Source organism: Lepisosteus oculatus, unplaced genomic scaffold, assembly GCF_040954835.1.
Source record: "Lepisosteus oculatus isolate fLepOcu1 unplaced genomic scaffold, fLepOcu1.hap2 HAP2_SCAFFOLD_40, whole genome shotgun sequence".
Lineage (NCBI taxonomy): Eukaryota > Metazoa > Chordata > Actinopteri > Semionotiformes > Lepisosteidae > Lepisosteus > Lepisosteus oculatus.
This window is the reverse complement of record NW_027167934.1, coordinates 2,642,501-2,867,500: the sequence shown is the minus strand read 5'-3', so window position 1 is coordinate 2,867,500 and position 225,000 is coordinate 2,642,501. Positions and strand designations below refer to the sequence as shown.

Sequence of the window (225,000 nt, the reverse complement as noted above, 5' to 3'; positions counted from 1 at the left end):
AGGTTCAAAAAGGGACCATTGTTAATTGGAGAAATCAATGATTTCGAATGAATTCTGTATGCGTTAAAAGACAGCTATACACAGAAAACATGCAGGACACTGCTCATGAATGATGTTTCCCGAGCCGAAACACAGTGCGTTTTTTCAAGCCATTTGACAAAGCCCACCCACTGAAAACTGCAGCAGATCGTGTAAAGACGTTCAACTTTGTAACTACTGCAGGCACGGGAAGCAGAATAAATTCCTCTTTTCAAACTGTCAAAGGTTTGCTTTCCGAACGCTGCAGGACATCGCACAATCTCTTTTGAACAGGGACAAACGATTTCTTATGGGGCGCAGTAAGTACTGTTACTGTCACTGCTCGATACCGACGTTGGCCCACTATACCATGTTCAGCCACCGCTAGAAAATGTACAGCTCTAGCACCAGAGCAAACAACAGGAGGGCCAACGGCAAACGTGTAAGACATGGAGAGCGATGAGAATGGGACTCGAACCCATGTCTGCAGAGCACAATGGATTACCAGTCCATCGCCTTAACCACTCAGCCACCTTGTCAATGAAACTGGGCTGTCCGGACATGGGATGGCGCGCTCCAGATGATCTTTTTCTTTTTTTTCCCTCGTACTCGAGGGTCATTTTCCTGTTCCACATGCAATTTCAACATTTTCCTTAGGAGATGTCAAGCCAGCAAGCCACTGCTGTGGTTCAGTGGCCAGTGTGGAGTTCAGTGGCCCTGTTGTACACAGAAAGCAAATTGAGCTCCTTGGACATCAAAAGTTCCAGATAAAAGCCATTTGTCACCCTTTCTCTTGGTGTTGATATTGCTATTGTATGTAAAGGTGGCAACTTGCTCAGCGAGCAGGCGGAGCACACACCGAATGCAGATGTGTCTGAGTGGTGTGTCCAAGTGGCTGCAAAAGGATAATGCTCCTGGGGCGCCGGGGCTTAGTTGGTTAAAGCGCCTGCCTGGTAAATAAGAGATCCTGGGTTCAAATCCCAGCGGTGCCTTCTTTGTTCTGTTTTCTCAAACAGAACTGGTCCTTACAGACAACCGCCTACGGCTAGACTTGCAAGTATTCATTTCCTGTCTTTAACGCGACTTGTTTTTCTTAAAATGGATGCAACTTGCAAAACATGAAATACAAACCTTGCTAATCAGCGCTGGCGGCTGGCAAAAAAAAAAAGAAGTCAGCAATGTTTTTTTTCTTTAACCTTAACCCTGCTAACGGAGACGAGTTAAACAACCGAGTCTATGCAGCTTAAACGGTCCGCATGTCGGGTTCTTAGCTGAAAGGGTGGTAAATCACGCTCACCCCAGTCCTTAATCTTTTAAAGAGGATACAAAATTGAACCTAGTCGCCACATCACATACATCCTGTTCAATGATAAAAAAGTGACATCTATCCTCGATCCAGAGTAAATCCCACGTTGAGGGCATACTTTTTTCCACTTTACCATGAGTCGGGCTCAGCTGCACAGAGGCGAGAGCAGAGCAATGAGGTCACGGGGACAGGGGAGTCACACGCTGGCGGTTTAAACACGCGGAAGATCACTGAGGGATCCACAGTATGTGGACCCTCCGTGCGCCATCAGTCCGCACTCCGGACTCTGAATCCTGCCATCCAAGTTAAGATCTCGGCGGAACCTGAGGCGCAGTTCCTTCTTAAAACATAATCTGGTGAGCATTTCTAGAATCGTACTTGTATAGATGCAGCCTTTAATGTGTTGCTAGGTTAAAATTGATGACTTCTTGAACTTCAGTAGGCAACTGCCCTCTTGATTTCGGATTTAATTTCTTTATTACAGGGGCGCTTTTATGAAGACAGAGTCATGTTCAGGTACTTTTCTTGATGGAGGAAGCATATTTCGGACTCTGTGATCTGCTCACCTGGAAAGGTCTGCTGTACTACTACAAGAGAGAAGTAGAGTCTGGAAGAAGGGACAATTTTATGATGCTTTGGAAGATAATGTTTTTTTTTTCTTTGAAATCGAAATGAATCAGAATATCAGTGCAAAAGACAGACTCTTCGTTTGGTTTGAGATATGGTTTTAAAACAGACAAAATGTAGAAAACAGGTCTTTCTCACTTTTGGTAAAGAATGGACCGGGGGTAATATTTTACTAGTTGCAGTGCTGATCTCACTGGGTTACAGTCCTGCAGTGTCACACCGGGGCCAGTGGCGCAATGGATAACGCGTCTGACTACGGATCAGGAGATTGCAGGTTCGACTCCTGCCTGGCTCGGGTCGTTTTTAAACGCATCTGGCTACTCCCTAAGTAGTCTGTGCTACTTACTGCATTGTAATCGTACCCGGTAAGAGATTTCCTTCATGTAAATGAACTGCACCTGACAGCTTTAGAAAAACACCTGGGCTCAGTACGGTGCTGAGAGCTCAGCGTTGCTGTTCTAATTAGCACGCACTGCATCGGCTATGAGCCCGAACCTTTCAATTATTCCGATCAGTAAGTCAACACGTAGTCCACGTGAACGGTAGAAATATTCTCTTGTCTGTCTCTTGTTTGTATAGAACTGAATGTCCCTGACAATGTTCTGTTAGTTTTAATTGAAGAACGGCATTTGTGTTCAAATATACCAGACAAGTTTATGTAACTGCTCATGCGACACTCAGTTGTAATTAGTCAAGAAATAAAGTCGAACAACAGCTGCGGGTTTGATTCTGAACGTATCAGATTGCAGCACCTTTTACTTCCATTGACAAATGATAGAGATTCGAAGAGAGATCCTTCAGACCAGCAAGCAAACCCACGGCTATTTCGGTTTTCTATCTAGGCAACGTTGGTGTCTGCAATAGCATACATGAAAGCGTGATGCAATTTCTGTGGCTACATTTGTTGCACGTCATGCACAGTAAGAGTGTTTCTAACACCAAATAAAAAGTCAACAATTAGCGATCACGCCTTCTCCTCAGTTAACCCACTGAAACCCTTGCTGTTAACAGTTCTTTACTGCGTGCTTTACCAGCACCTACATATCGTGTCGGTTCTTTCAGCTTTATTCATTAGGTTTTCAAAGGTATAAGTAGAGCACCAGAGGTGCGAACGCAAAATGTGTGGTTATCTGAAGAATTGATTTCAATGGCAGCGGGTCCAAGCGATTTCGCGTTGTTATAGTACCAGGAAAGGAGAAGCGGCACTTCGCCTCTGCCGTGCAGGCACAAGGCGACGTGCGGCAGACGCCGGAGTCGGCAGGTTTCGAACCTGCGCGGGGAAGCCCCAACGCATTTCGAGCCCATCGCCTTAACCACTCGAGCACGACAAATGCGAACTCGCCGCCGCCGTATTCCTCCTATAATCAAACACGGACTGCGAGGTGGCTGCGGAAACCTTTTTAAAGTTGCTCTCCGTTAAAAAAAAATACCTTTCACAAGATTCGTGCCGGCAGACAGACACGCCTCAGAGGGTTTAAGGCTGGCTTCACGTTCAAATGATAAAGTCCCCCAGTCCGGATGTCAAAACGCAACTTTGGCAGACAGAAAAAAACATCAACAAACCAAAAATGTGGACAAGGATTTTACAAGCTGCACCACACTGCACTTTCAAAAGCATTTACATTCGTGTTAGACGCAGGAATTGCCTTTGATTTGCGCGCTTACGAACGCCATGGAAAACGAAACAAAACTAAAGCCCTCAGCTCCTGCACTTGATTATAGTCCCGTTACGTGTCGAAGCAGGAATTTACGTCATCCTACCACTGTAACACGGGGAATAGAGGGAAATGAGCACAAGCTACGAATTGTCTCAATCACTCCCTACAGTAGTAAGACGCCTGGAAGCGTGCACCCCCATCATTAATCTTTGCGCATCTGTGCAAGGCAAACTCTGGAGCAGTCTCTGAAACGGCTCAAAGGAAACACGTGATTGATTCCATGTGCATCTGGGGTTCATTTCTTATTTACATTTAATTCAAGGGAAAGGCTTGGGTCAGTTTCAGACGGCCTCCAACAGCGAGATTCAAGCGCCCCACCTTCAGCCCAATCTGCGCCGCCAGAACGCCAACGGCTCCTCTGGTCTCTGGGGTGCGGTTGTGACCCCGTAACCTAAAGTGTTGGTGGCAGACAAATGGAGACTAACAGGTGATGTCCTAGGACATGACTACATTGTGACACTCGGTGGGGATGGTGACCATTGCTTGGAAAAGAGTGCGAGGCCCCTTTAGAAAAACATTTTGTTAACAGGCATTCTGCCTTAGTCCAAACACCTATAGCTTGCAAAGCACATGCTATTAGACAGGCACCTCTGCAAGACCTTAAGAGTCTCTTAAACTAGTGATAGTAAGGTGTTCCCAATGGGCGATGTTTGGCTTTCAAATCATCTCTCTGTGGAAGCGCCGAGATGCAGCTGTTTAAGGCTTAGAAGCAGCTGACTGTTTCACTACCTAGCGGATTACTGTCAGTCAGGGAGCTCAGAGGTGAAAAGCCTGTCTGAGAAACAATTCGCCGTCAATCAGTTCAATATGTTCCGTACCAGCTCGGCGCACCTGAGATCATCTTGGTAGCCGTGTAGCTCAGATGAGTGAGAGCGTGTGTGTGTGCACCACCGTGATTGGATGCCGGTCCTTCTCAGGTCACAGTAAACCTTCTGCTGCCTAACTTTCCTAATTTTGGGGATCCCTTTGAAAAAGCAAAGGAAAAAAAAAAACTGGCTCTTCATCAGCGTGATCGACCCAACCCAGTGTGTCCCAGTGGCCTAATGGATAAGGCACTGGCCTTCTAAGCCAGGGATTGTGGGTTCGAGTCCCATCTGGGGTGCTCCTGTCCCATTTTGAGCGTACAAATGTCCTTGTGATTTGCAAAGCTGCAACCCCACCTTACTCAGTGAGCGTCTCTGCTTTTTTCTCACATACAGTTGGGAGAAAAACTTTTGTAAACAGCCCTTCGGAATGATGTGGATTTCTGCATGAATGGCTCCTAACATGTGATCTTATCTTTATCTAAGTCATAATAATCAATAAAGAGAGTCTGATTTAACAAACAACACACGCCCAACATTTGACATTGCTGTTTTAACAAAACAGCCTCCGCCATGCTTCCCAGGTGGGATGAGGTTTTGGAGTTGGTATGCAGTGTTTTGTTATCTCCAAACATAACGCTGTGCACATTTACCAACAAGTTCAACTTTTGTCACGTCTGTCCACAGAACATTGTTCCAGGAGTTGCTGTGGAACATCCATGTGGTCTTTAGCAAACTTGAGAGGGGCAGTGGTGGTTTTTTTTGGGGGGAGAGCAGTGGTTTCCTCCATGGTGACCTCGCATGATCACCACTCCTGTTCAGATTTTTCTTATGGTGGACTCATGAACACAGACGTAAGACAAAGTCAACCACCTGTTCGCTAGATCCCATCCCCACTCAGCTAGTCAAAGATTCCCTCGAAGGACTGGCAGGACCTATAATTAGTATGATGAATGCATCGCTTGCGTCAGGCGTTGTACCTGATCAATTTAAGGTAGCGGTTGTTAGACCGCTCCTTAAGAAGTCAAATTTGGATCCACAAGTTCTTAACAACTACAGGCCTGTCTCAAAGGTCCCATTTCAATCTAAAAGTCTTGGGAGAATAGTTGTTGCCCAACGTCAATCGTATCTGGATTCAAATAATATACTTGAGAAATTTCAGTCTGGTTTCTGAAACTGCATTAACAAGAGTCGTAAATGATATTCTCTTAGCTACTGATGCGGGGAATGCAACAGTGCTTGTGCTTTTAGATCTTAGAGCTGCCTTTGACACGGTTGACCTCTCTGTTTTGTTACACAGGCTTGAGTTTGAGGTTGGCTTATCTGGAACCGTCCTTCAGTGGTTTACTTCACATTTTACTCATCGTTTTCATTATGTTCAAATATCTAATAATTGTACTGCTTCATCAATGTCACCAGTTCAATTTGGGGTACCAGAAGATCAGTGCTGGGACCAATATTGCTCTCTCTCTCTACATGCTGCTGATAGGTAGGATAATATGAAAAAATAATATGAACTTTCATTCATATGCTGATGACACTCAAATAAACATTTTGTTTACACCAAACGACAACTCTTCTATTATCAGTTTAGTTAAATGCATTAAGGAAGGAAATACTTGGATGTGTGAAAACTTTTTGTTACTCAACTCTGAGAAAACTGAGGATCTGTTGATCGGAGGCAACAATACTGATAGGACTACTATAACTTCAGCACTTAACTCAGAGGATTTAAACATTTGCCTCAAAGAGACAGCACGTTACCTAGGCGGCATATTAGACACAAGGCTCTTAACAACTTGCATTGTTAAGTGCCTTGGGACAACCTTGTTGTGAAAGGCGCTATATAGAAATACATTGATTTGAATTGAATTGACAATGTAAAATGTTGTGTGTGTTGTTTGTTAAACAAGACTGTCTTTATTTATCAAAAAATAAAAGGAATTTGCTAGGAATGCAAACGTTAGGTTGCGCTTCTTCATGCTGCATCGTCGGCATGAGTGGAGCTTTTTAAACGTCTGTACTTACTGTGCCCCATAAGAAATCGTTTGTCCCCGTTCAAAAGAGATTGTGCGATGTCCTGCAGTGTTCGCAAAGTAAACCTTTGACAGTTTGAAAAGAGGAATTTATTCTGCTTCCTGTGCGTGCAGTAGTTACAAAGTTGAACGTCTTTACACGATTTGCTGCAGTTTTCAGTGGGCGGGCTTTGTCAGATGGCTTGGAAAAACGCACTGTGTTTCGGCTCGGGAAACATCATGAGAAGTGTCCTGCATGTTTTCTGTGTATAGCTGTCTTTTAACGCATACAGAATTCATTCGAAATCATTGATTTCTCCAATTAACAAGGGTCCCTTAAAAGATGAGTCAAAGTAACGTCTAATCGGATTAGTTTCCTTAGAGCTGGTTCAGAGTTTGCTCAAGAGTTTACCTTTCACAGATGCGCAAAGAAGAATGTTGGGGGTGCATGCTTCAAGGTGCCTTACAGCTGTAGGGAGTGATTCGAGATTCGAGACGATTCGTGCCGTGTGCTCGTTCCCATATACCGTACGCCCCGGGGTGCAGTGCTAGGATGACGTAAAATACCGCTCGGGCACGTAACGGCGTTATATGCAAGTGCGGGACGTGAGGGTTTTCGTTTGTTCATTTTGTTTTGTTTTGCTCTGCTTTGCTTTGTTTCTTGGTCAAGAGGCGTAAGGTAAGTCGTAATCCAGGGAGAACACTGGTGGCAAACAGTCCGAGGTGAGAGGCGAGGTCCAAAGTCGAAAAGGCAGAAGGGGAGTCCAATATCCAGAATAAACGAGGTAATGGAAAAAACGCCAGGTAGAGCTCTCAAGGAGTAGACTCAATACCAGCGGGAAGCAGATAAAGATGGTAAAAATAGCACTGCGTACCGCACGGTGGAGTGTGTGCAGGTGGGTAAACTCGTGCGGCGGCGTTTGTTAATAATCACCCGCTGCTGGTGCTGTTTAGATTGCTTAAGAGTTGGTCTTAACTGCCTGGCGGTCATGACAAGCTCCTCTTTAAGCTGTGGTTTAGTTTTGCATTCATGTGTTTCTAGAGCAGTTATTTATGGGGGTGGGTGGGTCTTTCACAGAGGCTCAGGACAAATCCCCTGCATGAAAGTCTACTGTGTGCGTTCAAACAGTCACAGGTTAAGAGCCAGGCAGGAGGACAATGGACAGAAGAAGCAACGAACTAAAAATAAAAGAACGAATATGAAAAAGCCACCATCTTTTTCTTTTTGACATTTTCCGACTTTCATGCAAGCCAGGACAAAGTTGCTCGTAGCTACTTGTGGATTCAAATACTCTATCGAGTGCTTTGATGAGTTTTTGCAATTTGATTGTCGTCCTGTCAGCCTGTTTCTGTTTTTTTTTTCAATCTAGTGATGGAAAGTAAGAGGGAAATGATGGAGCAATCAATAACCGCTCCGGAAAAATGGCAGAAAGAAATGGCCCGTCACTAAGGACATTTGTGAAGCAGAGGAGTGACATCACCACAAAGGCGACTTATTCTGCTGATCGTTTTAGTGAATAATGATTGAGGCGTGTTAAGAGAAAGGTAGCTGCGTCAGCATGCTTAGGCTGCAAAGGATAAAGCAAAGGTTTACTCCATGCTGAAAAGAGAAGAAAAGAAGCACAACGTTTCGGCTGTGGAGCCTTCTGCGCCATCTTCTTTAGCAATGGTGATGATGTTTACATTGGAAAAACTGAGACACGCATACTGGAGGGGCTTGAACCACCAACTTTTCAGCACCACAGAGTCTGACAGTCTTTTGTGCGCCCTACATTTGCAGGTTTATGGTCAAAGAAAACAATCACTTGCACTTCTTGCAGCCGGCAATCTTTTTCCACTGACAACCAAGAAATGGATTTCATCTTTCACAAGCTGTATGGATTTCTTCAAAAACAAGTTATTCCAGAAAGGAAATGAATTCTTGCATTAAACTGAACCAAGCTGTACATGTTTGTCTGAAATGAGATATGCGGCACAACAAGACACGGAGAGAGGCACCGCTGGTATTCAGACCCAGGATCGCCTGCTTACTAGGCAGGCACTTTAAGCCACTAGGGAACAGCGCCAGCAGAGCACCGTGCTTTTACAGACACTTGGACACATCTGCGTTCGGTGTGCACTTAATCTGCTCTCTGAGCCCGTTGCCTCCGTCCCATTTAATAGCAGAACTGACGCCAAGAGAAATGATGAGAAATGGCATTTATCGGGCACTTCTCATGTCCAAGGAGCTCAATGCCCTTGACACCTCCCCAAGGCGACAGAGCTGTGCATTCTTTGGCGACAACATTTTTTCTTTTGTTTTATTTCTATACTTATTGATAGAATAAAAACGATATGTCATGTACTGTAAGGGAAATGTCTCTTTTCATGGGGAAAGCTAGCACCAGCAAATGTTGTGTTTAGAAGAAGTGATTTAACATGACACGTGACCTAATTTACTTCTACAGGAGAGAAGTACTGTAGAGTCTGCAAGATGTTCAGCTGGGTAGCTACGTCAGCATGCCTCGGCTGCAAAGGAACAAGTAATAGGTTTATTGCATGCTGAAAAGAGAAGAACGGAAACACAGCGTTTCGGCCGTGAGGTCTTCTCACACCTGAAGAAGCCTCACACCTGTAAAAGGCTCCATGGTTTTCTTTCTTCTCTTTTCAACATGGAATACACCTATTGTCTGCAAGATGTGACAATTTCACGGTGTTTTGGAAGAAAACCTTTTTTCTTTGAATTCAAAATCAATCAGAATTTCAGCACGACACACCAACACTTTTTCTGTTTTAAGGAGATGATATTTTAAACCTGATAAAAATAGTAGGAAACACAAGTTTCTTGCTGTGAAAATTTAGATGGGGAAGTGTACTACTGGTAGCAGTGTAGAGCTCTCTGTGGTGGAATGCAAACACATGTTCTATGGGCCAGTGGCGTAATGGATTACGCGTCTGACTTCGGATCAGAAGATTGTAGGTTCGAGTCCTGCCTGGTTCGTGAGGCTTTTAAACCTCTCAGGTTCCTCGGTAACAGGTTGCCGTCATGTATATGAACTATAGAAAAGCATCTGCCACAACCCGTAAATTAGCACGCAAGTGCGGGCTAGTTAACACAGAACTGTATGGAGATCATCTCCAGCTCCGAGCTCAATTGCAATGAAAAAACATGCAGAACAGAACTGGAGAGCAGCTGAATTTGTGCTCAGTAGGGTGGGGAGGACTCAGCATTGCTATTGTTCTAATTGGCATGAACTGCAGGGGATCTGAATCAGAACACGTCACTTAGTTCGATCATTGCGTCAATATGTAGGCCACGTTAATATAGAATTATTACTTTGTCTGTCTCGTCTTTGTATATAGGTGAATGTCCCTGACAATTTCATGTTAGTTTTTAAGAACGACATTGGTGCTAATATATACATATATAGCATATAAGGAACACGTAAAAGTTTAGTCCATGTTGAAAAGATAAGAAAACCGCCACAACGTTTCATCTCGGAATAAATCTTTACTTGTTGTTTTGCAGCCTACCCATTCTGACCTAACTCCTCCCTTGAAATTCCCTAACAGATAAGGGTACGTAACGGCTCATGCGATGCTCAGTTGCAATTTGTCCCAAAACAAACAAGAACAGCAGCTGAGGGTTTGAGTTTGAACATGCACTGTATTAAAGCAGCTTTTATTCCCATTGATAAATGCTAGATATTCCTACAGAGATTCTCCAGGTAGTAAGCGATTCCTGTTTCTGTTTCTATTTCTGTTTCATATATATATATACAGTATATATACAGTATTGTACTATTATTATATAATTGTTACACTGTGGCTGTGTTGTGTGTGTTAAGCTGCTGTTGCACTGCAATTTCCCTCACGGGATCAATAAAGTATCTATCTATAAGAAGACATTACCAACAACGACCACAAGATGGAGATATTGTCTAGACATTACCAACAACGACCACAAGATGGAGATATTGTCCAAAGAGGCAAGAAGGGCAAAGCCGCGATAAGGTAAAATCATTTTTTGTAAGAGATTGCTGTCAGAATGCACATCTGTATCCCAAACAGAATCTCTAGTAAAATATGATCATTTGTGAAACAGGCAATTGAGTGTCTGCTACAATATGATTGCTACAGATGCAGCCATTCAAAATGCGCGGGCGTACGCTGTACGCAGTCTACCACAAGTTACCGGTAAATACCGCGAGTTACCGGTAAATACCGCTAGCAAAATAATAGTATCCGGAATTTCCGCAAGGTGGAGCTAATAAAGCTCAACTTCTCATGTTTGAGCTGTAGCCATCAAAGTCTTTAATGAAGATATTACTAATAGTATTAATAATAAATGAACTTGGACAAGCTGTAAACTCAAAGTATTGCCCTGGTCCACATTATTTTTTTCATTGCCCGTCTTTGTAAAAGTAACACCACAGCATTTCGCAATCACGCATTTTTTTCCAATCATGCAAAGTACAGTAATTTTTGAGAATCGATTCACCATGCCTTTCACATGCTCATAAAAGAGGTTGATTTAGGAACATAAACATATTACCGTATGCAAACTTTACTGTATACAGTTTGTATATGTATATGTATATGTATATTTAATGTCTTAACTGTGCCCGTTTAAGTATTGAATATTTATATGGAATTTTACCACTGAAGGGAAATCTTAGTGCCTGAGCATAAAAAGAATAGGAGCATACTGGAACACGTGTGAAGGCCATAAACGATATTAATTTTGGAACATAAACATACAGTATATGGCTGGTCTCGGTACTTTAAAGAAAACATACACGAAACATGGTTTCATTATGACCAGAATCGGTCTTGAGATATTTTTAACTTGATTTACAGTATTTGAGAGGTATGTCTTGACACCGATACTACGTAAATACTCCTCACGTATATGTTTCTAGGTTTATATTATGCATTTCATACGGTCAAATTGCTTTTGAGCAACTGATAAGAAGCGCGAAACGGTATGCCCAGGGCGTTTTAGTTTTCGTTTTGTTTTAATGCAGTGCAGTGGATTGATTAGAGATATCAAGTACATACAAGTCATTTTTTAAATGTTGTAGTTCGTCTTGTAAAAATGTTACGAGTACATCATCTGTCAACAATTACACAGGTTCTGTTTCCATATTGCGGTTTTTGGTTACGTAATATTATTTTCTAATTTCACGTTGTGAATATATGATTTGGGCAAACAGAGCCGCAAAGAAGTACATTATGGGTTGTTGTTGTTTTTTTGCAGTTTTATCTAAAATAAGCGATGCTTAAACCTTTGTCTGATTCTTGTGAAACTATCCACACGACAGTTACCTAGGAGTTGACTTCAGTGATGTCACTGATGGGATGTTTCTAAAAATCCATCCTCTGTAAAACATCTTCTCTAGTTGTTCTGCATATGTATTCGCTAATGAAGCTGTGTTTTTCTGAGCCTGGTTCTCTACATTTCTGTATGAACCAGCTTAGAGGGCTAAAGACAGCTTGTGTTTAAATTGAGTGTAAGGTAATTTATGCTTCTAAAGTCATGGTCAGCATTTATTATTGTACTGTGCTGTAAACTTCTTCTGTGCCTAATTACATTATTTTATAGTCGATAATGTTTCTGTAGTGCTTTTTCAGCCCTCAGCATGTGTCTGCGCTGGTGGTGCTGTGGGTTAGGTTCCTGACTCCTATGTCACATGGTCTGTGGTTGAATCTCATGGAACTATGACTTTAATTTTTAACAAACATTTCTTTGAAAAAATGAAACATTTCCCTTGGTCAGAGATTAAATAAAACCTCACTCGCATCAAAACAAATTTATATTTCTAAATATCACAACATGATCGAATTTACGTCTTTTTAATAACAATGAATAGTCACCTATGCGTTACAAAATAAACATTTATATTGATTTGAATTGCGTTTTGATTTAAATCGTAAACGCGTGTTTAAATATATGTGTTTAAAGGCGATATACTGTATAAAAGCGCTGATTCTTATGGAATGTGTTCGGCCGGGGATTCAAAAAAAATATTTTTTTTAATCGCGTATCTAAGGAAAATTGCAGTATAACTTTGTTCATGCACAAACAGTGGCATGTTACATTATAATTTGGGTGTCTCCTCTTGCCAGAAAGCTCTAAATTGCATTTTGAGTGCGGTTTTTGACTTTTTCTAAATTGCAACCCATAAATAAAGCTGATACAGTTTAGACTTACTGTATTCTAAACTGTATTACAACATCACATTGGACAATGCAACGTAAATTGCAAAAATGCACTTGGAATCTATCCTAGCCCTACTATGAAAATTATTTAAACTGCGACACTTATCATTCATCTTTAAATAAACTTTATTTTATATAGCGTTTTAAGCGAATAGGTAATTAGATTGCTCATAAACCTAATCGCTTTTTCTACATAAACACAGCGTGATTGCTCTCTGAAAATGGTTTTTTCTTTATATTTAGGCTCAGATTTCAACTATAGATCGTATTATTATGAACTTTCTTGGAAAAATGTCTTTTATGTAAACCATGTTTGCTATTAATTCATTTAGGGCTAAAATACGTTCATTGTCTTCCAATCGAGTCGAGTTGACATTGGAAGCTTGCCACGCCCGGACTGTTACACCAACACATTAGCATGTTGAAGCGATTTCATTGAGGAGGCCATCTACTAGTTAACACTGTACTTCCTACTTTGAAAATACCTGTGAAATTGGTTTAATTCGTCACAGCCAGCACTCCGGCAGAGAGGGGGGTTGTACTCGTTAATGTCTGATGACATACAAGTGGAAAGATTACAGATTTTAACCGTCTTTTTTCTGAACCAGGGAAAATCTGATCATGTTTCTCTATAACAATAATAAAAAACTTTATTTTCAATTATTTTACATATCCCGCTTGCACATCGCATGACTTTAATAAATCTATTCTTTATTAATACTAAATAAATAATACTAAAAATACTTCAGCAAATAGGTCACTTGATTTTTGGAATAATTCCAAATAGCACAATGATCCACTGGCATCCCTGAAGTCTGTTTAGTGCATAATCTTCCAAATACAATCACTAAGCAATTATAAGAATTATACCATCCTACTTCTTTGTGATATCCTGTAAAAACTAAACCTATTTTTATAAGGCTTTTACTCAAAAGATTTCCAAACACACAAAGCATTTGTGAAGTACTATAGTATTTCTAAAGGTTACTGGTACAACATCAATCATTAAAGCTTAACAATAAAGTTTAGATTGCTGACTATGGACTAACTACATTAACTAACTGCAATGCAACACTATACATTTTACAAGAATATCTGGTTGAATTCTTGCATTTGTAGCCAATTTAATGCGAGAGAAATAAGCCAATTTAATTATTTCACAAAAAATAATGTGATATAAAATGGATGTTTTTAACTTTATTGTAGTGTTTTAGAAACTAATATGTCTTCAAAAATGGTTGTTTTTCACTCCTAGGAATGAAAGCTGTTGTTATATAATGTTTATTTTCAAATTTTGAAAAATCAAAGGATTCTAGCTTTCTCCCTTTCAGGCATCGGACACAGAGAACCTCATGGTTTTCCTAAAAATCATTTTTTATGTTCCCTGGTGTTCCAAACTTAGTTTTAATCAATTTTAATTTGTTATTATGTTAAAAACAGGGTAATAAATTTCTAATTGGACTATAAATAATGTCATATTGTCTGCTATAAAACTGATGTTTTCAACTCTATTGTAGAGATTCTAGAATCAACTAATAGAGAATTGAAATAAAAAAGGGCATAAGAAAACATTACCAACAACGACCACAAGATGGAGATATTGTCTAGACATTACCAACAACGACCACAAGATGGAGATATTGTCCAAAGAGGCAAGAAGGGCAAAGCTGCGATAAGGTAAAATCATTTTTTGAAAGAGATTGCTGTCAGAATGCACAACTGAATCCCAAACAGAATCTCTAGTCAAATATGATCATTTGTGAAACAGGCAAATGAGTTTCTCAGGTGCCCATTGCTCATTTTCAGACACATTTATGCAATACTTTCACCATGCGTTGAGCAATAGGGATTAAAGATACCAGAGGTAAGGTTTAAAAGTGATTCTGAGGTGCAACACATCAGCGATACAGCTAGGCATCTGAAATGCGGGGTTTGAGAGCCCTTCAGGGAACACCGTACCCTAAAGGTACCAGAAGTCCACTAGTATAAGCATTAAGTCACTGTCACCCCTGTTACAATGTGATTGCTACATATCTTCATTTCTTTGGTTTTTAAGGAGTAAGAGTGCAGGGGGTCTAAATCTGCGATCCAGTGTGTTGAAGTATTTCACAACACTACCTGTAGCCCGTATGGAAATAAATACTAATTCTGATTATTGCCCTGGGCATGTACCAATAAATCACTGAGCATATATCACTGTGTTGAAGCTAGAGACCTGTATGTAATATTATGGTGCTAAAATGTCATTTTCACATATATTAATGTAATAAATGATTGCTTATGCTTAATAAACAAATCTAATTAAAATAAAAACTTAAGTTTTGTATTTGTCTTGTACCATAGAACATGATTTTCTTTGTATTTCAAGCCCACAAAGTGTCCAAATGATGCACGACATGATATAAGGAAGATTATCACATGAAAAATCGGTATTATCTTTCTCATGAAAATGCATTCCTTTCATTACCTTTTAATTTTTAAAATGAACTCAAGTTGTGTATAATGTAATAATTTAAGTAGAATAGATTCTAATAATATAATGATCCAGTGTGTTGCACTACTTCACTGCTTCACTGTTCTATGCCGTCTGGAAATAAATCCTCAGACTGCTTACTGCCCTGGGCTTGTACCAATAAATTACAGGAGCACATCTATATATCACTGCGTTGAAGCAGGAGACACACAATCACTGCAAACACATCCTAAATACAGTGTTCCAGCACCTTTGACCTCATCCAGAACGTATCATTTCTTGAAAGGGATTGCTGTCTGAATGCACATCTGAATCCCAAACAGAATCTCTAGTAAAATACGATCATTTGTGAAACAGGCAAATGACTGTCTCAGGGGCCCATTCCTCATTCTCAAGACACATGTATGCAGTACGTACACCATGCATTGAGCAAAAGGGATCAAAGACACCACAGGTAAGGTTAGAATTCATTCTGACTATATTCTAAAATATTGGACTCATATTCTTATGATGGCAGACATGATGCTGCGTTTAAAACCGGGGTTAATGGACATTATATGACTGTCAATTCTGTTTTGTTTTGGAGACACTTGGCTGCCTATATGGTACAGTGCAGCGTGAAGGAAACATTTTCCAAAACTGTGTCAGCTCAAAAGTTGTAAGAGAACCTCTCCAGCTGCTTTAACTCTCTTCATTTTTGTCATTTAATTGTCTGTCGGCACTATGTGGCAGCGTTGCATGACAACCCATCTCACCACGGAAAGGAACCTAACAGCTTTGGTAAGAGAGGAGAAAAGGACCTGGCCAGTAAGGGGCTCGAACCCACGACTTTGACGTTATCAGCACCATGCTCTAACCAACTGAGCTAACCGGCCTCACGACAGTGGTCCTCTCTGTGCAGCGCCTTTTACTTCCATTGACAAATGATAGCAATTCGAAGAGAGATCCTTCAGACCAGCAAGCAAACCCACGGCTATTTCGGTTTTCTATCTAGGCAACGTTGGTGTCTGCAATAGCATACATGAAAGCGTGATGCAATTTCTGTGGCTACATTTGTTGCACGTCATGCACAGTAAGAGTGTTTCTAACACCAAATAAAAAGTCAACAATTAGCGATCACGCCTTCTCCTCAGTTAACCCACTGAAACCCTTGCTGTTAACAGTTCTTTACTGCGTGCTTTAAGAACACCTACATAATGTGTCAGTTCTTTCAGCTTTATTCATTAGGTTTTCAAAGGCATAAGTAGAGCACCAGAGGCGCGAACGTAAGATGTGTGGTTATCTGAAGAACTCATTTCCATGGCAGCAGGGCCAAGTGATTCAGCGTATTTATAGTACCAGGAATGGAGAAGCGGCACTTCGCCTTTGCCGGGGAGGCACAAGGATACGTGTGGCAGACGCCATAGTCGGCAGGATTCAAACCTGTGCAGGGAGTTCGCAACGGATTTCAAGTCCATCGCCTTAAACACACGGCCACGACTACAGCAAGCTCACCCCCGCCGCATTCCTCCTATAATCTAACACAGAGTGCGAGGTGGCTGCGGAAACTTTTTCAAAGTCGCTCTCCGTTAAAAAAAAATAAATACCTTTGACAAAATACGTGCCGGCAGACAGACATGCCTCAGAGGGTTTAAGGCTGGCTTCACGTTCAAATGATAAAGTCTCCCCGTCCGGATGTCAAAATGGAACTTTGGCAGACAGAAAAAACATCAAAAAAACCACAAATGTGGACAAGGATTTTACAAGCTGCACCACACTGCACTTTCCAAAGCATTTACATTCCTGTTAGACGCAGGAATTGCCTTTGATTTGCGCGCTTACGAACGCCATGGAAAACGAAACAAAACTAAAGCCCTCAGCTCCTGCACTTGATTATAATGCTGTTACGTGTCGAAGCAGGAATTTATGTCATCCTACCACTGCAATACGGGGAATAGAGGGAAATGAGCACACGCTACGTATGTCTCAATCACTCCCTAGAGTCGTAAGGCGCATTGAAGGGTGCACACCCATCATTAATCGTTGCGCCTCTGTGAAAGGAAAGCTCTTGAGCAGTCTTTGAAACAGCTCGGATGAAACACTTGATTGCTTCCATGTGCATCTGGAGCCCATTTCTTATTTTCACTTCACGCCGCCCAAAGCATTTCTAAAACAGGAGATTCGTGTTTGGGAATGCGCCCTGCCCTACGAATAAAACAGGTCTACGGGTCTGAAACCTGCTCCACGGAAAACAGTTCTGTTGCGCTTTTGATCAAAGGGAGATTCGCTGTTCTTACTTTTTGATGACATAACACCCAAAGGGGCTTCTTTGGAGCTGGATTCCAACCAGCATCCGAAAGTTTCTTGGCGGTATCCTTTACAGTCCTCTGTTCGGTTGACAAGGGACAGAAGGGGGCAGCTTTCCTCACACACACAGTGCAATGTACTGTAGTGTTCCCGTTCATTGAATTCGCAGTTCTGCATCAGACCTCTAACTCGTTTCCTTAGCTTGGATTTAAGCCATGAAGCAGGCTTCTAGTCTATAAACGTCTAGAGAAATCACAAACTATTTGAGAGGCCATCATCCCAGGGGAACTGACAAAGTCTATCCCTAAACACCTAGCGCAATCTCTCGAGAGACTGTCAAAAATCGCTTTCTCCGTTTGCGTTGCAAGTAAGTGAAAACGCGGTCTCAAACCAGAGCCACTTGGCAGCAGCGGCACGTAAATACTGTTACTGTCACTGCTCGATACTGACGTTAGCCTACTACACCATGTTCAGCCACCACTAGGAAATGTACGGCTCTAGTACTGGAGCAAACAACAGGAGGGCCAAAGGCACACGGGCACACATGGAGAGTGACGAGAATGGGACTCAAACCCATGCGTGCAGAGTACAATGGATTAGCAGTCCATCGCCTTAACCACTCGGCCACCTCGTCTAGGAAACTGGGCTGTCCAGACATGGGTTGCAGCGCTCCAGATGATCTTTTTCTTTTTTTTCCCTCGTACTCGAGGGTCATTTTCCTGTTCCACATGCGATTTCAACATTTTCCTTGGGAGATGTCAAGCCAGCAAGCCACTGGTTCAGTGGCCATTGTGGAGTTCAGTGGCCCTGTTGTACACAGAATGCACATTGAGCTCCTTGGACATGAAAAGTTCCAGATAAAAGCCATTTGTCATCCTTTCTCTTGGTGTCGATGTTGCTATTGTATGTAAAGGTGGCAACTTGCTCAGCGAACAGGCGGAGCACACACCGAATGCAGATGTGTCTGAGTGGTGTGTCCAAGTGGCTGCAAAACGACAGCACTCCCAGGGCGCCGTGGCTTAGTTGGTTAAAGCGCCTGTCTAGTAAACAGGAGATCCTGGGTCCGAATCCCAGCGGTGCCTTTTTTGTTCTGTGTTCTCGAACAGAACTGGTCATTATGGACAACCGCCTACAGCTAGACCTAATTAAATGCAAGTATTCATTTCCTGTCTTTAACGCGACTTGTTTTTCTTAAAATGGATGCAACTTGCAAAACATGAAATACAAACCTTGCTAATCAGTGCTAGCGGCTGGCAAAAAAAAAAAGAAGTCAGCAATGTTTTTTTTCTTTAACCTTAACCCTGCTAATGGAGAAGAGTTAAACAACCGAGTCTATGCAGCTTAAACGGTGCGCACGTCGGGTTCTTAGCTGAAAGGGTGGTAAATCACGCTCACCCCAGTTCTTAATCTTTTAAAGAGGATACAAAATTGAACCTAGTCGCCACATCACATACATCCTGTTCAATGATAAAAAGGTAACATCTATCCTTGCTCCAGAGTAAATCTCACGTTGAAGGCATCTTTTTTTTCACTTTACCGTGAATCGGGCTCGGCTGCACAGAGGAGAGAGCAGAGCAATGAGGTCACTGGGACAGGGGAGTCACATGCTGGCGGTTTGAATACGCGGAAGATCACTGAGGGATCCACAGTATATGGACCCTCCGTGCGCCATCAGTCCGCACTCCGGACTCTGAATCCTGCCATCCGAGTTAAGATCTCGGCGGAACCTGAGGCGCAGTTCCTTCTTAAAACGTAATCTGGTGAGCATTTCTAGAATCGTACTTGTATAGATGCAGCCTTTAATGTGTTGCTAGGTTAAAATTGATGACTTCTTGTATTTCAGTAGGTAACTGCCCTCTTGATTTCAGATTCAATTTCTTTATTACAGGGGCGCTTTTATGAAGACAGAGTCATGTTCAGGTACTTTGCTTGATGGAGGAAGCTCATTTCGGACTCTGTGATCTGCTCACCTGGAAAGGTCTGCTGTACTACTAAAAGAGAGAAGTAGAGTCTGGAAGAAGGGACATTTTTATGATGCTTTGGAAGGTAGGTTTTTTTTTCTTTGAAATCGAAATGAATCAGAATATCAGTGCAAAAGACAAACTCTTGGTTTGGTTTAAAGAAATATGGTTTTAAAACAGACAAAATGTAGAAAACAGGTGTTTCTCACTTTTGGAAAAGAATGGACCGGGGGTAATAGTTTACTAGTTGCAGTGCTGAGCTCACCGGGTTGCAGTCCTGCAATGTCACACGACGGCCAGTGGCGCAATAGATAACGCGTTTGACTACGAATCAGGAGATTGTAAGTTTGACTCCTGCCTGGCTCGGGTCGTTTTTAAACGCATCGGGCTACTCCCCTAAGTAGTCTGTGCTACTTACTGCATTGTAATCGTACTCAGTAAGAGATTTCCTTCATGTAAATGAACTGCACCTGACAGCTTTAGGAAATCACCTGGGCTCAGTACGGTGCTGAGAGCTCAGCGTTGCTGTTGTTCTAATTAGCACGCACTGCATCGGCTATGAACCCGAACTTTTCAATTATTCCGATCATTAAGTCAACACGTAGTCCACATGAAAGGTAGAAATATTCTCTTGTCTGTCTCTTGTTTGTATAGAACTGAATGTCCCTGACAATGTACTGTTAGTTTTAATTGAAGAACGGCATTTGTGTTCAAATATACCAGACAAGTTTATGTAACTGCTCTTGCGACACTAAGTTGTAATTAGTCAAGAAATAAAGTCGAACAACAGCTGCGGGTTTAATTCTGAACGTATGAGATTGCAGCGCCTTTTACTTCCATTGACAAATGATAGAGATTTGAAGAGAGATCCTGCAGACCAGCAAGCAAACCCACGGCTATTTCGGTTTTCTATCTAGGCAACGTTGGTGTCTGCAATAGCATACATGAAAGCGTGATGCAATTTCTGTGGCTACATTTGTTCCACGTCATGCACAGTAAGAATGTTTCTAACACCAAATACAATGTCAACAATTAGCGATCACGCCTTCTCCTCAGTTAACCCACTGAAACCCTTGCTGTTAACAGTTCTTTAATGCGTGCTTTACGAGCACCTATATATTGTGTCGGTTCTTTCAGTTTTATTCATTAGGTTTTCAAAGGCATAAGTACAACACCAGAGGTGCGAACGCAAGATGTGTGGTTATCTGAAGAACTCATTTCCATGGCAGCGGGGCCAAGCGATTTAGCGTTTTTATAGTACCAGGAAAGGAGAAGCGGCACTTCGCCTTTGCCGCGCAGGCATAAGGAGACGTGCGGCAGACGCCATAGTCGGCAGGATTCAAACCTGCGCGGGGAGTCCCCAACGGATTTCGAGTCCATCGCCTTAACCACTCGGCCACGACTACAGCGAGTTCGCCATCGCCGCATTCCTCCTTTAATCTAACACGGAGTGCAACGTGGCTGCGGAAACCTTTTCAAAGTCGCTCTCCGTTAAAAAAATATAAATACCTTTGACAAAATACGTGCCGGCAGACAGACACGCCTCAGAGGGTTTAAGGCTGGCTTCACGTTCAAATGATAAAGTCTCCCCGTCCGGATGTCAAAATGCAGTTTTGGCAGACAAAAAAAACAACAACAAACCACAAATGTGGATAAGGATTTTACAAGCTGCACCACACTGCACTTTCAAAAGCATTTACATTCCTGTTAGACACAGGAATTGCCTTTGATTTGCGTGCTTACAAACGCCATGGAAAACGAAACAAAACTAAAGCCCTCAGCTCTTGCACTTGATTATAATGCCATTACGTGTCGAAGCAGGAATTTACGTCATCCTACCACTGCAACACGGGAAATAGAGGGAAATTAGCACACGCTACGAATCGTCTCAATCACTCCCTAGAGTCGTAAGGCGCATTGAAGGGTGCACCCCCATCATTAATCGTTGTGCCTCTGTGAAAGGAAAGCTCTTGAGCAGTCTTTGAAACAGCTCGGATGAAACACTTGATTGCTTCCATGTGCATCTGGAGTCCATTTCTTATTTTCACTTCACGCCGCCCAAAGCATTTCTAAAACAGGAGATTCGCATTTGGGAATGCGCCCTGCCCTACAAATAAAACAGGTCTACGGGTCTGAAACCTGCTCCACGGAAAACAGCTCTGTTGCGCATTTGATCAAAGGGAGAGTCGCTGTTCTTACTTTTTGATGACATAACACCCAAAGTGGCTTCTTTGGAGCTGTATTCCAACCAGCATCCTAAAGTTTCTTGGCGGTATCCTTTACAGTCCTCTGTTCGGTCGACAAGGACAGAAGGGGGCAGCTTTCCTCACACATACAGTGCAATGTACTGTACTGTTCCCGTTCATTGAATTCGCAGTTCTGCATCAGACCTCTAACTCGTTACATTAGCTTGGATTTAAGCCACGAAGCAGGCTTCTACTGTATAAACGTCTAGAGGAATCACAAACTATTTGAGAGGCCATCATCCCAGGGGGAACTGACAAAGTCTATCCCTAAACACCTAGTGCAGTCTCTCGAGAGACTGTCAAAAATCGCTTTCTCCGTTTGCGTTGCAAGTAAGTGAAAACGCGGTATCAACCCAGAGCCACTTGGCAGCACGGGCATGTAAATACTGTTACTGTCACTGCTCGATACCGACGTTAGGCTACTATACCATGTTCAGCCACCGCTAGAAAATGTACGGCTCTAGTACCGGAGCAAAGAACAGGAGGGCCAACACCGAACGGGCACAAGTGTCAGACAAGGAGAGCGACAAGGATGGGACTCGACCCCATGTGTGCAGAGCACAATGGATTAGCAGTCCATCGCCTTAACCACTCGGCCACCTCGTCAACAAAACTGGGCTGTCCTGACATGGGTTGGCGCACTCCAGTTGATCTTTTTCTTTTTTTTCCCTCATACTCGAGGGTCATTTTCCTGTTCCACATGCGATTTCAACATTTTCCTTGGGAGATGTCAAGCCAGCAAGCCACTACTGTGGTTCAGTGGCCAGTGTGGAGTTCAGTGGCCCTGTTGTACACAGAAAGCACATTGAGCTCCTTGGACATGAAAAGTTCCAGATAAAAGCCATTTGTCATCCTTTCTCTTGGTGTCGATGTTGCTATTGTATGTAAAGGTGGCAACTTGCTCAGCGAGCAGGCGGAGCACACACCGAATGCAGATGTGTCTGAGTGGTGTGTCCAAGTGGCTGCAAAAAGACAGCACTCCCAGGGCGCCGTGGCTTAGTTGGTTAAAGCGCCTGTTTAGTAAACAAGAGATCCTGGGTCTGAATCCCAGTGGTGCCTTTTTTTGTTCTGTGTTCTCTAACAGAACTGGTCATTATGGACAACCGCATACGTCTAGACTTAATTAAATGCAAGTATTCATTTCCTGTCTTGAACGACTTGTTTTTCTTAAAATGGATGCAACTTGCAAAATATGAAATACAAACCTCGCTAATCAGCGCTCGCGGCTGGCAAAAAAAAAAGAAGTCAGCAATGTTTTTTTCTTTAACCTTAAGCCTGCTAATGGAGAAGAACCTAGTCGCCATATCACATACATCCGTTTCAACGATAAGAAGGTAACAACTATCCTCACTCCAGTGTAAATCTCACGTTGAGGGCATATTTTTTTCCACTTTACCATGAGTCGGGCACAGCTGCACAGAGGCGAGAGCAGAGCAATGAGGTCACGGGGACAGGGGAGTCACACGCTGGCGGTTTGAACACGCGGAAGATCACTGAGGGATCCACAGTATGTGGACCCTCCGTGCGCCATCATTCCACACTCCAGACTCTGAATCCTGCCATCCGAGTTAAGATCTCGGCGGAACCTGAGGCGCAGTTCTTTCTTAAAACGTAATCTGGTGAGCATTTCTAGAATCGTACTTGTATAGATGCAGCCTTTAATGTGTTGCTAGGTTAAAATTTATGACTTCTTGAACTTCAGTAGGCAACTGCCCTCTTGATTTCGGATTTAATTTCTTTATTACAGGGGCGCTTTTATGATGACAGAGTCATGTTCAGGTACTTTGCTTGATGGAGGAAGCTCATTTCGGACTCTGTGATCTGCTCACCTGGAAAGGTCTGCTGTACTTCTACAAGAGAGAAGTAGAGTCTGGAGGAAGGGACAATTTTATGATGCTTTGGAAGGTAATGTTTTTTTTTTCTTTGAAATCGAAATGAATCAGAATATCAGTGCAAAAGACAAACTCTTGGTTTGGTTTAAAGAGATATGATTTTAAAACAGACAAAATGTAGAAAACAGGTGTTTCTCACTTTTGGAAAAGAATGGACCGGGGGTAATATTTTACTAGTTGCAGTGCTAAGCTCACTGGGTTACAGTCCTGCAATGTCACACCAGGGTCAGTGGTGCAATGGATAATGTGTCTGACTATGGATTAGGAGTTTGGAGGTTCGACTCCTGCCTGGCGCTGGTTGTTTTTAAACACATCAGCCTACTCCCTAAGTAGCCTGTGCTACTTACTGCATTGTAAGAGCGATTGTGAGCGGTTTTGTTTTCTCTCTTTGACCAGCCCAGCTGCGCCCCACCCGAAGGCAGGGAAGCACAAAAATTGTATGGAACTCATTCATGCTCCTCTCCATGGAAATCTTTAGTAAAAGGCAAAAGATTTGTACGAGATGAAGAGAAACCAGAGTGCGTGGCTGGACAGCTGCAGGAGCCCAGGCCGCCTTCAAGCCCTCTGCCCTGCCGGTCGTGGTTGGCAATGCACCTGGCCTTACAAACGAGCCAGTGGGGCCCGTTCAGCTCCGGGCTCATCGCCTGCGGCTCTCGGCTTACCTGGCAGGGGAGATACCTTGATCAGCCTGTAGTTGGTGTAGTTGGATTGTTTTCTTGTTTTCTGGAAGCAGTGTTTGTTTTGCAGTTTGAGATGGCAACCTTTGGATCCCGCAAGAATGCTGTACGTTTTGAGCTTTTGGATGACCTCTTCATGGATCGTATGCAGTTAGGCAGAAAAGTGTTACAGAAGGAACTTGGCTTTGAACCTCGGCACTTGGATTTCATCTTCGCTCTCCCAGGTCAGAAAGCATTTGAGGTTGTTTTTGCTACCTATTCTCTGTTTGAACAATGTGTGGATGTGTTTGAGGCAAAAAGAGGGAAAGTTCCTGCCCTTGAGAAGATCAACTTGCAGCCTCTGACACAGAGAGAGAGGAAAACGGTGCATGTTGTTATGTTCTCGGAAATGGCAAAGACGGAGGACATTCACACCTGGCTTAAGCAGTACTGCACAGTCCACCATGGAACTGAGGTTAGAGATGTTGACGGTATAAAAACAGGAGCAAGGAAATTCGAGGTTCGCTTGCTACCGGACAATGTAAATGGAGGCTTAAGGCACCTGCCCTCTACAATCCGGCTGGGCGCCTGCAATGGCTATGTTTTTTATGTGGGACAACCAAAGGTGCGTCGGCGCTGTGGTGCTGTGGGACACCTGGCATCGTCCTGCACTGTGAAATGCTGCAAGACCTGTGGCAAACAGGGACATTTAGCCTCTGACTGTTCAATGCTGCCAAAGTGCAATTTATGTGGCTCGGAAGGACACGTTTTTAAGAACTGCCCTCACGCCTACGCCAATAAACTCAAAATGAGAAAGGATGAGGCAGTGCTTGTTTCAGCCAAACCGGCCCGAAAAGCCAAAGCAAACAACAAGTCAAACAAAGAACCCTTGTTGAACAAAGAGTCTCAGCCTCCAGCCAGGATCAGTCCTGCTGTGGCTCCGGGGCCGGTGGAAGAGAAATCCACTACGCTCCCACAACCGCAGACTGCACCAGACAAGCACGAGGGTTTGAAAACCCCAGAGAACAGCGAGGACCCCTCCCCCACTCCTGCTCCTCAGAACGAGGGCCATTGTGGGGCCCCCACCGGTGGAGCGGGTCCAGCGACGATACCCAGGATTCAGCGGAGCTGCTTTTCTCAGACTCTGCAAGTGCTACAGATGCCCTCCTCTCCTCCATCCAGTCCGTCACGGAGGATCTGCAACAGCTGGTGGGTGAGGGGGAAGAGGAGACTGGTGCATCGGCTGCACCCCTTTCCCCTCAGTGCTACCAGGAGCTGGACTTGAGGAAAAGGAAAAATGACTCTGTTTTCTCCCCGAGCGAGGAGGAAGGAGAGCATGGCGATAGGGACAGCTGGAACCCCTCCACCCCTCCTTCTACCCCCTTCCTTGAAATGGACTCCGTGAACGCTTTTACTGCTGCCACCCTGATGAAGGCTCATTCAGAGGATGGCTGGCAGGAAATTGGTAAGAAGAAAAAGAAAAAGAGAAGGTAACAGGTGAGACCGAAGAGAAATGTGTTTTGTAAAGACTGGTTCCACTTTCTTATGTAATATGGCTCTAAACATAATTTCTCTTAACACCAGAGGTATCAATGACAGAGTTAAATGCCAGTGTGTCTTTGATTACCTCCAGCAGAGAGAGGGAGATGTGTTGATGTTGCAGGAGTGTGCTTTAGCCTATCAAGAGAGGTATAAAAGCTTTGAAGATAGGTGGGATAAAGGGCCTTCTGTTTGGTCAGGGGACAATAACAACAGAGCCTCTGGCGTGGCCATTCTTTTCAAAGGATGGGCTTTCAAATTGAAAAGTATTCAGAGGGTCATAGATGGCAGGTTGCTGTGTGTGGATGTGGAATGGGGGACCGTTAACCTGCGGCTAATCAATGTGTATTGTCCTACTGACGTGGGAGGAAGGGTGGAGCTACTCAAGGCACTCTCTCCCCTATTGTTAAGTAGCACAGACGTGATAGTGGGAGGGGATTTTAATTGTATCTTAGAGCACACAGACAGGCAGTCTAGCTCTCCGATAAAATTGGATTCCAGCTCACTGGCCCTGCAAAACTTAGTTCAAGACTTTAAACTCTCAGACACATATAGATGTATATATCCCACAACAGCAGGATATAAATGGTCAGGGAGGAATAGCAGCTCCAGAATTGACTATTGCTTTGTCTCAGAGAGAGTGAAAGTTGTTGGGGTCACTCTTCAGCCTGTCTTCTTCTCAGATCATCAGGCTTTAGGGTGTAGAGTGGAACTCAAGGGCGGGACTGTCTTTGGCCCAGGCCTATGGAAACTCAACACTAAGCTGCTAGAGAACGAGGGGGTAGTATCCCGCTACAAGGAGAAACTATCACAGTGGCTGTCCTTGCAGTGTCTGTACGGGTCAGTAGGAGAGTGGTGGGAGGAGGTGAAGATGAGGACAAAGGCCTTTTTCATGGCTGAGGGAAGGAAGGCTGCTGCCAGACGGAGAGGAGTGCTAGCCAGGAAACAGAGGCAGCTGCAGCGTCTCTACACGATGCTGCACAGTGGCTTCGCTGTGCTCGAGGATATCACCCTTTTAAAAAAGGACATCCGGAGCATAGCCGAAGAAAGTAGTCGAGGAGTGCTGTTAAGAAGCAGAGTGCAGTTCTTGGAAGAAAATGAGAAGTGTACTCGCTTCTTTTTCAGGAAAGTGGTAGGCTCCAAGTCTGTCATGGAAAGTGTAGTTGATGAGGAGGGACGAGAGAGAACAGAGCCGAGTGCTATCCTCTCCTGCACCAAGGCCTTCTACTCAAGACTGTACAGCTCTACAGAGGTAAAGGATGAAGAAATTCATTTTTTTACCTCAAAGCTAGAAAACGTTTTGAGTGAAGAAGATAGGGAAGTACTTGAGAGGGATTTGACAATAGAAGAGCTGAGACAGGCTATGGAGAGCTTACAGAAGAGGAAAACTCCGGGTGCTGACGGGCTCCCTAAAGAATTTTATTGCACCTTTTGGGATCTGCTTCAGGATCCGCTACTGCTCCTATTCGAGCGAAGCTATAAGACAGAATTGCTGCCTGACTCCTTAAGAGAAGGCACTATCTCTCTCTTGTTTAAGAAAGGAGCAAAGAATGACATAAAGAACTGGAGACCCCTCAGCCTGTTAGGCGTGGACACTAAGATCCTGTCCAAAGCCCTTTTCCTGCGCCTACAAAATGTAGTGGCCTCACTGGTAGGGAAAGAACAGACTTGTGGGATAGCAGGACGCCTGATGAGCGACAACCTGGCCTTGTTGAGGGATGTCTGTCTGTACTCAGAGGATCGCTCCCTCCCTCTGTGCATTTTAGGTGTAGACCTAGAAAAGGCCTTTGACCGCCTAAACCGGCAGTACTTAACATTGGTACTTGAGCACATGAATTTTTGCCCCATCATGAGAAAGTGGATTAACCTGCTGTACACAGGTAGCAACAGCAGAGTAATGGTTAATGGCAATAGATCACACCCCTTTGAAGTCTGTTCAGAGGTGAGGCAGGCCTGCCCATTATCCCCCTTGTTATTCGTTTTGGCTATGGAGCCCTTAGCCTGTGCCTTGCGCCAGGATCAGGCCATTAATGGGATACCAGTGCCTGGAAGTGGGGGAGGAGAGGTAAAGACATCTCTATACATGGATGACCCTGCTCCTCTCTGACAATGCCTCAATTAGCAGAGCTCTGCAGTGCTGTGATCGTTTCTCTTTGGCTTCCTCCGCAAAAATTAACACATCTAAGAGTGAGATTTTTTATCAGAACTGGAGGGAGCCAAAAGAAGGACATGATCTCAGGCTGCAAGAGAAGAGAATTAATTTACAGGTGCCATTCCCCGGCATTGTGGCCATTGTCGGTGCTCACACGCGATAAGATAAGGCGGAGGAGAGTGGGGCATGCCCAGCGGCAGACATTCAAGGAGGGGGCAGTGCGAGGTGAGGTGAGGTGAGGTGAGGTGCGACACCCCGGAGCCCCGACGCAGCTAATGCGGAGCACTTGTTGGACTGGCATCGAAAGGACGTGTGCGCACGGACGTGGTGATTCCACACATCCTGAATAAATCATGATATTGTTAGTTGCTGTAGCTAGACGTTCAAATGAGTTTCATGGCCAGATGGACTGTTTCCTCCAGCGGTATAGTATTGCAGTGAGACAGCACGATGCCTGCAAGACTGTCACGCTAAACGCCACAGATTGTGTTTGTGTTGGACAGTTGGACCCTACAGTTGGACCCTCGTCGACAACCTGAATAGCTTATTCAGAAGCAGTGCTGGACCGGGAACGAACCAGCTTCTTCCCAGGCACAAGAGTGACTTGTGAGGACTCGCGGTCACACTCTGTGCATAGAGACTTTCTACCAGCCAGCCGGACTGCTGGTAGATCCCCTCGGAGCAACGACTGCCCTGCGCGCCGCAGTCAGATTCCTCCGCCCGTCCTACTCCGAGCTGCACCTTGACTGGTTGGCCGGTAGCCAGAGGACGCCGGGACAACGCCCATTGGACAACCGCTGGAACAGAGGCTGCAACAGAGCCTGTCAGCTGGTTTGGTGTTCGTGCCGGGAAATTCCAAATCCATACACAGTGGATAAGTAAACCCCATGTTCTACATTGCGTCTCGAGAATTTAATTGTACCTCAACACAAGTTGTTATCAATTTAATTCATGAGTAATGTATTTACTTCCGAGTTTGGAGTAACAGTGGGTAATAACACTGATTAGCGATTTGGTAACCGAACGATATATATTGACATATATTCTCTGTTGTGTATCTCTTTGTGTTTGCATCTCTTCGGGATTATATACCTTGTATATTGATAACCCTCACAGTAAGGTCTGCCACTCGTATCCAGGCAGACTAGTATATGTTTGGTGCACAATTTATATTAATAAATGTATCTAGTGTATTGAACCCCTGTGTGTGCGTTGTTAGTTGTTCTGACGATTGATTTTCTAAAAGCCCCAACGAACAACCTTGTGATTACTGCTACAATTAATAATTGTCTCAGTAAACCCATCAAACCATTACATTTAATGGCGTCCCTGGGTGGGTGAGTTTAGAATGAAATGAGAATCAGTCGCACAGAATAACTGAAGTTCAGCACAGCACCGCGGCTTCTATACGCGAATACCGGGTGTGCTGATAACTGCGTAAAGAAATCCCCCTGTTTTCTAGCGTTTAGTGTAACGTGTGCTGATTGGAAATCCATCTGCTCGGGTGTCTAGATTCCATACTGTATTTTGGAAAAAGAAAAAAAAAAGTAATACTCTTAAAGTTTTTCTGACGTAATGACAATGGCTGCTAAAATGTCTGAAGTGGAGTCGCTTATAAGTACTATTTCTAGCGACGACAATCCTGGTTACTGGAGTGGTATCGAAAAGTTGAACTTTGATGATATTGAGAAGCTGCAAGTAGATTTAGTAGCTAAGGTAGCGAACCAGCTTAACACAGGAGTGTCTGTGAACGCAGTTCTGGTCCTATCGAGTTTCACCTTAAATCTAGCTAAACAGCTGGAACTGTCTTTGTCCGAGCTGACAAAGTTTCAAAAGCTTCAGGGAACGCTAGAAAGATATAAGGTGGAGCGAGTCGAGTTGTTGGATATAATCAGAGAAAAGAGAGTGAAAAATGAGGAAAGTGAAGACTGACTCAGGGAAGTTTTAGGTAAATTAGATGACTTGTCTGCTAGAGAAACTGCGGCTGAGGTAGCTAGGAGAGACCTGGAAGGGAGCTCGAAAGAAAAAGAAAAAGAAATTGAGAGTTTAAATGAGCTCAGCCAGGAAAGGCAAAAGGAGTCAGATGCTGCCGTACTGGAAGCAAAATAGACTAGATCCCACTTGCATGCCAGCCCACCTAGCAGCCCGGAGCGCTCACCCAGCGCGCCGGGAGGAGGTTTCTCCCGGCCAGGGTCTGTGGTCGGATCGGCATGGGGGAGATCGCCGAGTCCTGCGCGAAACGCAAGGGCGAGTCAGTTCAGGCATAGACCCCCTGCTCCTGATCACGGCCGTCTCCCTGCCCGCGGAGAAACCGTAAAAATTAACCTCCACTCCCTGAGGCAGTTAGCCAAAGATGTAGAAAGGTTTGACCCGTCAGTGTCAGGGAATAATGTGGAGACCTACATCGATGAGCTGAGATATACTTTGCAGTTTATGCCCGAAGCGTCCGAACAGGAAAAGGCTATGTAAGTAAGGAAAACTACCAGCCGAGCGATCCACGAGTGGATGTCTAGACAAGGACCGGAAGTCTGTAATAGCTTTGAGGAGCTGTGTCAGGCAATGATCGGAGAATTTTCGGCTTTTATCGATCCCATAGCTGCCGTGGCTGCTGTGCACCATATTAAGCACGAAAAAGCTGAAGCCCCTCGCGACTATTATCAGAGGCTTAGGCGCACTTATTTTGCAGGGCGGAATGAAGAGGGTTGCGAAGAGAACGTGAATTTCAAAGGTTTATTCATTGCTAATCTGCATCCCTCAGTCAGGAAAATGATTGTGATGCACACACAGCGATGAAAATGGCTGACATTAGAAGGTTGGCTCAAAAAGCCTGGGGAGCTGAAGTCTCTGCTTCCTCAGAGCGAAAACCTGCTAAAACGGCCGTGTTCGCCACTAAAGCCAGCAGGGTTGACGACTCGCCTCAGCTCGAGGCAGCTGAGGTTCCTGAGCTCGCTAAGCCCCGGCACAAAATAGGCAGGCAGGACCGCACTAAGCGTCAGAGCCGCCGTGAGCGCTACGGGGAAGGCAAGGGCTCAGGCAGAGTCTATCATAAGACTGGACGAAGGGAGTCGACTGCAGCCCGCCTGGCCAGGCTTGAACAAGCCCTGCCTGAGAGATCAGGACAGGGTAAACCTTCTGCACCGAATGCCAGAAGTGTGAATGAGCTTAGGGGGACCACGCCCCTTCTCACTGGAGGAGGCGGGGATCCGTCCCAAGCCCCTCCCTCAGTCTATCTGATTGGGTGGGAGGGTTCCTGCCTGGAAGAAGGCTGTGACTCTGAGTTGGGCGCTGACCCCGCCCCTGAAGTCAAAGAAAAGGCAGGCTTCCAACAATTCTTAGGGAATCTCAGCCAGAAAGGCAAAGCAAGGCGTATTTATATCAAGGTTTTTCTTGAAAACGTCTTAGATAGAGAAGCACTGATTGACACTGGGGCTGAAATTAGTTTGATGTCAGCCGATCTACTCAGCGAGCTCAAACGAGTAGCGAAAGGAAAAGGCATCAGACTTAAGGTAGAACCGTGTAAGATAGATATTTCCAGCTATACCCAGGATCATGCCAGGATCACACACCGAGTGTGGGTGGCACTTAGGTTCGGGCCAATGAACATGGTGCATCCTGTTTACATCTCTAGGTTAAAAAGAGAGCCACTACTCATTGGCCAAGACCTGCTTGACAGGCTGGAGCCTCTGGTGGACTGCCAGCGTGGAAAATTGTGGGCTCAGGTCAAAAACCCTAAGCCTGTTGCACAGCAAAAAGGGGGATTCAGTGGTTATGCTGTGATCACACAGTGCCCACTGAACACTATAGCTGAGTTGGAGGTTCCTCCTGGTTCCTCTGGACGAGAATAAATGTCTCTTCTTGCTTTCCAAAACTACAGGGAAGTCCTGCCCAGGCCAGCACTCCCACGGTCTCCCAACTACAGGAGCAGTGCTCCGAGCAGCTGCTTGACCCGCCAGGTAAAGCACACCCCCTTTTCATCCCTGAAGAAGAGTGGATCTCCCTGTCCGGTAATGAATGGGAGTCCTTTCTGTGCACCCTGGTACCTCAGGGGGTCCAGGACTACCACCCCATGGTGGTGGGAGGGGGTCCAGGTGGCAGAAGTGCAGGTTGATGATGTAATTCTTAGCCTCAGCTCTGAGAAGTCCATAATCAGTGAAGGTCTGTTCGAGGACCTGTCGCGAAGCTGTCAGGTGACCCTGGTGACGCAGTCACAGGTTCTGTGGTGGGCACCCCCACCTCATAGGTCCATTTGGAGCAAAGGAAGCTGTGTAGCTTCCATCTCCATCGGAAAAAGGAAGTTTGCTCACTACTTCCAGGTAGCACCTCAGCTGACCCATTCGGTCTGCATTGGTGCAGACCTATTGGTTCGACTGGGCGCCCAGCTGGACACAGTAAACAGTGTGCTGTGGAAACAGGTGGACCCAGATGCCCACTCTCTAAGCGGTGACCCCGAGAACATTCGGTCAGGTCAGACGATTCCTCAGGCCTGCCAGGTAGTAAACGAATCGGACCTGATCGTTCCTGCGTCAACAGCAGGGTTTCCGGTACGCCTTGTCCTAAAGAAGGGACAGAGAATGGACGCTGAGATGGTTTTCTTCCAACCATCAGCTCAGTTTATCAGACTGAACCTAGCAGTCTGTTGTACCCCCACACTGGAACGGAATGGCCGAGCCACCTGCCTGTTGGTGCAGAACATAGCAAAACAAGATGTCAAAATCCCTGCTCGCACTGACATGGGACTGGAATTGACAATAGTTTCTATGATTTCGAACTGGCCATCCCAGTACTGGGGCAGCTCCCTGGTCCCTTGGCTTCATAAAAGCGCCACTGTAATAAAGAAATTAAATCCAAAATCAAGAGGGCAGTTGCCTACTGAAATACAAGAAGTCATCAATTTTAACCTAGCAACACATTAAAGGCTGCATCTATACAAGTACGATTCTAGAAATGCTCACCAGATTACGTTTTAAGAAGGAACTGCGCCTCAGGTTCTGCCGAGATCTTAACTCGGATGGCAGGTTTCAGAGTCCGGAGTGCGGACTGATTGCGCACGGAGGGTCCATATACTGTGGATCCCTCAGTGATCTTCCGCGTATTCAAACCGCCAGCGTGTGACTCCCCTGTCCCCGTGACCTCATTGCTCTGCTCTCTCCTCTGTGCAGCCGAGCCCGATTCACGGTAAAGTGAAAAAAAATATGCCCTCAACGTGAGATTTACTCTGGAGCGAGGATAGATGTTACCTTTTTATCATTGAACAGGATGTATGTGATGTGGCGACTAGGTTCAATTTTGTATCCTCTTTAAAAGATTAAGGACTGGGGTGAGCGTGATTTACCACCCTTTCAGCTAAGAACCCGACGTGCGCACCGTTTAAGCTGCATAGACTCGGTCGTTTAACTCTTCTCCATTAGCAGGGTTAAGGTTAAAGAAAAAAAACATTGCTGACTTCTTTTTTTTTGCCAGCTGCTAGCGCTGATTAGCAAGGTTTGTATTTCATGTTTTGCAAGTTGCATCCATTTTAAGAAAAACAAGTCGTGTTAAAGACAGGAAATGAATACTTGCATTTAATTAAGTCTAGCCGTAGGCGGTTATCCACTGGGATTCAGACCCAGGGCCTCCTGTTTACTAGACAGGCGCTTTAACCAACTAAGCCACAGCGCCCCGGGAGTGCTGTCCTTTTGCAGCCACTTGGACACACCACTCAGACACATCTGCATTCGGTGTGTGCTCCGCCTGCTCGCTGAGCAAGTTGCCACCTTTACATACAATAGCAACATCGACACCAAGAGAAAGGATGACAAATGGCTTTTATCTGGAACTTTTCATGTCCAAGGAGCTCAATGTGCTTTCTGTGTACAACAGGGCCACTGAACTCCACGCTGGCCACTGAACCACAGCAGTGGCTTGCTGGCTTGACATCTCCCAAGGAAAATGTTGAAATCGCATGTGGAACAGGAAAATGACCCTCGAGTACGAGGGAAAAAAAAGAAAAAGATCATCTGGAGCGCGCCAACCCAGTTGGGACAGCCCAGTTTTGTTAACGAGGTGGCCGAGTGGTTAAGGCGATGGATTGCTAATCCATTGTGCTTTGCACGCATGGGTTCAAATCCCATCCTCGTTGGTTTCCATTCTGTTTTTGATCCCTATTGCTCAATGCACAGTGAAAGCATTGCATACATGTGTCTGACAATGAGAAATGGGCCCCTGAGACAGTCATTTGCCTGTTTCACAAATGATCGTATTTTACTAGAGATTCTGTTTGGGATTCAGATGTGCATTCGGACAGCAATCCCTTTCAAGAAATGATACGTTCTGGATGAGGTCAAAGGTGCTGGAACACTGTATTTAGGATGTGTTTGCAGTTATTCTGTGTTTCTAGCTTCAACCCAGTGATATATATATATATGCTCACTGCTTTTTTGGTACATGCCCAGGGCAATAATCATTATGAGGATTTATTTCCATATGTGCTAGAGGTAGTGTTGTGAAATTCTTCAACACACTGGATCGCAGGTTTAAACCTGCACTCTTACTCCTTAAATACCAACAAATGCAGATATGTAGCAATCATATTGTAGCTGACACTCATTTGCCTGTTTCACAAATGATCATATTTTACTAGAGATTCTGTTTGGGATACGGATGTGCATTCTGACAACAATCTCTTTCAAAAAATGATTTTACCTTATCGCAGCTTTGCCCCTCTTGCCTCTTTGGAAAATATCTCCATCTTGTGGTCGTTGTTGGTAATGTCTAGACAATATCTCCATCTTGTGGTCGTTGTTGGTAATGTCTAGACAATATCTCCATCATGTGGTCGTTGTTGGTAATGTCTTCTTATGCCCTTTTTTTATTTCAATTCTTTATTAGTTGATTCTAGAATCTCTACAATAGAGCTGAAAATATCAGTTTTGTAGCAGACAATATGACATTAGTTATAGTCCAATTAAGACTTTATTACCCTGTTTGTAACATAACAAATTAAAATTGATTAAAACTAAGTTTGGAACACCAGGGAACATAAAAAATGATTTTTAGGAAAACCATGAGGTTCTCTGTGTCCGATGCCTGCAAGGGGAGAAAGCTAGAATCCTTTGCTTTTTCAAAATTTGAAAATAAACATCATATAACAACAGCTTTCATTCCTAGGAGTGAAAAATAACCATTTTTGAAGACATATTAGTTTCTAAAACACTACAATAAAGTTAAAAACATCCGTTTTATATTACTTTTAGTATTTTTAGTGAAATTAGTCATTTATTGCACTATTTTTAATATAATCTCTAATTAAAAGTGAATAGAATTAAGTTTGGAGCAACAAGGAACACAAAAAAAAAGATTTTAAGGAAAAAAATATTGTCTTCTGTGCCAGGTGCCTGCAAGGGGAGAAAGCTAGAATCCTACGCAGGCTCCTGGAGCTCTGTCCTGGCTAAAGGAGGGTGAATCCATCCCCTTCAAAGCTCCATGAAAAAATGATATTTTTAAATTTGAAAAAAAAACATTATAGAACAACATCTCTTGGTCAACAGAGTGCAAAAATCCAACTTTGAAGAAAATCCATTGACTGATCCCCGAATCCTGAAGTTTCTTTGCATGATATCGGGCTTGCAACCACTTTCTAGAAAATTATGAAAAATGCCAAAAATGAAAAAAAAGTTATCAATTCTAGAGCCTAAGAGGAAAACAAGACAAATGTATATCTCCAAATAATTTTATGTGCTTCAGAAGAGCCCAGGAAAGTTTTTTGCATACATGAAACCACGCCCGTTTGCACGTAAGCAGACATGGTTGCACACACGCGTGCATGCGAAGTCATCCTGTTGAGCATTTGAAAAGCCGCACCACGCCGCACTTGAAATAGCTCTTACCTTAGTGGTAGACGCAGGAATCGCCTTTTTATTTACGCTCTTACCAACGCGATGGAAAGCAAAACAAAGCAAAGCAGAGCAAAACAAAACGAACAAATGAAAACCCTCACGTCCGCACTTGCATATAACGCCGTTACGTGCCCAAGCGGTATTGTACGTCATCCTAGCACTGCACCCCGGGGCGTACGGTATATGGGAACGAGCACACGCCATGAATCGTCTCGAATCAGTCTCTACAGCTGTAAGGTGCCTTGAAGCGTGCACCCCCAACATTCTTCTTTGCGCATCTGTGAAAGGTACACTCTTGAGCAAACTCTGAACCAGCTCTAAGGAAACTAATCCGATTAAACGTTACTTTGACTCATCCTTTAAGGGACCCTTGTTAATTGGAGAAATCAATGATTTCTAATGAATTCTGTATGCGTTAAAAGTCAGCTATACACAGTATAGCTGCTCATGATGTTTCCCGAGCCGAAACACAGTGCGTTTTTCCAAGCCATCTGACAAAGCCCGCCCACTGAAAACTGCAGCAGATCGTGTAAAGACGTTCAACTTTGTAACTACTGCACGCACAGGAAGCAGAATAAATTCCTCTTTTCAAACTGTCAAAGGTTTGCTTTGCGAACCCTGCAGGACATCGCACAATCTCTTTTGAACGGGGACAAACGATTTCTTATGGGGCGCAGTAAGTACAGACGTTTAAAAAGCTCCACTCATGCCGACGATGCAGCATGAAGGAGCGCAACCTAACGTTTGACAGACAAAAGCCGGGCGCCGCTACGAGCAATATGAAATCAAACTGACAGCACAGGGCGTTTCCCGCTGACTCAAAAGTGATCTCGACAGACGCTGTTCTCTGCATAAAGCCGAAAGAGCTAAAGAGCGTTTCTGTTGAGACGTAACAAGTTCGTTTCTTTCTACCATGATGTCACCACGACAAAATCTGTCTTTAAACACCTTGCTCTCGCTTTCGCTTTCGCCGATTGTATTGCAAGCCCGCGGAAGCTGGTGTAGTGTGCTCTCACGAGGCACCAGTTCTGTAGAGTTTGGGCATTTACGGGGACAATTATTAATTGTAGCCAAAAATTATTTTTGTGTAAGTCACAAAAATAATTATTTTAATGGCTTTAGAATCCAACTATGCGATATAACTCAAACAACGCACACACACAGGTACTAATACACGAGGATACATTTATTAATACATAGAATATGCATGTAAACCTAACAGATCTTATCGAGAGGGTTATCAGAATACAAAAGGTATATATTCATTCAGTTACAAAGAGTTACATATATCAAGAGGACATACGTTCAGTATATCATTCATCTAGACCGTTTCATAATTGAACTTGATTACAACTTCTACATTAGATACTCAAAACAAGTACATAACTCTTAGGAATTAAACTGATATCAACTGGTTGGGATAACAATGGAATTCTCGAGCTGTAATGCAGTGAAGTTGAATACTCATCCAATCTCTCGGGATTCAGATCTCCTGTGGGCACAAAGGAACAGTTGCAGGCTGTTGCTATCCAATCCGCACTCTCTGGCTAGGTGCCAGGCTGTGCTGTGCTGCTTGCGACGGTGCGCTGCTGATGCTCACTGACCGGCTAGTTAGTGTTGGCTTTAACTAGCAAAGTTTGTGCACAGGAGAAAAGATGACTGTGGGTCCCAGCAGGTCAGGAAGAGGACCGATTCGTTCCTGATGAAGCGCTTGTTCTGAATAGTGATTCAGCTGTCCACAGTTCTGACCTGTTCATGAGGTTTGCTGCTGATGCTAACCTCGGGTGGATCCTCTGGTTACTCGTGGCAACCTCCGCTCTCGACTTTTAGAACAGAGGAAAGTACTGGCACTCAGACGCACTGGCCGTTCCGTGGTTGTCCGGGCTGAGTCTCAGGATGGTCAAGAGGCGCGCTGTGAGAATGTCCTGCCCTTGGGAGCCTTCTGCTCCTGGGCCGTCCTGCCATGGATTTGTCTTGCACCCCTGGAATTCTCCTTAGAATTCTCCTACTGGAATAGTCCTACTAGTTCTCCTTCTCCAGGCTCTCTGTTGCCTGTTTTTACCTGGAGGAACTTCAGCTTGTCATTGGCTGAAAGTTTAATGGGCATCAGAGTCCCACATGGGTTACATGGCCCTACCAATCCCTGACTGGTTGATCAAGGTGAGATATGAGTCACTTACTCCTGACACCTAGGAATGCAATCCAGATGTCCATCTGGCACTCCCTAGACAGATAGGCGCCAATGGATGACCATTGATCATGATAGCCAGGCTCAGCTAAGTGCATCCCCATTTGGGAGCTGTCCCTTATCAAAAGAAAACATCTTTAAATCAGCCTGCATGAATAGTTTCTCTGTGGTGCAGCCACAGAGATGAAGAGAGAGATGGGGCCTCATTTGGGAAAGCACAGCAACACTTAATTCTGTCTTATTAACAAGCATTGCCTCTACATATCCCCCCTTTTTGAAGGTCACGAGGTCCTGAGGCGTTGTTGCCTTCAAAACAAAACAGAGTTAAGTGATGTCCCTTGTCATTAGAACATTAACCTTAAATGTCCACATTACTCCTCGAGAATTCATACCGGAACCAGCATTGGGAACAAACAGGATGAATAACATCTGGAGTATGTATAAACAAGGTAGGAGACATCATCTCAGTCTAGGCATTACAAATCAGGAAGTTCACTGTCAGTATCTGATACCTCTGTAGGCAGATATTTGGGGAAGAGGTAACTTCCTTTCTTTTGAAATGCTACCTTTGACTCATTCGTGCTACCCGGAGTACATCTTGATGTAAGAGTACAGCATTCAGAGTACATTGTCAGTCATGATCCAGCTTCCCAGCACCAGTGTTACAATAACACCGGTTCCTGTTCCCAGCCCCCCTGATGAACCATGACACCTGTGTTGGGCACCTGCCAGGGTGGTTTGGAGGTTTGTTCCATTAAAGCAAACTAACTACCTGTACATCTTCAGGGCTTACTGTTTCTTGGATTTCTATCCAATTCAATAGTGTGGCACCTGAAGGCATCCACGACCTCAAGTTTGGTCTTATGTTGTCTGGTTGCAGACCGTACAGTGTTAAGTTACCATGCTGTACTATGGCCTCCTTGGGAACTTGCAGGAAACTGTTGGTTAGGTAGCTGCATTGTGGTAGCTGTATCATGCCTGTCACAAGTTATAGTGACAGTTAAATGTGGTGTGCTGACCAGCCATTTACTTCCCATCTGCTCTTCATGGGGTTCATTAACCTCCCTCTGCTCGTTAGTAGCTTTACACCCTTCATTGGTGGATCAGTTAGACACAGCCAATGGATAGCTTTGGTAGCCATACCCATCTCAAGATTTGGAACCGAATTCAATCTTGGATTGCCTTCTGGGTGAGCTATGAGCAATGGGTTTAATGTCACATACTCCTCTACTGAGAAGAGTGAAATCAAGTGGGTTAGGATTTGTGCTATGGCTAGACTGGCTACAGTGGCACTAAGCTCCCTTAACAGGTCTTGTGTCAACATTCTGGCCTGTTGCACACAAGCATAAACCCACTGTATAACACCAACAATCATGTCCACTAGGTGGGGGATAAGATTCAACCCTGTTGCATAGGAAGTTGCCTGTAGGGTTTTCCCTAAGCTTTCCAACTTTTGCTGCTGTTGATACAGTCTGTCACTACCCTCTGGCACCTCTGACACCTGCCTTCTTGGGGCAGTCAGGGTGAGAGTGCCAGTAGCACACAAACCTACCAGAAATAGCAAACACACAACAGTGGCGGCAGCAATCAGTCCTCCCAAAAGTCTTTTCGGGTGGCTGATCCCAGTCATCTCCTTCTGAGTGACTGTCCCCTTTCTAAGCTGGCGCAGCATGTACATGGTCTCTTTCTCAGTATGCCATGTGGCATCTTGGGCACCAACATCCTGGAAATCTGAGGAGATCTGACGCAGCTGCTGATGCTGCTCCTCCATTTCCAGGACATCTGCTTTTTCGATTTGTTCATGCCTGTGCTCTAGGAACCCTGCAGGGGGTGGTGCAGCGGTGGAGCATGCCTGACCCTTGGCTTAGTGGTTATCTGGAGCACCTGAGGGATCTGGGATTGTTACTCCATTCTCACTGTTCAGGTCCACCCTGCACACTTCCTGATTGAGGAATCCCTCTATCGGCATGTTTACAATCGTTCGCTGGACGTGGGTGTAGGACACCTGCTCGCTCCCCCCTTCCCTCTCTAGGGGTTCAGGGAGCTGCCCCAGCACTGGGATAGCTAGTTCACTGTCTTCGAACTCACCATCACCCACCAGGCCCATGTCAGTGCAGGCGGGGATTCTGACACCCCCCTTTTCCATGTTCTGCACTAACAGTCGGGTGGCTTGCCCATCCAGCTCCAGTCTGGCTGAACCACTGTTGGTCAGACTCAGACTGACAAACTGAGCTGGTGGCTGTAAGAAAACCGGCTTGGCTTTCATTCCCTGTCCCTTCTGGGGGACTGGGTGTATTGGCAACCCTGCCGTTGAGGCAGGAACAATCAGGTCAATCTCACTCAATACCTGGTAGTTGTGAGAAATAATGTTACCTGACTGCAGGTTCCCTGGGTCACAGCAGAGGGAATCTCTGTGAATCTCTCTCAAATTCCTCAAATTATCATATTCCCGCCCCTTATGCAAAACCAAATCCTCCTCCCATCCCAGTTTATCCTCGTTATTATAAACAAAATCCACCTAAATTTTCAACATAAAGCATTACACAAAATCAATACCTCAAATTTTCAACATAAAGCATTACACAAAATCAATACCTCAACACGCCATACTCAACAACGATAATTCACCAACAGCCAGAACATGTAACTCCACATTCTCAAATAGACCTCATTTCTATAGCCCCACCCCTTATGCAAAACCAACATCCCTCCCCTGTTCTCTCTATCCGCTGGCGTTTGTAATCGTTTTTATTTTCAAATAAATTTTAGCAAAGTCATGTATTTTAAAAATATTAAGATTTCTATATTTATGTCTTTATTTTGTGGTTTCATTAGTAACAAAGGCTAAACTTTCTTGGAAAAATGTATTTTATGTAAACCATGTTTGCTATTAATTCATTTATGGCTAGAATATGTTCATAGTCTTCCAATGAAAGGAGGGTTCCTTTCGCCATAGTCAGGTTGACATTAGAAGCTGGCCACGCCCGGACTGTTACACCAAAGCATTAGCATGTTAAAGCGATTTCATTGAGGAGTCTAGCTTTCTTAACTAGTAAGTACTGTACTTCCTTGGTTTTTGAGGGGGGGAGGTGTCTTTTGCTGGAAATCTCGCCCCCTTCTACTTTGAAAATACTTGTGAAACCGGTTTAATTCGCCACAGCCAGAACTCCCGCAGAGAGGGGGGTTGTATGCAGCGTATCGGTATACAGTAGATGGGAAAGCCAGAGCCGACCGCTACGCCGCCCATGTGTTATGCTCTTCGTTTATGTCTAAACCGGAACACATCATTATATCTCATTTTGTAGTTCTTAAAAAAAAAATCGTTTGCCCAGTCAAACAGTATTGTTGTTATTGTTTTTAACCTGTAAAGTGCTTTGAGGAGCCACCTTTAAAGGCGCCATATACAATAAAGTTCATTATTATTACTATTGTTAATTTGCTGGACAGAGAGGTGAACATTATTACACAGAAGACAAAGATAGCGATTTACGTTGCATTGTGCATTGTGCTGCTGTAATACAGTTTTAAATAATTAAAAGTCTAAACAGTATCAGCTTTATTTATGGGTTTTAAATAACGGCGATTTAAACGCGATTTAAATCAATATAAATGTTTATATTGTAACGCATAGGTGACTATTCATTGTTATTAAAATGACTTAAATTCGATCATGTTGTGATTAGAAATATACATTTGTTTGGTGCGAGTGAAGTTTTATTTAATCTCTGAGCCATATTGATTCTTATGGAAGCCAATTTCCGCCAGGGAGTAAAAAAAAAAAACACACTATGGTATTCTCTCCGATGCAGTGCAGTTAAAAACATATCTCTGATGCTGTTCCTAAATGAATATCGTTTATGACCATCAGACGCTTTATGCTCCTTTTCTTTTTAACAGTAGATTGAACAGGGAGAGGCATTTCATGATGTACTTTTAACTGATGAAACAACAGTGTCTCTGGAACAGTTTTCAACCACGTTGTTTTATAAAAAGGGGAGATATGTGAACAAGCAAAACCCAAAACAAACATGTACACCATACGTACGCGTACGCGTTACTGAAGCTAAAAGCTTAGCCTTTTCACTAATGTAACCACTAAATAAAGACATATAGAAATCCCTACATTACAGACTGTATATGGCTAGTATTGGTAGTTTAAAGAAAAAATACAGACCAGTATTCCACTTTCTCCCTAAACATTCTGACCATGTTACTCTTTACTGTTACTGACCATATTAAGTTTAAGTGCCTGTGGGCACTTTTCCTGTCCGTGGGAGGTGGACCGTCTTTCATTAGAAGGTTAGTCTGTTCTACTCTGAGAATGTAGCGGGGGTGGAAAGTGCCCGCGGTCATTTAATTAGTATTAAAATTCGCACTGATTCCCTTGCGAAGATACGGACATAGGAATATTTGTGTGTGGTCAAAAAAATGGCATAAAAACAACAAAGTGAAGGCTGTGAAAACATTCACAATGTACTTTATACACAAAGCAAGTGTTCTCATAACTTTAGGAGGTTTCGTGAAAATGCTACAGGCGTGCCAAAATCGTTTTTTTTAAATTCAAGGTGACTTTACCGCTGTTTTCATTTTCAGATTGTGAATCAAAAAAGGCATTTAATTAAACGCACGATTGCGATTTTAATCAATTACTGTATTGATTGAAAGATACATTCTGTACAGATACAGTACAGTCACATTCTCCTGTCGTCCAGTGGTGTAAAACGAATTAGCAGGTGCTTGAGATAACATCCCACTGAGTGGAATGTTCTCATTTGTTCTCAAGTGTAAAAAGAGGTGATAATTCTTAATAATTCCGTGTCGCATTAACTAACCTCTTCAGTTTATTCCGCCAGACAGTACATTATTATAATTATATCATTATTAAGTTGTTTAGATACGCAATTCCATATTATATTCCCTGTTAATCAAATTCTAAAAGTATGCATTTGTTAGATAACAAGCGAATTCACAGAAAAGGTTAAATACTATCACTTTTCACAAAGTATATAATCCTAATATGGTCAGAAGGAGCACGTAAAAATGTTTCCCAAATAACAACATGTAAGACTTTGATGCTTAAAATGTTTAGGGAGAAATGGAATACTGGTGTGTATTTTTTCTTTAAACTACCAAAACCAGCAATATACAGTACAGTTTACATACATTAATATGTTTATATTCCTAAATTAAAATCGTTTATGAGCATGTGAAAGGCATGGTGAATCGGAGATTCTCAAGAATTACATTGTATGATTAGAAATGAATGCGTGATCGGATCAACTAAATGCTGTGGTGTTACTTTTTGTCAATGAAAAAATAAACTATTTTCGTTTACAAAGACGGTTACAAAGAATGTGGACCAGGGTAATACTTTGAGCTTACAGCTTGTCCAAGGTCATTCATTATTAATACTCTTAGTAATATCTTCAGTAAAGACTTTGATGCATAAAATATTCCTGCATAATTAAAATATTTATGATAAAGGTGGTAGGTTGTGTACTTTTGTCCAACAGAACAATCTTGCTTTTATAAAATATACCGCCTTTTTAATGTTTAATGATTAACATGCTGTAATACACTGTTTAAATTTAAAGTCTAAAGAGTATACACCTTAAATTCTTAATTGAATAAAGATTGTCCCTCAGCAGTGATCAGGATTCAAAACCGACGTTTTCTGCTGACAGCTCAAATGCTGTACAGGAGAGGTTAACCTTTATTAGCTCCACCTGGCGATTTTACAAGGTGATTCCGGATACTATTAACATAATCTAATTTGCGTCCGGTATGATGCGGTATACTGCGACACGCCCACCGTGTTATACCGCAGCGTACCCCGCTTGTTTTGAATGGCTGCATATGTATATAGACTCTATATATACATTTGGTGCATGCCACAATTTTGGATGGTGGTGGAGGAATAGGGATTTTCTCAACACAGCAGGGACTCCAGTTAAGAATGCTGGGTTTATCTCTGAACTGTTAGAAGCTTTGCAGCTACTGACTGAAGTAGCTGTGGTAATGTGTAAATCACATAATAAAGAAATGTTTCCAGTAACTCGAGGGAACAACTTTGCAGATGCAACTGTCAGGTGAGCAATACTTGTAGAACAGTAGTCTGAGACCTCTGTGAAGCAGAGAAATGGACATGGTTAGAAAAGATTGTGGGGCTGCATGATGATGGGGTGTGGAGCTGACAGCACACCAGACGCCCTGCATGCCCTCACAGCCTAATGCCCTTTATAGCCCGACAAATGCACTCTGTTGGACACCCAGGTGGGAGTCAAATGGTGTGCCGGTTACCCAAAACTGGGTGAGAACCGGGTTTGAAGCCGTAACCACTTATGTGGTATCTGGATGTAATGTTTATCAAAGGAACTCAACTACAGTTCAGGTGCGGGTGCAACAGCTCAAAAGGCCTGCTACTGAGGAACCTTTCAAACCTGGGAAATTGAAAATTGTAAAGGGAAACCTGGGCTCTTATAATCTGTTTTCCTGGTGGGTTGCTGCCACTGCCTCTGTGTCTACCAAACACTTGATAACAGAGATAAGCCCTCGGTGGGCACTGCCCTGCCCCTTGTATTATGATCAAGGAACACACTTCACAGGGAAGGTGTGTCAGGCTGTGGCTGCATTGTTCGGAGTGAGATGGACTGAGATCACCCTCAGTCTGCTGGAACAGTGGAATGAAGGAACAGATCTCTGAAAGATCGACTAGACATCAGACTGAAGGAACGCCATGGGATGCGGGCTGGATCAAACAGAACTGTGTAACAGCCTGTTTGATATCATCACGGGCCAATCAATGAAACTTCCTGGAGGGATGAATTTAGCTGGAGGAATGGATTGTTGAATTTGCTAATTCTCTATTGTAGTATTGTAGGTTGCTAGGACTTAGCAAAGCACATCTATGATGAAGAAAAATATATATCATAATTATAATCCAGATGATTGGGGCATTGGTACATGGCTACAGTCTGTGCTAGGAACATGGAGAGGGTCTCTGGTTCAATACATATTTGTGGGTCTGGTATTATTCGTTATGATCATATCGTTAATATCCTGTTTGAAAAACATGTGGACTAAAGCTGCTGCTTCTGTGCTAATTGTACACCCTGAAGGGATCATGAAGGTCAAAAAATGATTTCATGGGAAAGGTTCTCTTATCTAGTGGCAGAACCTGATGGGTAGAACAATATAGCTTTAAGGGGGGTTACCCTTGGGAGTGATTCCCCTAGATGCAAATGATTATTGTGGTTTGTTTGCTCATAATAAGATGTTTTGCAGGAACGGAACAAAGAGAAATTTTACAACTTCAGCTAGAATTGTTCTGCAAAACGTCACAGCTGAGGCAGGGGAACAATGTGTAGATTTTTCTAAGAGTTATTACCCAGTTGTTGACCAATCTGTTGACCAATGTTGACCAAAAAAGCCTAAGATTATACTGGGCTCCAGCCCACAGGGATTTACCTGTGCTGTAAGAACTAATGAGTGAATAAGGAGACTGGATTCTGGTGAAAGACTTCAGGAAAAAGAAATGGTGTTCACTCAGGTGGAGGGGGCTGTACCAGGTGCTGCTGACCACTGCCACTGCTGTGAAGGTCACAGAAATGGTGCCCTGGATTCATGCTTCCCACTGTAAAAAGGTCACAAACGAACTGAGCAAAGCGCAGGAGTGATGTCTCCACAAGGACAGATGGGGATAACCTGCGTGGGACTGATGTGCACAGCCTTTTTCCTTTTTATGTAGAAGCCTGTCACCACCCCAAAAGAGGAAGAATCTAAACACGAAGCCTCTTTGTATACAAACTGGCTGAATGAAACTGATAATGAGGGGGATATGAGTAATTTGTGGTATAAATTTATAAATCATACTGTAAAGTTAAAGAAATTTAATGCATCTTGTTATATATGTGCTTTAATGCCTCATTCTACAGCCTCACCCATGCGACTTTTTATGAAATGTACTCTTTTATTAATATCACGTTAGAAGGCTTAGACGCTATCAAACAAGAATTAAGGGGAGTTAGATTAATGGTACTTCAGAACAGGTTCGTGCTGGACCTTCAAAATGCAGCATCTGGAGGAGTCTATGCTTTAGTAGGAGACTCCTGTTGTACATATATTCCAGCTAATGACGATGATTACGGAAATATTACGCTCGCTATTCAGCATTTGAAAGAACTAAAAGACAAGGTGAATAAAGAGAGAGGCATAAAAGATACACTGGCTTTTCTCTCCTGGTTAGAATCACTGTTTGGGCCAGGGGGAATGTTTTTCTTTTAAGTTACTAACACCGATTATAGGGGCTGTGATACTTGTCTTCCTGTTTTTATGTTGCTGTATGACATGTATTATTCCAATGCTTCGAAATATGGAAATATGGTACCTAGGGGGATAAACTGTTCATCCTTCCAGTCTGGAGAATTGGCAGCTGTCTGACGTCAGTAAGTGATCCTTAAAAAATTAATAGTTCCATGACAGTGTGCATCACCAGAAAATCAATTTCAATGCATTAAAACTCTTGTTATCCTTCTGATCATTGAAGTGTCATTGCCCCAGCACTGTATACTCTTACTTTTGACGCCTGTCTGAAGTTGGATCCATTTCTAAGAATGGTGACTCACATATCCTCATGCTCAACTTTGGCTCAACCACACAAACTATGAAGTTAATCATCTGCTTTTGCTCCAAGATTTGTGTTACTAGGCTCTCTCCTGGGGATCCTCGTGTTCAAACATTGCCCTTATTGTGGATGATCCATGACAGAATTCAGGGAATTCAGAATTCTGATACCTCAGCTCAGATTCTGACTGGGCAGACTGTCATTGCCTGGTGTGAATGTGTGCATATCTGTTTTTGTGCATGTTCTGTGGCCTGTTGTACAGTACATCACAAATGAAAGGGAAATGGAAAACTAAAATAAGACTCAAGTGTTTTATCTTTCATTAACAGTGTTTCATTAGTATCTATGCTAGATCCTGTCATCCACTGCTTACCACGACAGGCTCTAGCACGGGATAGCAGCTAATACATTTAACAATCTCACTGCACAATGTTGTATATTCAAGGGCTGATCTTCTGTACTTTTTCTTTCACTTTTCATTTCCTGGAAACTCAGTCCTGCCAGGAATAATCTGAGAACATAATCAATCTGAGTGAAATTCTAAGCAGAGGAAGATTGTTTTACAGAGTCAACAAGGTCTAATTCAAGGTCATCAGCACTAACAAGATTCTCTCTGGAGACAGGCGATAAGAAAATTGAAAGTGTGTATTGTTACACAACAGCAGAGACTATGAGTTATGCTATCATGAGAGTGGTGATGGATTTTTTTCATTGCTTAGTTTTGCAGGTTCTGTACATTTGAACATTCAAAGTGACTAAAGTAAAGGAGTTTTCCCTTTTTACCACATAATTCCCAAAGATCAACACTAATAGAAAGCCTAATTCCAGCCAAGATTCAATTACTGTCTCTCAGGCATCCCAGCAGTGGATTTCATGACTTCAGACAGCCATCTTTATCAGTGGAGAACTCAATGCTCTGAGGTTTACTGGCAGAGTCTCACACTGGGTAATATGTTGGTAAATAATGTCCTATGGAATTCTACTATTGATAAATTCTACTATGGAACTGCGATGTGTCCTGAAAAAATCTTCTATGATAGTGGTACAGTCCATCACACCCCACCTACAGCCTTTAAAAGAGAAAAAAAAAACTGACAACAACAAAGTAAGTCTGGTGTAATCAACTAGGTCTTGCAAACATACTTAACCTCTTCCAGCTACCAACATTACAAATGCTGTTTACACATTAGATGGTTATTTTTTGGCTTCTGATATTATGGTGGAAAAAGAGCCCTGGAATCTTTGTAGAAGGACAAAAGACGGAAAGAACAGGCAGTGTAACCATGGCGAAGAGAAGGGAAATATTGGAGAGAGCTTTTTTCATACACTTTTTATCATTGTTTTTCCAGCCCAACAATGATCAACAAATATGGGCAGGCGTCCTGTGCCAAATCCAATCTACCTTTCTTCCAAGCATACAGGAATGTCAGTGAATTAAATATTGACATATGAAAATACCCAAAAATATGCAATCACACATATGCAGTTTGAGCAAACATAAGACAATACCCAAGTACCACAAACTACCAGGCATCATAAGCAGTTCAGGTGGGGAGCTGTGTCAGCATGCGTAGGCTGCAAAGGAACAAGTAATAGGTCTATTCCATGCTTAAAAGAGAAGAAAGAAAACACAACATTTCAGCCGTGGAGCCCTCACACCTGAAGAAGGCTCCACGGCCGAAACGTTGTGTTTTCTTTCTTCTCTTTTCATCTAGTGTCATTAGCCAGTTCCTGTCAAAATAAAATAGAAAAGGATAACATTCTAGAGAGAGTTTGAAATACCAAGGTACAATTTAAACCATATTTCTTCCACTACAACCACAATATTTTGGAGAGATCGCTGAGCCTAACTGTTCTGGCATGTCCGTTAGCCTCCGTCCTGCTTCAGCAATGAATGCAACGGGGCACATTCTGAGGGAGATGCGGTCAATCAGGTTGCAGGAAAACCATGCTATGCTTTTTTTTGAGATCCTGAAAAGGACAGAGGGGCCATGTATATGTGTGCAGCTGGATATGTTATTGCAGGTGGCGTAGCAAATTCTGCTGAAGCCCCACTGCCTGGTGTGGACGGTAGCTGTGCATGTTGCAGCAGAATTGTGCATGTGAGATCAAGGGGGCATGTCATGTGTTTGAGCACTTCACTCCCTTCCGGAAGCACGTGATTCCCTGAGTCCAAAAAATTTGTAAGTTCTTTGGATGACCTGTGGACCGATCTTTCACGATGAAGAATTCCTTAAGAAGAATAGATCTCGGCCCACCATCCCAATGCCTCCATCTGAAAACAGCAACCTCCCACTGCCCTTAGTCTGCAAGGCAGTCCTTTCAAGTGCGATGATGACGCCGGGACCTTCGTTGCCTATTGTACGAGCTGAACTTTTGTGCTCATCAATTCAAGGCTCTTTCCATCAACTCATCTTGTCTTTTGACGCTTCATGTTTTGTACTCCTTTGACTATCGGCATATCGGGTGACTGCAAACACTGAAGTTCTTGCTTACGGAGTGTGGAACAGTGTTTTCAAGTGATCGCTGTTCTGTCATGTTGACGCCGAGTGAATCTTTCTTTGGCAACATGGGCAGGCTGACAGCAGCGCGAGCTAAAGTAATGGCAAATTTCTTGACTTATTTCTGAATGTGAATGTTCTTTAGAAAAGGGATGCGGCGTTGCTTCTCCCCCGTGTAAAGGTCACGCATTCCAGACGTGGTTATGAGCGAACAGTTGCCGCAAGTGTTTGAAAAGAGCAAGAGAGGAAGCAGCCCTGCCCCGTGTGAGGATCAAACTCAGGACCTTCAGACAATGAGACTGACGCGCTACCAACTACGCCAACGAGGCCAGCTGCAGTACACAGCTGGAAAGTTTGCCTCATATGGATTTCAGTCGCCCGTTCCCTAATCTTTAGACGCCCTCTGCTGGATGTTGCATTTGCCTTTTGATCTCACCGATACTTTTTTGGTCTGTTTCTGTTGCGAGTCCGTTTTTCAGATCTCACCTAGCACAAGTCTCTCTGGCTGAAGTGGCCTCTCTGCTTCAGCATCGTGCCCTCACTCAGCCATTAAAAACGTCACTCGGACTTCTGACATGCTGACATGAAATGTCAAGAGAGAGTGGCGGAGACGCTTAAGGCAGAGAGAAGATGAAGAGGGGGCGTGGCTGCAAAATGATTGACAGCTGCATGACGCTCTCCATGCAAGGCGTGACCACAGGCTAAAGGACACCTTTCGGCACATCAAGCTCTAAGCACACACCTGGAGGACGTGGGAAATGATCCCGTTATCTCTCGCATGCAAAGCGAGCGCTGTACCATGCAAGCTAACCCCCCTCGCTGGGGTTATGCCTCGGTGTCACCTAGTGCCGCTTGTTCCCCTCTTACCGGGTGCAGTTCACTGCCCTTCGTCTGCAAGGCAGTCGTGTAATTGCAGCTTTCTTGACTTATTGATGAAGGTCTGACTGGACGAGCGAATGACGCCTCTCCCCCGTCCTCAAGCTCGCTGACAGAATAAAATGGAAAGTGCTGCCGTGGCTCATTGGTTTAGGGGTATGAGTCTTGCTTAGGGTGTGGGAGGTCCTGGGTTCAACTCCTGGATGAGCCCTTGTGTGTTCTTTTTGTCCTCGTCCACAAGACTGGGAACTGCATGGGCGAATGTGAAGAAGATCCTTCTCGAACGTGCAAAACGTGCGAGAAGAGGGGGCGCTTGTTTCCAGCCAAAACTTCTCGCGTGTGAGACGAGCTGACCATCGCTGCAGGAGGTGGGAGGGTCACTCTGGTAGACAGAGCTGACCTTCGGCAATAGGATTTATACTCTCCAAGATGATATTTGCACTTTCTGGAGAGGCGATTTTCTCCACTTCAGTAGCCAGATTTCGTCGATTGCGTGGAGAGGGCTGTAGAATGTGGCAGCGCCTTTCCTGCTCCGTCCATGACAGGCGTGCTGGTCTCTGGAGAGAGAGCACGGTCCATCAGCGCACTCCAATAAAGGCACTGGAAGCAGCTGAATCGCAATGGCGAAGCTCAACGCTGGGCCGCTGGGCATATCTTACCACCGTTTCCGTAGTGTAGTGGTTATCACGTTTGCCTCACACGCGAAAGGTCCCCGGTTCGAAACCGGGCGGAAACAGACTGATTTTGTCGCCACGCACAAAAGGGGATTGGGGATTCGCCTAGCGCTGTGATCGAACAGACCCACTCACCCCTTAGTGTGGCGGGATCTGCACAGTGCATGTCGCAGCGCATCCTGCTTTCACTTCAATGCGCGTCCTGATGTACCCCGGTCTCCCGCGTGACAGGTGGGGACAGGTGACAGGTCCTATACTAACGAGGAAGACATCGCTCTCTCCGACCCCCGGCATTGTGTCCCGACCCACCGTGCTGGAAGCCGACGGGTGCTGTGATTCCTTTAAGGAGCAGAAATGACAACCGAGGAGCCGAGAGATCATTTCAGCATTTCGCGTCTGAACGGAAAACACAAACGACCAACTCGGAATGACTTGCCTTTGACGCTTTTCAAAGCGTTCTTTGTGCACGACGACTGCGCCGCCTAGCAGATACAAATGGGTTGTACAACTTTGAACTAGCAAATGGAAGAGGGCTAAGCCCCCTCTCTTTTAGCCCAGGTTCAATCTGTCTCCCAGAATCACCAGGGCGCACACACACACACCCGTGCCGTTGAAGTGCTCTGCTTCATTTCTAAGGGCAACTCAACATTCACTCCTACCCCGAGTGCAGAAAAGACAGTGTCTGCAGCAACAGCAGCTCAGGTCTCTGCACAGGAGCTAAGCTGCCCCCATCTCCTCTGCTCTGCGGCTCCTGCGGAGTGGAATCCTGCCTGGAGCTGTGTTTGCAGGCGGCGGCTCCCCGCGCCCTGTCTGTGCGTCGTGAAATTAATTAATAACGTTAATAAATTTATAAAGTTAATTTATAAATTTATAAAGTTAATAAAGTTATAAATTAGAAATTAATAACGATATAATTATATTCATGTACCGCAACACAAGAATAGTACACGCTGTACATTGTCTGTCGATAATGTTTCTGTAGTGCTTTTTCAGCACTCAGCTGGTGGTGCTGTGGGTTAGGTTCCTGACTTCCATATCACACGGTCTATGATTGAATCCCATTGAACTATGACTTTATTTTTTAACAAACATTTCTTTGAAAAAATGAAACGTTTCCCTTGGTCAGAGATTAAATAAAACCTCACTTTTTTTGAGCAGAAGGTTTACTGTGACCTGAGAAGGGCCGGCATCCAATCACGGTGGTACACACACACGCTCTCACCTATATGAGCTACACGGCTACCAAGATGATCTCAGGTGCGCCGAGCTGGTACGGAACATATTGAACTGATCGACGGCGAATTGTCTCTCAGACAGGCTTTTCACCTCTGAGCTCCCTGACTGACAGTGATCAGCTAGGTAGTGAAACAGTCAGCTGCTTCTAAGCCTTAAACAGCTGCATCTCGGCGCTTCCACGGAGAGATGATTTGAAAGCCGAACATCACCCGTTGGGAACACCTTACTATCACTAGTTTAAGAGACTCTTAAGGTCTTGCAGAGGTGCCTGTCTAATAGCATGCACTTTGCAAGCTATAGGTGTTTAGGCTGAGGCAGAATGCCTGTTAACAAAATGTTTTTCTAAAGGTGTGTCCAAGTGGCTGCAAAAGGACAACACTCCTGGGGCGCCGTGGCTTAGTTGGTTAAAGCGCCTGTCTAGTAAACAGGAGATCCTGGGTCCGAATCCCAGCGGTGCCTTCTTTGTTCTGTCTTCTCGAACAGTACTGGTCATTATGGACAACCGCCTACGGCTAGACTTAATTAAATGCAAGTATTCATTTCCTGTCTTTAACGCGACTTGTTTTTCTTAAAATGGATGCAACTTGCAAAACATGAAATACAAACCTTGCTAATCAGCGCTAGCGGCTGGCAAAAAAAAAAGAAGTCAGCAATGTTTTTTTTCTTTAACCTTAACCCTGCTAATGGAGAAGAGTTAATCGACCGAGTCTATGCAGCTTAAACGGTGCGCATGTCGGGTCCTTAGCTGAAAGGGTGGTAAATCACGCTCACCCCAGTCCTTAATCTTTTAAAGAGGATACAAAATTGAACCTAGTCGCCACATCACATACATCCTATTCAACGATAAAAAGGTAACATCTATCCTCGTCCAGAGTAAATCTCACGTTGAGGGCATATTTTTTTCCACTTTACCATGAGTCGGGCTCGGCTGCACAGAGGAGAGAGCAGAGCAATGAGGTCACGGGGACAGGGGAGTCACATGCTGGCGGTTTGAATACGCGGAAGATCACTGAGGGATCCACAGTATGTGGACCCTCCGTGCGCCATCAGTCCGCACTCCGGACTCTGAATCCTGCCATCCGAGTTAAGATCTCGGCGGAACCTGAGGCGCAGTTCCTTCTTAAAACGTAATCTGGTGAGCATTTCTAGAATCGTACTTGTATAGATGCAGCCTTTAATGTGTTGCTAGGTTAAAATTGATGACTTCTTGAACTTCAGTAGGCAACTGCCCTCTTGATTTCGGATTTAATTTCTTTATTACAGGGGCGCTTTTATGAAGACAGAGTCATGTTCAGGTACTTTGCTTGATGGAGGAAGCTCATTTCGGACTCTGTGATCTGCTCACCTGGAAAGGTCTACTGTACTACTACAAGAGAGAAGTAGAGTCTGGAAGAAGGGACAATTTTATGATGCTTTGGAAGGTAATGCTTTTTTTTCTTTGAAATCGAAATGAATCAGAATATCAGTGCAAAAGACAAACTCTTGGTTTGGTTTAAAGAGATATGGTTTTAAAACAGACAAAATGTAGAAAACAGGTGTTTCTCACTTTTGGAAAAGAATGGACCGGGGGTAATATTTTACTAGTTGCAGGGCTGAGATCACTGGGTTACAGTCCTGTAGTGTCACACCAGGGACAGTGGCGCAATGCATAATGCATCTGACTACGGATTAGGAGATTGTAGGTTCGACTCCTACCTGGCTCGGGTCGTTTTAAAACACATCGGGCTATTCCCCAAGTAGCCTGTGCTACTTACTGCATTGTAATCGTACCCAGTAAGAGATTTCCTTCATATAAATGAACTGCACCTGACAGCTTTAGAATAACACCTGGGCTCAGTACGGTGCTGAGAGCTCAGCGTTGCTGTTCTAATTAGCACGCACGATTGTTGCTAGTTGAAAACTTTTCCCAATACCCCGCTTCCGCTGGTTTGCAATACAATCGGCGAAAGCAATTTTTGACAGTCTCGTCAGAGACTGAGCAAGGTGTTTAAAGACAGATTTTGTCATGGTGACATCATGGTAGAAAGAAACGAGCTTGTTACGTCTCAACAGAAACGCTCTTTATCTCTTTCAGCGTTATGCAGAGAACAGCGTCTGTCGAGATCACTTTTGAGTCAGCGCGAAACGCCGTGTGCTGTCAGTTTGATTTCATATTGCTCGTAGCGGCGCCCGGCTTTTGTCTGTCAAACGTTAGGTTGCGCTTCTTCATGCTGCATCGTCGGCATGAGTGGAGCTTTTTAAACGTCTGTACTTACTGCGCCCCATAAGAAATCGTTTGTCCCCGTTCAAAAGAGATTGTGCGATGTCCTGCAGCGTTTGCAAAGCAAACCTTTGACAGTTTGAAAAGAGGAATTTATTGTGCTTCCTGTGCGTGCAGTAGTTACAAAGTTGAAGGTCTTTACACGATCTGCTGCAGTTTTCAGTGGGCGAGCTTTGTCAGATGGCTTGGAAAAACGCACTGTGTTTCGGCTCGGGAAACATCATGGGCAGTGTCCTGCATGTTTTCTGTGTATAGCTGTCTTTTAACACATACAGAATTCATTAGAAATCATTGATTTCTCCAATTAACAAGGGTCCCTTTTGAACCTGCGAGAAGCATTCCTTCAATGTAACAGATTTACTCCGGGGAAAGGCAGCATGACATTGAGAGTAGCTCAAGCTTTCAGCACCCGTATCGGACTGCGTGTATGCAGACACCGCTCAGAATCCCCTGTAAGATTCTCCTTCAATTCCGTTTTGCAGTGCTTTAGCTCTTTCAAAAGGCTTCGCTTTGCTAGTCATAATCCAAGGCTCATGACAGCATTTGAAACCAATTGCCACTGCGTTGGCCAGGAATCGAACCCAGGTCAACTGCTTGGAAGGCAGCTATGCTCAACACTATACCACCAATGCACGCCCACAGGTGCCCTGCAGGACACCACCAGAGAATGCTCACGATTTCGGAAGCTGTCTCCGGGACGTGCTGATTCCACACATCCTGAATAAATCATGATATTGTTAGTTGCTGTAGCTAGACGTTCAAATGAGTTTCATGGCCAGATGGACTGTTTCCTCCAGCGATTTCGATTTTTAAGAACTTTTATTTCCTTTTCACAATAAAATACAGGGCATCACAAATGCTTTACATTAATATACATACTTAAAACAGTATATATGATCACATCTTATTACATTTTGACACGGTACGAGTTACATAGCAACAATTTCTTTTTTCTGAAGCAAATCACATTCTTTACTTAAACATGATAGTGTTTTTCACAGTTTCTTGAGATATTGACCTATGCCCTCTATTTCCCACAGATTTTCTGCTTCCTCCCTCCCTTCTCTCCACAGATCTCTGAGGTAATAGTTCTCTCGGGTGATGAACAGGGCCAGGCTACCTGCAGCCTTGACTGGGATCTTGATGCCTTTGAACAGCCCCATGTTCCTCACTCTCCACAGGGCGTCTTTCCCACTGTTCACCACGGCCCAGATCCTGTCAAACTTCCTCCTGACGTGTTTGACAGGATCTGGGCCGTGTCAAAGAGATGCCGTATATGACGAAAGCAGCGGTCAGGGTAAATTGGGGCGAGAGAGCCTGCAACCAATCTTCAAACTGTGCCCAGAAGGCCTTAGCAAAAAAGCAAGACCACAGGAGATGGGTCACAGTCTCCTCCTCGCTGCAGCCCACCCTAACGCAGCGAGGGCTGGGTGTGAGGACCATACGGTACAAGGAAGTTCGTACCGGTAAGCACTGGTGGACGACACTCCAGGCTAAATCTCTGTGAATGTTGCACAGAAACTTAGAGGATGTGTGTTTCCACACCTTCCTTGTTTGGGCTGATGTTAAAATGCCCACAGGGGTCTGCCTATTGTTCTGGGGTGCAAAGAAATCTTCCAGTTTTTGGACGCTGACATCTCGGAGGGGAATATGGCCAATTGTGTGAGATCTTAGAAAACTTTTAACTGTCCCATAAATTGCAGGGCATGTGTCAGAGAGTGGGACATCCAGCTTGGGTCTGACACCCCACACTCTGAACACCTCCCTACCTACCCAGAGCCTGGAAAAATAAGTCCAGGTACGCGCTGCAGGTGCTGTTGCAAAGCCTCTCAGCACAGAGGCCAGGAAAATGCACAGCAGCTTCGTAGCAATATCTGGGACAGACTTCCCCCCTGAGGGTAGCGGCCTGTACATTATTTCCCTTCTGAGTCTTTCCTGCTTCCCACCCCATAGAAATTGAAACATCAATCTCCTCAGCACCGCCGCAACACGGTGTGGGATTGGGAAGGTAGAAGCCAGAAAATTCAAGACAGGCAAGAGCTTGGCTTTGATGACCAGCACCTTCCCTGTCATGGTGAGGTCTCGGTTCTTCCATTGCATCAGTTTTTTGTTTAAGATTGGCAATTTGTTCTGCCAATTTACTGTTCCCATCTCTTCTCCAAAATACACCCCCAGGACCTTAATTCTCTTCTCTTGCAGCCTGAGATCATGTCCTTCTTTTGGCTCCCTCCAGTTCTGATAAAAAATCTCGCTCTTTGATTTGTTAATTTTTGCAGAGGAAGCCAAAGAGAACCGATCACAGCACTGCAGAGCTCTACTAATTGAGGCATTGTCAGAGAGGAGCAGGGTGACGTCATCCATGTATAGAGATGTCTTTACCTCTCCTCCCCCACTTCCAGGTACTGGTATCCCATTAATGGCCTGATCCTGGCGCAAGGCACAGGCTAAGGGCTCCATAGCCAAAACGAATAACAAGGGGGATAATGGCCAGCCCTGCCTCACAACAGACTTCAAAGGGGCGTGATCTATTGCCATTAACCATTACTCTGCTGTTGCTACCTGTGTACAGCAGGTTAATCCACTTTCTCATGATGGGGCCAAACTTCATGTGCTCAAGTACCGAAGTTAAGTACTGCCGGTTTAGGCGGTCAAAGGCCTTTTCTAGGTCTACACCTGAAATGCACAGAGGGAGGGAGCGATCCTCTGAGTACAGACAGACATCCCTCAACAAGGCCAGGTTGTCGCTCATCAGGCATCCTGCTATCCCACAAGTCTGTTCTTTCCCTACCAGTGAGGCCACTACATTTTGTAGGCGCAGGAAAAGGGCTTTGGACAGGATCTTAGTGTCCACGCCTAACAGGCTGAGGGGTCTCCAGTTCTTTATGTCATTCTTTGCTCCTTTCTTAAACAAGAGAGAGATAGTGCCTTCTCTTAAGGAGTCAGGCAGCAATTCTGTCTTATAGCTTTCCTCGAATAGGAGCAGCAGCGGATCCTGAAGCAGATCCCAAAAGGTGCAATAAAATTCTTTAGGGAGCCCGTCAGCACCCGGAGTTTTCCCCTTCTGTAAGCTCTCCATAGCCTGTCTCAGCTCTTCTACTGTCAAATCCCTCTCAAGTACTTCCCTATCTTCTTCACTCAAAACGTTTTCTAGCTTTGAGGTAAAAAAATGAATTTCTTCATCCTTTACCTCTGTAGAGCTGTACAGTCTTGAGTAGAAGGCCTCGGTGCAGGAGAGGATTGCACTCGGCTCTGTTCTCTCTCGTCCCTCCTCATCAACTACACTTTCCATGACAGACTTGGAGCCTTCCACTTTCCTGAAAAAGAGGCGAGAACACTTCTCATTTTCTTCCAAGAACTGCACTCGACTACTTTCTTCGGCTATGCTCCGGATGTCCTTTTTTAAAAGGGTGATATCCTCGAGCACATCGAAGCCACTGTGCATCATCGTGTAGAGACGCTGCAGCTGCCTCTGTTTCCTGGCTAGCACTCCTCTCCGTCTGGCAGCAGCCTTCCTTCCCTCAGCCATGAAAAAGGCCTTTGTCCTCACCTTCACCTCCTCCCACCACTCTCCTACTGACCCGTACAGACACTGCAAGGACAGCCACTGTGATAGTTTCTCCTTGTAGCAGGATACTACCCCCTCGTTCTCTAGCAGCTTTGTGTTGAGTTTCCAGATGCCTGGGCCAAAGCCCTGGAGTTCCACTCTACGACCTAAAGCCTGATGATCTGAGAAGAAGACAGGCTGAAGAGTGACCCCAACAACTTTCACTCTCTCTGAGACAAAGCAATAGTCAATTCTGGAGCTGCTATTCCTCCCTGACCATGTATATCCTGCTGTTGTGGGATATATACATCTATATGTGTCTGAGAGTTTAAAGTCTTGAACTAAGTTTTGCAGGGCCAGTGACCTGGAATCCAATTTTATCAGAGAGCTAGACTGCCTGTCTGTGTGCTCTAAGATACAATTAAAATCCCCTCCCACTATCACGTCTGTGCTACATAACAATAGGTGAGAGAGTGCCTTGAGTAGCTCCACCCTTCCTCCCACGTCAGTAGGGCAATACACATTGAATATCCGCAGGTTAATGGTCCCCCATTCCACATCCACACACAGCAACCTGCCATCTATGACCCTCTGAATACTTTTCAATTTGAATGCCCATCCTTTGAAAAGAATGGCCACGCCAGAGGCTCTGTTGTTATTGTCCCCTGACCAAACAGAAAGCCCTTTATCCCACCTTTCTTCAAAGCTTTTATACCTCTCTTGATAGGCTAAAGCACACTCCTGCAACATCAACACATCTCCCTCTCTCTGCTGGAGGTAATCAAAGACAGACTGGCATTTAACTCTGTCATTGATACCTCTGGTGTTAAGAGATATTATGTTTAGAGCCATATTACATAAGAAAGTGGAACCAGTCTTTACAAAACACATTTCTCTTCTGTCTCACCTGGTCCCTTCTTCTTTTTCTTTTTCTTCTTACCAATTTCCTGCCAGCCATCCTCTGAATGAGCCTTCATCAGGGTGGCAGCAGTAAAAGCATTCACGGAGTCCATTTCAAGGAAGGGGGTAGAGGGAGGGGTGGAGGGGTTCCAGCTGTTCCCATCGCCATGCTCTCCTTCCTCCTCGCTCGGGGAGAAAACAGAGTCATTTTTCCTTTTCCTCAAGTCCAGCTCCTGGGAGCACTGAGGGGAAAGGGGTGCAGCCGATGCACCAGTCTCCTCTTCCCCCTCACCAACCATTTGCTGCAGATCCTCTGTGATGGACTGGATGGAGGAGAGGAGGGCATCTGTAGCACTTGCAGAGTCTGAGAAAAGCAGCTCCGCTGAATCCTGGGTATCCTCGCTGGACCCGCTCCACCGGGGGGCCCCACACTGGCCCTCGTTCTGAGGAGCAGGAGTGGGGGAGGGGTCCTCGCTGTTCTCGGGGGTTTTCAAACCCTCGTGCTTGTCTGGTGCAGTCTGTTGTGGGGGCGTAGTGGATTTCTCTTCCACCGGCCCCGGAACCACAGCAGGGCAGATCCTGGCTGGAGGCTGAGACTTTATCAAACAAGGGTTCTTTGTTTGACTTGTTGTTTGCTTTGGCTTTTCGGGCCGGTTTGGCTGAAACAAGCACTGCCTCATCCTTTCTCATTTTGAGTTTATTGGCGTAGGCATGAGGGCAGTTTATAAAAACGTGTCCTTCCAAGCCAAGTAAATTGCACTTTGGCAGCATTGAACAGTCAGAGGCTAAATGTCCCTGTTTGCCACAGGTCTTGCAGCATTTCACAGTGCAGGGCGATGCCAGGTGTCCCACAGCGCCGACACACCTTTGGTTGTCCCACATAAAAAACATAGCCATTGCAGGCGCCCAGCCAGATTGTAGAGGGCAGGTGCCTTAAGCCTCCATTTACATTGTCCGGTAGCAAGCGAACCTCGAATTTCCTTGCTCCTGCTTTTATACCGTCAACATATCTAACCTCAGTTCCATGGTGGACGGTGCAGTACTGGTTAAGCCAGGTGTGAATGTCCTCCGTCTTTTTTGAAGGTACAGGCATTGAGCATTGGTGGTTCAGTGTTAGAATTCTCGCCTGCCACGCGGGAGGCTTGGTTTTGATTCCCAGCCAATGCAGTGGCTTTTGCAACTCGCAACTGAAAACCCACTGAAGCTAAGCGGGTGTGAGCTAGGTCAGTACCCGGATGAGGGTGAGCTACAGGGAAAAACAAAGCTTCCAGCTGGAAGCGGTGTTAATGGTGCCGGCGGGGGGGCGCTCACCCTGAGGTCTGTGCGGGTCCCAATGCCCCAGTATAGTGACGGAGATGCTGTGTTGTAAGAGGGCGCTGTCTTTTGGATGAGATGTAAAACCGAGGTCACAGCGCTCTGTGGTCATTAAAAATGACCACCAAAACCTTTGACAAAAGCTCTTGGTAATTGATGGTCTTCAAAAATGCTTCTCCTTTAGGTACATTTTAAATCAGCTGAAAAATGCTGTGAAATGGGGGGCATTTCAGGCCAGTGTAGGATTTTGGTTACAAGAACCATGAAAGTGCACAAGAAAGCCCGTACACTGAATTACACGGCTTTCTATTCAAAAGAGGACAAAAGAAATTCCCTGAGTTCGATTTTTTGCAGCACTGAGAGGGGCACTGTTGCGAGGCCAGTTAGCTCAGTTGGTTAGAGCGTGGTGCTAATAACGCCAAGGTTGTTGGGTCCGGCCGTCTGATTGGCGTTCTTTTCTTTGGGGGGCGGGAAGTGTCCGGCCGCAGGGGATCTTGGGACCTTGCCTGCATAGCGGCTTCCCAGAGTGCGTCGTTTCCGGCACAGTGTGGCCGGGTGTTTTCCGAGTTATCGCACGGATTGGTCACGCTCGCAAGCCGTGAGCCGCAGGCGATGAGCCCGGAGCTGAACGGGCCCCACTGGCTAGTTTGTAAGGCCAGGTGCATTGCCAACCACGACCGGCAGCGCAGAGGCTTTGAAGGCGGCCTGGGCTCCTGTAGCTGTGCAGCCACGCACTCTGGTTTCTTTTCATGTTGTACAAATCTTTCGCCTTTTACTAAAGATTTCCGTGGAGAGGAGCATGAAGGAGTTCCATGCAATTTTTGTGCTTCCCTGCCTTCGGGTGGGGCGCAGCCTGGCTGGTCAAAGAGAGAAAACAAAAACGCTCGCAATCGGTCTTGTTATGGCGATTGTGGCAGTCTGCTCCGCGAGTCCACGGTCTCCGGCCGTCTGATTGGCGCTCTTTTCTTTGGGGGGCGGGAAGTGTCCGGCCGCAGGGGATCTTGGGACCTCGCTTTGCATAGCGGCTTCCCAGAGTGCGTCATTTCCGGCACAGTGTGGCTGGGTGTTTTCCGAGTTATCGCACGGATTGGGCACGCTCGCAAGCCGTGAGCCGCAGGCGATGAGCCCGGAGCTGAACGGGCCCCACTGGCTCGTTTGTAAGGCCAGGTGTATTGCCAACCACGACCGGCAGGGCAGAGGCCTTGAAGGCGGCCTGGGCTCCTGCAGCTGTGCAGCCACGCACTCTGGTTTCTCTTCATCTCGTACAAATCTTTCGCCTTTTACTAAAGATTTCCGTGGAGAGGAGCATGAATGAGTTCCATGCAATTTTTGTGCTTCCCTGCCTTCGGGTGGGGCGCAGCCTGGCTGGTCAAAGAGAGAAAACAAAAACGCTCGCAATCGGTCTTGTTATGGCGATTGTGGCAGTCTGCTCCGCGAGTCCTCGGTCTCCGGCCGTCTGATTGGCGCTCTTTTCTTTGGGGGTTGGGAAGTGTCCGGCTGCAGGGGATCTTGGGACCTCGCTTTGCATAGCGGCTTCCCAGAGTGCGTCGTTTCCGGCACAGTGTGGCCGGGTGTTTTCCGAGTTATCGCACGGATTGTTCACGCTCGCAAGCCGTGAGCCGCAGGCGATGAGCCCGGAGCTGAACGGGCCCCACTGGCTAGTTTGTAAGGCCAGGTGCATTGCCAACCACGACCGGCAGCGCAGAGGCGTTGAAGGCGGCCTGGGCTCCTGCAGCTGTGCAGCCACGCACTCTGGTTTCTCTTCATCTCGTACAAATCTTTCGCCTTTTACTAAAGATTTCCGTGGAGAGGAGCATGAATGAGTTCCATGCAATTTTTGTGCTTCCCTGCCTTCGGGTGGGGCGCAGCCTGGCTGGTCAAAGAGAGAAAACAAAAACGCTCGCAATCGGTCTTGTTATGGCGATTGTGGCAGTCTGCTCCGCGAGTCCTCGGTCTCCGGCCGTCTGATTGGCGCTCTTTTCTTTGGGGGTTGGGAAGTGTCCGGCTGCAGGGGATCTTCGGACCTCGCTTTGCATAGCGGCTTCCCAGAGTGCGTCGTTTCCGGCACAGTGTGGCCGGGTGTTTTCCGAGTTATCGCACGGATTGTTCACGCTCGCAAGCCGTGAGCCGCAGGCGATGAGCCCGGAGCTGAACGGGCCCCACTGGCTAGTTTGTAAGGCCAGGTGCATTGCCAACCACGACCGGCAGTGCAGAGGCGTTGAAGGCGGCCTGGGCTCCTGCAGCTGTGCAGCCACGCACTCTGGTTTCTCTTCATCTCGTACAAATCTTTCGCCTTTTACTAAAGATTTCCGTGGAGAAGAGCATGAATGAGTTCCATGCATTTTTTGTGCTTCCCTGCCTTCGGGTGGGGCGCAGCCTGGCTGGTCAAAGAGAGAAAACAAAAACGCTCGCAATCGGTCTTGTTATGGCGATTGTGGCAGTCTGCTCCGCGAGTCCACGGTCTCCGGCGTCTGATTGGCGCTCTTTTCTTTGGGGGGCGGGAAGTGTCCGGCCGCAGGGGATCTTGGGACCTCGCTTTGCATAGCGGCTTCCCAGAGTGCGTCGTTTCCGGCACAGTGTGGCCGGGTGTTTTCCGAGTTATCGCACGGATTGGGCACGCTCGCAAGCCGTGAGCCGCAGGCGATGAGCCCGGAGCTGAACGGGCCCCACTGGCTCGTTTGTAAGGCCAGGTGTATTGCCAACCACGACCGGCAGGACAGAGGCATTGAAGGCGGCCTGGGCTCCTGTAGCTGTGCAGCCACGCACTCTGGTTTCTTTTCATGTTGTACAAATCTTTCGCCTTTTACTAAAGATTTCCGTGGAGAGGAGCATGAAGGAGTTCCATGCAATTTTTGTGCTTCCCTGCCTTCGGGTGGGGCGCAGCCTGGCTGGTCAAAGAGAGAAAACAAAAACGCCCGCAATCGGTCTTGTTATGGCGATTGTGGCAGTCTGCTCCGCGAGTCCACGGTCTCCGGCCGTCTGATTGGCGCTCTTTTCTTTGGGGGGCGGGAAGTGTCCGGCCGCAGGGGATCTTGGGACCTCGCTTTGCATAGCGGCTTCCCAGAGTGCGTCGTTTCCGGCACAGTGTGGCCGGGTGTTTTCCGAGTTATCGCACGGATTGGTCACGCTCGCAAGCCGTGAGCCGCAGGCGATGAGCCCGGAGCTGAACGGGCCCCACTGGCTAGTTTGTAAGGCCAGGTGCATTGCCAACCACGACCGGCAGCGCAGAGGCTTTGAAGGCGGCCTGGGCTCCTGCAGCTGTGCAGCCACACACTCTGGTTTCTCTTCATCTCGTACAAATCTTTCGCCTTTTACTAAAGATTTCCGTGGAGAGGAGCATGAATGAGTTCCATGCAATTTTTGTGCTTCCCTGCCTTCGGGTGGGGCGCAGCCTGGCTGGTCAAAGAGAGAAAACAAAAACGCTCGCAATCGGTCTTGTTATGGCGATTGTGGCAGTCTGCTCCGCGAGTCCTCGGTCTCCGGCCGTCTGATTGGCGCTCTTTTCTTTGGGGGTTGGGAAGTGTCCGGCTGCAGGGGATCTTGGGACCTCGCTTTGCATAGCGGCTTCCCAGAGTGCGTCGTTTCCGGCACAGTGTGGCCGGGTGTTTTCCGAGTTATCGCACGGATTCGGCACGCTCGCAAGCCGTGAGCCGCAGGCGATGAGCCCGGAGCTGAACGGGCCCCACTGGCTCGTTTGTAAGGCCAGGTGAATTGCCAACCACGACCGGCAGCGCAGAGGCTTTGAAGGCGGCCTGGGCTCCTGCAGCTGTGCAGCCACGCACTCTGGTTTCTCTTCATCTCGTACAAATCTTTCGCCTTTTACTAAAGATTTCCGTGGAGAGGGGCATGAATGCGTTCCATGCAATTTTTGTGCTTCCCTGCCTTCGGGTGGGGCGCAGCCTGGCTGGTCAAAGAGAGAAAACAAAAACGCCCGCAATCGGTCTTGTTATGGCGATTGTGGCAGTCTGCTCCGCGAGTCCACGGTCTCCGGCCGTCTGATTGGCGCTCTTTTCTTTGGGGGGCGGGAAGTGTCCGGCCGCAGGGGATCTTGGGACCTCCCTTTGCATAGCGGCTTCCCAGAGTGCGTCATTTCCGGCACAGTGTGGCCGGGTGTTTTCCGAGTTATCGCACGGATTCGGCACGCTCGCAAGCCGTGAGCCGCAGGCGATGAGCCCGGAGCTGAACGGGCCCCACTGGCTCGTTTGTAAGGCCAGGTGTATTGCCAACCACGACCGGCAGGGCAGAGGCTTTGAAGGTGGCCTGGACTCCTGCAGCTGTGCAGCCACGCACTCTGGTTTCTCTTCATCTCGTACAAATCTTTCGCCTTTACTAAAGATTTCCGTGGAGAGGAGCATGAATGCGTTCCATGCAATTTTTGTGCTTCCCTGCCTTCGGGTGGGGCGCAGCCTGGCTGGTCAAAGAGAGAAAACAAAAACGCTCGCAATCGGTCTTGTTATGGCGATTGTGGCAGTCTGCTCCGCGAGTCCACGGTCTCCGGCCGTCTGATTGGCGCTCTTTTCTTTGGGGGGTGGGAAGTGTCCGGCCGCAGGGGATCTTGGGACCTCCCTTTGCATAGCGGCTTCCCAGAGTGCGTCATTTCCGGCACAGTGTGGCCGGGTGTTTTCCGAGTTATCGCACGGATTCGGCACGCTCGCAAGCCGTGAGCCGCAGGCGATGAGCCCGGAGCTGAACGGGCCCCACTGGCTCGTTTGTAAGGCCAGGTGTATTGCCAACCACGACCGGCAGGGCAGAGGCTTTGAAGGTGGCCTGGACTCCTGCAGCTGTGCAGCCACGCACTCTGGTTTCTCTTCCTCTCGTACAAATCTTTCGCCTTTTACTAAAGATTTCCGTGGAGAGGAGCATGAATGCGTTCCATGCAATTTTTGTGCTTCCCTGCCTTCGGGTGGGGCGCAGCCTGGCTGGTCAAAGAGAGAAAACAAAAACGCTCGCAATCGGTCTTGTTATGGCGATTGTGGCAGTCTGCTCCGCGAGTCCACGGTCTCTGGCCGTCTGATTGGCGCTCTTTTCTTTGGGGGGCGGGAAGTGTCCGGCCGCAGGGGATCTTGGGACCTCGCTTTGCATAGCGGCTTCCCAGAGTGCGTCGTTTCCGGCACAGTGTGGCCGGGTGTTTTCCGAGTTATCGCACGGATTGGTCACGCTCGCAAGCCGTGAGCCGCAGGCGATGAGCCCGGAGCTGAACGGGCCCCACTGGCTAGTTTGTAAGGCCAGGTGCATTGCCAACCACGACCGGCAGCGCAGAGGCTTTGAAGGCGGCCTGGGCTCCTGCAGCTTTGCAGCCACGCACTCTGGTTTCTCTTCATCTCGTACAAATCTTTCGCCTTTTACTAAAGATTTCCGTGGAGAGGAGCATGAATGAGTTCCATGCAATTTTTGTGCTTCCCTGCCTTTTGGTGGGGCGCAGCCTGGCTGGTCAAAGAGAGAAAACAAAAACGCTCGCAATCGGTCTTGTTATGGCGATTGTGGCAGTCTGCTCCGCGAGTCCACGGTCTCCGGCCGTCTGATTGGCGCTCTTTTCTTTGGGGGTTGGGAAGTGTCCGGCCGCAGGGGATCTTGGGACCTCGCTTTGCATAGCGGCTTCCCAGAGTGCGTCGTTTCCGGCACAGTGTGGCCGGGTGTTTTCCGAGTTATCGCACGGATTGGTCACGCTCGCAAGCCGTGAGCCGCAGGCGATGAGCCCGGAGCTGAACGGGCCCCACTGGCTAGTTTGTAAGGCCAGGTGCATTGCCAACCACGACCGGCAGCGCAGAGGCTTTGAAGGCGGCCTGGGCTCCTGCAGCTGTGCAGCCACGCACTCTGGTTTCTCTTCATCTCGTACAAATCTTTCGCCTTTTATTAAAGATTTCCGTGGAGAGGAGCATGAATGAGTTCCATGCAATTTTTGTGCTTCCCTGCCTTTTGGTGGGGCGCAGCCTGGCTGGTCAAAGAGAGAAAACAAAAACGCTCGCAATCGGTCTTGTTATGGCGATTGTGGCAGTCTGCTCCGCGAGTCCTCGGTCTCCGGCCGTCTGATTGGCGCTCTTTTCTTTGGGGGTTGGGAAGTGTCCGGCCGCAGGGGATCTTGGGACCTCGCTTTGCATAGCGGCTTCCCAGAGTGCGTCGTTTCCGGCACAGTGTGGCCGGGTGTTTTCCGAGTTATCGCACGGATTGGTCACGCTCGCAAGCCGTGAGCCGCAGGCGATGAGCCCGGAGCTGAACGGGCCCCACTGGCTAGTTTGTAAGGCCAGGTGCATTGCCAACCACGACCGGCAGCGCAGAGGCTTTGAAGGCGGCCTGGGCTCCTGCAGCTGTGCAGCCACGCACTCTGGTTTCTCTTCATCTCGTACAAATCTTTCGCCTTTTACTAAAGATTTCCGTGGAGAGGAGCATGAATGCGTTCCATGCAATTTTTGTGCTTCCCTGCCTTCGGGTGGAGCGCAGGCTGGCTGGTCAAAGAGAGAAAACAGAAACGCCCGCAATCGGTCTTGTTATGGCGATTGTGGCAGTCTGCTCCGCGAGTCCACGGTCTCCGGCCGTCTGATTGGCGCTCTTTTCTTTGGAGGGCGGGAAGTGTCCGGCCGCAGGGGATCTTGGGACCTCGCTTTGCATAGCGGCTTCCCAGAGTGCGTCGTTTCCGGCACAGTGTGACCGGGTGTTTTCCGAGTTATCGCACGGATTCGGCACGCTCGCAAGCCGTGAGCCGCAGGCGATGAGCCCGGAGCTGAACGGGCCCCACTGGCTCGTTTGTAAGGCCAGGTGTATTGCCAACCACGACCGGCAGGGCAGAGGCTTTGAAGGTGGCCTGGGCTCCTGCAGCTGTGCAGCCACGCACTCTGGTTTCTCTTCATCTCGTACTAATCTTTCGCCTTTTACTAAAGATTTCCGTGGAGAGAAGCATGAACGAGTTCCATGCAATTTTTGTGCTTCCCTGCCTTCGGGTGGGGCGCAGCCTGGCTGGTCAAAGAGAGAAAACAAAAACGCTCGCAATCGGTCTTGTTATGGCGATTGTGGCAGTCTGCTCCAAGAGTCCACGGTCTCCGGCCGTCTGATTGGCGCTCTTTTCTTTGGGGGGCGGGAAGTGTCCGGCCGCAGGGGATCTTGGGACCTCGCTTTGCATAGCGGCTTCCCAGAGTGCGTCATTTCCGGCACAGTGTGGCTGGGTGTTTTCCGAGTTATCGCACGGATTGGACACGCTAGCAAGCCGTGAGCCGCAGGCGATGAGCCCGGAGCTGAACGGGCCCCACTGGCTCGTTTGTAAGGCCAGGTGTATTGCCAACCACGACCGGCAGGGCAGAGGCCTTGAAGGCGGCCTGGGCTCCTGCAGCTGTGCAGCCACGCACTCTGGTTTCTCTTCATCTCGTACAAATCTTTCGCCTTTTACTAAAGATTTCCGTGGAGAGGAGCATGAATGAGTTCCATGCAATTTTTGTGCTTCCCTGCCTTCGGGTGGGGCGCAGCCTGGCTGGTCAAAGAGAGAAAACAAAAACGCTCGCAATCGGTCTTGTTATGGCGATTGTGGCAGTCTGCTCCGCGAGTCCTCGGTCTCCGGCCGTCTGATTGGCGCTCTTTTCTTTGGGGGTTGGGAAGTGTCCGGCTGCAGGGGATCTTGGGACCTCGCTTTGCATAGCGGCTTCCCAGAGTGCGTCGTTTCCGGCACAGTGTGGCCGGGTGTTTTCCGAGTTATCGCACGGATTGGTCACGCTCGCAAGCCGTGAGCCGCAGGCGATGAGCCCGGAGCTGAACGGGCCCCACTGGCTAGTTTGTAAGGCCAGGTGCATTGCCAACCACGACCGGCAGCGCAGAGGCTTTGAAGGCGGCCTGGGCTCCTGCAGCTTTGCAGCCACGCACTCTGGTTTCTCTTCATCTCGTACAAATCTTTCGCCTTTTACTAAAGATTTCCGTGGAGAGGAGCATGAATGAGTTCCATGCAATTTTTGTGCTTCCCTGCCTTCGGGTGGGGTGCAGCCTGGCTGGTCAAAGAGAGAAAACAAAAACGCTCGCAATCGGTCTTGTTATGGCGATTGTGGCAGTCTGCTCCGCGAGTCCACGGTCTCCGGCGTCTGATTGGCGCTCTTTTCTTTGGGGGGCGGGAAGTGTCCGGCCGCAGGGGATCTTGGGACCTCGCTTTGCATAGCGGCTTCCCAGAGTGCGTCGTTTCCGGCACAGTGTGGCCGGGTGTTTTCCGAGTTATCGCACGGATTGGGCACGCTCGCAAGCCGTGAGCCGCAGGCGATGAGCCCGGAGCTGAACGGGCCCCACTGGCTCGTTTGTAAGGCCAGGTGTATTGCCAACCACGACCGGCAGGGCAGAGGCCTTGAAGGCGGCCTGGGCTCCTGCACAGCACCCACCCACTGTGTCCCACAGCACCACAGCGCCGACACACCTTTGGGTGTCCCACATAAAAAACATAGCCATTGCAGGCGCCCAGCTGGATTGTAGAGGGCAGGTGCCTTAAGCCTCCATTTACATTGTCCGGTAGCAAGCGAACCTCGAATTTCCTTGCTCCTGTTTTTATACCGTCAACATCTCTAACCTCAGTTCCATGGTGGACGGTGCAGTACTGCTTAAGCCAGGTGTGAATGTCCTCCGTCTTTGCCATTTCCGAGAACATAACAACATGCACCGTTTTCCTCTCTCTCTGTGTCAGAGGCTGCAAGTTGATCTTCTCAAGGGCAGGAACTTTCCCTCTTTTTGCCTCAAACACATCCACACATTGTTCAAACAGAGAATAGGTAGCAAAAACAACCTCAAATTCTTTCTGACCTGGGAGAGCGAAGATGAAATCCAAGTGCCGAGGTTCAAAGCCAAGTTCCTTCTGTAACACTTTTCTGCTGAACTGCATACGATCCATGAAGAGGTCATCCAAAAGCTCAAAACGTACAGCATTCTTGCGGGATCCAAAGGTTGCCATCTCAAACTGCAAAACAAACACTGCTTCCACAAAACAAGAAAACAATCCAACTACAGGCTGATCAAGGTATCTCCCCTGCCAGGTAAGCTGAGAGCCACTGGCTCGTTTGTAAGGCCAGGTGCATTGACAACCACGACTGGCAGGGCAGAGGACTTGAAGGCGGCCTGGGCTCCTGCAGCTGTCCAGCCACGCACTCTGGTTTCTCTTCATCTCGTACAAATCTTTTGCCTTTTACTAAAGATTTCCATGGAGAGGAGCATGAATGAGTTCCATACAATTTTTGTGCTTCCCTGCCTTCGGGTGGGGCGCAGCTGGGCTGGTCAAAGAGAGAAAACAAAACCGCTCACAATCGCTCTTACAATGCAGTAAGTAGCACAGGCTACTTAGGGAGTAGGCTCTTCTTCTTCTTCTTCTTCTTTTTCACAGCCTTAGTCCCAGACTGTCCTGGGGTCAGCTGCTTTGGTTGCTCTTCTCCATTTGTCTCTGTCGAGCACATCTTCCTCACTCACTTCACATACCTCCATATCTTTTCTCACACAATCTATCCATCTCTTTCTAGGCCTGCCTCTTCCATTGTTACCTTCCACCTCAAATTCCATTACCCTCTTTGTTACTTCCTCAAAGTCCCTCCTCATGATATGTCCATACCACCGTAACCTCGCCTCTCGAATCTTCTCAACCACATCCACCACCCTACATTGTCTACGGATTTCTTCATTTCTGATCTTATCCTTCATTGAAATCTGCAGAATCCATCTCAACATCCTCATTTCAGTTCTTCTCATCAAGTTCTCTTCCCTCTTTCCAACTGCCAAGCATTCAGCTCCATATAGTAGTACAGGTCTAATCACAGTCTTGTACATTTTGCACTTTAACTTTCTGGGAATTTTCCTGTCACAGATTATTCCAGTTATCTCTCTCCACTTGTTCCATCCAGCTTTCACTCTTTGTTTTACTGCCTCCAGTGTTTCTCCTCCCTTTACCAGTTTTGATCCAAGGTATTTAAAGTCATCAACTTGTTTCAGTTTTCCTCCATTTGTCTCCTCAACATTGGTCATAGTATCTCCTCTTCTCTCCATTACCATTATTTCAGATTTTTGTGCATTCATTTTCAGTCCACCCTTTTCCAGACTCCTCTGCCATTTGAACACTTTCTCCCGTAGTTCTACTTCTGAGTCTGCCATCAGTGCCACATCATCAGCAAAGATGAGTTCCCAAGGCACTTCTGTTCTTACCTCCTCTGTCAGTGTGTCAATAATGTTTATGAAAAGGAAAGAACTTAGTGCTGATCCTTGGTGTACTCCAACTGTGATTTCAAACTCTTTTGTCTCTCCCTGTTGTGTTATCATCTTCGTAGTTGCATCTCTATAGGTTGCTTGAACTAACTTCACCATGCTTTCTGGTACTCCTTTCTTCCTCAAGCACCAATACACCACCTCTCTGGGCACACGGTCATATGCCTTCTCCAAGTCCAGAAAGGCCACATACAGCTTTTTCCCTTTCTCTAGTGTCTTCTCCTGTAACTGTCTCATCACAAAAATGGCATCTGTTGTGCTTTTCCCCACTGAGAATCCAAATTGTGAGTTGTGGATCCTGATTATCTTCCTGAGTCTCTTGTCCAGAATTTTTTCCAGGATTTTCAATCCATGTTCCAGAAGTTTTATTCCTCTATAGTTTTAACACTCCATTGGGTCTCCTTTCTCCTTGTAGATGGTAACCATACTGCTTTTTGTCCATTCTTCTGGAATTCTCTCTTCCTTTGCAATATTGTTTAGCAATCTCGTCAGCCACTGAATCCCCTCTTCATCGAGGTTCTTAAAGTGTTCTGCTGCTATTCCTGATGGTCCAGTTGCTTTGCCCACTTTCATCTCTTTGATAGCTTCTGTCACTTCCTTTACTGAAATTTCTTGGATTGGTCCACACACTACGTCTGCCTCCACTAGGTTCTCCCTCTCATTTTCTACATTTAACAGATTTTTGAAGTACTCCAGCCATCTTTGCTTGATCTGTTCTTCTTTAATCAAGACTCTGCCTTCTCCATCCTTGAGTCCCGCCACCCGGATAATATCTTTTTTCTGTCTCGCTCTATGTTTAGCAATCTTGTAGATTTGGTCCTCTCCTTCCTTTGTTTCAAGTTTCTCATTCCATTCTTTCCAGGCTCTTTCCTTTGCTCTTGCTACACTTCTTTTTGCTACCTTCTTTAGTCTCTTATATTCTTGTAATTCTCCAGTGCCATCTTTCAGTGCCTTGTATGCTTTTTTCTTTTCCTTCAGTGTTTCCTGAACTTCCATATCCCACCACCACTCTTCATTTTCCCTCGGTCTGCCTCCTCTTGTCTTTCCACAAACCCTGGTAGCAGCCTCTTCTAGGATGTGGCTCATCTCAGTCCACTCTTCTTCAACTGAAGGCTCCTCTGTTTCCTCTGTGTTGTTTTTCATTTCTTTCACCAGCCTGTTGAAATCTACTTTGTTTTCTCTCAGTTTCCACACTTTTGTTCGTGCTGGGTGTTTCCTCTGCCTTATTCTTCGCTCCTTCAATATTGTGATGTCCATCACCAGTAGCCTGTGTTGTCTGGTAACAGCCTCATAGGGCAGGACTTTAGCATCTTGGACTTTCGCTCTATCAATTCTTCTCACTAATATGTAATCTATTTGGGTATCATGGCCTCCACTCCTGTATGTCACCTTTTGCTCATAATTCTTCGTGAACCCTGTGTTCACTGCAAACAATTCAAGAGCTTGGAGTGTCTCTAGTAGCCTTCCTCCTTCTTCATTTCTCTCTCCTAGCCCTCTCTGACCATGTTCATCTGGATAATCTGGGCATTTCTCTCCTAAATGTGCATTGAAGTCTCCTCCAATTACCACCATTTCATTTCCTGGGATTCTGCTAATCACTTCTTCGAGATCTTCCAAAAAGCTCTCCTTTTCCTCCTGTGGTCTTCCTACCTGTGGTGCATATACAGAGATGATATTCCATAACCCACTCTCAAAAGCCACCTGTACATTGATAATCCTGTCTGAGTGTCTAACCACCCTCACTATCTTGTCTGCTAGGTCTTTGCACACTATCACACCCACTCCATTCATTTTGGTACTCTTTCCAGCATATAGAATCATGTATCCCTCTCCTAGGTGTCTTGAGCTGTTTCCTTTCCACTTGGTTACTTGCACACACAAGATCTCCACTTTTCTCCTTGCCATAGTTTCAACCAATTCTCTCCCTCTCCCTGTCATGGTGCCAACATTCCAACTCCCCACTCTCATTGACTTAACATTCCTTCCAGGCCCCTTCACCTTGTTTCTTTTCTGTAGCCCCCACTCTACAGTTTTCCCCACAGTAGCATAATTTCCATTAGTACCCTGTTGGGACACAGCACTAATGGCGGACGTTGTTAACCCGGGCCCCGGCCGATCCGGTATGTGGTTTGTGTTCTTTGCAACCATGGTTTTGGCAAGATGGTTTTACGTCAGATGCCCTTCCCGACACAACCCTTTTAGTCGCCTCTTACGACAGGCACTTAGGGAGTAGGCTGATGTGTTTAAAAACAACCAGCGCCAGGCAGGAGTCGAACCTCCAAACTCCTAATCCATAGTCAGACACATTATCCATTGCACCACTGGCCCTGGTGTGACACTACAGGACTGTAACCCAGTGAGCTTAGCACTGCAACTAGTAAAATATTACCCCTGGTCCATTCTTTTCCAAAAGTGAGAAACACCTGTTTTCTACATTTTGTCTGTTTTAAAACCATATCTCTTTAAACCAAACCAAAAGTTTGTCTTTTGCACTGATATTCTGATTCATTTCGATTTCAAAGAAAAAAAAACATTACCTTCCAAAGCATCATAAAATTGTCCCTTCCTCCAGACTCTACTTCTCTCTTGTAGTAGTACAGCAGACCTTTCCAGGTGAGCAGATCACAGAGTCCGAAATGAGCTTCCTCCATCAAGCAAAGTACCTGAACATGACTCTGTCATCATAAAAGCGCCCCTGTAATAAAGAAATTAAATCCGAAATCAAGAGGGCAGTTGCCTACTGAAGTTCAAGAAGTCATAAATTTTAACCTAGCAACACATTAAAGGCTGCATCTATACAAGTACGATTCTAGAAATGCTCACCAGATTACGTTTTAAGAAAGAACTGCGCCTCAGGTTCCGCCGAGATCTTAACTCGGATGGCAGGATTCAGAGTCTGGAGTGTGGAATGATGGCGCACGGAGGGTCCACATACTGTGGATCTCTCAGTGATCTTCCGCGTGTTCAAACCGCCAGCGTGTGACTCCCCTGTCCCCGTGACCTCATTGCTCTGCTCTCGCCTCTGTGCAGCTGAGCCCGACTCATGGTAAAGTGGAAAAAAATATGCCCTAAACGTGAGATTTACTCTGGAGTGAGGATAGTTGTTACCTTCTTATCGTTGAAACGGATGTATGTGATATGGCGACTAGGTTCTTCTCCATTAGCAGGCTTAAGGTTAAAGAAAAAAACATTGCTGACTTCTTTTTTTTTTGCCAGCCTCGAGCGCTGATTAGCGAGGTTTGTATTTCATGTTTTGCAAGTTGCATCCATTTTAAGAAAAACAAGTCGCGTTAAAGACAGGAAATGAATACTTGCATTTAATTAAGTCTAGCCGTAGGCGGTTGTCTGTAAGGACCAGTTCAGTTCGAGAAGACAGAACGAAGAAGGCACCACTGGGATTCGGACCCAGCATCTCCTGTTTAAGGAGACAAGCACTTTAACCAACTAAGCCACGGCACCCTGGGAGTGTTGTCCTTTTGCAGCCACTTGGACACACCACTCAGACACATCTGCATTCGGTGTGTGCTCCGCCTGCTCGCTGAGCAAGTTGCCACCTTTACATACAATAGCAACATCGACACCAAGAGAAAGGATGACAAATGGCTTTTATCTGGAACTTTTCATGTCCAAGGAGCTCAATGTGCTTTCTGTGTACAACAGGGCCACTGAACTCCACACTGGCCACTGAACCACAGCAGTGGCTTGCTGGCTTGACATCTCCCAAGGAAAATGTTGAAATCGCATGTGGAACAGGAAAAGGACCCTCGAGTACGAGGGAAAAAAAAGAAAAAGATCATCTTTAGCGCGCCAACCCATGTCTGGACAGCCCAGTTTCGTCGACGAGGTGGCCGAGTGGTTAAGGCGATGGACTGCTAATCCGTTGTGCTCTGCACGCATGGGTTCGAATCCCATTCTCGTCGCTCTCTATGTCTGACACGTGTGCCCGTTCGACGTTGGCCCTCCTTTTGTTTGCTCCAGTACTAGAGCCGTGCATTTTCTAGCGGTGGCTGAACATGGTATAGTAGGCTAACGTCGGTATCGAGCAGTGGCAGTAACAGTATTTACGTGCCGCTGCTGCCAAGTGGCTCTGGTTTGAGACTGCGTTTTCACTTACTTGCAGCACAAACGGAGAAAGCGATTTTTGACAGTCTCTCGAGAGACTGCGCTAGGTGTTTAGGGATAGATCAAAGGGATAGACTTTGTCAGTTCCCCCTGGGATGATGGCCTCTCAAATAGTTTGTGATTCCTCTAGACGTTTATACAGTAGAAGCCTGCTTCGTGGCTTAAATCCAAGCTAAGGAAACGAGTTAGAGGTCTGATGCAGAACTGCGAATTCAATGAAGGGGAACACTACAGTACATTGCACTGTATGTGTGAGGAAAGCTGCCCCCTTCTGTTCCTTGTCGACCGAACAGAGGACTGTAAAGGATACCGCCAAGAAACTTTAGGATGCTGGTTGGAATCCAGCTCCAAAGAGGCCCCTTTGGGTGTTATGTCATCAAAAAGTAAGAACAGAGAATCTCCCTTTGATCAAAAGCGCAACAGAACTGTTTTCCGTGGAGCAGGTTTCAGACCCGTAGACCTGTTTTATTTGTAGGGCAGGGCGCATTCCCAAACGCGAATCTCCTGTTTTAGAAATGGTTTGGGGCGGCGTGAAGTGAAAATAAGAAGTGGGCTCCAGATGCACATGGAAGCAATCAAGTGTTTCATCCGAGCTGTTTCAAAGACTGCTCAACAGCTTTCCTTTCACAGAGGCCCAACGATTAATGATGGGGGTGCACCCTTCAATGTGCCTTACGACTCTAGGGAGTGATTGAGACGATTCGTAGCGTGTTTTCATTTCCCTCTATTCCCCGTGTTGCAGTGGTAGGATGACGTAAATTCCTGCTTCAACACGTAACGGCATTATAATCACGTGCAGGAGCTGAGGGCTTTTGTTTTGTTTCGTTTTCCACGGCGTTCGTAAACGCGCAAAACAAAGACAATTCCTCCGTCTAACACGAATGTAAATGCTTTTGAAAGTGCAGTGTGGTGCAGCTTGTAAAATCCTTGTCCACATTTTTGGTTTGTTGATGTTTTTTCTGTCTGCCAAAGTTGCATTTTGACATCCGGACGGGGAGACTTTATCATTTGAACGTGAAGCCAGCCTTAAACCCTCTGAGGCGTGTCTGTCTGCCGGCATGTATCTTGTGAAAGGTTTTTTTTTTTTAACGGAGAGCGACTTAAAAAAAGTTTCTGCAGCCACCTCGCACTCCGTGTTAGATTATAGGAGGAATGCGGCGGCGGCGAGCTCGCTGTAGTTGTGGCCGAGTAGTTAAGGCGATAGACTTGAAATCCATTGGGGACTCCCCGCTCAGGTTCGAATCCTGCCGACTATGGCGTCTGCCGCACGTTGCCTTGTGCCTGTGCGGCAAAGGCGAAGTGCAGTTTCTCCTTTCCTGGTACTATAAAAATGCTACATCGCTTGGTCCTGCTTCCATGGAAAGCAGTTCTTCAGGTAATTCTACTCTCTTACCAAAGCTGTTAGGTTCCTTTCCGTGGTGAGAGGGGTTGTCATGCAACGCTGCCACATAGTGCCGACAGACAAGTGTGTTGCGGGAGAAGAGAAAAGTGTTTGAAGATTTAAGAGTGTCTTAGGTGGAGCCAAAATCAAGTGTCACAAATGCAAGTGGGAGGATTTCCAATGTTTAATATGGTAAAAATAAGCGGAAGTTATCTGCCGGTCCGGCACAGTCTGCCATGCTTTTGTCATATACTGTAAAGTGGTGTCGAACTGGGTGTCGAACTGGAGCCTCACCATTTGCATATGTGAGGCTCCAGTTATACATCGAGTGTCACATTAAATGACAAAAATGAAGAGAGTTAAAGCAGCTGGAGAGGTTTTCTTACAACTTTTGAGCTGACACAGTTTTGGAAAATGTTTCCTTCACGCTGCACTGTACAACATAGGCAGCCAAGAGTCCCCAAAACAAAACAGAATTGACAGATAGGAGAAAATTCCCATTCGTCCTGAAGTTCCCAAAATCCAGCACTGAGCGTAAACAAAGTGTCTAAGTAGCGTGGGAATGCTAACCCTAACCCTAGCTGGAGTTTGAGCAATCCAGCACTGAGCGTAAAAAGATGAGTCAAAGTAACGTCTAATCGGATTAGTTTCCTTAGAGCTGGTTCAGAGTTTGCTCAAGAGTTTACCTTTCACAGATGCGCAAAGAAGAATGTTGGGGGTGCAAGCTTCAAGGCGCCTTACAGCTGTAGGGTGTGATTCGAGACGATTCGTGGCGTGTGCTGGTTCCCATATACCGTATGCACCGGGGTGCAGTACTAGGATGACGTACAATACCGCTTGGGCACGTAACGGCGTTATATGCAGGGTTTTCGTTTGTTCGTTTTGTTTTGCTCTGCTTTGCTTTGTTTTGCTTTCCATCGCGTTGGTAAGAGCGTAAATAAAAAGGCGATTCCTGCGTCTACCACTAATGTAAGAGCTATTTCAAGTGCGACGTGGTGCGGCTTTTCAAATGCTTGTGGGCATTTCTCTGTTGTTGATTCTTTTTTTGTGTGTAACAAAGTGGTATTTTCATGTCCGGACGGGGAGACTTTATCATTCCGACATGAAGCCACCCTTAAGTCCTCTGAGGCGTGTCTGTCTGCAAGGCTTGTATTTTGGAAATGTTTTTTTGAAACGGAGAACGACTTTGAAATAGGCTTTCGCCGGCGCCTCGCGATCCAGGTAAGATTGTAGCAAGAATGCAGCGGCGGTGGGGCTTGCTGTAGTCGTGGCCGAGTAGTTAAGGCGATGGACTAGAAATCCATTGGGGTCTCCCCGCGCAGGTTCGAATCCTGCCGACTACGTTGTCTGCCTCCAGTCGGTGTGTTTCGGCGCAAGCAAAGAAGCGCGCCTCTTTGCTGTTCCTGGTGGTTTTAAAACGCCCAATCGCTTGTACCCACTGCCTTGGAAATAAGTTCTTCAGCGTCCGCGAATGGCATTTTGCAGCTGGAAGCAGATGTCGACGCGTTTTCCACAGAGCACCAAAAAAGCGTCTTTTTTGAAGGTCCAGGCACTGAGCATTGGTGGTTCAGTGGTAGAATTCTCGCCTGCCATGTGGGAGGCTTGGGTTCGATTCCCGGCCAATGCAGTGGCTTTTGCAGGGAGCGGCTCCATCACTTGCATTCCCTTGCAACTCGCAACTGAAAACCCACTGAAGCTAAGCAGGTGTGAGCCAGGTCAGTACCCGGATGAGGGTGAGCTACAGGGAAAAACAAAGCTTCCAGCTGCAAGCGGTGTTAATGGTGCCGGCGGGGGGGCGCTCACCCTGAGGTCTGTGCCGGTCCCAATGCCCCAGTATAGTGACGGAGATGCTGTGTTGTAAAAGGGCGCTGTCTTTTGGTTGAGATGTAAAACCGAGGTCACAGCGCTCTGTGGTCATTCAAAATGACCACCAAAACCTTTGACAAAAGCTCTTGGTAATTGATGGTCTTCAATAATGCTTCTCCTTTAGGTACATTTTAAATCAGCTGAAAAATGCTGTGAAATGGGGGGGCACTTCAGGCCAGTGTAGGATTTGGGTTACAAGAACCATGAAACTGCACGAGAAAGCCCGTACACTGAATTACACGGCTTTCTATTCAAAGGAGGAAAAAAGAAATTCCCTGAGTTCGATTTTTTGCAGCACAGAGAGGAGCACTGTCGTGAGGCCAGTTAGCTCAGTTGGTTAGAGCGTGATGCTAATAACACCAAGGTCACGGGTTTGAGCCCCGTACGGGCCAGGTCCTTTTCTCCTCTCTTACCAAAGCTGTTAGGTTCCTTTCCGTGGTGAGAGGGGTTGTCATGCAACGCTGCCACATAGTGCCGACAGACAAGAGTGTTGCGGGAGAAGAGAAAAGTGTTTGAAGATTTAAGAGTGTCTTACTGTAGGTGGAGCCAAAATCAAGTGTCACAAATGCAGGTGGTTGGATTTCCAATGTTTAATATGGTAAAAATAAGCGGAAGTTATCTGCCGGTCTGGCACAGTCTGCCATCCTTTTGTCAGATACTGTAAAGTGGTGTCGAACTGGGTGTCGAACTGGAGTCTCACCATTTGCATATGTGTGTGCGTTGTTAGTTGATCTGACAATTGATTTTCTAAAAGCCCCAACGAACAACCTCGTGTTTATTGCTACAATTAATAATTGTCTCAGTAAACCCATCAAACCTCTACATTTAATGGCGTCCCTGGGCGGGCGAGTTTAGAATAAAATGAGAATCAATCGCACAGAATAACTGATGTTATACAGTTATACATCGAGTGTCACATTAAATGACAAAAATGAAGAGAGTTAAAGTAGCTGGAGAGGTTTTCTTACAACTTTTGAGCTGACACAGTTTTGGAAAATGTTTCCTTCACGCTGCACTGTACAACATAGGCAGCCAAGAGTCTCCAAAACAAAACAGAATTGACAGATAGGAGAAAATACCCACTCGTCCTGAAGTTCCCATAATCCAGCACTGAGCGTAAACAAAGTGTCTAAGTAGCGTGGGAATGCTAACCCTAACCCTAGCTGGAGTTTGAGCAATCCAGCACTGAGCGTAAAAAGATGAGTCAAAGTAACGTCTAAATTGGGTTAGTTTCCTTAGAGCTGGTTCAGAGTTTGCTCAAGAGTTTACCTTTCACAGATGGGCAAAGAAGAAAGTTGGGGGTGCACGCTTCAAGGCACCTTACAGCTGTAGGGAGTGATTCGAGACGATTCGTGGCGTGTGCTCGTTCCCATATACCGTACGCCCCGGGGTGCAGTGCTAGGATGACGTACAATACCGCTTGGGCACGTAACGGCGTTATATGCAAGTGCGGGATGTGAGGGTTTTCGTTTTTCCGTTTTGTTTTGCTCTGCTTTGCTTTGTTTCGTGGTCAAGAGGCGTAAGGTAAGTCGTAATCCAGGGAGAACACTGGTGGCAAACAGTCCGAGGTGAGAGGCGAGGTCCAAAGTCAAAAAGGCAGAAGGGGAGTCCAATATCCAGAATAAACGAGGTAATGGAAAAAACGCCAGGTAGAGCTCTCAAGGCATAGACTCAATACCGAGCAGCGGGAAGCAGGTAAAGATGGTAAAAATAGCACTGTGTACCGCACGGTGGAGTGTGTGCAGGTGGGTTAACTCGTGCGGCAGGGTTTGTTAATAATCACCCACTGCTGGTGCTGATTAGATCGCTTAAGAGTTGGTCTTAACTGCCTGGCGGTCATGACAAGCTCCTCTTTAAGCTGTGGTTTAGTTTTGCATTCATGTGTTTCTAGAGCAGTTATTTATGGGGGTGGGTGGGTCTTTCACAGAGGCTCAGGACAAATCCCCCGCATGAAAGTCTACTGTGTGCGTTCAAACAGTCACAGGTCAAGAGCCAGGCAGGAGGACAATGGACAGAAGAGCCAACGAGCTAAAAATAAAAGAACGAATATGAAAAAGCCACCATCTTTTTCTTTTTGACATTTTCCGACATTCATGCAAGCCAAGACAAAGTTGCTCGTAGCTACTTGTGGATTCCAATACTCTATCGAGTGCTTTGATGAGTTTTTGCAATTTGATTGTCGTCCTGTCAGCCTGTTTCTGTTTTTTTTTTCAATCTAGTGATGGAAAGTAAGAGGGAAATGATGGAGCAATCAATAACCGCTCCGGAAAAAAAATGGCAGAAAGAAATGGCCCGTCACTAAGGACATTTGTGAAGCAGAGGAGTGACATCACCACAAAGGCGACTTATTCTGCTGATCGTTTTGGTGAATAATGATTGAGGCGCGTTAAGAGAAAGGTAGCTGCATCAGCATGCTTAGGCTGCAAAGGATAAAGCAAAGGTTTACTCCATGCTGAAAAGAGAAAAAAAGAAGCACAACGTTTTGGCTGTGGAGCCTTCTGCGCCATCTTCTTTAGCGATGGTGATGATGTTTACATTGGAAAAACTGAGACACCCATACCAGAGGGGCTTGAACCACCAACCTTTCAGTTAACAGCCAAATGCACTAACCGATTGCTCCACAGAGACTGACGGCCGCTTGTGCTCCCTACATTTGCAGGTTTATGGTCAAAGAAAACAATCGTTTGCGCTTCTTGTAGCCAGCAATATTTTTTCACTGACAACCAAGAAATTGATTTCATCTTTCACAAAATGTATGGATTTCTTCAGAAACAAGTTATTCCAGAAAGGAAATGCATTCTTGCATTAAACTGAACAAAGCTGTACATGTTTGTCTGAAATGATACATTTGGCACAACAAGACACGGAGAGAGGCACAGCTGGTATTCAGACCCAGGATCGCCTGCTTACTAGGCAGGCACTTTAAGCCACTAGGGAGCACCGCACTTTTACAGACACTTGGACACATCTGCGCTCGGTGTGCACTTAACATAATCTCTGAGCCCGTTGTCTCTTTCCCATTTAATAGCAGAACTGACGCCAAGAGAAATGATGAGAAATGGCATTTATTTGACACTTCTCATGGAGCTCAATGCCCTTGACACCTCCCCAAGGCGACAGAGCTGCATTCTTTGGCGACAACATTTTTTCTTTTGTTTTATTTCTATACTTATTGATAGAAAAAAAAAACGATATGTCATGTACTGTAAGGGAAATGTCTCTTTTCATGGGGAAAGCTAGCACCAGCAAATGTTGTGTTTAGAAGAAGTGATTTAACATGACACGTGACCTAATTTACCGGAGCAAAAGCTCACCCAGCAAGCCCTGCTTTACTTCTACAGGAGAGAAGTACTGTAGAGTCTGCAAGATGTTCAGCTGGGTAGCTACGTCACCATGCCTCGGCTGCAAAGGAACAAGTAATAGGTTTATTGCATGCTGAAAAGAGAAGAAAGGAAACACAACGTTTCGGCCATGAGGTCTTCTCACACCTGAAGAAGCCTCACACCTGTAAAAGGTTCCATGGTTTTCTTTCTTCTCTTTTCAACATGGAATACACCTATTGTCTGCAAGATGTTAGAATTTCACGGTGTTTTGGAAGAAAACCTTTTTTCTTTGAATTCAAAATCAATCGGAATTTCAGCACGACACATCAACACTTTTTCTGTTTTAAGGAGATGATATTTTAAACCTGATAAAAATAGTAGGAAACACAAGTTTCTTGCTGTGAAAATTTAGATGGGGAAGTGTACTACTGGTAGCAGTGTAGAGCTCTCTGTGGTGGAGTGTAAGCGCATGTTCTATGGGCCAGTGGCGTAATGGATAACGCGTCTGACTTCGCATCAGAAGATTGTAGGTTCGAGTCCTTCCTGGCTCGTGAGGCTTTTAAACCTCTCAGGTTCCTTGGTAACAGGTTGCCGTCATGTATATGAACTATAGAAAAGCATTTGCCACAACCCGTAAATTAGCACGCAAGTGCGGGCTAGTTAACACAGAACTGTATGGAGATCATCTCCAGCTCCGAGCTCAATTGCAATGAAAAAACATGCAGAACAGAACTGGAGAGCAGCTGAATTTGTGCTCAGTAGGGTGGGGAGGACTCAGCATTGCTATTGTTCTAATTGGCATGAACTGCAGGGGATCTGAATCAGAACATGTCAGTTAGTTCGATCATTGCGTCAATATGTAGGCCACGTTAATATAGAATTATTACTTTGTCTGTCTCGTCTTTGTATATAGCTGAATGTCCCTGACAATTTCATGTTAGTTTTTAAGAACGACATTGGTTCTAATATATACATATATAGCATATAAGGAACACGTAAAAGTTTAGTCCATGCTGAAAAGATAAGAAAACCGCCACAACGTTTCATCTTGGAATAAATCTTTACTTGTTGTTTTGCAGCCTACCCATTCTGATCTAACTCCTCCCTTGAAATTCCCTAACAGATAAGGGTACGTACCGGCTCATGCGATGCTCAGTTGCAATTTGTCCCAAAACAAACAAGAACAGCAGCTGAGGTTTTGAGTTTGAACATGCACTGTATTAAAGCAGCTTTTATTTCCATTGATAAATGCTAGATATTCCTACAGAGATTCTCCAGGTGAGTAAGCGATTCCTGTTTCTGTTTGTATTTCTGTTTCATATATATATACAGTATATATATATATGTTACATGTGTCTCTGCAATAGTATAAATGTGTTATACACTATCAGGGGCTGCTTTTTTGTGCACCTCATCTACAACAAGGGTTTTTTTTTCATTTATGTTTGTGGACCTTCACCATTTGAGGAAGTGAGTTAGATAAGAAAGTTACAGGTATGGTGAGCAATGACTGACAAAGGCACGTACTGCGTATTCCTTACAGAAGAGTAAGCAATTTGTTCTAAAAAACACTGGCTAAAGTCCAACATCGTTAGCAATCTTATTACTTAAATAGAATTAACATCAATAAACTGTAAGGTGCTGGTACATGCGAGTAGATTTGATCTTCTATTAAACAAAAATGCAATTACAGCTCTAAAAAGGTCAACCTAGACTTCTGTAACAGATCTGTTCAGGTCATCGCTGTTCCTCTGACCTTGTGAGTCTTTGGAATTTTAAAAGTGTATTTTGCTTGCCTTTCATGTGGTCTGTGTACAAGTCACTGTGGCGTATGCGGTCCTACACAGCCTTGCTATAGACGTGACGAGCCTCCGCTATGTTGCAATGGAGAACAGGTTCAGTATGGAGCTGCCGAGAAAATTCAGCTGGAAAGCTCGTTGCAGAAAAGCATCGTTATCTGCGTCCAGCTGCAAAGCGTCACTCGTGGGTGCTGAACAATCGATTTCCAAGGCAGTGGGTCTAGGCGATTTAGAGTGTTAAAGGTCCCAGCGAAAACAAAACAGCGCTGGTCCTTTTTCATGCACGCACGAGAGCAAATGCAAAGGACACCGTAGTCGGCAGGATTTGAACCTGCGCAGGGAGACCCAAACAGATTTCAAGTTTGTTGCCTTAACCACTCGGCCACGATTACAGTAAATACGCCAGCTGTTGGCTTCTTGCTACAATCGAACAGGGAGTGCGAGGCGGCGGCAACTTTTTTCAAGTTCGCTCTCCGTTTAAGAAACCTTTTACGCCATACGTGTAAGCAGACACACACCTCAGAGTACTTAAGGGTGGCTTCAAGTTGGAATGATAAAGTCTCCCCGTTCGGACATGAAAATAGAACTTTCTTAGACAGAAAAAAATCAACAACGGAGACATGTGGACGACGATTTCAGTCACTGCACTTTGAATAGCATTTTTACTCGAGTTACAGGAGATGCACGAATGGCCCTTGACCTACGCTCTTACGAATGCCTTGGAACATTGAAAGAGAACAGCCCTCAAGTCCTGCGGTTTATTATAATGCTGTTGCGTGTCGAGGCAGTATTTGACTCCGTCCTACCGTTGAGACACGGGGCGTACTGTAAATGAACTGCACCTGACAGCTTTAGAAAAACACCTGGGCTCAGTACGGTGCTGAGAGCTCAGCGTTGCTGTTCTAATTAGCACGCACTGCATCGGCTATGACCCGAACTTTTCAATTATCCCGAAGGACGGCCCCTGTTTGTGCAGCAGAGTGTTGCCATCAGGAGGCTGGGGCGTAAGAGAGCCACACAGCCCGCAGGGTGAGCGCTCCCTACTGGTCCCAGTCACACCTCTTGCAGGAGCAGCAGCAACCGGAGCTTTTCCGGGGTGGAATCTCCCATCCGGGTGCCGGCCAGGCTCACACCTGCTGGGCTGCCCCGGGGGTGAGCCCAGTCGAGAGTCGCAGGGCCAGATCTAGTCACCGGGGAGAAACGATACAAGTGAAGGATTGCTCGGCTCTCGGCACTTGAAAAGACCGACAAATGTCTCGATCCCGCCGGAGCTGAATGTACCCGCATGTGTGGTGTCGTCTTCTTCCCCCGCCCCGCTGTGTTTGCTGTATTGTCTCTGAAGGCGGCCCCCCCGAGACGAGACGGGCTGTTCCTGTGCCCCAATTAACACTTTACAGGTGCCATTCCCCGGCATTGTGGCCATTGTCGGTGCTCACACGCGATAAGATAAGGCGGAGGAGAGCGGGGCATGCCCAGCGGCAGACATTCAAGGAGGGGGCAGTGCGAGGTGAGGTGAGGTGCGACACGCCGGAGCCCCGACGCAGCTAATGCGGAGCACTTGTTGGACTGGCATCGAAAGGACGTGTGCGCACGGAGCGAGCCTTCCCTGCGGCGGAGCGCGGGAACTTTCTCCCCCCCTCCCGCTGCAGGAGTTGTGTGCACTGCAGCGGTGCCGAGAGAAAAGCACAGAAGGCAGCAGGCTCTGGAGAGCAGGTAAGAGACGGAGCCTTGTGGGCAGGCGAGCAGGCCCGTTTTTTGGAAATTGCTGAAAAGGTTTGTTCGGTGTGTGGCAGGCGCACGTCGCGAGCTTGCGTGGCGATCTGCCGGTCTGGAGTTATGCAAATGAGGCCGAATTGCATCCCGGGACATGCTGCGAATGCGCAACGGCGACTGCAGATGTGTAGGATACGGCGCGCTCGTTTTCTCGTTTTGCCCACACTTTTGAGTGTTAGTGTGGCGTGTGAGTGTGTGAAAGAGTGGGCCCAGCAGGAGGCGGTGGCGTGCGGGGCGAGGAGGTGGCCTAGACTGCGCGATTTGTGCTGTGGGTGCGGGCCGCTTGCAGGGGCCTGTTTAACTCATACTTACCTGGCAGGGGAGATACCTTGATCAGCCTGTAGGTGGAGTAGTTGGATTGTTTTTCTTTTGTTGGAAGCAGTGTTCGATTTGCGGTTTTTGAAATGGCAACCTTTGGATCCCGTAAGAATGCTGTACGTTTTGAGCTCTTGGATGACCTCTTCATGGATCGTATGCAGTTCAGCAGAAAAGTGTTACAGAAGGAACTTGGCTTTGAACCTCGGCACTTGGATTTCATCTTCGCTCTCCCAGGTCAGAAAGCATTTGAGGTTGTATTTGCTACTTATCCTCTGTTTGAACAATGCGTGGATGTGTTTGAGGCAAAAAGAGGCAAAGTTCCTGCACTTGAGAAGATCAACTTGCAGCCTCTGACACAGAGAGAGAGGAAAACGGTGCATGTTGTTATGTTCTCGGAACTGGCAAAGACGGAGGACATTCACACCTGGCTTAACCAGTACTGCACCGTCCACCATGGAACTGAGGTTAGAGATGTTGATGGTATAAAAACAGGAGCAAGGAAATTCGAGGTTCGCTTGCTACCGGACAGCGTAAATGGAGGCTTAAGGCACCTGCCCTCTACAATCCGGCTGGGCGCCTGCAATGGCTATGTGTTTTATGTGGGACAACCAAAGGTGTGTCGGCGCTGTGGTGCTGTGGGACACCTGGCATCGTCCTGCACTGTGAAATGCTGCAAGACCTGTGGCAAACAGGGACATTTAGCCTCTGACTGTTCAATGCTGCCAAAGTGCAATTTATGTGGCTCGGAAGGACACGTTTTTAAGAACTGCCCTCACGCCTACGCCAATAAACTCAAAATGAGAAAGGATGAGGCAGTGCTTGTTTCAGCCAAACCGGCCCGAAAATCCAAAGCAAACAACAAGTCAAACAAAGAACCCTTGTTGGACAAAGACTCTCAGCCTCCAGCCAGGATCAGTCCTGCTGTGGCTCCGGGGCTGGTGGAAGAGAAATCCACTACGCCCCCACAACCGCAGACTGCACCAGACAAGCACGAGGGTTTGAAAACCCCCGAGAACAGCGAGGACCCCTCCCCCACTCCTGCTCCTCAGAACGAGGGCCAGTGTGGGGCTCCCCGGTGGAGCGGGTCCAGCGAGGATACCCAGGATTCAGCGGAGCTGCTTTTCTCAGACTCTGCAAGTGCTACAGATGCCCTCCTCTCCTCCATCCAGTCCATCACGGAGGATCTGCAGCAGCTGGTGGGTGAGGGGGAAGAGGAGACTGGTGCATCGGCTGCACCCCTTTCCCCTCAGTGCTCCCAGGAGCTGGACTTGAGGAAAAGAAAAAATGACTCTGTTTTCTCCCCGAGCGAGGAGGAAGGAGAGCATGGCGATGGGGACAGCTGGAACCTCTCCACCCCTCCCTCTACCCCCTTCCTTGAAATGGACTCTGTGAACGCTTTTACTGCTGCCACCCTGATGAAGGCTCATTCAGAGGATGGCTGGCAGGAAATTGGTAAGAAGAAAAAGAAAAAGAAAAAGGTAACAGGTGAGACCGAAGAGAAATGTGTTTTGTAAAGACTGGTTCCACTTTCTTATGTAATATGGCTCTTAACATAATTTCTCTTAACACAAGAGGTATCAATGACAGAGTTAAATGCCAGTCTGTCTTTGATTACCTCCAGCAGAGAGAGGGAGATGTGTTGATGTTGCAGGAGTGTGCTTTAGCCTATCAAGAGAGGTATAAAAGTTTTGAAGATAGGTGGGATAAAGGGCCTTCTGTTTGGTCAGGGGACAATAACAACAGAGCCTCTGGCGTGGCCATTCTTTTCAAAGGATGGGCATTCAAATTGAAAAGTATTCAGAGGGTCATAGATGGCAGGTTGCTGTGTGTGGATGTGGAATGGGGGACCGTTAACCTGCGGCTAATCAATGTGTATTGCCCTACTGACGTAGGAGGAAGGGTGGAGCTACTCAAGGCACTCTCCCCCCTATTGTTATGCAGCACAGACGTGATAGTGGGAGGGGATTTTAATTGTATCTTAGAGCACACAGACAGGCAGTCTAGCTCGCCGATAAAATTGGATTCCAGCTCACTGGCCCTGCAAAACTTAGTTCAAGACTTTAAACTCTCAGACACATATAGATGTATATATCCCACAACAGCAGGATATACATGGTCAGGGAGGAATAGCAGCTCCAGAATTGACTATTGCTTTGTCTCAGAGAGAGTGAAAGTTGTTGGGGTCACTCTTCAGCCTGTCTTCTTCTCAGATCATCAGGCTTTAGGGTGTAGAGTGGAACTCCAGGGCGGGACTGTCTTTGGCCCAGGCCTCTGGAAACTCAACACAAAGCTGCTAGAGAACGAGGGGGTAGTTTCCCGCTACAAGGAGAAACTATCACAGTGGCTGTTCTTGCAGTGTCTGTACGGGTCAGTAGGAGAGTGGTGGGAGGAGGTGAAGGTGAGGACAAAGGCCTTTTTCATGGCTGAGGGAAGGAAGGCTGCTGCCAGACGGAGAGGGGTGCTAGCCAGGAAACAGAGGCAGCTGCAGCGTCTCTACACGATGCTGCACAGTGGCTTCGATGTGCTCGAGGATATCGCCCTTTTAAAAAAGGACATCCGGAGCATAGCCGAAGAAAGTAGTCGAGGAGTGCTGTTAAGAAGCAGAGTGCAGTTCTTGGAAGAAAATGAGAAGTGTACTCGCTTCTTTTTCAGGAAAGTGGTAGGCTCCAAGACTGTCATGGAAAGTGTAGTTGATGAGGAGGGACGAGAGAGAACAGAGCCGAGTGCTATCCTCTCCTGCACCGAGGCCTTCTACTCAAGACTGTACAGCTCTACAGAGGTAAAGGATGAAGATATTCATTTTTTTACCTCAAAGCTAGAAAACATTTTGAGTGAAGAAGATAGGGAAGTACTTGAGAGGGATTTGACAGTAGAAGAGCTGAGACAGGCTATGGAGAGCTTACAGAAGGGGAAAACTCCGGGTGCTGACGGGCTCCCTAAAGAATTTTATTGCACCTTTTGGGATCTGCTTCAGGATCCGCTACTGCTCCTATTCGAGGAAAGCTACAAGACAGAATTGCTGCCTGACTCCTTAAGAGAAGGCACTATCTCTCTCTTGTTTAAGAAAGGAGCAAAAAATGACATAAAGAACTGGAGACCCCTCAGCCTGTTAGGCGTGGACACTAAGATCCTGTCCAAAGCCCTTTTCCTGCGCCTACAAAATGTAGTGGCCTCACTGGTAGGGAAAGAACAGACTTGTGGGATAGCAGGACGCCTGATGAGCGACAACCTGGCCTTGTTGAGGGATGTCTGTCTGTACTCTGAGGATCGCTCCCTCCCTCTGTGCATTTTAGGTGTAGACCTAGAAAAGGCCTTTGACCGCCTAAACCGGCAGTACTTAACATCGGTACTTGAGCACATGAAGTTTGGCCCCATCATGAGAAAGTGGATTAACCTGCTGTACACAGGTAGCAACAGCAGAGTCATGGTTAATGGCAATAGATCACGCACCTTTGAAGTCTGTTCAGGGGTGAGGCAGGGCTGCCCATTATCCCCCTTGTTATTCGTTTTGGCTATGGAGCCCTTAGCCTGTGCCTTGCGCCAGGATCAGGCCATTAATGGGATACCAGTGCCTGGAAGTGGGGGAGGAGAGGTAAAGACATCTCTATACATGGATGACGTCACCCTGCTCCTCTCTGACAATGCCTCAATTAGCAGAGCTCTGCAGTGCTGTGATCGGTTCTCTTTGGCTTCCTCCGCAAAAATTAACACATCTAAGAGTGAGATTTTTTATCAGAACTGGAGGGAGCCAAAAGAAGGACATGATCTCAGGCTGCAAGAGAAGAGAATTAAGGTCCTGGGGGTGTATTTTGGAGAAGAGATGGGAACAGTAAATTGGCTGAACAAATTGCCAATCTTAAACAAAAAACTGATGCAATGGAAGGACCGAGACCTCACCATGACAGGGAAGGTGCTGGTCATCAAAGCCGAGCTCTTGCCTGTCTTGAATTTTCTGGCTTCTACCTTCCCAATCCCACACCGTGTTGCGGCGGTGCTGAGGAGATTGATGTTTCAATTTCTATGGGGTGGGAAGCAGGAAAGACTCAGAAGGGAAATAATGTACAGGCCGCTACCCTCAGGGGGGAAGTCTGTCCCAGATATTGCTACGAAGCTGCTGTGCATTTTCCTGGCCTCTGTGCTGAGAGGCTTTGCAACAGCACCTGCAGCGCGTACCTGGACTTATTTCTCCAGGCTCTGGGTAGGTAGGGAGGTGTTCAGAGTGTGGGGTGTCAGACCCAAGCTGGACGTCCCACTCTCTGACACATGCCCTGCAATTTATGGGACAGTTAAAAGTTTTCTAAGATCTCACCCAATTGGCCATATTCCCCTCCGAGATGTCAGCGTCCAAAAACTGGAAGATTTCGTAGCACCCCAGAACAATAGGCAGACCCCTGTGGGCATTTTAACATCAGCCCAAACAAGGAAGGTGTGGAAACACACATCCTCTAAATTTCTGTGCAACATTCACAGAGATTTAGCCTGGAGTGTCGTCCACCAGTGCTTACCGGTACGAACTTTCTTGTACCGTAGGGGCCTCACCCCCAGCCCTCGCTGCGTTAGGGTGGGCTGCGGCGAGGAGGAGACTGTGACCCATCTCCTGTGGTCCTGCTTTTTTGCTAAGGCCTTCTGGGCCCAGTTTGAAGATTGGTTGCAGGCTCTCTCGCCCCAATTTACCCTGACCGCTGCTTTCGTTAGATACGGCATCTCTCCTGTCAAGCTTCCTCCTGACGTGTTTGACAGGATCTGGGCCGTGGTGAACAGTGGGAAAGACGCCCTGTGGAGAGTGAGGAACATGGGGCTGTTCAAAGGCATCGAGGTCCCAGTCAAGGCAGCAGGTAGCCTGGCCCTGTTCATCACCCGAGAGAACTATTACCTCAGAGATCTGTGGAGAGAAGGGAGGGAGGAAGCAGAAAATCTGTGGGAAATAGAGAGCATAGGTCAACATCTCAAGAAACTGTGAAAAACATTATCATGTTTAAATAAAGAATGTGATTTGCACCAGAAAAAAAGAAAATTGTTGCCATGTAACTGTTACCGTGTCAAAATGTAATGAGATGTGATCATATATACTGTTTTAAGTATGTATATTAATGTAAAGCTTTCTGATTTGTGATTTCCTGTATTTTTTTGTGAAAAGAAAATAAAGTTCTTAAAAATCGAAAAAATCGGTTCACCCAGGGCGAGGCTTGGCCATTGCACTCCGGCTGTGCTGACCCCTGCGAATTCCCCAAATGTGGGAATCTCGACTGCATAATTTCTGGTAGTGGGGGACTGCGTTCGCGCTCTCCCCTGATGTGCTTGGTCCAAAATCAGATACGGGAGGGTTAGGACACCACGAGCTGCGTGGCTGCGGAAGGATCCCGGTTCGACAGGAGTGGACGCCGCTGCTGGTTCTCGCTGGCTTTTAGTTAGGGGTCCGGAGAAGCATCTCAAGCTAGTTCCACTACTCTTTCTGGACGTTCATTCCCTTTTCAAAGTCAGTCGTTTTGCTGTAGTCTGCGTTCTTTAGGCTGATTATCGAGGTTAGCCTTTATTTGGTCATGGGGGGCCTCGGTACTGTATGCTGAGTCTAAAGACAGTTTCACCCGTTTTCTGATTGCTCGGTTCTGTACCAGTGCAGACATGTCAAACAGTGAATGGCTGTACCTCTATTGTATCCGTGCTCAATGAATGAAATCGGTAACAAATGAATATATGTCTAGTTATACGAAAAACGAGTGGTTTATCGACTCATCTTCATTTGCAGATTTAGAGGATAGCAGGGGGCACATAGCATACCTCATAGCAGGGGGCACATAGCCGCAATGTATTATCAATGTTAAATTTCAACCATAATATCGACAACATTAATAAACGCATACATTGAGAAAATATTCAACCCAGCATATTTTCCGGTTATATACCACAATGCATTGCTAGTATTCGTTGGTCACGTTTTTCAAACGTAGAAGTATATCCGCAAATATCTCAGCAATCCTCTTTTGACGAGCAAGTATGAACAATAATAATACTATCTGAATACATACAGATCTTTCTTAATATTATTTTGATTAAAATAGTACGTGAATAAGCAAAAAATGGCACATAAAAATAGTGTGAATGGGGAAGATGACACAAAATCGTTTTGCCGTTTCTCTTTTCTTATTCTATGTTGTACTTTCAAACTTTGGGTACTCTTTAATTAGGACAGACTTTATTGCTCAACTGCTATGATGCAAGCCAAATTTTATACATTTATTTCAGCTTTGAGCTCAGTAAACCATTCATTTTTTAGATTATACTAAAGAAGATATTAATCATCATTTATTTGGGAAGTAATATTATATAATTTTCTCCTAGCTGCGGTGCTGAAGTCCCACCCTACATCAACAGAAAAAGAAATAAAGGAGCACGCCATGTGTTACTTGAAGAATGCATATGCAAGGCAGGGGGCCAGGAGATCTGGACACTGAAAATAATAGGTTTTTGGTTCTAACTGTTAGGACAATTAGACAGGGTTTGCAAATAGTGGACAAAAATCGTCTTAACTTCCATTGTAATATTTTTTTTTCTTGGAAATATAGAAGTTGTACATTTTAAAATGTATATTTGAATCAAAATGTGGTTTTGAGTTAGTGTGTTAATGTAATTAGTTTGTGTTTGTCGTTACTATACTGTATATTGCCATGTTACCAGAATTTGAAGCTGAAGTTTAAGACTAGTTGTGTTTTTTATGATTATTGCCCATATGTTGATTGTTGATTGATTGTATACAATGTATAATTTGAAATACATATGTTTCAGGTGTGAATGTGTATTTTCAGAATAAATTTCTAAACCTAATCATTGGCTTGATTTACTAGTTTCTACACCTGTAAAACCTATCTTTGATGTATAATAGACCTCTACCCATATACGTATAATAGTCCTCTAAAGTTATCTGTAACACCTACCATATATGTATAATAGTCCTCTGAATTTATCCGTATAATAGAACTCCAACCATTTACGTATAATGAACATCTAATCATAGACGTATAATTGACGTATAACAGTAGACGTATATTAGAATTTCATTCTAGATGAATTGCAGACCACATTTAGATGTCTAAGGTATGCGTTTAATAGACGTATATTATACGGCTTTTGCCCACTGGGAAGCTCGTTTCTTTCTACCATTATGTCACTATGACAAAATCTGTCTTTAAACACCTTGCTCAGTCTCTGACGAGACTGTCAAAAATTGATTTCGCCGATTGTATTGCAAACCGGCGGAAGCGGGGTATTGGGAGAAGTTTTCAACTAGCAAAAATCGCGCCTCGGCTAAACCTCACAGGCTATGATACTGCCAATGCGCAAAGCTGACGGTTGCCAGGCAACCGCGGGGATCCTATGGAAATCGTTATCGATCGTCTCATGGCATGTCGTTGCTATAATGCTTCATATTTGTCGTCTTCTTCTTCTTCTAGCTTGAGGTTTTGAAGAATTTCATGACAGACAAGGGCTCCGTCAGGAACAAAGGGCGTTGTGAGAAAACCGTTGCTTATTTTCAGCAGCAGAAATACAACCCTTTAAATACAAGATGACAGAACAATGACGAAGGGCATGCCAGGAGGAACTCATGCACTGCAGAGGAAAGGGGGCGGGCACGTACAGTTCACATTCAAGCCACAAGTACTCTTCTCGGATGTTGCATAAACAAATCCTAACGTCCTGAAAGCATTGCAGCATGTTTGTGTCCCACTTCCCATGGCTGCAGGACTGACACGAACGGACAAACACTATCTGTGGCGTTTAGCGTGACATAGTCTTGCAGGCATCGTGCTGTCTTACTGCAATACTATACCGCTGGAGGAAACAGCACGGGTTCGATGAGCCTTGGAATGTGACTAGGAAAGAGATGCCTTTTGAACGAGGTAAAGCACTGCACAACGGAATTGAGGGATAATCTTACAGGGGATTCTGAGCGGTGTCTAAATAAATAAATTCTTCAGCTTCCGGGGATGGCATTTTGCAGCTGGAAGCAGATGTCGATGCTTTTTGAACAGAGCACCAAAAAAGCGTCTTTTTTGAAGGTACTGGCATTGGGCATTGGTGGTTCAGTGGTAGAATTCTCGCCCGCTATGCGGGAGGCTGGGGTTCGATTCCCGGCCAATGCAGTGGCTATTGCAGCGAGCGGCTCCATCACTTGCATCCCCTTGCAACTTGCAACTGAAAACCCACTGAAGCTAAGCAGGTGTTAGCCAGGTCAGTACCTGGATGAGGGTGAGCTACAGGGAAAAACAAAGCTTCCAGCTGGAAGCGGTGTTAATGGTGCCAGTGGGGGGGTGCTCACCCTGAGGTCTGTGCGGGTCCCAATGTCCCAATATAGTGACGGAGAAGCTGTGTTGTAAAAGGGTGCTGTCTTTTGGATGAGATGTAAAACCGAGGTCACAGCGCACTGTGGTCATTAAAAATGACCACCAAAACCTTTGACAAAAGCTCTTGGTAATTGATGGTCTTCAATAATGCTTCTCCTTTAGGTACATTTTAAATCAGCTGAAAAATGCTGTGAAATGGGGGGGCACTTCAGGCCAGTGTAGGATTTGGGTTACAAGAACCATGAAACTGCACGAGAAAGCCCGTACACTGAATTACACGGCTTTCTATTCAAAGGAGGACAAAAGAAATTCCCTGAGTTCGATTTTTTGCAGCACAGAGAGGGCCACTGTTGTGAGGCCGGTTAGCTCAGTTGGTTAGATCGTGGTGCTAATAACGCCACGGTCGTGGGTTTGAGCCTCGTACGGGCCAGGTCCTTTCCTCCTCTTTTACCAAAGCTGTTAGGTTCCTTTCCGTGGTGAGATGAGTTGTCGTGCAACGCTGCCACATAGTGCCGACAGACAAGAGTTATCTGCCGGTCCGGCACAGTCTGCCATGCTTTTGTCATTTACTGTAAAGTGGTGTTGAACTGGGTATCGAACTGGAGCCTCACCATTTGCATATGTGAGGCTCCAGTTATACATCGAGTGTCACATTAAATGACAAAAATGAAGAGAGTTAAAGCAGCTGGAGAGGTTTTCTTACAACTTTTGAGCCGACACAGTTTTGGAAAATGTTTCCTTCACGCTGCACTGTACAACATAGGCAGCCAAGACTCTCCAAAAAAAAACAGAATGGACAGATAGGAGAAAATTCCCACTCGTCCTGAAGTTCCCAAAATCCAGCACTGAGCGTAAACAAAGTGTCTAAGTAGCGTGGGAATGCTAACCCTAACCCTAGCTGGAGTTTGAGTAATCCAGCACTGAGCGTAAAAAGATGAGTCAAAGTAACGTCTAATCGGATTAGTTTCCTTAGAGCTGGTTCAGAGTTTGCTCAAGAGTTTACCTTTCACAGATGCGCAAAGAAGAATGTTGGGGGTGCACGTAACGGCGTTATATGCAAGTGCTGGACGTGAGGGTTTTCGTTTGTTCGTTTTGTTTTGCTCTGCTTTGCTTTGTTTTGCTTTCCATCGCGTTGGTAAGAGCGTAAATAAAAAGGCGATTCCTGCGTCTACCACTAATGTAAGAGCTATTTCAAGTGCGGCGTGGTGCGGCTTCTCAAATGCTCAACAGGATGACTTCGCATGCACGCGTGCTTTCTTGCAGTCGTGTGTGCAACCATGTCTGCTTACGTGCAAACGGGCGTGGTTTCATGTATGCAAAAAACTTTCCTGGGCTCTTCTGAAGCACATAACATTTTTTGGAGATATACATTTGTCTTGTTTTCCTCTTAGGCTCTAGAATTGATAACTTTTTTTTCATTTTTGGCATTTTTATCATTTTCCAGAAAGTGGTTGCAAGCCCTATATCATGCGAAGAAACTTCAGAATTCGGGGATCAGTCAATGGATTTTCTTCAAAGTTGGATTTTTGCACTCTGTGGACCAAGAGATGTTGTTCTATAATGTTTTTTTTCAAATTTAAAAATATCATTTTTTCATGGAGCTTTGAAGGGGATGGATTCACCCTCCTTTAGCCAGGACAGAGCTCCAGGAGCCTGGGTAGGATTCTAGCTTTCTCCCCTTGCAGGCACCTGGCACAGAAGACATCATTTTTTTCCTTAAAATCTTTTTTTTTTGTGTTCCTTGTTGTTCCAAACTTAATTTTAATCACTTTTAATTAGAGATTTTATTAAAAATAGTGCAAAAAATGACAAATTTCACACAAAATAATGTAACATAAAACGGATGTTTTTAACTTTATTGTAGTGTTTTAGAAACTAATATGTCTTCAAAAATGGTTGTTTTTCACTCCTAGGAATGAAAGCTGTTGTTAAATGATGTTTATTTTCAAATTTTGAAAAAATCAAAGGATTCTAGCTTTCTCCCCTTGCAGGCATCGGACACAGAGAACCTCATGGTTTTCCTAAAATCATTTGTTATGTTCCCTGGTGTTCCAAACTTAGTTTTAATCAATTTTAATGTGTTATTATGTTAAAAACAGGGTAATAAGTTTCTAATTGGACTATAAATAATGTCATATTGTCTGCTATAAAACTGATGTTTTCAACTCCATTGTAGAGATTCTAGAATCAACTAATAGAGAATTGAAATAAAAAAAGGGCATAAGAAGACATTACCAACAACGACCACAGGATGGAGATATTGTCTACACATTACCAACAACGACCACAAGATGGAGATATTGTCTAAACATTACCAACAACGACCACAAGATGGAGATATTTTCCAAAGAGGCAAGAGGGGCAAAGCTGCGATAAGGTAAAATCATTTTTTGAAAGAGATTGCTGTCAGAATGCACACCCGTATCCCAAACATAATCTCTAGTAAAATATGATCATTTGTGAAACAGGCAAATGAGTGTCTGCGACAATATGATTGCTACATATCTGCATTTGTTGGTTTTTAAGGAGTAAGAGTGCAGGGGGTTTAAACCTGCGATCCAGTGTGTTGAAGTATTTCACAACACTAACCCTAGCACATTTGGAAATAAATCCTCATAATGATTATTGCCCTGGGCATGTACCAACAAATCAGTGAGCATATATATATATATATCACTGTGTTGAAGCTAGAGACACAGAATAAGAGCAAACACATCCTAAATACAGTGTTCCTGCACCTTTGACCTCATCCAGAATGTATCGTTTTTTGAAAGGGATTGCTGTCAGAATGCACAACTGAATCCCAAACAGAATCTCTAGTCAAATATGATCATTTGTGAAACAGGCAAATGAGTCTCTCAGGTGCCCATTGCTCATTTTCAGACACATTTATGCAATACTTTCACCATGCGTTGAGCAATAGGGATTAAAGATACCAGAGGTAAGGTTTAAAAGTGATTCTGAGGTGCAACACATCAGCGATACAGCTAGGCATCTGAAATGCGGGGTTTGAGAGCCCTTCAGGGAACACCGTACCCTAAAGGTACCAGAAGTCCACTAGTATAAGCATTAAGTCACTGTCACCCCTGTTACAATGTGATTGCTACATATCTTCATTTCCTTGGTTTTTAAGGAGTAAGAGTGCAGGGGGTCTAAATCTGCGATCCAGTGTGTTGAAGTATTTCACAACACTACCTGTAGCCCGTCTGGAAATCAATCCTCATTCTGATTGTTGCCCTGGGCATGTACCAATAAATCACTGAGCATATATATATAGCACTGTGTTGAAGCTAGAGACCTGTATGTAATAATATGATGCTAAAATGTTATTTTCAGATATATTAATGTAATAAATGATTGCTTATGCTTTATAAACAAATCTAATTAAAATAAAAGCTTAAGTTTTGTATTTATCTTGTATCATAGAACATGATTTTCTTTGTATTTCAAGCCCACAAAGTGTCCAAATGACGCACTACATGATATAAGGAAGATTATCACATGCATATCGGTATTATCTTTCTTATGAAAATGCATTCCTTTCATTACCTTTTACTTTTTAAAATGAACTCAAATTGTGTATAATGTAATAATTTAAGTAGAATAGATTCTAATAATATAATGATCCAGTGTGTTGCACTACTTCACTGCTTCACTGCTCTATGCCGTCTGGAAATAAATCCTCAGACTGCTTACTGCCCTGGGCATGTACCAATAAATTACAGGAGCACATCTATATATCACTGCGTTGAAGCAGGGGACACACAATCACTGCAAACACATCCTAAATACAGTGTTCCAGCACCACTGACCTCATCCAGAACGTATCATTTCTTGAAAGGGATTGCTGTCCGAATGCACATCTGAATCCCAAACAGAATCTCTAGTAAAATACGATCATTTGTGAAACAGGTAAATGACTGTCTCAGGGGCCCATTCCTCATTCTCAAGACACATGTATGCAGTACGTACACCATGCATTGAGCAATAGGGATTAAAGACACCACAGGTAAGGTTAGAAGTCATTCTGACTATATTCTAAAATATTGGACTCATATTCTTATGATGGCTGACATGATGCTGCGTTTAAAACCGGGGTTAATGGACATTATATGACTGTCAATTCTGTTTTGTTTTGGAGACTCTTGGCTGCCTATGTGGTACAGTGCAGCGTGAAGGAAACATTTTCCAAAACTGTGTCAGCTCAAAAGTTGTAAGAGAACCTCTCCAGCTGCTTTAACTCTCTTCATTTTTGTCATTTAATTGTCTGTCGGCACTATGTGGCAGTGTTGCATGACAACCCATCTCACCACGGAAAGGAACCTAACAGCTTTGGTAAGAGAGGAGAAATGGACCTGGCCCGTACAGGGCTCGAACCCACAACCTTGGCGTCACTAGCACCACGCTTTAACCCACTGAGCTAACCAGCCTCACAACAGTGGTCCTCTCTGTGCTGCAAAAAATCGAACTCAGGGAATTTCTTTTGTCCTCCTTTGAATAGAAAGCTGTGTAATTCAGTGTACGGGCTTTCTCATGCAGTTTCATGGTTCTTGTAACCCAAATCCTACACTGGCCTGAAGTGCCCCCCCATTTCACAGCATTCTTCAGCTGATTTAAAATGTACCTAAAGGAGGAGCATTATTGAAGACCATCAATTACCAAGAGCTTTTGTCAAAGGTTTTGGTGGTCATTTTTAATGACCACAGAGCGCTGTGACCTCGGTTTTACATCTCATCCAAAGGACAGCACCCTTTTATAACACAGCTTCTCCGTCACTATGCTGGGGCATTGGGACCTGCACAGACCTCAGGGTGAGCGCCCCCCCGCCGGCACTGTTACGTCCCAGTGTGTGTTCTGTGTGTTTTTCTGTTATGTCCACACTGCTGACCCTTGATTGTTCTCCCTTCCCCATTGGCCAACCATCACACCACTGTTTCAATATGATGTCATCATCAATCAGCCTTCAGCCAATCAGAACATATTTTATTCACTATATAACATGGAGGCTTTCAGAAAGAAAAGGCCTTTTGTTTGACTTTGGTCCTGTTTGGTTTTGGTTTTCGCTTCGCTTCGCTTCGCTTCTTGTTATTGCTTCGGCTTCGTTTGTTGGTTTGTATTGCTTTGTGTTTGTGTATTTTCGTATAGCTTCGGCTTTGTTGTTTTGTTGGTTTTACGTTAGTTTCTTTGTACTTTCGTTTGTTTGTGTGTTCATCCATGATTTGTCTTTACCTTGCCCAGGTGTTACATGTTCAACTTATGTGTTCTTTTGTACCCTGTCCTGTTGATTACTCTTGTTTTTCCTTATTTGTATTCCTGGTTCACTTGTATTTTTGTGTGAACTTTTGTATATAAGGTTAGTTTAGGTTGTTGGGTACACTTACACACTTAGTTAATTTTGTATTAGTACACTAGTTTAGTACGGGTGAGTGCCATTTGTCTTGTATGGTTTTGGGTAGTCAGTGCAGGTTAACTAGGGTGTTGAAGACGCAGAAGACCGTGTGTTTCTGGTTTTTCTTTTGTAGTCAGATTAGCTTTCCCTCACTGTCCTAGCCAGCTCCATTTTGTTTGTTATTTTCTTTTCTTTGGCAAAACTCTAGTTCCTTACCCTTATCACGCTTCCTAGTCCCTCACCAAAACCCATCTGCTTCCAAAAGAATTATCCTAAATGTTACACCCCTTTTCCCCTAGACACTTGGGGTCGTAACATTATTGGGGGCTCGTCCGGGATATCAAATTCCCGTCCTAAGGATTTTTTTTTGTGTTGCAGAATTTTGGTGTTGGTACAGGATTTTGATTTGTGGATTGTGTTTTGGCAAGGTACTGTAGTTATGGCTACTTTTGATTTGCGAAAGTTTGTGGAGGAACCTTCCTTTGAGCAGCTGGATAAGTGTAGGAAGGACGAATTGCTCCAAATTGCTGATTACTTCCAGATTCAGGTTTCGACGCAAGCTCTTAAAAGGGACGTCAAGAGACCTGTGATGGATAGATTGGTAGAGTTAGAGGTCATTGCATTAACGAGCAGGTACGCCGGTTCTCCTGGGGCTGGTGCTAAACCTGCTATGGTGGTGGAAGAACAGGACGAGGTGCAGGGGGTGGCTGAAGACTTAGTGGAGGCTGAGGTCAAGGCCACCTTGCCTCCCTTTGAACCGTTCTCTCCGGTCTCCACCGGGTCAAAAAGCGATACTCGCCTGAAAGTTCATTTGGCCCGCTTGCACATGGAGGCGCAGGAAAAAGCCCAAGTACGCCAGGCAGAATTTGAATTGCGCCTTGCAATTCGTAAGATGGAGATCAAGGCGGAGAAAGAGGTTAAGCTCCGACAGCTTGAGCTAGAAGCACGAAAGAATGCTCCTGCTGTGCAGCCGACCCACTCCGAGGCCTCTAGCATGTCTCCTTTGCAAGATCCACTCTCTACCACCTTTGATGTAAGTAAGCACATTGCTTTAGTACCTCTGTTTAGGGAGACGGAAGTTGATTCGTACTTTGGTGCATTCGAGCGAATTGCCACATCACTTCGTTGGCCTAAGGAGGTTTGGTCACTGCTTTTGCAGTGTAGATTAGTGGGCAAAGCTCAGGAAGTTTGTTCTACACTTTCTTTAGAAGAAAGTTTGAATTACAATACTGTGAAAGCTGCTATCTTACGGGCTTATGAATTAGTTCCTGAGGCATATAGACAACGCTTCAGAAATCATCGTAAAGTGTCAGACCAGACATTTGTTGAATTTGCTAGAGAGAAGGGCACTCTCTTTGATAAATGGGTTGTAGCCAGTAAAGTGAGTGACTTTAACTCATTGCGTGAGTTAATGCTCTTAGAGGAATTTAAGAACTGTTTGCCTGAACGCATTGTTGTGTATTTGAATGAGCAAAAAGTAACTACTTTATCGCAAGCCGCTGTTTTGGCAGATGAGTTCGTGCTCACTCATAAGAATGTTTTCATGTCTGTGCGTGCGGAGAAGACTTTGTCTACTCTAAGTTCCCAGTCTCAGTCTCCCTCAGTAAAAACTAGTTCCTCACGTCTTAAAGAGGAGCGTGAATGTTTTTATTGTCACAAGAGAGGTCATATAATTGCAGATTGTTTGGCCCTAAAACATAAGCAGCAGCAACAGCAACATCCTAAGAGTGCTGGGTTTGTTAAGACTGTTTCCCGTTCTGCTATTCCTTTGTCTAGTGAAAACAGTCTCCCTGACCCTAGTTATGAACCATTTATTATGGAAGGATTCATTTCGCTAACAGGTTGTAAGAAAACCGGCTCAGGGACGCCAAATATGTAATCATAGTGGCTCTCTGAAGGCACCAGTTCTGTAGGGTTTGGGCATTTACTGAGACAATTATTAATTGTAGCAGTAAATCACAAAGTTGATTCTTTTGATGGCTTTAGAATCCAACCATGCGACATAACTCAAACAACGCACACACACAGGTACTAATACACGAGGATACATTTATTAATACATAGAATATGCATGTAAACCTAACAGATCTTATCGATAGGGTTATCAGAATACAAAAGGTATATATTCAGTCAGTTACTAAGTGTTACACATATCAAGAGGACATACGTTCAGTATATCATTCATTTATACCGTTTCGTAATTGAACTTGGTTACAACTTCTACATTAGATACTCAAAACAAGTACATAACTCTTAGGAAATAAATTGATATCAACTGGTTGGGATAACAATTGAATTCTCGAGCTGTAATGCATTGAAGTTGAATACTCATCCAATTTCTGGGGATTCAGATCTCCTGCGGGCACAAAGAAACAGTTGCAGGCTGTTGCTGTCAAATCCGCGCTCTCTGGCTCGGTGCCAGGCTGTGATGTGCGGCTTGCAACGATGCGCTGCTGATGCTCACTGTTGGCTTTAACTAGCAAAGTTTGTGCACAGGAGAAAAGATGACTGTGGGTCCCAGCAAGTCAGGAAGAGGACCTGTTCGTTCCTGATGAAGAGCTAGTTCTGAATAGTGATTCAGCTGTCCACAGTTCCGACCTGTTCACGAGGCTTGCTGCTGGTGCTAACCTCGAGTGGATCCTCTGGTTAGTCTCTGGCAACCTCCGCTCTAGACTCTTAGAACAAAGGAAAGTTCTGGCACTCGGACACACTGGCCGTTCCGTGGTTGTCCGGGCTGAGTCTCAGGATGGTCAGGAGGCGCGCTGCGAGAATGTCCTGCCCTTGGGATCCTTCTGCTCCTGGGCCGTCCTGCCCTGGAATTCTCCTTTGAATTCCCTTTAGAACAGTCCACAGAATCCTCTCCAGAATCTTACTGAATCTTACTGAAGCCGAATCTTGTTGAATCTCTCAGGCTCTCTGTGTTGCCTGTTTTTACCTGGAGGAACTTCAGCTCATTGATTGGTTGAAAGTTCCATGGGCATCAGAGTCCCATGTGGGTTACTCGGCCCTACCAGTCCCTGATTGGTTGATCAAGGTGAGATATGAGTCACTTACTCCTGACACTTAGGAATGCAGTCCAGATGTCCAACTGGCACTCCCTAGACAGATAGGCACCAATGGATGACCATTGATCATGATAGCCAGGCTTAGCTAAGTGCATCCCCCTTTGGGAGCTGTCCTAATCAAACCTTATATCAGCTTGCATGAATAGTTTCTCTGTGGCTGCACCACAGAGATGAACAGAGAAATAATTTGGGAAAGCTCAGAAACACTTAATTATTTCTTATTAATAAGCCTCGCCGCTACAAGGTAAACCAGAAGACCAGAAAACAATTCAAATATTTAGAGATAGTGGAGCAGCCCAGTCATTTATTGTTGTGGATGCACTGCCTTTGTCTGATAAATCTTTCTGTGGTTCGAGTGTATTAGTTCAAGGCATCGAAATGGGTTTTATGAAAGTGCCTTTACACTGTGTACATCTACAATGTGGTTTAGTTACTGGATTTGTTAGAGTTGGGGTATGTCCTTCGCTACCTGTTAATGGAGTAACTCTTATTCTTGGAAATGACCTGGCTGGGGGTAGAGTATAGCATATTGTTTGATTGGTTTTGTCTTCATTGTCCAAACATTAGATGTTTGTTTTTATGGGTGGGGGTGTTACGTCCCAGTGTGTGTTCTGTGTGTGTTTTTTCTGTTATGTCAAACAATGTCAACCATCACACCACAGTTTCAATATGATGTCATCATCAAACAGCCCTCAGCCAATCAGAACACATCTTATTCACTATATAACATGGAGGCTTTCAGAAAGAAGAGGCCTTTCGTTTGACTTCGGTCCCGTTTGGTTTTGGTTTTCGCTTTGCTTCGCTTTGCTTCTTGTTATTGCTTCGGCTTCGTTTGTTGGTTTGTTTTGCTTTGTGTTTGTGTATTTTGGTATAGCTTCGGCTTTGTTGTTTTGTTGGTTTACATTAGTTTCTTTGTTCTTTCATTTGTTTGTGTGTTCTTCCTTGTTTTGTCATTCCCTTGCCCCAGTGTTACATGTTCAACTTTTGTGTTCTTTTGTACCCTGCTCCTGTTTATTACTCTTGTTTTCCCTTATTTGTATTCCTGGTTCACTTGTGTTTTTGTGTGAACTTTTGTATATAAGGTTAGTTTAGGTTGTTGGGTACACTTACACACTTAGTTGACTTTGTATTAGTACACTAGTTTAGTACGGGTGAGTGCCATTTGTCTTGTATGGTTTTGGGTAGTCAGTGCAGGTTAGCTAGGGTGTTGAAGACGCCGAAGACCGTGTGTTTCGGGTTTTCTTTTGTAGTCAGATTAGCTTTCCCTCACTGTCCTAGCCAGCTCCATTTTGTTTATTTTCTTTTCTTTGGCACCACTCTAGTTCCTTACCCTTATCACTCTTACTAGTCCCTCACCAGAATCCCCCTGCTTCCAAAAGAATTATCCTAAATGATACACCCCTTTACCCCTAGACACTTGGGGTCGTAACAGACCTCTAACTCGTTTCCTTAGCTTGGATTTAAGCCACGAAGCAGGCTTCTACTGTATAAACGTCTAGAGGAATCACAAGCTATTTGAGAGGCCATCATGCCAGGGGGAACTGACAAAGTCTATGCCTAAACACCTAGCGCAGTCTCTCGAGAGACTGTCAAAAATCGCTTTCTCCTTTTGCGTTGCAAGTAAGTGAAAACGCAGTCTCAACCCAGAGCCACTTGGCAGCAGCGGCACGTAAATACTGTTACTGTTACTGCTCGATACCGACGTTAACCTACTATACCATGTTCAGCCACGGCTAGAAAATGTTCGGCTCTAGTACCGGAGCAAACGACAGGAGGGCCAATGTCGAACAGGCACACGTGTCAGACATGGAGAGCGACTAGGATGGGATTTGAACCCATGCGTGCAGAGCACAATGGATTAGCACTCCATCGCCATCGCCTCGTCGGGGAAACTGGACTGTCCGGACATGAGCTAGCGCGCTCCAGATGATCTTTTTCATTTTTTTCCCTCATACTCGAGGGTCATTTTCCTGTTCCACATGCGATTTCAACATTTTCCTTGGGAGATGTCAAGCCAGCACGCCACTGCTGTGGTTCAGTGGCCAGTGTGGAGTTCAGAGGCCCTGTTGTACACAGAAAGCACATTGAGCTCCTTGGACGTGAAAAGTTCCAGATAAAAGCCATTTGTCATCCTTTCTCTTGGTGTCGATGTTGCTATTGTATGTAAAGGTGGCAACTTGCTCAGCGAGCAGGCGGAGCACACACCGAATGCAGATGTGTCTGAGTGGTGTGTCCAAGTGGCTGCAAAAGGACAGCGCTCCCGGGGTGCCGTGGCTTAGTTGCTTAAAGCACCTGTCTCTTAAACAGGAGATCCTGAGTCCGAATCCCAGTGGTGCCTTCTTTGTTCTGTCTTCTTGAACAGAACTGGTCCTTACAGACAACCGCCTACGGCTAGACTTAATTAAATGCAAGTATTCATTTCCTGTCTTTAACGCGACTTGTTTTTCTTAAAATGGATGCAACTTGCAAAACATGAAATACAAACATTGCTAATCAGCGCTAGCGGCTGGCAAAAAAAAAGAAGTCAGCAATGTTTTTTTTCTTTAACCTTAACCCTGCTAATGGAGAAGAGTTAAACGACCGAGTCTATGCAGCTTAAACGGTGCTCATGTCGGGTTCTTAGCTGAAAGGGTTGTAAATCACGCTCACCCCAGTCCTTAATCTTTTAAAAGGATACAAAATTGAACCTAGTCGCCACATCACATACATCCTGTTCAACGATAAAAAGGTGACATCTATCCTCGATCCAGAGTAAATCCCACTTTGAGGGCATATTGTTTTCCACTTTACCATGAGTTGGGCTCAGCTGCACAGAGGCGAGAGCAGAGCAATGAGGTCACGGGGACAGGGGAGTCACACGCTGGCGGTTTAAACACGCGGAAGAAAACTGAGGGATCCACAGTATGTGGACCCTCTGTGCGCCATCAGTCCGCACTCCGGACTCTGAATCCTGCCATCCAAGTTAAGATCTCGGCGGAACCTGAGGCGCAGTTCCTTCTTAAAACGTAATCTGGTGAGCATTTCTAGAATCGTACTTGTATAGATGCAGCCTTTAATGTGTTGCTAGGTTAAAATTGATGACTTCTTGAACTTCAGTAGGAAACTTCCCTCTTGATTTCAGATTTAATTTCTTTATTACAGGGGCGCTTTTATGAAGACAGAGTCATGTTCTGGTACTTTGCTTGATGGAGGAAGCATATTTCGGACTCTGTGATCTGCTCACCTGGAAAGGTCTGCTGTACTACTACAAGAGAGAAGTAGAGTCTGGAAGAATGGACAATTTTATGATGCTTTGGAAGATAATGTTTTTTTTTTCTTTGAAATCGAAATGAATCAGAATATCAGTGCAAAAGACAAACTCTTGGTTTGGTTTAATGAGATATGGTTTTAAAACAGACAAAATGTAGAAAACAGGTGTTTCTCACTTTTGGAAAAGAATGGACCGGGGGTAATATTTTACTAGTTGCAGTGCTGATCTCACTGGGTTACAGTCCTGTAGTGTCACACCAGGGCCAGTGGCGCAATGGATAACGCGTCTGACTACGGATCAAGAGATTGCAGGTTCGACTCCTGCCTGGCTCGGGTCGTTTTTAAACGCATCGCGCTACTCCCTAAGTAGTCTATGCTACTTACTGCATTGTAATCGTACCCAGTAAGAGATTTCCTTCATGTAAATGAACTGCACCTGACAGCTTTAGAAAAACACCTGGGCTCAGTACGGTGCTGAGAGCTCAGCGTTGCTGTTCTAATTAGCACGCACTGCATCGGCTATGAGCCCGAACCTTTCAATTATTCCGATCAGTAAGTCAACACGTAGTCCACATGAACGGTAGAAATATTCTCGTCTGTCTCTTGTTTGTATAGAACTGAATGTCCCTGACAATGTACTGTTAGTTTTAATTGAAGAACGGCATTTGTGTTCAAATATACCAGACAAGTTTATGTAACTGCTCATGCGACACTCAGTTGTAATTAGTCAAGAAATAAAGTCGAACAACAGCTGCGGGTTTGATTCTGAACGTATCAGATTGCAGCGCCTTTTACTTCCATTGACAAATGATAGAGATTCGAAGAGAGATCCTTCAGACCAGCAAGCAAACCCACGGCTATTTCGGTTTTCTATCTAGGCAACGTTGGTGTGTGCAATAGCATACATGAAAGCGTGATGCAATTTCTGTGGTTACATTTGTTGCACGTCATGCACAGTAAGAGTGTTTCTAACACCAAATAAAAAGTCAACAATTAGCGATCACGCCTTCTCCTCAGTTAACCCACTGAAACCCTTGCTGTTAACAGTTCTTTACTGCGTGCTTTAAGAGCACCTACACATCGTGTCGGTTCTTACAGCTTTATTCATTAGGTTTTCAAAGGCATAAGTAGAGCACCAGAGGTGCGAACGCAAAATGTGTGGTTATCTGAAGAATTGCTTTCCATGGCAGCGGGGCCAAGCGATTTAGCGTTTTTATAGTACCAGGAAAGGAGAAGCGGCACTCCGCCTCTGCCGCGCAGGCACAAGGTGACGTGCGGCAGACGCCGGAGTCGGCAGGTTTCGAACCTGCGCGGGGAAGCCCCAACGCATTTCGAGCCCATCGCCTTAACCACTCGAGCACGACAAATGCGGGCTCCCCGCCGCCGCATTCCTCCTATAATCAAACACGGACTGCGAGGTGGCTGCGGAAACCTTTTTAAAGTTGCTCTCCGTTAAAAAAAATACCTTTCACAAGATTCGTGCCGGCAGACAGACACGCCTCAGAGGGTTTAAGGCTGGCTTCACGTTCAAATGATAAAGTCCCCCAGTCCGGATGTCAAAATGCAACTTTGGCAGACAGAAAAAACATCAACGAACCAAAAATGTGGACAAGGATTTTACAAGCTGCACCACACTGCACTTTCAAAAGCATTCGTGTTAGACGCAGGAATTGCCTTTGATTTGCGCACTTACGAACGCCATGGAAAACGAAACAAAACTAAAGCCCTCAGCTCCTGCACTTGATTATAATCCCGTTACGTGTCGAAGCAGGAATTTAAGTCATCCTACCACTGCAACACGGGGAATAGAGGGAAATGAGCACAAGCTACGAATTGTCTCTAATCAGTCCCTACAGTTGTAAGACGCCTGGAAGCGTGCACCCCCATCATTAATCTTTGCGCATCTGTGCAAGGTAAACTCTGGAGCAGTCTCTGAAACGGCTCAAAGGAAACACGTGATTGATTCCATGTGCATCTGGGGTTCATTTCTTATTTACATTTAATTCAAGGGAAAGGCTTGGGTCAGTTTCAGACGGCCTCCAACAGCGAGATTCAAGCGCCCCACCTTCAGCCCAATCTGCGCCGCCAGAACGCCAACGGCTCCTCTGGTCTCCGGGGTGCGGTTGTGGCCCCGTAACCTAAAGTGTTGGTGGCAGACAAATGGAGACTAACAGGTGATGTCCTAGGACATGACTACATTGTGACACTCGGTGGGGATGGTGACCATTGCTTGGAAAAGAGTGCGAGGCCCCTTTAGAAAAACATTTTGTTAACAGGCATTCTGCCTCAGCCTAAACACCTATAGCTTGCAAAGCGCATGCTATTAGACAGGCACCTCTGCAAGACCTTAAGAGTCTCTTAAACTAGTGATAGTAAGGTGTTCCCAATGGGCGATGTTCGGCTTTCAAATCATCTCTCCGTGGAAGCGCCGAGATGCAGCTGTTTAAGGCTTAGAAGCAGCTGACTGTTTTACTACCTAGCTGATCACTGTCAGTCAGGGAGCTTAGAGGTGAAAAGCCTGTCTGAGAGACAATTCGCCGTCGATCAGTTCAATATGTTCCGTACCAGCTCGGCGCACCTGAGATCATCTTGGTAGCCGTGTAGCTCATATGAGTGAAAGCGTGTGTGTCAGGACTCTTACTTGGCCATCCCAACATACGGAATTTCTTCTGTTTCAGCCACTCTGTTGTTGATGTACTCCTTTGTTTTTGTCATGTTGCAAGACCCAGCGTCTTTTGAGTTTTAGATCACAGGCAGACACCCTGACATTCTGCTGTAGAATTTCCTGATACATCTCGGAATTCATCGGTCCCTCGATGATTGCAAGCCGTACAGCCTCCGCCATGCTTCCCAGGTGGGATGAGGTTTTGGAGTTGGTATGCGGTGTTTTGTTATCTCCAAACATAACACTGTGCATATTTACCAACAAGTTCAACTTTTGTCACGTCTGTCCACAGAACATTGTTCCATGAGTTGTGGAACATCCATGTCGTCTTTAGCAAACTTGAGAGGGGCAGTGGTGGTTTTTTTTTGGGGGAGAGCAGTGGTTTCCTCCGTGGTGACCTCGCATGATCACCACTCCTGTTCAGATTTCTTCTTATGGTGGACTCATGAACACAGACGTAAGACAAAGTAAACCACCTGTTTGCTAGATCCCATCCCCACTCAGCTAGTCAAAGATTCCCTCGAAGGACTGGCAGGACCTATAATTAGTATGATGAATGCATCGCTTGCGTCAGGCGTCGTACATGATCAATTTAAGGTAGTGGTTCTTAGACCGCTCCTTAAGAAGTCAAATTTGGATCCACAAGTTCTTAACAACTACAGGCCTGTCTCAAAGGTCCCATTTCAATCTAAAAGTCTTGAAAGAATAGTTGTTGCCCAACATCAAATGGATTCAAATAATATACTTGAGAAATTTCAGTCTGGTTTCTGAAACTGCATTAACAAGAGTCGTAAATTATATTCTCTTAGCTACTGATGCGGGGAATGCAACAGTGCTAGGTTGCAACAGTGCTAGGAATGCAAACTTTAGGTTGCGCTTCTTCATGCTGCATCATTGGCATGAGTGGAGCTTTTTAAACGTCTGTACTTACTGCGCCCCATAAGAAATCGTTTGTCCCTGTTCAAAAGAGATTGTGCGATGTCCTGCAGCGTTCGCAAAGCAAACCTTTGACAGTTTGAATAGAGGAATTTATTCTGCTTCCTGTGCGTGCAGTAGTTACAAACTTGAACGTCTTTACACGATCTCCTGCAGTTTTCAGGGGGCAGGCTTGGTCAGATGGCTTGGAAAAACGCACTGTGTTTCGGCTCGGGAAACATCATGAGCAGTGTCCTGCATGTTTTCTGTGTATAGCTGTCTTTTAACGCATACAGAATTCATTCGAAATCATTGATTTCTCCAATTAACAAGGATCCCTTAAATGATGAGTCAAAGTAACATCTAATCGGATTAGTTTCCTTAGAGCTGGTTCAGAGTTTGCTCAAGAGTTTACCTTTCACAGATGAGCAAAGAAGAATGTTGGGGGTGCACGCTTCAAGGCACCTTACAGCTGTCGGGAGTGATTCGAGACGATTCGTGGCGTGTGCTCGTTCCCATATACCATACGCACCGGCGTGCAGTGCTAGGATGACATACAATACCGCTTGGGCACGTAACGGCGTTATATGCAAGTGCGGGACGTGAGGGTTTTCGTTTGTTCGTTTTGTTTTGCTCTGCTTTGCTTTGTTTTGCTTTCCATCGCGTTGGTAAGAGCGTAAATAAAAAGGCGATTCCTGCGTCTACCACTAATGTAAGAGCTATTTCAAGTGCGACGTGGTGCGGCTTTTCAAATGCTTGTGGGCATTTCTCTGTTGTTGATTCTTTTTTTGTGTGTAACAAAGTGGCATTTTCATGTCCGGACGGGGAGACTTTATCATTCCGACATGAAGCCACCCTTAAGTCCTCTGAGGCGTGTCTGTCTGCAAGGCTTGTATTTTGGAAATGTTTTATTGAAACGGAGAACGACTTTGAAATAGGCTTCCGCCGGCGCCTTGCGATCCAGGTAAGATTGTAGCAAGAACGCAGCGGCAGCAGGGCTTGCTGTAGTCGTGGCCGAGTGGTTAAGGCGATGGACTAGAAATCCATTGGGGTCTCCCCGCGCATGTTCGAATCCTGCCGACTACGTTGTCCGCCTCCAGTCGGTGTGTTCCGGCGCAAGCAAAGAAGCGCGCCTCTTTGCTGTTCCTGGTGGTTTTAAAACGCCCAATCGCTTGTACCCGCTGCCTTGAAATAAATTCTTCAGCATCCGCGAATGGCATTTTACAGCTGGAAGCATATGTCGACGCTTTTTGCACAGAGCACCAAAAAAGCGTCTTTTTTGAAGGCCCAGGCACTGAGCATTGGTGGTTCAGTGGTATAATTCTCGACTGCCACGCGGGAGGCTGGGGTTCGATTCCCGGCCAATGCAGTGGCTTTCGCAGCGAGCGGCTCCATCACTTGCATCCCCTTGCAACTCGCAACTGAAAACCCACTGAAGCTAAGCAGGTGTGAGCCAGGTCAGTACCCGGATGAGGGTAAGCTACAGGGAAAAACAAAGCTTCCAGCTGGAAGCGGTGTTAATGGTGCCGGCGGGGGGGCGCTCACCCTGAGGTCTGTGCGGGTCCCAATGTCCCAGCATAGTGACGGAGACGCTGTGTTGTAAAAGGGCGCTGTCTTTCGGCTGAGATGTAAAACCGAGGTCATAGTGCTCTGTGGTCATTAAAAATGACCACCAAAACCTTTGACAAAAGCTCTTGGTAATTGATGGTCTTCAATAATGCTTCTCCTTTAGGTACATTTTAAATCAGCTGAAAAATGCTGTGAAATGGGGGGACACTTCAGGCCAGTGTAGGATTTGGGTTACAAGAACCATGAAACTGCACGAGAAAGCCCGTACACTGAATTACACGGCTTTCTATTCAAAGGAGGGCAAAAGAAATTCCCTGAGTTCGATTTTTTGCAGCACAGAGAGGACCACTGTCGTGAGGCCGGTTAGCTCAGTTGGTTAGAGCGTGGTGCTAATAACGCCAAGGTCATGGGTTCGGTCCCCGTACGGGCCATGTTCTTTTCTCCTCTCTTACCAAAGCTGTTAGGTTCCTTTCCGTGGTGAGATGGGTTGTCATGCAACGCTGCCACATAGTGCCGACAGACAAGAGTGTTGCGGGAGAAGAGAAAAGTGTTTGAAGATTTAAGAGTGTCTTAGGTGGAGTCAAAATCAAGTGTCACAAATGCAACTGGGAGGATTTCCAATGTTTAATATGGTAAAAATAAGCAGAAGTTATCTGCCGGTCATGGCACAGTCTGCCATGCTTTTGTCAGATACTGTAAAGTGGTGTCGAACTGGAGCCTCACCATTTGCATATGTGAGGCTCCAGTTATACATCGAGTGTCACATTAAATGACAAAAATGAAGAGAGTTAAAGCAGCTGGAGAGGTTTTCTTACAACTTTTGAGCTGACACAGTTTTGGAAAATGTTTCCTTCACGCTGCACTGTACAACATAGGCACCCAAGAGTCTCCAAAACAAAACAGAATTGACAGATAGGAGAAAATTCCCACTCGTCCTGAAGTTCCCAAAATCCAGCACTGAGCGTAAACAAAGTGTCTAAGTAGCGTGGGAATGCTAACCCTAACCCTAGCTGGAGTTTGAGCAATCCAGCACTGAGCGTAAAAAGATGAGTCAAAGTAACGTCTAATCGGATTAGTTTCCTTAGAGCTGGTTCAGAGTTTGCTCAAGAGTTTACCCAGTGGGCATTGATTCGTCGCATATACGTATATTCACGGCGAAAATACGGCGATACGTATATATACGTCGCCTCGACGTATAATCAACGTCGAATTGCAACCGTAAAATCGACGACATTAATAAACGCATATATAACGTCGAAAACACATCTAACACAGTGCCTGAGGCTTTTTACTGTATGTATCGTGTGTGCCGCAACTAGGAGTATACGGCACTCTGCACAGTGTACGAAGTAAATTATTTTCGCAGTAATTAATTTACACTTGTATAATAAATATAGTAAATATAATAAATTAATTACTGCGAAAATAATTTTCTTTGTAAATCCTGCAATCCAGATGATTGGGGTATTGGTGCATGGCTACAGTCTGTGCTAGGAACATGGAGAGGGTCTCTGGTTCAATACATATTTGTGGGTCTGGTATTATTCGTTATGATCATATCGTTAATATCCTGTTTGAAAAACATGTGGACTAAAGCTGCTGCTTCTGTGCTAATTGTACGCCCTGAAGGGATCATGAAGGTCAAAAAATGATTTCATGGGAAAGATTCTCTTATCTAGTGGCAGAACCTGATGGGTAGAACAATATAGCTTTAAGGGGGGTTACCCTTGGGAGTGATTCCCCTAGATGCAAATGATTATTGTGGTTTGTTTGTTCATAATAAGATGTTTTGCAGGAACGGAACAAAGAGAAATTTTACAACTTCAGCTAGTATTGTTCTACAAAACGTCACAGCTGAGGCAGGGGAACAATGTGTAGATTTTTCTAAGAGTTATTACCCAGTTGTTGACCAATCTGTTGACCAATGTTGACCAAAAAAGCCTAGGATTATGCTGGGCTCCAGCCCACAGGGATTTACCTGTGCTGTAAGAACTAATGAGTGAATAAGGAGACTGGATTCTGGTGAAAGACTTCAGGAAAAAGAAATGGTGTTCACTCAGGTGGAGGGGGCTGTACCAGGTGCTGCTGACCACTGCCACTGCTGTGAAGGTCACAGAAATGGTGCCCTGGATTCATGCTTCCCACTGTAAAAAGGTCACAAACGAACTGAACAAAGCGCAGGAGTGATGTCTCCACAAGGACAGATGGGGATAACCTGCTTGGGACTGATGTGCACAGCCTTTTTCCTTTTTATGTAGAAGCCTGTCACCACCCCAAAAGAGGAAGAATCTAAACACGAAGCCTCTTTGTATACAAACTGGCTGAATGAAACTGATAATGAGGGGGATATGAGTAATTTGTGGTATAAATTTATAAATCATACTGTAAAGTTAAAGAAATTTAATGCATCTTGTTATATATGTGCTTTAATGCCTCATTCTACAGCCTCACCCATGCGACTTTTTATGAAATGTACTCTTTTATTAATATCATGTTAGAAGGCTTAGACGCTATCAAACAAGAATTAAGGGGAGTTAGATTAATGGCACTTCAGAACAGGTTCGTGCTGGACCTTCAAAATGCAGCATCTGGAGGAGTCTATGCTTTAGTAGGAGACTCCTGTTGTACATATATTCCAGCTAATGACTATGATTACGGAAATCTTACGCTCGCTATTCAGCATTTAAAAGAACTAAAAGACAAGGTGAATAAAGAGAGAGTCATAAAAGATACACCGGCTTTTCTCTCCTGGTTAGAATCACTGTTTGGGCCAGGGGGAATGTTTTTCTTTTAAGTTACTAACACCGATTATAGGGGCTGTGATACTTGTCTTCCTGTTTTTATGTTGCTGTATGACATGTATTATTCCAATGCTTCGAAATATGGAAATATGGTACCTAGGGGGATAAACTGTTCATCCTTCCAGTCTGGAGAATTGGCAGCTGTCTGACGTCAGTAAGTGATCCTTAAAAAATTAATAGTTCCATGACAGTGTGCATCACCAGAAAATCAATTTCAATGCATTAAAACTCTTGTTATCCTTCTGATCATTGAAGTGTCATTGCCCCAGCACTGTATACTCTTACTTTTGACGCCTGTCTGAAGTTGGATCCATTTCTAAGAATGGTGACTCACATATCCTCATGCTCAACTTTGGCTCAACCACACAAACTATGAAGTTAATCATCTGCTTTTGCTCCAAGATTTATGTTACTAGGCTCTCTCCTGGGGATCCTCGTGTTCAAACATTGCCCTTATTGTGGATGATCCATGACAGAATTCAGGGAATTCAGAATTCTGATACCTCAGCTCAGATTCTGACTGGGCAGACTGTCATTGCCTGGTGTGAATGTGTGCATATCTGTTTTTGTGCATGTTCTGTGGCCTGTTGTACAGTACATCACAAATGAAAGGGAAATGGAAAACTAAAATAAGACTCAAGTGTTTTATCTTTCATTAACAGTGTTTCATTAGTATCTGTGCTAGATCCTGTCATCCACTGCTTACCACGACAGGCTCTAGCACAGGATAGCAGCTAATACATTTAACAATCTCACTGCACAATGTTGTATATTCAAGGGCTGATCTTCTGTACTTTTTCTTTCACTTTTCATTTCCTAGAAACTCAGTCCTGCCAGGAATAATCTGAGAACAAAATCAATCTGAGTGAAAATCTAAGCAGAGGAAGATTGTTTTACAGAGTCAACAAGGTCTTATTCAAGGTCATCAGCACTAACAACATTCTCTCTGGAGACAGGCGATAAGAAAATTGAAAGTGTGTATTGTTACATAACAGCAGAGACTATGAGTTATGCTATCATGAGAGTGGTGATGGATTTTTTTCATTGCTTAGTTTTGCAGGTTCTGTACATTTGAACATTCAAAGTGACTAAAGTAAAGGAGTTTTCCCTTTTTACCACATAATTCCCAAAGATCAACACTAATAGAAAGCCTAATTCCAGCCAAGATTCAATTACTGTCTCTCAGGCATCCCAGCAGTGGATTTCATGACTTCAGACAGCCATCTTTATCAGTGGAGAACTCAATGCTCTGAGGTTTACTGGCAGAGTCTCACACTGGGTAATATGTTGGTAAATAATGTCCTATGGAATTCTACTATTGATAAATTCTACTATGGAACTGCGATGTGTCCTGAAAAAATCTTCTATGATAGTGGTACAGTCCATCACACCCCACCTACAGCCTTTAAAAGAGAAAAAAATATTCTGATATTATGGTGGAAAAAGAGCCCTGGAATCTTTGTAGAAGGACAAAAGACGGAAAGAACGGGCAGTGTAACCATGGCGAAGAGAAGGGAAATATTGGAGAGAGCTTTTTTCATACACTTTTTATCATTGTTTTTCCAGCCCAACAATGATCAACAAATATGGGCAGGCGTCCTGTGCCAAATCCAATCTACCTTTCTTCCAAGCATACAGGAATGTCAGTGAATTAAATATTGACATATGAAAATACCCAAAAATATGCAATCACACATATGCAGTTTGAGCAAACATAAGACAATACCCAAGTACCACAAACTACCAGGCATCATTAGCAGTTCAGGTGGGGAGCTGTGTCAGCATGCGTAGGCTGCAAAGGAACAAGTAATAGGTCTATTCCATGCTTAAAAGAGAAGAAAGAAAACACAACATTTCAGCCGTGGAGCCCTCACACCTGAAGAAGGCTCCACGGCCGAAACGTTGTGTTTTCTTTCTTCTCTTTTCATCTAGTGTCATTAGCCAGTTCCTGTCAAAATAAAATAGAAATGGATAACATTCTAGAGAGAGTTTGAAATACCAAGGTACAATTTAAACCATATTTCTTCCACTACAACCACAATATTTTGGAGAGATCGCTGAGCCTAACTGTTCTGGCATGCCCGTTAGCCTCCGTCCTGCTTCAGCAATGAATGCAACGGGGCACATTCTGAGGGAGATGCGGTCAATCAGGTTACAGGAAAACCACGCTATGCTTTTTTTTGAGATCCTGAAAAGGACAGAGGGGCCATGTATATGTGTGCAGCTGGATATGTAATTGCAGGTGGCGTAGCAAATTCTGCTGAAGCCCCACTGCCTGGTGTGGACGGTAGCTGTGCATGTTGCAGCAGAATTGTGCATGTGAGATCAAGGGGGCATGTCATGTGTTTGAGCACTTCACTCCCTTCCGGAAGCACGTGATTCCCTGAGTCCAAAAATATTTGTAAGTTCTTTGGATGACCTGTGGACCGATCTTTCACGATGAAGAATTCCTTAAGAAGAATAGATCTCGGCCCACCATCCCAATGCCTCCATCTCAAAACAGCAACCTCCCACTGCCCTTAGTCTGCAAGGCAGTCCTTTCAAGTGCGATGATGACGCCGGGACCTTCGTTGCCTATTGTACGAGCTGAACTTTTGTGCTCATCAATTCAACGCTCTTTCCATCAACTCATCTTGTCTTTTGACGCTTCGTGTTTTGTGCTCCTTTGACTATCGGCATATCGGGTGACTGCAAACACTGAAGTTCTTGCTTACGGAGTGTGGAATAGTGTTTTCAAGTGATCGCTGTTCTGTCATGTTGACGCCGAGTGAATCTTTCTTTGGCAACATGGGCAGGCTGACAGCAGCGCGAGCGAAAGTAATGGCAAATTTCTTGACTTATTTCTGAATGTGAATGTTCTTTAGAAAAGGGATGCGGCGTTGCTTCTCCCCCGTGTAAAGGTCACGCATTCCAGACGTGGTTATGAGCGAACAGTTGCCGCAAGTGTTTGAAAAGAGCAAGAGAGGAAGCAGCCCTGCCCCGTGTGAGGATCAAACTCAGGACCTTCAGATGATGAGACTGACGTGCTACCAACTACGCCAACGAGGCCAGCTGCAGTACACAGCCGGAAAGTTTGCCTCATGGATTTCAGTCGCCCGTTCCCTAATCTTTAGACGCCCTCTGCTGGATGTTGCATTTGCCTTTTGATCTCACCGATACTTTTTTGGTCTGTTTCTGTTGCAAGTCTGTTTTTCAGATCTCACCTAGCACAAGTCTCTCTGACTGAAGTGGCCTCTCTGCTTCAGCATCGTGCCCTCACTCAGCCTTTAAAAACGTCACTCGGACTTCTGACATGCTGACATGAAATGTCAAGAGAGAGTGGCGGAGACGCTTAAGGCAGAGAGAAGATGAAGAGGGGGCGTGGCTGCGAAATGATTGACAGATGCATGACGCTCTCCGTGACCACAGGCTAAAGGACACCTTTCGGCACATCAAGCTCTAAGCACACACCTGGAGGACGTGGGAAATGATCCCGCTACCTCTCGCATGCAAAGCGAGCGCTGTACCATGCAAGCTAACCCCCCTCGCTGGGGCTCATGCCTCGGTGTCGCCTAGTGCCGCTTGTTCCCCTCTTACCGGGTGCAGTTCACTGCCCTTCGTCTGCAAGGCAGTCGTGTAATTGCGGCTTTCTTGACTTATTGATGAAGGTCTGACTGGACGAGCGAATGACGCCTCTCCCCCGTCCTCAAGCTCGCTGACAGAATAAAATGGAAAGTGCTGCCGTGGCTCATTGGTTTAGGGGTATGATTCTCGCTTAGGGTGTGGGAGGTCCTGGGTTCAAATCGCGGATGAGCCCTTGTGTGTTCTTTCTGTCCTCGTCCACAAGACTGGGAACTGATATCCACATCACCTTGCAGCATCTGCTTATGGCAAACGATGGAATGTGACTAATGACTGAACGAGCCTGGTGAATACTCATCACGTGGCACAATGAGAGCGTGCAGTCAGCTGTCCAAGGCAGCAACCTCATTGCTCGTTCAAAAGAACACGTACTGAAAACTCATCACCACTATGTCGTAAATGAGCACCGCGATCGGTTGTTGTCATGCGTCCTTACCTGGGAAATGCAGAAGCAAAAACTGCCCTCTCTCAGCCACCGAAACGTGTGCGGCTCGCCTTGCACTCTCTGCGCCTCGCATATTTATGGAGCTGTCTGCTCTTCTTTCTGTTGAAGTACGCAAGTTATGGGGCGTACTGCAGACTATGATGTGCTCAATGACAGCTTTCAAGATTTGAAAACTATGAGCTTGATGGCTCAAGTCGAACGAATGTGGTTGTTACGCAATTGATGATCAAACGCACGTATTCTAACGATTCGTGAGAGTATGTTCTAAAGGTCCCTGGCTCGATCCCGGGTTTCGGCATTTTGTTTCATCGCGCTCTTTGTTCCTCTCTCCAGCGCCCTCTGCCTAAAGTGACGCGTCCCTTTCTCAGCCCGAAACGCAAGCGAGACACCAGCAGCAGTCCCTACAGGTTTCCGTAGTGTAGCGGCTATCACGTTCGCCTAACACGCGAAAGGTCCCTGGTTCGAGACTGGGTGCAAACAGCCTCTTCTTGCACGCTCCTGCACTTCACAGAGGTCTTGAACCACCAGTCATTTGTTCCCAATGTATTTCCGGTGCCTTCATGCACTCTTGTACCAAACGCACGTTTTTTCTGTACCTGGAGCCGATCATTTGCAATTGGGCTGTCCCGACAGACCAAGACGAGCTCTGTCGGCTCAAAAGCAGCGCAACACCTGCGAGAACAACAGAAAGATTAGTACCCAGCGGGGGCCTCTTAGTGAGCCCAAGATCTAATCAAGAATCGACTCCAGAAACAGGGCTTGGCGCATTGTTCCATACTCCGACCACTCTTGGTGTAAACAGGTCCCTCCTGGTCTCTGCATGAAATGCACTTTCCTGCGTTTGCTTTGGTGTAACTGGCTTCCCATGCATGGGCGAATGTGAAGAAGATCCTTAGTAAGTCATTGAAGAAACCCGAGAAGAGGTCGGAGTGGCCTCTGTCGTTCATCAACGATCCAGTCAGGCAGTACTCCTCTGTAAAGCGCCGTTTGTTCACATCGATTGGCTTTTTTTTGCCTTCATTCATGCAAGTAGTAAAAGCAGACGCCCCTATTCTGCCGTGACCCGGATTTGAACCAGGGTTGTTGCGGCCACAACGCAAAGTACTGACCACTATACAATCACGGCGAGTTACCGATACACACGTGGCAGGGCGGAAAAGGCTGTGCTCTCTTCGTGTGACATAATTCGGAAAAGTCCTGACGTTGCATTTCAACTGAGTCCCAGTATACATCGACCCTTCGACACTCTGAGTGACAACTCTCTTGCGTGTTTTCTCATATTTATGTAGTTTGCTTGCATGATGCCCGGAACAGCAGGGTTGTGCACTCCCATATGGTCTAGCGGTTAGGATTCCTGGTTTTCACCCAGGCGGCCCGGGTTCGACTCCCGTTATGGAAACGTGTCAATTTTGCCTCCTGCTTTCCAAAAGATCAGCAGTGTGTACGAAGGAGCCACATTAAAACTACTCAACGTGCAAAACGTGCGAGAAGAGGGGGCGCTTGTTTCCAGCCGAAACTTCTCGCGTGTGAGACGAGCTGACCATCGCTGCAGGAGGTGGGAGGGTCACTCTGGTAGACAGGGCTGACCTTCGGCAATAGGATTTATACTCTCCAAGATGATATTTGCACTTTCTGGAGAGGCGATTTTCTCCACTTCAGTAGCCCGATTTCGTCGATTGCGTGGAGAGGGCTGTAGAATGTGGCGCCGTCTTTCCTGCTCCGTCCATGACAGGCGTGCTGGTCTCTGGAGAGAGAGCACGGTCCATCAGCGCACCCCAATAAAGGCACTGGAAGCAGCTGAATCGCATTGGCGAAGCTCAGCGCTGGGCCGCTGGGCACATCTGACCACTGTTTCCGTAGTGTAGTGGTTATCACGTTCGCCTCACACGCGAAAGGTCCCCGGATCGAAACCGGGCGGAAACAGACCAGACTTCTTCTGTCGCCACGCACAAAATGGGATTGGGGATTGGGGATTCGCCTAGTGATCGAACAGACCCACTCACCTCTTAGTGTGGCGGGATCTGCACAGTGCATGTCGCAGCGCATCCTGCTTTCACTTCAATGCGCGTCCTGATGTACCCCGGTCTCCCGCGTGACAGGTGGGGACAGGTGACAGGTCCTATACTAACGAGGAAGACATCACTCTCTCCGACCCCCGGCATCGTGTCCCGACCCACCGTGCTGGAAGCCGACTCGTGCTGTGATTCCTTTACGGAGCAGAAATGACAACCGAGGAGCCGAGAGATCATTTCAGCATTTCGCGTCTGAACGGAAAACACAAACGACCAACTCGGAATGATTTGCCTTTGACGCTTATCAAAGCGTTCTTTGTGCATCGAACAGACCCACTCACCTCTTAGTGTGGCGGGATCTGCACAGTGCATGTCGCAGCGCTCCCTGCTTTCACTTCAATGTGCTTCCTGATGTCGAGTCGTGTGCCGTGCGGAGGCTCTGAAAGCGAGAGCAATGAAAAGGTGCACGACGCTGTGTTAGAAAACAGAGAAGTGAAAGGCAGTCCTTTCTCTAAGGAGGTAAAAGAAAAGCTACTCCCCGTCGGGGAATCGAACCCCGGTCTCCCGCGTGACAGGCGGGGATACTTGCCACTATACTAACGAGGAAGACATCACACGCTCCGACCCCCGGCATCGTGTCCCGACCCAGCATGCTGGAATCCGACGCGTGCTGTGATTCCTTTACGGAGCAGAAATGACAACCGAGGAGCCGAGAGATCATTTCAGCATTTCGCGTCTGAACGGAAAACACAAACGACCAACTCGGAATGACTTGCTTTGGACGCTTTTCAAAGCGTTCTTTGTGCACGACAACTGCGCCGCCTAGCAGATACAAATGGGTTGTACAACTTTGAAGTAGCAAATGGAAGAGGGCTAAGCCTCCTCTCTTTTAGCCCAGGTTCGATCTGTCTCCCAGAATCACCAGGGCGCACGCACACACACACACCCGTGCCGTTGAAGTACTCTGCTTCATTTCTAAGGGCAACTCAACATTCACTCCTACCCCGAGTGCAGAAAAGACAGCGTCTGCAGCAACAGCAGCTCAGGTCTCTGCACAGGAGCTAAGCTGCCCCCATCTCCTCTGCTCTGCGGCTCCTACTGAGTGGAGTCCTGCCTGGAGCCGTGTTTGCAGGCAGCGGCTCCCCGCACCCTGTCTGTGCGTCGTGTCCAAGAGCTCCTGGGAGGAAGAGAGAGCCCTCCGACTCGGGGGCTTTTCCACGGTCTGTGTGAGGAGGGGCGGGTGTGTCCAGCAGCTTATCGAGCGGAAGCCTGGGGCGGCGGAGAGCTGTGATCGTGCAGACCTTGAGGTGTCACCTCTTTGTCTGCTTTCCCGCCCTCCCTCCGCCCAAGCTCTGCTCCAAAGTAGCCCGGCAACCCCTCACACCTGCACGTGTCACAACCTAAGGTGTGGTCATGAGACACCCATGGGGTGTTGTTCTGTTCTTGCTAATTGTTTCCTGCCCGTCGCAGGCAGGAGTCCATGCGAGGAAGATGCGCTGGACAGAGCTCAGAGGACGCACCTGGGTGGCTTTCCTTCTGAGTGACGTTCCTGCAACACTCTCCCGCTACTCTTGGTGCGCTCATGCCGCAACACAGGAAGGCTGGAGCAGGTGGCTGTGGGCTCTGTGCACCGCCGAAATAGCTCAGCTGGGAGAGCGTTAGACTGAAGATCTAAAGATCCCGGGTTTCGGTGTTTTGTTTCATCGCGCCCTTTGTTCCTCTCTCCAGCGCCCCCTGCCTAAAGTGACGCGTCCCTTTCTCAGCCCGAAACGCAAGCAGCAGCAGTCCCTGCAGGTTTCCGTGGTGTAGCGGCTATCACGTTTGCCTAACACGCGAAAGATCCCCGGATCGAAACTGGGCGGAAACAGACCAGACTTCTTCTGTCGCCACGCACAAAAGGGGATTGGGGATTCGCCTAGTGCTGTGATCGAACAGACCCACTCACCTCTTAGTGTGGCGGGATCTGCACAGTGCATGTCGCAGCGCATCCTGCTTTCACTTCAATGCGCGTCCTGATGTACCCCGGTCTCCCGCGTGACAGGTGGGGACAGGTGACAGGTCCTGTACTAACGAGGAAGACATCGCTCTCCGACCCCCGGCATTGTGTCCCGACCCACCGTGCTGGAAGCCGACTCGTGCTGTGATTACTTTACGGAGCAGAAATGACAACCGAGGAGCCGAGAGATCATTTCAGCATTTCGCGTCTGAACGGAAAACACAAACGACCAACTCGGAATGACTTGCCTTTGACGCTTATATACCTCTTAGTGTGGCGGGATCTGCACAGTGCATGTCGCAGCGCTCCCTGCTTTCACTTCAATGTGCTTCCTGATGTCGAGTCGTGTGCCGTGCGGAGGCTCTGAAAGCGAGAGCAATGAAAAGGTGCACGACACTGTGAAATAAACATTAATAAACGCATATATAACGTCGAAAACACATCTAACACTAGGAGTATACAGCACTCTGCACAGTGTACGAAGTAAATTATTTTCGCAGTAATTAATTATATTTACTATATTTATTATACACGTGTAAATTAATTACTGCGAAAATAATTTACTTCGTACACTGTGCAGAGTGCCGTATACTCCTAGTGTTAGATGTGTTTTCGACGTTATATATGCATTTATTAATGTCGTCGATTTTACGGTTGCAATTCGACGTTGATTATACGTCGAGGCGACGTATATATACGTATAGCCGTATTTTCGGCGTGAATATACGTATATTCGACGAATCAATGCCCACAGCTTGGCATACAAGGGTTTTGCGGAGGGGTCTTGCCACCTGCCTGAAAAAAAAAACAGTAAAATGTTTGAGTGCCTATAGAGTTTCTATTTTTATTTTCTTGAGAAAAGTTGATACCATTTCCTGGAAACCCCGTCCCCCATCAGTGCGCGGTGCCCGGGGAAAAATCTGTAGGGGGGCGTCTGATATTCTGAGCGGGGGTGATATTTCGGTTGAAACGGAGCTGTACGGTGCAGCTACCCAAATGAAATCTCGCAGCTATGCCATTAATTAGTGCTTTATGATAGAAGATATCGACTAGCAATCTGGTATTTGCGATGAAGTTCAGTTTCACATTTTTCGTCACTCTCACTGGAGAGTATTGCCTGGAGCGAAAAGTACCATAAGCGTTCATTTTTGCAGCTACATGGACGTTCTGAATCGTTAAGAAAAAATGTTGTAAAACCAACAGAAAGCACAGACTGCTATAACTAGTCCTAGTTATATAACGATTTTAAGTATAATGATAAACTACTGCAAGGAATCGGTCCACCTGAGCAAACAGGATCGTAATGTTGACACTCAATAACGACACTGATATGTGCAGCTCCTGGACGGATAGCCCTCCTGCCCATCAAACAGACTGAGTGACTGTTCGTGTCATTTAGTGTTGTCTGACCATTGACAAAGTACAACTATTTTTTAGGGCGCAAATTAAGTTAGGTAAATCTTTTTGCCCAAAACTGAAGGGGCAACATTCCCCCCTCCCCCCGTGATGCCAGGCCTGTCCCCATCCTATTCCATAATGTCATTATATATAATACCATACAACAGTGACCGATCCTTACTAACTACATGCGTTAAAATTGCACATCAGCTCATAGCAGGGGGCACATAGCCGCGATGTATTATCAATGTTATATTTCAACCATAATATCGACAACATTAATAAACGCATACGTTGAGAAAATATCGAACCCAGCATATTTTCCGCATATATACCACAATGCATTGCTAGTATTCGTTGGTCACAATTTTGGACACGTTTTTCAAACGTAGAAGTATATCCGCAAATATCTCAGCAATCCTCTTTTGACGAGTAAGTATGAACAATAATAATACTATCTGAATACATACAGATCTTTCTTAATATTATTTTGATTAAAATAGTACGTGAATAAGCAAAAAATGGCACATAAAATAGTGTGAATGGGGAAGATGACACAAAATTGTTTTGCCGTTTCTCTATTCTTATTCTATGTTGTACTTTCAAACTTTGGGTACTCTTTAATTAGGACAGACTTTATTGCTCAACTGCTATGATGCAAGCCAAATTTTATACATTTATTTCAGTTTTGAGCTTAGTAAACCGTTCACTTTTTAGATTATACTAAAGAAGATAATCATCATTTATTTGGGAAGTAATATTATACAATTTTCTCCTAGCTGCGGTGCTGAAGTCCCACCCTACATCAACAGAAAAAGAAATAAAGGAGCATGCAATGTGTTACTTGAAGAATGCATATGAAAGACAGGGGGCCAGGAGATCTGGACACTGAAAATAATAGGTTTTTGGTTCTAACTGTTAGGACAATTAGACAGGGTTTGCAAATAGTGGACAAAAATCGTCTTAACTTCCATTGTAATATTTTTTTTTCTTGGAAATATAGAAGTTGTACATTTTAAAATGTATATTTGAATCAAAATGTGGTTTTGAGTTAGTGTGTTAATGTAATTAGTTTTGTGTTTGTCATTACTATACTGTATATTGCCATGTTACCAGAATTTGTAGCTGAAGTTTAAGACTAGTTGTGTTTTTTATGATTATTGCCCATATGTTGATTGTTGATTGATTGTATACAATGTATAATTTGAAATACATATGTTTCAGGTGTGAATGTGTATTTTCAGAATACATTTCTAAACCTAATCATTGGCTTGGTTTACTTGTTTCTACGCCTATAAAATCTATCTTTGATGTATAATAGACCTCTACCCATATACGTATAATAGACCTTTAATGTTATCCGTATAACAGACCTCTACCCATATACGTATAATAGACCTCTAAAGTTATACGTATAATAGACCTCTAAAGGTATACGTATAATAGACCTCTAACCATATACGTATAATAGTCCTCTAAAGTTATCCGTATAATAGACCTCTAAAGTTATCCGGAACTCCAACCATATATGTATAATAGTCCTCTAAATTTATCCGTATAATAGAACTCCAACCATTTATGTATAATGAACGTCTAAACATAGACGTATAATTGACGTATAACTTTAGACGTATATTAGAATTTCATTCTAGACGAATTGTAGACCACATTTAGACGTCTAAGGTATGCGTTTAATAGACGTATATTATACGTCTTTTGCCCACTGGGACTACTGAATGGCGTAGACCTGAAAATAAAACTCACGCGCAACAGAGATGCTTTCTGCTTAATGAACAACATCAGAGAACACAAACTGAGCGTACTCTCTGCATCTTTGTTTGTGAACGCCGAAGCACTCCTGACGGTCGCACCACTAAATACCTAAATACCCCATAGACCGCGTACAGATGAAAGTCTTCAGCCTGCCTGCAGGGAGCCATGTGTGTAACCAAGAAAACCTCTTTCTCGGACAGTTACCCAAAGTGGTAATTTTGGGGTTTGTGGACAAAGCGGCATTCAGCGGCAGTTTTACACAAAACCCCTTCAAATTTAAACACTACAACATTAACTTTCTGGCTCTCTACACGGACGGTGAACAAATCCCGACTAAACCGCTTCAACCGCTTCAACCAGACTTCCAGAATGGACATTGCGTCGGTGAATATTTTAATCTGGTGGAAACATCCGGGAAGCCTCTGAAAGTCTTTTTTTGTGTGTAACAAAGTTGCATTTTCATGTCCGGACGGGGAGACTTTATCATTCCGACATGAAGCCACCCTTAAGTCCTCTGAGGCGTGTCTGTCTGCAAGGCTTGTATTTTGGAAATGTTTTTTTGAAACGGAGAACGACTTTGAAATAGGCTTCCGCCGGCGCCTCGCGATCCAGGTAAGATTGTAGCAAGAACGCAGCGGCGGCGGGGTTTGCTGTAGTCGTGGCTGAGTGCTTAAGGCGATGGACTAGAAATCTATTGGGGTCTCCCCGCGCAGGTTCGAATCCTGCCGACTACGTTGTCCACCTCCTGTCGTTGTGTTCTGGCGCAAGCAAAGAAGCGCACCTCTTTGCTGTTCCTGGTGGTTTTAAAACGCCAAATCGCTTGTACCCGCTGCCTTGGAAATAAATTCTTCAGCGTCTGCAAATGGCATTTTGCAGCTGGAAGCAGATGTCGACGCGTTTTGCACAGAGCACCAAAAAAGCGTCTTTTTTGAAGGTCCAGGCACTGAGCATTGGTGATTTAGTGGTAGAATTCTCGCCTGCCACGCGGGAGGCTCGGGTTCGATTCCCGGCCAATGCAGTAGCTTTCGCAGTGAGCGGCTCCATCACTTGCATCCCCTTGCAACTTGCAACTGAAAACCCACTGAAGCTAAGCAGGTGTGAGCCAGGTCAGTACCCGGATGAGGGTGAGCTACAGGGAAAAACAAAGCTTCCAGCTGGAAGCGGTGTTAATGGTGCCGGCGGGGGGGCATTCACCCTGAGGTCTGTGCGGGTCCCAATTCCCCAGCATAGTGACAGAGAAATAAACATATTTTGGCAACTTTGGTCACCCCCATTTAACTTCTGGGGCAGGAAAAGCACACTTTTCAAAACTTGTTTTTCAGCTCGAAATAAACGTATTTTTTCAAACCTTGGAATCCCAATGTAGCTGCCTGGCTCATTAGAGCCCACTGAGTCAGCCCTTAACCCCACTGTGCAGAAGCTGTCAAAACGGGTTTTTCAGCAGAAATAAACACGTTTGGGCAACTTTGGTCACCCCCATTTAACTTCTGGGGCAGGAAAAGCACACTTTTCAAAACGTGTTTTTCAGCTTGCTGTGACCTCTGTTTTACATCTCATCCAAAAGACAGCGCCCTTTTACAACACAGCGTCTCTGTCACTATCATAAGTGACTGCCATCATAAGAATATGAGTCCAATATTTTAGAATATAGTCAGAATGACTTCTAACCTTACCTGTGGTGTCTTTAATCCCTATTGCTCAATGCATGGTGTACGTACTGCATAGATGTGTCTTGAGAATGAGGAATGGGCCCCTGAGACCGTCATTTACCTGTTTCACAAATGATCGTATTTTACTAGAGATTCTGTTTGGGATTCAGATGTGCATTCGGACAGCAATCCCTTTCAAGAAATGATACGTACTGGATGAGGTCAAAGGTGCTGGAACACTGTATTTAGGATGTGTTTGCAGTGATTGTGTGTCTCCTGCTTCATCGCAGTGATATATAGATGTGCTCCTGTAATTTATTGGTACATGCCCAGGGCAGTAAGCAGTCTGAGGATTTATTTCCAGACGGCATAGAGCAGTGAAGCAGTGAAGTAGTGCAACACACTGGATCATTATATTATTAGAATCTATTCTACTTAAATTATTACATTATACACAATTTGAGTTCATTTTAAAAAGTAAAAGGTAATGAAAGGAATGCATTTTCATAAGAAAGATAATACCGATATGCATGTGATAATCTTCCTTATATCATGTAGTGCGTCAGTTGGACACTTTGTGGGCTTGAAATACAAAGCAAATCATGTTCTATGGTACAAGTTAAATACAAAACGTAAGCTTTTATTTTAATTAGATTTGTTTATAAAGCATAAGCAATCATTTATTACATTAATATATGTGAAAATGACATTTTAGCATCATAATATTACATAAAGGTCTCTAGCTTCAACACAGTGATATATATATATATATGCTCAGTGATTTATTGGTACATGCCCAGGTCAATAATCAGAATGAGGATTTATTTCCAGACGGGCTACAGGTAGTGTTGTGAAATACTTCAACACACTGGATCGCAGATTTAGACCCACTGCACTCTTACTCCTTAAAAACCAAAGAAATGAAGATATGTAGCAATCACATTGTAACAGGGGTGACAGTGGCTTAATGCTTATACTAGTGGACTTTTGGTACCTTTAGGGTACGGTGTTCCCTGAAGGGCTCTCAAACCCCGCATTTCAGATGCCTAGCTGTATCACTGATGTGTTGCACCTCAGAATCACTTTTAACCTTACCTCTGGTATCTTTAATCCCTATTGCTCAACGCATGGTGAAAGTATTGCATAATTGTGTCTGAAAATGAGCAATGGGCACCTGAGAGACTCATTTGCCTGTTTCACAAATGATCATATTTGACTAGAGATTCTGTTTGGGATTCAGTTGTGCATTCTGACAGCAATCCCTTTCAAAAAACGATACATTCTGGATGAGGTCAAAGGTGCAGGAACACTGTATGTGTTTGCACTTATTCTGTGTCTCTAGCTTCAACACAGTGATATATATATATATATGCTCAGTGATTTTTTGGTACATGCCCAGGGCAATAATCATTATGAGGATTTATTTCCAGATGTGCTAGGGGTAGTGTTGTGAAATACTTCAACACACTGGATCGCAGGTTTAGACCCCCTGCACTCTTACTCCTTAAAAACCTGAAGCGTCTGGCGTCTCGCCGACGTCGAACACCCCCCTCAGGCTGTACTCGTACTCGGCTAACTGCTGTGGAACCCTGCGTGAGAAGCCGTTGGCCACGGTGACGGCTGGCGACCCACAGACGCCCCACTATCGGCCGGCTCCAGCCCCGGCTGGTCCTCTAGAGCCTCCCCACACGGCTCCTCCTCCCGGGCCTGGTAGGGGGCCAGCCGGTCTTGGTGCAGGACCACCACTCTCCCCCATGTTCGCAACCGGACACGGTAGCAGACCTCGCCCACCACCCAGAGTACCTCAGCGGGCCCCTCCCACGACGGCGCCAGCTTAGGGCTGAGGCATTTGCGGCGGCGCGGGTTGTACACCCAAACCGAGTCCCCGGGCTGGAAGGCAGGCCCCCTGCAGCGCAGGTCGTAGTGCCGCTTCTGCCGGACCCCCGCCTGTGTCAGGTGGGTCCGTGCAAAGCTGTGCACCTGCTGCATCCGCTGCCGCAGGTCCCATTCGTAGTCCGGTCCAGCCAGCGGTGCCGACCCGTCTCCGGGCGACGGGCCGAAGACCAGGTCCACCGGGGTTCACATTTCCCGGCCCAGCATGAGTGAGGCTGGGGTGCACCCGGTGGATTCCTGGACCACGGTCCTATACGCCCAGAGTGCAAGGGGGAGGTGGCGGTCCCAGTCCCGTTGGTGCCGGGACACCAGGGTGGCCAGCTGGGTGGTGAGCGTACGATTAAACCGCGCCACCAACCCGTTGCTCTGGGGATGCAGAGGTGTGGTCCGCGTCTTAGTGATCCCCAGGCGCTGGCACACTCTGGCAAAGACCTGGGACTCGAAGTTACGCCCCTAGTCACTATGTAACTCCTCCGGCACCCCCAGCCTGGCAAACATCCCCTCCAGCAGTGCATCGGCCACCGTGGGGGCACTCTGGTCCGGGAGGGCGTAGGCCTCCGGCCACTTCATAAAATAATCCATGGCCACCAAGACGTAGAGGTTCCCGGCCTCGGTGCGCAGAAACGGGCCCAAAACGTCCACCCCCACCCGCTCCATAGGAGCCCCCACCTGGTGTTGTTGGAGGGGGGCCCGAGAGCGCTCGGGGGGACCCTTCTGCGCCACGCACACTGCATAAGTTCGGCAGTACCACTCCACGTCCCGGTGGCAAAGACCCCAATAAAAATGGCCTCGGAGGCGCTACAGGGTTTTTTTACCGCCAAAGTGCCCCACGCCCGGCTGGCCATGCACTGCTCGGAGCACCGCCCCGCGGAGCGACCAAGGCACCATCAGCTGCCACCGTACCTCGCCACTGGAGGGTACCCGCCACCCCCGGCGCAGCACCCCGTCCTTTACCTCCAAGGCCTCCCACAGGGCGCAGGGGGCCTTGACGGACTTTGGGTGTGGGGCGAGCTTCTCTCGCGTAGACCGCACTCCGGCTACCACTCCCAGCATGCCCAGCGGTACTACGAGCGCCTAGGGGCGCTTCCTCCTCACCACCAGGCGAGGGCGTTACAATACATAGAATATGCATGTAAAACGAACAGATCTTATCGAGAGGGTTATCAGAATACAAAAGGTATATATTCAGTCAGTTACAAAGTGTTACACATATCAAGAGGACATACATTCAGTATATCATTCATTTAGACCATTTCATAAATGAACCTGGTAATAACTTCTACATTAGATACTGAAAACAAGTACATAACTCTTAGGAATTGAATTGATATCAACTGGTTGGGATAACAATTGAATTCGCGAGCAGTAATGCAGTGAAGTTGAATACTCATCCAATCTCTGGGGATTCAGATCTCCTGCGGGCACAAAGAAACAGTTGCAGGCTTGTTGCTGTCCAATCCGTGCTCTCTGTCTAGGTGCCAGGCTGTGCTGTGCGGGTTGCGACGGTGCGCTGCTGATGCTCACTGACCGGCTAGTTAGTGTTGGCTTTAACTAGCAAAGTTTGTGCACAGGAGAAAAGATGACTGTGGGTCCCAGCAAGTCAAGAAGAAGACCGGTTCGTTCCTGATGAAGAGCTAGTTCTGAATAGTGATTCAACTGTCCACAGTTCCGACCTGTTCACGAGGCCTGCTGCTGGTGCTAACCTCGGGTGGATCCTCTGGTTACTCTCTGGCAACCTCCGCTTTAGACTCTTAGAACAAAGGAAAGTTCTGGCACTCGGACACACTGGCCGTTCCGTGGTTGTCCGGGCTGAGTCTCAGGATGGTCAGGAGGCGCGCTGTGAGAATGTCCTGCCCTTGGGAGCCTTCTGCTCCTGGGCTGTCCTGCCCTGGAATTCTCCTTTGAATTCCCTTTAGAAAACTCCACAGAAATCTCTACTGAATTCCCACTGAATCTCTCAGGCTCTCTGTGTTGCCTGTTTTTACCTGGAGGAACTTCAGCTCGTTGATTGGCTGAAAGTTCCATGGGCATCAGAGTCCCACGTGGGTTACTCGGCCCTACCAGTCCCTGATTGGTTGATCAAGGTGAGATATTAGTCACTTACTCCTGACACTTAGGAATGCAGTCCAGATGTCCATCTGGCACTCCCTAGACAGATAAGCGCCAATGGATGACCATTGATCATGATAGCCAGGCTTAGCTAAGTGCATCCCCCTTTGGGAGCTGTCCCTTATCAAGGGAAACCTTAAATCAGCCTGCATGAATAGTTTCTCTGTGGCTGCACCACAGAGATGAACAGAGAGATGAGGCCTAATTTGGGAAAGCTCAGAAACACTTAATTCTTTCTTATTAATAAGCCTCGCCGCTACACCGCCCAAAGCACTTCTAAAACAGGAGATTCGCGTTTGGGAAAACAGGTCTACGGGTCTGAAACCTGCTCCACGGAAAACAGCTCTGTTGCGCTTTTGATCAAAGGGAGATTCGCTGTTCTTACTTTTTGATGACATAACACCCAAAGGGGCTTCTTTGGAGCTGGATTCCAACCAGCATCCTTAAGTTTCTTGGCGGTATCCTTTACAGTCCTCTGTTCGGTCGACAAGGGACTGAAGGGGGCAGCTTTCCTCACACATACAGTGCAATGTACTGTAGTGTTCCCCTTAATTGAATTCGCAGTTCTGCATCAAACCTCTAACTCGTTTCCTTAGCTTGGATTTAAGCCACGAAGCAGGCTTCTACTGTATAAACGTCTAGAGGAATCACAAACTATTTGAGAGGCCACCATCCCAGGGGGAACTGACAAGTCTATCCCTAAACACCTAGCGCAGTCTCTCGAGAGACTGTCAAAAATCGCTTTCTCCGTTTGCGTTGCAAGTAAGTGAAAACGCGGTCTCAACCCAGAGCCACTTGGCAGCAGCGGCACGTAAATACCGTTACTGTTACTGCTCGATACCGACGTTAGCCTACTATACCATGTTCAGCCACCGCTAGAAAATGCACGGCTCTAGAACCGGAGCAAATGACAGGAGGGCCAACGCCGAACGGGCACACGTGTCAGACATGGAGCGCGACGAGGATGGGATTCGAACCCATGCGTGCAGAGCACAACGGATTAGCAGTCCATCGCCTTAACCACTCGGCCACCTCGTCGAGGGATCTGGGCTGTCCGGACATGGGTTGGCGCGCTCCAGATGATCTTTTTCTTTTTTTTCCCTCGTACTCGAGGGTCATTTTCCTGTTCCACGTGCGATTTCAACATTTTCCTTGGGAGATGCCAAGCCAGCAATTAATTCTCCAGGACCTTAATTCTCTTCTCTTGCAGCATGAGATCATGTCCTTCTTTTGGCTCCCTCCAGTTCTGATAAAAAATCTCATTCTTAGATTTGTTAATTTTTGCAGAGGAAGCCAAAGAGAAACGCTCACAACACTGCAGAGCTCTGCTAATTGAGGTACTGTCAGAGAGGAGCAGGGTGACGTCATCCATGTATAGAGATGTCTTTACCTCTCCTCCCCCACTTCCAGGCACTGGTATCCCATTAATGGCCTGATCCTGGCGCAAGGCACAGGCTAAGGGCTCCGTAGCCAAAACGAATAACAAAGGGGATAATGGGCAGCCCTGCCTCACTACTGAACAGACTTCAAAGGGGTGTGATCTATTGCCATTAACCATTACTCTGCTGTTGCTACCTGTGTACAGCAGGTTAATCCACTTTCTCATGATGGGGCCAAAATTCATGTGCTCAAGTACCGATGTTAAGTACTGCCGGTTTAGGCGGTCAAAGGCCTTTTCTAGGTCTACACCTAAAACGCACAGAGGGAGGGAGCGATCCTCTGAGTACAGACAGACATCCCTCAACAAGGCCAGGTTGTCGCTCATCAGGCGTCCTACTATCCCACAAGTCTGTTCTTTCCCTACCAGTGAGGCCACTACATTTTGTAGGCGCAGGAAAAGGGCTTTGGACAGGATCTTAGTGTCCACGCCTAACAGGCTGAGGGGTCTCCAGTTCTTTATGTCATTCTTTGCTCCTTTCTTAAACAAGAGAGAGATAGTGCCTTCTCTTAAGGAGTCAGGCAGCAATTCTGTCTTATAGCTTTCCTCGAATAGGAGCAGTAGCGGATCCTGAAGCAGATCCCAAAAGGTGCAATAAAATTCTTTAGGGAGCCCGTCAGCACCCGGAGTTTTCCCCTTCTGTAAGCTCTCCATAGCCTGTCTCAGCTCTTCTACTGTCAAATCCCTCTTAAGTACTTCCCTATCTTCTTCACTCAAAACGTTTTCTAGCTTTGAGGTAAAAAAATGAATTTCTTCATCCTTTACCTCTGTAGAGCTGTACAGTCTTGAGTAGAAGGCCTCGGTGCAGGAGAGGATAGCACTCAGCTCTGTTCTCTCTCGTCCCTCCTCATCAACTACACTTTCCATGACAGACTTGGAGCCTACCACTTTCCTGAAAAAGAAGCGAGTACACTTCTTATTTTCTTCCAAGAACTGCACTCTGCTTCTTAACAGCACTCCTCGACTACTTTCTTGGCTATGCTCCGGATGTCCTTTTTTAAAAGGGTGATATCCTCGAGCACATCGAAGCCACTGTGCAGCATCGTGTAGAGACGCTGCAGCTGCCTCTGTTTCCTGGCTAGCACTCCTCTCCGTCTGGCAGCAGCCTTCCTTCCCTCAGCCATGAAAAAGGCCTTTGTCCTCATCTTCACCTCCTCCCACCACTCTCCTACTGACCCGTACAGACACTGCAAGGACAGCCACTGTGATAGTTTCTCCTTGTAGCGGGATACTACCCCCTCGTTCTCTAGCAGCTTTGTGTTGAGTTTCCAGAGGCCTGGGCCAAAGACAGTCCCGCCCTGGAGTTCCACTCTACACCCTAAAGCCTGATGATCTGAGAAGAAGACAGGCTGAAGAGTGACCCCAACAACTTTCACTCTCTCTGAGACAAAGCAATAGTCAATTCTGGAGCTGCTATTCCTCCCTGACCATGTATATCCTGCTGTTGTGGGATATATACATCTATATGTGTCTGAGAGTTTAAAGTCTTGAACTAAGTTTTGCAGGGCCAGTGAGCTGGAATCCAATTTTATCGGAGAGCTAGACTGCCTGTCTGTGTGCTCTAAGATACAATTAAAATCCCCTCCCACTATCACATCTGTGCTACTTAACAATAGGGGAGAGAGTGCCTTGAGTAGCTCCACCCTTACTCCCACGTCAGTAGGACAATACACATTGATTAGCCGCAGGTTAACGGTCCCCCATTCCACATCCACACACAGCAACCTGCCATCTATGACCCTCTGAATACTTTTCAATTTGAAAGCCCATCCTTTGAAAAGAATGGCCACGCCAGAGGCTCTGTTGTTATTGTCCCCTGACCAAACAGAAGGCCCTTTATCCCACCTATCTTCAAAGCTTTTATACCTCTCTTGATAGGCTAAAGCACACTCCTGCAACATCAACACATCTCCCTCTCTCTGCTGGAGGTAATCAAAGACACACTGGCATTTAACTCTGTCATTGATACCTCTGGTGTTAAGAGAAATTATGTTTAGAGCCATATTACATAAGAAAGTGGAACCAGTCTTTACAAAACACATTTCTCTTCGGTCTCAACTGTTACCTTCTTCTTTTTCTTTTTCTTCTTACCAATTTCCTGCCAGCCATCCTCTGAATGAGCCTTCATCAGGGTGGCAGCAGTAAAAGCGTTCACGGAGTCCATTTCAAGGAAGGGGGTAGAAGGAGGGGTGGAGGGGTTCCAGCTGTCCCCATCGCCATGCTCTCCTTCCTCCTCGCTCGGGGAGAAAACAGAGTCATTTTTCCTTTTCCTCAAGTCCAGCTCCTGGGAGCACCGAGGGGAAAGGGGTGCAGCCGATGCACCAGTCTCCTCTTCCCCCTCACCCACCAGCTGTTGCAGATCCTCCGTGATGGACTGGATGGAGGAGAGGAGGGCATCTGTAGCACTTGCAGAGTCTGAGAAAAGCAGCTCCGCTGAATCCTGGGTATCCTCGCTGGACCCGCTCCACCGGGGGGCCCCACACTGGCCCTCGTTCTGAGGAGCAGGAGTGGGGGAGGGGTCCTCGCTGTTCTCTGGGGTTTTCAAACCCTCGTGCTTGTCTGGTGCAGTCTGCGGTTGTGGGGGCGTAGTGGATTTCTCTTCCACCGGCCCCGGAGCCACAGCAGGACTGATCCTGGCTGGAGGCTGAGACTCTTTGTCCAACAAGGGTTCTTTGTTTGACTTGTTGTTTGCTTTGGCTTTTTCAGGCCGGTTTGGCTGAAACAAGCACTGCCTCATCCTTTCTCATTTTGAGTTTATAGGCGTAGGCGTGAGGGCAGTTCTTAAAAACGTGTCCTTCTGAGCCACATAAATTGCACTTTGGCAGCATTGAACAGTCAGAGGCTTAATGTCCCTGTTTGCCACAGGTCTTGCAGCATTTCACAGTGCAGGACGATGCCAGGTGTCCCACAGCACCACAGCGCCGACACACCTTTGGTTGTCCCACATAAAAAACATAGCCATTGCAGGCGCCCAGCCGGATTGTAGAGGGCAGGTGCCTTAAGCCTCCATTTACATTGTCCGGTAGCAAGCGAACCTCGAATTTCCTTGTTCCTGTTTTTATACCGTCAACATCTCTAACCTCAGTTCCATGGTGGACGGTGCAGTACTGCTTAAGCCAGGTGTGAATGTCCTCCGTCTTTGCCATTTCCGAGAACATAACAACCTCTCTCTCTGTGTCAGAGGCTGCAAGTTGATCTTCTCAAGGGCAGGAACTTTCCCTCTTTTTGCCTCAAACACATCCACACATTGTTCAAACAGAGAATAGGTAGCAAAAACAACCTCAAATGCTTTCTGACCTGGGAGAGCGAAGATGAAATACAAGTGCCGAGGTTCAAAGCCAAGTTCCTTCTGTAACACTTTTCTGCTGAACTGCATACGATCCATGAAGAGGTCATCCAAAAGCTCAAAACGTACAGCATTCTTGCGGGATCCAAAGGTTGCCATCTCAAACTGCAAAACAAACACTGCTTCCACAAAACAAGAAAACAATCCAACTACTCCAACTACAGGCTGATCAAGGTATCTCCCCTGCCAGGTAAGCCGAGAGCCGCAGGCGATGAGCCCGGAGCTGAACGGGCCCCACTGGCTCGTTTGTAAGGCCAGGTGCATTGCCAACCACGACCGGCAGGGGAGAGGACTTGAAGGCGGCCTGGGCTCCTGCAGCTGTCCAGCCACGCACTCTGGTTTCTCTTCATCTCGTACAAATCTTTTGCCTTTTACTAAAGATTTCCATGGAGAGGAGCATGAATGAGTTCCATACAATTTTTGTGCTTCCCTGCCTTTGGGTGGGGCGCAGCTGGGCTGGTCAAAGAGAGAAAACAAAACCGCTCACAATCGCTCTTATTACGGCGACTGTGGCCTTCTGCTCTGCGAGTCCTCGGTCTCCGCCTGTCTGATTGGCGCTCTTTTCTTTGGGGGGCGGGAAGTGTCCGGCCGCAAATATGAAGCGTTACAGCAACGACATGCCATGAGACGATTGATAACGATTTCCATAGGATCCCCGCGGTTGCCTGGCTACCGTCAGCTTTGCGCAGTGGCAGTATCGTAGCCTGTGAGGTTTAGCCGAGGCGCGATTATTGCTAGTTGAAAACTTTTCCCAATACCCCGCTTCCGCCGGTTTCCAATACAATCGGCGAAAGCAATTTTTGAGCAAGGTGTTTAAAGACAGATTTTGTCATGGTAACATCATGGTAGAAAGAAACAAGCTTGTTACGTCTCAACAGAAACGCTCTTTAGCTCTTTCAGCGTTATGCAGAGAACAGCGTCTGTCGAGATCACTTTTGAGTCAGCGCGAAACGCCGTGTGCTGTCAGTTTGATTTCATATTGCTCGTAGCGGCGCCCGGCTTTTGTCTGTCAAACGTTAGGTTGCGCTTCTTCATGCTGCATCGTCGGCATGAGTGGAGCTCTTTAAACGTCTGTACTTACTGCGCCCCATAAGAAATTGTTTGTCCCCGTTCAAAAGAGATTGTGCGATGTCCTGCTGCGTTCACAAAGCAAACCTTTGACAGTTTGAAAAGAGGAATTTATTCTGCTTCCTGTGCGTGCAGTAGTTACAAAGTTGAACGTCTTTACACGATCTGCTGCAGTTTTCAGTGGGCGGGCTTTGTCAGATGGCTTTGAAAAACGCACTGTGTTTCGGCTCGGGAAACATCATGAGCAGTGTCCTGCATGTTTTCTGTGTATAGCTGTCTTTTAACGCATACAGAATTCATTCGAAATCATTGATTTCTCCAATTAACAAGGGTCCCTTTTTGAACCTGCGAGAAGCATTCTTTCAATGTAAAAGATTTACTCCGAGGAAAGGCAGCATGACATTGAGAGTAGCTCAAGCTTTCAGCACCCGTATCGGACTGCGTGTATGCAGACACCGCTCAGAATCCCCTGTAAGATTCTCCCTCAATTCCGTTGTGCAGTGCTTTACCTCTTTCAAAAGGCTTCACTTTCCTAGTCACATTCCAAGACTCATCGAACCCGGGCTGTTTCCTCCAGCGGTATAGTATTGCAGTGAGACAGCACGATGCCTGCAAGACTATGTCACGCTAAACGCCACAGATTGTGTTTGTCCCTTCGTGTCAGTCGTCCTGCAGCCACGGGAAGTGGGACACAAACATGCTGCAATGCTTTCAGGACGTTTGGATTTGTTTGTGCAACATCCGAGAAGAGTACTTGTGGCTTGAATGTGAACTGTACGTGCCCGCCCCCTTTCCTCTGTAGTGCATGAGTTCCTCCCGGCATGCCCTTCGTCATTGTTCTGTCATCTTGTATTTAAAGGGTTGTATTTCTGCTGCTGAAAATAAGCAACGGTTTTCTCACAACGCCCTTTGTTCCCGACGGAGCCCTTGTCTGTCATGAAATTCTTTAAAACCTCAAGCTAGAAGAAGAAGACGACAAATATGAAGCGTTACAGCAAAACATGCCATGAGACGATTGATAACGATTTCCATAGGATCCCCGCGGTTGCCTGGCAACCGTCAGCTTTGCGCATTGGCAGTATCGTAGCCTGTGAGGTTTAGCCGAGGCGCGATTATTGCTAGTTGAAAACTTTTCCCAATACCCCGCTTCCGCTGGTTTGCAATACAATCGGCGAAAGCAATTTTTGACAGTCTCGTCAGAGCGTGACATAGTCTTGCAGGCATCGTGCTGTCTAACTGCAATACTATACCGCTAGAGGAAACAGCCCGGGTTCAATGAGCCTTGGAATGTTACTAGGAAAGTGAAGCCTTTTGAAAGAGGTAATGTCGACGCTTTTTTAACAGAGCACCAAAAAAGCGTCTTTTTTCAAGGCCCGGGTACTGAGCATTGTTGGTTCAGTGGTAGAATTCTCGCTTCCCACACGGGAGGCTCTGGTTCGATTCCCAGCCAAAGCAGTGGCTTTTGCAGCGAGCGGCTCCATCACTTGCATCCCCTTGCAACTCGCACCTCCTGTCGTTGTATTCTGGCGCAAGCAAAGAAGCGCACCTCTTTGCTGTTCCTGGTTGTTTTAAAACGCCAAATCGCTTGTACCCGCTGCCTTGGAAATAAATTCTTCAGCGTCTGCAAATGGCATTTTGCAGCTGGAAGCAGATGTCGACGCGTTTTGCACAGAGCACCAAAAAAGCGTCTTTTTTGAAGGTCCAGGCACTGAGCATTGGTGATTTAGTGGTAGAATTCTCGCCTGGCACGTGGGAGGCTTGGGTTCGATTCCCGGCCAATGCAGTAGCTTTTGCAGCGAGCGGCTCCATCACTTGCATCCCCTTGCAACTCGCAACTGAAAACCCACTGAAGCAAAGCAGGTGTTAGCCAGGTCAGTACCCGGATGAGGGTGAGCTACAGGGAAAGACAAAGTTTCCAGCTGGAAGCGGTGTTAATGGTGCCGGTGGGGGGGCGCTCACCCTGAGGTCTGTGCGCGTCCCAATGCCCCAGCATAGTGACGGAGACGCTGTGTTGTAAAAGGGCGCTGTCTCTTTGGTGAGATGTAAAACCGAGGTCACAGCGCTCTGTGGTCATTAAAAATTACCACCAAAACTTTTGACAAAAGCTCTTGGTAATTGATGGTCTTCAATAATGCTTCTCCTTTAGGTACAATTTAAATCAGCTGAAAAATGCTGTGAAATGGGGGGTCACTTCACGCTAGTGTAGGATTTGGGTTACAAGAACCATGAAACTGCACGAGAAAGCCCGTACACTGAATTAGCAACATCGACACCAAGAGAAAGGATGACAAATGGCTTTTATCTGGAACTTTTCATGTCCAAGGAGCTCAAAGTGCTTTCTGTGTACAACAGGGCCACTGAACTCCACACTGGCCACTGAACCACAGCAGTGGCTTGCTGGCTTGACATCTCCCAAGGAAAATGTTGAAATCGCATGTGGAACAGGAAAATGACCCTCGAGTATGAGGGAAAAAAAAAGAAAAAGATCAACTGGAGTGCGCCAACCCATGTCAGGACAGCCCAGTTTTGTTGATGAGGTGGCCGAGTGGTTAAGGCGATGGACTGTTAATCCATTGTGCTCTGCACACATGGGGTCAAATCCCATCCTTGTTGCTCTCCATGTCTGACACGTGTGCCCGTTCAGTGTTGGCCCTCCCGTTCTTTGCTCCGGTACTAGAGCCGTACATTTTCTAGCGGTGGCTGAACATGGTATAGTAGGCTAACGTCGGTATCGAGCAGTGACAGTAACAGTATTTACATGCCGCTGCTGCCAAGTGGCTCTGGGTTGAGACCGCATTTTCACTTACTTGCAACGCAAACGGAGAAAGCGATTTTTGACAGTCTCTCGAGAGACTGCGCTAGGTGTTTAGGGATAGACTTTGTCAGGTCCCCCTGGGATGGTGGCCTCTCAAATAGTTTGTGATTCCTCTAGAAGTTTATACAGTAGAAGCCTGCTTCGTGGCTTAAATCCAAGCTAATGTAACGAGTTAGAGGTCTGATGCAGAACTGCGAATTCAATGAACGGGAACAGTACAGTACATTGCACTGTATGTGTGAGGAAAGCTGCCCCCTTCTGTCCCTTGTCGACCGAACAGAGGACTGTAAAGGATACCGCCAAGAAACTTAAGGATGCTGGTTGGAATCCAGCTCCAAAGAAGCCCCTTTGGGTGTTATGTCATCAAAAAGTATGAACAGTGAATCTCCCTTTGATCAAAAGCGCAACAGAGCTGTTTTCTGTGGAGCACGTTTCAGACCCGTAGACCTGTTTTATTTGTAGGGCAGGGCGCATTCCCAAACGCGAATCTCCTGTTTTAGAAATGCTTTGGGCGGCGTGAAGTGAAAATAAGAAGTGGGCTCCAGATGCACATGGAAGCAATCAAGTGTTTCATCCGAGCTGTTTCAAAGACTGCCCAAGAGCCTTCCTTTCACAGAGGCGCAACGATTAATGATGGGGGTGCACCCTTCAATGCGCCTTACGACTGTAGGGAGTGATTGAGACGATTCGTAGCGTGTGCTCATTTCTCTCTATTCCCTGTGTTGCAGTGGTAGGATGACGTAAATTACTGCTTCGACACGTAACGGCATTATAATCAAGTGCAGGAGCTGAGCCACGGCGCCCCAGGAGTGTTGTCCTTTTGCAGCCACTTAGACACACCTTTAGAAAAACATTTTGTTAACAGGCATTCTGCCTCAGCCTAAACACCTATAGCTTGCAAAGCGCATGCTATTAGACAGGCACCTCTGCAAGATCTTAAGAGTCTCTTAAACTAGTGATAGTAAGGTATTCCCAATGGGCGATGTTCGGCTTTCAAATCATCTCTCCGTGGAAGCGCCGAGATGCAGCTGTTTATGGCTTAGAAGCAGCTGACTGTTTCACTACCTAGCTGATCACTGTCAGTCAGGGAGCTTAGAGGTGAAAAGCCTGTCTAAGAGACAATTCGCCGTCGATCAGTTCAATATGTTCCGTACCAGCTCGGCGCACCCGAGATCATCTTGGTAGCCGTGTAGCTCATATGAGTGAGAGCGAGTGTGTGTACCACCGTGATTGGATGCCGGCCCTTCTCAAGTCACAGTAAACCTTCTGCTCAAAAAAAGTGAGCTAAAACCTCACTCTGCACAGTAAAACCTCAAAAAAAGTGAGGTTTTATTTAATCTCTGACCAAGGGAAACGTTTCATTTTTTCAAAGAAATGTTTGTTAAAAAATGAAGTCATAGTTCTATGGGATTCAATCAGAGACCGTGCGATATGGAAGTCAGGAACCTAACCCACAGCGCCAACAGCACAGTCACGTGCTGAGTGCTGAAAAAGCACTACAGAAACATTATCGACAGACAATGTACAGTGTGTACTATTCTTGTGTTGCGGTACATGAATATAATTATATCGTTATTAATTTCTAATTTATAACTTTATAAATTTACTTTATAAATTTATTAACGTTATTAATTAATTTCACGACGCACAGACAGGGCGCGGGGAGCTGCCGCCTGCAAACACAGCTCCAGGCAGGACTCCACTCCGCAGGAGCCGCAGAAAAGAGGAGATGGGCAGAGACCTGAGCTGCTGTTGCTGCAGACGCTGTCTTTTCTGCACTCGGGGTAGGAGTGAATGTTGAGTTGCCCTTAGAAATGAAGCAGAGCACTTCAACGGCACGGGTGTGTGTGTGTGCGTGCGCCTGGTGAGTCTGGGAGACAGATCGAACCTGGGCTAAAAGAGAGGGGGCTTAGCCCTCTTCCATTTGTTAGTTCAAAGTTGTACAACCCATTTGTATCTGCTAGGCGGCGCAGTCATCGTGCACAAAGAACGCTTTGAAAAGCGTCAAAGGCAAGTCATTCCGAGTTGGTCGTTTGTGTTTTCCGTTCAGACGCGAAATGCTGAAATGATCTCTCGGCTCCTCGGTTGTCATTTCTGCTCCGTAAAGGAATCACAGCACGCGTCGGCTTCCAGCACGGTGGGTCGGGACACGATGCCGGGGGTCGGAGAGTGTGATGTCTTCCTCGTTAGTATAGTGGCAAGTATCCCCGCCTGTCACGCGGGAGACCGGGGTTTGATTCCCCGACGGGGAGTAGCTTTTCTTTTACCTCCTTAGAGAAAGGACTGCCTTTCACTTCTCTGTTTTCTAACACAGCGTCGTGCGCCTTTTCATTGCTCTCGCTTTCAGAGCCTCCGCACGGCACACGACTCGACATCAGGAAGCACATTGAAGTGAAAGCAGGGAGCGCTGCGACATGCACTGTGCAGATCCCGCCACACTAAGAGGTGAGTGGGTCTGTTCGATGCACAAAGAACGCTTTGATAAGCGTCAAAGGCAAGTCATTCCGAGTTGGTCGTTTGTGTTTTCCGTTCAGACGCGAAATGCTGAAATGATCTCTCGGCTCCTCAGTTGTCATTTCTGCTCCGTAAAGGAATCACAGCACGAGTCGGCTTCCAGCACGGTGGGTCAGGACACGATGCCGGGGGTCGGAGAGAGCGATGTCTTCCTCGGTAGTATAGGACCTGCCACCTGTCCCCACCTGTCACGCGGGAGACCGGGGTACATCAGGACGCGCAGTGAAGTTAAAGCAGGATGCGCTGCGACATGCACTGTGCAGATCCCGCCACACTAAGAGGTGAGTGGGTCTGTTCGATCACAGCGCTAGGCGAATCCCCAATCCCCTCTTGTGCGTGGCGACAGAAGAAGTCTGGTCTGTTTCCGCCTGGTTTCGAACCGGGGACCTTTCGCGTGTGAGGCAAACATGATAACCACTACACTACGGAAACGGTGGTAAGATGTGCCCAGCGGCCCAGTGCTGAGCTTCGCCAATGCGACTCAGCTGCTTCCAGTGCCTTTATTGGGGTGCGCTGATGGACCATGCTCTCTCTCCAGAGACCAGCACGCCTGTCATGGACGGAGCAGGAAAGACGGCGCCACATTCTACAGCCCTCTCCACTCAATCGACGAAATCGGGCTACTGAAGTGGAGAAAATCGCCTCTCCAGAAAGTGCAAATATCATCTTGGAGAGTATAAATCCTATTGCCGAAGGTCAGCCCTGTCTACCAGAGTAACCCTCCCACCTCCTGCAGCGATGGTCAGCTCGTCTCACACGCGAGAAGTTTCGGCTGGAAACAAGCGCCCCCTCTTCTCGCACGTTTTGCACGTTGAGTAGTTTTAATGCGGCTCCTTCGTACACAGTGCTGATCTTTTGGAAAGCAGGAGGCAAAATTGACACGTTCCCATACCGGGAGTCGAACCCGGGCCGCCTGGGTGAAAACCAGGAATCCTAGCCGCTAGACCATATGGGAGTGCACAACCCTGCTGTTCCGGGCATCATGCAAGCAAACTACATAAATATGAGAAAACACGCAAGAGAGTTGTCACTCAGAGTGTCGAAGGGTCGATGTATACTGGGACTCAGTTGAAATGCAACGTCAGGACTTTTCCGAATTATGTCACACGAAGAGAGCACAGCCTTTTCCGCCCTGCCACGTGTGTATCGGTAACTCGCCGTGATCGTATAGTGGTCAGTACTTTGTGTTGTGGCCGCAACAACCCCGGTTCGAATCCGGGTCACGGCAGAATAGGGGCGTCTGCTTTTACTACTTGCACGAATGAAGGCAAAAAAAAGCCAATTGATGTGAACGAACGGCGCTTTACAGAGGAGTACTGCCTGACTGGATCGTTGATGAACGACAGAGGCCACTCCGACCTCTTCTCGGGTTTCTTCAATGACTTACTAAGGATCTTCTTCACATTCGCCCATGCAGGGGAAGCCAGTTACACCAAAGCAAACGCAGGAAAGTGCATTTCAAGCAGAGACCAGGAGGGACCTGTTTACACCAAGAGTGGTCGGAATATGGAACAATGCACCCAGCCCTGTTGCTGGAGTCGATTCTTGATTAGATCTTGGGCTTACTAAGAGGCCCCCGCTGGATACTAATCTTTCTGTTGTTCTCGCAGGTGTTGCGCTGCTTTTGAGCCGACAGAGCTCGTCTTGGTCTGTCGGGATAGCCCAATTGCAAATGTTTGGCTCCAGGTACAGAAGGAATGTACGTTTGGTACAAGAGTGCATGAAGGCACCGGAAATACATTGGGATCAAATGACTGGTGGTTCAAGACCTCTGTGAAGTGCAGGAGCGTGCAAGAAGAGGCTGTTTTCACCCGGTCTCGAACCTGGGACCTTTCGCATGTTAGGCAAACGTGATAACCACTACACTACGGAAACCTGTAGGGTTTGTTGCTGGTGTATCGCTTGCGTTTCGGGCTGAAAAAGGGAAGCGTCACTTTAGGCAGGGGGCGCTGGAGAGAGGAACAAAGGGCGCGATGAAACAAAAAACCGAAACCCGGGATCGAGCCAGGGACCTTTAGAACATACTCTCACGAATCGTTAGAATACGTGCGTTTCATCATCAATTGCGTAACAACCACATTCGTTCGACTTGAGCCATCAAGCTCATAGTTTTCAAATCTTGAAAGCTGTCATTGAGCACATCATAGTGTGCAGTACGCCCCGTAACTTGCGTACTTCAACAGAAAGAAGAGCAGACAGCTCCATAAATATGCGAGGCGCAGAGAGTGCAAGGCGAGCCGCACACGTTTCGGTGGCTGAGAGAGGGCAGTTTTTGCTTCTGCATTTCCCAAGTAAGGACGCATGACAACAAGCGATCGCGGTGCTCATTTACGACATAGTGGTGATGAGTTTTCACTACGTGTTCTTTTGAACGAGCAATGAGGTTGCTGCCTTGGACAGCTGACTGCACGCTCTCATTGTGCCACGTGATGAGTATTCACCAGGCTCGTTCAGTCATTAGTCACATTCCATCGTTTGCCATAAGCAGATGCTGCAAGGTGATGTGGATATCAATTCCCAGTCTTGTGGACGAGGACAAAAAGAGCACACAAGGGCTCATCCGCGAGTTGAACCCAGGACCTCCCACACCCTAAGCGAGAATCATATCCCTAAACCAATGAGCCACGGCGGCACTTGCCATTTTATTCTGTCAACGAGCTTGAGGACGGGGGAGAGGCATCATTCGCTCGTCCAGTCAGACCTTCATCAATAAGTCAAGAAAGCTGCAATTACACGACTGCCTTGCAGACGAAGGGCAGTGAACTGCAACTGGTAAGAGGGGAACAAGCGGCACTAGGCGACACCGAGGCATAACCCCAGCAAGGGGGGTTAGCTTGCATGGTACAGCGCTTGCTTTGCACGCGAGAGGTAGCGGGATCATTTCCCACGTCCTCCAGGTGTGTGCTTAGAGCTTGATGTGCCGAAAGGTGTCCTTTAGCCTGTGGTCACGCCTTGTATGGAAAGCGTCATGCAGCTGTCAATCATTTCGCAGCCACGCCCCCTCTTCATCTTCTCTCTGCCTTAAGCGTCTCCGCCACTCTCTCTTGACATTTCATGTCAGCATGTCAGAAGTCCGAGTGACGTTTTTAATGGCTGAGTGAGGGCACGATGCTGAAGCAGAGAGGCCACTTCAGCCAGAGAGACTTGTGCTAGGTGAGATCTGAAAAACGGACTCGCAACAGAAACAGACCAAAAAAGTATCGGTGAGATCAAAAGGCAAATGCAACATCCAGCAGAGGGCGTCTAAAGATTAGGGAACGGGCGACTGAAATCCATATGAGGCAAACTTTCCGGCTGTGTACTGCAGCTGGCCTCGTAGGCGTAGTTGGTAGCGCGTCAGTCTCATCGTCTGAAGGTCCTGAGTTTGATTCTCACACGGGGCAGGGCTGCTTCCTCTCTTGTTCTTTTCAAACACTTGCGGCAACTGTTCGCTCATAACCACGTCTGGAATGCGTGACCTTTACACGGGGGAGAAGCAATGCCGCATCCCTTTTCTAAAGAACATTCACATTCAGAAATAAGTCAAGAAATTTGCCATTACTTTAGCTCGCGCTTCTGTCAGCCTGCCCATGTTGCCAAAGAAAGATTCACTCGGCGTCAACATGACAGAACAGCGATCACTTGAAAACACTGTTCCACACTCCGTAAGCAAGAACTTCAGTGTTTGCAGTCACCCGATATGCCGATAGTCAAAGGAGCACAAAACACGAAGCGTCAAAAGACAAGATGAGTTGATGGAAAGAGCGTTGAATTGATGAGCACAAAAGTTCACCTCGTACAATAGGCAACGAAGGTCCCGGCGTCATCATCGCACTTGAAAGGACTGCCTTGCAGACTAAGGGCAGTGGGAGGTTGCTGTTTTGAGATGGAGGCATTGGGATGGTGGGCCGAGATCTATTCTTCTTAAGGAATTCTTCATCGTGAAAGATCGGTCCACAGGTCATCCAAAGAACTTACAAATTTTTGGGACTCAGGGAATCACGTGCTTCCGGAAGGGAGTGAAGTGCTCAAACACATGACATGCCCCCTTGATCTCACATGCACAATTCTGCTGCAACATGCACAGCTACCGTCCACACCAGGCAGTGGGGCTTCAGCAGAATTTGCTACGCTACCTGCAATTACATATCCAGCTGCACACATATACATGGCCCCTCTGTCCTTTTCAGGATCTCAAAAAAAAGCATAGCGTGGTTTTCCTGCAACCTGATTGACCGCATCTCCCTCAGAATGTGCCCCGTTGCATTCATTGCTGAAGCAGGACGGAGGCTAACGGGCATGCCAGAACAGTTAGGCTCAGCGATCTCTCCAAAATATTGTGGTTGTAGTGGAAGAAATATGGTTTAAATTGTACCTTGGTATTTCAAACTCTCTCTAGAATGTTATCCATTTCTATTTTATTTTGACAGGAACTGGCTAATGACACTAGATGAAAAGAGAAGAAAGAAAACACAACGTTTCGGCCGTGGAGCCTTCTTCAGGTGTGAGGGCTCCACAGCTGAAATGTTGTGTTTTCTTTCTTCTCTTTTAAGCATGGAATAGACCTATTACTTGTTCCTTTGCAGCCTACGCATGCTGACACAGCTCCCCACCTGAACTGCTAATGATGCCTGGTAGTTTGTGGTACTTGGGTATTGTCTTATGTTTGCTCAAACTGCATATGTGTGATTGCATATTTTTGGGTATTTTCAAATGTCAATATTTAATTCACTGACATTCCTGTATGCTTGGAAGAAAGGTAGATTGGATTTGGCACAGGACGCCTGCCCATATTTGTTGATCATTTTTGGGCTGGAAAAACAGCCACAAAAACAGTCATAAAAAGTGTATGAAAAAAGCTCTCTCCAATATTTCCCTTCTCTTCGCCATGGTTACACTGCCCGTTCTTTCCGTCTTTTGTCCTTCTACAAAGATTCCAGGGCTCTTTTTCCACCATCTTTTTCTTCTTCTTCTTCTTCTTTTTCACAGCCTTAGTCCCAGACTGTCCTGGGGTCAGCTGCTTTGGTTGCTCTTCTCCATTTGTCTCTGTCGAGCACATCTTCTTTACTCACTTCACATACCTCCATATCTTTTCTCACACAATCTATCCATCTCTTTCTAGGCCTGCCTCTTCCTCTGTTACCTTCCACCTCAAATTCCATTACCCTCTTTGTTACTTCCTCAACGTCCCTCCTCATGATATGTCCATACCACCGTAACCTCGCCTCTCGCATCTTCTCAACCACATTCACCACCCTACATCGTCTACGGATTTCTTCATTTCTGATCTTATCCTTCATTGAAATCTGCAGAATCCATCTCAACATCCTCATTTCAGTTCTTCTCATCAAGTTCTCTTCCCTCTTTCCAACTGCCAAGCATTCAGCTCCATATAGTAGTACAGGTCTAATCACAGTCTTGTACATTTTGCACTTTAACTTTCTGGGAATTTTCCTGTCACAGATTATTCCAGTTATCTCTCTCCACTTGTTCCATCCAGCTTTCACTCTTTGTTTTACTGCCTCCAGTGTTTCTCCTCCCTTTACCAGTTTTGATCCAAGGTATTTAAAGTCATCAACTTGTTTCAGTTTTCCTCCATTTGTCTCCTCATTATTGGTCATAGTATCTCCTCTTCTCTCCATTACCATTATTTCAGATTTTTCTGCATTCATTTTCAGTCCACCTTTTTCCAGACTCCTCTGCCATTTGAACACTTTCTCCTGTAGTTCTACTTCTGAGTCTGCCATCAGTGCCACATCATCAGCAAAGATGAGTTCCCAAGGCACTTCTGTTCTTACCTCCTCTGTCAGTGTGTCAATAATGTTTATGAAAAGGAAAGGACTTAGTGCTGATCCTTGGTGTACTCCAACTGTGATTTCAAACTCTTTTGTCTCTCCCTGTTGTGTTATCATCTTCGTAGTTGCATCTCTATAGGTTGCTTGAACTAACTTCACCATGCTTTCTGGTACTCCTTTCTTCCTCAAGCACCAATAAACCACCTCTCTGGGCACACGGTCATATGCCTTCTCCAAGTCCAGAAAGGCCACATACAGCTTTTTCCCTTTCTCTAGTGTCTTCTCCTGTAACTGTCTCATCACAAAAATGGCATCTGTTGTGCTTTTCCCCACTGAGAATCCAAATTGTGAGTTGTGGATCCTGATTATCTTCCTGAGTCTCTTGTCCAGAATTTTTTCCAGGATTTTCAATCCATGTTCCAGAAGTTTTATTCCTCTATAGTTTTTACACTCCATTGGGTCTCCTTTCTCCTTGTAGATGGTAACCATACTGCTTTTTGTCCATTCTTCTGGAATTCTCTCTTCCTTGGCAATATTGTTTAGCAATCTCGTCAGCCACTGAATCCCCTCTTTTTCCACCATAATATCAGAATTTTTTTTTTCTCTTTTAAAGGCTGTAGGTGGGGTGTGATGGACTGTACCACTATCATAGAAGATTTTTTCAGGACACATCGCAGTTCCATAGTAGAATTTATCAATAGTAGAATTCCATAGGACATTATTTACCAACATATTACCCAGTGTGAGACTCTGCCAGTAAACCTCAGAGCATTGAGTTCTCCACTGATAAAGATGGCTGTCTGAAGTCATGAAATCCACTGCTGGGATGCCTGAGAGACAGTAATTGAATCTTGGCTGGAATTAGGCTTTCTATTAGTGTTGATCTTTGGGAATTATGTGGTAAAAAGGGAAAACTCCTTTACTTTAGTCAATTTGAATGTTCAAATGTACAGAACCTGCAAAACTAAGCAATGAAAAAAATCCATCACCACTCTCATGATAGCATAACTCATAGTCTCTGCTGTTGTGTAACAATACACACTTTCAATTTTCTTATCGCCTGTCTCCAGAGAGAATGTTGTTAGTGCTGATGACCTTGAATTAGACCTTGTTGACTCTGTAAAACAATCTTCCTCTGCTTCGATTTTCACTCAGATTGATTTTGTTCTCAGATTATTCCTGGCAGGACTGAGTTTCTAGGAAATGAAAAGTGAAAGAAAAAGTACAGAAGATCAGCCCTTGAATATACAACATTGTGCAGTGAGATTGTTAAATGTATTAGCTGCTATCCCGTGCTAGAGCCTGTTGTGGTAAGCAGTGGATGACAGGATCTAGCACAGATACTAATGAAACACTGTTGAAAGATAAAACACTTGAGTCTTATTTTAGTTTTCTATTTCCCTTTCATTTGTGATGTACTGTACAACAGGCCACAGAACATGCACAAAAACAGATATGCACACATTCACACCAGGCAATGACAGTCTGCCCAGTCAGAATCTGAGCTGAGGTATCAGAATTCTGAATTCCCTGAATTCTGTCATGGATCATCCACAATAAGGGCAATGTTTGAACACGAGGATCCCCAGGAGAGAGCCTAGTAACATAAATCTTGGAGCAAAAGCAGATGATTATCTTCATAGTTTGTGTGGTTGAGCCAAAGTTGAGCATGAGGATATGTGAGTGTAGTGGAAATCTAATGAGTTAATTGATTCTTAAAAATGTAGAGAGCTTTAAAAAAAATATATTGGTGCTTTTAGATAATATTTCAAGGATATAACTGCTATGCTACAGTACGTGCAGAATTTTAGAAAACAGTTCGTCAACAAAGTACACTGTTTAGGTTAGTTTAGAAGACAATGTACCAAAATAATATATGCTGTCTGGGTCATTAGAATTAGCTGAAAGTAACTGATAAGCTTTGAATAACAAATCTAGTTTTCTTCTCTCGCTCTATGATGTAATCTGTTTTCTCTTAGAGAAAGGGGAAGTTTTAGAAGGGACCAAGTGCTGAACTTTTTTACAGCGCAACGTCTTATAAAAACCCTGTACTGCTTGTAACAAATTGAGTCTCTGATGCACTTTGCGAAGTGGCAGCAGGGCTCCCAATATTGCAATATTGAAATAAAGACCTTACTCAGGTGAGAACTCTCTCTTGTGGCTTCCTTGATAGTTAAATTTCCATGACAATTTGGGGGCTCGTCCGGGATCACAAACCTGAACGCGAACGGCTGCTGAAACTCCATCCGGACCCGGACAATTTTAGCAAATTGGACGAACCTCGGAGGATAAACTGTTTATCCTTCCAGAGACGCGTCTGGAGAATTGGCAGCTGTCTGACGTCAGTAAGTGATCCTTAAAAATTAATAGTTTGAGAAGCGAGCCACAGGGGTGTTCTCACGCGGGTTTGATGAGTCTGGGACTCATATAAAGAACTTATCTTAACACAGACGTGTGGTTTTTGCTCTGCGGAGTAGTTAATGTGATAAGGTTCTAAGTAAGGCACCGATCGGTAAAAATGGGAAATTAAAATTCAGAGACGAAAATGGGACCGAGCAGTCCAGCAAAAGTACATGTACGACAAATTCGGAGAAACAATTATAGCCTGGGTTAGGGAAAAAAATTATGTTCATGAACTGTAAAGCTAGGGTAATAGGTGTAAGGGAACTTGCACATAATTTATATATGATAATTAGGGGCCCATAACTATGAAGGATCTTTGTAAGTGAATCAGAATGGACAGAGGAAAGTTGAATTAGGAAAAAGAAGTTTCCTGAAGAAGGGGAAACTTAGAAGAGAAGGAGAAGAAATGAAAGAAAATGAATTGGAAAACTTATTTAATGGAAAGAGGAATCACAGAAATAATGGGAAGCTTAAAAAAAGACTAGTCTTGAAACTAAAGAACAGCAAACTGCAGCTAAAGTCATGGCCATGCGTACTAAAAAGAAAAAGTCTCCACCGAAATTAGAAAGCGGTCCGGAGCCACTTGTTTGTGAAATACCAATGTGCACTTTTTCAGGTCCAGAAAGAACTCCACCATATGTACAGTACATTGACATTGGTCTCCTAGTGAATTATTTGCATTAGTTAAGTCTTTTCCTTAATTGCCTGATGATCGTAAAGAATTTAGAAGAAAGGCAAGCGCCTTGTTCTTGATTGTCTTAAGCCTAATTACAGTGACATAACCTTGTTGCTAGATCATATTGTTCCTAAAGGTTTTCAACATCCTCTAAAAAGGAGGAGGCAGATTGGCGGATACGTGACCCAAATGATGAAGAAGTATCCATCTAAATTAAACCACACGGACATGGGGAGGAAAAGTTAGGCGGCCGCTTCTAAAAAGAGGTAAGGACTCCTCTTTTCTAAAAAGTCCCTTGTCCTCTCCATGTTGCTGTGGTGGGTTCAGGGTTTTCCTGAAGCTGAAGCGAGTACAACAGAAAAATGAGTTAATGGTGTATGTGTTTTAGATGCCTGTTTTGTGAAGGTGGGGTAGAAAAGGAGGGATTGCTGAAGGAATAGCATCTCGCCCTGCCCGTGCGAAAAAATCCAGGTGTTGCATCCTGGTACACGACTGCAGTACGGCTGAAGGTAGCAACTAGAACTGTACTCGAGGAAGAGCCGAAAATGGTAACTCGATTCAACTGTGTGTTTAAAGCCAGGATTTGGAACCTGGTCCGTGTTCCCGAATTGTGATAGTTCGTCAGTTTGTCTCGACTGGGGGATTCCGCGGGGCGCGTGGGAGACGTGAAAATGGTTTGGTGTGAAGGAAAAAAAAGTTTGATTAATCCAAAGTGAAACTTAAAAGAAATATTGACTGTCAGACGGAATTTAGGCTGAACAGGAATGTAGAAAAGTGTATGAACCTTTGGATAAAAATATTTAGAGGAATATTTGAGAATTCAACAGAATATCATAGATGAGACGCAAAAATCCCTGATGGAAAAGCTAAAAGCAATGGCTGAACGAAACGAAGTTGTATATGTAGAAAAAGAGAAAGCAAAAGAAGAAATAGAACGCCTTAAGAGAGAATCTGGGAGAAGGGTGGGAATTAGTGTGGAGATTTTTGAAAGAGCATTACCCACCGAAAACTGATTAGAGAAAATTAACAGCATGTCAGCAGAAGGAAGTGAGGATGTTTTCAGATTTTACAGAAAGGTTTATAGCTTTATGGATAGTATACTCGGGGTTAGCCGATGAAAAGGAAGTGAATGAAGATACTTCCACAGTAATAAAACAAATTTACTTGAGTGGGTTAAAACCTGATGTTGCCAAGAATGTGCAACTATGCTTTCCTGATATTACGAACAGAGACAGATGTGATTTAATAACTCGCGAAGCATGCATGCAGAACTGCGAGCGCTGCAAATGGGTGGTAAAAAGACTCCCAAGGAGGAGAAAAGGGAGCCGCCAGTTTGTCGAAATTATTGTGCGACTTTAATGTTATACCGAGATATAAAACCTCAAAGACAGAACTACTAATAAGCTGGTGTGCAGTTACTAAAAAAAAAAATGTGTTTTTTGGAGAAATTGTAAGAAAGAGGCTTGATTTCACAATTAAAGAACTTGTCAGAAGCTGAAACGAGAGCCGTGTGTGAACTAACAGTTTTAATCTAGTAAGCCCCTCTGTAGCCTTCCTAAATTTATCTCAGGATTTAAATAAAAGTGAAATAATCTTACAGTGTGCAGTAACTGTGGGGCACAGGAGCACAGCTGTCCTGTTTTTAGACTAAAACAGCATAAAGATGTGATATAACGTTTTCTAACGGATAACAGGAGGCTACAGGAGAAGGAGTGTAAGGGTTGTGTTTAAAGCAAATATAAGCTGTCACAGTCTGCTTGGGTAAAGATGTACAGTTTCAACTACTGATGTGGGTGGGGGACACCCCAGACCTATTTTAGGCCCAGACTGCAGCATTTTATAAGGAATAACTGCATGAAATAGCATTTATGTAAACTAACTCAATAGAGTTATGTGATATTGTGATTGTTTTACCTAATGAGGGAATCCATAAGGCCGGACTACTCCAAGTATTGGATCTTGAGAGGAAAAAAAGGAGTATAAAACCAACTACATGATAAAGCCAGGGTGAATGCCTTCTCAGAACGAGCTTGTCTAGTGACGTACTGGTTTAAGGGGGGTAGTGCAGTCTAAAGACAAAATTGCCTTGACCCCTGCAGCAGAAACCGTTTTTGATGTTTTGAAACAAGCTTTCTTGCAGGCACTGGCTCTGGACTGGATTCCCTCAGACGGATCATCTGTATGTAATCTGTATGTAAGTGAAAGAAATGGGTCGTGAGCTGTTGTGCTGGTGCAGGAGCATGGAGATAGGCATCGTCTGGTGGGTGGCCCGGTGGCCAAGGGGCCGTGTTTATGTGTTGTGCAGGCTACCTGCCTGGCTGTATAAACTGTGAATAATCTGGTGTAGAACTAGCAGACCGAATGAAAAGATTTAATTGAAACTTGTAAATATGCTAAATGGAAAATTGTAGCAATTTATATAGACTGTATATATACATTTGGTGTATGCCACAAGTTTGGATGGCAGTGAAGGAATAGGGATTTCCCCAACATGGCAGGGACTCCAGTTAAGAATGCTGGGTTTGTCTCTGAACTGTTAGAAGCTTTGCAGCTGCTGACTGAAGTAGCTGTGGTAAAGTGTAAATCACATAATAAAGAAATGTTTCCAGTAACTCGAGGGAACAACTTTGCAGATGTAGCTGTCAGGTGAGCAGTACTCGTAGAACAGGAGTCTGAGACCCCTGTGAGACCTCTGTTGGTGAAAAGGGGACAGCTACAGGATATTCAGGCTGAGGCCTCTAAAGCAGAGAAAAGGACATGGTTAGAAAAGAGTGTGGTGCTGCCAGCACACTGGACGCTCTGCATGCCCTCACAGCCTAATGCCCTTTATAGCTCGACAAATGCACTCTGTCGGACACCTGGGTGGGGACCGTGTTTGAAGCAGTACCCACTTATGTGGTATCTCAATGTGATGCTTATCAAAGGAACTCAACTACAGTTCAGGTGCAGGTGCTACAGCTCAAAAGGCCTGCTCCTGAGAAACCTTTCACGCAGTAGCAAATGTTTACAATTTACAATTGTAAAGGGAAACCTTGGCTCTTATCATCTGTTTTCCCAGTGGGTTGCTGTCACTGCCTCTGTGTCTACCAAACACTTGATGATGGAGATAAGCCCTCAGTGGGCACTGACCTACCGCTTGTATTATGATCAAGGGACAGGCTGTGGCTGGATTATTCGGGGTGAGATGGACTGAGATCACCCTCAGTCTGCTGGAACAGTGGAATGAAGGAACAGAACTCTAAAAGATCGACTAGACATCAGAATGAAGGAACGCCATGGAATGCGGGCTGGATCAAACAGAACTGTGTAATAGAGCCTGTTTGATATCATCACAAGCCAATCAACAAAACTTCCTGGAGGGATGAATTTGGCTAATGGATTGTTAAATTTGCTAATTCTCTATTGTAATATTGTAGGTTGTTAATTGAAGTGGTGCATGGGGCTGGTGAACAGGTGCTGGACACTTGGAGACCTCCAGTAGAGGGAAGACACGACCTGATACCTGGCGAGTGGGTATGGTGAGGAAGATATACCCTGCCAGATGTTGCAACCCTGCTGGGAAGGACCATATCAAGTGCAACTGACTACCGACTCTGCCATCTGAGTGACAGGACGAGATCGCTGGATCTACGCATTGCGCCGACACCGAACCACTGCACCAGAGACTGAGTGAACATTAATTATTATATTGTAACTGTTTCTGTGTTTGTTGAGCTTCCTGAGGGGGGGCGACAGTGTACCTGTTAAGTGTAATGAGTTTTACTTTGATAAAATGGGGATATGGAATCAATACTTTATCAGTCAGCCACAAATAATAATCAGAGCTCATGTTGGGATTGTATTGCTATAGAAGATGCTCATGGGAGTAATCCCCTTTGATAGAGGTGATTATTTAGGTTTATTGGCATGGGTAAATAGCCCTTCTTTTAGTCTGAGTGTAACTCAGATATATTAAAATGGAAATAACTGTATGCTCCTCGCTATAATCACAGTTTTAGGCCATTCTCTATTAGGGTGATAGACAGCTGTTTAGGTGAGCAAAGACTAAACAGTACTTGTATTCTAGACAATTATTAGCAAATGAATGACTTAGCAAAGCACATCTATGATGAAGAAAAATATATATCATAATTATAATCCAGATAATTGGGGCATTGGTGCATGGCTACAGTCTGTGCTAGGAACCTGGAGAGGGTCTCTGGTTCAATACATATTTGTGTGTCTGGTATTATTCGTTATGATCATACTGTTAATAACCTGCTTGAAAAACATGTGGACTAAAGCTGCTGCTTCTGTGCTAATTGTACGCCCTGAAGGGATCATGAAGGTCAAAAAATGATTTCATGGGAAAGGTTCTCTTATCTAGTGGCAGAACCTGATGGGTAGAACAATATAGTTTTAAGGGGGGTTACCCTTGGGAGTGATTCCCCTAGATGCACATTATTATTATGGTTTGTTTGTTCTTAATAAGATGTTTTGCAGGAACTGACCAAAGAGAAATTTTACAACTTCAGCTAGAATTGTTCTGCAAAACGGCACAGCTGAGGCAGTGGAACAATGTGTAGATTTTTCTAAGAGTTATTACCCAGGTGTTGACCAATCTTGTAAAAAAAACCCTAAGAAAAATGCTGGGCTCCAGCCCACAGGGATTTACCTGTGCTGTAAGAACTAATGCGTGAATAAGGAGACTGGATTCTGGTGAAAGACAGGAAAAAGAAATGGTGTTCACTCAGGTGGAGGGGGCCGTGCCAGGTGCCCTGAATTCATGCTTCCCACTGTAAAAAGGTCACAAACGAACTGAGCAAAGAGCAGGAGTGATGTCTCCACAGGGATAGATGGGGATCACCTGCTTGGGACTGATGTGCACAGCCTTTTTCCTTTTTATGTGGAAGCCTGTCACCACCCAGAAAGAGGAAGAATCTAAACGTGAAGCCTCTTTGTATACAAACTGGCTGAATGAAACTGATAATGAGGGGGATATGAGTAATTTGTGGTACAAATTTATAAATTATACTGTAAAGTTAAAGAAATTTAATGCATCTTGTTATGTATGTGCTTTAATGCCTCATTCTACAGCCTCACCCATGCAACTTTTCCCCCGACCAGTTGATAGTCACATTTCTGAATGCATAAGTCTAGTGGCAGGATTTCCAAAGCCAGATCCAAGATCTTTTCCCACCTTCACCATAACGTATTTGACCTACTCAAAGGGGCATCCATATGCAGCCGGCCTGAAGATAAATAAGTCTACTACAGTAGCATTAGGCTTTGTTTCTCCCAGTGATCCAGCAGTGCATTTTGCTATTCACTTCAATGTTACCAGTAAAAAAGCAGAATGTCCTCCTTTGTGGGATTACCTAAAGAATCACATTACCTGGACTGATTCTCCTGTTAAAATAGCAGTTTACCTGCCTTCTAAGGTTAATCACTCTTATTGCTATGAGAATAAAGGTCGTGGCCCCTCAGTAGGAAGAACAGGAGGCTGTAGCGCCACGGTTACTAACCATACTTTATCTAATGGAACTATGGTTTTGATGGATTGGTATTGGCAATGTGCTACAAAAGTTTATGATAGCCTTCCTCCCCAGTGGAGAGGAGTGTGTGCTCTAGTCACGCTACACCACTCCATTCTCATTGTCCCAGTAAACTCTTACTTGTTAAATTCAATGAAGCCCCTTCAGAGGGAGTCAAGGGTTAAACGCGCTCTCAGTTGGGCTGACAGATATGGTCCAGATATTTCTAAAGTACCAGAAGACCATAGACTATTTACTGCAGCTGAAATGATTTTTTCCTCAGGACTGAGTATTCAGGCAGTAGCTAATGCCCGCTGGTTACAAATTACTCGCTATGAAATGTACTCGTTTATTAACATCACGTTAGAAGGCTTAGACGCTATCAAACAAGAATTAAGGGGAGTTAGATTAATGGCACTTCAGAACAGGTTCGTGCTGGATCTACAAAATGCAGCATCTGGAGGAGTCTGTGCTTTAATAGGAGACTCCTGTTGCACATTTATTCCAGCAAATGAAAATGATTACGGAAATCTTACGCTTGCTATTCAACATTTGAAAGAACTGAGAGACAAGGTGGACAAAGAAAGAGGCATTAAAGATACACCTGCTTTTCTCTCTTGGTTAGAATCACTGTTTGGGCCGGGGGGAATGTGTTTTTTCAAGTTACTAACACCAATTATAGTAGCTGTGATACTTGTCTTCCTGTTTTTGTGTTGCTGTTCGACTTGTATTATTCCAATGCTTCGCAATATGATAATGAATATGTTTGCGCATCAGTATGTTCTGATAAAAACGGAAGAATCTGAAGTATGGGAGCCTCCTGGGAGTCCATATGAAGAATCTAACTTTTAATCATTTTCAAGAATAAAAAGGAGGGAATTGTAGTGGAAATCTAATGAGTTAATTGATTCTTAAAAATGTAGAGAGCTTTGCAAAAAAATATATTGGTGCTTTTAGATAATATTTCAAGGATATAACTGCTATGCTACAGTACGTGCAGAATTTTAGAAAACAGTTCGTCAACAAAGTACACTGTTTAGGTTAGTTTAGAAGACAATGTACCAAAACAATATATGCTGTCTGGGTCATTAGAATTAGCTGAAAGTAACTGATAAACTTTCAATAACAAATCTAGTGTTTTTCTCTCGCTCTATGAGGTAATTTGTTTTCTTTTAGAGAAAGGGGAAGTTTTAGAAGGGACCAAGTGCTGAACTTTTTTTACAGCGCAACGTCTTATAAAAGCCCTGTACTGCTTGTAACTAATTGAGTCTCTGATGCACTTTGCGAAGTGGCAGCAGGGCTCCCAATATTGCAATATTGAAATAAAGACCTTACTCAGGTGAGAACTCTCTCTTGTGGCTTCCTTGATAGTTAAATTTCCACGACAACCCCCTTCCTTGAAATGGACTCCGTGAATGCTTTTACTGCTGCCACCCTGATGAAGGCTCATTCAGAGGATGGCTGGCAGGAAATTGGTAAGAAGAAAAAGAAAAAGAAGAAGGTAACAGGTGAGACCGAAGAGAAATGTGTTTTGTAAAGACTGGTTCCACTTTCTTATGTAATATGGATCTAAACATAAGGCGTGCTGGTCTATGGAGAGAGAGCACGGTCCATCAGCGCTCCCCAATAAAGGCACTGGAAGCAGCTGAATCGCATTGGCGAAGCTCAGCGCTGGGCCGCTGGGCACATCTGACCACAGTTTCCGTAGTGTAGTGGTTATCACGTTCGCCTCACACGCGAAAGGTCCCCGGATCGAAACCGGGCGGAAACAGACCAGACTTCTTCTGTCGCCACGCACAAAAGGGGATTTGGGATTCGCCTAGCGCTGTGATCGAACAGACCCACTCACCTCTTAGTGTGGCGGGATCTGCACAGTGCATGTCGCAGCGCATCCTGCTTTCACTTCAATGCGCGTCCTGATGTACCCCGGTCTCCCGCGTGACAGGTGGGGACAGGTGACAGTTCCACGTGACAGGTCCTATACTAACGAGGAAGACATCTCTCTCTCCGACCCCCGGCATCGTGTCCCGACCCAACGTGCTGGAAGCCGACTCGTGCTGTGATTCCTTTACGGAGCAGAAATGACAACCGAGGAGCCGAGAGATCATTTCAGCATTTCGCGTCTGAACGGAAAACACAAACGACCAACTCGGAATGATTTGCCTTTGACGCTTATCAAAGCGTTCTTTGTGCATCGAACAGACCCACTCACCTCTTAGTGTGGCGGGATCTGCACAGTGCATGTCGCAGCGCTCCCTGCTTTCACTTCAATATGCTTCCTGATGTCGAGTCGTGTGCCGTGCGGAGGCTCTGAAAGCGAGAGCAATGAAAAGGTGCACGACGCTGTGTTAGAAAACAGAGAAGTGAAAGGCAGTCCTTTCTCTAAGGAGGTAAAAGAAAAGCTACTCCCCGTCGGGGAATCGAACCCCGGTCTCCTGCGTGACAGGCGGGGATACTTGCCACTATACTAACGAGGAAGACATCACACGCTCCGACCCCCGGCATCGTGTCCCGACCCAGCGTGCTGGAAGGCGACGCGTGCTGTGATTCCTTTACGGAGCAGAAATGACAACCGAGGAGCCGAGAGATCATTTCAGCATTTCGCGTCTGAACGGAAAACACAAACGACCAACTCGGAATGACTTGCTTTGGACGCTTTTCAAAGCGTTCTTTGTGCACGACAACTGCGCCGCCTAGCAGATACAAATGGGTTGTACAACTTTGAAGTAGCAAATGGAAGAGGGCTAAGCCTCCTCTCTCTTAGCCCAGGTTCGATCTGTCTCCCAGAATCACCAGGGCGCACGCACACACACATACCCGTGCCGTTGAAGTACTCTGCTTCATTTCTAAGGGCAACTCAACATTCACTCCTACCCCGAGTGCAGAAAAGACAGCGTCTGCAGCAACAGCAGCTCAGGTCTCTGCACAGGAGCTAAGCTGCCCCCATCTCCTCTGCTCTGCGGCTCCTACGGAGTGGAGTCCTGCCTGGAGCCGTGTTTGCAGGCGGCGGCTCCCCGCACCCTGTCTGTGCGTCGTGTCCAAGAGCTCCTGGGAGGAAGAGAGAGCCCTCCGACTCGGGGGCTTTTCCACGGTCTGTGTGAGGAGGGGCGGGTGTGTCCAGCAGCTTATCAAGCGGAAGCCTGGGGCGGCGGAGAGCTGTGATCGTGCAGACCTTGAGGTGTCACCTCTTTGTCTGCTTTCCCGCCCTCCCTCCACCCAAGCTCTGCTCCAAAGTAGCCCGGCAACCCCTCACACCTGCACGTGTCACAACCTAAGGTGTGGTCATGAGACACCCATGGGGTGTTGTTCTGTTCTTGCTAATTGTTTCCTGCCCGTCGCAGGCAGGAGTCCATGCGAGGAAGAAGCGCTGGACAGAGCTCAGAGGGCGCACCTGGGTGGCTTTCCTTCTGAGTGACGTTCCTGCAACACTCTCCCGCTACTCTTGGTGCGCTCATGCCGCAACACAGGAAGGCTGGAGCAGGTGGCTGTGGGCTCTGTGCACCGCCGAAATAGCTCAGCTGGGAGAGCGTTAGACTGAAGATCTAAAGATCCCGGGTTTCGGTGTTTTGTTTCATCGCGCCCTTTGTTCCTCTCTCCAGCGCCCCCTGCCTAAAGTGACGCGTCCCTTTCTCAGCCCGAAACGCAAGCGAGACACCAGCAGCAGTCCCTGCAGGTTTCCGTGGTGTAGCGGCTATCACGTTCGCCTAACACGCGAAAGGTCCCCGGTTCGAGACCGGGCGGAAACAGCCTCGTTTTGCACGCTCCTGTACTTCACAGAGGTATTGAGCGACCGGTCATTTGTTCCCAATGTATTTCCGGTGCCTTCATGCACTCTTGTACCAAACGCACGTTCCTTCTGTATGCGGAGCCGATCATTTGCAATTGGGCTGTGCCGACAGATCAGGACGAGCTCTGTCGGCTCAAAAGCAGCGCAGGACCTGCAACAACAACAGAAAGATTAGCATCCAGCGGGGGCTTCTTAGTGAGCCCAAGATCTCATCAAGAATCGGCTCCAGCAACAGGGCTGGGCGCATTGTTCCATTCTCCGACCACTCTCGGTGTAAACAAGTCCCTCCTGGTCTCTGCTTGAATTGCACTTTCCTGCGTTTGCTTTGGTGTAACTGGCTTCCCCTGCATGGGCGAATGTGAAGAAGATCCTTAGTAAGTCATTGAAGAAACCCGAGAAGAGGTCGGAGTGGTCTCTGTCGTTCATCAACGATCCAGTCAGGCAGTACTCCTCTGTAAAGCGCCGTTCATTCACATCAATTGGCTTTTTTTTGCCTTCATTCGTGCAAGTAGTAAAAGCAGACACCCCTATTCTGCCTTGACCCGGATTCGAACCGGGGTTGTTGCAGCCACAACACAAAGTACTGACCACTATACGATCACGGCGAGTTACCGATACACACGTGGCAGGGCGGAAAAGGCTGTGCTCTCTTCGTGTGACATAATTCGGGAAAGTCCTGACGTTGCATTTCAACTGAGCCCCAGTATACATCGACCCTTCGACACTCTGAGTGACAACTCTCTTGCGTTTTCTCATATTTCTGTAGTTTGCTTGCATGATGCCCGGAACAGAAGGGTTGTGCACTCCCATATGGTCTAGCGGTTAGGATTCCTGGTTTTCACCCAGGCGGCCCGGGTTCGACTCCCGGTATGGGAACGTGTAAATTTTGCCTCCTGCTTTCCAAAAGATCAGCACTGTGTACGAAGGAGCCGCATTAAAACTACTCAACGTGCAAAACGTGCGAGAAGAGGGGGCGCTTGTTTCCAGCCGAAACTTCTCTCGTGTGAGACGAGCTGACCATCGCTGCAGGAGGTGGGAGGGTCACTCTGGTAGACAGGGCTGACCTTCGGCAATAGGATTTATACTCTCCAAGATGATATTTGCACTTTCTGGAGAGGCGATTTTCTCCACTTCAGTAGCCCGATTTCGTCGATTGCGTGGAGAGGGCTGTAGAATGTGGCGCCATCTTTCCTGCTCCGTCCATGACAGGCGTGCTGGTCTCTGGAGAGACAGCACGGTCCATCAGCGCACCCCAATAAAGGCACTGTGAAATAAACATTAATAAACGCATATATAACGTCGAAAACACATCTAACACTAGGAGTATACAGCACTCTGCACAGTGTACGAAGTAAATTATTTTCGCAGTAATTAATTATATTTACTATATTTATTATACACGTGTAAATTAATTACTGCGAAAATAATTTACTTCGTACACTGTGCAGAGTGCCGTATACTCCTAGTGTTAGATGTGTTTTCGACGTTATATATGCATTTATTAATGTCGTCGATTTTACGGTTGCAATTCGACGTTGATTATACGTCGAGGCGACGTATATATACGTATAGCCGTATTTTCGGCGTGAATATACGTATATTCGACGAATCAATGCCCACAGCTTGGCATACAAGGGTTTTGCGGAGGGGTCTTGCCACCTGCCTGAAAAACAAAACAGTAAAATGTTTGAGTGCCTATAGAGTTTCTATTTTTATTTTCTTGAGAAAAGTTGATACCATTTCCTGGAAACCCCGTCCCCCATCAGTGCGCGGTGCCCGGGGAAAAATCTGTAGGGGGGCGTCTGATATTCTGAGCGGGGGTGATATTTCGGTTGAAACGGAGCTGTACGGTGCAGCTACCCAAATGAAATCTCGCAGCTATGCCATTAATTAGTGCTTTATGATAGAAGATATCGACTAGCAATCTGGTATTTGCGATGAAGTTCAGTTTCACATTTTTCGTCACTCTCACTGGAGAGTATTGCCTGGAGCGAAAAGTACCATAAGCGTTCATTTTTGCAGCTACATGGACGTTCTGAATTGTTAAGAAAAAATGTTGTAAAACCAACAGAAAGCACAGACTGCTATAACTAGTCCTAGTTATATAACGATTTTAAGTATAATGATAAACTACTGCAAGGAATCGGTCCACCTGAGCAAACAGGATCGTAATGTTGACACTCAATAACGACACTGATATGTGCAGCTCCTGGACGGATAGCCCTCCTGCCCATCAAACAGACTGAGTGACTGTTCGTGTCATTTAGTGTTGTCTGACCATTGACAAAGTACAACTATTTTTTAGGGCGCAAATTAAGTTAGGTAAATCTTTTTGCCCAAAACTGAAGGGGCAACATTCCCCCCTCCCCCCGTGATGCCAGGCCTGTCCCCATCCTATTCCATAATGTCATTATATATAATACCATACAACAGTGACCGATCCTTACTAACTACATGCGTTAAAATTGCACATCAGCTCATAGCAGGGGGCACATAGCCGCGATGTATTATCAATGTTATATTTCAACCATAATATCGACAACATTAATAAACGCATACGTTGAGAAAATATCGAACCCAGCATATTTTCCGGTTATATACCACAATGCATTGCTAGTATTCGTTGGTCACAATTTTGGACACGTTTTTCAAACGTAGAAGTATATCCGCAAATATCTCAGCAATCCTCTTTTGACGAGTAAGTATGAACAATAATAATACTATCTGAATACATACAGATCTTTCTTAATATTATTTTGATAAAAATAGTACGTGAATAAGCAAAAAATGGCACATAAAATAGTGTGAATGGGGAAGATGACACAAAATTGTTTTGCCGTTTCTCTATTCTTATTCTATGTTGTACTTTCAAACTTTGGGTACTCTTTAATTAGGACAGACTTTATTGCTCAACTGCTATGATGCAAGCCAAATTTTATACATTTATTTCAGTTTTGAGCTAAGTAAACCGTTCACTTTTTAGATTATACTAAAGAAGATAATCATCATTTATTTGGGAAGTAATATTATACAATTTTCTCCTAGCTGCGGTGCTGAAGTCCCACCCTACATCAACAGAAAAAGAAATAAAGGAGCATGCAATGTGTTACTTGAAGAATGCATATGAAAGACGGGGGGCCAGGAGATCTGGACACTGAAAATAATAGGTTTTTGGTTCTAACTGTTAGGACAATTAGACAGGGTTTGCAAATAGTGGACAAAAATCGTCTTAACTTCCATTGTAATATTTTTTTTCTTGGAAATATAGAAGTTGTACATTTTAAAATGTATATTTGAATCAAAATGTGGTTTTGAGTTAGTGTGTTAATGTAATTAGTTTTGTGTTTGTCATTACTATACTGTATATTGCCATGTTACCAGAATTTGTAGCTGAAGTTTAAGACTAGTTGTGTTTTTTATGATTATTGCCCATATGTTGATTGTTGATTGATTGTATACAATGTATAATTTGAAATACATATGTTTCAGGTGTGAATGTGTATTTTCAGAATACATTTCTAAACCTAATCATTGGCTTGGTTTACTTGTTTCTACGCCTATAAAATCTATCTTTGATGTATAATAGACCTCTACCCATATACGTATAATAGACCTTTAATGTTATCCGTATAACAGACCTCTACCCATATACGTATAATAGACCTCTAAAGTTATACGTATAATAGACCTCTAAAGGTATACGTATAATAGACCTCTAACCATATACGTATAATAGTCCTCTAAAGTTATCCGTATAATAGACCTCTAAAGTTATCCGGAACTCCAACCATATATGTATAATAGTCCTCTAAATTTATCCGTATAATAGAACTCCAACCATTTATGTATAATGAACGTCTAAACATAGACGTATAATTGACGTATAACTTTAGACGTATATTAGAATTTCATTCTAGACGAATTGTAGACCACATTTAGACGTCTAAGGTATGCGTTTAATAGACGTATATTATACGTCTTTTGCCCACTGGGACTACTGAATGGCGTAGACCTGAAAATAAAACTCACGCGCAACAGAGATGCTTTCTGCTTAATGAACAACATCGGAGAACACAAACTGAGCGTACTCTCTGCATCTTTGTTTGTGAACGCCGAAGCACTCCTGACGGTCGCACCACTAAATACCTAAATACCCCATAGACCGCGTACAGATGAAAGTCTTCAGCCTGCCTGCAGGGAGCCATGTGTGTAACCAAGAAAACCTCTTTCTCGGACAGTTACCCAAAGTGGTAATTTTGGGGTTTGTGGACAAAGCGGCATTCAGCGGCAGTTTTACACAAAACCCCTTCAAATTTAAACACTACAACATTAACTTTCTGGCTCTCTACACGGACGGTGAACAAATCCCGACTAAACCGCTTCAACCGCTTCAACCAGACTTCCAGAATGGACATTGCGTCGGTGAATATTTTAATCTGGTGGAAACATCCGGGAAGCCTCTGAAAGTCTTTTTTTGTGTGTAACAAAGTTGCATTTTCATGTCCGGACGGGGAGACTTTATCATTCCGACATGAAGCCACCCTTAAGTCCTCTGAGGCGTGTCTGTCTGCAAGGCTTGTATTTTGGAAATGTTTTTTTGAAACGGAGAACGACTTTGAAATAGGCTTCCGCCGGCGCCTCGCGATCCAGGTAAGATTGTAGCAAGAACGCAGCGGTGGCGGGGTTTGCTGTAGTCGTGGCCGAGTGCTTAAGGCGATGGACTAGAAATCTATTGGGGTCTCCCCGCGCAGGTTCGAATCCTGCCGACTACGTTGTCCACCTCCTGTCGTTGTGTTCTGGTGCAAGCAAAGAAGCGCACCTCTTTGCTGTTCCTGGTGGTTTTAAAACGCCAAATCGCTTGTACCCGCTGCCTTGGAAATAAATTCTTCAGCGTCTGCAAATGGCATTTTGCAGCTGGAAGCAGATGTCGACGCGTTTTGCACAGAGCACCAAAAAAGCGTCTTTTTTGAAGGTCCAGGCACTGAGCATTGGTGATTTAGTGGTAGAATTCTCGCCTGCCACGCGGGAGGCTCGGGTTCGATTCCCGGCCAATGCAGTAGCTTTTGCAGCGAGCGGCTCCATCACTTGCATCCCCTTGCAACTTGCAACTGAAAACCCACTGAAGCTAAGCAGGTGTGAGCCAGGTCAGTACCCGGATGAGGGTGAGCTACAGGGAAAAACAAAGCTTCCAGCTGGAAGCGGTGTTAATGGTGCCGGCGGGGGGGCATTCACCCTGAGGTCTGTGCGGGTCCCAATTCCCCAGCATAGTGACAGAAAAATAAACATATTTTGGCAACTTTGTTCACCCCCATTTAACTTCTGGGGCAGGAAAAGCACACTTTTCAAAACTTGTTTTTCAGCTCGAAATAAACGTATTTTTTCAAACCTTGGAATCCCAATGTAGCTGCCTGGCTCATTAGAGCCCACTGAGTCAGCCCTTAACCCCACTGTGCAGAAGCTGTCAAAACGGGTTTTTCAGCAGAAATAAACACGTTTGGGCAACTTTGGTCACCCCCATTTAACTTCTGGGGCAGGAAAAGCACACTTTTCAAAACGTGTTTTTCAGCTCGCTGTGACCTCTGTTTTACATCTCATCCAAAAGACAGCGCCCTTTTACAACACAGCGTCTCTGTCACTATCATAAGTGACTGCCATCATAAGAATATGAGTCCAATATTTTAGAATATAGTCGGAATGACTTCTAACCTTACCTGTGGTGTCTTTAATCCCTATTGCTCAATGCATGGTGTACGTACTGCATAGATGTGTCTTGAGAATGAGGAATGGGCCCCTGAGACCGTCATTTACCTGTTTCACAAATGATCGTATTTTACTAGAGATTCTGTTTGGGATTCAGATGTGCATTCGGACAGCAATCCCTTTCAAGAAATGATACGTACTGGATGAGGTCAAAGGTGCTGGAACACTGTATTTAGGATGTGTTTGCAGTGATTGTGTGTCTCCTGCTTCATCGCAGTGATATATAGATGTGCTCCTGTAATTTATTGGTACATGCCCAGGGCAGTAAGCAGTCTGAGGATTTATTTCCAGACGGCATAGAGCAGTGAAGCAGTGAAGTAGTGCAACACACTGGATCATTATATTATTAGAATCTATTCTACTTAAATTATTACATTATACACAATTTGAGTTCATTTTAAAAAGTAAAAGGTAATGAAAGGAATGCATTTTCATAAGAAAGATAATACCGATATGCATGTGATAATCTTCCTTATATCATGTAGTGCGTCAGTTGGACACTTTGTGGGCTTGAAATACAAAGCAAATCATGTTCTATGGTACAAGTTAAATACAAAACGTAAGCTTTTATTTTAATTAGATTTGTTTATAAAGCATAAGCAATCATTTATTACATTAATATATGTGAAAATGACATTTTAGCATCATAATATTACATAAAGGTCTCTAGCTTCAACACAGTGATATATATATATATGCTCAGTGATTTATTGGTACATGCCCAGGTCAATAATCAGAATGAGGATTTATTTCCAGACGGGCTACAGGTAGTGTTGTGAAATACTTCAACACACTGGATCGCAGATTTAGACCCCCTGCACTCTTACTCCTTAAAAACCAAAGAAATGAAGATATGTAGCAATCACATTGTAACAGGGGTGACAGTGACTTAATGCTTATACTAGTGGACTTTTGGTACCTTTAGGGTACGGTGTTCCCTGAAGGGCTCTCAAACCCCGCATTTCAGATGCCTAGCTGTATCACTGATGTGTTGCACCTCAGAATCACTTTTAACCTTACCTCTGGTATCTTTAATCCCTATTGCTCAACGCATGGTGAAAGTATTGCATAATTGTGTCTGAAAATGAGCAATGGGCACCTGAGAGACTCATTTGCCTGTTTCACAAATGATCATATTTGACTAGAGATTCTGTTTGGGATTCAGTTGTGCATTCTGACAGCAATCCCTTTCAAAAAACGATACATTCTGGATGAGGTCAAAGGTGCAGGAACACTGTATGTGTTTGCACTTATTCTGTGTCTCTAGCTTCAACACAGTGATATATATATATATATGCTCAGTGATTTTTTGGTACATGCCCAGGGCAATAATCATTATGAGGATTTATTTCCAGATGTGCTAGGGGTAGTGTTGTGAAATACTTCAACACACTGGATCGCAGGTTTAGACCCCCTGCACTCTTACTCCTTAAAAACCTGAAGCGTCTGGCGTCTCGCCGACGTCGAACACCCCCCTCAGGCTGTACTCGTACTCGGCTAACTGCTGTGGAACCCTGTGTGAGAAGCCGTTGGCCACGGTGACGGCTGGCGACCCACGGACGCCCCACTATCGGCCGGCTCCAGCCCCAGCTGGTCCTCTAGAGCCTCCCCACACGGCTCCTCCTCCCGGGCCTGGTAGGGGGCCAGCCGGTCTTGGTGCAGGACCACCACTCTCCCCCGTGTTCGCAACCGGACACGGTAGCAGACCTCGCCCACCACCCAGAGTACCTCAGCGGGCCCCTCCCACGACGGCGCCAGCTTAGGGCTGAGGCATTTGCGGCGGCGCGGGTTGTACACCCAAACCGAGTCCCCGGGCTGGAAGGCAGGCCCCCTGCAGCGCAGGTCGTAGTGCCGCTTCTGCCGGACCCCCGCCTGTGTCAGGTGGGTCCGTGCAAAGCTGTGCACCTGCTGCATCCGCTGCCGCAGGTCCCATTCGTAGTCCGGTCCAGCCAGCGGTGCCGACCCGTCTCCGGGCGACGGGCCGAAGACCAGGTCCACCGGGGTTCACATTTCCCGGCCCAGCATGAGTGAGGCTGGGGTGCACCCGGTGGATTCCTGGACCACGGTCCTATACGCCCAGAGTGCAAGGGGGAGGTGGCGGTCCCAGTCCCGTTGGTGCCGGGACACCAGGGTGGCCAGCTGGGTGGTGAGCGTACGATTAAACCGCGCCACCAACCCGTTGCTCTGGGGATGCAGAGGTGTGGTCCGCGTCTTAGTGATCCCCAGGCACTGGCACACTCTGGCGAAGACCTGGGACTCGAAGTTACGCCCCTAGTCACTATGTAACTCCTCCGGCACCCCCAGCCTGGCAAACATCCCCTCCAGCAGTGCATCGGCCACCGTGGGGGCACTCTGGTCCGGGAGGGCGTAGGCCTCCGGCCACTTCATAAAATAATCCATGGCCACCAAGACGTAGAGGTTCCCGGCCTCGGTGCGCAGAAACGGGCCCAAAACGTCCACCCCCACCCGCTCCATAGGAGCCCCCACCTGGTGTTGTTGGAGGGGGGCCCGAGAGCGCTCGGGGGGACCCTTCTGCGCCACGCACACTGCATACGTTCGGCAGTACCACTCCACGTCCCGGTGGCAAAGACCCCAATAAAAATGGCCTCGGAGGCGCTACAGGGTTTTTTTACCGCCAAAGTGCCCCACGCCCGGCTGGCCATGCACTGCTCGGAGCACCGCCCCGCGGAGCGACCAAGGCACCATCAGCTGCCACCGTACCTCGCCACTGGAGGGTACCCGGCACCCCCGGCGCAGCACCCCGTCCTTTACCTCCAAGGCCTCCCACAGGGCGCAGGGGGCCTTGACGGACTTTGGGTGTGGGGCGAGCTTCTCTCGCGTAGACCGCACTCCGGCTACCACTCCTAGCATGCCCAGCAGTACTACGAGCGCCTAGGGGCGCTTCCTCCTCACCACCAGGCGAGGGCGTTACAATACATAGAATATGCATGTAAAACGAACAGATCTTATCGAGAGGGTTATCAGAATACAAAAGGTATATATTCAGTCAGTTACAAAGTGTTACACATATCAAGAGGACATACATTCAGTATATCATTCATTTAGACCATTTCATAAATGAACCTGGTAATAACTTCTACATTAGATACTGAAAACAAGTACATAACTCTTAGGAATTAAATTGATATCAACTGGTTGGGATAACAATTGAATTCGCGAGCAGTAATGCAGTGAAGTTGAATACTCATCCAATCTCTGGGGATTCAGATCTCCTGCGGGCACAAAGAAACAGTTGCAGGCTTGTTGCTGTCCAATCCGTGCTCTCTGTCTAGGTGCCAGGCTGTGCTGTGCGGGTTGCGACGGTGCGCTGCTGATGCTCACTGACCGGCTAGTTAGTGTTGGCTTTAACTAGCAAAGTTTGTGCACAGGAGAAAAGATGACTGTGGGTCCCAGCAAGTCAAGAAGAAGACCGGTTCGTTCCTGATGAAGAGCTAGTTCTGAATAGTGATTCAACTGTCCACAGTTCCGACCTGTTCACGAGGCCTGCTGCTGGTGCTAACCTCGGGTGGATCCTCTGGTTACTCTCTGGCAACCTCCGCTTTAGACTCTTAGAACAAAGGAAAGTTCTGGCACTCGGACACACTGGCCGTTCCGTGGTTGTCCGGGCTGAGTCTCAGGATGGTCAGGAGGCGCGCTGTGAGAATGTCCTGCCCTTGGGAGCCTTCTGCTCCTGGGCTGTCCTGCCCTGGAATTCTCCTTTGAATTCCCTTTAGAAAACTCCACAGAAATCTCTACTGAATTCCCACTGAATCTCTCAGGCTCTCTGTGTTGCCTGTTTTTACCTGGAGGAACTTCAGCTCGTTGATTGGCTGAAAGTTCCATGGGCATCAGAGTCCCACGTGGGTTACTCGGCCCTACCAGTCCCTGATTGGTTGATCAAGGTGAGATATGAGTCACTTACTCCTGACACTTAGGAATGCAGTCCAGATGTCCATCTGGCACTCCCTAGACAGATAGGCGCCAATGGATGACCATTGATCATGATAGCCAGGCTTAGCTAAGTGCATCCCCCTTTGGGAGCTGTCCCTTATCAAGGGAAACCTTAAATCAGCCTGCATGAATAGTTTCTCTGTGGCTGCACCACAGAGATGAACAGAGAGATGAGGCCTAATTTGGGAAAGCTCAGAAACACTTAATTCTTTCTTATTAATAAGCCTCGCCGCTACACCGCCCAAAGCACTTCTAAAACAGGAGATTCGCGTTTGGGAAAACAGGTCTACGGGTCTGAAACCTGCTCCACGGAAAACAGCTCTGTTGCGCTTTTGATCAAAGGGAGATTCGCTGTTCTTACTTTTTGATGACATAACACCCAAAGGGGCTTCTTTGGAGCTGGATTCCAACCAGCATCCTTAAGTTTCTTGGCAGTATCCTTTACAGTCCTCTGTTCGGTCGACAAGGGACTGAAGGGGGCAGCTTTCCTCACACATACAGTGCAATGTACTGTAGTGTTCCCCTTAATTGAATTCGCAGTTCTGCATCAAACCTCTAACTCGTTTCCTTAGCTTGGATTTAAGCCACGAAGCAGGCTTCTACTGTATAAACGTCTAGAGGAATCACAAACTATTTGAGAGGCCACCATCCCAGGGGGAACTGACAAGTCTATCCCTAAACACCTAGCGCAGTCTCTCGAGAGACCGTCAAAAATCGCTTTCTCCGTTTGCGTTGCAAGTAAGTGAAAACGCGGTCTCAACCCAGAGCCACTTGGCAGCAGCGGCACGTAAATACCGTTACTGTTACTGCTCGATACCGACGTTAGCCTACTATACCATGTTCAGCCACCGCTAGAAAATGCACGGCTCTAGAACCGGAGCAAATGACAGGAGGGCCAACGCCGAACGGGCACACGTGTCAGACATGGAGCACGACGAGGATGGGATTCGAACCCATGCGTGCAGAGCACAACGGATTAGCAGTCCATCGCCTTAACCACTCGGCCACCTCGTCGAGGGATCTGGGCTGTCCGGACATGGGTTGGCGCGCTCCAGATGATCTTTTTCTTTTTTTTCCCTCGTACTCGAGGGTCATTTTCCTGTTCCACGTGCGATTTCAACATTTTCCTTGGGAGATGCCAAGCCAGGAATTAATTCTCCAGGACCTTAATTCTCTTCTCTTGCAGCCTGAGATCATGTCCTTCTTTTGGCTCCCTCCAGTTCTGATAAAAAATCTCATTCTTAGATTTGTTAATTTTTGCAGAGGAAGCCAAAGAGAAACGCTCACAACACTGCAGAGCTCTGCTAATTGAGGTACTGTCAGAGAGGAGCAGGGTGACGTCATCCATGTATAGAGATGTCTTTACCTCTCCTCCCCCACTTCCAGGCACTGGTATCCCATTAATGGCCTGATCCTGGCGCAAGGCACAGGCTAAGGGCTCCGTAGCCAAAACGAATAACAAAGGGGATAATGGGCAGCCCTGCCTCACTACTGAACAGACTTCAAAGGGGTGTGATCTATTGCCATTAACCATTACTCTGCTGTTGCTACCTGTGTACAGCAGGTTAATCCACTTTCTCATGATGGGGCCAAAATTCATGTGCTCAAGTACCGATGTTAAGTACTGCCGGTTTAGGCGGTCAAAGGCCTTTTCTAGGTCTACACCTAAAACGCACAGAGGGAGGGAGCGATCCTCTGAGTACAGACAGACATCCCTCAACAAGGCCAGGTTGTCGCTCATCAGGCGTCCTACTATCCCACAAGTCTGTTCTTTCCCTACCAGTGAGGCCACTACATTTTGTAGGCGCAGGAAAAGGGCTTTGGACAGGATCTTAGTGTCCACGCCTAACAGGCTGAGGGGTCTCCAGTTCTTTATGTCATTCTTTGCTCCTTTCTTAAACAAGAGAGAGATAGTGCCTTCTCTTAAAGAGTCAGGCAGCAATTCTGTCTTATAGCTTTCCTCGAATAGGAGCAGTAGCGGATCCTGAAGCAGATCCCAAAAGGTGCAATAAAATTCTTTAGGGAGCCCGTCAGCACCCGGAGTTTTCCCCTTCTGTAAGCTCTCCATAGCCTGTCTCAGCTCTTCTACTGTCAAATCCCTCTCAAGTACTTCCCTATCTTCTTCACTCAAAACGTTTTCTAGCTTTGAGGTAAAAAAATGAATTTCTTCATCCTTTACCTCTGTAGAGCTGTACAGTCTTGAGTAGAAGGCCTCGGTGCAGGAGAGGATAGCACTCGGCTCTGTTCTCTCTCGTCCCTCCTCATCAACTACACTTTCCATGACAGACTTGGAGCCTACCACTTTCCTGAAAAAGAAGCGAGTACACTTCTCATTTTCTTCCAAGAACTGCACTCTGCTTCTTAACAGCACTCCTCGACTACTTTCTTGGCTATGCTCCGGATGTCCTTTTTTAAAAGGGTGATATCCTCGAGCACATCGAAGCCACTGTGCAGCATCGTGTAGAGACGCTGCAGCTGCCTCTGTTTCCTGGCTAGCACTCCTCTCCGTCTGGCAGCAGCCTTCCTTCCCTCAGCCATGAAAAAGGCCTTTGTCCTCATCTTCACCTCCTCCCACCACTCTCCTACTGACCCGTACAGACACTGCAAGGACAGCCACTGTGATAGTTTCTCCTTGTAGCGGGATACTACCCCCTCGTTCTCTAGCAGCTTTGTGTTGAGTTTCCAGAGGCCTGGGCCAAAGACAGTCCCGCCCTGGAGTTCCACTCTACACCCTAAAGCCTGATGATCTGAGAAGAAGACAGGCTGAAGAGTGACCCCAACAACTTTCACTCTCTCTGAGACAAAGCAATAGTCAATTCTGGAGCTGCTATTCCTCCCTGACCATGTATATCCTGCTGTTGTGGGATATATACATCTATATGTGTCTGAGAGTTTAAAGTCTTGAACTAAGTTTTGCAGGGCCAGTGAGCTGGAATCCAATTTTATCGGAGAGCTAGACTGCCTGTCTGTGTGCTCTAAGATACAATTAAAATCCCCTCCCACTATCACGTCTGTGCTACTTAACAATAGGGGAGAGAGTGCCTTGAGTAGCTCCACCCTTCCTCCCACGTCAGTAGGACAATACACATTGATTAGCGGCAGGTTAACGGTCCCCCATTCCACATCCACACACAGCAACCTGCCATCTATGACCCTCTGAATACTTTTCAATTTGAAAGCCCATCCTTTGAAAAGAATGGCCACGCCAGAGGCTCTGTTGTTATTGTCCCCTGACCAAACAGAAGGCCCTTTATCCCACCTATCTTCAAAGCTTTTATACCTCTCTTGATAGGCTAAAGCACACTCCTGCAACATCAACACATCTCCCTCTCTCTGCTGGAGGTAATCAAAGACACACTGGCATTTAACTCTGTCATTGATACCTCTGGTGTTAAGAGAAATTATGTTTAGAGCCATATTACATAAGAAAGTGGAACCAGTCTTTACAAAACACATTTCTCTTCGGTCTCACCTGTTACCTTCTCTTTTTCTTTTTCTTCTTACCAATTTCCTGCCAGCCATCCTCTGAATGAGCCTTCATCAGGGTGGCAGCAGTAAAAGCGTTCACGGAGTCCATTTCAAGGAAGGGGGTAGAAGGAGGGGTGGAGGGGTTCCAGCTGTCCCCATCGCCATGCTCTCCTTCCTCCTCGCTTGGGGAGAAAACAGAGTCATTTTTCCTTTTCCTCAAGTCCAGCTCCTGGGAGCACCGAGGGGAAAGGGGTGCAGCCGATGCACCAGTCTCCTCTTCCCCCTCAACCACCAGCTGTTGCAGATCCTCCGTGATGGACTGGATGGAGGAGAGGAGGGCATCTGTAGCACTTGCAGAGTCTGAGAAAAGCAGCTCCGCTGAATCCTGGGTATCCTCGCTGGACCCGCTCCACCGGGGGGCCCCACACTGGCCCTCGTTCTGAGGAGCAGGAGTGGGGGAGGGGTCCTCGCTGTTCTCTGGGGTTTTCAAACCCTCGTGCTTGTCTGGTGCAGTCTGCGGTTGTGGGGGCGTAGTGGATTTCTCTTCCACCGGCCCCGGAGCCACAGCAGGACTGATCCTGGCTGGAGGCTGAGACTCTTTGTCCAACAAGGGTTCTTTGTTTGACTTGTTGTTTGCTTTGGCTTTTTCAGGCCGGTTTGGCTGAAACAAGCACTGCCTCATCCTTTCTCATTTTGAGTTTATAGGCGTAGGCGTGAGGGCAGTTCTTAAAAACGTGTCCTTCCGAGCCACATAAATTGCACTTTGGCAGCATTGAACAGTCAGAGGCTTAATGTCCCTGTTTGCCACAGGTCTTGCAGCATTTCACAGTGCAGGACGATGCCAGGTGTCCCACAGCACCACAGCGCCGACACACCTTTGGTTGTCCCACATAAAAAACATAGCCATTGCAGGCGCCCAGCTGGATTGTAGAGGGCAGGTGCCTTAAGCCTCCATTGACATTGTCCGGTAGCAAGCGAACCTCGAATTTCCTTGCTCCTGTTTTTATACCGTCAACATCTCTAACCTCAGTTCCATGGTGGATGGTGCAGTACTGCTTAAGCCAGGTGTGAATGTCCTCCGTCTTTGCCATTTCCGAGAACATAACAACCTCTCTCTCTGTGTCAGAGGCTGCAAGTTGATCTTCTCAAGGGCAGGAACTTTCCCTCTTTTTGCCTCAAACACATCCACACATTGTTCAAACAGAGAATAGGTAGCAAAAACAACCTCAAATGCTTTCTGACCTGGGAGAGCGAAGATGAAATACAAGTGCCGAGGTTCAAAGCCAAGTTCCTTCTGTAACACTTTTCTGCTGAACTGCATACGATCCATGAAGAGGTCATCCAAAAGCTCAAAACGTACAGCATTCTTGCGGGATCCAAAGGTTGCCATCTCAAACTGCAAAACAAACACTGCTTCCACAAAACAAGAAAACAATCCAACTACTCCAACTACAGGCTGATCAAGGTATCTCCCCTGCCAGATAAGCAGAGAGCCGCAGGCGATGAGCCCGGAGCTGAACGGGCCCCACTGGCTCGTTTGTAAGGCCAGGTGCATTGCCAACCACGACCGGCAGGGCAGAGGACTTGAAGGCGGCCTGGGCTCCTGCAGCTGTCCAGCCACGCACTCTGGTTTCTCTTCATCTCGTACAAATCTTTTGCCTTTTACTAAAGATTTCCATGGAGAGGAGCATGAATGAGTTCCATACAATTTTTGTGCTTCCCTGCCTTTGGGTGGGGCGCAGCTGGGCTGGTCAAAGAGAGAAAACAAAACCGCTCACAATCGCTCTTATTACGGCGACTGTGGCCTTCTGCTCTGCGAGTCCTCGGTCTCAGCCTGTCTGATTGGCGCTCTTTTCTTTGGGGGGCGGGAAGTGTCCGGCCGCAAATATGAAGCGTTACAGCAACGACATGCCATGAGACGATTGATAACGATTTCCATAGGATCCCCGCGGTTGCCTGGCTACCGTCAGCTTTGCGCAGTGGCAGTATCGTAGCCTGTGAGGTTTAGCCGAGGCGCGATTATTGCTAGTTGAAAACTTTTCCCAATACCCCGCTTCCGCCGGTTTCCAATACAATCGGCGAAAGCAATTTTTGAGCAAGGTGTTTAAAGACAGATTTTGTCATGGTAACATCATGGTAGAAAGAAACAAGCTTGTTACGCTCTTTCAGCGTTATGCAGAGAACAGCGTCTGTCGAGATCACTTTTGAGTCGGCGCGAAACGCCGTGTGCTGTCAGTTTGATTTCATATTGCTCGTAGCGGCGCCCGGCTTTTGTCTGTCAAACGTTAGGTTGCGCTTCTTCATGCTGCATCGTCGGCATGAGTGGAGCTCTTTAAACGTCTGTACTTACTGCGCCCCATAAGAAATTGTTTGTCCCCGTTCAAAAGAGATTGTGCGATGTCCTGCAGCGTTCACAAAGCAAACCTTTGACAGTTTGAAAAGAGGAATTTATTCTGCTTCCTGTGCGTGCAGTAGTTACAAAGTTGAACGTCTTTACACGATCTGCTGCAGTTTTCAGTGGGCGGGCTTTGTCAGATGGCTTTGAAAAACGCACTGTGTTTCGGCTCGGGAAACATCATGAGCAGTGTCCTGCATGTTTTCTGTGTATAGCTGTCTTTTAACGCATACAGAATTCATTCGAAATCATTGATTTCTCCAATTAACAAGGGTCCCTTTTTGAACCTGCGAGAAGCATTCTTTCAATGTAACAGATTTACTCCGAGGAAAGGCAGCATGACATTAAGAGTAGCTCAAGCTTTCAGCACCCGTATCGGACTGCGTGTATGCAGACACCGCTCAGAATCCCCTGTAAGATTCTCCCTCAATTCCGTTGTGCAGTGCTTTACCTCTTTCAAAAGGCTTCACTTTCCTAGTCACATTCCAAGACTCATCGAACCCGGGCTGTTTCCTCCAGCGGTATAGTATTGCAGTGAGACAGCACGATGCCTGCAAGACTATGTCACGCTAAACGCCACAGATTGTGTTTGTCCCTTCGTGTCAGTCGTCCTGCAGCCACGGGAAGTGGGACACAAACATGCTGCAATGCTTTCAGGACGTTTGGATTTGTTTGTGCAACATCCGAGAAGAGTACTTGTGGCTTGAATGTGAACTGTACGTGCCCGCCCCCTTTCCTCTGTAGTGCATGAGTTCCTCCCGGCATGCCCTTCGTCATTGTTCTGTCATCTTGTATTTAAAGGGTTGTATTTCTGCTGCTGAAAATAAGCAACGGTTTTCTCACAACGCCCTTTGTTCCCGACGGAGCCCTTGTCTGTCATGAAATTCTTTAAAACCTCAAGCTAGAAGAAGAAGACGACAAATATGAAGCGTTACAGCAACGACATGCCATGAGACGATTGATAACGATTTCCATAGGATCCCCGCGGTTGCCTGGCAACCGTCAGCTTTGCGCATTGGCAGTATCGTAGCCTGTGAGGTTTAGCCGAGGCGCGATTATTGCTAGTTGAAAACTTTTCCCAATACCCCGCTTCCGCCGGTTTGCAATACAATCGGCGAAAGCAATTTTTGACAGTCTCGTCAGAGCGCGACATAGTCTTGCAGGCATCGTGCTGTCTAACTGCAATACTATACCGCTGGAGGAAACAGCCAGGGTTCAATGAGCCATGGAATGTGACTAGGAACGTGAAGCCTTTTGAAAGAGGTAATGTCGACGCTTTTTTTTTTTTGGCGTGGTACTAATAACGCCAAGGCTGGGGTTCGAGCCCCGTACGGGCCAGGTCCTTTTCTCCTCTCTTACAAAAGCTGTTAGGTTCCTTTCCGTGGTGAGATGGGTTGTGATGCAACGCTACCACATAGTGCCGACAGACAATTAAATGACAAAAATGAAGAGAGTTAAAGCAGCTGGAGAGGTTTTCTTACAACTTTTGAGCTGACACAGTTTTGGAAAATGTTTTCTTCACGCTGCACTGTACCACATAGGCAGCCAAGAGTCTCCAAAACAAAACAGAATTGACAGTCATATAATGTCCATTAACCCCGGTTTTAAACACAGTATCATGTCTGCCATCATAAGAATATGAGTCCAATATTTTAGAATATAGTCAGAATGTCTTCTAACCTTACCTGTGGTGTCTTTAATACCTATTGCTCAATGCATGGTGTACGTACTGCATACATGTGTCTTGAGAATGAGGAATGGGCCCCTGAGACATTTACCTGTTTCACAAATGATCGTATTTTACTAGAGATTCTGTTTGGGATTCAGATGTGCATTCGGACAGCAATTCCTTTCAAGAAATGATACGTTCTGGATGAGGTCAAAGGTGCTGGAACACTGTATTTAGGATGTGTTTGCAGTGATTGTGTCTCCTGCTTCAACGCAATGATATATAGATGTGTTCCTGTAATTTACTGGTACATGCCCAGGGCAGTAAGCAGTCTGAGGATTTATTTCCAGACGACATAGAGCAGTGAAGCAGTGAAGTAGTGCAACACACTGGATCATTATATTATTAGAATCTATTCTACTTAAATTATTACATTATACACAACTTGAGCTCTCAGCACCGTACTGAGCCCAGGTGTTTTTCTAAAGCTGTCAGGTGCAGTTCATTTACATGAAGGAAATCTCTTACTGGGTACGATTACAATGCAGTAAGTAGCACAGGCTACTTAGGGAGTAGGCTGATGTGTTTAAAAACGACCCGAGCCAGCAGGAGTCGAACCTGCAATCTCCTGATCCGTAGTCAGACGCGTTATCCATTGCGCCACTGGCCCTGGTGTGACACTGCAGGACTGTAACCCAGTGAGCTTAGCACTGCAACTAGTAAAATATTACCCCCGGTCCATTCTTTTCCAAAAGTGAGAAACACCTGTTTTCTACATTTTGTCTGTTTTAAAACCATATCTCTTTAAACCAAAACAAGAGTTTGTCTTTTGCACTGATATTCTGATTCATTTCGATTTCAAAGAAAAAAGAAACATTACCTTCCAAAGCATCATAAAATTGTCCCTTCCTCCAGACTCTACTTCTCTCTTGTAGTAGTACAGCAGACCTTTCCAGGTGAGCAGATCACAGAGTCCAAAATGAGCTTCCTCCATCAAGCAAAGTACCTGAACATGACTCTTTCATCATAAAAGCGCCCCTGTAATAAAGAAATTAAATCCGAAATCAAGAGGGCAGTTGCCTACTGAAGTTCAAGAAGTCATAAATTTTAACCTAGCAACACATTAAAGGCTGCATCTATACAAGTACGATTCTAGAAATGCTCACCAGATTACGTTTTAAGAAAGAACTGCGCCTCAGGTTCCGCCGAGATCTTAACTCGGATGGCAGGATTCAGAGTCTGGTGTGGAATGATGGCGCACGGAGGGTCCACATACTGTGGATCCCTCAGTGTTCTTCCGCGTGTTCAAACCGCCAGCGTGTGACTCCCCTGTCCCCGTGACCTCATTGCTCTGCTCTCGCCTCTGTGCAGCTGAGCCCGACTCATGGTAAAGTGGAAAAAAATATGCCCTCAACGTGAGATTTACTCTGGAGTGAGGATAGTTGTTACCTTCTTATCGTTGAAACGGATGTATGTGATATGGCGACTAGGTTCTTCTCCATTAGCAGGCTTAAGGTTAAAGAAAAAAACATTGCTGACTTCTTTTTTTTTTGCCAGCTGCGAGCGCTGATTAGCGAGGTTTGTATTTCATGTTTTGCAAGTTGCATCCATTTTAAGAAAAACAAGTCGTTCAAGACAGGAAATGAATACTTGCATTTAATTAAGTCTAGACGTATGCGGTTGTCCATAATGACCAGTTCTGTTTGAGAACACAGAACAAAAAAAGGCACTGCTGGGATTCGGACCCAGGATTTCCTGTTTACTAGACAGGCGCTTTAACCAACTAAGCCACGGCGCCCCGGAAGTGCTGTCCTTTTGCAGCCACTTGGACACACCACTCAGACACATCTGCATTCGGTGTGTGCTCCGCCTGCTCGCTGAGCAAGTTGCCACCTTTACATACAATAGCAACATCGACACCAAGAGAAAGGATGACAAATGGCTTTTATTGGACTTTTCATGTCCAAGGAGCTCAATGTGCTTTCTGTGTACAGCAGGGCCACTGAACTCCACACTGGCCACTGAACCACAGCAGTGGCTTGCTGGCTTGACATCTCCCAAGGAAAATGTTGAAATCGCATGTGGAACAGGAAAATGACCCTCGAGTATGAGGGAAAAAAAAGAAAAAGATCAACTGGAGTGCGCCAACCCATGTCAGGACAGCCCAGTTTTGTTGACGAGGTGGCCGAGTGGTTAAGGCATGGGGTCGAATCCCATCCTTGTCGCTCTCCATGTCTGACACGTGTGCCCGTTCGGTGTTGGCCCTCCTGTTCTTTGCTCCGGTACTAGAGCTGTACATTTTCTAGCGGTGGCTGAACATGTTATAGTAGGCTAACGTCGGTATCGAGCAGTCACAGTAACAGTATTTACATGCCGCTGCTGCCAAGTGGCTCTGGGTTGAGACCGCGTTTTCACTTACTTGCAACGCAAACGGAGAAAGCGATTTTTGACAGTCTCTCGAGAGACTGCACTAGGTGTTTAGGGATAGACTTTGTCAGTTCCCCCTGGGATGATGGCCTCTCAAATAGTTTGTGATTCCTCTAGACGTTTATACAGTAGAAGCCTGCTTCGTGGCTTAAATCCAAGCTAAGGAAACGAGTTAGAGGTCTGATGCAGAACTGCGAATTCAATGAACGGGAACAGTACAGTACATTGGACTGTATGTGTGAGGAAAGCTGCCCCCTTCTGTCCCTTGTCGACCGAACAGAGGACTGTAAAGGATACCGCCAAGAAACTTTAGGATGCTGGTTGGAATACAGCTCCAAAGAAGCCCCTTTGGGTGTTATGTCATCAAAAAGTAAGAACAGCGACTCTCCCTTTGATCAAAAGCGCAACAGAACTGTTTTCCGTGGAGCAGGTTTCAGACCCGTAGACCTGTTTTATTTGTAGGGCAGGGCGCATTCCCAAATGCGAATCTCCTGTTTTAGAAATGCTTTGGGCGGCGTGAAGTGAAAATAAGAAATGGGCTCCAGATGCACATGGAAGCCATCAAGTGTTTCATCCGAGCTGTTTCAAAGACTGCTCAAGAGCTTTCCTTTCACAGAGGTGCAATGATTAATGATGGGGGTGCACCCTTCAATGCGCCTTACGACTCTAGGGAGTGATTGAGACGATTCGTAGCGTGTGCTCATTTCCCTCTATTCCCCGTGTTGCAGTGGTAGGATGACGTAAATTTCTGCTTCGACACGTAACGGCGTTATAATCAAGTGCAGGAGCTGAGGGCTTTTGTTTTGTTTCGTTTTCCATGGCGTTTGTAAGCACGCAAATCAAAGGCAATTCCTGCGTCTAACAGGAATGTAAATGCTTTGGAAAGTGCAGTGTGGTGCAGCTTGTAAAATCCTTATCCACATTTGTGGTTTGTTGATGTTTGTTCTGTCTGCCAAAGCTGCATTTTGACATCCGGACGGGGAGACTTTATCATTTGAACGTGAAGCCAGCCTTAAACCCTCTGAGGCGTGTCTGTCTGCTGGCACGTATTTTGTCAAAGGTATTTTTTTTTTTTTAACGGAGAGCGACTTTGAAAAGGTTTCCGCAGCCACGTCGCACTCCGTGTTAGATTAAAGGAGGAATGCGTCGATGGCGAACTCGCTGTAGTCGTGGCCGAGTGGTTAAGGCGATGGACTCGAAATCCGTTGGGGACTCCCCGCGTAGGTTTGAATCCTGCAGACTATGGCGTCTGCCGCACGTCTCCTTGTGCCTGCGCGGCAAAAGCGTGGTGCCGCTTCTCCTTTCCTGGTACTATAAAAACGCTAAATCGCTTGGCCCTGCTGCCATGGAAATGAGTTCTTCAGATAACCACACATCTTGCGTTTGCACCTCTGGTGTTCTACTTATGCCTTTGAAAACCTAATGAATAAAACTGAAAGAACCGACACAATATGTAGGTGCTCGTAAAGCACGCATTAAAGAACTGTTAACAGCAAGGGTTTCAGTGGGTTAACTGAGGAGAAGGTGTGATCGCTAATTGTTGACTTTGTATTTGGTGTTAGAAACATTCTTACTGTGCATGACGTGCAACAAATGTAGCCACAGAAATTGCATCACGCTTTCATGTATGCTATTGCAGACACCAACGTTGCCTAGATAGAAAACCGAAATAGCCGTGGGTTTGCTTGCTGGTCTGAAGGATCTCTCTTCGAATCTCTATCATTTGTCAATTGAAGTAAAAGGCGCTCCAATCTGATACGTTCAGAATCAAACCCGCAGCTGTTGTTCGACTTTATTTCTTGACTAATTACAACTGAGTGTCGCATGAGCAGTTACGTAAACGTGTCTGATATATTTGACAAATGCCGTTCTTCAATTAAAACTAACAGTACATTGTCAGGGACATTCAGTTCTATACAAACAAGAGACAGACAAGAGAATGTTTCTACCTTTCATGTGGACTACGTGTTGACTTAATGATCGGAATAATTGAAAAGTTCGGGTTCATAGCCGATGCAGTGCGTGCTAATTAGAACAACAGCAACGCTGAGCTCTCAGCACCGTACTGAGCCCAGGTGATTTTCTAAAGCTGTCAGGTGCAGTTCATTTACATGAAGGAAATCTCTTACTGAGTACGATTACAATGCAGTAAGTAGCACAGACTACTTAGGGGAGTAGCCCGATGCGTTTAAAAACGACCCGAGCCAGGCAGGAGTCAAACTTACAATCTCCTGATCCATAGTCAAACGCGTTATCCATTGCGGGACTGCAACCCGATGAGCTCAGCACTGCAACTAGTAAACTATTACCCCCGGTCCATTCTTTTCCAAAAGTGAGAAACACCTGTTTTCTACATTTTGTCTATTTTAAAACCATATCTCTTTAAACCAAACCAAGAGTTTGTCTTTTGCACTGATATTCTGATTCATTTCGATTTCAAAGAAAAAAAAACCTACCTTCCAAAGAATCATAAAATTGTCCCTTCTTCCAGACTCTACTTCTCTCTTGTAGTAGTACAGCAGACCTTTCCAGGTGAGCAGATCACAGAGTCTGAAATGAGCTTCCTCCATCAAGCAAAGTACCTGAACATGACTCTGTCTTCATAAAAGCGCCCCTGTAATAAAGAAATTAAATCTGAAATCAAGAGGGCAGTTGCCTACTGAAATACAAGAAGTCATCAATTTTAACCTAGCAACACATTAAAGGCTGCATCTATACAAGTACGATTCTAGAAATGCTCACCAGATTACGTTTTAAGAAGGAACTGCGCCTCAGGTTCCGCCGAGATCTTAACTCGGATGGCAGGATTCAGAGTCCGGAGTGCGGACTGATGGCGCACGGAGGGTCCATATACTGTGGATCCCTCAGTGATCTTCCGCGTATTCAAACCGCCAGCGTGTGACTCCCCTGTCCCCGTGACCTCATTGCTCTGCTCTCTCCTCTGTGCAGCCGAGCTCGATTCACGGTAAAGTGAAAAAAAAAGGTGCCCTCAACGTGAGATTTACTCTGGAGCGAGGATAGATGTTACCTTTTTATTATTGAACAGGATGTATGTGATGTGGCGACTAGGTTCAATTTTGTATCCTTTTAAAAGATTAAGGACTGGGGTGAGCGGGATTTACCACCCTTTCAGCTAAGAACCCGACGTGCGGACCGTTTAAGCTGCATAGACTCAGTTGTTTAACTCTTCTCCATTAGCAGGGTTAAGGTTAAAGAAAAAAAACATTGCTGACTTCTTTTTTTTTGCCAGCCGATTGCGCTGATTAGCAAGGTTTGTATTTCATGTTTTGCAAGTTGCATCCATTTTAAGAAAAACAAGTCGCGTTAAAGACAGGAAATGAATACTTGCATTTAATTAAGTCTAGCTGTAGGCGGTTGTCCATAATGACCAGTTCTGTTCAAGAACACAGAACAAAAAAGGCACCGCTGGGATTCGGACCCAGGATTTCCTGTTTACTAGACAGGCGCTTTAACCAACTAAGCCACGGCGCCCTGGGAGTGCTGTCGTTTTGCAGCCACTTGGACACACCACTCAGACACATCTGCATTCGGTGTGTGCTCCGCCTGTTCGCTGAGCAAGTTGCCACCTTTACATACAATAGCAACATCGACACCAAGAGAAAGGATGACAAATGGCTTTTATCTGGAACTTTTCATGTCCAAGGAGCTCAATGTGCATTCTGTGTACAACAGGGCCACTGAACTCCACAATGGCCACTGAACCACAGTAGTGGGTTGCTGGCTTGACATCTCCCAAGGAAAATGTTGAAATCGCATGTGGAACAGGAAAATGACCCTCGAGTACGAGGGAAAAAAAAGAAAAAGATCATCTGGAGCGCGGCAACCCATGTCTGGACAGCCCAGTTTCCTAGATGAGGTGGCCGAGTGGTTAAGGCAATGGACTGCTAATCCACTGTACTCTGCACGCATGGGTTTGAGTCCCATTCTCGTCACTCTCCATGTCTGACATGTGTGCCCGTGTGCCTTTGGCCCTCCTGTTGTTTGCTCCAGTACTAGAGCCGTACATTTCCTAGCGGTGGCTGAACATGGTATAGTAGGCTAACGTCAGTATCGAGCAGTGACAGTAACAGTATTTACGTGCCGCTGCTGCCAAGTGGCTCTGGTTTGAGACCGCATTTTCACTTACTTGCAACGGAAATGGAGAAAGCGATTTTTGACAGTCTCTCGAGAGATTGCGCTAGGTGTTTAGGGATAGACTTTGTCAGTTCCCCCTGGGATGATGGCCTCTCAAATAGTTTGTGATTCCTTATACAGTAGAAGCCTGCTTCGTGGCTTAAATCCAAGCTAAGGAAACGAGTTAGAGGTCTGATGCAGAACTGCGAATTCAATGAACGGGAACACTACAGTACATTGCACTGTGTGTGTGAGGAAAGCTGCCCCCTTCTGTCCCTTGTCGACCGAACAGAGGACTGTAAAGGATACCGCCAAGAAACTTTAGGATGCTGGTTGGAATCCAGCTCCAAAGAAGCCCCTTTGGGTGTTATGTCATCAAAAAGTAAGAACAGCGAATCTCCCTTTGATCAAAAGCGCAACAGAACTGTTTTCCGTGGAGCAGGTTTCTGACCCGTAGACCTGTTTTATTCGTAGGGCAGGGCGCATTCCCAAACGCGAATCTCATGTTTTAGAAATGCTTTGGGCGGCGTGAATTGAAAATTAGAAATGGGCTCCAGATGCACATGGAAGCAATCAAGTGTTTAATCCGAGCTGTTTCAAAGACTGCTCAAGAGCTTTCCTTTCACAGAGGCGCAACGATTAATGATGGGGGTGCACCCTTCAATGCGCCTTACGACTCTAGGGAGTGATTGAGACGTACGTAGCGTGTGCTCATTTCCCTCTATTCCCCGTGTTGCAGTGGTAGGATGACATAAATTCCTGCTTCGACACGTAACGGCATTATAATCAAGTGCAGGAGCTGAGGGCTTTAGTTTTGTTTCGTTTTTCATGGCGTTCGTAAGCGCGCAAATCAAAGGCAATTCCTGCGTCTAACAGGAATGTAAATGCTTTGGAAAGTGCAGTGTGGTGCAGCTTGTAAAATCCTTGTCCACATTTGTGGTTTGTTGATGTTTTTTCTGTCTGCCAAAGTTGCATTTTGACATCCGGACGGGGAGACTTTATCATTTGAAAGTGAAGCCAGCCTTAAACCCTCTGAGGCATGTCTGTCTGCCGGCACGTATTTTGTCAAAGGTATTTATTTTTTTTTAACAGAGAGCGACTTTGAAAACGTTTCCGCAGCCACCTCGCACTCCGTGTTAGATTATAGGAGGAATGCGGCGGGGGTGAGCTCGCTGTAGTCGTGGCCGAGTGGTTAAGGCGATGGACTCGAAATCCGTTGAGAACTCCCTGCGCAGGTTTGAATCCTGCCGACTATGGCGTTTGCCACACGTATCCTTGTGCCTCTGTGGCAAAGGCGAAGTGCCGCTTCTCCTTTCCTGGTACTATAAATACGCTAAATCACTTGGCCCTGCTGCCATGGAAATGAGTTCTTCAGACCTCTGGTGCTCTACTTATGCCTTTGAAAACCTAATGAATAAAGCTGAAAGAACCGACACGATATGTAGGTGCTCGTAAAGCACGCAGTAAAGAACTGTTAACAGCAAGGGTTTCAGTGGGTTAACTGAGGAGAAGGCGTGATCGTTAATTGTTGACTTTTTATTTGGTGTTAGAAACACTCTTACTGTGCATGACGTGCAACAAATGTACCCACAGAAATTGCATCACGCTTTCATGTATGCTATTGCAGACACCAACGTTGCCTAGATAGAAAACCGAAATAGCCGTGGGTTTGCTTGCTGGTCTGAAGGATCTCTCTTCGAATCGCTATCATTTGTCAATAGAAGTAAAAGGCGCTGCACAGAGAGGATCACTGTCGTGAGGCCGGTTAGCTCAGTTGGTTAGAGCATGGTGCTAATAACGCCAAAGTCGTGGGTTCGAGCCCCTTACTGGCCAGGTCCTTTTCTCCTCTCTTACCAAAGCTGTTAGGTTCCTTTCCGTGGTGAGATGGGTTGTCATGCAACGCTGCCACATCGTGCCGACAGACAATTAAATGACAAAAATGAAGAGAGTTAAAGCAGCTGGAGAGGTTCTCTTACGACTTTTGAGCTGACACAGTTTTGGAAAATGTTTCCTTCACGCTGCACTGTACCATATAGGCAGCCAAGTGTCTCCAAAACAAAACAGAATTGACAGTCATATAATGCCCATTAACCCCGGTTTTAAACGCAGCATCATGTCTGCCATCATAAGAATATGAGTCCAATATTTTAGAATATAGTCAGAATGACTTCTAACCTTACCTGTGGTGTCTTTGATCCCTTTTGCTCAATGCATGGTGTACGTACTGCATACATGTGTCTTGAGAATGAGTAATGGGCCCCTGAGACAGTCATTTGCCTGTTTCACAAATGATCGTATTTTACTAGAGATTCTGTTTGGGATTCAGATGTGCATTCAGACAGCAATCCCTTTCAAGAAATGATACGTTCTGGATGAGGTCAAAGGTGCTGGAACACTGTATTTAGGATGTGTTTGCAGTGATTGTCTGTCTCCTGCTTCAACGCAGTGATATATAGATGTGCTCCTGTAATTTATTGGTACAAGCCCAGGGCAGTAAGCAGTCTGAGGATTTATTTCCATACGGCATAGAACAGTGAAGCAGTGAAGTAGTGCAACACACTGGATCATTATATTATTAGAATCTATTCTACTTAAATTATTACATTATACACAACTTGAGTTCATTTTAAAAATTAAAAGGTAATGAAAGGAATGCATTTTCATGAGAAAGATAATACCGATTTTTCATGTGATAATCTTCCTTATATCATGTCGTGCATCATTTGGACACTTTGTGGGCTTGAAATACAAAGAAAATCATGTTCTATGGTACAAAACAAATACAAAACTTAAGTTTTTATTTTAATTAGATTTGTTTATTAAGCATAAGCAATCATTTATTACATTAATATATGTGAAAATGACATTTTAGCACCATAATATTACATACAGGTCTCTAGCTTCAACACAGTGATATATGCTCAGTGATTTATTGGTACATGCCCAGGGCAATAATCAGAATTAGTATTTATTTCCATACGGGCTACAGGTAGTGTTGTGAAATACTTCAACACACTGGATCGCAGATTTAGACCACCTGCACTCTTACTCCTTAAAAACCAAAGAAATGAAGATATGTAGCAATCACATTGTAACAGGGGTGACAGTGACTTAATGCTTATACTAGTGGACTTCTGGTACCTTTAGGGTACGGTGTTCCCTGAAGGGCTCTCAAACCCCGCATTTCAGATGCCTAGCTGTATCGCTGATGTGTTGCACCTCAGAATCACTTTTAAACCTTACCTCTGGTATCTTTAATCCCTATTGCTCAACGCATGGTGAAAGTATTGCATAAATGTGTCTGAAAATGAGCAATGGGCACCTGAGAGACTCATTTGCCTGTTTCACAAATGATCATATTTGACTAGAGATTCTGTTTGGGATTCAGTTGTGCATTCTGACAGCAATCTCTTTCAAAAAATGATTTTACCTTATCGCAGCTTTGCCCTTCTTGCCTCTTTGGACAATATCTCCATCTTGTGGTCGTTGTTGGTAATGTCTAGACAATATCTCCATCTTGTGGTCGTTGTTGGCAATGTTTTCTTATGCCCTTTTTTATTTCAATTCTCTATTAGTTGATTCTAGAATCTCTACAATAGAGTTGAAAACATCAGTTTTATAGCAGACAATATGACATTATTTATAGTCCAATTAGAAATTTATTACCCTGTTTTTAACATAATAACAAATTAAAATTGATTAAAACTAAGTTTGGAACACCAGGGAACATAAAAAATGATTTTTAGGAAAACCATGAGGTTCTCTGTGTCCGATGCCTGCAAGGGGAGAAAGCTAGAATCCTTTGATTTTTCAAAATTTGAAAATAAACATTATATAACAACAGCTTTCATTCCTAGGAGTGAAAAACAACCATTTTTGAAGACATATTAGTTTCTAAAACACTACAATAAAGTTAAAAACATCCATTTTATATCACATTATTTTTTGTGAAATAATTAAATTGGCTTATTTCTCTCGCATTAAATTGGCTACAAATGCAAGAATTCAACCAGATATTCTTGTAAAATGTATACTGTTGCATTGCAGTTAGTTAATGTAGTTAGTCCATAGTCAGCAATCTAAACTTTATTGTTAAGCTTTAATGATTGATGTTGTACCAGTAACCTTTAGAAATACTATAGTACTTCACAAATGCTTTGTGTGTTTGGAAATCTTTTGAGTAAAAGCCTTATAAAAATAGGTTTAGTTTTTACAGGACATCACAAAGAAATAGGATGGTATAATTCTTATAATTGCTTAGTGATTGTATTTGGAAGATTATGCACTAAACAGACTTCAGGAATGCCAGTGGATCATTGTGCTATTTGGAATTATTCCAAAAATCAAGTGACCTCTTTGCTGAAGTATTTTTAGTATTATTTATTTAGTATTAATAAAGAATAGATTTATTAAAGTCATGCGATGTGCAAGCGGGATATGTAAAATAATTGAAAATAAAGTTTTTTATTATTGTTATAGAGAAACATGATCAGATTTTCCCTGGTTCAGAAAAAAAACGATTAAAATCTGTAATCTTTCCACTTGTATGTCATCAGACATTAACGAGTACAACCCCCCTCTCTGCCGGAGTGCTGGCTGTGACGAATTAAACCAATTTCACAGGTATTTTCAAAGTAGGAAGTACAGTGTTAACTAGTAGATGGCCTCCTCAATGAAATCGCTTCAACATGCTAATGCGTTGGTGTAACAGTCCGGGCGTGGCAAGCTTCCAATGTCAACTCGACTCGATTGGAAGACAATGAACGTATTTTAGCCCTAAATGAATTAATAGCAAACATGGTTTACATAAAAGACATTTTTCCAAGAAAGTTCATAATAATACGATCTATAGTTGAAATCTGAGCCTAAATATAAAGAAAAAAGCATTTTCAGAGAGCAATCACGCTGTGTTTATGTAGAAAAAGCGATTAGGTTTATGAGCAATCTAATTATCTATTCGCTTAAAACGCTATATAAAATAAAGTTTATTTAAAGATGAATGATAAGTGTCGCAGTTTAAATAATTTTCGTAGTAGGGCTTGGACAGATTCCAAGTGCATTTTTGCAATTTACGTTGCATTGTCCAATGTGATGTTGTAATACAGTTTAGAATACAGTAAGTCTAAACTGTATCAGCTTTATTTATGGGTTGCAATTTAGAAAAAGTCAAAAACCGCACTCAAAATGCAATTTAGAGCTTTCTGGCAAGAGGAGACACCCAAATTATAATGTAACATGCCACTGTTTGTGCATGAACAAAGTTATACTGCAATTTTCCTTAGATTCGCAATTAAAAAAAATAATTTTTTTGAATCCCCGGCCGAACACATTCCATTAGAATCAGCACTTTTATACAGTATATCGCCTTTAAACACATATATTTAAACACGCGTTTACGATTTAAATCAAAACGCGATTCAAATCAATATAAATGTTTATTTTGTAACGCATAGGTGACTATTCATTGTTATTAAAAAGACGTAAATTCAATCATGTTGTGATATTTAGAAATATAAATTTGTTTTGATGCGAGTGAGGTTTTATTTAATCTCTGACCAAGGGAAATGTTTCATTTTTTCAAAGAAATGTTTGTTAAAAATTAAAGTCATAGTTCCATGAGATTCAACCACAGACCATGTGACATAGGAGTCAGGAACCTAACCCACAGCACCACCAGCGCAGACACATGCTGAGGGCTGAAAAAGCACTACAGAAACATTATCGACTATAAAATAATGTAATTAGGCACAGAAGAAGTTTACAGCACAGTACAATAATAAATGCTGACCATGACTTTAGAAGCATAAATTACCTTACACTCAATTTAAACACAAGCTGTCTTTAGCCCTCTAAGCTGGTTCATACAGAAATGTAGAGAACCAGGCTCAGAACACACAGCTTCATTAGCGAATACATATGCAGAACAACTAGAGAAGATGTTTTACAGAGGATGGATTTTTAGAAACATCCCATCAGTGACATCACTGAAGTCAACTCCTAGGTAACTGTCGTGTGGATAGTTTCACAAGAATCAGACAAAGGTTTAAGCATCGCTTATTTTAGATAAAACTGCAAAAAAACAACAACAACCCATAATGTACTTCTTTGCGGCTCTGTTTGCCCAAATCATATATTCACAACGTGAAATTAGAAAATAATATTACGTAACCAAAAACCGCAATATGGAAACAGAACCTGTGTAATTGTTGACAGATGATGTACTCGTAACATTTTTACAAGACGAACTACAACATTTAAAAAATGACTTGTATGTACTTGATATCTCTAATCAATCCACTGCACTGCATTAAAACAAAACGAAAACTAAAACGCCCTGGGCATACCGTTTCGCGCTTCTTATCAGTTGCTCAAAAGCAATTTGACCGTATGAAATGCATAATATAAACCTAGAAACATATACGTGAGGAGTATTTACGTAGTATCGGTGTCAAGACATACCTCTCAAATACTGTAAATCAAGTTAAAAATATCTCAAGACCGATTCTGGTCATAATGAAACCATGTTTCGTGTATGTTTTCTTTAAAGTACCGAGACCAGCCATATACTGTATGTTTATGTTCCAAAATTAATATCGTTTATGGCCTTCACACGTGTTGCAGTATGCTCCTATTCTTTTTATGCTCAGGCACTAAGATTTCCCTTCAGTGGTAAAATTCCAAATAAATATTCAATACTTAAACGGGCACAGTTAAGACATTACATATACATATACATATACAAACTGTATACAGTACAGTTTGCATACGGTAATATGTTTATGTTCCTAAATCAACCTCTTTTATGAGCATGTGAAAGGCATGGTGAATCGATTCTCAAAAATTACTGTACTTTGCATGATTGGAAAAAAATGCGTGATTGCGAAATGCTGTGGTGTTACTTTTACAAAGACGGTCAATGAAAAAAATAATGTGGACCAGGGCAATACTTTGAGTTTACAGCTTGTCCAAGTTCATTTATTATTAATACTATTAGTAATATCTTCATTAAAGACTTTGATGGCTACAGCTCAAACATGAGAAGTTGAGCTTTATTAGCGCCACCTTGCGGAAATTCCGGATACTATTATTTTGCTAGCGGTATTTACCGGTAACTCGCGGTATTTACCGGTAACTTGTGGTAGACTGCGTACAGCGTACGCCCGCGCATTTTGAATGGCTGCATCTGTAGCAATCATATTGTAGCAGACACTCAATTGCCTGTTTCACAAATGATCATATTTTACTAGAGATTCTGTTTGGGATACGGATGTGCATTCTGACAGCAATCTCTTACAAAAAATGATTTTACCTTATCGCGGCTTTGCCCTTCTTGCCTCTTTGGACAATATCTCCATCTTGTGGTCGTTGTTGGTAATGTCTAGACAATATCTCCATCTTGTGGTCGTTGTTGGTAATGTCTTCTTATAGATAGATACTTTATTGATCCCGTGAGGGAAATTGCAGTGCAACAGCAGCTTAACACACACAACACAGCCACAGTGTAACAATTATATAATAATAGTACAATACTGTATATATACTGTATATATATATGAAACAGAAATAGAAACAGAAACAGGAATCGCTTACTACCTGGAGAATCTCTGTAGGAATATCTAGCATTTATCAATGGAAATAAAAGCTGCTTTAATACAGTGCATGTTCAAACTCAAACCCTCAGCTGCTGTTCTTGTTTGTTTTGGGACAAATTGCAACTGAGCATCGCATGAGCCGTTACGTACCCTTATCTGTTAGGGAATTTCAAGGGAGGAGTTAGGTCAGAATGGGTAGGCTGCAAAACAACAAGTAAAGATTTATTCCGAGATGAAACGTTGTGGCGGTTTTCTTATCTTTTCAGCATGGACTAAACTTTTACGTGTTCCTTATATGCTATATATGTATATATTAGCACCAATGTCGTTCTTAAAAACTAACATGAAATTGTCAGGGACATTCACCTATATACAAAGACGAGACAGACAAAGTAATAATTCTATATTAACGTGGCCTACATATTGACGCAATGATCGAACTAAGTGACGTGTTCTGATTCAGATCCCCTGCAGTTCATGCCAATTAGAACAATAGCAATGCTGAGTCCTCCCCACCCTACTGAGCACAAATTCAGCTGCTCTCCAGTTCTGTTCTGCATGTTTTTTCATTGCAATTGAGCTCGGAGCTGGAGATGATCTCCATACAGTTCTGTGTTAACTAGCCCGCACTTGCGTGCTAATTTACGGGTTGTGGCAGATGCTTTTCTATAGTTCATATACATGACGGCAACCTGTTACCGAGGAACCTGAGAGGTTTAAAAGCCTCACAAACCAGGCAGGACTCGAACCTACAATCTTCTGATCCAAAGTCAGACGCGTAATCCATTACGCCACTGGCCCATAGAACATGTGTTTGCATTCCACCACAGAGAGCTCTACACTGCTACCAGTAGTACACTTCCCCATCTAAATTTTCACAGCAAGAAACTTGTGTTTCCTACTATTTTTATCAGGTTTAAAATATCATCTCCTTAAAACAGAAAAAGTGTTGGTGTGTCGTGCTGAAATTCTGATTGATTTTGAATTCAAAGAAAAAAGGTTTTCTTCCAAAACACCGTGAAATTGTCACATCTTGCAGACAATAGGTGTATTCCATGTTGAAAAGAGAAGAAAGAAAACCATGGAGCCTTTTACAGGTGTGAGGCTTCTTCAGGTGTGAGAAGACCTCACGGCCGAAACGCTGTGTTTCCGTTCTTCTCTTTTCAGCATGCAATAAACCTATTACTTGTTCCTTTGCAGCCGAGGCATGCTGACGTAGCTACCCAGCTGAACATCTTGCAGACTCTACAGTACTTCTCTCCTGTAGAAGTAAAGCAGGGCTTGCTGGGTGAGCTTTTGCTCCGGTAAATTAGGTCACGTGTCATGTTAAATCACTTCTTCTAAACACAACATTTGCTGGTGCTAGCTTTCCCCATGAAAACAGACATTTCCCTTACAGTACATGACATATCGTTTTTATTCTATCAATAAGTATAGAAATAAAACAAAAGAAAAAATGTTGTCGCCAAAGAATGCACAGTTCTGTCGCCTTGGGGAGGTGTCAAGGGCATTGAGCTCCTTGGACATGAGAAGTGCCAGATAAATGCCATTTCTCATCATTTCTCTTGGCGTCAGTTCTGCTATTAAATGGGACGGAGGCAACGGGCTCAGAGAGCAGGTTAAGTGCACACCGAACGCAGATGTGTCCAAGTGTCTGTAAAAGCACGGTGCTCTGCTGGCGCTGTTCCCTAGTGGCTTAAAGTGCCTGCCTAGTAAGCAGGCGATCCTGGGTCTGAATACCAGCGGTGCCTCTCTCCGTGTCTTGTTGTGCCGCATGTCTCATTTCAGACAAACATGTACAGCTTGGTTCAGTTTAATGCAAGAATTCATTTCCTTTCTGGAATAACTTGTTTTTGAAGAAATCCATACAGCTTGTGAAAGATGAAATCCATTTCTTGGTTGTCAGTGGAAAAAGATTGCCGGCTGCAAGAAGCGCAAGTGATTGTTTTCTTTGACCATAAACCTGCAAATGTAGGGAGCACAAGCGGCCGTCAGTTTTTGTGGTGCAATCGGTTAGCGCGTTCGGCTGTTAACCGAAAGGTTGGTGGTTCAAGCCCCTCCAGTATGCGTGTCTCAGTTTTTCCAATGTAAACATCATCACCATTGCTAAAGAAGATGGCGCAGAAGGCTCCACAGCCGAAACGTTGTGCTTCTTTTCTTCTCTTTTCAGCATGGAGTAAACCTTTGCTTTATCCTTTGCAGCCTAAGCATGCTGACGCAGCTACCTTTCTCTTAACACGCCTCAATCATTATTCACCAAAACGATCAGCAGAATAAGTCGCCTTTGTGGTGATGTCACTCCTCTGCTTCACAAATGTCCTTAGTGACGGGCCATTTCTTTCTGCCATTTTTCCGGAGCGGTTATTGATTGCTCCATCATTTCCCTCTTACTTTCCATCACTAGATTGAAAAAAAAAAACAGAAACAGGCTGACAGGACGACAATCAAATTGCAAAAACTCATCAAAGCACTCGATAGAGTATTTGAATCCACAAGTAGCTACGAGCAACTTTGTCCTGGCTTGCATGAAAGTCGGAAAATGTCAAAAAGAAAAAGATGGTGGCTTTTTCATATTCGTTCTTTTATTTTTAGTTCGTTGCTTCTTCTGTCCATTGTCCTCCTGCCTGGCTCTTGACCTGTGACTGTTTGAACGCACACAGTAGACTTTCATGCAGGGGATTTGTCCTGAGCCTCTGTGAAAGACCCACCCACCCCCATAAATAACTGCTCTAGAAACACATGAATGCAAAACTAAACCACAGCTTAAAGAGGAGCTTGTCATGACCGCCAGGCAGTTAAGACCAACTCTTAAGCAATCTAAACAGCACCAGCAGCGGGTGATTATTAACAAACGCCGCCGCACGAGTTAACCCACCTGCACACACTCCACCGTGCGGTACGCAGTGCTATTTTTACCATCTTTACCTGCTTCCCGCTGGTATTGAGTCTACTCCTTGAGAGCTCTACCTGGCGTTTTTTCCATTACCTCGTTTATTCTGGATATTGGACTCCCCTTCTGCCTTTTCGACTTTGGACCTCGCCTCTCACCTCGGACTGTTTGCCACCAGTGTTCTCCCTGGATTACGACTTACCTTACGCCTCTTGACCACGAAACAAAGCAAAGCAGAGCAAAACAAAATGAACAAACGAAAACCCTCACGTCCCGCACTTGCATATAACGCCGTTACGTGCCCAAGCGGTATTTTACGTCATCCTAGCACTGCACCCCGGGGCGTACGGTATATGGGAACGAGCACACGCCACGAATCATCTCGAATCACTCCCTACAGCTGTAAGGCACCTTGAAGCATGCACCCCCAACATTCTTCTTTGCGCATCTGTGAAAGGTAAACTCTTGAGCAAACTCTGAACCAGCTCTAAGGAAACTAATCTGATTAGACGTTACTTTGACTCATCTTTTAAGGGACCCTTGTTAATTGGAGAAATCAATGATTTCGAATGAATTCTGTATGCGTTAAAAGACAGCTATACACAGAAAACATGCAGGACACTTCTCATGATGTTTCCCGAGCCGAAACACAGTGCGTTTTTCCAAGCCATCTGACAAAGCCCGCCCACTGAAAACTGCAGCAAATCGTGTAAAGACGTTCAACTTTGTAACTACTGCACGCACAGGAAGCAGAATAAATTCCTCTTTTCAAACTGTCAAAGGTTTGCTTTGCGAACACTGCAGGACATCGCACAATCTCTTTTGAACGGGGACAAACAATTTCTTATGGGGCACAGTAAGTACAGACGTTTAAAAAGCTCCACTCATGCCGACGATGCAGCATGAAGAAGCGCAACCTAACGTTTGCATTCCTAGCAAATTCCTTTTATTTTTTGATAAATAAAGACAGTCTTGTTTAACAAACAACACACACAACATTTTACATTGTCAATTCAATTCAAATCAATGTATTTCTATATAGCGCCTTTCACAACAAGGTTGTCCCAAGGCACTTAACAATGCAAGTTGTTAAGAGCCTTGTGTCTAATATGCCGCCTAGGTAACGTGCTGTCTCTTTGAGGCAAATGTTTAAATCCTCTGAGTTAAGTGCTGAAGTTATAGTAGTCCTATCAGTATTGTTGCCTCCGATCAACAGATCCTCATTTTTCTCAGAGTTGAGTAACAAAAAGTTTTCACACATCCAAGTATTTCCTTCCTTAATGCATTTAACTAAACTGATAATAGAAGAGTTGTCGTTTGGTGTAAACAAAATGTTTATTTGAGTGTCATCAGCATATGAATGAAAGTTCATATTATTTTTTCAGATTATCCTACCTAGCAGCAGCATGTAGAGAGAGAGAGCAATATTGGTCCCAGCACTGATCTTCTGGTACCCCAAATTGAACTGGTGACATTGATGAAGCAGTACAATTATTAGATATTTGAACATAATGAAAACGATGAGTAAAATGTGAAGTAAACCACTGAAGGACGGTTCCAGATAAGCCAACCTCAAACTCAAGCCTGTGTAACAAAACAGAGAGGTCAACCGTGTCAAAGGCAGCTCTAAGATCTAGAAGCACAAGCACTGTTGCATTCCCCGCATCAGTAGCTAAGAGAATATCATTTACGACTCTTGTTAATGCAGTTTCAGAAACCAGACTGAAATTTCTCAAGTATATTATTTGAATCCAGATACGATTGACGTTGGGCAACAACTATTCTCCCAAGACTTTTAGATTGAAATGGGACCTTTGAGACAGGCCTGTAGTTGTTAAGAACTTGTGGATCCAAATTTGACTTCTTAAGGAGCGGTCTAACAACCGCTACCTTAAATTGATCAGGTACAACGCCTGACGCAAGCGATGCATTCATCATACTAATTATAGGTCCTGCCAGTCCTTCGAGGGAATCTTTGACTAGCTGAGTGGGGATGGGATCTAGCGAACAGGTGGTTGACTTTGTCTTACGTCTGTGTTCATGAGTCCACCATAAGAAAAAATCTGAACAGGAGTGGTGATCATGTGAGGTCACCATGGAGGAAACCACTGCTCTCCCCCCAAAAAAAACCACCACTGCCCCTCTCAAGTTTGCTAAAGACCACATGGATGTTCCACAACTCCTGGAACAATGTTCTGTGGACAGACGTGACAAAAGTTGAACTTGTTGGTAAATGTGCACAGCGTTATGTTTGGAGATAACAAAACACTGCATACCAACTCCAAAACCTCATCCCACCTGGGAAGCATGGCGGAGGCTGTACTGCTTGCAATCATCGAGGGACCGATGAATTCCAAGATGTATCAGGAAAATCTACAGCAGAATGTCAGGGTGTCTGCCTGTGATCTAAAACTCGAAAGACGCTGGGTCATGCAGCATGACAAAAACAAAGGAGTACATCAACAACAGAGTGGCTGAAACAAAAGAAATTCCGTATTTTGGGATGGCCAAGTAAGAGTCCTGACCCCAATCCCATTGAAGTGCTGTGGCGTGATCTGAAGCAGGCCGTTCAGTGCAAGACATCCCAAAAATATACATGAACTGAAACAGTTTTTCATAGAGGAATAGGCCAAAATACCTCCTAACCGCTGCTCAGGTCTGACCAGCCGCTACAGAAAGTGGGGGTTGAGGTTTTTGTCATAAAGGAGGTTCCACTAGCTCCTTAATATAAGGGTTCACGTACTTTTTCCATCAATGACCTTGATTGTTTAAACCATTTGGTCAATAAAGAAACAGCAATGTCAAATGTTGGGCGTGTGTTGTTTGTTAAATCAGACTCTGTTTATTAATTATTATGACTTAGATAAAGATAAGATCACATGTTAGGAGCCATTCATGCAGAAATCCACATCATTCCGAAGGGCTGTTTACAAAAGTTTTTCTCCCAACTGTATGTGAGAGAAAAGCAGAGACGCTCACTGAGTAAGGTGGGGTTGCAGCTTTGCAAATCAAAAGGACATTTGTACGCTCAAAATGGGACAGGAGCACCCCAGATGGGACTCAAACCCACAATCCCTGGCTTAGGAGGCCAGTGCCTTATCCATTAGGCCACTGCACCACACTGGGTTGGGTCGATCATGCTGATGAAGAGCCAGTTTTTTTTCCTTTGCTTTTTCAAAGGGATCCCCAAAATTAGGAAAGTTAGGCAGCAGAAGGTTTACTGTGACCTGAGAAGGACCGGCATCCAATCACGGTGGTACACACAGACACGCTCTCACTCATCTGAGCTACACGGCTACCAAGATGATCTCAGGTGCGCCGAGCTGGTACGGAACATATTGAACTGATCGACGGCGAATTGTCTCTCAGACAGGCTTTTCACCTCTGAGCTCCCTGACTGACAGTAATCAGCTAGGTAGTGAAACAGTCAGCTGCTTCTAAGCCTTAAACAGCTGCATCTCGGCGCTTCCACAGACAGATGATTTGAAAGCCAAACATCGCCCATTGGGAACACCTTACTATCACTAGTTTAAGAGACTCTTAAGGTCTTGCAGAGGTGCCTGTCTAATAGCATGCGCTTTGCAAGCTATAGGTGTTTAGGCTGAGGCAGAATGCCTGTTAACAAAATGTTTTTCTAAAGGGGCCTCGCACTCTTTTCCAAGCAATGGTCACCATCCCCACCGAGTGTCACAACGTAGTCATGTCCTAGGACATCACCTGTTAGTCTCCATTTGTCTGCCACCAACACTTTAGGTTACAGAGTCACAACCGCACCCCGGAGACCAGAGGAGCCGTTGGCGTTCTGGCGGCGCAGATTGGGCTGAAGGTGGGGCGCTTGAATCTCGCTGTTGGAGGCCGTCTGAAACTGACCCAAGCCTTTCCCTTGAATTAAATGTAAATAAGAAATGAACCCCAGATGCACATGGAATCAATCACGTGTTTCCTTTGAGCCGTTTTAGAGACTGCTCCAGAGTTTACCTTGCACAGATGCGCAAAGATTAATGATGGGGGTGCACGCTTCCAGGCGTCTTACAACTGTAGGGACTGTTTAGAGACAATTCGTAGCTTGTGCTCATTTCCCTCTATTCCCCGTGTTGCAGTGGTAGGATGACGTAAATTCCTGCTTCGACACGTAACGGCATTATAATCAAGTGCAGGAGCTGAGGGCTTTAGTTTTGTTTCGTTTTCCATGGCGTTCGTAAGCGCGCAAATCAAAGGCAATTCCTGCGTCTAACACGAATGTAAATGCTTTTGAAAGTGCAGTGTGGTGCAGCTTGTAAAATCCTTTTCCACATTTGTGGTTTGTTGATGTTTTTTCTGTCTGCCAAAGTTGCATTTTGACATCCGGACTGGTGGACTTTATCATTTGAACGTGAAGCCAGCCTTAAACCCTCTGAGGCGTGTCTGTCTGCCGGCACGAATCTTGTGTAAGGTATTTTTTTTTTAACGGAGAGCGACTTTAAAAAGGTTTCCGCAGCAACCTCGCACTCCGTGTTAGATTATAGGAGGAATGCGGCGGCAGCGAGCTCGCTTTTGTCATGGCCGAGTGGTTAAGGCGATGGACTCGAAATGCGTTGGGGACTCCCCGCGCAGGTTCGGAACTTGCCGACTCCGGCGTCTGCCGCAAGTCGCCTTGTGCCTGCGCGGCAAAGGCAAAGTGCCGCTTCTCCTTTCCCGGTACTATAAAAACGCTAAATCGCTTGGACCCGCTGCCATGGAAAGCAGTTCTTCAGATTACCACACATTCTGCGTTCGCACCTCTGGTGCTCTACTTATGCCTTTGAAAACCTAATGAATAAAGCTGAAAGAACCGACACGATATGTAGGTGCTCGTAAAGCACGCAGTAAAGAACTGTTAACAGCAAGGGTTTCAGTGGGTTAACTGAGGAGAAGGCGTGATCGCTAATTGTTGACTTTTTATTTGGTGTTAGAAACACTCTTACTGTGCATGACGTGCAACAAATGTAGCCGCAGAAATTGCATCACGCTTTCATGTATGCTATTGCAGACACCAACGTTGCCTAGATAGAAAACCGAAATAGCCGTGGGTTTGCTTGCTGGTCTGAAGGATCTCTCTTCGAATCTCTATCATTTGTCAATGGAAGTAAAAGGCGCTGCAATCTCATACGTTCAGAATCAAACCCGCAGCTGTTGTTCGACTTTATTTCTTGACTAATTACAACTGAGTGTCGCATGAGCAGTTACGTAAACTTGTCTGGTATATTTGAACACAAATGCCGTTCTTCAATTAAAACTAACAGTACATTGTCAGGGACATTCAGTTCTATACAAACAAGAGACAGACAAGAGAATATTTCTACCTTTCATGTGGACTACGTGTTGACTTACTGATCGGAATAATTGAAAAGTTCGGGTTCATAGCCGATGCAGTGCGTGCTAATTAGAACAACAGCAACGATGAGCTCTCAGCACCGTACTGAGCCCAGGTGTTTTTCTAAAGCTGTCAGGTGCAGTTCATTTACATGAAGGAAATCTCTTACTGGGTACGATTACAATACAGTAAGTAGCACAGGCTACTTAGGGAGTAGCCTGATGCGTTTAAAAACGACCCGAGCCAGGCAGAAGTCGAACCTACAATCTCCTGATCCGTAGTCAGATGTGTTATCCATTGCACCACTGACCCTGGTGCAACACTGCAGGACTGCAACCCGGTGAGCTCAGCACTGCAACTAGTAAAATACCCCCGGTCCATTCTTTTACAAAAGTGAGAAACACCTGTTTTCTACATTTTGTCTGTTTTAAAACCATATCTCTTTAAACCAAACCAAGAGTTTGTCTTTTGCTTTGATATTCTGATTCATTTCGATTTCAAAGAAAAAAAAACTACCTTCCAAAGCATCATAAAATTGTCCCTTCTTCCAGACTCTACTTCTCTCTTGTAGTAGTACAGCAGACCTTTCCAGGTGAGCAGATCACAGAGTCCGAAATGAGCTTCCTCCATCAAGCAAAGTACCTGAACATGACTCTGTCATCATAAAAGCGCCCCTGTAATAAAGAAATTCAATCTGAAATCAAGAGGGCAGTTGCCTACTGAAATACAAGAAGTCATCAATTTTAACCTAGCAACACATTAAAGGCTGCATCTATACAAGTACGATTCTAGAAATGCTCACCAGATTACGTTTTAAGAAGGAACTGCGCTTCAGGTTCTGCCGAGATCTTAACTCGGATGGCAGGATTCAGAGTCCGGAGTGCGGACTGATTGCTCACGGAGGGTCCATATACTGTGGATCCCTCAGTGATCTTCCGCGTGTTCAAACAGCCAGCGTGTGACTCCCCTGTCCCCGTGACCTCATTGCTCTGCTCTCTCCTCTGTGCAGCCGAGCCCGATTCACGGTAAAGTGAAAAAAAATATCCCCTCAACGTGAGATTTACTCTGGAGCGAGGATAGATGTTACCTTTTTATCATTGAACAGGATGTATGTGATGTGGCGACTAGGTTCAATTTTGTATCCTCTTTAAAAGATTAAGGACTGGGGTGAGCGTGATTTACCACCCTTTCAGCTAAGAACCCGACGTGCGCACCGTTTAAGCTGCATAGACTCGGTCGTTTAACTCTTCTCCATTAGCAGGGTTAAGGTTAAAGAAAAAAAACATTGCTGACTTCTTTTTTTTTTGCCAGCTGCTAGCGCTGATTAGCAAGGTTTGTATTTCATGTTTTGCAAGTTGCATCCATTTTAAGAAAAACAAGTCGTGTTAAAGACAGGAAATGAATACTTGCATTTAATTAAGTCTAGCCGTAGGCGGTTATCCACTGGGATTCAGACCCAGGGTCTCCTGTTTACTAGGCAGGCGCTTTAACCAACTAAGCCACAGCGCCCCGGGAGTGCTGTCCTTTTGCAGCCACTTGGACACACCACTCAGACACATCTGCATTCGGTGTGTGCTCCGCCTGCTCGCTGAGCAAGTTGCCACCTTTACATACAATAGCAACATCGACACCAAGAGAAAGGATATCAAATGGCTTTTATCTGGAACTTTTCATGTCCAAGGAGCTCAATGTGCTTTCTGTGTACAACAGGGCCACTGAACTCCACGCTGGCCACTGAACCACAGCAGTGGCTTGCTGGCTTGACATCTCCCAAGGAAAATGTTGAAATCGCATGTGGAACAGGAAAATGACCCTCGAGTACGAGGGAAAAAAAAGAAAAAGATCATCTGGAGCGCGCCAACCCAGTTGGGACAGCCCAGTTTTGTTGACGAAGTGGCCGAGTGGTTAAGGCGATGGGTTGCTAATCCATTGTGCTTTGCACGCATGGGTTCAAATCCCATCCTCGTCTGTTTCCATTCTGTTTTTGATCCCTATTGCTCAATGCACAGTGAAAGCATTGCATACATGTGTCTGACAATGAGAAATGGGCCCCTGAGACAGTCATTTGCCTGTTTCACAAATGATCGTATTTTACTAGAGATTCTGTTTGGGATTCAGATGTGCATTCGGACAGCAATCCCTTTCAAGAAATGATACGTTCTGGATGAGGTCAAAGGTGCATCATTTGGACACTTTGTGGGCTTGAAATACAAAGAAAATCATGTTCTATGGTACAAGATAAATACAAAACTTAAGCTTTTATTATAATTAGATTTGTTTATAAAGCATAAGCAATCATTTATTACATTAATATATGTAAAAATAACATTTTAGCATCATACGTTTAGTATATTTAGTCCCTAATGCTGAAAGAAATGATCATAGAACATGACTTCTAACCTTACCTGCGGTGTTTTTGATCCCTATTGCTCAATGCACAGTGAAAGCATTGCATACATGTGTCTGACAATGAGAAATGGGCCCCTGAGACAGTCATTTGCCTGTTTCACAAATGATCGTATTTTACTAGAGATTCTGTTTGGGATTCAGATGTGCATTCGGACAGCAATCCCTTTCAAGAAATGATACGTTCTGGATGAGGTCAAAGGTGCTGGAACACTGTATTTAGGATGTGTTTGCAGTTATTCTGTGTTTCTAGCTTCAACCCAGTGATATATATACAGTGCCTTGCGAAAGTATTCGGCCCCCTTGAACTTTTCAACCTTTTGCCACATTTCAGGCTTCAAACATAAAGATATACATTTTTTATTTTATGTGAAGAATCACCAACAAGTGGGACACAATTGTGAAGTGGAACGAAATCTATTGGATTTTTGAAACTTTTTTAACTAATAAAAAAATGAAAAGTGGGGCGTGCAAAATTATTCGGCCCCTTTACTTTCAGTGCAGCAAACTCACTCCAGAAGTTCAGCGAGGATCTCTGAATGATCCAATGTTGTCCTAAATGACTGATGGTGATAAATAGAATCCACCTGTGTGTAATCAAGTCTCTGTATAAATGCACCTGCTCTGTGATAGTCTCAAGGTTCTGTTGAAAGCGCAGAGAGCATCATGAAGACCAAGGAACACACCAGGCAGGTCCGTAATACTGTTGTGGAGAAGTTTAAAGCCGGATTTGGATACAAAAAGATTTCCCAAGCTTCAAACATCCCAAGGAGCACTGTGCAAGCGATCATCTTGAAATGGAAGGAGTATCAGACCACTGCAAATCTACCAAGACCTGGCCGTCCCTCTAAACTTTCAGCTCAGACAAGGAGAAGACTGATCAGAGATGCAGCCAAGAGGCCCATGATCACTCTGGATGAACTGCAGAGAACTACAGCTGAGGTGGGAGAGTCTGTCCATAGGACAACAATCAGTCTTACACTGCACAAATCTGGCCTTTATGGAAGAGTGGCAAGAAGAAAGCCATTTCTCAAAGATATCCATAAAAAGTCTCGTCTAAAGTTTGCCACAAGCCACCTGGGAGACACCCCAAACATGTGGAAGAAGGTGCTCTGGTCAGATGAAACCAAAATCGAACTTTTTGCCCACAATGCAAAACGATATGTTTGGCGTAAAAGCAACACAGCTCATCACCCTCAACACACCATCCCCACTGTCAAACATGGTGGTGGCAGCATCATGGTTTGGGCCTGCTTTTCTTCAGCAGGGACAGGGAAGATGGTTAAAATTGAGGGGAAGATGGATGCAGCCAAATACAGGACCATTCTGGATGAAAACCTGTTGGAGTCTGCAAAAGACCTGAAACTGGGACGGAGATTTATCTTCCAACAAGACAATGATCCCAAACATACAGCAAAATCTACAAAGGAATGGTTCACAAATAAACGTATCCAGGTGTTTGAATGGCCAAGTCAAAGTCCAGACCTGAATCCAATCGAGAATCTGTGGAAAGAGCTGAAAACTGCTGTTCACAAACGCTCTCCATCCAACCTCACTGAGCTCGAGCTGTTTTGCAAGGAAGAATGGGCAAGAATTTCAGTCTCTCGATGTGCAAAACTGATAGAGACATACCCCAAGCGACTTGCAGCTGTAATCGCAGCAAAAGGTGGCTCTACAAAGTATTAACGCAAGGGGGCCGAATAATTTTGCACGCCCCACTTTTCATTTTTTTATTAGTTAAAAAAGTTTCAAAAATCCAATAGATTTCGTTCCACTTCACAATTGTGTCCCACTTGTTGGTGATTCTTCACATAAAATAAAAAATGTATATCTTTATGTTTGAAGCCTGAAATGTGGCAAAAGGTTGAAAAGTTCAAGGGGGCCGAATACTTTCGCAAGGCACTGTATATATGCTCACTGATTTTTTGGTACATGCCCAGGGCAATAATCATTATGAGGATTTATTTCCATATGTGCTAGAGGTAGTGTTGTGAAATTTTTCAACACACTGGATCGCAGGTTTAAACCTGCACTCTTACTCCTTAAATACCAACAAATGCAGATATGTAGCAATCATATTGTAGCGGACACTCATTTGCCTGTTTCACAAATGATCATATTTTACTAGAGATTCTGTTTGGGATACGGATGTGCATTCTGACAACAATCTCTTTCAAAAAATGATTTTACCTTATCGCAGCTTTGCCCCTCTTGCCTCTTTGGACAATATCTCCATCTTGTGGTCATTGTTGGTAATGTCTAGACAATATCTCCATCATGTGGTCGTTGTTGGTAATGTCTTCTTATGCCCTTTTTTTATTTCAATTCTTTATTAGTTGATTCTAGAATCTCTACAATAGAGCTGAAAATATCAGTTTTGTAGCAGACAATATGACATTAGTTATAGTCCAATTAAGACTTTATTACCCTGTTTGTAACATAACAAATTAAAATTGATTAAAACTAAGTTTGGAACACCAGGGAACATAAAAAATGATTTTTAGGAAAACCATGAGGTTCTCTGTGTCCAATGCCTGCAAGGGGAGAAAGCTAGAATCCTTTGCTTTTTCAAAATTTGAAAATAAACATCATATAACAACAGCTTTCATTCCTAGGAGTGAAAAACAACCATTTTTGAAGACATATTAGTTTCTAAAACACTACAATAAAGTTAAAAACATCCGTTTTATATTACTTTTAGTATTTTTAGTGAAATTAGTCATTTATTGCACTATTTTTAATATAATCTCTAATTAAAAGTGAATAGAATTAAGTTTGGAGCAACAAGGAACACAAAAAAAAAAGATTTTAAGGAAAAAAAATGATGTCTTCTGTGCCAGGTCCTGCAAGGGGAGAAAGCTAGAATCCTACCCAGGCTCCTGGAGCTCTGTCCTGGCTAAAGGAGGGTGAATCCATCCCCTTCAAAGCTCCATGAAAAAATGATCATTTAAAATTTGAAAAAATAAACATGATATAACAACAGCTTTCATTCCTAGGAGTGAAAAATAACCATTTTTGAAGACATAGTAGTTTCTAAAACACTACAATAAAGTTGAAAACATCCGTTTTATATTACATTATTTTTTGTGAAATTAGTCATTTATTGCACTATTTTTAATAAAATCTCTAATTAAAAGTGATTAAAATTAAGTTTGGAACAACAAGGAACACAAAAAAAAAAAAGATTTTAAGGAAAAAAATGATGTCTTCTGTGCCAGGTGCCTGCAAGGGGAGAAAGCTAGAATCCTACCCAGGCTCCTGGAGCTCTGTCCTGGGTAAAGGAGGGTGAATCCATCCCCTTCAAAGCTCCATGAAAAAATGATATTTTTAAATCTGAAAAAAAACATTATAGAACAACATCTCTTGGTCCACAGAGTGCAAAAATCCAACTTTGAAGAAAATCCATTGACTGATCCCCGAATCCTGAAGTTTCTTCGCATGATATCGGGCTTGCAACCACTTTCTGGAAAATGAAAAATGCCAAAAATGAAAAAAAAGTTATCAATTCTAGAGCCTAAGAGGAAAATAAGACAAATGTATATCTCCAAATAATTTTATGTGCTTCAGAAGAGCCCAGGAAAGTTTTTTGCATACATGAAACCACGCCCGTTTGCACGTAAGCAGACATGGTTGCACACACGACTGCATGAAAGCACGCGTGCATGCAAAATCATCCTGTTAAGCATTTGAAAAGCCGCACCACGGCGCACTTGAAATAGCTCTTACATTAGTGGTAGACGCAGGAATCGCCTTTTTATTTACGCTCTTACCGACGCGATGGAAAGCAAAACAAAGCAAAGCAGAGCAAAATAAAATGAACAAACGAAAACCCTCACGTCCCGCACTTGCATATAAAGCCGTTACGTGCCCAAGCGGTATTGTACATCATCCTAGCACTGCACCCCAGGGCGTACGGTATATGGGAACGAGCACACGCCACGAATCGTCTCGAATCACTCCCTACAGCTGTAAGGCGCCTTGAAGCGTGCACCCCCAACATTCTTCTTTGCGCATCTGTGAAAGGTAAACTCTTGAGCAAACTCTGAACCAGCTCTAAGGAAACTAATCCGATTAGACGTTACTTTGACTCATCCTTTAAGTGACCTTTGTTAATTGGAGAAATCAATGATTTCGAATGAATTCTGTATGCGTTAAAAGACAGCTATACACAGAAAACATGCAGGAAACTGCTCATGATGTTTCCCGAGCCGAAACACAGTGCGTTTTTCCAAGCCATCTGACAAAGCCCGCCCACTGAAAACTGCAGCAGATCGTGCAAAGACGTTCAACTTTGTAACTACTGCACGCACAGGAAGCAGAATAAATTCCTCTTTTCAAACTGTCAAAGGTTTGCTTTGCGAACGCTGCAGGACATCGCACAATCTCTTTTGAACGGGGACAAACGATTTCTTTTGAGGCGCACTAAGTACAGACGTTTAAAAAGCTCCACTCTTGCCGACCATGCAGCATGAAGAAGCGCAACCTAACGTTTGCATTCCTAGCACTGTTGCAACCTAGCACTGTTGCATTCCGCGCATCAGTAGCTAAGAGAATATCATTTAAGGCTCTTGTTAATGCTGTTTCAGAAACCAGACTGAAATTTCTCAAGTATATTATTTGAATCCAGATACGATTGACGTTGGGCAACAACTATTCTCTCAAAACTTTTAGATTGAAATGGGACCTTTGAGACAGGCCTGTAGTTGTTAAGAACTTGTGGATCCAAATTTGACTTCTTAAGGAGCGGTCTAACAACCGCTACCTTAAATTGATCAGGTACAACGCCTGACGCAAGCGATGCATTCATCATACTAATTATAGGTCCTGCCAGTCCTTCGGGGGAATCTTTGACTAGCTGAGTGGGTATGGGATCTAGCGAACAGGTGGTTGACTTTGTCTTACGTCTGTGTCCATGAGTCCACCATAAGAAGAAATCTGAACAGGAGTGGTGATCATGCGAGGTCACCACGGAGGAAACCACTGCTCTCCCCCCAAAAAAAACCACCACTGCCCCTCTCAAGTTTGCTAAAGACCACATGGATGTTCCACAGCAACTCCTGGAACAATGTTCTGTGGACAGACGTGACAAAAGTTGAACTTGTTCAACTCAAAATCAAAGGATTCTAGCTTTCTCCCCTTGCAGGCATTGGACACAGAGAACCTCATGGTTTTCCTAAAAATCATTTGTTATGTTCCCTGGTGTTCCAAACTTAGTTTTAATCAATTTTAATTTGTTATTATGTTAAAAACAGGGTAATAAGTTTCTAATTGGACTATAAATAATGTCATATTGTCTGCTATAAAACTGATGTTTTCATCTCCATTGTAGAGATTCTAGAATCAACTAATAGAGAATTAAAATAAAAAAGGGCATAAGAAGACATTACCAATAACGACCACAAGATGGAGATGTTGTCTAGACATTACCAACAACGACCACAAGATGGAGATATTGTCTAGACATTACCAACAACGACCACAAGATGGAGATATTGTCCAAAGAGGCAAGAAGGGCAAAGCCGCGATAAGGAGATTGCTGTCAGAATGCACATCCGGATCCCAAACAGAATCTCTAGTCAAATATGATCATTTGTGAAACAGGCAAATGAGTCTCTCAGGTGCCCATTGCTCATTTTCAGACACATTTATGCAATACTTTCACCATGCGTTGAGCAATAGGGATTAAAGATACCAGAGGTAAGGTTTAAAAGTGATTCTGAGGTGCAACACATCAGCGAAACAGCTAGGCATCTGAAATGCGGGGTTTGAGAGCCCTTCAGGGAACACCGTACCCTAAAGGTACCAGAAGTCCACTAGTATAAGCATTAAGTCACTGTCAGCCCTGTTGCAATGTGATTGCTACATATCTTCATTTCTTTGGTTTATAAGGAGTAAGAGTGCAGGGGGTCTAAATCTGCGATCCAGTGTGTTGAAGTATTTCACAACACTACCTGTAGCCCGTCTGGAAATAAATCCTCATTCTGATTATTGACCTGGGCATGTACCAATAAATCACTGAGTATATATATATATCACTGTGTTGAAGCTAGAGACCTGTATGTAATAATATGATGCTAAAATGTTATTTTCACATGTAAGAAAACCGGCTCAGGGACGCCAAATATGTAATGTTGCCATAGCAAAATTAAATGTAGTGGCTCTCTGAAGGCACCAGTTCTGTAGGGTTTGGGCATTTACTGAGACAATTATTAATTGTAGCAGTAAATCACAAAGTTGATTCTTTTGATGGCTTTAGAATCCAACCATGTGACATAACTCAAACAACGCGCACACACAGGTACTAATACACGAGGATACATTTATTAATACATAAAATATGCATGTAAACCTAACAGATCTTATTGTTCGTTTTGTTTTGCTCTGCTTTGCTTTGTTTTGCTTTCCATCGCGTTGGTAAGAGCGTAAATAAAAAGGCGATTCCTGCGTCGACCACTAATGTAAGAGCTATTTCAAGTGCGCCGTGGTGCGGCTTTTCAAATGCTTAACAGGATGATTTTGCATGCACGCGTGCTTTCATGCAGTCGTGTGTGCAACCATGTCTGCTTACGTGCAAACGGGCGTGGTTTCATGTATGCAAAAAACTTTCCTGGGCTCTTCTGAAGCACATAAAATTATTTGGAGATATACATTTGTCTTATTTTCCTCTTAGGCTCTAGAATTGATAACTTTTATTTCATTTTTGGCATTTTTCATCATTTTCCAGAAAGTGGTTGCAAGCCCGATATCATGCGAAGAAACTTCAGGATTCGGGGATCAGTCAATGGATTTTCTTCAAAGTTGGATTTTTGCACTCTGTGGACCAAGAGATGTTGTTCTATAATGTTTTTTTTCAGATTTAAAAATATCATTTTTTCATGGAGCTTTGAATGGGATGGATTCGCCCTCCTTTAGCCAGGACAGAGCTCCAGGAGCCTGGGTAGGATTCTAGCTTTCTCCCCTTGCAGGCACCTGGCACAGAAGACATCATTTTTTTCCTTAAAATCTTTTTTTTTGTGTTCCTTGTTGTTCCAAACTTAATTCTAATCACTTTTACTTAGAGATTATATTAAAAATAGTGTAATAAATGACTGATTTCACTAAAAATAATGTAATATAAAACTGATGTTTTTAACTTTATTGTAGTGTTTTAGAAACTACTATGTCTTCAGAAATGGTTATTTTTTACTCCTAGGAATGAAAGCTGTTGTTATATGATGTTTATTTTCAAATTTTGAAAAAATCAAAGGATTCTAGCTTTCTCTCCTTGCAGGCATCGGGCACAGAGAACCTCATGGTTTTCCTAAAAATCATTTGTTATGTTCCCTGGTGTTCCAAACTTAGTTTTAATCAATTTTAATTTGTTATTATGTTAAAAACAGGGTAATAAGTTTCTAATTGGACTATAAATAATGTCATATTGTCTGCTATAAAACTGATGTTTTCAACTTCATTGTAGAGATTCTAGAATCAACTAATAGAGAATTGAAATAAAAAAATGGCATAAGAAGACATTACCAACAACGACCACAAGATGGAGGTATTGTCTAGACATTACCAACAACGACCACAAGATGGAGATATTGTCCAAAGGGGCAAGTAGGGCAAAGCCGCGATAAGGTAAAATCATTTTTTGGAAGAGATTGCTGTCAGAATGCACATCCGTATCCCAAAGATAATCTCTAGTAAAATATGATCATTTGTGAAACAGGCAAATGAGTGTCTGCTACAATATGATTGCTAGATATCTGCATTTGTTAGTTTTTAAGGAGTAAGAGTGCAGGGGGTTTAAGCCTGCGATCCAGTGTGTTGAAGTATTTCACAACACTACCCCTAGCACATCTGGAAATAAATCCTCATAATGATTATTGCCCTGGGCATGTACCAAAAAATCAGTGAGCATATACATATATCGCTGTGTTGAAGCTAGAGACACAGAATAAGTGCAAACACATCCTAAATACAGTGTTCCTGCACCTTTGACCTCATCCAGAATGTATCGTTTTTTGAAAGGGATTGCTGTCGGAATGCACAACTGAATCCCAAACAGAATCTCTAGTCAAATGTGATCATTTGTGAAACAGGCAAATGAGTCTCTCAGGTGCCCATTGCTCATTTTCAGACACAATTATGCAATACTTTCACCATGCGTTGAGCAATAGGGATTAAAGATACCAGAGGTAAGGTTTAAAAGTGATTCTGAGGTGCAACACATCAGCGATACAGCTAGGCATCTGAAATGCAGGGTTTGAGAGCCCTTCAGGGAACACCTTACCCTAAAGGTACCAGAAGTCCACTAGTATAAGCATTAAGTCACTGTCACCCCTGTTACAATGTGATTGCTACATATCTTCATTTCTTTGGTTTTTAAGGAGTAAGAGTGCAGGGGGTCTAAATCTGCGATCCAGTGTGTTGAAGTATTTCACAACACTACCTGTAGCCCGTCTGGAAATAAATCCTCATTCTGATTATTGACCTGGGCATGTACCAATAAATCACTGAGCATATATATATATATCACTGTGTTGAAGCTAGAGACCTGTATGTAATAATATGATGCTAAAATGTTATTTTCACATATATTAATGTAATAAATTATTGCTTATGCTTTATAAACAAATCTAATTAAAATAAAAGCTTAAGTTTTGTATTTATCTTGTACCATAGAACATGATTTTCTTTGTATTTTAAGCCCACAAAGTGTCCTTTGATCTCTATTCTGTGGTAATCCACGATGACCCCGTTCTTCAGGTGATTCATCATGTCCTCCCTCGCCTGTTGAGAGGCCATCCTGATCTCTTCTGCCGTGGCGTGCTTCATAAACGCCCTCTTCAAATGAGCAGGAAGCTGATCAAAAGTATTCAGGCACATCTTGCACACCAGGGGAATCCTCGCGGGTTTCCTTTGAAAATAAATAATACCATCTGTGTATAGAAACAAGCTAAGACTGATTTATTAAATTATCCTTAAAATTCTCTCTCATAGTTTGAGCATAATGATTTTATTGCATTTATATAAGAATTGCTCATTGCTCCAAAATAAATAATGGTTTCATAAAAAATTGAACACTTACTTGGTCTCAGTCACAGACTTTCCAATAGAAGCCATTGTGGAGTTCAGCAACTGCAGGTCCTAGAAGTGGGGAAGGAATTTTAAAAGAGAAATTGAATTACAATACAGAAGGAATGGCTGAGGGTTCACTGAAATATATAAATATACAAATTCCAAAGACTGAGTCCATATAGAAACAACTACTTTTCATTTTCAGTATAAGAAAAAAAAAACATTATCTTCCAAAGCATCATAAAATTGTCCCTTCTTCCAGACTCTACTTCTCTCTTGTAGTAGTACAGCAGACCTTTCCAGGTGAGCAGATCACAGAGTCCGAAATGAGCTTCCTCCATCAAGCAAAGTACCTGAACATGACTCTGTCTTCATAAAAGCGCCCCTGTAATAAAGAAATTAAATCCAAAATCAAGAGGGCAGTTGCCTACTGATTTCGTACTAATCGTACTTGTATAGTTGTATCTATACAAGTGCGATTCTAGAAATGCTCACCAGATTACGTTTTAAGAAGGAACTGCGCCTCAGGTTCCGCCGAGATCGTAACTCGGATGGCAGGATTCAGAGTCCGGAGTGCGGACTGATGGCGCACGGAGGGTCCACATACTGTGGATCCCTCAGTGATCTTCCGCGTATTCAAACCGCCAGCGTGTGACTCCCCTGTCCCCGTGACCTCATTGCTCTGCTCTCTCCTCTGTGCAGCCGAGCCCGACTCACGGTAAAGTGAAAAAAAAAGATGCCCTCAACATGAGATTTACTCTGGAGCGAGGATAGATGTTACCTTTTTATCATTGAACAGGATGTATGTGATGTGGCGACTAGGTTCAATTTTGTATCCTCTTTAAAAGATTAAGGACTGGGGTGAGCGTGATTTACCACCCTTTCAGCTAAGAACCCGACTTGCGCACCGTTTAAGCTGCATAGACTCGGTCATTTAACTCTTCTCCATTAGCAGGGTTAAGGTTAAAGAAAAAAAACATTGCTGACTTCTTTTTTTTTTGCCAGCCGCTAGCGCTGATTAGCAAGGTTTGTATTTCATGTTTTGCAAGTTGCATCCATTTTAAGAAAAACAAGTCGCGTTAAAGACAGGAAATGAATATTTGCAAGTCTAGCCGTAGGTGGTTGTCTGGAAGGACCAGTTCTGTTTGAGAAGACAGAACAAAGAAGGCACTGCTGGGATTTGAATCCAGGATCTCCTGTTTACTAGGCAGGTGCTTTAACCAACTAAGCCACAGTGCCCCGGGAGCACTGTCCTTTTGCAGCCACTTGGACACACCACTCAGACACATCTGCATTCGGTGTGTGCTCCGCCTGCTCGCTGAGCAAGTTGCCACCTTTACATACAATAGCAACATCAACACCAAGAGAAAGGATGACAAATGGCTTTTATCTGGAACTTTTGATGTCCAAGGAGCTCAATGTGCTTTCTGTGTACAACAGGGCCACTGAACTCCACACTGGCCAGTGAACCACAGCAGTGGCTTGCTGGCTTGACATCTCCCAAGGAAAATGTTGAAATCACATGTGGAACAGGAAAATGACCCTCGAGTACGTGGGGAAAAAAAGAAAAAGATCATCTGGAGCGCGCCAACCCATGTCCGGACAGCCCAGTTTTGTCGACAAGGTGGCTGAGTGGTTAAGGTGATGGACTGCTAATCCATTGTGCTCTGCAGGCATGGGTTCGAATCCCATTCTCATCGGTCTCCATGACTGACACGTATGCCTGTTCGACGTCGGCCCTCCTGTTGTTTGCTCCGGTGCTAGAGCCGTACATTTTCTAGCAGTGGCTGAACATGGTATAGTAGGCCAACGTCGGTATCGAGCAGTGACAGTAACAGTACTTACTGCGCCCCATAAGAAATCGTTTGTCCCTGTTCAAAAGAGATTGTGCGATGTCCTGCGGCGTTCGTAAAGCAAACCTTTGACAGTTTGAAAAGAGGAATTTATTCTGCTTCCTGTGCGTGCAGTAGTTACAAAGTTGAACGTCTTTACACGATCTGCCGCAGTTTTCAGTGGGCGGGCTTTGTCAGATAGCTTGAAAAAACGCACTGTGTTTCAGCTCGGGAAACATCATGAGCTGTGTCCTGCATGTTTTCTGTGTATAGCTGTCTTTTAACGCATACAGAATTCATTCAAAATCATTGATTTCTCCAATTAACAAGGGTCCCTTTTTGAACCTGCGAGAAGCATTCTTTCAATGTAACAGATTTACTCCGGGGAAAAGCAGCATGACATTGAGAGTAGCTCAAGCTTTCAGCACCTGTATCGGACTGCGTGTTTGCAGACACCGCTCAGAATCCCCTGTAAGATTCTCCTTCAATTCCGTTTTTCAGTGCTTTGCTAGTCACAATCCAAGGCTCATGACAGCATTTGAAAACATTCGCCACTGCGTTGGCCGGGAATCGAACCCGGGTCAACTGCTTGGAAGGCAGCTATGCTCACCACTATACCACCAACGCACACCCACAGGAAGCCTGCAGGACACCACCAGAGAATGCTTTTTTTAATTTTTTTTTTATTAAACAGAATTTACAAATACAAATACAACAAGAGGATCAGAGTCATGTACAAGAGAAAAAAAACGCAGCAGAAAAAAGCATTTAACTACCAGAGGTAATTAAGTAATTATGTGATCAAATTGTATATTTTACACGTATCATATTTTCCTTGCTTTAATATTTCTCAATTATTTATAAACTTTAGTTTCAACATGCATGCGTTTCCTGTAAAAAATAAAACTCAGCACACAGTTTTTCTTTTAACAACATTTCGAGTACCTCTGGCATTCATGAAAAAGACATACACAAAAGCAAATAACTAACTCTAAGACTGTCTAAACTATTGAGTTTTTCAAAGAACCAGAACTATAACAGTCCTTAACACTTAACTACACCATTCCAAACTAACACTAAAGAAACACTAGTATATACTGGTATAACAAATATAACCAAACATAATCATTAACTGAGCAGTCACTGGGAGCAAATCTCCTTCCCGTCCACAAAGGCCCTCGCTCCCACAAAGTAGGCTCTCCTCCCCTCTCTTCTGGCAGCTTCAACCTGGGGCCACAGCTGGTTCCTGGTACTCCTGTCCGCGGCAGACAGGTCCTCTGCAAACCTCAGTTTGTTCCCATTCAAATACTCATTCCCCCTCGCCGCTCGCCACAGCATGTCCCTCGCCGTCCTCTTGGTGAACTGTATTATAATCGATCTGGGGCGCACTTGCCCAGACATGTTCGCTCTCCCGAGCCTGTGAACAAAGTCAATGGCCGATATTACGTCCTCCTGGTCCGGCAGGGTCCTTTTACAGATACCCTTCACTGTTGCAACAAGGTCCTTATCACGTTCCTCTTTAACTCCAAATAATTTTAAATTCCATCATCGACGGTATCTATCTACATCGTTCACTTTCAATTCAAGTTCTTTAATATGCTTTTCTTGTTTGGTATTTACTTGTTTAAGAACTTTTACTTCACTCTTTAAGTACGCTGGGCAAACGTCCCGAGATCGAATTCTTCCGCGACGGGGGTACCTTTAAAGCGGAGACGACGGCACCGAAAATTTTTGGCGCGCCCTCTCTTTAAAGCCCTGGCCAAATACGAAGACAGTACGTACAGTTATAATTCAAACGGAATTAAAAACTACACATCCCAGTTACCATGGTGGTGCTTGTGATCATTGCGTTTAACCAACGAAACAGGGCGAAAAATCAGTCACATGACTTTGGGGCAGAGTTTCGAAAGCTTAACCTCAGCAACAAAGCAAAATTTACACGATAGGCTACCTCAAACTGTCAGTTACACGACTGTGTATGTCGCTTAAGCCACTCCTATTTGGCATTTTAGTTATGGAGGCGAGACGACGCCCCCCCCCCCCCCCTCTCTGGGTGCCTGATTTGCCGCCATCTTTAACCGCTTCGTGTCCAAATCGCAGTAGCTACGCGTACGAAATAAAGTTCATCCCAGCTACAAAACATATATATTTTTGTGGTAAGAGGGAGCAAAACATCAGTATTTACTGCTATTAATTAGTGTACGATTTATAGTTGAAATCTGAGCCTAAATATAAAGTTAAAATCTCGACAAAGCAATGTAGGAAATACAGAGAAAAGAAATCCTTTCTGACATCTAAAATCAGTTTCGATCAAGGTCTCTAAAACGAACAAGAAAAAGAGGATTTTCGGAGGGCAATTACGCTGTGTTTATATAGGATAAGTGATCTATGAGCAATCTAATTTCTTGTTCGTTTAAAACAGTGAAATGTCAGCTCCAAAAGATCGCACCAGAAACAGCACTCTCTCTGCCTGTCATAGACGTTCAGGAAAGGCTGAATGAAGTCATGTCAAGAACAATAATTCGGTGATCAATAATAACAGTTGTAGGACAAGAAACAAAAGATAATGAAAACTTCTTTAGGCTAAAACTCAAGTTCATTCTACAAATTAAGGCAAATGAAAATTCAGGATGTTAAAGTGCTAGAGGTGTAAAAAATACAAAAATGCACATGAGTAAAAAGTTTTAGAAATGGAGCAGGTGTTGCTTTGAAATAAGCAAACAGAAAAAAAGCCATGACTAAAGTGCAGAAGAGGGATGCAGGAACACTTGCTTAGATATACAAAAAAAAATCACAAAAAGGTGTATGTTACAAAAGAACATGCAAACATGTTCATCATGTACATCAATTTCCCTTCACGATCAATAAAGTCTTATCTATAAACATGAAACAGAGTGAGGAATCAGAAAATTAGCATGCATAAAAAACAGCAATTCTGTCAATAAGCCCTAAATGAATTAATAGCAACCATGGTTTCATGGAGGGCTTCTCAGATAGTTGGGCATTCAGGTAGATTGCCAGGTGAAAGGATTTGTAAACATACTTTGTTAAAGCAAGTCAGTTTTTTCTGCAACACATAAAAGACATTTTTCCAAGAAAGTTTAGCCTTTGTCACTAATGAAACCACTAAATAAAGACATAAATATAGAAATCTTAAGATTTTGTTATTCAATGTTGGTAGCAGGATGAACTGTGCTAAGTGTATATTTTGTCGCAGCTTTGCTGCAAGATGTTAACAGTGAAAAAAGGTATTTAGAAATGAGTTATTTCAAGAAGAAAATGTTCAGAATAATTGCAAATCTAGCAGGATAGAGAAAGCACAGAAAACAGGCAGTTAGATTGATCAGATTAATATGAAAAGTTATTTAGCAAAGGGAATGAGAAGAGTGACAAACTAGTATGCTTTAGATCTTTTTACAGTATCTGGACCAGGGAAAACTGATCATGTTTCTCTATAACAATAATAAAAAACTTTATTTTATATATCACCTTTAAAAGTGGCATCTCAAAGCAATACAGTAGATATAAAAACAGATAAAAGGACCACAGATTACAAAGTAAATACATATAAGAAAGACAAGCAGTTAGAGGTGCTACCAAAATTAGAAAATGAAGCAGATACAGACACTAAGTCTTCTGAAAAGAAAGGTTCTGAGGTTAGATTTAAATGCACTCAGGGTACGTGACTGATATCACTGGGAATACAAATTGAGAGCTCTGGGGTGCAGCTAAAGAAGACCCTGTCACCCACAGAATGTAGATGTTCTTGAGGACAGCTAGAAGACCAGAGTCAGACGGACAAAGGTGGGGAGTAGACAGATAATAAGCCATATACTGTAGGTACTGAATGAGGATGAGGATTTTGAAGTTGACTCAAAACCTGATAGGTAACCAATGCAAGGACTTGAAAACAGGTGTAATGCATCCCTGATAGGATTCTCGCTGTCATATTCTGAACATATTGAAGATTGCTCAGTGTGGATTTAATTTCCCCAGTGAACAGGATGTGCATTTATTAATTCTAGAAAAAAAAGCCTTTCTTGATTTCTCTAGTTCTTAGTTTCTCTAGTTCCCTTTAAAATAAACTATTATTCCACAATGCAGATTATTATATGGACAGTATTTACACATGATATTTGTGATTTAAAGAAATGAACACAAGCAGCTTTTCGAGATTTAAGTGTTGGCTGAGTTATTGCAGGATAAAAAACTAGAGATGTTGGTAAGAAGATAATTTTGGGATAGCTGAGGAATACACTGATAACAAGAACACTTCCTAATGGGGTTAGGCATACTTTTGATGAAGATGATGAAGTTAACAGACTGTATGTTTACATAGATACTGAAATGAGGATTGTATTTTAGATTTTGTGTAGTTGCTAGCATTGAACTGTGTGTTGGATGGACATGAATTGAAGGAATGGGCAAACATCGCTGATGCGGATCCACAGAGCCAGCATATTAAGATGTTTATAATTAGAGGCAATTTGTTTAAATAACTAGGTATGGATACTGATGTGCAAGAGAGTTGGAAAGGCTGTTTACTTAAGCCAGCACTATAAAATATTTTATTCTCAGTGAGATGCTGCCATTTCATAGTGGGTTTCTAACACTGTGTATAGTTCAATCCACACAGTGCCTTTACTTCCATCCATTTCTAATCTCTTTATCCAGTACAGAGGATTTGGAGCCTATCCCAGTAAGCAACGGACACAAGGCAGAATACACCCTGGACATAGCGCCAGTCCATCACAGGACAGACAGACACAAACACACACACACCAGGGCCAGTTTTCCCATAAACCAATTAACTTACCAGTATGTTTTGGAGTGCAAGAGGGAGTCATATCACACATATGGAGAAAAACCATGTAACCCAGAGAGAACATGCAAACCCCACACACACAGGATGGGACCTGGGACCCCAGTGCTCCAAGATAGCAATGCTAACCACTTTGCCACCATTATAAATGGATGGATATCTTAGTTATCTTTCTAGTTCACAGGTTTGCATGCAAAATTTAATTTTGAAAGCCACTGAGACATCAGGTACTACTGTTGTATTTATGAAAAAGAAACAAAACAAAAAGCATACTAACAACTGTGCCATCCTACTCTTTAGTTAATACAATTTATTATTTATAAATAGTTAACATTGTTAGCAAAATATTTTGAATTATATTTAACCCTATTTTTTCTTTAGTTTTGTATTTAACTTATTATATGATAGTCAGATTTAATGTATATTTGAACAATGAAAATATATTTTTACAAGATGCGGGGGAAAGTGCAACAAATTATTACAGTGCTAAATTTAATATTGATTGCTAATAGTTTATGCTAACACCTAACTTTCTTAATTAGATGTATTTAAAACAGTGAACTAAGTGTAACATACCATTCAGAAATACAATCGAGAATAGTTTTGTGGTGTTTGTATGGATGAAACGTTTCTAAAATGTATAACGTAACAAAATTAAAGACGATTAAAATCTGTAATCTTTCCACTTGTAATGTCATTAGACAGAACAAGACGTTTCTGCTTTGTCTAAGGATGGTATCAAAAAGTAGTCTAGGTGGTGAGAAAGCTGTGTTTAATGATAATTAAGTGACTTAAAAGTAAAAAGAGATGGTTCATATTGCTTGATTAATTTTAAAAACTAAGTTATAAATGCAGACGCGATCGCTGCCGTAAGCGCTCCAGGCAGTAGAACGTTCGTTCTGTACTGCTGCGCTCCGCGCCTCCTCCCTCTCTCGGTGCCGCGCCCCTCTCTGACGGAGGGCAGTGGGCGGTACGCTATTTTCAGAGCCTCTGATTGGGAAAAAAAGACCTGCTGATCAGTTTCACACACCAGGAAGAGAAAAGAATGGGATTTTTTCTCTTCGAAACGTGTGTTGTCTTTATGAAATTCGTGTATTTTAAACGTTTAATTAAGAAGTAAAAACCTTACAGCGTACACAAAGATTCTGAGCTGATCACGAGGAAGAAAAATCACCCATTTTTCGCGCATAAAAAGTGGTTTTTAACTCTCGAAACCTGTTTTTATATGTTTTAAGTCGTGCAATGTCTAAGTTAAGCAGGAAAACATCATTATATCTCATTATTTATTTATTTTTTTTAAAATTTAAAAATCGTTTGCCCAGCCTACTTTAAGTCTTCAACCTCTTTAAACACACAGTCCATGGACTTTTTAAGACTTTCGATTGCGACTGTATTAGATCAAATCACTTCCTTCAGCTCACCCATGCTCTGTGCCATCATGTTGAAGATGTTGGTCTGGAGCTCCTCCAGCGTCAGGTCGCCCCTTCCTCTCTTGGCTGCCGGGGTTTTCACAGGTGTGCTGGGCAGGGACTCCGGCTCTTCCTCTGGCAGCTGAGTCTCACTTGGGCTGCGAGCGCTCGCGTACGAGCGCATCTCCAGCACTCTTTCCACGTCCCCTCCAGCTGCTTCACTTTTCCCTTTAGTTGCCATCAATTTTCTTGTAGTGCTATACATATACGATTGAGGTTTCTTAGACTTCTCCTTCGAAGACCCAGCACTCTCTTTTCTTTTCCCAGTGTTACTCATATCGAAATTCTTAAACCTAAAAAAAATCGTTTTTTTTTCTTTCAATTATAACTGAAGTTTAAACAAGTAGTGTTAAGTCCTTATTTTTCTGTAGTCAAAAAAAGCAAAAATTAACATTTAGGTCATGAAAAACTCAAAAAAAATCCTCAACCACTAAACTTTACCTCCCACCTGAGCGCCATCTTGAACGCCCCTACCACCAGAGAATGCTCACGATTTCGGAAGCTGTCTCCGGGACGTGCTGATTCCACACATCCTGAATAAATCATGATATTGTTAGTTGCTGTAGCTAGACGTTCAAATGAGTTTCATGGCCAGATGGACTGTTTCCTCCAGCGGTATAGTATTGCAGTGAGACAGCACGATGCCTGCAAGACTATGTCACGCTAAACGCCACAGATTGTGTTTGTCCGTTCGTGTCAGTCATCCTGCAGCCACGGGAAGTGGGACACAAACATCCCGCAATGCTTTCAAGACGTTAGGATTTGTTTGTGCAACATCCGAGAAGAGTACTTGTGGCTTGAATGTGAACTGTACGTGCCCGCCCCCTTTCCTCTGTAGTGCATGAGTTCCTCCCGGCATGCCCTTCGTCATTGTTCTGTCATCTTGTATTTAAAGGGTTGTATTTCTGCTGCTGAAAAGAATCAACGGGTTTCTTTGTTCCCAACGGAGCCCTTGTCTGTCATGAAATTCTTCAAAACCTCAAGCTAGAAGAAGACGACAAATATGAAGCGTTACAGCAACGACATGCCATGAGACGATTGATAACGATTTCCATAGGATCCCCGCGGTTGCCTGGCAACCGTCAGCTTTGCGCAGTGGCAGTATCGTAGCCTGTGAGGGTTAGCCGAGGCGTGATTATTGCTAGTTGAAAACTTTTCCCAATACCCCGCTTCCGCCGGTTTGCAATACAATCGGCGAAAGCAATTTTTGACAGTCTCGTTAGAGACTGAGCAAGGTGTTTAAAGACAGATTTGGTCATGGTGACATCATGGTAGAAAGAAGCGAGCTTGTTCCCAGTGGGCATTGATTCGTCGAATATACGTATATTTACGGCGAACGTACGGCTATACGTATATATACGTCGCCTCAACGTCGAATTGCAACCGTAAAATTGACGACATTAACAAACGCATATATAACGTCGAAAACACATCTAACACAGTGCCTGAGGCTTTTTACTGTATGTATCGTGTGTGCCGCAACTAGGAGTATACGGCACTCTGCACAGTGTACGAAGTAAATTATTTTCGCAGCAATTAATTTACACGTGTATAATAAATATAGTAAATATTGTAACGCAACGGGGGCTCAGGCGGGCGCCCTTGCCGCATCTGGTCGGCCCCTGCACCCTCCGGGGCTCGAACCCAGGACTTCCGCGTCTCTCTGCAGCGACCTAGCCCCGTGAGCCAAAGAGAGATCTCTCCACAGCCCAGTAGCTGTGGTCCTGCTATCACAGGGAAGGGCGGTGACGTCACCCGCTCTGGTACGCCGGCTCTTACACAGCGCCCTGTCGGCCGTAAGCGTTACACTCTCCCCCGCTTAAATCGCCGTCCCCGGCGAAGGGCTATCCCACCCCGCTTCTGACACCAATGTAGCGTATTGCAGGTTCTTTCTCAGAACTAAAGAACAGTGGAGACGCGATTAACCAAGCACTGGCTTTATTTTACAACCACACCAAAACCAAACACAGGATCTACACACACATGAGGAGACTGACGAACACGTACACACATTTAGGGTGGTAATTACCTAACAACACACTCTACTTTTACAGGACTACACAGGGCACTAGAATTACTAGGACATTATTTACACAGGCAGGGTCAGCCGCTGGTCATCGTGCTGACCCTCAGACTCTTCCCGGCTACCACTCCCAGCATGCCCAGCGGTACTACGAGCGCCTAGGGGCGCTTCCTCCTCACCACCAGGCGAGGGCGTTACACTGCCCCCACCTGAAGCGTCTGGCGTCTCGCCGACGTCGAACACCCCCCTCAGGCTGTACTCGTATTCGGCCAACTGCTGCGGAACCCTGCGCGAGCGGCCGCTGCGCCGCGGTGACGGCTGGCGATCCACGGACGCCCCACTATCGGCCGGCTCCGGCCCCGGCTGCTCCTCTGGAGCCTCCCCACACGGCTCCTCCTCCCGGGCCCGGTAGGGGGCCAGGCGGTCTCGGTGCAGGACCACCACTCTCCCCCGTGTTCGCAACCGGACACGGTAGCAGACCTCGCCCACCACCCCGAGTACCTCAGCGGGCCCCTCCCACGACGGCGCCAGCTTAGGACTGAGGCCTTTGCGGCGCCGCGGGTTGTACACCCAAACCGAGTCCCCGGGCTGGAAGGCAGGCCCCCTGCAGCGCAGGTCGTAGTACCGCTTCTGCCGGACCCCCGCCTGTGTCAGGTGGGTCCGTGCAAAGCTGTGCACCCGCTGCATCCGCTGCCGCAGGTCCCACTCGTAGTCCGGTCCAGCCGGCGGTGCCGACCCGTCTCCGGGCGGCGGGCCGAAGACCAGGTCCACCGGTGTTCGCATTTCCCGGCCCAGCATGAGCGAGGCCGGGGTGCACCCGGTGGATTCCTGGACCGCGGTCCGATACGCCCAGAGCGCAAGGGGGAGGTGGCGGTCCCAGTCCCGTTGGTGCCGGGACACCAGGGTGGCCAGCTGGGTGGCGAGCGTCCGATTAAACCGCTCTACCAACCCGTCGCTCTGGGGATGCAGCGGGGTGGTCCGCGTCTTAGTAATCCCCAGGCGCTGGCACACTCTGGCGAAGACCTGGGACTCGAAGTTACGCCCCTGGTCACTGTGTAACTCCTCCGGCACCCCCAGCCTGGCAAACATCCCCTCCAGCAGTGCATCGGCCACCGTGGGGGCACTCTGGTCCGGGAGGGCGTAGGCCTCCGGCCACTTCGTAAAGTAATCCATAGCCACCAAGACGTAGCGGTTCCCGGCCTCGGTGCGCGGAAACGGGCCCAAAACGTCCACTCCCACCCGCTCCATAGGAGCCCCCACCTGGTGTTGTTGGAGGGGGGCCCGAGAGCGCTCGGGGGGACCCTTCTGCGCCACGCACACCGCACACGTTCGGCAGTACCGCTCCACGTCCCGGTGGCAAAGACCCCAATAAAAATGGCCTCGGAGACGCTGCAGGGTTTTTTTACCGCCGAAGTGCCCCACACCCGGTTGGCCGTGCACCGCTCGGAGCACCGCCCCGCGGAGCGACCGAGGCACCACCAGCTGCCACCGTACCTCGCCACTGGAGGGTACCCGCCACCCCCGGCGCAGCACCCCGTCCTTTACCTCCAAGGCCTCCCACAGGGCGCAGAGGGCCTTGACGGACTTCGGGTGCGGGGCGAGCTCCTCTCGTGTAGGCCGCACTCCTGCTGCCCTCCAGCGGAGCACCGGGCCCACGTCAGGATCAGCTGCCTGACGCTGCGCCAGGTCTGGCAGGCCTACCCCCAGCGGCCCCTCCCGGGCCGTGGCCGCGGCGCTCACCCCCGCCACGGTGCGGACAGCCTCCTCACGCTGCTCCCGCCGGGCGCAGTGATGGCAGTCCGCGGCCTCGCAGGGGCGCCGCGAGAGAGCGTCGGCATTGAGATGGCGAGACCCCGCACGGTGCACGACAGTGAAGTCGTACTCCTGCAGGATCTCTATCCATCGCGCCATCTGTCCCTCTGGCTCCTTAAAGTGGAGCAGCCAGGTGAGGGACGCATGGTCGGTCCTCAACCGGAACCGGGTCCCGAACAGGTACGGCCTGAAATGGTGGACCGCCGCCATCACCGCCAGCAGCTCGCGACGGGTCACGCAGTAGTTCCGCTCAGGCCTAGTCAGAGCCCGACTGTAGTAAGCCACTACGCGCTCCCCATCCGGCCCCTCCTGCGCCAACACCGCCCCCACCCCCGAGTCACTCGCGTCGGTGTCGAGAATATACGGCAACCGCGGGTCGGGGTAGGCCAGCACGGGGGCCCCCACCAGAGCTTCGCGCAACCGGCCAAAGGCAGTCTCACAGCCCGAGTCCCAGTCAAAACGGCGGCCCTTGTCGGTGAGGCGGTGCAGCGGGGCGGCGATGCTGGCAAAGTCCCGGACGAACCTCCGATAGTACGAGGCCAACCCCAGAAAGCTGCGGAGCTCCGCGACGGTGCGTGGAGTCGGCCAGCCCCTCACTGCGGCGACCTTACCTGGGTCCGTAGCCACCCCTCGCGGTCCAACAACATGTCCCAGGAAGGTCACCTCCCGCCGCAGGAGCTCGCATTTGCGGGGGTTGAGCCTCAGGCCAGCACGGCGGATGCAGGCCAGCACCGCCTGGAGGTTCGTCAAGGCCTGGTCAAAACTCCGTGCATGAACCAGCAGATCGTCCAGATATAACACGCACTGGTTCCGCGGGACCGATGCCAGCACCCTCTCCATCAGCCTCTCGAACGTCGCCGGGGCATTGCACAGGCCAAAAGGCATGATGGTAAACTGCCAGAGGCCCTGGCCGATGGAAAAGGCCGTCTTCGGGCGAGCATCGGGAGCAAGCGGTACCTGCCAGTAGCCGCAGCGGAGGTCCAGGGAGCTGAACCAGGTCGACCCGGTGATGTAGTCCAGGGCGTCATCTATCCTCGGCAGGGGGTAGGAATCTTTCCGGGTGACCTCATTCAGCTTGCGGTAGTTGACGCAGAACCTCCACGAGCCGTCTTTTTTTTTAACCAGTACGGCTGGCGCCGACCACGGGCTCGCGGAGGGCTCAATCACCCCCGCTGCGGCCATCTCCCGGATCTTTTCCTCGGCGGCGGTCCGCTTGGCGTGGACCATGCGTCCTGGTGGGATGCGGATGGGCCGAGCGTCGCCGGTGTTGATCTCGTGTTGGACCAGGGCAGTGCGGGTGCAGTCCTCATCTCTCGCCGCAAAGAGGTCTTCGTTCTGGGCGAGTAGCTGCTGGAGCCGCTGCCGCTGGTCCTGATCGAGGCCCTCGCAGCTCCGCTGGAAGAGGTCCTCAACGGCACGCTTCGCTTCCACGCAACGCTCGGCCCCCGCCGCCGCCTTGTCTGGCCCCCCGGCCGACTCAGGGGCAGGATCCGGCACGCTCGCTCCCCGGCTCGCAGGCCTGGTCTGCCCCGGCGACTGACGCCGCCGCCGCCGCCGCTGCCTCTTGTTCCCCCGGCTCCGGCAAGCCCGCGTCCCTCGGCCTTCGCCGGACCTGCCCTCCACCAGGTGCAGTCGCTCCCCCTGCCACACCAACTCCTGCCGGTCCAAGTCCAACCTGGCCCCCACTCGCTGCAGTAGGTCCAGCCCCAGAATGCAGTCCTCCTGGATGGGTGCAAGGTAGCAGGGGTGGCGCACCGTCGCTGCACCCAGACGGAAGGCAAGCACCCGTTTCCCCCGGACTGCAGCGAGCTGTCCCGTCACGGTCCTCAGCCGCAGGCTGGAGGCCTCCCATCCTGGGGGGTTGGTGCCCTCGGTGTCGGGGAGGACGCCCGGCCGAAGTAGGGTCACTGATGAACCGGTGTCGAGTAGGGCCAGGCAGGGTTGGTCCTCAATCCGGCAGTGGAGGTACAGGCCCCGGCTACAGCCGACTCGCCCCACGGTGGCGTGAGGGGCGCCGGTTTTTACAGCGCTCTCCGGAGCGGGGGTTGAGGTATTCAAGGGCGGCCTTCCCCGCGCTGAGCCGCCCCGTTCCCGTTTCCCGACGCCGATCGGGGAGAGCGAGGTTCGGGTGCCCGGCAGACCCGGGCTCGGTGTCCTCTTTTCCCGCAGCGGTCGCAAATCAGCGTGCGGGGCTGTTCCGCGGCGGTCGCTGCACGGGCTGGCTCCTCTTCCCCCTCGCTGGATTCCTCCGTCGCCGCCTCGGTCAGCCGGCAGGGCGCACTGCGTCTGCTCGCGCTGCCAGTCACCCCGAACACCACCTCAGCCCGTGTAGCAAGGGCCAAGGCCTGCTCCAGCGATGTTGGCGCGGCCAGCTGCACGTGGCGCCGCAGCTCCTCGGGTGAGAGGGCCTTGAGAAAGGCCTGGAGAGCCATCTCCCGCTGCGCCTCCCGGGGGAAAGTTGGGTATCCTCGGCGGGCGAGGAACATGACATCCGCGGCGACCGGGCCCAGTCGCTCTCCTGGTCAGCGCCGCCGCAGGGCCAGCCTCTCCCGCATCAAGTCCGGCGCCTCCTCTACACCGAAGCGCAGCTGGAGGGCTGCTGCCAGCGCCGTGTAGTCGCCTCTGTCCTCCTCCGGGACGTCCAGGAGCACCTGGCAGGCCGCTCCTTCCAGCGCCGCCGCCAGGTGGCCGGCCATCTCCGCCCGGCTCCAGCCATTCGTCCGGGCCGCAAGCTGGAACTGCGCCTTATAGGTCTCCCAAGGCGCCTCACCATCGTAGCGACCTGGTCGCACCCGCGCCGATGGGTGTGGGAATCGCTGATCGGCTCCGGCAGGGAGGGCATCCTCTCTCCGGGGCGGCCGCCCCAATTCCACTGGCGGGACCACTACTGGGTAGCCCTGGTAAGGGCTGTGGCCACCTGTCGCACCCAGGAGTTGCTCAGGCTCCCTATGTGCGCCGCCGATGGGTTCTGCGTCTTCCAGCGTCAGCCGGCGCTTTATGGAATCGGGTAGTGTCTGCCACGAGTTGTTCATTCTGCCCGCTTCTGACACCAATGTAACGCAACGGGG

General features: G+C 45.6%; 61 non-coding genes and 1 pseudogene across 61 annotated transcripts; 47 read left to right on the top strand and 15 right to left on the bottom strand.

Moving 5' to 3' along the window:
• Positions 1-475: 475 nt before the first annotated feature.
• Positions 476-557, bottom strand: trnat-ggu (transfer RNA threonine (anticodon GGU)). Its single transcript has one exon. It is a non-coding gene; the product is annotated as a tRNA-Thr (tRNA).
• A 379-nt stretch (positions 558-936) lies between these two features.
• trnat-ggu (transfer RNA threonine (anticodon GGU)) lies at positions 937-1,010 on the top strand. The gene has a single exon. It is a non-coding gene; the product is annotated as a tRNA-Thr (tRNA).
• Positions 1,011-2,173: 1,163 nt separating this feature from the next.
• trnar-acg (transfer RNA arginine (anticodon ACG)) lies at positions 2,174-2,246 on the top strand. The gene has a single exon. It is a non-coding gene; the product is annotated as a tRNA-Arg (tRNA).
• Positions 2,247-4,698: 2,452 nt separating this feature from the next.
• On the top strand, positions 4,699-4,771 carry trnar-ucu (transfer RNA arginine (anticodon UCU)). Its single transcript has one exon. It is a non-coding gene; the product is annotated as a tRNA-Arg (tRNA).
• Positions 4,772-9,394: 4,623 nt separating this feature from the next.
• Positions 9,395-9,467, top strand: trnar-ucg (transfer RNA arginine (anticodon UCG)). The gene has a single exon. It is a non-coding gene; the product is annotated as a tRNA-Arg (tRNA).
• Positions 9,468-15,962: 6,495 nt separating this feature from the next.
• On the bottom strand, positions 15,963-16,036 carry trnai-gau (transfer RNA isoleucine (anticodon GAU)). The gene has a single exon. It is a non-coding gene; the product is annotated as a tRNA-Ile (tRNA).
• Positions 16,037-18,455: 2,419 nt separating this feature from the next.
• trnat-agu (transfer RNA threonine (anticodon AGU)) lies at positions 18,456-18,529 on the top strand. Its single transcript has one exon. It is a non-coding gene; the product is annotated as a tRNA-Thr (tRNA).
• Positions 18,530-20,732: 2,203 nt separating this feature from the next.
• trnas-cga (transfer RNA serine (anticodon CGA)) lies at positions 20,733-20,814 on the bottom strand. The gene has a single exon. It is a non-coding gene; the product is annotated as a tRNA-Ser (tRNA).
• A 3,137-nt stretch (positions 20,815-23,951) lies between these two features.
• Positions 23,952-24,068, bottom strand: LOC138228357 (U5 spliceosomal RNA). The gene has a single exon (XR_011185437.1). It is a non-coding gene; the product is annotated as a U5 spliceosomal RNA (small nuclear RNA).
• Positions 24,069-33,929: 9,861 nt separating this feature from the next.
• On the top strand, positions 33,930-34,011 carry trnas-gcu (transfer RNA serine (anticodon GCU)). The gene has a single exon. It is a non-coding gene; the product is annotated as a tRNA-Ser (tRNA).
• A 16,607-nt stretch (positions 34,012-50,618) lies between these two features.
• trnav-cac (transfer RNA valine (anticodon CAC)) lies at positions 50,619-50,691 on the top strand. Its single transcript has one exon. It is a non-coding gene; the product is annotated as a tRNA-Val (tRNA).
• Positions 50,692-52,250: 1,559 nt separating this feature from the next.
• trnat-agu (transfer RNA threonine (anticodon AGU)) lies at positions 52,251-52,324 on the top strand. Its single transcript has one exon. It is a non-coding gene; the product is annotated as a tRNA-Thr (tRNA).
• Positions 52,325-53,700: 1,376 nt separating this feature from the next.
• On the top strand, positions 53,701-53,839 carry LOC138228293 (U4 spliceosomal RNA). The gene has a single exon (XR_011185374.1). It is a non-coding gene; the product is annotated as a U4 spliceosomal RNA (small nuclear RNA).
• A 6,775-nt stretch (positions 53,840-60,614) lies between these two features.
• LOC138228386 (U5 spliceosomal RNA) lies at positions 60,615-60,731 on the top strand. Its single transcript, XR_011185466.1, has one exon. It is a non-coding gene; the product is annotated as a U5 spliceosomal RNA (small nuclear RNA).
• Positions 60,732-61,122: 391 nt separating this feature from the next.
• On the top strand, positions 61,123-61,239 carry LOC138228312 (U5 spliceosomal RNA). The gene has a single exon (XR_011185392.1). It is a non-coding gene; the product is annotated as a U5 spliceosomal RNA (small nuclear RNA).
• Positions 61,240-61,630: 391 nt separating this feature from the next.
• On the top strand, positions 61,631-61,747 carry LOC138228311 (U5 spliceosomal RNA). Its single transcript, XR_011185391.1, has one exon. It is a non-coding gene; the product is annotated as a U5 spliceosomal RNA (small nuclear RNA).
• Positions 61,748-62,138: 391 nt separating this feature from the next.
• LOC138228393 (U5 spliceosomal RNA) lies at positions 62,139-62,255 on the top strand. Its single transcript, XR_011185473.1, has one exon. It is a non-coding gene; the product is annotated as a U5 spliceosomal RNA (small nuclear RNA).
• Positions 62,256-62,645: 390 nt separating this feature from the next.
• Positions 62,646-62,762, top strand: LOC138228385 (U5 spliceosomal RNA). The gene has a single exon (XR_011185465.1). It is a non-coding gene; the product is annotated as a U5 spliceosomal RNA (small nuclear RNA).
• A 391-nt stretch (positions 62,763-63,153) lies between these two features.
• LOC138228297 (U5 spliceosomal RNA) lies at positions 63,154-63,270 on the top strand. Its single transcript, XR_011185377.1, has one exon. It is a non-coding gene; the product is annotated as a U5 spliceosomal RNA (small nuclear RNA).
• A 391-nt stretch (positions 63,271-63,661) lies between these two features.
• On the top strand, positions 63,662-63,778 carry LOC138228382 (U5 spliceosomal RNA). The gene has a single exon (XR_011185462.1). It is a non-coding gene; the product is annotated as a U5 spliceosomal RNA (small nuclear RNA).
• Positions 63,779-64,169: 391 nt separating this feature from the next.
• LOC138228420 (U5 spliceosomal RNA) lies at positions 64,170-64,285 on the top strand. Its single transcript, XR_011185499.1, has one exon. It is a non-coding gene; the product is annotated as a U5 spliceosomal RNA (small nuclear RNA).
• Positions 64,286-64,676: 391 nt separating this feature from the next.
• LOC138228403 (U5 spliceosomal RNA) lies at positions 64,677-64,793 on the top strand. Its single transcript, XR_011185483.1, has one exon. It is a non-coding gene; the product is annotated as a U5 spliceosomal RNA (small nuclear RNA).
• A 391-nt stretch (positions 64,794-65,184) lies between these two features.
• On the top strand, positions 65,185-65,301 carry LOC138228295 (U5 spliceosomal RNA). Its single transcript, XR_011185375.1, has one exon. It is a non-coding gene; the product is annotated as a U5 spliceosomal RNA (small nuclear RNA).
• A 391-nt stretch (positions 65,302-65,692) lies between these two features.
• Positions 65,693-65,809, top strand: LOC138228359 (U5 spliceosomal RNA). The gene has a single exon (XR_011185439.1). It is a non-coding gene; the product is annotated as a U5 spliceosomal RNA (small nuclear RNA).
• Positions 65,810-66,200: 391 nt separating this feature from the next.
• On the top strand, positions 66,201-66,317 carry LOC138228376 (U5 spliceosomal RNA). The gene has a single exon (XR_011185456.1). It is a non-coding gene; the product is annotated as a U5 spliceosomal RNA (small nuclear RNA).
• Positions 66,318-66,708: 391 nt separating this feature from the next.
• On the top strand, positions 66,709-66,825 carry LOC138228377 (U5 spliceosomal RNA). The gene has a single exon (XR_011185457.1). It is a non-coding gene; the product is annotated as a U5 spliceosomal RNA (small nuclear RNA).
• A 391-nt stretch (positions 66,826-67,216) lies between these two features.
• Positions 67,217-67,333, top strand: LOC138228310 (U5 spliceosomal RNA). The gene has a single exon (XR_011185390.1). It is a non-coding gene; the product is annotated as a U5 spliceosomal RNA (small nuclear RNA).
• A 391-nt stretch (positions 67,334-67,724) lies between these two features.
• Positions 67,725-67,841, top strand: LOC138228322 (U5 spliceosomal RNA). Its single transcript, XR_011185402.1, has one exon. It is a non-coding gene; the product is annotated as a U5 spliceosomal RNA (small nuclear RNA).
• A 1,140-nt stretch (positions 67,842-68,981) lies between these two features.
• On the top strand, positions 68,982-69,098 carry LOC138228356 (U5 spliceosomal RNA). The gene has a single exon (XR_011185436.1). It is a non-coding gene; the product is annotated as a U5 spliceosomal RNA (small nuclear RNA).
• Positions 69,099-73,924: 4,826 nt separating this feature from the next.
• trnas-gcu (transfer RNA serine (anticodon GCU)) lies at positions 73,925-74,006 on the top strand. Its single transcript has one exon. It is a non-coding gene; the product is annotated as a tRNA-Ser (tRNA).
• Positions 74,007-76,850: 2,844 nt separating this feature from the next.
• On the top strand, positions 76,851-76,932 carry trnas-aga (transfer RNA serine (anticodon AGA)). Its single transcript has one exon. It is a non-coding gene; the product is annotated as a tRNA-Ser (tRNA).
• A 4,324-nt stretch (positions 76,933-81,256) lies between these two features.
• trnar-ucg (transfer RNA arginine (anticodon UCG)) lies at positions 81,257-81,329 on the top strand. The gene has a single exon. It is a non-coding gene; the product is annotated as a tRNA-Arg (tRNA).
• Positions 81,330-89,787: 8,458 nt separating this feature from the next.
• LOC138228139 (U1 spliceosomal RNA) lies at positions 89,788-89,960 on the top strand (annotated as a pseudogene).
• Positions 89,961-91,868: 1,908 nt separating this feature from the next.
• LOC138228278 (U4 spliceosomal RNA) lies at positions 91,869-92,010 on the bottom strand. The gene has a single exon (XR_011185364.1). It is a non-coding gene; the product is annotated as a U4 spliceosomal RNA (small nuclear RNA).
• Positions 92,011-104,970: 12,960 nt separating this feature from the next.
• trnar-acg (transfer RNA arginine (anticodon ACG)) lies at positions 104,971-105,043 on the top strand. The gene has a single exon. It is a non-coding gene; the product is annotated as a tRNA-Arg (tRNA).
• Positions 105,044-117,780: 12,737 nt separating this feature from the next.
• On the bottom strand, positions 117,781-117,852 carry trnah-gug (transfer RNA histidin (anticodon GUG)). The gene has a single exon. It is a non-coding gene; the product is annotated as a tRNA-His (tRNA).
• A 201-nt stretch (positions 117,853-118,053) lies between these two features.
• trnae-uuc (transfer RNA glutamic acid (anticodon UUC)) lies at positions 118,054-118,125 on the top strand. The gene has a single exon. It is a non-coding gene; the product is annotated as a tRNA-Glu (tRNA).
• Positions 118,126-118,576: 451 nt separating this feature from the next.
• Positions 118,577-118,649, top strand: trnav-cac (transfer RNA valine (anticodon CAC)). Its single transcript has one exon. It is a non-coding gene; the product is annotated as a tRNA-Val (tRNA).
• A 623-nt stretch (positions 118,650-119,272) lies between these two features.
• On the bottom strand, positions 119,273-119,344 carry trnad-guc (transfer RNA aspartic acid (anticodon GUC)). The gene has a single exon. It is a non-coding gene; the product is annotated as a tRNA-Asp (tRNA).
• Positions 119,345-130,512: 11,168 nt separating this feature from the next.
• trnas-gcu (transfer RNA serine (anticodon GCU)) lies at positions 130,513-130,594 on the bottom strand. The gene has a single exon. It is a non-coding gene; the product is annotated as a tRNA-Ser (tRNA).
• Positions 130,595-134,670: 4,076 nt separating this feature from the next.
• LOC138228341 (U5 spliceosomal RNA) lies at positions 134,671-134,787 on the top strand. The gene has a single exon (XR_011185421.1). It is a non-coding gene; the product is annotated as a U5 spliceosomal RNA (small nuclear RNA).
• Positions 134,788-135,017: 230 nt separating this feature from the next.
• On the top strand, positions 135,018-135,162 carry LOC138228269 (U4 spliceosomal RNA). The gene has a single exon (XR_011185355.1). It is a non-coding gene; the product is annotated as a U4 spliceosomal RNA (small nuclear RNA).
• A 1,307-nt stretch (positions 135,163-136,469) lies between these two features.
• On the top strand, positions 136,470-136,611 carry LOC138228242 (U4 spliceosomal RNA). Its single transcript, XR_011185328.1, has one exon. It is a non-coding gene; the product is annotated as a U4 spliceosomal RNA (small nuclear RNA).
• A 509-nt stretch (positions 136,612-137,120) lies between these two features.
• On the top strand, positions 137,121-137,191 carry trnaa-ggc (transfer RNA alanine (anticodon GGC)). Its single transcript has one exon. It is a non-coding gene; the product is annotated as a tRNA-Ala (tRNA).
• A 3,212-nt stretch (positions 137,192-140,403) lies between these two features.
• Positions 140,404-140,475, top strand: trnad-guc (transfer RNA aspartic acid (anticodon GUC)). Its single transcript has one exon. It is a non-coding gene; the product is annotated as a tRNA-Asp (tRNA).
• A 1,145-nt stretch (positions 140,476-141,620) lies between these two features.
• trnae-uuc (transfer RNA glutamic acid (anticodon UUC)) lies at positions 141,621-141,692 on the bottom strand. Its single transcript has one exon. It is a non-coding gene; the product is annotated as a tRNA-Glu (tRNA).
• A 201-nt stretch (positions 141,693-141,893) lies between these two features.
• On the top strand, positions 141,894-141,965 carry trnah-gug (transfer RNA histidin (anticodon GUG)). The gene has a single exon. It is a non-coding gene; the product is annotated as a tRNA-His (tRNA).
• A 14,836-nt stretch (positions 141,966-156,801) lies between these two features.
• Positions 156,802-156,874, top strand: trnav-cac (transfer RNA valine (anticodon CAC)). The gene has a single exon. It is a non-coding gene; the product is annotated as a tRNA-Val (tRNA).
• A 634-nt stretch (positions 156,875-157,508) lies between these two features.
• trnad-guc (transfer RNA aspartic acid (anticodon GUC)) lies at positions 157,509-157,580 on the bottom strand. The gene has a single exon. It is a non-coding gene; the product is annotated as a tRNA-Asp (tRNA).
• A 1,196-nt stretch (positions 157,581-158,776) lies between these two features.
• On the top strand, positions 158,777-158,849 carry trnav-aac (transfer RNA valine (anticodon AAC)). Its single transcript has one exon. It is a non-coding gene; the product is annotated as a tRNA-Val (tRNA).
• An 845-nt stretch (positions 158,850-159,694) lies between these two features.
• Positions 159,695-159,766, top strand: trnae-uuc (transfer RNA glutamic acid (anticodon UUC)). Its single transcript has one exon. It is a non-coding gene; the product is annotated as a tRNA-Glu (tRNA).
• A 9,767-nt stretch (positions 159,767-169,533) lies between these two features.
• trnas-gcu (transfer RNA serine (anticodon GCU)) lies at positions 169,534-169,615 on the bottom strand. Its single transcript has one exon. It is a non-coding gene; the product is annotated as a tRNA-Ser (tRNA).
• Positions 169,616-173,690: 4,075 nt separating this feature from the next.
• LOC138228340 (U5 spliceosomal RNA) lies at positions 173,691-173,807 on the top strand. The gene has a single exon (XR_011185419.1). It is a non-coding gene; the product is annotated as a U5 spliceosomal RNA (small nuclear RNA).
• Positions 173,808-174,037: 230 nt separating this feature from the next.
• On the top strand, positions 174,038-174,182 carry LOC138228267 (U4 spliceosomal RNA). The gene has a single exon (XR_011185353.1). It is a non-coding gene; the product is annotated as a U4 spliceosomal RNA (small nuclear RNA).
• A 1,286-nt stretch (positions 174,183-175,468) lies between these two features.
• LOC138228226 (U4 spliceosomal RNA) lies at positions 175,469-175,610 on the top strand. Its single transcript, XR_011185312.1, has one exon. It is a non-coding gene; the product is annotated as a U4 spliceosomal RNA (small nuclear RNA).
• Positions 175,611-179,723: 4,113 nt separating this feature from the next.
• On the top strand, positions 179,724-179,805 carry trnas-cga (transfer RNA serine (anticodon CGA)). The gene has a single exon. It is a non-coding gene; the product is annotated as a tRNA-Ser (tRNA).
• A 2,173-nt stretch (positions 179,806-181,978) lies between these two features.
• On the bottom strand, positions 181,979-182,052 carry trnat-agu (transfer RNA threonine (anticodon AGU)). Its single transcript has one exon. It is a non-coding gene; the product is annotated as a tRNA-Thr (tRNA).
• A 1,816-nt stretch (positions 182,053-183,868) lies between these two features.
• Positions 183,869-183,950, top strand: trnas-cga (transfer RNA serine (anticodon CGA)). Its single transcript has one exon. It is a non-coding gene; the product is annotated as a tRNA-Ser (tRNA).
• A 7,064-nt stretch (positions 183,951-191,014) lies between these two features.
• On the bottom strand, positions 191,015-191,087 carry trnaq-uug (transfer RNA glutamine (anticodon UUG)). Its single transcript has one exon. It is a non-coding gene; the product is annotated as a tRNA-Gln (tRNA).
• A 20,052-nt stretch (positions 191,088-211,139) lies between these two features.
• On the bottom strand, positions 211,140-211,213 carry trnat-agu (transfer RNA threonine (anticodon AGU)). The gene has a single exon. It is a non-coding gene; the product is annotated as a tRNA-Thr (tRNA).
• A 1,148-nt stretch (positions 211,214-212,361) lies between these two features.
• On the bottom strand, positions 212,362-212,433 carry trnag-ucc (transfer RNA glycine (anticodon UCC)). Its single transcript has one exon. It is a non-coding gene; the product is annotated as a tRNA-Gly (tRNA).
• Positions 212,434-219,181: 6,748 nt separating this feature from the next.
• On the top strand, positions 219,182-219,323 carry LOC138228212 (U4 spliceosomal RNA). Its single transcript, XR_011185298.1, has one exon. It is a non-coding gene; the product is annotated as a U4 spliceosomal RNA (small nuclear RNA).
• The last annotated feature ends 5,677 nt before the right edge of the window (positions 219,324-225,000 follow it).